This window comes from Ornithodoros turicata, chromosome 7 (assembly GCF_037126465.1).
Source record: "Ornithodoros turicata isolate Travis chromosome 7, ASM3712646v1, whole genome shotgun sequence".
Classification (NCBI taxonomy): Eukaryota; Metazoa; Arthropoda; class Arachnida; order Ixodida; family Argasidae; genus Ornithodoros; species Ornithodoros turicata.
The window spans coordinates 22,648,542-22,893,044 of NC_088207.1; the positions used below are offsets into that span (position 1 = coordinate 22,648,542).

Below are 244,503 nucleotides of genomic sequence, written 5' to 3' on the forward strand. Positions count from 1 at the left end.
CACTGAACAAGCAAGATAATGGAAAGACGAGACACAGAAAGTTTGAGAGGGAGATCCAAGATATGTAATTAGAGTATTGAGTAGAAAATACCTTAAAATGTATTTTAAATAGAGTACAAATACACAAAACAAAAAGTATTGAGTAGAGTACCAAAATACCTCAAATTGTATTTAAAATACACTATTTTAAATACAATACTCCAAATACGTACAAGTCTGCCTACAATGCATGTCGGAAGGAGTGTGTCGAACAGAAGAGGCGTGTTCAAGTAAACGGACATTTAAGCAGCGTCCCTATACTGCCCAATGTAACACGCCCCGCAAAGGACCAGAATAAAGTTACATCCAAAACAAATTGTACAAAAGTTTTTTTTGTGCCGCAGCCTACAGCATCTAGCCGTGCGTCTATCTTTGTGCGTCACCGAGAATATCACCTTAGCTCCAAACCTAGCACCTAGTTTTTCTTTTTTTTTTTTTTTTGTGGGACACCCCATGGATATCCACCGGTCTACCATCATGAATATCATCCCGCCCTTTATTTATTATTTTTATTTCCAATGCTGTTAGTCCCAAGTGGGACCCATACAGGGGGTTCCACGCTACCATAATCGCAATAAAACAACATAATTAACAAAACAAGTCATCTCATCCTTGGGACCACAATGCGTGATAGTCTTAACATTATGTGAAGTCAGTAATGCTCAACGTTTCAATGAAGGCAGAGACATTCTGCACAGAGATTACATATTCAGGTAAAGCATTCTAAATTGTGATTGTGTGGGGGAAATATGAATATACTTGAAAAAATCTACCCTTGGTTCGTATGGTTTTGCAGCCTTACTATGTGATCCTTTGGGCTTGTCGATCTTGAGCTGTTTAAGCAGGCATTCTGCCACATCAACTAGTTAAGTTTTCGGAAACCCCGCACTCATTAACCTCAATACCTGGTTAATGAAGCTGTTGCACACCAGGTGGGGGCATGATTTTACCAGGGCCAGAGCCGTATATTAAAAGGGAGTCTGGCCATTGGGAGGAGTCACAAAAGGAGGCTCGACCTGTCGATCACAGTTTCGGTCCTCTGATTGGTTTGCTTTTTACGAAGGGGGCCGCCATGACACCTTACTGCCACCCAAAATGGCGACGAAAAGAAACGCAGTGAAGCGGGGATTTCGTGAAAAATTTTTTTCACAGACTACTCTGATTTTACGCTGCAAACGTACATCTTCATATACGTTTCTCGGAAATCAGTTTCAACTTATGCTCATCCATCGATATCTGTCTGAAAATAATACGTTTTGTCGCCGGTGTTAGGCCTAGTGAACCCGGTGATCACAACGAAATCAAAACAAAAACGGCACTGTGTTGTACAATCTTATATTTAATTGCATGATTTCATGGATATAAACATTCTTGCCTTTATATTTCAACTATTAATGTAGATTTGTTTAAAAATCACACCGACATAAGAATGTGTCCCTGCAGGTGGTTCTGCCGGCAGTATACGGCTCTGACCAGGGCAGAACGCAAGGCCGATTAGCCACCTTTTTTTCTTTCTTGTTTTTCACTAATTTGGAGTGAGCGGATGCGTACGGGAGGAGTGCTCTTTCTGTCTTGGCATTGTATGCATAACATACATGAGGAGATACAGATACAGTCAACCCTCGTTAATACGACCCCCGATAATCTGACATGCGTGCTTTACGACCATACTCCTGGGGAAAAATGCAGTGAAACCCCTGCAAAATCTCCCCGTCAATATGACAATTCTTTATTATGACCAAAATTTTCGGGAATGACCATGGTCATAATAACGAGGGTTCACTGTATTGTATAGCATCATTTTCAGGGTGCTCAATAATAAGCTCAAGGCCCCCCACGCATTTGTTAAAGGTATTCAAATCTCCTTCATATAACAACAGAAAGTCATCGACAAACCTGCAAACATTGTGTTTTTTACTTGACCTGCCGCAATTCCGTTGTCATTAGAGGAACCAGCGACATCTTAGCCCGAATGAAACGTCTGATCCGAGTGCCGCGGATGCGCATTAGTTGTAGGACGCGCGATTTCGCTCAAACGACCAGACCACGCCCTCAGTTGGTTCGACCGATTGACATCGCGAAGCAAGATGGCGGCTGTTTGCAGCAAGTGGAAAGTTGAGTTTTTAAGTTGCAGTGCATGTTACAGTGGAATTGCCACATATGTTGACTGTTTCGATGAATGTGTATCATCTGCGGGAAGTTGTTGGATGTAACGACGTATTGTTGGGCATTTCGCACGTTTGCCGTCCAATCTTATCGTGCTGCTTGGGCATTTGGTGCAAGTCTACCAACATGGGAACGTACCATTTTCAGTCAATATATGGGGTGTACACGGGCAATATGGGGCCCATATTGCCGACATTTCCCCCATATTGGTTCAAACGTTGCAATATGGGGGAATTCCTGGCAAAACGGGTCCCATATTGGACACGTATCGCCAATGCCTAGCCAATATGGGGCCAATATTTGTGTGCTACTTGGGTTGTCATCTCATACGCAGTCACGATGGCATAGACTACGCATAGGCCTCTGTTTATAATGCGGTATAACTATATGCTGTATATGCTAGGATAGTACACATGCTATAACGACATTTTTGAGAGTTGCATATATTCGGCTTATTTTGGAAGGTAGCAGTAACGTAACCGAGCTACTTTGTTGTGGTGACTGTAGCTGTAACTAGTTACATTTCCAAAAGAGTAACTAACTTAGTTACTTTTTCTAGTTACTTATTATCCAGGACTGGTTTCATATGGGAATTTGACATGGTGGACGAGGATTTCACCCTCTCTTTCCCTCTTCTGAATGCACTACCCAAGGCACGAATTTGGGGGATGGAACCTACTGGGTTGGCTAACAACCATTGCTTCCCGGTATTTGACAGAAGGAGTTTCGGATGAGGCGCGAACGCACCACCATATATCTACGTCCTATATATCTACCATATATCCGCCCATATACAATAGCGTGCGAGGCGAACGCGATGCATTCCGGACAGGTCCCGACAACACGTCATTACTAACTTCAACGTACACGTGCACACAAAAATTGGCTGTGCGCATGCTCAGTGGCCAACCAACCGTTTGTAAACAACGCTACCGCCTGCCGATTCCCTGCGTCGTTCCGCAACTTCTTTCGACCGAGACAACTCAAGAGCTGCATTCACAGAGGTATACCTCCGCCACCGGAGAATGTAGAGCGCACATTGAGAGTGGGACATAGAAGAAGGTGGCGGACGCCAGGGAAACGAGGAAACCGATTTTTGCGTGTTTTGCATTAAAAGCACGTAAATGTTCTCTAAGTACGTCGTTTCCGCGAGGTGTGTTTTCGCAACGTGATCACTGTAACACAAAGAGTTTAAAGCAGGCCGAGGCACTAACTTGCGACTCGGAGACGTCATGCGCACGCCTAAGCCAATCACAGATATCCTTAGATTTGTGAGCAGAGCTGCAGCCTGCAGGAGCGGGCCTGTTTAGATGTATACGAGGGTGGTTCCATAAGTTTCCGGCCCGACCAACTTTTAATAGTCATAGAGACGAAACAAGTGTACCACTTTTCGACATAGTCACCGTTAACTTCGATGCACTTTTGACACCTTTTAACCAGCATTCTTGTACCCTTGAAAAAGTAGTCCGAAGTTTTGTCCGCAAAATGCTGGAAAACTGCCTCTTGCACCTCACTATCGTTTTGAAATCTCCGTCCTCTGAGATCCCTCTTCAAGTTTGAGAACAGCAAGTAGTCACTCGGTGCCAAGTCTGGACTGTAAGGGTGGGTGGTGGATTTCTTCGAAGCAACAGAAGCTTGGCAACAGAAGCCGTGTGGACAGGGGCATTGTCCTGGAGCAACCGGACACCTAGACTCAACCTGCCGCGCCTCTTTTTCTTGATGGCGTCTCGCAGTCGGTGCAGGAGTGAAGCATAATAAGTCGCATTCACCGTGGTGTTCCTCTCTTTGAATTCGATGAGGAGGATCCCGTGACAATCCGAAAATATTGTTGCCATGATCTACTTTGTGGATTGTGTGACCTTGGCTTTTCTTGGGGTGCTTCTCCTGGTTTGCGCCATTTCATCGACTCCTTTTTCGAATGGGGATCATAGTAGAGTACCATAGTCTCATCCCCTGTGACAATTGAATTCAATACTTCTTCGTTCTCTTGACAGAGCTCCAAAAACTCTTTTGCACAGACGACGCGCTGTTGCTTTTGAACTGACGAGAGAAGTCGTGGCACCCATCTCGCACTGACCTTTTTCGTGTGAAGGCCCTCGCCAATGATGCGAAAAACGGTTGTTTTGGAAAGCCCCAGCCTTTCTGAGATTTCCTTCACCTTCAGACGCCTGCCGCTCATCACTTCATCCTCGACAAGAGACAAATTTTCTTGTGTCACCACTTCCACTGGACGACCATCGCGTGGATCATCTTCAATGGACTCTCCCCCCAGTCGTAACTGCTTATCCCAGTCTTTTACCGTTGTGTACGACGGAGAGGATTGCCTGTACACGTTGTCCAGTCGAGCTTTAATTTCTTTAGGCGAAAGTCCCTCTTTTGTCAAGAATTTTATCACAGCGCGGAACTCGATTTTTTTCCATTTTAACTGAAGAGTGCACCCTGGCTTTTTTAAATGCCGCTCTCCGACACAAGCACAAGCCGCACCGACAAAAGCATGGAGAGGGTTGAGGGTGGTGCTCTGGCCCTCCAACAGATCGCGCCACGTGCCCTTAATCGCATTTTCAAATTCGCGCGCATTTTCTACCTCTGGTCGGAAACTTATGGAGCAACCCTCGTAGTTTTGTCGTATACAGGGTGTCCCAGAAAACGTGTCATTGAATTTGAATAAAAAAACTACGCCACCTAGAATCATACGGTCAACGGCATTTTTTCTTATTAGGTTGTTGCCACCTCCTGATGTGAATGTCATGTATCATAAGTTTAATTATGTAAATATTTGCGAACTGAACTCGGAAATTTGCCAAGTAAATGTCACTTTTTTACCTCCGCAAAAGTTTACATAATTAAACTTACGTTACACGACATTCACATCAGGAAGTGACAAAAACCTAGTAAGAACAAATGCCGTTGACCGCATGACTCTAGGTGGTGCAGTTTTTTTTTAATTATTACTATTACAATTCAGTGACACGTTTTCTGGGACACCCTGTATTGTCTGATATACAGGGTTCCCCAAGATAAACTTCGGGCTTTGTAACGAAGATAAAACAAATAAGAACAGTGTCGGGAAGCTAAAGTAGATGTTAGAGGACGTAGTATGCCCTAAAATTTTATGTTGATACTGGCACTTGGCCGTTTCTCTGCGGATAAATTGTGAAAATTAAAAAACCGCCGCTGCCTAACATTTCCAATCGGCTATACCTGTGTTTCAGCTCCTTTCCGTCAGATAGCGACACAGTCGAACGCGGCGTTGCAGAGTACGACTCTGCATTTTAGTTCCACTGTTCACTTGGTTTCGATGTCGTCTGCAACGCCGCGTTCGACCGTTTCGCCATCTGAGGAAAGTACCTGAATCACAGCTATAGCTGATTGGAACAGTAAGGCAGCAGCGGGTTTTGAATTTTCACGATTTATCCGCAGAGAAACGGACCATGTGACAGTATCGATACAAAATTTTGGGGCGTAATACGTCTTCTAACATCTACTCTAGCTTCACGACGCTGTTTTTATTTGTTCTATCTTCGTTACAAATCCCGAAATTTATCTTGGCTAACCCTGTATCTGATATTGGGGTCTTTGTGCGTGCAGTATGAATGGATAATAAATAAGTAAGATACTCCGACCAGCAAGCAGATCGCCCGGAAGTGGTGCCGGTGGTGGAACTGCTTTTGAAGTAGTCGGCCACCCTCATGCGGGCAACGTCACGACTGTCGTAGGGGGATTGTGCGTCCTGGGCCGACTTCACAGGGAACTGTGCCGACATTTCCCTTGTGGCGGCCCGTAGATGACGACGACGACGCGCCTCTGCTGCCGCGCGCTACTGCGCCTGGCAGCCAGTTCTACCGGCACCGTCTTAGTGTGCGGCCACGTCCATCTGCCCGCTGGGATATTCCATCATCGCCGGTCAGGACTCGTGTAGAGGGACACCACCTCCTCTACATTTGGTGACCCGAACAACGAACACCATGTTCGGTGTAATTCGGCCATTCAACATCCTAAATTTTTCGGCGGCAAACCAGCAGCGAACCACCCTCTAGCAGGCAAGGCGCACCGGGACCGCTGTTCCACCGGGGATCCGCAGGGAGACCACAGTAAACTGACTTTCAGGGCTCCACCTGCTTCATGATGGTCCTCTCCGGCACTTTTCTGGCGGCAACCGGAATTCACGCTGTCGTACCGGTCACGGTACTGTCGCCCACTCAGCAACGCACTCACCCAGCAACAATCAGCACTCAGCAACTCACTCACTCACCAACAATCAACGCTCGGCAGCAAGCACTCAGCGCACTCAACAAGGGCTCAACGCACTCAGCAGACACTCAACACAATCAACAACCACTCAAGCACCCAACCACTCAACAAATCGGCATTCACATCACATCACCGGAACCCGCCCGGATCGCAGCGCTCTTGTTCCCGCCATCCCGCTGGTGCTACATCAACAGCCACAGTCAGTCACAGCCGTGTGTCGAGTCGTCCACCATGCACGAGTCGTCCTCATTCTCCTCTTCATGGTATCGACGCGTACCTCAACCGCATGCACCGCTCCGCGTTTGAGGGGGGAGCGATGTGGCGGCCCGTAGATAGCGACGACGACGCGCCTCTGCTGCCGCGCGCTACTGCGCCTGGCAGCCAGTTCTACCGGCACCGTCCTAGCGTGAGGCCACGTCCATCTGCCCGCTGGGACATTCCATCATCGCCGGTCAGGGCTCATGTGGAGGAAGACCACCTCCTCTACACCCTTAAAGAAATGGAAAGCGCGAGAAAAAAAAAACACAGACAGCACATCCGGCGCCCCGGTTCGAACCCGGGTCACCCCGCAGTCTCTGCGTGGTAATAAATGGTAACTGAAGTAGATTTACACGTCTGGTGTATCAGCCTAGTGTGGCGACGTGCTGCACGTGCAGCAGGGTAGGACTGCGGATAATTTCAACCACCTGGGGTTCTTAGGACGTGCGGCGGGGACCTCCGACACACGATGCTGGGAGCAATGGTTACCTGTCTCGGCGTGGCAGTAGCGCGCCACCAGCGAACCAACCAGCCGACATTTGCGCACTAAAACAAGTATAGGAAAAAGCAGAATATAGGGTACAACAGCCCAAGTCACGTTAAAAGAACAGGAGCGATATTTGACTAGAACGAGTAAACAGGCAATAGTGGTGTCGTTTGTTGCGATTCTCGTGCGAGTCAGCTCTCAAGGAGAAGGAGAAGGCAGGTCCCGGTCCAGTTGCAGAAGAACGTTTATTATACATAGCGTGGACGAACAAAAGGCGCGAGGTTCTACAGCATCTCGCTTGTATACAGACGAACAAGAAAATCACAAATATACAATTCATACTTTATGTCCTGCCGTTTGAGCACGTTCGAGCGATTCTCCCGTGAACTCCGGCCCCATCCTGTTCATCACTCCCGGGACACTCAAGTCGTACGATTCCACCACGAGCCGATCAGGTTACGCTGGCTGTGTCTGGGTGGCATTGCGAGTAAAACACTCCCAATCGTAACACGTTTCTGTATTATGTTTTGCCAGACTTTCCATTTTTTTTTTCAGATTTGAAATTATGAACAAATCTTCCGACGCCGAGGGGGGAAATACAAGAAGGAAGTGTTTTTTTTTTTTTTAAGAAAGTTTCGGCGGCCAAGCGAGCACCACTTGCGCTCGTGTCGAAGCGGAGATACAGACCAGCAGCCCCTGCTACCCCAAGGACAGAGATCCGCTGACTTACGTCATCAGACTAGCCAGTTCAGTAGGTACAAGTTAGAACAATGGCAGAGGCGCAAAATCATTGTTCTTTCAGTCGCTTTCTACTATATAACCTTGAGCTTTATGGCAGTGTCGGTTGAAATCTTGGCCGAGACGTTTCCTTATTTACATTTCTTATAGTATTATGAATGCGAACAGAGTATATTATTGGAAAATTAGTCTGGTGGGCCATCAGAAATCTTGATGGCCCATTAGAACATTCTGATGTATCCTGTTGGACAAGGCAGCAGACCTGAAGGACCAAGAGCTTGGGGGGAAGCGGCCTTCGTGGGAAATCGGTAATGGTAAAGTAGTTAGCGAAAAAAAAATGTAACCAGTGGTGAAGCCCTACATTATTCGCGGATATCAACATAGCGGTTCGGTAGTCGATCGGGTGCGGATGAAGCTTTCCACTTTGTGGATCAGATACCGATATGAAAGCGAGCTAGCACTGCGAATGCGCATTTTATCTGCGGATGGCCGAGAGTTCATCCGAGCAGGACTTTAAACTGAGGCACTCGACATGCTAGCCCGTATCAACAAGGTTTTTTTTTTTTTTTGGGGGGGGGGAGGGGACATCCCCTATATCTTTTATCGTCTTTCGAGCGAACGCTGCTAGCCATCCGCAATATACTGGGCTGCCAACCATCGAGCTTCATGTAACGCTACGTCTCATGGACCATCTTATCGAACCACCTCCATCCTCATCTGGATGATCAAGCTGGAGTTTATAATCCTATATCTAATGGCGACCAATATTCACTATCCGACTATACGTGTTAATGGATCTTTTTCACAACGCTTCTGCGCATGCTCTGCGACTCTGACGGCGCCGAAGAAAGTTCCCTACATATTCAACAGATGGCGCCAATATGGCGCCGGCTATAGGGCGCCGCGATACTTGTGCTACTTGCGCCCTCTTTGCAAAGAGGGCGCAAGTATCGAGGCACCCTATAGCCGGCTGTGCTTTGGCGCGCGCCGACCGTGTTTCGCTGGACAGCCGCCAGGACACGGCGCGAGTGTGAAAAACGTCCATTGAACAAGTACATGACTTTCCAGCGTCCTCTTGTGTAACCACACAAATTTGTCTGTCAGGTTCTAAACGAAGTAGTTTGCATGGCTGTTGCTAGCAACGGTAAAAGTGCTACGGTGCAGGCGAGCTGGTACATTGTAAAACGACGAAAAACCTGAGACGAACAGCAAACTGGAACACACTACACGTTCTCAAACGCAGCAACCCTTTTGAGCAACCCTTTTGCTAGCAACCCCCTTTTTTTCAAGGACAGAGAAAAACAGCAACTTTATTTTTAATGATGATGATTGGGAAAAGTACAGAAAGATATGGGTATTCCGGTACAAAACTTAGGGCAATAGATGTTATAGAAGTGTTTAATGCGTGCAACTATTATTTACCGCGCGGCCAATACATTTCAAAAATTTACGTGCCTACGAACATATCGGCCGATATGAGAAGTGCCACATGCGACGTTACATCCCAGAACGACAGCACAGTCTTCTTAGCGATACTATAAGGAGTAACCATAACAAGTGGGCCAAACAACTGAATTGATACAAAACAATTCGAAGCGCTGTAATGACTGTTACTGGGACGGGACAAAGTGGAGGCGACAAGACAAACGCACAGGATGAGCGCCCGTCCTGCATGTTTGCCTTGCGTCCCCACTTTGTCCCGTCCCAGTGACAGTCACTTTTGCGCTTCGAATTATTTTGATCTATGGGGGAGGATCTATTTATTTTGACAGGAAAAGTCAGCCAGAAAGGACGGCTTTCTTTCTTTTGATCTATGGGTTACCAACTAGCCCAAGGTAAAGCGCTGTTGAATGAATGCGCGCGGCGCAAAGCACGCATGGGAACTTTTAAGGGACACTGCTCTGTCGTCTGCTTCGGTTATGGTTGTTATGGTTTAGCACCAGCTGACGCTGCTGTTGCGCATACCGGGAATGTCGTTGTTCTTCTTCTTCCGCCTCTGGTCGTCTCGTAATGCTCTAAACGCTCTAAGCTCCCATAAGCCCTTGCATCCCACAGGTGGCGCTTGTTTTTCTAAAAAAAAAAGGCTTGTCCCATCCTGCAGTTGGCAATGCGAGGTCTATCGATACAACATTGATATATTCACAACTGAGAAACATTGCGAACATAGGCAGCATAATCAGTCTTCAGCGCATCATATCTTGTCTCACAACGCTTGCGTCATCTTGCCGAAATGAAACAAAAATATCAATAACGAGTACAAAAAAAGATGAAATGGAAAGAAAAAAAAAGAATTGACCCGGACGTGATTTGAACACGCAACCTTCTGATCTGGAGTCAGACGCGCTACCGTTGCGCCACCGAGTCAGATGAAATGGTGTTCTTATAACTGGTATACATAGCAATGCATGCTATTGATACCTATACTGATTTACTGACATACCGATACCAACATTCCTTCCAAGCATTCGCTATTGTGCACTTCCCAAGCAGCACACCCGAACGGCCGACACTTCCAGTACCGACGAGCGGGTGCTCCATATTGTTTTGTGCCTGTGATGCATGCATTTGGTACAAACGGCGTTTACTAACCAAGGGTGTGTCAAAGTTCGTTGGGTGGTTGTGATGACGGTGTCAAGCTCTGACGAATGCCATGTCACATCATCAGTCTGCATCACGTGCCTACACGGGCAAGACTAGAATGAACAAGAACTGCACAATTGAAATTTCCCACTACAATCCATAATCGAAATACGTTGCGCCACCTGCGCGAGTAAGGCAGAACTATTTTTATCGTTGCCGACGCACGACGCCGCCCAGAGGTAGTTTTGATAACTTTTAAAGTCGTTGAGTTCACCTACTTGAATACAGGCGGTGCATGGTAGGCGTTAGCTAGTCGTCCTTTCCCAGCGTTCCGCCCTGTGAATGAATAGTAATTCGCGACTTTACGTCGAATACAACGAACGTCGATACAACGAATTTCGCTCTGCAACTAACAGTACTTGCGTTACCATCGTACGTGTTCACTTCGCTGAAACACGTCAAACGCGATGCGCCTTGTACGTGAATTTAGGGACGTGCCAACCGAATCCACGAATCCTAGGCAGGGATTCGAGATTCGGAAATCCGAATCCCAGTGCCCAAAACGGCGAATCGAATCTTTCGAATCCACCGTCCACGTTTGTTCGTTTCTTTTTAAAATTGGCGCCTTCGGAGTCCGCCGAAAGCCTCATTGGCCGACAGGTGTTTTCTTGTCTCTTTGTTTACATTGCTCTGGAGGTTCAGGCAGGAACTGTTACATTACAGTTTAAAAGTAACATGGTTTTGCTTTTGATTCTTGCTTTAGCTTTATGGAAATAATTCAGACTCGTGAATTTATGTATTTCTTGTAGTTGATAAACAAGGGGGATGTTAAATAAATTACGTATATGTTAAATAAATTAAATAAATATGAGTATGCTTTCTCCCGAAACTGAACTATTGTGTGTGTTTTTTTCATCAAACAAATGTATCCCGTTCTACTTCAAAACACTTTTCAGTAGAAGTTTTTTTTTTCTTGGTTTTTCAAACTCTTTTTAAAGAAAGAATTCGGAAGATTCGATATTCGTAAGATTCGTGGCTTCACAGAACCTTCTTTGTATTCGGATTCGCAAAATTCTGGATTCTTCCCATCTCTAGAATTAACTATGGGTGCCACTTACAAATTGTATCGTACATGCGCTTCGCTAAATTTTGTTGCCCTGTTCTTTTGAATTTTACTGTTGTGTATCAACTGAAACACGTAAGCAAAGCTACCAACATGGAGTCTCACACTAGCTTGACATAGTCTTTGTCGTGGTAGTTAATTATTACGGAGTGATCTGCCCGCTGATGGTCGCATATGTCGCTCGGCCGCTATGTTGGCCTCGCCCTGGAGCGACTCATGGTATTTTTCTCTCACCCCTGGTGACGTGAAAAGAACCTCAACGTTAAAATACAAGAACAAGACAAGTGAGACCTACAATTATTCATGACACACATGTAATTATATGATCGAACGTAGTGCGCTAATCGAACGACGCAGACCTGCAGCTGTACGTTGTTCTGTTAAGGTTTTTCCAACTGAATTATATTCTGCGTTGAATTACTAGTATCTTCGAGCACAACCTTTACTCGTGTCAATTTCCGTGGCGGAGTAAAAAACAATGATGGCTCCTGCATCTTCTATATATAATTATCCCGCGGACTCTCTTCGAGACATGGGGCAAGATTACGCAGTTGTCGTTGACGATACGAGAATGATTCTGCTTCCATCAATTGATGGTGATCCGTTGTCCATCGCTCATCGAGAGTACATTGCGTAATTCACAGAAGTGTAGTATTCTATGTGAAATAATAGTTCATACCCCGAGTGTTACTTATTATGGCATTAATTATTATATGGCATAATTATACTACTGATTTTTGCAAGAATTCTGTTTGCGTATTTTGAAATTTCTTGTTACGAGCGTTAATGCTAGAAACTGACACATTATTCAGTATTTAGTACTGGAAGCCACGAAACTATATAAGTTACGGAAATAAAGTGTAACCTTGGTTCTAACCATACCGAACGCACTGCTTTATTCGCAATTGCAGAAAACGTGCCACCCTCAAGATCCACAACAATAAAAGGTCACTGGAGCTGCTTTCTCGAACTTCCCCAGACGTCATGAAACAGTTATTTTTCTTTTTTCATTTGAAGCAGACATGCAAGTGAGAGAGTTTGCTAGGTCCAGGTCCACAGCTGTCGTCAGCAAGATGTGTTGGAGCTACACAACATCATTTTTGCCTTTATGTTCTCCTGAAAGAGAGGAATGCCAAGACGTGCTTTGTGTCCACGAATGATGTGACAGACAGAAAATTACTGTGAAAATCCTCGCAACACCTGCTGCATCAGTTGCCCCAAGGGAAATAACGTACGGTTCTACTGTACCTAGCGCACTCTGTTGTTGATGCTGCGAAAGCCGTGCATGATCCGGCACCAATACTTGGGGGTGATGTCACTAGATGGCGGAGGAAGCGCAGTGCGAATGTGCGCTTCGTATGTAGCATTGCGCGTGTGTTTTGTAAGTGCTGACACGTGGAAAACTTTGTTTGAGAAATTGTGACGAAGACACTTGCGTCGGATTTGTTTGTCCTTTTTGGTCTGTGTCGATGAGTGTGAACGTTCATCAGGTTCATCACTACACCAACCTGCCGTGCGTCCCCACTGTTATGCCTCTGACGCTTGAACTCTGGAACACGGGCTCACAAAAGCTGTTGTATCTGCGGGGCAAGACATCAACATTTTGGGGGGCAATCGTTGAAGTTACAAAAAGAAATGTTGTGGTTACTTGTTTAACTCTGAAATCGAAAAAAAAAATGCAGCGCAAGGGGACAACAAAGAAAGGGCGAAAAAGAGACCACGTTTGCACTGACTTCAGTCCTTGCACTATTTTTTTCTTTTTTTCGATTTGAGAATGGCCCCCCCTACCCGCCCGAACTCTATAGCAGCACTTGTTATAAACCTTGTCTTTGGTTATCTCGAATATGTAACAGCCACTGAGCGTGTCCGTCGATAGCTCAGTTGGTAGAGCGGTGGACTGTAGTGGCTTCTCCTGTAGATATCCATAGGTCGCTGGTTCGAATCCGGCTCGACGGATGAAATTTTTCCTTTCTCATTTTTTTCATAACATGGGGGCGCCAGAAGTAAGCACCCTAAGCGCACATTGCAAAATCATCTGTTCGATTAGAACATGAGTGTACTATACATCGTGCTTGCAGAGTTTTGGAGCAAGTTAATCACGCTGGTCAGGTTATACTTACAGGTGGGAGAGATGCGTCTTTCTTTCCTTCTCGGAGTGCAACTACGTCACACGGCTCGCACATGTAGCAAAGCTGCATTTCAGTCACTGGAGATGGAGGAGATTTCGGACTCATAACCAATGACGGGCCTCGTTGATACAACCTGCGGTGCGGGGGGTTGCAGGGACATCGCTGTGACCTCGCGGAGCAATATAGCGCTGAAGATGTAATGCGCACATGAAATGGAACATTGCGGACTTCCGGTACGGTTTAAACTGGCTATCTTCTGCATTTCCAGTGCTGAGATTTTGAATTTACCTCACTTATCGATATTACAATAAATCTATGTATAAGGGCCTTGTATTTTGACTGGTTAACGGAGCGTGACGTCGAAATGACGCGTTGCTATTGTCGACAGGGAATCGAAGGACGGGCATGAGCTGGAAAGTGTGCAGTGATTGGTTGTGCCGGCGTATCACACCAGACTTTTTTACACATATGCTAGTGTAAGAGGGGTGTATTTTGCAATATACATCCAGATCACACTCATATTTCGTTCCTATATACCTCACATACCTCCTATTTTGTTCTCAGCTGGTGTTCCCTTCCCTTCTGTTTGTATATATTTCTTGTTTTGTCAAGTAAAATTTTCAGCTATGTTTGAGTCTTCGTGTTGTGTCTGTCCCTTCGTGTTCCCTAGTCTCGGGGTTTTTACATTATGCATCATCTTCACCAGCTCGCTTGCTTCCTAGGTATTTTTTCATTGACACTCATATTACACCCCTTCGAGGCTGATCCTAGATGGGTGTGAATTGGGTGTACATCTACATTGATGTGTTAAGGGTGTACTAAGGGTGTAATAATGGCGCAATGGTTCAAGGGTGCACAATGCATTACATGTTCATGTTATGCATTTACTTTGGCTGATATGCATGATACACTCACTACGGAACCAAAGCTGCACACGTTACGCCACGCCAAGAATTGAATCAGTTTGTTATAGGGTATCGTAGACCAACAAGCCGCACACCCGCTAAGAAGATGTTACACCCTTTCAGTGGTGTGTATGTGTGTGTGTTGTGAAATACACCCTAAGTGATAGGTGCATTTCATCACACTTACAAACTTTTACACTCAAAGGGGCGTAAAAAAGTTTAGTGTGTACAGCCATTATTTACTTTTTGGTGTCAATACTTTTTGGAAAACGTTCACCGTCGGGTACATAGGACAATGCATTAGCAAAAACATTGTATACCTGTTTAGCGCCCCTTTAAGAACTGGTGAAGAACTTTAGGAACAGCACTGGTGCAGCACAGCACTTTTCTTTTGAAAAGAATGGACCTATTATGAACGGGCCTACACAGCTGCTGACGTTAGTGGTCGCTTTGCTAATAGGTTAGTAAAGCAGAGCAGGTTAGTAGTAGTTAGTTAGTAATTCGTTCCATCGCCACCACCACCACCACCAGCTAGTATGTAAATTAAGATGTTGGTAATAGGTAGTACCCATTACTCTGCAGATTTTCGGACATGTTATGCTCCGTTACGCCAAAACGTTACACGAAGTTTAACATAACTTAACTGTCAGACACGCAAGATCGGAAAGGCGTAAATTAATTCAGCAAAAAAGACATGTGACGTTCCCTTTCGACGTGCCAAATCCAGGTTTTTGCGTGTCCAAAATCAAAATTACAGTTTTTCCGCGCAAAACGAGATGCTATAGGATCCCTGGCAATAACCGATGGTAACCACAGAATTTTTGTCTTTTCCCCATGCTGCTGTGTCCCTGCAGCGGACTGCTGTTCACTTTAAATGCTTGATTGAATCGTCAGCTCCAGTTTAAATGTCGTCTGCAAAAACGAGAGCTTTCTAAGGGAGGGAATTGGTGAAATATGCGGTGTGGTTAAAATGTGAAGCACAGCGGTGTTCGCACCTCCTCAGTGCACGATGGGATGCTGCACTCCGCAGTGTGCGAGAGCAAAGTGGCAAAGTTATAGAACTCGTATACGTCTCCGTGGTTGACTCGGCAATAGGGAAGACACGGTTAACGAGCGGGCTAAACGGTTAGGGAAAGTTTAGGAAGACGAGTACACAATCTTGTGTTGCGCATCTCCAGAGTCAACAATCCAAGAATTTACGCCTTGCGGATCGTCTATGTGTCTCGGGGTTACGGAGTGGTGTTGGGTGAAATTGATGTAATCAATTTACTTTTATGAATGAATAATTTCAGTTAATTAATTTATCTCGTTAATTATGAAAATCACATAAACTAACTAGCTAAACTGAAAGTCACAGTAAGTCAAGAACAAGCGCGAATTGGAAAGCGTTCAGAAAGGGCGTATACGCATCCCATTTTCAACAAATCAGGACAGACAACTATACATCATTCTGCATGGTAGTCGGCTACGACCGTGTTATGCGGAAAAGTTCTATTTTAAGAGTGCGCGTGCCTTTCCTCGACAGCATCAATTTCTTTGTTTGCCAATCCGAATCTTCGCAGGTATTCGGTGTTCCACTGATATAATTTGAGGTTTCCTTTCCCGTGGTTGCAGAGGAGCCGCATTTAGGTCGATTTAGATCGCGTTGCGTTGATTCCGTGAACAATACGCTATGCAACTAGGTAAGCTCGCGTGGCTCAGTGATTGGCGCGTTGGTCATGTCACGTCGGGACTGGGAGGTACCCGGGTTCGAATCCCGGTGGGGTTTTCCTGGGTTTTCCTGCGAAGCTTTCAGACATATGTCGGCACAGGTCCCTTAGAAGTCGGCCCAGGACGCACATTCCCCCAGGGCATCAGTCGTGACGTTGCCTCACGTCTGTGAGGCCGACAATGGCGAGCTCTTTCATTAGCACTTCCTCAACCGTAACACCCTGCTAACTGGGTTTTCCTCTTGGCGGTTTTCCTCCTCAGGCGGCTGTCAGACATATAATATTGCTGAATTTCTGCTTGCTGCAACAGTCACCTCCATGAAGAACTGTTGAGCGAAACTGGAGTGACAATTTCTGCGGCCACTAGAATCTTTGCTGCTTCTTAACTAGCTGCCCAATATGGATCCCCACAGCTTGCTCAAGATTTAGACTATTAAATCAAAATACTTTTTTAAACATAACCACAGATACGCAGGAACTTTACACTCAAAAATTGCATGCTTCACCGCGACAACAAAGTACACAGTCCCGTCTAATGGTCTTACCACATAAACAGAATCTGTCTCCACAGCAACGATTTCCGTGTGACTATCCAAACTGACACTACTCAGGTAATACTATTACCAACTGTAGGATGGGACAAGCGCAGCCTTGCCCACATCACGTTTCAAAAATAGTATAGCATATATGCATGACATAGAAAGTCATGTCATAGCCACTACTCAAAAGGTATTCCAAACGGTACTACGTCTCTTAACTCGGTACCGTTTACTGTACCTTTTAGCGACGTGTAACCTCTATATAGACGTAGCATTCAAAATATCGTAAAGGTTACACGTCTGATACATCTATTTAGAGGTTAAAAATTATGGCGGAGGATCCTTCGCGCTATTTCATCAACAGCGATAGCTGTCGGGCCCACCTCAGACATTACAGCCAGGGTGTCGAACAGATCCGGAACCCGAACCGAAAACCGTACCCGAACCGTTATTTTTGCCGGAACCGAACCCGAACCGAAAATTTCAAGACACTGTTGACCCGAACCGGAGCAGATAAGAGTTCAAGTGTCTCTCAACCCCCGAACGAGTACACACTGGTCTCCATATCATGGATTTTGTAAATTTTCATCTAGCAGTCAAACGAGGACGTATAGTAAATATGTTTTCAGCATCTTTTTTAACACGTTGAAGCGCAGTTGTCGTTGTGAGCGCCGCGGCTAGCGCCATGCCGACGAATGAAGCAGCAAGTAGGCCGGTTGTTTAGCTCTATGGGATGAATTTGTGATTAAGCAAGCGCACAACATTTCCCGGTACACGTGAGCAGTAAAAATTAAACACATCAGAAACACGAGAAGTGGAGAAGGAGAACGGTGCCTGTTTGATCGGTCGTGGTTTGAAAAGTAAATGTGGTTTTGCTTAATGGTAGTGCAACTGTGCCGTGACACATTGCCTTTGTGTTGTTGATTAACTGGTACACTGCAGTGAGCTCGGACAGAGCTAGGCTGGCAGACTTATTTTCGACATGCTTCAGTACGGTTTCAGATCGATTCACGCTGCGAATGCAGTGTGTGCTTGCAAGTACCGTCGTCTAAATGCTGTCCCTGTTATTAGGCTTCCTTTAAGTGTACATTGCCGGCACTGTGCGTGTGAAAAAAGAGATTTCGGGAACGGAAAGTAGCAGGACAACACCGCTTCATAAGCGTGTACGCTATTTGCAAGGGTTCATACATTTCTCCTTTCTCTCACTAAAGGAGTACCTTTATGCAGACAGCAGCAGTAAGCTATTAGCCACGCATTTTCTGATAAAAGCAGTTTTATGGGAGATATAAAAGGGAAGCGTTGAACCAGTTCGATTTTTGGCGTGGCCGAACCGGAACTGAACCGGAACGAAATCCAACCACAGAGAACCCGAACCCAAACCGAACCCGTATTTTTTGCGGTTCGACACCCTGATTACAACGTGAGACTATGGCGCCCTCTGTGAGGCGCGGGTAGAGGCGCTTTACTGAATGCTTCAGACCACCGTGCTTCAGACACCTCACAGACTCCAGAATCTGCCCCTCCCCCTTAAAACCTCCACTTTACAGCTACTGCAGTAAAACGACTTGTACTCTGACACTGTAGGTGCAAGAGAAGTTACTTCTGAGTATAACCCAAATCCAGCCGTCGTAACTTATAAATGTACAGCTCCGGTCAACCCTAATAATAACACTGGAAAAAAGTCGGTCTCATTTCCCAGCGCGATAACAGTCACCCTTAGGGTACTGGGGTAATGTTAAGTGAACAAAATCATTGCGTTAAACTAACAGAATAATTTTGTTCAGTTAAGATTTCCTCATGACCCCAAGGGTTGCTGTAATCGCGTTCGGGAACGAGACCACATTTTTTCCAGTGTTATTACTAAGGTTGACCGGAGCTGTACCTTTTATGGGGCGTTGAAAATTCCAAGCGAAATCCGCGTCTGCTTTTGTCTTCCTTCGTTTTTCATCTTTGTTTTCAAAGTAACTTTTATAAAAGGTACTGCTCAAAAGTTACTGTGTTCTCGTTCTAGTCGTGCATTAAACACGAAAAGGGAAAAAATCACTGTGAAGTTGCAACGACGTAACTGGGAAACCGACCACTTGGCGCCAGCGTCCTGTGCCAGCACCTGTACACTCTTAAAAATGAAGGTGGTGGTGGTGCTGGTGAGAGGGTTCGCCGTTGTCGGCCTCACATGTGTGGGCAACGTCACGACTGACGCCCTGGGGGAATGTGAGTCCTGGGCCGACTTCTAACTGTGCCGACATATGTCTGAAAGCGTCTGAGGAAAACCCAGGAAAAACACCAGACAGCACAGCCGGCACCTCTGAACTTCACCACACAGCACGCTCCTAGCGTCCTGGCCAATCATCATCCCGACTGACAACGTTCTCGCCCTAGATTTGTTGAAAACTAGAGGCGGAGCCTATTTTGTGTCTATTATGCACGGCACAGAATAGGCTCCGCCTCCCGTTTTCAACAAATCAGGGGCGAGAACGTTGTCATTCGGGATGATGGTTGGCTAGGAGCGTGCTATGTGGTGAAGTTCATTTCTAAGAGCCCTTTCACCATCACCACCACCACCATCATTTCTAAGAGTGTAGCAGACAAACGGCTCTGCCCCGAGGGAACAAAGTGGCACGATACGACTGAACTAGCAAATGTCGTGAAGAGGTTGAAAACTCAGAAGACATCAAATTCGCGAGAATGCGGAATTAATGCTAAAACAAGATGATGGTGTCTTTGCTCCGTTATTCTCGTGCGACTCTGCATGCACGCGTGCTCTCACCATTTGGACTATATGAACGGGGAGTATCAACATGCTGTGAACAAGTGGTGTTCCATTACAAATTGTAACCTTCAGGGTAATATTGCTGCTCTCTGTAGGTCTATACTATTTTCAATACCATTTTTATACCATTTCTGCGTTACATACCTGGAGGCGGCTTCATTGAAGTGCTGAATAAGCTGATACTGTGTCAGCGTCAGCTCTGGAGAAATTGAGCACACATTTGTGAAGACCAAAAGATTGATTGATTGATTGATTTTAAAAGAAAAAAAATTGAGATGGTAGTCTCGAGCCACTCGGGACTGGCTACTCCAGGACGCGTTATTAATAAAAGAAAGGGAAACTACACTAACCTCGACGCTTTGATGTAGTTGAAGACCAAAAGAATAATTGTGTGTATGCATTGATTTCTAACTTTTTCAGCCCGAAAAGACTTTTTCTTCGATCGTGTAGCGGCATCATCTTGCTGCGATGGTTGTTTTCGAAATTTCAACGTACATAAGAGTTTCCGTTCCAAGACCGTAGAATGCGTAGTATAATCGTTTACAATGAACCCAATATCGAGGAAAGTCAACAGGAAGCAGTAAAGGTTATTCTTAGTACTGCTCCCATACCAGATAACACAAAGTGCCAAGACAGCAGCATTTTGAAAGAACTACTGTTTTGATCATCTCCAATAATCCCAAGGAATCAGGGAACGCTCTTCATGTTGAACTGTCAAGCGTAGAATCGTTTATTGACCGCCGCCCGCGCCGAACAGCTTCGCACGCGGCAGCATAACCAGTGCGCTGTGCCCGCTACAGTACCGAAGAGCTGTTCTAGATGGCTCTCGAAATGGCTCTCTAAAAACGAGAGTTGAAGAAAATGTCTGAGGCAAGCTGAGTCGTTGTACCTTCAGTCCATTGTTGTTCCTGAATCAATATAACTTGGTTTGGTGAAACTTTAGTGCCGCGTGCGTCCTTGGCTTTGGTTCGCGTCTCTACTCATGTTCAGTCACCAGCCATGTTCGGTGATATTTTATTTTCGCTGGTAAGCAGGCGAAAAGCATCGAAATCTTCAGAAGTCAAAAGAGCTTGAACGCCAAAGACGTTTCGTGAAGTCCACTTAGATGTTATACAGGTTGTTTTTTATTTGTTGCAGATTTTTTAATAAAAAAATTATGCGACAGCAGCACGGATACCATTTTTTGGTATTGTTGGGTTATGCGGCTAGGTGGACATTCTGGCGAAGGGAGTATATGTAACCGGAACCAAGAGCATCCAAAGCGCAGGAAGGACACACTTATTCCACGTCGGAAGGTCACGTACTTTGAAGTGATGGAGCGCTGATTGAGCATAGGTGCTAAACCATTGGCCAGATAAGCCACTTTGCGGGTCAGATAAGACATCGACATCGAAGGCTAACGATTTCGGACACCGCAGGACGGCTAACCTCAATGTGAGGTGAGTCATTATCATATTTCACCACGACACCACCAGCAATGGAGTAGAGTGCCCTGCCGATGAAACTCCCCAATCATCATCATTAAAATAAAGTTGTTGCTGTTGACACCCAAGGTCACGTATCATCGAAGGTAGGGGAACGAGAAAACACCGATTCCAGAATTTTTTTTTGTGACTATTTTCGGATAATTCCTCAGCTAGTTGTCCTAGCCCTTGATGTTGATGTTGGCGAAAAAAATAATATGGAGATGTTGAATTCGTCACACGACAAATTCGGCTACTGCCATAAACAGAGCCCATTCTCACAAAAGAAAAAAAGAAAAACCCGACGCGTTGGCGATAAACACTGGTTAACGTAACACACAATGAATCGCACGGTCCTGATAGACCGACTCCGGACTCACAACTCTGAATAAATGTCATAAAAGCTGACAAGGCAGCATCCTTCTTGCCAGGTGGCCAAGGACGCGGCACTATTACGTTGTTTGTTATTAGTTGCGGCTGTCCAGTCGGCCGAGAGCAGATTTCATGGTAGCCCTTTGAGATGTGTATCTAGAACAGTGTTCGGTGTCCTCCACGGTTGCACAAAGTGTACAGTTCGCTGAATCAGCCTTTCCAATTTTATGGAGGAATCGGCGCCCGTATACGGGACGTTCAGTCGGAACCTGTGCAAGAGCGTCTGGGTAGACCGAGGTAACTTGGACGGAACTCAAAATTTCAGTTCCGGGTCTACTAGATGGAGCAACGAGGAGTCCCCGTCGCCTTGTAGCCATTGCTGTCTAGTCATAGTCCGTGTATAAGGCCTCACTATGTCTTGCACATCTACTTCGCGAAACGGCACTAGACGCTGTGATGAGGACAGATGTGCTAGGTCCGCTACTTCATCGGTCGCTCCATTCCCCAGTATGCCTGCGTGTCCAGGAATGCATTGAATATGATGTCATGCATGGTCAGCATCCCTGGATTGCATGTACACAGTCAGAATGTCGTGGACTGCGGGTACCATACACTCATTACGTAGAAATGATATTATGGCTTGTAGTCCAGCCTTTGAATCACTATACAGGGTGTCCCAGAAAACGTGTCATTGAATTATAATAAAAAAAAACTACACCACCTAGAGTCATGCGGTCAATGGCATTTGTTCTTCCTGGGTTTTTGCCACCTCCTCATGTGAATGTCGTGTAACGTAAGTTTAATTATGTAAATTTTTGCGAGCTGAAGTCGGAAATTTGCCTAGTAAAGGTCACTTTTTTACCCCACCAATGTGAAGAGCGTGTCTAATTTAGTCAAATTAATGATAATTGACACGGATATTCAGAAGCTATCCCATCGTAAAAAATAGCCGAACATCATGCTCTACGGAGGTCGCACAGAATAGCGCACGATGAATTTTTCAGCGCAATCTTTGCCAGTCCGACGAAAGGAGGTTGGAAACCCAGCCCTCCCCGACATCGCAGAAAGAGATAAAACAAGCACGGCTTATCACATCCGCCTTCCGCTGGGATAATTCTTTCCCTCTCCCAATTTTAGGAACTGTGACTTTTTCTACTATCACTCTGTGGGCTGGCTTTGGAACCTCCTTTCGTCGCACTGAGAGCGATTGCGCTCAAAAAGTCATCGCGCGCTATGGTCCGGTGCTCCGAAAAGCATGATATTCGGCTATTTTTTCCGATGGGATAGCTCGTGAGTATCACTGTGAATTATCATGAATTTGAGTGAATGCGGCACGCCCTTCATATTGGTGGAGTAAAAAAGTGACCTTTACTTGGCAAATTTGCGAGTTTAGTTCGCAAATATTTACATAATTAAACTTGGAGTACATGACATTCATATTAGGAGGTGGCAAAAACCTAATAAGAACAAGTGCTGTTGGCCGCATGATTCTAGCTGGCGTAGTTTTTTTATTATAATTCAATGACACGTTTTCTGGGACACCCTGTATATGACCTATTGCGCTGCAGACGGGTAGGAAGGGCATTGAAGAGCGAGTATAGTTATGGCGACTAGTTCTGCGGTTGTTGAGGATGCTCTGTGGGAAAGGTATGTCATTTCTTCCCTGTTCCGTTCAGGGACAACAAAGCCAGACGCAGACCCAACTGTTGTCGTCGATCCATCGGTGTCCTACCCGTATTTGCGTATACATGCATACATTCTGTACAAATTTGCTCATACGGGACAATACTGCTTGAAAAACCACCGGTTATAGCATCGTCCGGAAATTTTTCCACGCCAACTCTCGCTAGTAGTGCAGTCGGTTGCTCGCTATCTACAAACGAAATCATACATAATGGCAACAACAACAACAACTTTATTTTCGGCCTTGGAGAGTGGGGAGTTTCATCGCAACAGGCGATACTCTACCCCAGTGCTTGGTGGAATGGGGGGAATAAAATAACGAGCCCCTTTACAATAACGATCGAAGTCCGAAGGTGTCCAGAAATGTCAGAAGAGCTTTGAGCGCAGAGCGTTGCTGGGCTGGATTGGGCCAGGGACCAAGCAATTTCGGTAGGGAGAAAGGGCGAGAGTCCAGCTGACGAAGAGACTCGGAGAGTGTGGTTCGGGAAGGTTCGTAGTGAGGGCAATGAAGAAGAATGTGCTCCAGATCCTCAAGAGCACCACAGTGGCAACAGGTGGGAGAATCAATTTGTCTCAAGCGGTAACGCCACTGAGCTGTAAAGGCCACATCGAGGCGCATGCGGTGGATTAATGCAGCATCCTGACGAGATGTGTTTCGTGGCATGCGGAAAGCGAGCATGGGATCAACGCATAATGGCAATTTAGTTTACCCCTATCGGGACATCACAAAAACTCATTTTGCCGACGTTGTAGGTGGTAGTTTTCAAGAAGTATTGCCCGTAGAAACAGACTGAGCTCAGAAATTCGACCCACAAGTTGTTTTATCAGTCCCCTTTAACTTTAAAATGGAAGTTGAGTGATACAGCTCTGGATTGAGCGCGTGTTTTCTGATGGGGACTACCTCGATGGTGATTAACTTTCAAATTTGTAGGCATTGCACATTTTTTTAAGTATATAAATCCATTCTACATTACATTAGGACTAGTCTTCGTAGGTCTACGTAGGTCGTAAGGGTTTCTATAAGAGTCGACTTTTTGTGAAACGGTTCCTTGAACAGACGTGTAGGAATACATCCCCGATGGGGTTCCCTCAAGCATGATACTCTCTGTCGTAAAATCCCACAGCCAGAAGAAAGCAGACTTGTAAGTATATTGCGTACCATACTCAAAATACTGTATTTTACTTCTGTTAGTATTTTAGTACTCAAAATACTGTATGTTACTTTCGTTAGTATTTTCTTACCAAGTAGTTTTCCCGAAAGGTATTTGTTAAGCTATTTCAAATACTTTTTTAGTATTTACTGCTCTGTACTTGAATTACTTTTCCATTGCCTGGTTCTCTTTATACCAAGTTCAGTCTCACAAGGTGCGAGGTGCTATGGCTATGGTGAGCTAGAAGGGCCATGGCCCACGATGAAATTATCCTAGCTTCCGTGGTCTTTTTTATCTTCACCTCAATACATTGTGGAGAAGAACAATGCATTCACCAAGTAGATTATTTTTCAAAGAAAGAGGAGAAGGTTCGCTGCTGAACACTGGGGAATGCAGCTCCTATACAACGACTCAATAATGTCTACGCGTACATAACAAAAAATACAATTTCATGTATTTACTACACTACTCTACTTACTTTTTTTTCAAGTATTTGTGCGGTCTCTTAAGTACGTTCCCACTCAGTATATAGTGTGGCATTTTAAATACATTTCAGTATCTCGTATAATAATAACAACCATCTATCTATTGTATAATAATAATATTGTATCTTGTATTGTATTGTATGATAGATTATCTTATTGTACAATGAAAGATGAAAGTTACTGAGGCTTGTTTGTATCTGTCCCTTCTATGTTGTTCCAGCCTCAGAACTTCAGTTTCTATCTTATTGTATAGTATAGTGTATATATGCATGTATACTGTAGGTATGCATGCATAGTATATTGTTGTACATGTCCGAGAGAAAGCTAGGATGCACACATGATCAGGCACGGATTGACTCAGACGAACAAACTCAGCACTTGTCCACAAAGCGTCCTCCAACTCCAAAGCAACGTGGCAGCAAAGCAACTCCAAGAAGCTCTGGGCCGATTGCGGAGGAAGACAATGCCGAGAATGGCATTTTGCGTTTTATTTTTCTCCAAAAATCTTTACACCTGTTTTCGTCTGGAAGCATGTTCTATTTTACAATCACAGGTTGATCACAATACAAGGAAGGAGCACACGCCTACAACGTCTAATTCCACTTGACCCCATGTCACTTCATGCACCCGACGTCTCTCTCTCTCTCTGGGACACACATCATACTATGTTGTATCGCACTTCACCGTAGGAACACAACTCATATGGGCGCAGCGTGTTTTGTTAAGTGCTACCGAAAGCGATATATTTTTTTTTCTTCTCGCTTTTCAGGTCGTTTTTCACTCCAGTAGGACGCGCGTGCCTCGTCGAGTACGATTGCTTTGCAGGCAGGTGTGCAACCCCGGACTCTATTGCAAATAAATAGGGTGAGTATCAAGTAATTATCGTACCGAACTAAAAGCGTACAGCGTATATAAATAAATAATAATTAGGGTAATAAATAATCGGCGTTGCGCTAACCGTCAGCGTACTGGTAGATATACCCAAAAGTTTCAAGGATGAAAGTACGGAGGACGCGGCTGAGCGAACACAGCCAACGCCACCTAGAGTAAAGAAAGCGGGATCGCCACTCGTTGTGACGTAGTCGTTAGGAGTCCAGCCAATCACAGTCGTGTTTAGGCAGCTGTATCTATGGAAACGAGTCAACGACAGCCGTATGGACAGCCACTCGTATAGCCACACGGTTTTTGTTCTCGAAGCCGTCTGCGACGACTGGTTGAAGGGGCCGCCACCGCCACTTTAGATACGGGAAAAAAGAAAGGGATAGGAGGAATCGCGGGAAAAAAGAGGAAAGGGAGGAGGAGAAGAAACGAAAGAAAGGGAGAGGACGAATCGAGCAGGGCTTCGTTTGTCTAGAGGGTGTTGATATGGATCAGACTGTCATGTATAGATAATAACAGTTGTCCTTCATTTGGTAAAACGTGGATGGCTCAAACTCATGTCAGCTATATAACTAAGGTCTGATTTTTCGTCCAAAGGAACAATTCGTGCTAAACCCGATTTATCCCCGAATTGGCATTACGTATCAGGTTGGTACCAGTTGTCAGGTGCACCATTTAGTAGCAATTTGTACGCATGTCTGATATAACTAATATTTGAGCGCAACAATAAACTATGCGAAGCACATTTAAATGTTGTGCGATGCGGTGTTTGTCACAATAAATCGCGAGGTATGCATGTTTGACCAATATACGCACTTTAACTGTAGGCGGTTTGCTTCGCAGCAAGAAGAAAAAATAAATAAATAATAATAATAACCCGATGACACCCGAATGTACCGGTGGCGCCTGATTCTTTCCGTCCCGATTTCTCGATTTCCTGATTCCGTCCCGAATTCGCGAAAGGAATTTAACCGGAAAAAATTGAACCATAGGCCTATATTGTGTTCGTCCGTCAGATATATTTACCGTGTTTTGCAGTGTATAAAGCGCATCGATCTATAACGCGCGTACTTAAAAAATAATGAAGATTTTTCTTTTTAAATCGGCGGTTAACGTACACCGACAGTGACCACGCGAGGGGTCTTCGGCGGCGTGTTACGCATACACTGAAGAATGGACGGCTGCCGAGCACAACGGTGATTAGCGGACTTTAGCATATCGGAAGCACTTCAAAAAAATCTCCAGATCTTTGCAAAATTTAGCGGAAACGGAAACATACCCCGGCGCACAACGCGAACAACGCGCCTCATACACGGAAAAGCACGGTAATCGTTCTTTGAAGGTTTTAGTGCGCGCTGCTTTAGATGCATGTTGCAGAGGCTCCAGAGTGTTGCCGTCCATCTATACGCTCTTGTTTTGAAAGGCGACACAACCTACGTGAAGGTACCACAAAGCTGCAGACAGGCGCAGTTTATGTTGCCCGCGCATAGTTCGACATCTTGTTGCTTGTAAACCGAGAGCAACAACCAACACGTTATTCATGTAGCAGAGCCACGACCTACTCTATACTAGAGACCTGGACAGCTGGCGCTCCCCTATGGGAGAGACGGGTCATGGGTTAGTTACGTTAGTGACCGCTGCAGGCGCCACATAGCGTTATTGGGGAGAGGGAATCACCCTTGCCACCGTCTTTAGTCTGCTAGGGATACAAAGGCTGTTGCTAAGCCCGTTGCTAAGCACGCGCTATTCTCTCTCTTATGGTGCTTCATCGTTGTCAACACAGCCTACCATACATCGCCGCGGTTTCGACAAGTCACGTGGTGACAAATAGTGCGAGCTAGCGCCAAATCCCATAGCCAAGCGGCGATTGCCAGAACTACTACCCCGGTGCTGGGAGCATTGCGGACGTCCAGGTCTCTAGTATAGTAGTAGGTCGTGAGCAGAGCACACCCACGATGTTTAATAGAGAAGGGACGAATCCAGAATTTTCCGAATCCGAATCCGAATCCAAGGAAGGTTCTGCGAATCCACGAATCTTACGAATCTCGGATCTTTCGAATCTTTCGAATCCTTTCTTTAAAAATTGTTCAAAAAGCCAGGGGGAAAAAACGCTTCTACTGAAAAGTGTTTTGAAGCAGAATTTGATATCGTTGTTTAATGAAAACCAAGTACATAACAAAAAACGTACACATATACTTAGTAATGTAATTTATATATGTAATTCATTTAACATGTTGTTAATCGGCTACATGAATTACACTAACTCTCAAGTCTAAATTATTTCCATAAAAATAAGAAACAATCGAAAGCAAAACCATGTTACTTTTAAACCTGCAATGGCGGAGCTTTATGTCATGATTTTTGGGGGCGCCCCCGGCGCAGCCGGCCAATCAGGTTCTCGGCGGACTCCGCAGGCGCCAATTTTAAAAAGAAACAAACAAACGTGGTTGGTGGATTCGAAAGATTCGATTCGCCGTTTTGCGCACTGGGATTTGGATTCCCGAATCTCGAATCCCTGCCTAGGATTCGAGGATTCGCCAATTCGGTTGGATTCGGTTTTTAATTAGCTAACAAACTTGCGGTAAGACGGCTCGGGGCGACCTCTAGTGCGAAATAATCCGCAATTCGTCAAGCAACAGTGATTTCCTGCTCCAGGTGGCTACGTAGCCGACAAGTAGCCGACGTTTTCGTTTTAGACCCGGTGCTATGTGCATGCGATGTAGTTTTGCCGCCGTATTTGACGAGCAATGCGCAGTTGGTGGCGACTTTGGCACAGTGTTACCCGTAATTTTCAATTTTAACTTTAAAAATGTCGGTCTGATTGGGACGAAGTTTGTGACGCAAGAGTACTGAGGGCCCAAGCTATCGAATAGATAAATTTACTGAGATTGCGCATCTCCCGCTTTACGACACCATTCAGAACAAAGAAAAGAAGAAAACGTTTCCGATCACTGCGCCCTCATTCGGCAGCCGCATGCGCCACAGAAAGCTTGCTACTCGACGTTTCATTTCTTTTCGCGTTCCTCCTGTTGATGATATGTTATCGCGTTGTATTCGAGCACGGACATGCAACCGCAAGAACCATTATCCAGTAAATAAGGAGCAAAATGAACGGCACACCTTTGAAAATTAACGAGAAGAACAAGGAACCCAAGCAGTACAATGTATACTGAAGGTGCGAGTGCACAAGGGAGGACGGGCAGATCAAGGTTGTTTCTTCCGCGGGCATATCTGCGAAGTGAAGCGTCACACTGAAAAGACGTCTGCCCGCCACTCCCATGTGCGAGGTACGTGCACAAAAAACTAAGTGGCATTTTGCACACACCACTCGTTGCCTACTTCTGGTGTCGCACGACGACATATTTCTGTGAGCTAAAGCTACAGAAAAATTGTTCAAGTTAATAAACGGGGCGTAACTTATGGGCTTCCGTGGGTTAGAATGGGCTATACGAGATGAAGTCCCATATGGATGCTCAGTTCTGTTTTGCACCATTAGCGCCCCTGGCGGTACTTGCACACAACATTCGCTACATTCATTTCGTTACGCTGAGTTTAATGCCCACGATTTTCTCCTAGTCCTAGTTCGTATAAGTGCATCGTCGTGCGCCACCGGAAGTTCGTCCGGTAAGTATAGGCAACGAGCTGCTTCACACTCTGTACATTGCGCTGCAAGAGAAGGTTCTGAAGACCAAAAACAAACTTTACGACGGAGTAGACGTTTAGAAAACAAAAAAACTTTGCCTTGATAAACCCACCACGGCCCTGATTCTGCCGGTATCAGAATTAGTCGATTGCGAAGCCGCTAGTCGGAACGCACCCATCACGAGGACGCTTCCGCGGCGAATAGCACGCGAAGCATTCCGCAGGATTGGATTGCACGTGCGAATGTCCGGGACATTGATTTTCCCTGGTCACCCGGAAGGGTGCTTATTGTTCGCTTGCAGAGGACGGTAGAGTGTCGGGGTGATCACCGGGGGTTTCCCAGAGTAGCTTCTCATGGAGGGTGAGCAAGGTGGCTGTGGCGGCTAAGGGCCGTTCTGGGCGTTACTCAGCGTGTTGTTGTTGTCCGGGTCCTTGGGCGCGAGGTGATGGTCCCCATTGGAGGTGGGCTGCTCTTTCTTGTCCTGCCGCTGTGGACAGCCGGCGATGAGGTGCTCGGATGACTTGCACTGATGGCAACGCTTCGGCTGGGGACCTAAGGTGCACTTGGCAGCGATGTGGTTCGCAAACTCTCCGCAGTTGTAGCACCTGGAAAAGAAATAAGGGGGCAGGACTGAAAAATGTGCTCTCTCTTTTTTTTCTTCTAACGAGCGTTACGTGCAATAAGAGTGTGACATCTTAGCTTCAGCAAAGTCCTTCTCTGTGCACGGACGTTCCAATACCTTTATGGATGTCTTTTTTTTTCTTTTCCGATCCATTTAACTATAAATATACTCCCGCTCATATCACGTAAAACTTTTGCGATATTAACCGCCTATAAAAGAGCAATGAAACCCTATATTTCATATTTTTTAGGTTCTTGCTGAGGGGCTTGCACGAGAAACAGCGAGCCACACTGCATAAACGCAATGATCGTGGTCTTTGACCGGGACGCGTTTTAGAAAAGCCCTCAACCCCTCCGGAGAGCTCGAAAGAGAGTGAGGGATGTTTACGTCAGTCTGTGATGTGGCGGGAACCGAGGGGAGTGCCGATTGGGTGGTTCACTCACGAGTGATCGCCACGCCGCTCCTACGTCAGACCGCGGACGCGCGCGTTTCCCTCGCCTTATAATGTGACACAGGCAGGGGCATCCGGCAGGGGAACACGATCTACCAATGTTACATTTGAACCGAGCCTCTATCTCTAATAATTGAAAAGTTAATTAGCGCAAATTAATTAATACGACGACCAAGGAATTTTCTGACGCCCTCATAAGGTGGGCCCACCACCGTAGAACGTGTCACCATTCCTGGAAATGTGGAAATCTAATTTGAATTTTTAAAAAAATCAGTTCGCAGTTAGCTGCATTCTAAAAACAGAACTTTACCGCATAGCACGCTGTGCGCCAACCATTGCGAAGAATGATAGGGTTATCGCTTCTGATTCGAAGAGAGAGTGGGGCGTACGCCTTTTGCGGCAATTTTCATATATCCAAATTGCCACAAAAAGGCGTACGCCCCCTCTCTCTTCGAATCAGAAACGATAACCATATCATTCGAGGCAATGGTTCGTGTACAGCGTGCTATGCGGTGAAGTTCTGTTTTTATAGAGTGTGGGACACCCTACTAACGCTATTTTCCCTTTCTCTTCGCTCTCTTTTTTAATGGACTCTCGGGCAAGTGAAAAATCCCAAAAGCAGCAAGTGACGGCTTTCTGCTAATGAAACAGAAACATAAAAGGGGAGCCCTAAGACATTCCCGTGAAAGTAACTCCCGAAGGAGTAGTTTGCCACATAATATATCGTTCCCACTTTGAAAATGGCTGCAGCGCGAATATAAATCTGCTGCTCAACAGGGAGAGAGCTCCATGTGTCTGTTGTCGCCTCATTCTATAGCTTTGTTTTATGTCATCTTGTACTTCTCGACTCTCGCTAACGGCTGTTGTACGCCAATCCCTCAGGGTCCCGACATCGAGCTCTCCACGCAATCGATGCGAGCTCTCGCCACTGCGTGACGCAGGGGTGCAGTACAACTCTTGTTACAACGAGATAAAAACTTTTACTCTCGTAACTCCGCATCACGCATTGCTCGTGCAGATGTAGCGTAAGCTCGTGTTAATCCTCAACGGAGCGATGAGGTGCACGTTGAACATGCACTCTTAAAACAAAGCTTCACCATATAGCACGCGGAAGGCCACCCACAGTACACTCTAAAAACAGAACTTCACCGCATAGCACGCTGGGCGCCAACCATTGCCACGAATGATAGGGTTATCGCTTCTGATTCGAAGAGAGAGGGGGGGCGTACGCCATTTTGTGACAATTTTGATTTATCCAAATTGCCACAAAAAGGCATACTCACGACTATAGGAAAAAAAAAGAGAAAGAGAGAGAGAGAGAAAAAACAGGATGGTGGATGAAGGGAGGAGATGTGTAGAGGGCTCCTAAAAGAAAACTTCACCACATAACACGTTAATCCGTTAATTCGACGAGGTACACTCTAAAACCAGAACTTAGCCACATAGCACGGTGAAGGCCAACCACTGCGCAGAATGACACCGTTTTGATTCCTGATTTGTAGGAAGCGCGAGGCGTACGCCTTTTTGTGCCAATTATAATAACCGCATAAGTGTCACAAAAAGGCGTACTCCTCCAGTATTCAACAAATGAGGTGTGACCGATCGTGTTATGCGATGAAGTTGTTTCTACACTCTTAAAAATGAACATCACCACATAGCACGCTCCTAGCCAACCATCATCGGGAATGATATCTTTATCTGCCCCGATTTGTTCAAAATGGTAGGCGTACGCCTTTTTTGTGACACTTATGCTGTTCATAATTGTCACAGAAAAGGCGTACGCCTCCCGTTTTCAACAAATCAGAGCAGATAACGATGTCATTCGAGATGATGGTTGGCTAGGAGCGTGCTATGCGGTGAAGTTCCTTTTAAGAGTGTAGAGCACACAAGCAGCGGCAGTGCGGGCAAAAAGTGGCGTACCTTATTTTCCGGAATCGCTTCTTGGACATAGGTCTCCTGTGCGACCCCTTGCAGTCCGAGCCGTCGGGTCCGGAGACGGACGTCGCCTCCACTCCCTTGTCTGAGGCTTTGCACTCAAATTCCACCTCCTCTTCGTCGCCCAGGCTTCGGAAACCGGACATTTGGATCACCGACTGCACATGAGAAAATTCGTACACAGTTAGCACGCTCGACCACGTCCCGTCACGGACTTCGCTCTTGAAAACATAATGAGAGTCGAATCAACAATGAGAGTCGAATCAGACGTGTCTCTTTGCAGACATAAACTCCCCCAAATGTTCGTCAGAAATATCAATGGAAATATTCATTTAAGAAACAATTACAGCTTACAGTCTACTGCCTTATACCAAATCAATCGACACTCGACACACATTTAGGGTCTGACTTTTTCGGGGTTAGTAAACGTATTTGCTGGATACAGGAAAGGGGGGGGGGGGCTTGGGTTCCATTTTTAAATCTCTCATCCAGTGTGAAATCGGGTGGTATTCATGTAGTTTCGTTCTCTTTTCTTCTTTTTTTCCTGTCCAGCAACGACCCGCAGTAAACGGCGCATGAATTGGTCAAACATGCATTCTTCTCGTGAGTTGTATATAGTCACGAGCACCACACGTTGTCACATCAAACGTGCTTGTTGCGCTTAAATAATATATTTACATCAACCTGCGTACACACTGACACTCAATAGTGATATCGTATTATCGTGGTACAACGTGATACGTGATTGGAATACGGGAAGAAATCGGGGGGGGGGGGGGGACATATCTATGAGACCAAAGGAAAAAAGCGTTCAGGACGAGAGTGGGGCACTGAAAAATGAGATTGCACGACTAGAGTTCACAGGCTGTCCATAAGACTTGAACAGCTCAAGAAAGAAAGAAATCGCTTGAAGAAATCGGGTTTAAACCGGATTGGTCCCTGAACTAATTCGGTGGGGAAATGCAGAGAATAATAAAAAGAATAATAATTTATATAAATTATTATTATATAAATTAGTAATATTCTTGTTGTTATTGCAAACACCACAAAGCACTGTCGTGCATAGTGTAGGGTATGAGAGGATTGCCAAGCTTTGCACAGCTTCATCTCGGAGCTCTCCATCAAAAATATGCTTTAAAAAAGGACTGTGATTGATTGAATACTTGATGAAAAGGACAGGCTGATGGCATGACGACAGCATTAACAGGATGAAAAAGAAGGCACTCCTCAGGGTGTCGCCTTCACTTGTCCTAGCTCCGCCTTCCACGTGACGTCGTTGTGATTGAGAAAGCCCTGCTGATGGTAACAACTGGAAACCACGAATTTCCCGCTACTCCCGTCGCTACTCGTATTTGCTGTTGTAATTGTTGGCACCAGCAGAGGATATTTTCTCAACAATAATTTTTTCACACAATGTACTGACGGTCAATGCAATGTAACGTAAGTGTACAGTATCGTTGCGAAGTTATTAATCACAGGTAATCAATTTACTCTACCTAAATAACTTCACAAATAAGTAACTATACCTGTAGTTTCATTACAGTATATTTTATCCGTAACTTGTACTCGAGGTGCAGTCGCTCTATGGGGGGGGGGGGGGTATGTTTATTAAGAAAAAAAAAACGAAAGAAAGAAAAGGCAAAGTTTATGGGTTTAACGAGTATGTATGTGTAAATTTGTGTCTGTAATAAGGCCTCTTCGCAGACGTTGATGCACACTGCAATTAGGTTTTCTGCTTTCCTTATAGTGGCTGGTCGAGTTCTGCATCCTTTTAAAATATAGCGTACACAAACAAGGTTTCTTGTGTGAACAGTTCTCGCAAGATGTAGATTTTTAACATCTGTTTAAGACCACACAATGCATAATATATTGTGGCATGTACGCGCCACTTTAATAGTGAGTGCCATGTGTAGTGCAATAAAACGATTAACATCGATGTTAGATGTGGTTTCTTGCTTATGTTCAGGCATTTTATTTTCCGATTTTCTGTGTACCTGCGTTTTCCGAGAAGGGGGAACCATGTGACAGCCTCATCGGCGCCGCATCGGAACTCGGGCTCGCGCCCGTTCCACCGAGATTTCAGATAGCGTGGATAACGGCCATTTCCCCGAGGATGAAGAAGAAGAAGAAGATAGCGTTCTTGGTCACAACAGTAGAGAGTTTTTGTACACCGTTGATAAAGTTATCGTCTCTATCGGAACCAATCGCACTCGTGCGTGACTCAGAATCTTATCCACTGATTGGTTCCGGTTGATACGGTGAGACGCTAGCCACGTTATCAACGGTCTGCTAAAACCCTCTAGTAAAGCTGCTGCTGGTACCGATTTCCTGCCTGGTCTTTGCCTACACAATCAACCCCAGTTCATCCGGACTTGACCACTCCCAGCGAAAATGTACGGATAGCGGGGCATCCGGATAAGTGAAACACAATATTTTGAGCTGTCCACGAGGCCCGTATTTATTTCGCCATGCATATGAAACTGTTCAAACTATAAGCACCAATTCTTTTAAGCTCTTAGTGTGTGTTAGAGGAACTAGGGGAACATTATTCTTGTGCTAAAAAAAAAAAAAACAGCAAAGCGGTTCTGAGTGCATTTCGGGTCTCTTGGAGTGTCACCACACATGCTTCTTCAGCGTTGTCATCAGATTCGTGACTACTGCTCGTTGCAACCAACACTATCAACGACGTCTTCCTCACTAGTCATGGCACACATTTCATCATGTCCGTCTACATCGAGGTACTCGAGATCTGCTGGGGGACTTTCTGACTGACTTTCAGAGGGACGGTCACAACATAAGCCTTTGAGACTTTGTGCTGTAACCGGTCTTGTATATGTTAAAACTGCCTAATCTACAACTATACGTTACATGAGAAAGATGCCACCCGCCACGAGTGTGTTCGTGTGTGAATGTAAGAGTGGCTGGGGACAACGTAGGAGAGAAAGGAGAGGAAGTGTTGTGGGTGAGTACGTCTCCCCGTGGTTCCACTCTAAAAACTGAACTTCACCGCATAGTACGCTCTACGCCAACCATTGCCACAAATGATAGGGTTAGGAGAGGGGGCTTACGCCTTTTCGTATCAGTTTGGATACATGATAACTGACACAAAAAGGCGTACACCTCCCTCTCTCCTTCAATCAGAAGCCATAGCCCTTTCAATCGCGGCAATGGTTAGCGCACTGCGTGCTATGCGGTGCCATTTCTGTTTAAGAGGGTTGGCTACACTCTTAGAAATGAACTACACCACATAGCACGCTTCTAGCCAACCATCATCCCGAATGACAACGTTCCCGCCCCTGATTTGTTGAAAACGGGAGGCGGAGCCTATTCTGTGCCGTGCATAATGGCACAAAATAGGCTCTGCCTCCCGTTTTCAACAAATCTACACTCTTAGAAATGAACTTCACCACATAGCACGCTCCTAGCCAACCATCATCCCGTATGACAACGTTCTCGCCCCTGATTTGTGGAAAACGGGAGGAGGAGCCTATTTTGTGCCCATTATGCACGGCACAAAATAGGCTCCTCCTCTCGTTTTCAACAAATCAGGGGCGAGAACGTTGTCATTCAGGATGAGGGTGTGCTAGGAGCGTGCTATGTGGTGAAGTTCATTTTTAAGAGTGTAGGGCAAGAACGTTGTCATTCGGGATGATGGTTGGCTCGGAGCGTGCTATGTGGTGAGGTTCATTTTTAAGAGTGTATGTTTGGCTATTTGGCTTTGTTCTGCGTGGTACGTTGAAGAGACTGGGCAGCTATGGTGTAATTGCTAACACGTCTGAACGGCAATAAGAGGGTCTGGGTTCGAATGCCACTGCTGGGGCCTTCTTCAGCTGCCATATTCAATCTTTCTCTGCAGTCTTAAAAATGGACGGGAAGGCGTACGCCTCCCTTTTTCAACAAATCAGGGCAGATAACGATATCATTCGAGATCATAGTTGGCTAGGAGCGTGCTATGCGGTGAAGTTCATTTCTAAGAGTGCACTGGACCTCACCTCCACATAGGTACAATGGCAAATGGGGAAATCCTTGAAGCAGAGTACACACTGTTAAAACAGATCTTCACCACATAGGACGCTCATAGCCAACCGTCATTCCGAATGATTCGGAACCGTCTCCTTATTTGCTGAAAATGGGAGGAGGCGCCTATCTGGGACACATTATGCTTGTCCCAGATAGGCTCCTCCCTCTGATTTGAACGAACCATGACACAGAATGATAGGTATGGTGGTTGGCTAGGAGCGTGCTATGTGGTGAAATTCTGTTTTTACAATGTAGAGTAGTTCACTCTTCCCTCAAGGTTGTCGCCCCGCTGAAGAAAATGTACGTCGCACAATGACTCTGACCCAAGACCGCATAAGTGAAGCAGGTTTGTCGGGTACCTTCCCTGAGTGGTTCTTGGAAATGCCTGTCCGAATCCGAAAGCTAGAGCACGGATAAAAGAATCTAAAATGCAAGGACTGAAATCTGTGCCCACGAGTTCTGTCTGGATAGCACGGGATCCAGATAAGTGAAGCCCGGATAAACGACGGTCGACATATACAATAGTTTCATTTTTCGCATAAACGTTTATGTAATCTAGTTCATCGGATTAAGTTCTGATATTTTTGCACGAGCACCACTCTTTTTAATTAGTTTTGGAATTCATCGTAATACCTGTCCACATTGGACATACACAAGGCTAGAGTGACTCAATTACATCTGTTTTTAGAGTGCAAAATAGAGAAAGATCACGTGTCCGCTTCTTTGTACGTTAGATGTCATAATCTCTTCTGTATATCTTATAAGAGTATCGTCTGTGCCAAGGCTGCACAGGCACTGCGGGAAAGTCTGCCCGGCACAAGTCACCACCCAGTTATATATGGGATACGAAGGTTTAAGGCTGAGACACGAAAAGCTGTCCCACACACAAATCCCATCCCAAATCTGAGAGGCGCAGTTGCGAGATGAGGGAATTCATGGCTTCCGGTGCTCCGCGGATGGCCGGAAATTTTGAAACAAGGCAGCCGGAAGCTCTCCATTTCCGACACCCGTTCGCAAATCAAATCAATGGGCTTCCACAAACAGTAACCAACCACTGGACTGGGATGTGACGACGGATTTTGAACCGGCACTTTTATGCACTTCCATGCGGATGTGTTCCTTAGTGAGCTCCTTTATTACTGCGTATGCTACCGTGTTTTTTGTATGGGATTACTGGAATACGACATGCAGTAGGCATAGGATAGATTCGATATGTAACAGGTGGAATGCTGCGTTCATGGATTTAAACGCGGTTACCGAGTCAACAACGGCAAACGTCTCTAGCTATACAGACCATAGTGCATGGACGGATTTTGGCGGGAAGGACTTTAAACGTCGCCCGCGTGCATTCGTCGAGTTCCTTCAGTACGTTCTGTCCCGGTTTGTGAGGACGTGCAGGTCTTAATTCTTAGAGTCCTTCACTGTTAACAGATGACTTCGCCACATAAAACGCCGAATGCTAACCACACTCTAAGAAAAAAGGGTGTGAAAAGGTGGTAAACTTCTATAGTTACCACCTACACGCTTAGAAATGAACTTCACCACATAACACGCTCCTGGCCAACCATAACCCCGAATGACAACGTTCTCGCCCCTGATTTGCTGAAAACGGGAGGAGGAGCCTATTTTGTTACCATTATGCACGGCACAAAATAGGCTCCTCCTCCCGTTTTCAACAAATCTAGGGCGAGAACGTTGTCATTCGGGGTGATGGTTGGCTAGGAGCGTGTTATGTGGTGAAGTTCATTTTTAAGAGTGTAGGTCAACATAGCGTTTGATAAAGGGTGTAAAAGGGTGGTAAAAGCAATTATCATATATCCAACTTGCTATAAAAAGGCGTATGCCCCCCTGGCTCACCAAATCAGAAGCGCTAGCCCTATCTTTCCTAGGTAGCAGGTAGAACTTTGCAACCTTTTAGGCACAACATATGCAACAACTATTACCTCCTAAAAGGTGTAACTGCTCCACCCTTTGTTCTGAGAGTGCATTGTACATATACTGTTATCACACTTATTTTCTGGAAAGCGCGCTGCGTATACGCGCTTTTGTGACAGTTAACACTGACGCTATGTGAAGCATTGCAAAAATCAAACACAGGACATTGAAATATCAACCGGGCCAATTATTAAAGGGCAGTGGAGGGTGTTATTAAATTTAAATTGACATATTACATAAATGGATTTAGAATATGCTAAAGCCGCAACTCAGAGATGGGATCGATTGGAAGTTGGCACGTGTTAAATGTAAAGCACAGGGGTGTTGAGCTCTTCTGAAGCACATAATGCATGCAGCGTTACACTCAAATGCAAAAGCAATGGGGCAGAGTTTTAGAACCGGTCTCGGTTGTTGACTTTGTGGGAAAGAAAAGCGTATCGAAATAGTAGGCTAAAACGTTAAGAAAGATGAGCTCATTAAGTTTGTGACTGATCTAATGAGTCAACAATACAATACAAAAATACATTACTAAAATTCGTTCCGATATGGATCACTCCCTGATGGTATTAACAGATAGCGTGCCTAACTTACTCAGTCATTTGTGTTATGTACATACACGAAAGTTGCCAACCCTGATGCACTCGTGATTAGCCACCAACATGGTGCGCTAGAACGTGTCATTCTAGCTCACCGTACCAGGATGAAATGAAAGTTCGTTAGATTACGGAGTATGCACTCTTCCCAATGGCAAAACGGATTGCGAAGGCGTCTACACAAGCAGCACAATGTACTGAAAGTCGAGTGCAATAGGGGTGAACGGGTAGGTGGAAGGTCTTGAACAGGCTCGTGCAACCTGAGAACATTGATAAGACACATACCGCCCACCCCTCTTGCACTCGACTTTCAGTATACATTGTGCTGCTTGGGTAGCTATGTACAGATAACGCCCACACACTCGGCAGAACGGAGACATTTGCAGGTGGGATCATCCGTAAAAGTTCTACAGGGATTTTCGCTTATCGACATCGTGTGTCTGTGGGAAGTCAAATGAGCGCCGAGCATTCAATATTACTACGAGAGTTACTGGTGGCCAGATGAAGCTACTGTGGGAGTTAACGTCAGTAGCTTCGGATTACGAGCTACGTGGTGCTAATCCAATTTGGACGGGATGAACGGAAGCAGGGGATCGTAAAGTCTTCGTCGGTCGCCAGAGCAACAGTCATCAGCTGAAGTCGCTAAACGGACATCAGCTCTCCCAATAGTGGCAGACCTTCGTCTGCCATCGCAAGAAAACATCGTTAACGACGTTATAACGAAGCAACGTCGTATTTGTGGAATGTGTTCACGCGGTTGCGTGGACACTGCATTCTAAATAACAGAACTTCACCGCACGGCACGCTCGAGGCTAACCACCATTCACAATGATAATGCGCTGTCATTTTTGAAACGCTTTGTGTGAGTGCCAAGTGTACAAGTTCTGTGCAGTTCATAGCTCTAAAGGGTGTGCGCTCTTTAGGCAGAACTTCACCGCATAACACGATGAAGGCCCACCATTGCACAGAACGATACCATTATTACTATTGAGTGCGCGGGGTGCACGGCTTTTTGTGACAATTAACACGACTGCAGAAGTGTTGCACTCTAAAGACTGAACTGCACCGCATAGCACGCTCTGCGCCAGCCATTGCAGCGATGATAGGGTTGTCAATTCTGATTCCAGGACAGAGGTGAGCGTACGCTTTTTTGTGTCAATTTTGGTATATGCTAATTGACAAAAAAGGCGTACGCCCCCCCTCTCTTCGAATCAGAAGTGATAACATTATAATTCGTGGCAATGCACTCTAAAAACACAGTGTGCTATGCGGTGAAGATATGTTTTTAGAGTGTAGAAGGGGTGAAAGAATTCCCCGTTGTCTGGATCACAGAGGTGGGCAACGTCACGACTAACGCTCTGGGAGAATGTACGTCCTGGGCCGACTTCTACGGGGTCTGTGTGTGTGTGTGTGTGTGTGTGTAAGAGGTACACTCTTAAAAATGAACTTCACCGCATAGCACGCTCCGAGCCAACCATCATCTCGAATGATATCGTTTGTTGGAAACGGGAGGCGTACGCCTTTTTTGTGACACTTATGCTGTTCATAATTGTCACAAAAAAGGCGTACGCCTCCCGTTTTCAACAAATCAGGGCAGGTAACGGTATCATTCGAGATGATGGTTGGCTAGGAGCGTGCTATGCGGTGAAGTTCATTTTCAAGAGTGTATTATAAACGTGAGTACACCTCCCGCTTTCAACAAATCAGAGATGAGAAGGATGGCATTCGTAAATATTGTTGCCACAAAAAGTCGGACGTCCCCCCTACCTGACTCTTTTCGAATCAGAAGCGATAACCCCGTCATTCGTTGCAAATGGTTCGCGCACAGCGTGCTACGCGCCGAAGTTCTCTTTTTAGTGAGTAGGAGCATGTTATGCGGTGAAGTTCTGCTTCATGGATGTGTACACGAGCAGATATCTCACAAACTTTCCTCCCCATCCAACCCACGTGCCTGCTTTCTGCTTGGGTTACCCGCACGCGATTAGCACGCGCCTTTTAGCAGTTGTCGTCTGGCCACAGTGTTGCCGGCCCGCGTGCGATGACCGTATTTAACTTCCATTCATTTCATTCACAACATTCACCCACCGTCCCGCTCTCTCTTTTTATTTTTTTTACTCGCCTCCTTCACATGTGCTTTCGACACACTAACAAAAGAGGGAGAAAAAAAAAAAAAACTCCCCGTCTTTGAAGAATACGCGCATTTTTTGCACTTTGTGCGTCTCCCTAGCGTTTCCTCCACCGCATGAAAGAAAGGTGCTTCCCATTTCCCTCATACATCTTTCAACGTGTGAGCTAATGGAAAAGAATGTCGCCAATGGCCATATTTTGAGCGCGTGTACACGCTTGTGTGCGGAAGTGGCACCTGGACCAGGCCGTCGTGAAGGCAGCGGAGGACTTGCAATTCGAGATCACGTTTCAGACAATGGTGCTGTGCCCACATCTACTAAGAACAGTGCTTGGGTATTTGTACTAGTAGTATACCGCAAGGACATTGGCTCTTTGTTGGTGATGTACCTACACTCTTAAAAAAAGGGTGTACTTTAACTCCTTTTTTTTGCCACATATATAACACCGTTTTGGAGAGTACAAGTACGCTAAAAAGGGTGCCTCTTCACTCCCTCAAGGGAGTAACATAACGCCTTTCTCCCTACTGGAGAGTAATATTATTCCCCGCCAGGGAGAAGGTGTTATGCTACTCCCTTGAGGGAGTGAGTAGACACCCTTTTGAGCGTAATTGTACTCTCCAAAAGGGTGTTATATATGTGGCAAGGAAAGCAGTTAAAGTACACCCTTTTTTTAAACACCGTATAACTTTTCGCATTGTTTTCTGTACGACTCTTCCCTGCTCGTTGTTTATTTATTTATTTATTTTTTCCACAAAACTTTCTCGCTTATCCGACCACTACATAGATGAAAGTACTTTGTATTACACGAGGCTGTCATCTTCTGTTGTGCTACGTGCGTGTTCTAGTGCACAGTTTTTGCATTTTTATTTTAAAAATTTTTGTTACATAATCATGAACCGCAGTTATGAGGTAGTTAATTACAAGTAACCCTATTACTGTAAGTAACCGCAATGATAACCGCCGGTATTGTGTAATTGTAACTGCAGCTTAATTAACTTTGCAAGTAATTTGTAAAACGCATGGAGTTACTTTTCGAATTACTTTGCATGCCATTTGGTATTCAACTTTATTTTCAGTCTTTAATAATTTTCACGATGTCCGCAATTTTTACTCATTCGCCAGAGACAGCCTCAGTTCAAGCATAGACCTGCAGTCATTGTACTCTACTGGTCATTTCATTTGTCCTCTGAATCGACGTTTCCGTATTTGTTCCGCGTTCGTCAGGGAATTACTTTTCAGAGTATGTATACAACTGTAATTGAGTTACATTTGTGACTTCCTAATTCTAACTGTAAATTAATTACTTTAGTGAGCATGCAGTTGGAACTGTAGTCCAATCACTTCCGAAGAGGAACTTCTACAGGTCTTGCTCCTTGATATAAGAGCTACATAGCTCACTCATCAAAATACCCTAGGACACGGCACATGTTCGGGTTTGCCGAACATTGAAAAGAATGAGAAAGTACACGTATTTATAGATCCTCACACGAAGCATGCCCCTTAACACCGGGTTACCTAAGTACGGATAACCTCCATAATACTTGACAGCGCACGACCCTCCAGCAGCGCGTCGCCCACGTATGCAGCAAACGAACGACAAGGTATCAAACCGCCAGAGTAGCCACAAAGAAGGATAATCTTGTCATTCCAATCTCGCGCGAAAAAAAGAAATAAAAAATAATACTCGCCCTTCCCAATCCGCACTCAACAGGCAGCGGCACGCGCAGCTGGATTAGAGACGCCTTTAAAACCCACCACGTTGCCCGTCATTTCACTCAAGGACGAGAAGCAAAAGAAAAAGAAACTGCTTCCGTTATAAATAAAGAGGAAAACGAGCGCAGCAAAAAAGAGCGAAAGTGAAAGGTGGACCAATCTTTCAGAGAAAGAGGGCAAGAGCAAACAGGAGGTCCTGAAAACACGTCCTGTTGATGTCCGTTGACTGGCGCACGGGCGGGGGAGGACACGCTCAACGGTCACTACGTCGGTGGTGGACAGCTGCAGCCCCGCGAGGGGTCACAGCCCCCGTGTTCAGGGTCCGTCCAGAGTTGCGACCATGCTACGCGCTCTGGGAGGTCTGGTGCGGTGTCCGGTGTCATCGAAGGTCGCTTCAAGTGGGCATTTACGGTCAGCAGGATGGGAAAGACTGCTACAGAGAGCTTCCGGCTTAGAAGATCCCGATGGTTATGAATATAGTTTTGAAGGTAGCGAAGGAGTGGTTAGTGTTCCACGTCATCCTGCAAACAACTGCGCTTAGGAAAGCAGCATTGCTGTTGAACGTTGACAGATAGGACTCGTTATCGATTGCTGTGAAATTTTGTAATAGCAAACAAAAAAAATGCCATCTCGACAGATAAAAATCCATAACACTGTACTGTATTCTGAATTTATCGTGCTGAGCAGAGTGAGGGTGTGGCTCCTAACTTAGTTCACCTTTCTATTGAACTTTGCTTCAGTTCCACTGAACTGAAAGGAAAGACGAAGACGGAACAACAAAGAAAATGGCGACATGTGGTTGTACTATACTTCTATCGTTGAGGACGCGCAAGCATACATTTGTGCTTATGACATAACAACACACCACATAGCACGCTAGGAGCGTGCTATGTGGTGCAGTTCTATTTGAACAGACTCTTTAAGACATATGTCGGCACAGTTCCCTTAGAAGTCGACCCAGGATGCACATTCCCCCAGGGCGCCAGTCGTGACGTCACCCTCCTCTGTGAGGTCGACAACGGCGAACCATTCACCACCAGCACCACCACCATCTATTTTAACAGTGTGTGGTGAAGTTTTTCTCTTTTTTTTTTTTTTTAGTATAGAGTGCAAGGTACCGTCAACCAAAACCAAAGTCGACCTGTAGTCGTGTACCTGAAATTATCACACATCCATAAATCCCGACGCCCTGTACACTTGCTTTGCTGAAATTGTCCGATGCGACGATGGAAGATGCACGTGACCAGCGATCCTCGGGGGAAAGGTATCAAGATTTCAACCGTCTGCATCCATCATTTCCGAGAAGTGAAGAAAATGCGATTTCCTCGCACCTCGAGCGTTTCTCCATTATTTCTACGGAGCGTTTTAGGCCAAGCAGAAGAATGCTTTTAGGCCGGATGAAAAGAAGCTCCTCAGGGCTGACTCGCTATAGTCCTAAGCCTCACCGATACGGCTTGTTTTTCTTAACATCGCCGCGTGTATAGCATAGCCTGTATATGTGCCCTTCTGAAATTCTGCGATCGCGCGAAGAACGGCCGTGCTCGGCTTAGTCTATAAGCTTTGATTGTGTTTTCCTTCACGGTCAGCCTCGCCGACGTCTTTCTCGCTGCAGTGTCGGTGCATAAATATCCAAGATCGTATCGTTGATTACTTTGTCAAGATAAGCGGCTGCATATCATAACGTCAGGGTGAATTCCGTGTTTCGCTTTCCTGACGTAGAGAACCTTAGTACGGGCCGCAACGGGTGAAGCCGAAAATGACAATAATGGCTGAAACAAAAAACAAAACAAAAAAAGTATTGGAAAGGAAGAAAAATATGGATGGGTTTGCTCAAACTCTACGTCGAGCCAGTTACTCCAGCACACTTAGGGCATCAGGCTTCTCCTGGGAGGATGTGCGATCCGTGCACAAGAGTCCTGGGGCAGGAAATCGTAACGCGGAACACTACATCGGACGGCTTGCCAATCAGCGAGTGCTTTCTGGATGTCATGACGTCCGTTGATGAGTCTGTCCCAGTGGTGGGTTCATGGTTCTTCGGATCGAGCAGTCTGGTCTTGGACAGCGTACTCACAGCTAAGCAGTATGTGTTCGGTGCCCTCTGCCACTCCACATGGAGCAGTCTGGTGCGAAGCAGACGCCTTACTGGCAGAGATGCCTGCCAGGACGCCACGCACGGATGAGCTTCGGAATTCACGGTGCTGATTTTCGAACCGCCTATAGTTCGCGTCCAACTTAAGAAGGCAAAGAAACCTAGTCCGTCAACTACATACGCCGCTGGAGATAAGGAGACGCAGTAGCGCCCCAGGAGGAATACTTCAGCGCCACCATGCGTCATCAGTAGGGGAGCGCACTTTCTGCAGCAGCGTAGTGTCCTGCGGCCAGTCTTAAGGGGGAATCACTTCTGCGCAAGACATTATAGAACGTTTGTTCGCACAGCGCTCAGAAACTGCGTAAAATATCGTCAAAACAGAAGTACTGGCGTGTTCTCCTTGCTTTGCCATCGTCAATGACACATTTTGTAGAATTCCAAGACTATCAGTTGATTTGTATTGAGACCGAATTCGCAAATACTTTAGTGTGCGACACTCTATCGAGATGGCAGCACTTATTAGAGACGCACCAAACGTTACTTTATTAAAAATCAACGGCTCAAACTTGTCCTCTAAAAAATACGTCATTGACTAGAGAAAAGCTAAGAGAACACGCCAGTACCAATCTTATGATGATAGTTTGAGCGTTCATGTGTCTTGTGCGAACGAAAATCACCCATAGATTCCTGAAGAAGAAGTAATTCCCCAGTGATCACTACCCCAGTGATCACTGAAGAAGTGATTCCCCCTTAACAGCCAATACGGAAGTAGAGTGAGTATGGCGGATTACAATATCTGGCGGATTACATTATCTGGCGCATTATCTGGGTGGCCTCTCTGTGTCCAGCCATCTTATCCGCGGCGCAGTAATATTTTGAGAGCTGACGGACTACATTTCTTTTCCTTCTTACGTTGAACACGAGTGAAGACTGATCAAACGCCGGGAACACACATGTTTATAAAAGCGATAAGATACACACGGCGTACACAACGAACTAAAATTAACAACAGACATTGACGTTTCGGAGCCTATGCAGACTCCCTCATCGGAATGAAGCAGGAGGCGGTACACGAGTGAACACGAGTATAGTAAAACTTGGAATGCGGGTTCACATCGATCTAACTAGGCACCTTTTACATTTAACCATTAACTTGGGATTTTCAAGACGCACGTAAAGAAACCAAGGAGAACAGCCATCCTGCACAGCAGGTGCAGCGATTCGAACCCGGGTCACTTCCAGAAGTTCCAGTCGCGGTATGCGGGAGGCGGTTACCTCAACCAATCAGCAACGGGTGTACGGCTTCCCGTTCACAAAGCAACACAAGCGGAGCCCAACCTCGGCGATTCTTTCCAATATACTTCCCCTGATCTCTCTTCGTGTGTGCCTCGAACACACAAAGTGCATCTCTCTCAAAGTGCACCCAATCAGAAATGGCGAATGGCGGAGCAGTATTCATATATCTCTCTATAACGAGGCTTTCTAGTTCGACATAATGATGACAAAATACCTCGGGCGTCCACGAGAGGAAGGGAACAGGGTTCGTATTTCAATCGCCACTGTCATCAACTGCTATTGTCCTTCGCCAGAAGGTAGTCTTCCCAATTGCTGTACGTCTTCTCAGGATATCTTATGTGCAGGAGACGCTGCGTGCCGTCTCGGCTTTGTATCATATTTCGATAGAGTGCATCTGCCGATGGTTGCGATATTGTAGGCAAGATATTGAGCGCGTGATTTTTTTAAGACTCTACGAACGAGGTCGTCGGAGTCATAAATGCTGGAGTTCTTCTTGTGGCTTAGAAGCTTTTAGCTTATCCGAGAGATGATGAAAGTGCTTTTCTCCGTTTGTGGAATATCAGAAAGTACTGCTTCGTTTTCTGGTTCCGTTAGGATTCATTTCACTTTCGTATATAATGCCGCTGTCATTAATGGTCTCAATAGGCTAGCATTATTGCACCAAGCGTCGTCTGATTCTTGAATAAAGTTAAATGTTTGTTTTGAGTTTTTTTTTAATATCAAGCCGCACCACCCTGGGTGACATTTTCTCTTTTCTTTCCTTCCTATTAAACATAACGATGCATTTTCCTTAATCTTTGCGCGCGCGCAGATACATACATATGCGGACATAATAATAACAACTAACAACAACAATAATAATAATAATAATAATAATAATAATAATAATAATAATAATAATAATAATAATAATAATAATAATAATAATAATAATAATAATAATAATAATAATAATAACTATTATTATTTGATCACAGGAGTGACTGGAAGCAGATACAAAAAGTCACTTTGCGTTACTTGTAATACATACATAACATATCGTTCTTGTGTCCAGATTTGCTGAAAAAGGAAGGCGTCCGCCCACATTGCACTGTGTATTAACTGTCCAAAAAAGGTGCCCACCTCCCGTTTTCAGCGAGTCAGGAGACAGAACGATATCATTCGGAATGACGTAGGGCTGGCTCAGTGCGAAGTTCCGTTTCAACTGTGTAGGGTGAATCCACGACCTACTAGATTATAACGACCATGTCATAGGCACCCCTTCCCAGCGCCGCATTTGGAACTAGCAGTGGCGCTACTCATCGGCCCGGTTATTGCTTCCTCAATTTCTGCAATACTTTGTATTTCAGCTTAATATTTTTGTACAAGCGGTGGATGTCCCACGGGGGAGGCTTATTTCTACACTCTTAAAAATGAACTTCACCGCATAGCACGCTCCTAGCCAACCGTTATCTCGAATTATATCGTTGTCTGTCCTGATTTGTTGAAAACAGGAGGCGTACGCCTTTTTTGTGACAAATATGAACAGCATAAGTGTCACAAAAAAAGGCGTACGCCTCCCGTTTTCAACAAATCAGGGCAGATAACAATATCATTCGAGATTATGGTTGGCTAGGAGCGTGCTATGCGGTGAAACTCATTTCTGAGAGTGTAGAGTTGATTATCATCATTCTACGCGTTTCCATAAGAGCTGTTGCTGTCGTCTGCTATGGTAGTCGAACGTCCGCTTTTGCGCGTTCAAAATTCAAATTTCCATTGTACAATCATGATGTAGATCTCGCGGGCCGATGAGTAACGCCCCTAGCGGATCGTGCGAACGGGCTCCCCATAGGGGTTGCCGATTATGACGTGGTCGTTATGATCCAGTAGGTCGTGGGTGAGACGATGCCACAGGCTGGGTACGTGTACCTTCCCTTCTCCACTGCTTACGTCATGCGACCTGCGACCACTACGGATACGGTCTAAAGAAACACAACGTTCAGAACGTTACAATGATATCGTCTTCTTTCCTGATGTGCAAAACATGGAAGGCGTACGCCTTTTTGTGACAGTTTAGATATCCTTTAGTTCCACGAGGTATACACTCTAAAAACAGAACTTCGCCACATAACACGTTGGAGGCCAACCATTGCGCAGAATGATACCTTTATCACTCCCGATTTGTGGAAAGCGCCGGGCGCACACCTTTTTTTGGAACTGCAGAAGTGTTGCAGAAAGGCGTACGCGTCCCATTTTTAGCCAGAAGGAGACAGAACCATGTCATTCGGGATGGTGATTGGCTAAGCGCATGCTATGTGGTGAAGTTCTGGTTTTAGAGTGTACGCTCTCAAATCAAAACTCCACCGCATAGCACGATGTGCACCAACCATTGCCATGAATGATAGAGTTATCGCTTGTAACTGAAAGACAGAAGACAGGGGGCGTACGCCTTTTTGTGGCAATTTTCATATGTCCAAATTGCCACAAAAAGGCATACGCCCCTCCCCCCCCTCTCTCTCTCTCTCTCTCTCTTCGAATCACAAGCGATAACCCTATCATTCGTGGCAATGGTTGGCGCACAGCGTGCTATGCGGTGAAGTTCTGTTTTTAGAGTGTGGGTGGCGGTGGCGACGTTGAATGCAGTTTGCCGTACGTTGTTGACGTCATACCTGTGGGCATAGCCACGTCTCTAGCTACGCTATGCCATTTTTGGGACACTTTGTATTTACACGTTAATAGTTTCAAGGAGGAGTTCACCATGCTCTCTTTGACAAATGAGGAGTGATAACGCTGTCACTTCGTGCAGCGGGTGATAGTGTTACGTGTTCCGTATTTCGACTGCAAAAGGCGTCCGCAAAGCAAAATCCCTTTATAGGAACGGAATTTTCCCAATGCCTATTACGGCGGGGGACCGATATTCAATTCCTCAAACATCCATAAAAAACGACGTTTCTCTTCCCGTGCGCACCGAACCCTCGAGGTATTTTCTGTCGTTTACACGGAACGTGGCGCATTTGTGGCTTTCCCTATTGTTCACTCATCTGTGTCTCCGTGCATTGCTTCATTTCGTGTAGCAAATCTGTAATAATAAGAAGGGAGCGTACGGGAAACTAGTCTGGCGTAGATACCGAAAATTGCGCCACTTCGTCTCCCGATGCCAAAGTTGTCGGCGGACAAATGACCCGAGCAGTTCGGCGACGGGGGTTCCAGGATCACGGTCTAATGGACACCATCCATTTGCGTGCCGGCCCGCCAATGAACGACCGCTACGCCATTTTGTCCCCTTCAGGAACCAATGGAGGGGATCCGTTATGCTTTTCCTCGTTGACGGTAATGCGAGTGTTTTAACGTCGGGCCAATGAAGGTGTGAGTTTTGGAGCGCGACGAGATACCCGCGTTGCCTGGGACCCTTTGTGCTCTTGTATTCAACGCTTTAAGAGGGTGAAACCGCTACCTCCGGAATCATTTACGCAAAATTACGTGGAATAATATTGTGTGATATATTTTAAAAAGCAATATGTTTTGTGCCTCCCCCTGGCGCCACTGTGGACGACGCTGTCACCGCCGTTATGGCGGTTCGCCGCCTCGTCGCTTCTCTGGAAGTTTCAGTTTCAGTTTGTTTTATTTTGGAAGAAAGTACGGAAGGGCTGGGAGAGGAATGACCGTTAAAAAAAGTGCCCAGTAAGAGCTCGTCAATGTAGATCTCAGAACTTGTTGGTCTGCACTGTAATAGTGCTGGTGAAAGGGCTCGGCCTTATCGGCCTCGTCTAGGTGGGAAACGCCGCGACTGACGCCCTGGGGAATGTGCGTCCTGGGCCGACTTCTAAGGGAACTGCGCCGACATATTAAGTCTGAAAGTTGTATTTTTAGAATTTATGACAAAACAGTGTACGGTCCGCTCCTCCTCAAATCATAACAGAACCGTCCAGTGTTTGTGTGACTGGTCTTCAGTCACAGGCGTGTCATGTCGTGAGGCTTTGATGTGATAGCGGTTGATTTTAGAGATAAGGCGCAGAGATTGTGGACCATAGCGACACCTTAATGGTCCTTCGCACATTACGACACACAATTAGTCAATTTATTTTGGGCGCTTACATCGCAGTTAAGCACACACCCTTGAAACGTAACTTCACTGTATAACACGCTCCTACCCAACCATCATGCCGCATAACGTCGTTCTCTCCTGATTTGTTTAAAATGGGAGGCGTATGTTTCTTTGTGACACTTATAACCCCCCTCCCCCCCCCACACACACACATGATAACCGCTGTGAAGTGAGGTAGGGTCCCGTGGCTACCACGGGGAAACATCCCATGCAGACTTGTGCCCGTTACTCGAAAAAAGTAATTTATTACCGTTACCGTTACTTGTACGGAAAAATGAATTGATTACCGTTACCAATTACTCGACTCCTAATGTAATTGAGTAATGAGTAGAAAAGTAATGCGTTACTCCAGCCGTTACTCTGCATTCACGCAAATTGTACCCATCTTTGTGTGCCCCAGAAAAGAAAAGAAAGAAAAAAAGGTCCAACAGGAGTACAGCTGAAATAAAAAATAATAAAAAAAGAACGCCTAGGACAAGTAGATCTGTACGTCTACTGTATTCATCGCACGGGAAGACGAAGACGGGAATTACTGAGTAATCGATTACTCCGAAAAGTAATTGATTACTCGTAAAATTACTTTGACAGTAAAGTAACTGATTACTCCAAAAATTACTCAAAAATGTAATTGATTACAAATAACGCAATTATTAGTAACGCGTTACGCACAAGTCTGATCCCATGTCATCATCACATCTCCATTTATTGTTGTTGTTGTGGCACTTATGCTATGTTAGTTGTTACAAAAAGACGTGCCCCCTCTTTCCACAAATTAAGAGTGAGAGTGGTATCATTCTGCGCCAGCGTGTCATGTCGTGAGCTGAAGTTCAACCTTAAACGCGCCCGCTATTCAGATTTGTCAAACTGTCACAAAGTCTTCTCGCCGTTGTGTGAACCGCAGGCACACAAAGGAAACTGGAGTACTGTAGCGAGATACTAGGGAACAAAAAAACCTTCACGTGAAGGTGAAAGAGATAGGCCGGTGATGAATGGACGTGCGCGTCCAGCATGACGCATAGATCCCTGGAACGCCTAATGAGTCTTTCGGCTGTAGGACCCACTCGGCCGGGGCTCTGGCTCATAAATCCTGAAAACACACACGCAGCACGTCGCCTATTTTGAGGCGTTCCCTGTCCTCTGTATAGCAATTACGTCGTTGTTCGAAGACGATACAGTGTCATGATATAATCTACGGGGTGTTTCGTGCTCCGTATTATGTGAGTATTTACAAAAATAATTTATGAGTGTTGAATTATAGTTTTTCCGGTATACGTTACGTTGCAGAATTGAAGGCAGTAATTGTTTAAAGCAAGCCTACTTTTCAAAGAAAAATCGTAAAACGATCACGTGCTTTGGAAATGGAATCACGTACTTTGCATTCTTAAAACAGAATTACACCGCTCCTACACTGTTAAAAATGAACTTCACCGCATAGCACGTTCCTAGCAAACCATCGTCTCGAATGATATCGTTATCTGCCCTGATTTGTTGAAAACGGGACGCGTACGCCTTTTCTATGACAATTATGAACAGCATAAGTGTCACAAAAAAGGCGTACGCCTCTCGTTTTCAACAAATCAGGGCAGATAACGATATCATTCGAGATAATGGTTCGCTAAGAGCGTGCTATGCGGTTAAGTTCATTTTCAAGAGTGTACCTCTGAAAAAGAGAGAGAGAGAGGTGGTGGTGGTGGTGGTGTTGGGGGGGGGGGGGGGGTAATGGCAGGATCGGCTCGTCGTTGTTTGCCACAGAATGGCCACACAGAAGTGGGCGTCGTCACGACTATAGCAAAAAAAAAAGACGTAAGAAAGAAGGACGGGCGGGTGGGTGGAGGATAGAGGATGAAGGGTGGAGGTGTGAAAAATAGAGAAATTCACCGTATAGCACGCTGACGGCCAACCAATGCACAGAACGATAACTTTACCACTCTTGATTTGCGGAAAGCGTATACGGCTTTTTGCGGCAATTAACATAACCGTATAAGTGTCACAAAAAGGTGTGCGCTTGCCGTTTTGGACGGATCGGGGAAGAGAACTATGTCATCCGGAACGATGGTTAATTGGCTAGCTGCGTGCTACACTCTTAAAAATTATGGTGGTGGTGGTGATGATGATGGTGAAAGAGCTGGCCGTTGTCGGCCTCACAGAGGCGGGCAACGTCACGACTGACGCCCTGGGGAATGCGCGTCCCAGGCCGACTTCTAAGGGAACTGCGCCGACATATGTCGACAAGCGTCTCAAAAATGACGATGGTGGGTGTCATTCGGGATTACGGTTGGCGAGGTCCATGCTATGCGGCGAAACCTCTGTTTTTAGAATGTATGCGGTGCAGCGTGAAGGAGCTTCCTCCGCGGCCGCCTCAAGATGATCATATAGCGGAATGCAGTACTTACTGCCTGGGACCTCATCTAATACATCCTTCGTTAGCAGTGACGTTGCGCGCTACAAGCGTGGACGACCACGGCAACTATTTCGGACATTTCCCTATGTAGGCAAGGGTGATTACGTGGAACGCTAAAGTATAGTTATCCAACCGGGTTTACCGAAGTTTCGCAGGTCGAGTAGAAGAAAACTCGACGTTTTCGCGGGTTCATTCCGCATGCTCCAGAACCGTTCTTTTCACTGAGTTTCTTACAGACTCAAGTCTCAGCAAACCAATTCGTGGTGGTGGTGGTGGTGATGGTTTGCCGTTGTCGGCCTCACGTATGTGGGCAACGTCACGACTGACGCCCTGAGGAAATGTGCGTCCTGGGCCGACTTCTAGGGGAACTGTACCGACATATGTCTGAAAGCGTCTGAGGAAAACCCAGGAAAAACCTCAGACAACACAGCCGGCACCGTGATTCGAACCCGGGTACCTCCCAGTAACCAATTCGTCAATTATTAGTCCCCCTCCAGGAGTAGTACCGAATCACGTTTTTTCTACTAGGCGAACGCACTTCTTTGTCTTTTAATTTTGTTCTACTATGTAGATTGAGCATGTGCGTTGCCATTATATTGTAAGGTCACTAGTGTGCTTCTTCTCTTAACTACATGCAACAATGCTTATGGCGTGTCCATGCGAACTAGCTTTCTCATTCTGAGGACACTGAGCGTCGTCAAACTGTTTTTACCATCTTTCGGCTCCGTGGTTGTCCCATATTGTACCCAATGAATCAATAATTTATTTATACATTTATTTGGTATGGTTTTATTAATGATTAGGATTTATTTAATTATGCTGAAAAGTGAACGTTGGAAACAAGTGATGTCACGTGAGTAATTAATTTGTAATAAAATCCTTGGAAGAAGTTTGAATATAGCTTTCATGCCTGATTTCTATTGACTTTTTCAAGAAAGACAACTTTTGAGACAGTTCCATTATCACGCCGTAACTCCACAACTAATCAGTTACGTCTGACTCCTGCTTAATTTATAACATCCAGCGTGTGCGTGAGACACAACATGAGACTGTCTTGTTGCTGCGGACACGACTACAAATTGACCACTCTACCTTTTATTATTATCGTAATTAATGCGCTAGTTTCGACTTTAGCAAACAGCATTCGCGTGGTTCACCACAGACTCATTTCATGTGTAGTTTCTTCCTTCGGCTGTTAGCTATAATACAGTTTATTTGAACTGACCCCCCCACACACATACATTGGATGATGATGGGGTGGGTGAACTGACCCAACAGCAATAAATACATTCTAAAAACATAACTTACATAGAACAGAGCAGAACCAACATAACACGTTAAACCATTGCGCCGCAGGATTCGGATGTAGCTTCTGATTTGAGGAGGAGAGCAGGGCATGCGCGTCTTTGTAACAGTTAACGCACACCCGAATTGCCACGAACAGGCATATGCTTCCCATTTTCAACAAATTAAGAAAGACAACAATGTCATCCTGAATGGCGGTTGGTGTTTAGATCACACATGATATGACAATGAATGAAGAAATTAGCCACATAATTTGCGACTGTATAAGTGCCCCAAAAAGAGGGGTGCGCCTCCCGTTTTCAACAAATCAGGGGAGAGAACGATGTTATTCGGTATGATGAACTTATGTTCCAAGAGTGGATAGGACTCACCGGCCAATATGGGACATGGAATCTTCGAAGAAGGGATGGATGAATAATGATCCAAGACCTTTCACCCTCCCACCATTACGCTTCCTCCCCTCATTTTCGCATCATCAACGTGCCTTCCCGCTGCGCGCCTTCACGAACTCAAGCTTCTTACTTTTGCATTCAATCAACGTCAGCAAACTTTCGCCACCGAGACATCTTGCGGCGGTGTCATTATAAATTCGAGACACATCGTACTATTAGAGCCGCGAACTGGTGCATCGATGCTCGACGAAACCGACAAACAGCGGCGAATTGCGCGAAAGGCGACGGTATCGAATGAGACGTGCGAACGCGGCATCCGCTCCTGGCGGCTCCGCATCCCCGAGACGCATTCCGCTGACGCCCGCTAGAATTTGAGAGGCCCACGACGTCGGAGCCTTCCCGAGGAAAAAAAAAAAAAGAAGAAGAAGCGAATGATCGAGAGAAAAAAAAGAAAAAGAAGATGAACAAAAGCAGAGGAGGAAGAAGAAGGAGCATCTTTTCTGACGCTGTTGTGCCGTGAAACTGAAAACCGGCCAGTGTGAACAATTTATCTTAGTCATTCGCCAGATCGCTTTCTGAAATTGAACCCTGCTGCAAGCGACGGGGTTATGGTTTGCTCCTTCTCTCTTTTCTTCTTCTTCTTCTTCTTCTTTTTTTTTTCTCTCCCTCGATTGAGCGCCCTGCTTTGTGCGGCTGGTGTCTGTATGTATTTATTGAGTGCGAGCGGGCGCAGTGGCCAGGAAAATGCTGGCCTTGCAGCAACAACTTGTCGTTGTTTAGATTTTTCGTCTCGTCGAACGGTGAAAGAGGTTAAATGCGCGAGGAGCTGCGTACGTGATGTACGGGTGGTGAAGCACACGGTGAAACAGGAAGATGCCCTTCCGTTGCTCCCGTGCCGTTATTCGCTGACTATATACTGTCGTCTCGGTGGCTGTAGGTTATCATGTGGAAAGTGTTGTCGAGACAGGTCTGCTCTGTTTCGATGTTTTCTTCCGAGAGAAAATGTTGAATCGGTAAGAAAGTACGGAATCGAAGCGAGACGAATAAATGATGACGAGTGACTTAGAAGAGCGAGAGACATGCATACGTCAGCAGATTATGATTGTGAAATCGATTTGGGGTAGGGTGGTTCATGATGAAAGGTTTGAGTGGCAGAGGTAATTCATTAACTTCTTTTTTTTTTTAGACAACAACATTTAAGAAAGGAAATCTCTAGATGGTTTCTAATACTTTTCTGTGCAGCAGGTGCTTCCAGTTGCGTATTTCTCCTCCGATGCCGGCAACGTGAGCTCTTTCTTTTTCTTTTTTTCATTTTCATTTTCTTTTTTTTTTTTTCTTTTACTGCTCACAATAAGGAGGGAAAACAAGAAGAAAGAAACGTATAAATGTGAAATAGATTTCAAAATGTTTAATTCAAGTTTTCGACAGGAACTGCGTCCGTACAGAAGATAATGCCATTACGCGTGTGGAACAGAGCGCGTACCAAAAATGCAACAACGACAACTTTATTTTAAAATGATGAATGGGGAGTTTCATCGCCAGAGGCGATAATCTACCCCATTGCTGGGAATGAAATAATGAGCCCCTTCACAATAAGGGTAGAAGTCCCGATTGTGTCCAGAAAGGTCAAAAGAGCACGAAAATCAGAGCACGGCACGAGCAGAAAAGTTGTATTATCGTATGCATGAATTTTTGCAGTGTGACGTCGACTTAGCGACTTACAATCGTCAGCTAATGCGAAGCTTCTACGGTATACGTTTTTCATTGTCTTCCTTCCGTTCAAGCCCACACTCTTAGAAATGAACTTCAACGTATAGCACGCTCCTAGCCAACCCTAATATCGAATGATATCGTTATATGCCCTGGTTTCTTGAAAACGGGAGGCGTACGCCTTTTGTTTGTGACAATTATGAACAGCATAAGTGTCATAAAACAAGCAGATAACGATATCATTCGAGATGGTGGTTGGCTAGCAGCGTGCGATGCGGTGAAGTTCATTTTTAAGAGTGCACTTTCCTTGCAGAACCGTCAGCAGATACAATCTTTTCAAAAGATTCATCTCGATACCGGCGGCTTATCTCGAAACTAAAGCTGTATTCGACTACTAGTTACGTGAAAATGGCGTGAGCGAAATTTGCATTCAACACAGCGCCTCCCTTCTTGAGATACACAAGAAAGAAACGTGATGCATGTCCACATATGGGGACGCGAGTATGAGCATGCTCCACTTTAGCGAGCAAGCGTCATACGGGAATGAGACTGCGACATAAAGGCGATTCAGGACAGTCTCAGGATATGATAAAGCGCAAAGAGAAACTTTTCGTCTTGAATCAGTCGCTTCCGTGGTCGGCAGGAAGAAAAAAGAAAAGAAAAAGCGGAAGCGCGATTGACAGTGACGTCACAGCAGCAAGACCACCGGCTTTTAAGTTCAATACTAAGTAACTGACTTGAGCTTTAGTTGAAATATTTTGCACGGTGTCCCTGAGCATCGCAAGAAAGCACATGACAGCTTTTTTTCTTTTGATTAGTTTTGGTTTCGGACTGCCGCTTTAACGTGGTTGGTTGGTTTTAAGAAAAAATAAAATGGAGATTTTGGCTGGTGATGTTAACATGGTATTTTGTGGCACGCCGATTATTTGTATGGTAAGTCGAGCTTTCTGAAACGCAAAATACAAATGCCGAAAGTGTGAACATTATGCGCTTGCACGAAGTTTCGAAAAAAGTTGATAGTTTCGGATTCTCCCGGGATAAGTGACGTTGACGTCACCGTTGGGTGCACTCCAAAACAGAACTCCACCGCATAGCACGATGAAGGCCAACCATTGCACAGAATGATACCGCTATATCACTCCCGACTTGTGGAAAGTGCGGGGCGTACGACTTTTTGTGACAATTATCATAACCGTATAAGTGTCACAAAATGGCGTAAGCCTGCCGTCTTCAGCAAATCGCGGGAGAGAACGATGCCATTCGGGATGATTGTTGGCTGGCTGCGTGTTATGCGGTGAAGTTCTGTTTTTAGACTTTGCTTTGGCGTCCGTCTCCTAGCAACAACGCGCGTCTCCGCTCTGCGCACCACATTGGAATATTGCCAGCGGCTGTAGTGAGGAGACAGAAATCGACCTTCGCGGAGCAATATTGCTAGACGCGATGGTAGATTTTAACACCCCACACTCCAAAAAATGAACTTAGCCACATAGCACGCTCCTAGCTATGACATCGTTCTTTCCCCTGATTTGCTGAAAACGGGCGGGCGTACGCCATTTTTATGGCATTTTGCAGTTCATAATTGCCACAAAAATGACGTACGTCCCCGTTTTCATCGAATCAAGGGAGAGAACGTTGTCATTCGAGAAGAGGGATGGCTAGGAGCGTGCCATGGGGTGAAGAGTCTTTAGAAGTCTTCGAAGTATCTTTAGAGGTCTTTAGAGTGTGCCGAAGTGTGCCGACATTCGTCTGGGAAAGTCTGCTGGAAAACCCAGTGAAACCTCATACAGCACAGTCGGTGGTAGGAGTCAGGTCCCCCAAGGTCGCCATTTTCCCATGTATTTGTTCCTATCCCGATGCGTGCAATACCGGAGGCCGCCCTTAGATACCCCATTGTTACCAGACGTTGGCTTGCGGGGATTGTAGCGCGCTAAAGATCCAGTTGAAGCACAATCCAAGCCAGGTCAAGTCACCGAAGGAGAAATGGACGACTGCAGCGCCTGCGGCGCCTGGTACGACAGGTACGCTATGTGATGCACGCAGCCGTGCACTAGATCCTTCCGATCGCTCAACACGTTTAAAAACGGGACCAAAAAGTGAAACACGACACAGAAAGTTGTTATACGCGTTTTATTTGGACATATAAAGACTAGATTCATTCGCAGAAACAACAAAAACATTTTGCCGCTATTTTAGTTCGTAGTAGCACTTTACCGAAAGTTTTCTCCCCGGCATAACTCAATGGCATCACTCTTTTGACAAATCGTTGCAAACAAACGCGCAGTACAGAGCTTCCGTTGCCACCCCAAAGTAATACTGTAACAAAATAAAAGTACAAATAAAATAGAAGAGAAAAGTAAAGTAAAACTAATCGTAATAAATAACCCCCGTAGATGCTGAAGAGAAGCGTCGTTGTTGTCCCAGTGATAACGCGAGCACCTATTTTTCAGCTTTGCTCCTCGCTGAAACCCATTTGGAGGCCGCAGTGGACAAACAGGGAACCGAAACAAACGCCCGCAATATAACACGGAAAGATGCGACGCAATAACTCAAGTAATTAATAACAATAATGGTGGCCATGATAAATAAAAGTGAACTCCCTCTCGGCGGCGTAATTTGTTTCCACTTTGCCGTTCCGCCATTTGTTTGCCTCCTGCTTTTGTCTTGTTTGTCCAACAGAGCGGCGACACTTTCCAGCAGCGTCCTTCTCAACGACGCACTGATCTCCGAGCGGACGCTATTTTCTCTTTTTTTGGCGTCGCTAGTCGAGTGGGATGAGCAATACTTTGCGAGAGAGAACGTTTGTCCTCCGAAATCAGCCAGTTTTATCAGATAAAACTTTACGGGTAAGTTTTTGTATCATGTAAGCAAGAACAAAGCTCGTTAGAAAGTCGTTAGGTGTCGCGAGATCAATTTTTAACGTTGCTAGAAATGGCTCAATGTCTCTACAGGGTGTTACCCTATAAAAGTCGATAGTCACACATAGTCAACATTGGATACGCCCCCATACACTGTGAGAGGTAAAGCAAAGACAAAGCATTGGGTCATATACGTACATTAGGTTAGGATAGCTAACTTTAGTTAGGTGAGGTCGGGTTAGACCGATTGGGGGTTTGCTCCCCCCCCCCCTCCCACAGAACGCACTAGGTGGTGCCAGCCTCAGACTCTGCTGCCTTCCTCTTGAGCCAACATGGCGACTGCTAGTTTTGAGCGTGTCCAATGTTGAACATGTGCTTCTAGACTGGGCTTGTCTAGTCTACCCGCTTCGGCATGCTGTGCGCGCCAATTATTCAATGCAGGTCAAACTACAGGTTTTCCCGGCGATTTTAATCCAAGTGCCAGCTAAATTAATCCATGCCCCATAAAGTTTGCATGGCCCGTGGATTAATTTCGATGGCGCTTGGATTAAAATCGCCGGGAAAACCTGTAGTTCAATCCCGGTAAATTTCAAGGTGATTGAGCACCGCAGCGCAAAGTTATGAAGCGAGACATGCGATTCCCGTAGTGAAAACAGTCAAGATGGCGGGTGTTGCGAAGAGCAGTTGAGACGCTTATCACCAGACGGCGACGTGTCGCACATGCTGCCAGCCGGATGGAAATGCGGGTGCTTACAAGTTCGTTGTGGTATTCATTTCGCTTTCGTGTTTGTGTCGCATTTTGCCTGCTAAATTATCAACGTACGAAACGACATTGCAGACGTAATTAGCAGACGACAACTAAAACGGATATCATCCGCTTAGTGAAGACAGTGACACAGGGAGAAAGACACTCGTCCTCGCTCGTCTCCGCAGACAACTTGCCCGATAAAATTGCTAGCGCGCACACATGGTAACTGGATGCCTCTGAAAGACTATACAGGTCATCGCTGGGAAATACCCAGTGAGCTAGGTCTCAAGCGCTATGTGTACTCCTTAGACGAGGCAATTTCTTGTCATCCGGTTCATCCTAAAATGGTTGTCACGCTTCCCAGCAAAGCCGGTGGCATTCATGCTGGGTGTTCGCGAGGAAGGATTGGGTTACCTAATTGACAATGAAGCGCACATTGAATGTTCAACAGTGTAGTGTAACAGTGTAATCTGAGCAGTTACTTGTGTACTTCGATAATTATGTTAAAGGTACTGTAAAGCAGCACTGATCAAATGTCATTTAGTGTGGCTATTCGATAGTCCAAGCCACCAGGACAAAAACTGTGCAAGTTTCATTCCCATCGACGGTGCAGTTAATTAGAAAATTACAATTAAAGATTACGGGCAACACTGTACTAGGTATTCGAAATGAACCCTTACTTCTGATACATACGGTGGCAACCACATTGCATGCGTATAACACTGGGCCCGACATTACAATCCACCACAATCCACCATAAAATCCGCCCCTGCAATCCACACAACGATCCACATCTGAGGATAAATGGATAAGCGAACTGAAATGAAATGCTGAGCCGTTGAAAAAAATGTGTCAGACGTTCAAGAAGACAGACAGCGTCGGGACTAGTTTGTTCACAGAGGTTCACAGAGAGAGATTGTTCGTTCGAAAGAGGCCGCGAACAAAAGGAGCGCGCAGGCGCAGCAGAGAAGTAGGGAGAGCCCCCAACGAACAGCGGCCAGCACTGGGTTACTTCGCAAAAACAGGGGTTAACAGGTTAAACTGTTAACAGGGGTTTCAGAATGCATAGATAAACAGGAAAACTAATAACATGGTTACTAAAATAACGAAGTTCCGATGTCATGGTGTGTAATACCAATTTTCAGTGTTGCCCGCTGCACAGGGGGTTGTTTGACACCAGGCGTCGCACCGCTCCACTACGCCGCATCTTTCATGGCAAATTAAAAATATTTATAGCGCGTTGTAGGTCGTATGGTTCCGCATATGGTATTTAGAAGCAATAAAGTCTCTAGTCACATCACCGGCATATCATGCTTGTCTACTGCTTTACAGTACCTTTAATAAAATATTCTGAACAGCATATCGCATGGTAATTACAACGTGCTTCAGTGCGTTGTCTAATGCCGCCAGAAAGTAGGGATCATGCTCAGCATACACTTTGATGAGAGTCATACTTATTCAATTGACCTGTCTCTCCGACTGCAAAGCACGCGCGTGTGCGCATACCATTTGCCAAAATGTAGGAAACATGCAATAGCATTAAATTATACAGCTTGTGAAGGGAGTCAAGAGATTCTTGTCTTATCTTCAGATAGAGTCCTTGTCCCATACTGTAAAGTCCTTTAATTTCGCGGCCTCAAGTTTTCGCGAATCAGTCACAGGTTACATGTTCGCCGCCACCAGGTTTCGCGAATTCCTTTTTGCATTCAGTTGCGAATTATGTATTTATTTATTTGTTTATTTACAGATACTACTGGCCACCTCCTGGGGGCCTAAGTAGGAGCAGCAAAAATAACAACAGGAACAACGCACATCGTTCATAAGAACTGAGCCTCAAATCCCGCGAAGAATTGTCCAATGGTAGCTGCGGACACAGCATCGTCTGACAAGCTATTCCACTCCTCAATCGTTCTCGGGAAAAAAGAGAATTTAAGGGGAAATCACTTCTTCGCAAGACAATAGAGAAGGTTTGTTCGCACAGTGCTCAGAAACTGCGTAAAATATCGTCAAAACAGGAGTACTGGCGTGTTCTCCTTGTATTACCCTTGTCAATGACACATTTTGTAGAATTCCAGGACTATCCGTTGATTTGTATTGAGCCCGAATTCGCAAATATTTTAGTGTACGACACGAGATGGCAGCACATGTTCGAGACGCACCAAACATTAATTTATTAAAAATCAACGGCTCAATCTTGTCCTCCAAAAAATACGTCATTGACTGGAGAAAAGCTAAGAGAAAACACCGGTACCAATCTTATGACGATCGTTTAGAGCGTTCATGTGTCTTGTGCGAACGAAAATAGCCCATAGATTTCTGAAGAAGTGATTCCGCCTTAAAAGCGTCTAATGTGCAGTCATACGATTAAGAGGTGTATATCTATGATAATATTATTATTATTATTATTACACTGACTCGTCAAGGATAGTATCTGTCCAGAAAGAAATTTCTACACATTGTACATAGCGTATTTTTTAGAAAGAGCCCTGACTTTAGAATGTATGTCTATAGAGAGATAATGTTATTTCTTAACCTAGAACCACTCTCAACGCGACGCTGTTTTCATGATGCTCTGTTATAAGATCTTACATAGTTTTATAGATACAGCATCTTTATTACATCAGCTTCGCATCGTCGTACCTGTCCATGTAACCATACACACGAATATACTGTACCTGTACCACCATATGCCTGAAAATCCGATCGCACGTATTCAACAAGTGACAAACTCTCCTCTGGCGTTGACTCAGTAACATGTGAAGTTGTACAGTTTTTTTCCCCTTCTCTTTTAGTGCCATGTAGTGTATATCTGTACTGTATATATCAATGTGAATATCTTCCTGTTATGTTCATGTTCCTGAATATGTCCTGAACACGTTATGTTTTGCCTAATCTGTATATGTATATATATGTAAATAAGTACTGCATTGTCTAGGTGGGCCAATACCAAGGCTTTGGCTGTTCTTGGGCACGTTAGTAAAGATATTATTATTATTATTATTATTATTATTCGAGATGCACGTGCCTGTGCTGCAAAGTAGTTCAAATATTTGCGGTATAACCTGTGCATGCAACTATGAAACTAAAGTTTGGAAGCCTCAATACTTGTTGAAAATTTTTCAGCGACTATTAGATGTTTTGCAGTATTTGCAATGTCGTGGACTTCAGGAACGTGGACTATACCAACTAATAATATGTTGCACATGCAAGTTTTTATTGTTTTCTACCGTTTGTTGAGATTATTGCTTATTAACTTATTATGTATATGTTTATGGTGCTATTACTTGTGTTTAGGATTCCACACTTCCGGCATTTGCCGAAAAATGCCAAAATACACCCGCCGAATATTTTTGGAAATTCGGCATGTTCCGAAAAACTCCGAATTATATTCTTGGATACGGTGCTACGTGCCGAAAATGCTGGTACCCGATTACACTTTGCTTCCTACGGGGCATCACATATTCGTTCTTCCTTCACCTCGTTTCCAGGTGGAATGCGGGGAATACCACCCTGCGGAGCTGCTGCTAACCTTTAGTTCTGGAAAAAAAACTTTTCCCTATAATACCCTTATCAGTGGATCAAGAGAGTTCAAGTACATGTGGAATCATCCAACAAATGAAAGGAAATTCTTTGCTTTCTCAACGTCCTCCTACCAAGCTGCTCTCCCTCCATATATGGTACTTCTCCCCACTGATTATAGATGCCGATTTTTCGGCATCTATTTTGTGCGTAAACGTTTTACAATGCCAAAAATATCAGAATTTGGACAAAACATGTAGATGCAAAAAAAAGGAAAAAAAAAACGCCCGCAGAATCTACCCAGGCATACATTTTCTGTTTATTTATTTCTTATTTCTTAATTTTCTTTATTTATTTATTTATTTATTTCTGGAATAGCAAGACGACGTCCCGTTTGGCTGACCTTTCCCCCGTTTTTTTTTTCCTTTTCATCTAATAAATATATCCCTCCCCCCTACAGTGGGTAATAGTAATGATATTATTCCTTGTAACTATTGCTTATTAGCTTCTTTGGATTTTAGCGCAGCTTCTCCAAACATCCTAGTGTTATTTTAATGCGACACTAGAGGGAAAGTGTCGTCACTTTATTTTGTTGTCTTTATCCACCAAGACCTTTACGTGCTCCACATGAGAAACGAAACGCAATTCCTCTGACAGGTAAGCGGGGTAATGACAGAAGGATGGTATAAGGGGCCGCGTCACCGCACCGGTGATCAACACGTATAGCAACATACACTACCAACACATACCCGACATGGAATGAAAATTCTTTTTTTTTTTTCTATCTATCTCTCATCATCATCCCCGTCATGATGCGCATTTTTTCGAAAAATTGGAAAAGTCATCGTTTGCGAGCAACGCGCGGTTCTATCTTTTCCATCATTCCTTCTCCGCGCGTTTGTCAACCGGCGCCAAATTCTGCGCGTCCACTCCGACGACGTTTTACAAGAAAACGGGATGTTAGCCCCGATTCCTGTTGCCATGACAACATCGATTTCAGAAAAGAAATATGGTCATGTGTTAAAAGCGAGACACTGGAGCGAAAATACTGGCAAAGGGGAAAGAAGAACGAAAAAAAAGAAAAGACCTATAGCTCTGCAAACTCTCCGCGAAATAACACACAAGCGCTCGGTTATAAAGAAAAGGAGGAGAGACCGATCCCCTTCCCCTCTCCTTCCTTGGAGCACTGCTCTCTTCCCTTTATTTATCGCCATAAATTTTTACAGCGAGCGAGAAGTAGCGACATGTTGGAAATGGCCACCGGCGGCGCTGCGGCCGGTCAAACGGAAGCGCACTCCGATTCGTTATTTTGACGCCGGGCACGTCACGCAGCGCCACCTGCGCGGAATGTGCAGCCATTTGTAGGCGACGCCATTTTTATTCGTTTTACTTTTGCCTCGGTACTGTACGAGGAAATGAGCGTCCAGTTTTCCGGTTGTATGTTGATGCGGGTGTAAAGTGCCCGGTCATATTCCTCGCCCCCTTTACCTGCGAATGCGTTGAGATTGATGATGAGAAGCGAGAGTGACCGGGTGTCTGACACGGCCTCAGAGGTGTTATTGCGCGCAAGAGAGCCATACGAGGAAGGTATAAGACACGCGATTTTGTAACGCGGAGGCAGACGAGACTGTCGCATGCAGGGGATGAATGACACATACGAGAGAACTTAAATCGGTAGTCCGAACCCGAACTAAATCTAAGCAGACGTTATGACATGCTTTCTTATTACGCTCATAACCGACGTGCCAAATATTTCAATTAAATTCGAAGCCAGTTGCTAATACTTCATTGAATTCTATAGCCAGCGCTTTTTTTGCTGCCGTGACGTCACTGGCAATAACTTCCGGTTTCTTTGCTGCCAAGCAATCAAGCCGCCGATTCGGCACAAAACTGTCTATGACGTTCCTACCGTGTCTCAAAACATTCTTCAATCATGTTTATCTCGGATGCACTCCCACGTGACGTTCGCAAGATTCCGAGACTGATGACGACGTCACAGTGAAACCGAAACTAGATGTGAATATGCAGTTCACTTTACTTCTTTATCTGCACTCTTAAAAATGAACTTCACCGCATAGCATGCTCCTAGCCAACCATCATCTCAAATGATATCGTTATCTGCCCGATTTGTTGAAAACGCGGGGCGTACGCCTTTTCTGTGACACTTATGCTGTTCATAATTGTCACAAAAAAGGTGTACGCCCCCCGTTTTCAACAAATCAGGGCAGATAACGATATCATTTGAGATGATGGTTGGCTAGGAGCGTGCTATGCGGTGAAATTCATTTTTAAGAGTGTGCGAAACTATGACGCACGCCCGATGAAAGTTCACAGATGTTATCTACACGTACACTCTACCGAGAAAATTTACTCTAAACTCAAAATCAGACGGCGACTCCAGATTGCGACACGTTTTTGCTTGTGGTTCATTACATGATGAACACGTTTGCTGCACTCCAGACTATTGAAGAAAAAGGAAATATCACTGCGTGTTGTACGCTTCACTAGCACTAGGTAGCCCCGAGGGTCGGACTCGCTCAAAAAAGCGTGACCACACGGGAGCTGCCATCCGTTGGTCATGGAAGGCGTTGCCTTTCGTTGGCTGCTTCATTCCGCTAAACTTGACGTGCTCGTTTTCCTAAATTAATCACATGTTATCTAAATTCGGCGTACTATGCGCGTATCTCATACGTATTCGTTAAACAAATAAGCAGTGAATATTTTCCCACTACATCACTTGCTTGTGTGCTGTCGTTCGTTCGTCACTTTATTATCACGAAACTTGACAGACCAGAGCATGGAATGGCGGGCGGTTTCGTTCTTGCCATTTCCGGTTCCCATTGGTTCTCAGAGCAGCATGAAAATGGCGGTTTACTGTGTGTATTCATCTTTGTAATATTGTTGCCTTCGGAAATACATGGCTACATTCGTTACAATGGGTAACGATTTATTGATTTCGCTCGCAAAGCATACAAACGCCACTTCAACATGCCATAGGCGGTAAACATCATCTCTGTCGGTGGAAAGCAAAGGGTTGGCGGTGTCGCAGGTAATCACATAGATACGATTCACGTTTAATGTGACGTTTACCTTGTGATTCCGATAGCACTACACAATTCTGCACGTATCCCGAAGATCCGTACGTACTCCCCCCCCCCCGTTTGCCATCCCACGTGACTTCACAGGGTTGTTGGCAACAAACGGAGCAGCTCCGCAGTAGTTAGGGGGCTGAAATTCGTCCACTAACACTGTCCATGACCAACGGATGGCTGCGCCCCTGCGGTCACGCTCGGGGATAGGAGAATCCCATTGACGACGCGCCAAGTACGTTCTCTAGAGTCTTTCTATATTAACTCTATGCTTCGGAGAAGTGAGAACCTCGGTCATTCCCGTTGGTCACTCGGCAGCACGTGATCTCGCACGCGGTCGCCTCACTGGTGGAGACGCCTGCCCTGAATCACAAACTGGCGAGTTTCGGTATTCTTCGATAACCCTGTTTGCGGTAAATCTAGGAATGCGGAATACGCGACGATGCAAGTAGCGTCCTCTCACATTTGTCGCACGTAACATTGGGCAAAGGGTCAGGATCTTTTTGACGTCGCTGCATGAGGAGCACGGAGCCTGAACAGCAGAAGGTCACACACACAGCCCGCCGTAATCGGTGTGACCTGCTACTAGGGTTGCAACCTTTCGCCATGAAAAATGCCGGCTGAATGAGTGAGACCAAAAGAAAGAGGAGGATGTGCAGATAAATGGAGGAGGGAAAGAGAGAGAGAGAGAATAGGAGTAGGTGAAGAAAGGAACGCATCAGAAGAGAAAGCACTCATAAAACAGCGTTCACAGAAACGTACTGGAACTGCACGTTTAATCTGTGCTATTGATGTTATGATCTACCTATACTATAGAAAGAAGACTCGGAAACAAGGAAAGTACTATATTACTACCACAGCGGAGATGGATCCGTTCCAAATTCCTTGGAAAGGCTCATGGAATTTGCCGAAACTTCTCCATGGAATGCCTTCCAGGGTAAAATACCGGCAAAACAATGCTGCCGCTATTGCTCTTCAACCAGCATCCGATACATACGAGCAAAAAATAAATGGCCGAGCTGAGGTTAACCATCCTGGTGACAACCCTATATGGGCTGCCTGGACGTTGTTACTGCTAGACACTGCATAGGACTTCGGTCCTCACTGTTAGGCGACTCATTATTTCATTTCCTTATAGTACCGCCAGCAATGGGGTAGAGTATCACCCCTAGCGGTGAGACTCCACAATCATCGTCATTGAAATAAAGTCTTTGTTTGACTGCTAGACGCACAGTCTGGACGCTTACGGTTTAAATGGCAGCGCGGGTATATTTTGAAAGCGTCTTCAATAGGCGATTTCAGATATTGCCCTTGTGCTCCGCACGGGGGCCCTCCGTCGCCCAAGTCACGCGCATAGCGCAATGCGTCGTGGGAAATGGTTTGCATTCATGCTTGCCTGCCTGTTGCTCGAAGGAAGGAGGGAAAACCGAAACCGTTTGCGCTCTTCTGTCTGACTCATGAAAACTAAATCCCAAGGTCCAGTGGGGCATTCGCAACACGGCGCTCTCTGGCGGGCCATCCATGCAATTTCTGAAATCGTCTTTTAACTCATCGTCTGCTGCGCCCATCATCCGACACTTTAGCAGCAGGTGACCTGTTGCTTTTGGCGTCATCCGGTAACTCAAGAACGGCCACCTGTTCTTGCTCCTCTTGCTCGTGTAGTGGCACTTCTTGCCGGAAGCGATGGACTAGTACGAACGTGCGATCTACAGCTGTGGGACGGAATCGCTCTATACGAGGCCGATCAGACCAGCTCTATACCGACCTGAGCAGCACATTCATAAGCTGGAGCTCTGAAATTTGATCAACCTTGTCTAAAGGTTATTTGCGACCACCGTGCTTTGGGAGAACGTTGGAAAACGGGGTGGAAAGAGGGTAAGGAGAGCGCGAGGTTCGGACATCATATCTGTTATAGGCTTCGACGAGTGAGTGCCAGTCAGTGCATTTCTGTGCCAATTGAAGTTGCCAGAAAGAAGCATACGGTTCATCAGCAAACCAGGAAAGACAACGATATCAATCGCGCGGAAGTGCGCGGAAGTTCTGTATTTTGAGTGTAAATTCGGTTAATAAACTGAATGACCAGTTACTGTGGGTCGCTTAACGGAATCACTTATTTTATTGCGACTCACTTTTATATTGCTTACTTATCTTACATTATTTTAACCGACATTTAGTGAAACCGAGCCATAGAAACCCCCCTTTTTTTTTGTGCCATTCGAACAACAAATTATCTTCAATAACTTCCATCCCCACTCACATTGTGCGCTACAAGCATATTACACTGTTACACAGTTAAAACATGTGGTGACGGTGGTGGTGGTGGTTGTGGTGATGATAGAACTGATGATAGACAGGGGGTGGGGGGAATCGTGCGTCATGGGCCCACTTCACAGGGAACTGTGCCGTCATTTGTCTTAAAGCGTCTTAGGGAAACCCAGAGAAAACACCCAGACAGCACAGCCGGGACCCGGATTCGAACCCAGGTCACCTCCCAGTCTCGGCGCCTATCCAAGTGCCTATCCTTTGCTTTTCTGTCTATCCAACCATCATTCACGATGACATTGTTCTGTTCCATGATTGGTTGAAAATAGGATGCTTCTGCCTTTTTTTTTATCACTTTGCAATTTTGCATTCATTGTCCACAATTGATGTTATGTGGCGAAGTTCTGTTTTAACAGGGTGGAAACATATAATATTAATGGCACCTTATCTAAATGATTCTTGTTGCCAACAGCTCGCAACGAACAAAAGAAGAAAGAATCGGACGATATCAAGCCTCACTCAAACTATATATACGTGGACTGTCATGAGATGCGATTTCGCGTTCTTGATAAGCCGCACCATTTCGAGACTCTGCACTCTTAAAAATGAACTTCGCCGCATAGCACGCTCCTAGCCAATCATAATCTCGAATGATATCGTTATCTGCCCGGATTTCTTGAAAATGGGAGGCGTACGCCTTTTTTTTGTGTGTGTGTAAGTGTCACAAAAAAAGGCGTACGCCTCCCGTTTTCAACAAATCAGGGCATATAACGATATCATTCGAGCTTATGGTTGGCTAGGAGCGTGCTATGCGGTGAAGTTCATTTCTAAGAGCGTGGCTTTCTTCAGTCACACACCCTCGCCTTTCCTCCTTTCTTCTTTATTTGTTTTCTTAATAAATACATACCCTCCCCCTCACATACTTCTGTGCGCCAAAAAGACAGCGTCAAACATGACGAGCTCACGAAGCGTCCCTGGCGCGCGCGATTGGTGATGCAACCGCCGATGGAAGGTTTTTGAGAATCTGCGCTTGAGTAAAAATCGCCAATGAAATCCTCCCGAGATGTCGTCATGGCAACCGTTTCCCAGCATCGATTTTTTGAAGCGGATGAGTTTCCATTCGCCTATTTTCAGTATTTCCCCCCTCCCATCACGGGCACAGCCATCCGCTCCACCTGACGGTTGCAAAGCGCACTCTTATTGCCCCCCGTTTGACTCGTCACTCGATATTGTTCTCTATACGTCTCACGAAACGGCATCAGTGCGTGCATGTACGCGTCGGAAAGCAACATATTGCTTACGTATTCCTTATATACTGTCCTTCGCTGTCTCGTGGCTTCGGTATAATACGTGCGCTTTTATTAGTATCTTGTTCAGTAAGAAAAGTTTTCTTCAAAAAAGAAAAAAGAAAACAAGATCCGGGAACTCAGTGCATAGCGGGTCTCTGAACTGCGGGTTCCTAAGGCCAATACCCTCCGCGGTTACCTATGAAGTACTCTCGGGACGCACGAATAAATCATTGCGCTAAATCACAAGTCAACGATGTCGGATCACGTCGAAAGGATGACCAATGATTAACAACTATTAATTCATTAAAACAAATCAGGACATGTTTTCGGGGTCTTATATTTAATGCTCCCTCATGTTTCATATCATTATTTCCTATCCAATTAGTTAGTTTAGCATGAGTGCAATTTCGAAAGTAGGACTGAAGAAACTGACGGGCCGATGTAGAAAATTGAGATACTCACAGATAGATCATTGCCAGTCGCTTCTCAAGAAAGACAGACTCACGCACAAAACATGCGTGAGGCAGGACATCCCCTCAAGTAATGTTATGCCGATTACGTCGTGTGATCCGTTGTCCCCTTATGGCGAGTAGCCTTCCATTTCCTCTAGAATTCGGATTCAAGTTGCCCCATGTGTATATATTATTGTTCCGCACAAATGAAGATCGCCTTCAAGCACCACATAAGTGCTTCTTTTTTCTTTTTTACTTGACATGAAACACGCACACGTCCTGGACATCAAGTGCTTCTTCCAAACAACACAAAGGAGTCCTAGCGGATTTCTGTATAAGATGTGGGCATCTTGACAACATGAGGTATCACCTGAGCAAGCCCCTAATTATGTGATAAGGAGCTCACTGCAGCCTCAAAAATCTGCAAGCCAAGGTAACCAATACCATACCATCCCATGCGCTACCAGTATTGCTAGAAATATTTAGAGAAATAAATACTTAAAATCTACTGAAGTATAAATAAAATTTAAATAAAATGATGCCTAAATAAAGTGCCTAACACGTCGTATACATCAGTCTGCCATTAAAATGTTGCGAGCACAAGGAAACCAAGCATGTCGTGAGATCACCGGCTCTATCATATAATGTATCATACAGTCGGTAAGGCTTCGGTCCTACAGCGAGTTTCTGTCTCGGTCTCCAAGCGACCTATGATTCATAACTCACCATCGCAGCACCTAATGTGCGCGGGAATCCCCGGATATCGGAAGAATACCTGCGGATTCGAATAAAGTATGAGTAATCATTGCGGACGGCTCCCCAGCAGATGCACATTGGTTGCAGATATCAACGGAACGGATTTCGTATCGCGGGCAATTCGACGCGGTTAAACTAGCGCGAAAGCACGAATTTTATTCGTCCATGGCCCGGTTCGACCCTGCAACCTTATAATCCTCCTTATGCACAACAAATAAAGAGTGCTGAGAATCTATGAGTGTAGAATGTACTATATTTGTAATGTTTGTAATGTGTTCTTTTGTACGCGCAGTTAATAAACGAAGATTCTTGCAGTGTAAAAATGTTGATTGAAAATGATGTCGCGATGCTGTAATACGTACCTATATACAGTAGGATACTAATACCTCACCTGTGAATGCCTTGCGCTTTCTGGTTCGAATGCAGACAGGAGACTGAACTGCGAGAATGCTGATGCGAGTCTGATGTGGATTTCGTGTACGACGATGCAGATCGGATGCGGGCGGCAAAAAGCTCGTACGCGCAGGGCTTTACCTAAGACCCCACAAACCTAGAATCTCTTCTGCACCGACTAAATAAAAGTAAAGGAAGTCTGTCAGGCTTTCTTACCTTGGTATAATTCTAAACGCACACATCATGAACTTGCATGACCTCTAATCCACAGGAAGTGCACGCAAGTGTAGACAACAAGAGTTATCGTTGCGAGCCTTAGTTTAGTCTCTTCCCGAGACTTATGAACAAAAGTATTATCTGAATAGTGCTTAGCATTTTACGGAACGATCATACGAAGCTGAATAAATTAAGGTTAGTACTCAATCGGACTGCTCGGGGTCATCAGGAATAGACATCTCCGCAATGCTACATCAACGAAAACAGCACTACCACTAATTCAAGTCAGCGCCCTGTTGGCTCCACACTCTCAACGACAAGAAGAAATAAAAAGGAACGCCGCGTACCCCTCTTCTCAAAACATTTCAGGAACGGCGGCTGCACTAAAGTTGCTGTAACGCTTCCAAAGTTCCACAAGCTCGAAGAAATAGAGCCCGATCCTTTTGCTTAATTACTATTGTTATTTCTGAAGATCTGGAAAACGCGGGCAATCTATCCATCTCACCAGAGAGCTCCACAGAAAGAAAGAAAACGCGATCTCCTCCGCGACATGAAGTCCTCGAGTTCTTTGAGACCGCGCTCTTTTCTACAAAAAACAATCGCACCCTTTTGTGCACGCGGGGCACTCCCAAGTCTTTGTTGCGGCGTCATCTTTGTTTTCTCTAAACTTCATTTCAAATTGTATTCTCGTAAATCCTCCCTCGCCCTCCATCTCCGCGCTCTCTGACATGCGGGTTTGAGATGACGTGCCACGTGCAACAGACGCTGTCATCTGGCCGCCGTGAACGCTGCGGTGAAAAATATACTCCGGGGCTTTGTTTTATGACAGTCGCTGCTTCTATTATTTTGAAAAGACGACGTATATCTGGATGTGCGGCTGGGCTCGTGGCTCCGCTGTGGCGAGAGATCAGCGTGAATCACGGCGGCTGTGATGTGCATGACCACATGTGCCTTTCTTGAGATCGGCGGCATCATGTGATGGGGCCGCGTGTGGGTTTAAAATCTCAAGTAGCGCGCGTTTCGCGGATGATGGGATCTGGTGGAATGTTTGTGGTTTGTTGCCGCCGACGCATTGTCCCGCATGCGGTGATCTGTTGGGTGCAAAGGGAAGCAAAGGTACACCGAAAAGACGAAAGCGACAGTTAAATGGGTTGTGAAACAGAAAGCGAGTTTCCGCGTGCAAATAAAATGCCGTTGAAGCGTCTTTCTTCGCAAATGAAATGTTTATTACAGTATAGAGCGGCCCGCCGCCTCTCGTATTTGCTGTACTATCGAACGGGACAGTTCTCGGACAGTTTATTAGAACTGATCAGGGTCTTGAGGAGCATTTTCATGTCAGGAAGATATTGGAATTCTGTAGTGGAGAAGAGGAGGGAGGGAGAACTATCATTCCGAATGCAAGGTTGAACCATATCGTTTTCGCTTCGGCAAAAATTTATTTTTTGTCCGAAGGATCCTAGAATGGAACCGCCTTCCTCGGGGCCTTGTTCTGTCAACGACTAGTGACGTATTTATAGATAGGCTGTCTTCCCTTCTTTCTGAGTGATATTTGTATTTTCCTGGTAATTTATTGTATCCTTTTGTTAATTGATTTGTGACATTCGAGTGGTATCTTGTACTGTACATGTCTTTTTTTTCTCTCTCTCTCTCTCTCTCTTTGTAGCAGATTGTACAGTGTCCTCTCTCGCCTACGTAATACCACAATTGTGGAGCTGTATGGGTTCCTGCAATAAATACATAATAAATGAATTCTCTTAGGCCAGGGGTTCTCAACCGGTGGAGTATGCGCCCTGGTGGGGGGGGGGGGGGATTTGGGGTTTTCGTGGGGAGAACGACACCATGTAAACATTCGCCTCCAGTCTGCCCCTGGCGGCAAATCTGCGTAGTATATCATTCACAGGACGTCTCCCACCCCAGGAGCGTCTCGATGGCTTGACACGATGACTCCTGGTTGTAGACGGTACTGGAAGGGATATCTAGTGGGAAGGTCCCTCGCAAGAAACAATACTTTCAAGAAACTCTGAAGGAGCAATAAAATACCGACAATTTTTGTGCGTGCATTGCTTTGGAGTTAATATGAGGGGGAAGGGATAACGCTTTGGTGAACGGTAAAAATAGTGCATGAAACAAAAAAGGTTCAGAACCACTGTGTTATGCCCTATCCTGCTGTAGAGCTAAAAACATCGAGTACTCCACTGGTGTTTCGAAGACTAGATTCCGAATTAATATATTTGCCGTTCGTTCCTATAGACGCGATGGACGACTTGAGAAAATCCTGAGCACAGACAGAAGGTCTATGGCGCAGTAAACTACATTTGCGACGTGGCCACACTACGCACAAATGCTGTAGTCGCAGAACTAGATTATTGAAACTGTTGCTACACTAGACAAGGCTGGAGCCCACACCTTCAGATGGCGGCTCCTACAAAAAATGCACAGTCGGTATTATATACTTGATGACCGTTGGCTGTCCTTCGTGTGCGCTTCCATCGAAAATGATTTGAACGCGTGTTAAAACCGCCTACGTACATTTTTTCCAAAATTTCACGTATAGGTGACGCATTTTGAACAGGACACACTCACACATGATGAGGGTGCAGAGGACATCGTAGACGAGATCATTTATTGCAACAGTTCTTGATGAGTTACTTGACTCTGAAAATTGATATTACAAGAAGAGTGTTCTCTGTGAATCAGGTATTGCAGCTTCGATTAATTGCGTTTATCCAAAATGTGTGCCATGCGCAATGCAAGTATTTCATGACTACTACAACTGACTAACGGTTCATTTAGTCAATCGGCCTCAGCGGCGAAACATCCCGCTACGTCTTCATCACTTATTTGTTGTTGTTGTTAGTCAGTCGGTAGTTTACCGCGTGAAATGAAGCTTCAAGCATTATATTTTTCCTGAAGATTGATTACATTTTTGGCTCATTTACAGGAACTGGCACCTCCCAAGCTTCACGCTCAAGCAAGATGACGGATAGGCAGAGTGGGCTGCTTCGAGAGTGTTTGGATTATGACAGCTGCATAGAGGTCCTTTTTGAAATTAGGGTAGATACAGTTTGCCCCATATCAACTCACACAGGGGTAATTTCAACTAGACCAAAGAGTTCTTTCAGTTGATGATTTCGTTTTTATCATAACTTATTTAGGTCATGTAAGATACAGTGGCAGGCGCATCCCAAACAAAAATGGCTGAATAGCTTCTAATTACCAGAAATTTCACTCCATATATTTCTTCTCTAATACTATTGTATTCTATTCTACCACTGCTTTCTGGTTTTGTTTTACATCGAAATTGTACTTGGAATGTACCATAATTTCTCTTGCGAACCCCAGCTTCGCACTGCCTGTTTCTCATCGGTAAATCTAAGTATGTTGCTCTAAGATATACCAGGCAAAACACTTAACTTTACACCAACATGCGTCTGAGAGTCGGCAATAGACCTCTCCCTGTTTGCAAACAAATGACGTCATAGTGTTCGACAGCGCCACCAATTTGGTAGAGTTGAACTACGCTGGAAGCTAGGGGCGAACAAGATCGAGCCCAAGATCGAGCCGATCAACGGTCTTGAGGGGATTACGATGGCCCCTGAAAGGGACGCGACCTTCGGTCCTACTTTTCTTTCAATAGGACACAGCGAACAAGTGCCCATTTGTCGAACCCAGCCCTCCCCTTCCGATTTTTTTCCGGTTTTAGTCTGTTTACAAACGTCGTGAAGACGTTTCTCGGGTAGAGATCTATTCTGTCCAGATGAAGGCCGTTGCAACCCAGACTACAGGCAAGACAACGGTCTGGTCTCGCCTGTGAGATGGCATCTCTTTCTGACTTAGGTAGCGATGAGTCGCACCATTTTGCATAGCATCTATTGGCAGCGGGTGAAACATAGTATATTGGACACACAAACCTCCAGTACAGTGCACTCGTTGTCCATGACGTATGTGTGTTGTGTATAGCGCAAATGACATCCCACGCTGCCGCGAGTCAGCTACGGGACTGTGTCGCGTATAAGGCACGTTCCAAGCTTTCCCGCTTGTCTTTTGAGAACAGCAATGGAGACAAAGCCCGTACATTCGTCATGACACCCGGCAAAACGTTTTTAGCAATAGCGCGGCATTGAGTTCTGCCCTTTTGGGACGCAAAAAGACAATCTGGGGCAAAGCGAGGCCCCCGTCTGTCTGGCCCACTTCTTCAAGATCAAGGCTCTGTCCGCCTACATTTTTTGCGCTCCCCCGACGTGCGACGATTATTTTTAGGGGCACAAAACGGAAGGTGCTTTCCATGAAGCGAAGTTCTTTGTGCAGGCTGATTAGGAGTGTGCGGTCGTCCAGCGGGCCGCAAAGGGACCTCCGGCGCTCGCCGCCGCTCGACGAGGCACAAGCGGCCCAGTGTCGTTGCTCATAATTCGGTGCTCGCTCGCGTCCTCCCCGCGGTAAGATCGCGTGTTGCGGTCCCGTCCTTGAGCGCAGGTTCTTCGTGCCACATGTGCCTTGCAACACACTCGTGTCGGCAGAAGTAACTTAACGGAGGATTAAGTGGTTCGGCTTTTACATTTTCCGTGATCACGAATTTTGCACATGCTGTTATATAGAGACTACGACTCGTCATTTCTTGAGCCTTCTTTTCGTTAGGAAAGCGTAAAAGTATAGTTTTCTGAGCTTGAAAGCCATTTTCGAGTTATGTTTTTATTCAGCAATTTAATATTTTAAATTCCGTGTTAGCGCCGCGAAGCAACTGTGCCTATGGGTAGCCTACAGATGTGGACAGATGGAGAGAGGACAGCAGGAAGGAGTGGGGGACAGGGGGTTTAGTATGCGTCCTATAGGCCGACTTCAGAGGGAACTGTGCCGACATTCGTCTAGAAAGTGTTCGGAAAACCCAGGGAAAACCTCGGACAGCACAGCCGGTGCGGGGATTCGAACACGCGTCACCTCCCAGTCTCGGCGTGGAAAGCGATCATCCTATATAACCACTATGTCACGGGAGCTGGTTTTCTCGTTATCTGATTCTCGGCGCTGCTGCCGAGTGTTCAAATAACCCGCGATAACCTTCTGTACGCGATTTCTTGTCCAGGAGCTTTCCCGTCCAGGAGGTGGTCCATGGATGAAGTGAGGCTGTTGGCTGGTGCTTATTTCTTTCTTTTGATCGGAATTATACGCGCGTGCTTGCAGACGTTTAGACATTTTTGGTTCCTGAACATAAAATCACATCGCCCCCATTTACAACAAACTGGCACAGAAGGACGTCCTCTATATGCCACTTGGCTCCTGGCGCACTGTTCTGTTCTACGTGCGTGCTTTGGCAGCTGGGGAGCGCATAAAGACATAAAATGTCTCTCCATTTTCCTCCTTACGGTGCTTCGTTTGTTGCCCAGTTGTTCGCCCAGACTCAGGCTTTACACATCATGAAGTTTTCCCACCAGCTGGCCTGCATCTGTGCCATACTCTCAGTGCTTTGCAAAAACCTCTAATACCAGCTTTGACTTTCGTTTTTTTTTTGGCTTTCTTTGGCGTTTTCATGGCTCATGCTCCACTACCAAAAGCGCCACCAACATTACCAATCGTTGCGACAAGGTATATAGCGATTCCTGAATCACGTTATCACGAGGACGCGGTTTCCGAATACCCGGTTCCAACCCCACCGTGTCCCATACTTTGGAGCCGCCGTTGCGAATGCATTCTCACAGGAAGACAGTCGGAACAGAACATGGGGCGTACCCGGTACGTTCGCCGCAAGTATTACAACCCCTCCCCTATATACAGAACACAATAGATATATGCACCAAGCTCTGGTAGCAATGAGAGAAAGAAAAAAAAAGGTCGGCATTGAACAACCTCACCAGTACAACAGCGCAGTCAGATTGCGGAAATGACCAATAAAATGTAAGCGCTACAATCGTAAGAAGAAAAAAAAAAGAGAAAGAGAGAAAGGAAGAAACGAGGCCACGGACAGTGGTCAAGTATGCTGAAAAAAAAATAAAAATAAAAAAAACTGTGCGAGCCCCTGGAACTGTCCGAATGGGACTCATTGTCCACTTCGTCGCCCGCGCGCGCGTGTGCGTGCTTTTTGTGGATTTTCCGAACGAAATCGCGTGCGACCTCACTTTTCTGGATTTCAACGCATCTGCCCTCCCTGCCACTTGGCTTTGTGCTCCATCAAAGGAATATATTTGTGCGTAGTGTACGTATCGGGGTTCCCCCCTCCGACTGGCCGGTGGTCAGTTTTTTCCTCCCCTCTTCTCGTCGAGTTCGGAACTTTGATTGTGAGAGTTCATCTGGGTCCTATATCTCTCTCTGTGTGTTGCCGGTTCGAGGTGTTGACGCAATGTGTACAAAAGGCGACCTCGGATAAAAACGCACCCCACTGACCGGTGAAGACAAAATAAAGATGATAAAAAAAAAAGAAAGAAAGAAAGAGTGCATATGCCTTCCGCTCTTATAGGTGCTTATCATTGTATTTCCGTTCGGGTCTTCGTGCAGGCCTCTTGTACTAGCCTTTTTCCTTTCTTTCTTTTTCATCCCTGTTCTGGTTGCAGATTGCGGCCAGTTCTTCTTCCTCCGCGGTTATTTATAGCTTGGCGGTTACAAGCAAACAACAATAAACATCTTGTTGAACGCTGTTCGTTAGAAAGTCGAGGGGAGTCATCGCCGCCATGCTGGTCAGGGCAGCAACGAACACGTGGGCTTATTTGTTGCAGTTTGCTTTTTTTCATCTCGGGCTGCGGTCGTTCGGCGTGTGACGACCATGGGAGAGTGACCTGACCCTTTCTCTTCCCACCCAACCCCCTACCCCCGCAAAAAAAGAAAAAGACCAAGAGGAAGCGAAACACAGTCTGCTGGTTATCGCACGCTGAGGACGTGCGATGGAAAAACAAATAACCTTCCCATACACAATCCTGTAACCCCCATAACGTTCATCAAATGTGGATTTATCTTACTGTCCAGGGCTATGTATAAATGCATATGTACATCAGGTTTAGAAACACTGAAAAGAACACAGCTATACCTCTTTCGGTTACAAGGTATAAGCACTCCAAGCGCATTAAACGTTGCACGCAAGTTTGTTAGTGTTTTTTTTTCTTCTTGTTTGTTTGTTTTTGTATAGTGGTCCTGAAAGGTTACCCCGTGAAACGGAAAGTTTGGCGTAAGCAGCCGTGTCGATGCGGTCTACGCCACAAATTTCATGGGACGAAAGTTAGTGCATGCAACAAATTGTCCGATACCTGATGGACGAAGACGTCGGGCCCTCCATCGTAGGGCGTGATGAAGCCCCAGCCCTTGGCCACATTGAACCATTTGCACTTTCCTCTGCGCCGTAGCGATGGGTCCGGGGAAACTCCTGAGAATCACAAGAAAAAGTCAAGTAAAGACTTTGCCGAATACGGAATGAAGTAAAACAGAGGGAATCAGGAAAAGTTCACGCAGACATGGAATGCATGGATAAAGAAGCATATTGCATATGGTGGCTCCACAAATGTTCCGATACATGGCGCTTGGCACCTCCAAGTCAGGCATCGGGCGCTTTCTTTTTGTGTTTTGCTGGACAATATTTTTGGTTGGACAGGACTTGACGCATAGCGACATTACGATGAATATAAACAACAACAACTTTATTTAATGATGATGATTGGGGCGATGAAAATGGAACTGAACAGGCATGCATATATAGTGATCCCGTACACACATGTCTTTTTCCCACTCTTTTTCATTTTTCACCCAACTCTACCCTCTCACTTCATTGCTAAACCCACCGATCCCTAGTGCAGTCGTTGCGTAGTCAAGCGTAAGAGTCCTGGAATACAGGTTCTGCAGTTCTGCACAAGCTGCAGTAGCCTTCTGCAGTTCTGCAGTAGCCCACATTCATGGACCTACAAACTCCAGACTGTGAAGAAGAAAGGCACAACCGTGTAAGGCGGTAGCCAGGGAGTTTTAATGACGGAGGTGTATGAACGTTAAGTTTTTCCTATTCCTCTTCCTAACAATATTGTTGCCCTTTCAGGCCAATCCAATCCACAATCGAGCTTGACGGCTGCTGAGAAATCGAATGCGCATGCGTGTGTAAATGACCAAATGGAAGGAGAAAAATGGGAATGAAGAAATAAAAGTTACGGTAAGGGCCATCCACGGGAATTATGGACATGATATTGCATAGACTCGAGCTAAGGGTAGCTCCCAGCCAGAGCTTTAAGTAACGCGTTACAAGGAACGCGTTACTGTTTTTGTAACTAAGTAACGACTTAGTTATGTTCTAAAAAAATATAACTAGTAACGTACTAAGTTACCAAAATTGGTAACGCGTTACTGTAAGTTACTCGTTCCTTTTTTTCCTTTTTCTTTTTGCTCACTGTCACCAACCACGACCGCCAGTTGTGGTTTTTTCCCGCGCACATGGCGGTATTCCACGAGGCTCAAGCATGCGGAAAAATCCCCAGCGAAGAGAAAATGATACCAGAGAGCAACGCCTTTCTCATTGCTCTATAGTGTCCACAGTGTTTCAGCACACTCAATGTGTTCCTTCTTTCAAGTATTCACTGAGCTCAGGGCGTCTAGTGTTTTGTCTCTCTGTCCCCTACTCGGGAACTTATGTCAATGATCATGTGAAGGCCTCCTTGTGAATGAACTCCGTTTTTTTTCCTGAAAATCCCTCTTACGCATCACCGCCTTCAACTCCGTTCTTCGTATGGTGTACATTTAGCCTTGGGCTTATTTGATGCAAGCCCGAGTCGACAGTATACATGAGACAATACAACATACGAGACAACATATGCAGGCGATATAGATAGGCGATGCTTTCGTATTTCTGCTGTCTGGTATGCAAATGTAACGTATAGAAGTAACTCGTTACTTCCAAGTAACGAGGACGCGTTCCTTTTATTTGTGAGTAACGGGTAACGTATTTAGTTACTATTTTTTCGAAGGAACGAGTAACGTATTTAGTTCCTTTTTTTGGGTAACGTGTACAGCTCTGCTCCCACAGCAGGGTTTAGGGAAATAGTGCGGTTGTCCACTCCAGGACCTCGTTCGCTATAGACCGCGTGCAGGATGAAAACTTCACAAGTAACAACCATTTGCTCGCCATCAATTAACATTGTACCGCAGCAAAGGAGAAACTTGGGCGACGATGTCACGTCGAGACTGGGAGGTACCCGGGTTCGAATCCCGGTGCCGGCTGTGCTGTCTGGGGTTTTTCCTGGGTTTTCCTCAGACGCTTTCAGACATATGTCGGCACAGTTCCCCTAGAAGTCGGCCCAGGACGCACATTTCCCCAGGGCGTCAGTCGTGACGTTGCCCACATACGTGAGGACGACAACGGCAAGCCCTTTCACCACCACCACCACCACCACCACCACTTGGGCGACGCAGGCAAGAAATAGGTTGAAGTCGGGCTACTTGAAGAAGGGGGCAAGTTGAGGACAGTTTGGGTTTTTCGCGCGGCATTTGCTTCGCAATATTTTTTTCTCGTCTGTGACACCAGGGTGAGCACAGTCGTTGTCTGGGCTTTGAAGTAACATGTTGACGATCTGCACGTGACTTTTTACGAAGACGTGAGACGCTGTTTTGCAGATGTGGTCGAGGTAAGAGGGACCCTTATTTTGTCCCATCTGTAACTTTCGCGATCATTAACTTCCAATTTGCTCATTTCTGCTCCTCGACTAATGAAATATGACCTCACCGTTATGATGCTGTGTCATTGCCTTGTGTTTCCATGTGCACTACTCGTGGCTGACCGTTTCGGCTGCCCAAACAAGAGTCAAAATTTAAACCCGGCATTAATTTTTTTATGTCCTCAAGTTACCCATAGGGTGGGGTAAGTTGATGAAAATATGTAGCCTGTCATTTTTGGGTCGTACGAAATAAATATCTGGTTTAGCACCACAGTAATTTGTGGATCATTTCTCAAAGGTTTGGGGATTCAGTTAACGAATTATCGTACAATTTAGGCGATTATTCTGACTGCTATTAACAAAATAGTTCAACTGTCTTCAACATAGACCACCTTACCCTACATCGTCCTTTCGGGTGGTAGTGAAAAACACAATTACTACAAGGAATTAAGTACTCCGGGGAAGTTAACTTTAGTAAGAACGAGCTTGCGCTCGGACTCTGCACTTCACCCTATAGGTGAAATACTATTAGGCACATACTGTTATTTTAGGGTCAGAGATGGAGTTAGAAGAGAAAAATGTGGAGATGGTGACTCTGATGCAGTTTGAATATTGTAGATCCGTTACTGAAACGGCGGGAAGGTATAGTGCACAACGAATGCCGATCCCTCTCGGTCACTATATTGGTCAGATAAGAAAGCGGACGAAAGAACAGAACTGGACACTTTCGCCGGTCCCAGCTGATACCAGCTCCCGTGGCTCAGAGGTCAAGCCTGCTGGCCATGTCATGTCGAGACTGGGAGGTACCCGGGTTCGAATCCCGGTATCGGCTGTGTTGTCTGGTGTTTTTCCTGGGTTTTCCTCAGACGCTTTCAGACATATGTCGGCACAGTTCTCTTAGAAGCCGGCCCAGGACGCACATTCCTCCAGGGCGTCAGTCGTGACGTTGCCCACCTCTGTGAGGTCGACAACTGCGAGCCCTTTCACCAGCACCACCACCACCGATCCATCTGCGTTCTTTAAATACAGACCGCATGGGCGACTCCAACTGTTCAGCATGGAAACTCAGCCTATACGACGACATCTTAGCTACAAACGCAAAATGACATGAACTCTGAATATCTGGAAGATAATGCTTAACCAGAATAATACTTGGAGGAGTTATTAAATTACTAACGAGGAATTAATATGCGAAATAATGAAGACGAATTGTAACGGTGCACGAGAAGATTCACAAGATCACTAATGTTTCCGCACCCTTGCTTTGTTGCAGAGAAATGCCGAGGAAAATAATTAACTAATGTGGTTTCTTTAGTTTTTTATTTTTACTTTTTAATTAGAAAATGTGGCATGTGTCCGCCGTGTCTTTCACGTTTGTTGCAATGCGTGGCATGTGTCTTTCTATGCCACAACAAGCGTGCTTGTATTTGGTTTTATTTCGTGAAGTTTCTTATATAGGCTTACGCATAACACATTCTTAGCCAATCAGCAACCTGAAGGACAGCGTTCTCTCCTCTGATTTGTTGAAAAGGGGGAGGTGTACAACGTACCATTGACACTTACGAAGTTGCGTTATTGTCACAAACAGCCGTACGCCCAGCGATTTCCACAAATCAGGAGTGCTAACGCTATCATTCTGTGCAATGGTTGGACTTAGAGTGTAGAAAAGCGGGAAAATGAGAACGCAAACTTGTTTCTAAAACATAATGTAATTGAAGCCAATAAAGAGCTTAATAAAGTTTAATTGAAAATATGAGCATCTTACTTTCCCGCACCACTCAAGTGTTAGCGATACCCTGAAGAAGCGGAGTCTTAGTGGTGAATCCTTCCGAAACATATTAATAACCCTCCAGCGACAACTGATTGAAACCCTGTCCAGATTACTCATTTACAGCCTCGTTTCGCTCGATGGACACAACTCCATTTTCACTCCGCTGGGCACTACTCGATCTAAAAATACACGACGATCCACTTTTAAGACAAATGACACAACGGTATCCAGCACTTACGCCGAAGAGCTGGGATAGAAGCAGCAAAGCAATCCACCAAGACCGTCCATCTTTCCCAAGGCAGCTACGCGAAAGAGATGCATGGAGGTACCGGGGACAACAAATGAGCTATTGAAACGGGGCATCAAGTTGTGAGGCCAGTCGCGAGGGTGCAGGACCTGGACAAACAAGTATCCCTGGGAGTAACGAGCCGTTGAAGGAGGGAACCAGAGTTACTAAACGGGGTGAAGCCATTCATCATTCATCCGGCGTTGGGACGACCGACGGCGAGAGGTGCCGAATGACGTTCGAGTCAGGACATCGCGGAGCGTACAAACGAGAGATCTCCATTTGCCTAGTACGCTGTTCGTGCTCTCGAAACAGAACTTGAAGACATAACAGGGCGTAGGCGAACCATTGCACAGAATGATAACGGCATCACTCCTGATTTGTGGAAAGCGAGGGGCGAACGCCTTTTTGTGACACGTATGGAGCTACGTGAACTATATCCAGGGGGCGCTGAAGTGCAAAGATTTTCCCTCGCGAAACGAAAGATTCTGTTACCTTGACACCAACACAAAAGGAACGAGATTCACTCGGTGCGTCGTTCGTGATTTATGATCGAAAGAAATCGCAATGCTTTTCCTCTCCTTCTCGTCCTCTCCTTCTCAAGAAGTGCAACAATGCGGAGAGGCCTCGAATTGGTCTCCTCAAACGCTCTTCGGCCATGATCGGACAAATCCTTTGAGGAGAGGAGACCAATGAGAGTCCGCTCCGCATTGTCACGCTTCTTGAGAAGGAGAGAGAAAGCGTCAATTGCGTTTTTCTTTTTCTTTCTCTATCGATCATAAATCACGAATGACGCAACGGGACAATCCCGTTCCTTTTGTGCTGGCATCAAGGTAACGGCATCGTTCATTCCGCGAAAAGAATTTGTTTACATTTTAGTGCCCTCTGAAAGGTGATTGGTACATCCTCGACCCTAGCATCTCCTCCAAAATGTAGTGCAATACATTATACTCTAAAGATGGTGAAGTTGCTTAAGTTCATGGTTAAACACTACCAATCTGCCAAAGCGCATGCACCTTGACGGATCTTTGCACTAACTTTCTTTTTTTTTTTTTTTTTTTTGTATAGAGCGGAATGGATGCGGCGTTGCTTTCACGGTCTTTATCTCTCAGCTATCAGCGCAAAACATCGCAATAATGTATCGGCTTTGCGATGTTATCTGCACAGGCGATTATGCGTCCGTTGCAATTTTGAATATGAGACCAATGGGGCTATGAAGATGTGCTACGGCGATAAGCTAGAGATAAGCATTTGCAAAGCGAGAGAATGCGCGCCATCGTTTCGGCAGGCAGCAAACGGTAAGCAAGCTTTCTCATTTAGCCAAGCGGCGGGCGGTAGTGTTGGACCCCAGGAGCCGGACGACATCCGGGGATATCGCTATGTTGGAACTCCGCACATAGGGGTGGTTCCACGCATTACTGAGGTAGGATATCAAACAGGGGGGGGGGGGGGGGGGGCTGTAGTCGTGGTGGTGGTGGTGATGATGATGATGATGATGTGTTCACTTCCATCTTTCCGAATTACAGCATTTTACATCATTTTCCGGCTCTTCCGAATAGGTGAAAATGCGTGGCACGCAGTCTTCTGTGACACACTGCATTTATGTTAACGGTCACAGAGGCGTGGACGCCCAGCCCACTCTTTTCACAGAATAGCGTTCTCGGCTCTAGAATAGAAGCACACTTTTCGTACACTTTACGCACACATTGAGCGGGGCATATAGACTGTTAAAACAGAACTTCACCACATAGCACGCTCCTAGCCACCCATCATTCCGAATGATATCATTCTGTGCCTTGATTTGTTGAAAATTGGAGGAGGCGCCTATCTGGGACAAATTATGCGCGTCCCAGAGAGGCGCCTCCCGCTGATTTGAACAAATCGGGACACATAATGATGTCATTCGGAAATCTGGGGCATGCATAATTTGTCCCAGATTGGCGCCTCCTTTAAATTTCAACAAATCAAGACACAGAATGACATCATTCAGAATGACTGTTAGCCATGAGCGTGCTATGTGGTGAAGTTCTGTTTTAACAGTGTAGTGGCGCTATATCCCGAGCACCTGGAAATCGCATTGTTGTAGAATGTGTGCTTCATGATGTCGCATATGCGAAATGTATTCTATCACCTCATCCTATAAGAGGCAAATGCTACATAGCCTTCTTCAAATTTATTGCTGTAATTCACTCGAAGTTATTAGACGACATATAGGAGGAGAATGGCGTTGCCATGACGCGAAATGGATTTCGATGAGAAAGCATTCCGAAGGCTAGACGGCGCGTGGTCCCTTATGACGCACGGTATGCTATCCAATGTTGCCACGCGTCCTGCCCTGTTTAACGCACGCGATGGCACGCGTGCGATCTCTCGCACCGATAGCGGCCGACCTCAGTTTTCAAAAGCGTTCCCGTCTGAAGTTCTTGCAATGACACAGCTGCTTGATGACACGCGGCACTGGTGCTTTGATTCATAACCGCTTCAGGGAAGCCTCAAAATAACTGTACGGCGCGATGAAACGTGATGCGACAGCTCCGTACACTTCTCGGTCCCACCCACCACTTTTTATGTCATCTCTCGGCGCGCATCAGAGTGAGGCGAAGAAGGAGTGACGCTGAGGTCTCCGAGTGGAATCGCGAGGCCTTGAGAATGCTGCCATTAGTGATTGCGGAGGCTGCAAACGATTAAGCGGAGTACACCTTTTTTCAAAGCAATCGATACGCTTTTACGGTTTTGGGATGATTGCGTGGTGATTGCTGCTGGTGGCTATGATGTACCCGCTTGCCGAAGTTGGAGACGCGTTTATGGGTTCACGTCACAACTTGAGTGGAGATGAATATGACGATGGCAAATGATAATGAGCGAAATAGAAGGTAATGATAATATGTGGCTCTTGGTCACGAGGCATCTACGACCATAGGTGATACGACCACCACAGGGTTTCCATCTCGAAGGTAGGGATGGGTGAAATTCCGCTTCTGCAGGATCTTTTTCTTCTCCTTCTTCTTTCTGGCAATATTTTTTGGGTCTTAAGACCAGTGTGACTCCGGCCTTAGACCTTCAGATGGCGTGCTGGAGTGATCCGCCGACAATATGAAGGGCATTGGCTGATAGTCCGCAAGCATGACCACTCCGTTGATCTTTCTGTATACAGACCAATTGTGGCTTGCAGTACACAGCACAACTCAGCTGTTATTGACGACATCGTAAATCGTCCTCTTTCAGAAAAACTTTTTATGACCTCCATTGCGTTTCGATGAAATGGTTCCGTGGTGCGCAACGCAAGGTATGTTGACGAAACTTCCCCAACGCAAGATGTCACCCAGTCGAAGGCACCAGTCACCGGCTCACTGCAGTTCTTGCTGAGCGTATGGATTTCGAATGGTCGATGTGCCTTCTCAATTTGCACTGCACGGGCAATTCATGGGTTGAGCACTACATTCTAAACATAGATGGTGGCGGTGGTGTTGGTGGTGACGGAACTGCTTGCCGTTGTCGACATAGAGCTTCACACCATAATACGCTCCTAGTCAATCGTCATCAAGAATGACGACGATGATTTGTTGGAATGGAAATGTAATGGCCTGGCTGATGGCCAGAAAGGCTTACGTCCAGCTACCACTTCAAACCAGAAGTGATAACGCTATAATTTAGGGAAGTTGTTAGACTCGAACATGTTATGCGGTGAAATTCTGTTTCATATAGAGTGCCTGTTTGTTCGGTATAGCTTAAGAGCGGCCAGCCTCAAAAGCATAACTTGCTGCAACTCCACGCTCAGCGGCTTTACTCTCAGTTTTACACACACACACTTTCTCTCTCTCTCTCGACTACATTGGTCACTTTGCACGACAAGAACAACAACAACAACCTGATATAAATGATGATGGGTGAGGAGTGCCATCGCAAGGGGCGGTATCGTACCCCATTGGTGGCGGTAATGCTTTGGACGATACAATTCACCAACATTCACCAACGCTCTGCCCCAAAAAGCACTATGGACCTTGCTGGACAACGTAGTACCTCGGACTTCCCACCGTAAGGCCCATCCTTATATTTTCACCCAATTACCGCGAGCAATGGAGCAGAGTATATTTTCTTCGACTGTACAATAATCCTCTACGCTCCCATGCACTCACCAGCCCCTACACGATATATCCCCTTAACAACACAGGAACTCGCCTCTTATGCAACGGCATGTGTTACAGCATCGCAAAAGAACACGTATCCGAAAAGTGACAAACAGTCCGGCTGATACCTGTCTCCTTTACGGCACTCCGACTCTCTCTCTCTCTCTCTCTCTCAGGCTTTGCAGAGAGAGAGAGAGAGACCAATTGTGCATTCTCCTCACTCATCTCCCCTTCCACCCCCTTACTCTAGTACCATTCCTCCTGTCTCTTTTTTCCGCTTTTAGCCTAGAACGTGCATGACTTGGAAATACTGCAAGCTCGGCTTCTCTGGCTCCGCGACTGTCTATTTTGGGTGAAAACGGAGCGAATCCACAAAGCAGCGCACATAATTCATGTCCGGAACGCTCCTTGTGAATTTCCCCCAAGTAAGAAGACAAAAGGAAAAGTGTGCCACGCGTGCCACGGGAAGATGCATTCCACGCGGACCGTATACATGACCGCGCGAACCTTACGTCGACCCGCGCTCTATTTGTGGCCGGCCCATCGGAACACAAGGTGTTCCGATCCCGGGAGAACAATCCGCGAGACGAAGTGCTCCGAAGGAGATGGATGGCGTTCGGCCCCAGTTACGTCGCGGTTCGAGACTGCGTCGAATTGTCATTTCGAGGAAAAGCCCACGGGCCACGTGCTGGCCAGATGGCGTTGCGTCAGACTCTCCCGGAAGCGGAACTTGCACCGGGAGGTCTTCGCCGGCTTAACGCCTCTCTTAAGAGTTTCTTTGAATCGTCTGTTGCCAAGGTGGCTCGTTTGAGACGATTCCAACGCACAAGGGGAAGCTCCTGCTCTTCGGTTTTTATGCCACGTCAGATTTCAATATAAATTCGCATGACTCTACATACTCTGGCTATATACACTGGCTGTACGGTTATCACACCGCTTGTGGAAAGTGAGGGGCTCGAGCAGTTTTGTAACTGCATAAGTGTCACAAAAAGGCATCGGCATTCGGGAAGTTCTCTTTTGAGAATGCACACTTTTAAAACGGGACTTTACCACACTCTCCAGACCAAGCCATTGCCTTGGGCTGGCTGACATGATGATGGTGTGCTGCGTTTTGTGGTCGCAAGGGGATGAAGGGTATGATGACAAGAGCCATCCTTCAAATTATTTCAATTAGATTGGCATACAATTATTTACAATTTAATGTGATGGCCAATGCTTTCGTCGGCGTGACGTCACTACCGGTAGCTACCGGTTTTTCGTCCGTGAAGCAAGCACGCAGTCCATTCGAGACAATGCTTGCTTATTATAGTTTTCACGTATCGAGCACGTGATACGTGCATCTCACATGTCACAGTTACATATCACAGTTACTAAATACAGTCCTAAACCATCCTTATCCCAATAGCAAATCCTCGCGACGTCTTCCAAGGAGCAGTAGCTTGTGCTTACCTCACCGTAAAACTGAAAACGGATATGAATACGGAGTTCTTTTTTCTTATTTACCTGGAAAACTATGAACCTCTGGTGGATGAAATTTTGCGCGCGCTGTCTTAAAACAGATGGCAGTAGTGAAAGGGCTCGCCACTGGGCTCGTCACGACTGGGCCAAAGGGCTCGTCACGACTGACGCCCTGGGTGAATGTGCGTCCTGGGCCGACTTCTAAGGGAACCGTGCCGACATATGTCTGAAACCGTCTGAGGCAGCACGCTGAATGCCAACCACTGCAGAGAATGATACTATTTTCACTACCGATTCGTGGAGAGAACTGGGTGTACGCCTTTTTGTGACAATTAACGTGTCTGCATACGTGCCACAAAAAGTCGTTCATCTCCCGTTTTCAATTAATCAGGGCAAAGAACTACGTCGTTCGTGATTATGGGTGCCTAGGAGCGCGTTACGCGGTGAAGTTCTGTTTGAGAGTATGCAGGTAGGACCTCATAGTGAAACTATGTTGTCTTCAAGCCTCATCCCATCTCCATGCAGCGCTTGTGGTGAAAGAGAGCATCGGCCAGGGGCGCTTCAACCGTGCTGCGTACTTGTATAAATGTAAATGCATTTCATGTATATAGATGGCGGCACTCACTGACTTGTCAGACACAGCAAGTGGTTTGCGACAGGTACTGCTATGAAAAAATGAGTAAAACACGACGATGTACATAGACTTGATAAACTGGTCATTGCAAGAAGAACAGTGCATTTTTGTGACTTGATGACGTGCCAGCGGCGAAGAGCATCATCGAAAAGCGCAGAGCGTACGACTTTTTATGACAATTAACGAAACTGCATAAGTGTCACAAAAGGTTGTACGCCTCCCGTTTTCGACGAACCAGGGGAGAGAAAGGTCTCATTCGAGATGGTTGGGAGCGTATTAATCGGTGAGGTTCTGTTTTGCAGTGTTTACCACGTTACAATCTTTAACATAATCGTCATCAACATCACCTTGTTATTTATGCTATCATATCATAAAAAGAGTGCCTGAAATAAGATATATTTCCATTTCATGTCGTGACTTATTGTCATTATTGTGGAACAACACAGCCGGCCTCAGTGCCGTCAACTTTGTTTTCGGCAAAAAATGCAATCAACGGGTGATGTTCCGGGAAAATATGTGCCCGAGGCGATGTCGGCGTGCACCCATAAAAAGAGACTCGTCGACTGTTGAAAGGAAGTATCTTTCTATGGTGGCCTTAAATGTGGGATTTCTTTTCAGTGCTCGAAGAAACCTTTCCAGTGGAAGCCTTCATGGCTAACGGACGACTTTGAGAAGCACGACTGCTTTCCCGCTAGACCAGTATTTACCCAAGTTCCTCGCAGCATTATTCTTATAGTTCTTTTTGTCGCTGAAAGATTGTTTGTTTCGCCATTCGAGTCGTGTAGCCTTAGAGATTTCGAGAGCACATCATGTACGCTCGACGGGTATAGGAATTGTAAGAACAAGCTTTACCCGAAGCTTGGCTTCTTGGTTCGAAGAGACCAACACTTCGAACATTTCTGTCTTTCCTACTGAAGATTCTTGTGGAAGATACGGTTGCCGCATTTACAGTTAAACCAGGCCGTCACCACAGCAGATGGAGTGCAGTCTACTGTGTCACGCTATATCCTGTGAGCTGTTTTGTGCTGCATGTCAGCTGTGAAAGCGTAAATATAGGTCGTTGCATGATGTCGCTTGTGGTCGTAGTGAAATACTGCGTGTCGTCAACACCGACATCATTATACAAGCAAGCGAAGTACCTCTTCCATGTTGACAGTAACGAAAATCTCCAACCATGGTACAGAAAGGGATACCCGACGTTTCGGCTTCTTTCTCAGGGGCGGCTGTCGCCTCTGAGGAAGGAGACGAGCTGCCTCCTTCCGAGAGAGTCGTGTATCCCTTTCTGAACCTTGGTTAGAGATTGTCGTTACTATCACTGTTTTGACCCAAACAGACACAGCGTCGAAGATGTCCACGTTCAATTCTTCCATGTTGCGTCGTGCTGAACAGAATATGCAACATATAAGCGTTCAGCTACACCTCCTCTCCCCCATAGCCTACGGTAGCCTCCCGTACCCTCCTGGTGGTCCCCTCTAGGTACTACTCTAGTGGCACATACGGCTACGCAGTATGCAGGAGTGTGAAAAACACCATGTCACAGTCTACACGCGACTTGCCAAGAAGGAACCCCACTTTAGGAGGCAGCTACGCAACAGCATAATTTACTCGACCTTGACATAAATCCTACCTTCCTGTTACCATGCCTGTTCAGCCAGCTGGAAAAGACCTCCAAACCTAGCACTCTGCCGCATCACACGTCCAGCCTCTAAATATCTTGCAACGGATCCGATTACACTTTGAAGCGGGATCCGCATTAAGCACAATTGTTACAGCAAACAGCACCTGTTGCACTCCCGTGCAAGAAATGCGCACCGCTTGTTTCCATGGCGCACGAACCAGAAGCATCTCACCCTGTCCTCACGGACATGCATGGGCGGAGACGTTTTCGCGTTGTCGCGGTATCAAGAGGGCCGACAATGCGGTGCAGGCTCCCATTGGTATCCTCAAATGGTATGTCAATCATCGCGGGAGATGGTTTGAGAAGAAGAATCGGGGGCCCCTCCGCATTCCCACGCTTCTTGAGTAGGAGAGAGAGGTAGGGAGAGGGTGAAAGCTTAAATCACTCGTAAATCACGAACGGCACCACCGATGGATCACATTCCTTTTTGTGTTGGTGTCAAGGTATATGCGTCTTTCCTTCATTTGGCTTATATTCGTGCGCAGTTTGAAGACGTTTTGTGACGTAGCAAGTCCCCTCTTCTTGGCTTTTATCTTCGCTGTTCTCTGTGCCTAATTGTGCAACGACATTGCTAGATCTGCTTCGCTTTCTGCCATTTGTTTCTCTCGAATAGAATATTCTTAGCTTGCACAGTACTGTAGCTGCTGTGCGGTCTTCCAGTGGGGACCGCAACGGCGTCATGGCGCCACAGTGAACGTGCCAACTGTCCTGTTGCAGTTAAGTTGCCGAGGAGAAGGCAAACGATGCGAAGGTGCGGCAGCTCATCATCACGCAAGGCCACAGACCGCCGCCGCCGCCACCGTGAGATGCACGTTTGTGGAACGACGGGCGATGTTCCGATTGCGGGCCGTGATTCATCGCAGCTGTCAGAACGCGTGCCACGCGATAAGACTTGTTTCGTGGCCAACTTTTCGCAAGGGGTGGGCGGAGTGGTGCAGGGGGTGGTCTCGGGGAGGGGCGGTGGGACAGCCTGCCCCAGGCACGGAACGGTTCTGTTCTAAGCAAGTGTAAGGACTTTGTCATCCATTCAAAGCATACAGTCACCAAATAGGCGACTAGTCGGAATAGGTGTCAAGCTAATAATAATACGTGTCTTTACGTCGTGGGACAACTATATCATCATGAGCGACGCCACAGTGGATGGGAGGATGGCTCGTGGAATAGTTTTGCTCACCTGAGGTCTGAAATCCCAGCGCGCGGCACCCCTATTTAACGTTCCTAGCCAAGGGCAACGTGACCAAACAACTTGTACCATAAGACTTTGCTTTGGCCCATACACTGATTCAAGCACAGTAAGGAAGAGAAACGGTTACAAGAGAATCTTGGTTACAATAGCGAGTTTTAGAACATAGGACAGTGTGTTCACGATAACAGCCCCGAAAACATAAGCCAATCGCCCCGTGCTTCTTTCAAGTGGGTTACATCAGGGCCGTAGCCAGGGGCATATCGTACGTTTGGTAGTGCATTTGAGAGAAGGAAACATGAGAGAATCCTCGTCCCCCCCCCCCCCCATGTAAACTCCCCATAGAACCACCCCTACCCCCCCTAATTATTTTTCTGGCTATACCATCATGGGTGACATCAGACTGCTAAGCTCTAGATTTGATAGCTTCCTTTATCTTCCGTTATCGTATCGTTTTCGGAGAGTTCTTACGATGTACTAAAACTCACTATTAGCGAGTTTTAGTTACATCAGGAAGTGTTCACGATATAACGGTTAAGCCAATCGCCGTGTTCCTTTGAAGTGCGCGGCATCACATTGCTACACTTCAATTCGATAACATCACTTATCGTATAGTTTTCGTAGAGTTTCTCCTGATGTACTCTGTCGGTAACGTGTTGGCTTGTTGAGCTCAAGATCGTGGGTTCAAACCCATTCGAGGGCGGTAGAAATGTTGGGGAGGTAAACATTGCTTCCAGCACCGTGTGTTGGAGATTTTCGGCGCACGTCAGACGAACCCTGGGTGGTCCAAATTATCCGCAGTCCTACGCTGCGGCACGTGCAACATGTCGCCATACTATAGGCAGATAAACCTTACGTGTAACGTCAAGACACCATTATTTTCTGATGCACTTGACTGATACACTTGTCCCACATTCCCTTTAACTTTTTTTCTGCTACGCTTCACATTGTAGGTATTAAACGAAATCGTGCTAACGCAGCACGCATACCAGGACTGTGCTTTCCTCAGTGGCTCCCAGAGTATTCCCATGTACTCATAATAGGGAAAACGCTCAAGCTTCGCTCGGTTTATTGAGGTACAATATTTCGTGTTGCAAACTATTCCCACGCGCAAGAATTTATGGTTACTTGTTTCCTAAACTTTCCTGTATTAAGGCCCGGTTTCACCAACGCTGGTTAACTTTGAACCGAGATCAAGCGTTGCTAAAACTTGAAGTTAACATTCAGTTCTTTTCTGCAAACGTTAGTTGGTGACGTGATGAATGTTTCAGTAACAATAAATCCCTTTAGTGAAGCACAGTTAGGCGTTAAATCCAAGTTAAGGGGCCGTTGATCTCGGTTCAAATGTTAATCGGCGTTGATGAAACCGAGCCTATTTCGTCCCATATTACGCCTTAAAAGTGTGTGAGGAGGACGTCAGGAAGCCAGCATGGCAGAGGTGAATCCATTGTTCACAGTGAGATGTTTTCACCAGGAGAGACCTCATGCGATGGCCTAATGTCGCCACGATCTCAGCCTGATCACGATTGAGTGCGACGTGGATACTGGGCCAGTGTCTACAGGGTATCAGTGACGAAATAGCGTCAGAAAAAACGAAAAAGAAGAAGAAAAAGAAGAAGGAGAAGAAGGAAAAACTGAAGAGAGACGGCAAGTGTTCATTTTCTTGATTCTGTGTTGGCACTGCGAAGCAACTGTTACCATGAACGGTATACAGATGTGGCCAGATGGATAGAGCACATCGGGAAAGACTGGGGCTAGTTTGTGTCCTTGGGCTTCAGGGGAAATTGTGCCGACATCCACTTGGAATATCTGCCGCGAAACCTACCGAAACCTCAGACAGCACCGCCGGTGGTAGATTGAAATGTACCACGGATCCCTGCCATTCCATCTGCATATTAAGGCGGGGACCGCATGGAGCAACTTTTGCCGACCGAACTGCTCCAGCGGAGCGCCGACTGGCCTAAGCTGAGCGTGAACGGAACGGAACCGTGTTGCAACCACATAGAGCAGAATCTCCGCGTTGAGGTTGCCATGGTCAAGCGGTGGACAAGGGTTACTGCCGATTCTTGTCGTGGATCTTTGCAGTTGGTCGGCAGGCCCTGATTCGCATCGTATCTTCACTGCACGGGTGGAGAAAAGGACGAAGCGCGAAAACAAACGTGTTCACATCGGCGCGTGCTTGTGGCTGTGGCAGCAGTGGCATCGTTTTTCATTGTCGCATACTACGTCATCCTTTGTCAGCCGAAATATCTTACCGATGCCGGCTTTGTTGTCTGGGGTTTCTCCTGGATTTTCCTCAGACGCTTTCAGACATGTGTCGGCACAGTTCCCTTAGAAGTCGGTCCGGGACGCACATTCCCCCAGGGCGTCAGTCGTGACCTTGCCCACGTCTGTGAGGCCAACAACGGCGAGCCTTTTCACCATCACCACCAGCACCCCGCCGAAACATCTTAAATATCCATCTTTGGCAGAACTGGACGTATCGTTCGAGCACCCATTCTTGGCTCAGTCCGTCACCACAACGTCGACGTTCCGCTCACGCTCTACCGCCATCCAGTTGGTAAACGTGCTCCATGTGGTTTGCCCCTAAGGGGGTCGCCCTCAGAAGAGTGATGCCACCATCGGTTTCTTGGTGTTATCACGAACTTCACGCTGTCCTGTAGCACTGAAGTCCGGCTCTCAAAGATCGTGCAGATGCTAGGATGAACATCGACACCTTTGCGGTACTCGTTGAGACTCGACGTGCCGTGCTCAGCTTGGTCTTCACGCAGCCCTATACAGGTGCTCGCGCATCACTTTCCTATCAGGACTGACTTGTGCCCCTCTGTTGAAATTACTCTACAGCGGGTGCCCACATCCATACCCACACTTCGAGATGTTGAAGCCATGCGTCATCACACTCGTCATGTCATCGACGTCGCGCACCTGCCAGGACTATCCTTCGTCGCGCTAACTCTGGCTAACATATAGGTCCGTAATATCGGTGCTCCATTAAATTCCGCACCACAAAGCGTTGCGCATCCCAAGCTGCTCCCTCCCTCCTCCACATGGAAGCTTCGTCAGCCTGATGTTGCCGTGGACATACATGGTATAACGAACGCCACCGCCAACCCAACGCCTGTCCTTAACCGTTTAATGGGCTCACGCATGAACATAAAACAATACATGCAGAAAAGACGACGATTTTCACGGATGCATTCACTAATTCCACACGATATTGTCGTGCCTTCGTCATCCGGTGCTCCACTGTGCATCTAGGCTGAGCGCTTATCACCAGACGTCTTCTACTGCTGCAGAGCTGTACGCTGTTCTGAACGCTGTTCTGAACGCCTTATGGTACATTGTCAGTCAAGCAACACCTGATTACTGGTCAATCCTTCCCGATTCCAAGAGCGGCCACCAAACACTATACGCGCACCTGTGGTCTCCTGTGGCCTCCAGTGGTCTTGTGGTCACATTGTACGACATCACCTTATTGTAATGCCGCTGTCGCAAAAGTACACACCATCGACCTCCAGTGGATCTCGAATGCGCGCGGCTTCACACTGTCCGTTTGCAACGCCAGAGATCTTTTTATCATCTTCATAGCCGACCCTTTGATGTCGTGAAAGTGCTGAGCGAATGGCTTGTGACTCGTCGTCAGGGTGCACAGCGCTTTTTTTTAAATTCAGCTAGGTATTCCGCGGCTTCACATCTCCATACTTTTCTCCTAGCATCATCATCATCATCATTATCATCAAATCTACCACATCCGCGACTCATGATGAAGATATGCTGAAGACTCATGTCGAGCGGGCCCACAAACTCCCGTGTCTTAGTGGTTAAGATGATCGACTGTGCTGACTCGGTGTTTTCCCTGGGTTTTCCCCAGATGCTTTAAGGCAAATATAGGCACAGTTTCCTGTGAAGTAGGCCAAGAGTGTACGGAGTGTACGATCCCCCGAATTACACACCGCCACACCGGCTGCATATCTCTACCTATCTGACCGGACCGGCCGGTTGACTGGTACCGGACCGGTACCTACGGGACCGGTACCGGACCGGCTGGCAGGCCGCTTGCCAATAACACGCCACCAATCAAGGATAGGGAGCGACCATCGTCACGGGATGCTCACACGGTGCGGTGGCAGAACGTGTACGGTTAGTCAGGTGTCCCACTGCCTCGATTTGAGCAAAGGCAGCAAAGCTACGGCAGCGGAGCAGCGACAGGAGAGCACTGGACGAGAGCAGCAGATATTCCCTGCTGCTCCCGTATCCGAATTTTTGATTACTATGCTGCTACGTTGTTCTGCAGCCTCGGCAGCCGGTCTCGCGCCAATCAGGAGGTCGGTTGGTACCGTTTTCGTTCGACCGTGTTTAGGGTTAGCATGCAGGCGGTGAGTGACGGCTTGAATACGCTGTTCTGTGGTTGCTTTCTGAAGATCTGCACGCGCTCGGGATTGCCGGTGGGTCGGAGTGAGGGTCCGATCATCGGCACCGCATGAAGTGCGCTCCCGGGGCATAATTCAGTTCATTTCTGTTACTATCTGCAGCTAATAAAGTGCTTGACCAAACCGCGTGGTAAATATGTTGTCCGGGAGTTGTAGCTATAATACTTTCGCTCGTTTTCTGGTAAGCACTTAATAACCCGTCTTATGGTAATGTTCAAGCAAATCACTTCCAGGACCATACCCTTTCCTTTCTTTTTTCTTAATAAAAATACCCCCCCCCCTCCCCTACAACGTACCAACCATATTTGCTGTGCTTTCTCTTGTAGAGCTCGACGACTGCGGCGAAATAGATTAGTAAATGAAATTGACTTTGGAAAAGGTTCCATAGAGATAATCAAAAAATGAACTCGGTGCCTTGTGAAAACGAAGTTTTGGTGAAAAACAACTAGGCGATGACTAGCAGAAGAAGAAGATTTTTGGACAGCTTTATTTCACTAACATTAACGTATAACCATTGGACGGTCGCAGTAAATCAAAATATCGAATGCGCGTAACGAGGCGACATTTGTACGACAAAATCAGAAGGATCTCCACGCAACCACAATAAAGGCGATTAGGCACAGCCATGCTACTAGCCCACGTTGAGCGTCACAAAACTGACTGTACATCAACGAAGAGTCAATCAGGTAATATGAGGCTCATGTCATCACCATAATCGTTTCAGAGTGCACTTATAAGCTACATATGCACAATACATCTCAGACACAAACGCGTTACACCAAGGTCTGGGACTGCATTCCGATACACTCTTTAAAATGAACTTCACCGCATAGCACGCTCTGCACCAACCATTGCCACGAATGATGTCGTTATCTGCCCTGATATGCTGAAAGCGGGAGGCGTACGACTTTTTGTGACAATTATGAACAGCATAAGTGTCACAAAATGTCATACGCCACTACACTGTTAAAACAGAACTTCACCACATAGCACGCTCCTAACCAACCATCATACCAAATGATATCATTCTGTGTCATTATTGTTCAAAACAGGGGGGAGGCGCCTATCTGGGACAAGATACTCTGTCCCAGATAGGCGCCTCCTCTCATTTTCAACAAATCAATGCACAGAATGATATCATTTGGAATGATGGTTGGCTAGGAGCGTGCTATGTGGTAAAGTTCTGTTTTAACAGTGTAGTTTTCAACAAATCGATCAGGGCAGATAACGATATCATTCGAGATGACGGTTGGTTAGGAGGGTGTTTTAAGAGTGATGCTGCTGTGTTGCTGCTGCGCGCATAAAGCTACACTCTAAAGACAGAACTTCACCGCATAGCACGCTGTGCGCCAACCATTGCCACGAATGATAGGGTTATCGCTTCCGATTCGAGGAGCGTACGCCTTTTTGTGACAATTTGGGTATATGGTAATTGCCGCAAAAAGGCGTACGCCTCCCTGTCTCCTCAAATGAAAAGCGATAACCCTATCGTTCGCGCAAATGATTGGCTTACTACGTGCTATGCGATGAAGTTCTGTTTTTAGAGTGTATGGGAGCTCGGCCTTAGACTTCTTATCCCAACTTGCCTGCGAAACGGATGTTTGCGGATTTTTGTGCGACTGAACATTTACAAAGCACTTCACTCCAATTGCACATTTAGCAGTAGTGGTTATTCTTTTGCGGCATTTTTGAACCACTGGTATACATTCCGAGTACAGATCCTAGAGGCCCGACCCTATCTAGGCTACGTCTTCCCTCGTGGTGAGATGAAAACGTTACATTTACATGTAACAGCATAATGCGGCACAACTGTTCTCAACTGCTGACTTTGGTGTTTAAAACGTAGATGGTGTAGACATAAGAAAATCCTGAATCGGTCTGTGAGCAGGATAATTGTTAAGGTGAGCTTACACGTTCATGACTCATACCATAAGTCATAAATACAAAAAAAAGAAAGGGTGTTTTGTCACATGGTTGTGGTGGTGGTGAAGCTGTAGGCAGCATAATTCATCGTAAAAAAATCATGGCGATTGCAAAGTACGTGCCGAAAAGGCCTGTTACGTATCATTCTAGCGTCGGAAAGATATACCTGTCATCCCTCTTTACGTATCTGTTGATCCTAAAGAGGACTAGAAGCAGTAAACGCAGTGCTGCTTTGTTCCAAGCAATTTGACAGTATATTTCGCCAATTTTAATTCTTATGCGAATATAGACGGTGTTTACTCCCAGTAGTGCTTTCAGTGGTCAGTGATCATGTGTTTGTTTGTAAGAACAAACTCTTTAAACAAACGGTAAGAAGGGCTATGACACCGCACAGGCGAGAGAGAGATACATGATGACGATGATATGGGGACACAGGCGTGTTGTTACATACGGTAGCGAAAGGTAGAACTCGAGACAAGGAAACAGGAAGAACAAGACGGCAAGTTCTCAAACGCAGCAGAACATTTAACGACGACAACTTGCACTCCCAAAAGTCTCCGGACAGGTGACAAGGGAGACACCGAGGGAACACTGAGTTAAAGTATTCCAGTGAGCCGTGCTTCCTCGGTGTCTCCCTTGCCACCTATCCGCAGGCTTTTGGGAGCGTAAGCTTTTGTCATCAAATGTTTTGCTGCGCTTGAGAACTTGCCGTCTTGTCCTTCCTGTTTCCTTGTCTCCAGTTCTACATTAAGTTACTAAGTTCGGTCATTCTCGTCGAAAACTTCACCGAATCAGACGGTGTGTTGACACCAGGCCTTACACTCTGGATAGTGACTACCACACTCTTAGAAATGAGGGGGGGGGGGGGGGGGTGTCGAGGTAGAAATGAACTTCACCGCATAGCACACTACTAGCCAACCATAATCTCGAATGATATCGTTATCTGCCGTGATTTGTTGAAAACTGGAGGCGTACGCCTTTTTTGCGACAATTATGAACAGCATAAGTGTCACAAAAAAACCGTACGCCTCCCGTTTTCAACAAATCAGGGCATATAACGATATCATTCGAGATTATGGTTGGCTAGTAGTGTGCTATGAGGTGAAGTTCACGTTTAAGAGTGTAGGGTTGCGGAATGGGGTCAACCATTCCATTCCAGTTCCATTCTGAGGTGCAGATTTGTGATAATGCCATTCCTTTCAATTCCTCGGAACAAGTCTTACTCCTCGAATGACATGGAAACACAATTCCATCCCCTTAATTCCTTTATAAAAGACAAGGGACCGGTAACCCTACTGGGGCTAGCCTAGCAGTACCATAGTACTGCTGGGCACCCTTAGAAATGATCTTCGCCGCATCGCATTTGTTGGAAACGGGAGGCGTACGCCTCTCGTTTTCAACAAATCAGGGCAGATAACGATATCATTCGAGATGACGGTTGGTTAGGAGCGTGCTATGCAGAGAAGTTCACTTTTAATAGTGTAGAGGAGACTGACATCACCCAGCACGGAAACAGCACAAAGACAAGGTTATTCCGTCGGCTGTCGGTGTCGGTTGAATGTGCCTTATGGCTGTCATTTTCTCCATAAAGTTGGAAGAGCCGACCCATACAATTACTCGGTTTGTGCAACGGTGCAACGGATAGTGAGCATATTATAGTGCACTGCATTAGGTATGCATCGCAGAGCGCTACACTAAACGCTACACTTGATCGACTGGACAGCAAGGACTTCGATGTAGTGAAGGTGTTGGGACCTTGGGCACCGAACACGAGGGGTGCTGCCTTGGTAGCACTTGTGAAACTTGTTTAGAGCTGTGGGACGTATACGTCCTTCTAAGGCTTCTTTGTGTAGCACCTTGGGATAATTGTGAATAGTGGACTTCTAGTGAAGATGCGAATAGTGGATTTCTGAACCGTGAACATGTGAATACTGAATAGCGAACTTGCGAGCAGAGCACCTGAGAAGTAGTTTTTTTTGGGGGGGGGGGATTTAAGTTAGCAGTAGCAGCACACGTCGGAGACGAGCTCAGTTTCTCCTGTTTTTTGTTACAAACAGACAAGGTTATTTCGCTCTAGATCGCGTGCAGGTGCAGCGCGTGTGTGTGCAAAAGGCGCGAGGACAGAATCCATGCGGGTTGAAATTAATACTACCACCGGGGCACCCCGACCATTCCATTCCAATTCCATTCCTGCGACAAAATGTCTAATTCCATTCCTATAGGACAGTTTCCGCCATACCATTCCAATTAATAATAATAATTGGGTGTTTACGTCGCGAGACAACTTAGATCATGAGCGACGCCACAGCGGTCGGTCTGTGGATTGCTTTTGCCCACCTGAGGGTTCTTTAACGTGCGATGAAAGCTCATCACACGGCACACCGTATTTAACGTCCCTCGCGGAAGACGTCGTGTCTAAGCAACTTGTACCCTGCCACCAAGTTGCTGGCGTCCTCGGCCGGGTTCGAACCCGCGATCTCGGGATCAGAAGGTTCTTCGGTGCTTCGGTTCTTTCTCGTATTTTCACCCTTCCTTTATCATCTTCACATAATGTTCCACGTGCAATGCGGTACACTCTAAAAGTAGAACTTCACCGCATAGCACGCAGTGTGCCAATCATTGCCGCGAACGATACGGTTATCTGTTTTGATTCGAGGAGAGAGAGAGGCGTACGCCTTTTTGTGTCCATTACCATATATCCAAATTGCCACAAAAAGGCGTACGCCCCCTTCTCTCCTCGAATCAGAAGCGATAACCCTATCATACCTGGCAATGGTTGGCGCACAGCATGTTATGCGGTGAAGGTCTGTTTTTAGAGTGTAGGGTACCGCACCAGCGCAGTGAAACACCCCATCTAATCGTCATCATTTATTGTTGTTCTTGTTGTTGTATAGTCGGGAACGCTTAGACGGCAGCGCTTTTTGAAACGCGTGCGTGAACCTTACATGTGAGACATCGCACTGTAAGCAATTCGGAGCGCAGTTTTTCACAACTACTGTGTCCATCACCTTCTTGATCGAGTAGGTTTCATCTTGTAACGCCCAAAACTTTTACGAGGAAACGACGAGTCAATTGTGAACCCTTTCTTGGGCATAGCTTGATCTTTTTTCCCCGACCGCGAAGGGCCCTTCTGTTGTGTGTCAAGGCGGGTCTTCAATTCCTCGCTCAATACCTCTGGTGGTGCGGACTTCCAGTCACAACTTGAACGAGTAATGCGGATAACGGCCTCTAATGTCACCTGGCGCGCTTCAGTATGAGGGCTCATGGTCATGGGGAGTTCGAATTTCCAGGAGGTCCCAGGAGGCCCAATAGTTGCTTCTTCTAATCCTTATTTTTACTAGCCACATTTCCATAGTCTTCTAACGGCAACATCATCCGTGTCTTAGTACCAGTAGCCTTAGTTCTTAATGATCACCAAGAAGAATTTTATTTTCACTTGGTCTCAACTAATGCTGTTCTCTAATGCTTCGAGTGGCCACTGCCTTTCCATTATCCTTGCCAGAGTCCTTTTCCTCTCGCTGTCACTGTCGTTGAAGAATGCCCTCCCCGTATTCCCAGACATTTCTGAGATATAGTTGTACGCACACACTGTAAAAAAATCCGTAATTGTACACAAAAGTGACTGGTAACTGTGTTGTGTATACAGGACGTTTCACCTAAAGTGATAAAAAAAACTCTAACTGCGGACGTACTCGCAGGAGGATTGTGGCACTTTCGGCAATTACTTTCTGGAAACTTTTGCCACCATTGAGGAAGGCTTTGGACAATTTTTCATTGCGGGAAACTTATTTTTGTCAATTCAACTTTGAAAATTGCCAAGCGAAACTGATTTTTTTACAGGAATATGAAGACCTCCACGGATAATCGCTGACCCAACAAAAACTATGCACGGTATTGCAACAGAAATAGTGGGAAAAGCGCACAAAGAAGCGCACGCGGAATGTGCGTCTAGAGGATGACGTGTCCCCACCTTCATTTGTTTTGCTTTCTTTGTGATAAGACGGTTATTTTGTTTTCTTTGTGATAATCCGGTTGTCACCAGCATCGAGGTCAAAGGAGGGGAAAGCAAGGTAAAACAAGAGGCGGGAACACTTCCTCCTCTCCCCGCATCTTCCGTGCGCACTTCTTTGCGACAATCGAGCAGGCGAGGCTAAAGCGGAAATGTCACTTTTTTTTTTTTCTACTATTTCTATTGCGATACTGTGCATAGTTAGTGTGCATAGTGCACAGTATAGGAGTCCTATTGCCTGAAGAGACCAATGAGAGGTATTTGAACAAACCGCTTTCCGACCAACGTTAACACGTCTGCAAGTATAGATGGCTTGGGTGACGCGACATCATGCCTCTAGAGGACATTATCTTCAGCTTCCAAAACGCGACACCGCCGACAAGAAGTAAAGCCCTCAAACTTTGGTTTCGTTTTTTTTTCTTCGCCATATGTTGCTTGCTTTTTAAGGAAATTTATAAAACGTAATGGTATTTTGGCACTAAATACAACTTGGTCACATGAGGGCGAAATGATCCTAAGCACTATTTACACGCAATATACGGCACATATATATATATATATATATATATATATACATATATATGTATGTGTATATATGTATATATGTGTATATAAATATGTGTATACACATATATACACAAAATATGTGGCTATGTAGATGATGATGAAATACGCTATGCATACATTGACTGAGGGATGACGCAGTCACGGGGGACGCCAGCAATGGTCACTGTTGCACTGTTGCTGGCGTAACGAAGGAGAATCTGGCCATCTTTCCCCGCTTGTTACTGAAGTACAGAGTTACGCCACTACAAAAGGTCCCATGCCGTCACTGTAGCAACAATTACCATTCCTCTAACTATATAGCAACTCTACGTTGTCGGCATCTCAGACAGTTCTGGCCTTCTTTTGCGAACAGCAGGCCCTTTGCTGAGCATTTTCACTGCCACTAGGCGACGATTGGCGGCAATGCTTTCTGGCAGCTGTGCGGTCACCCACCTCGGCGTCATTCACCGCCACCTTTCCATCCTTGGAGCCCTCGAAGGAATACAACGATGTATGAGAACCACCCGGTGAAGAAGTCATGTCTTGATATCTGTCACCCGGAGATTTCTGTCACCCCGTAATTTCTCTGACCGCCGGCCCTGGCCAGCAAGTATCCTCAGAAAGGACTAAGGGAAGCTCATCAGCGTCCTGCTATCCAACAGCCAGCGCCAAACTGGTAGGCTCGCTGTGCTGTGTTTGTTCGCTGTTCAGAACACGCCGATGAGCTGCATCTAGTTCCTGCTGTACTGCCACGCCGGTTTCAGAAGATGACATTGTGTCGACAAGAGCAGGCACCTGTACTGCCGTACTTTCTTCCTGCGGAGCTGTTCCGCACAGTGCGGGGAAATTTGCAATTGCTCCAACAGGGCTGGCGAGGGCGGTATCGATACAGTTGTTGGAGGTATGGGCATGTTTCTCGTAGTGGGACGCTCACCCTCAGCGGCAGAGGAATATGACCTCCGCATGATGTAGTCAACAGTGGCATGACCATTACCACACCGAAGGGTCGGATACAGACCCTGGGTTTGGACGGGGGGGGGGCGATTTCTTTGTTGAAGCGCGTAGTGGGGGAGGGGAAAATGGGACATCCCATGTATAAACTGACGTTTCTTGGGGCGATCCCCCCCGTGGATCCGGCACTGAGACATGGTGCACGGCAGCCAAGTGTATGGTGTCCGAAGGCTGCTACTTTGAAGTCTATTGACTTCGAAAATATAAAAATTACAGGCACAGTGAACCCTCGCTTTATGAACCCTCGATTTACGAACAGGAAAGTCCATAAAAGCCAACAAAGCAAAACCGTAGAGCATCCTGTGCCCTACCGTCAAAGGGCAGAGCAGAACATGGTGGTTCACCTATTTAATGCACACCACTTTGTATTGAGGATAAGAGGACCTACTATTGTACGTGACGTAGATGGCGAAACGCTGCCCTCTGAACAAACATCGGCATCGAGCTTTGATTTCAGAGGAGCGGGACCCTTGGCTATTACTTGGTCCTCGTAAGAACGTTCCCCATCCCGCTGCCGCCTCACCGAACCTATATTAACGTGCTGCGTCCTATTAACCGCATTACTGCGAAACTGGGAATGCAGTTTCACATTTATGCAGATAACCATCTTTTACTGCTATACGGGGTAAGAGGGCACAGCGCACCACAGCCGCTTTAGGGATGTCACTTTGGAATGAATGCAGCAACGGTGGAGGAACCAGGAGAAACGCGTAGCTCATAATGCACGAAGGTATGTATTTAAATGCGATAAAATAATCAGTTCAAACATGTTCGTCTTCCCACCAATTCATCGTGCCGGTCGCTTATCTCATTTTGCCCTATACACTCTAAAAACAGAGCTTCACCGCAGAGCACGCTGTGCGCTAACCATTGCCACGAATGATAGGGTTATCGCTTCTGATTCGAGGAGAGAGGGGGATGTACGCCTTTTTGTGGTAATTTGGATATATGGCAATTGCCACAAAAAGGCGTACGCCTCCGTCTCTCCTCGAATCAAAAGCGATAACCCTATCATTCGCTGGAATGATTGGCGCACTACGTGCTATGCGGTGAAGTTCTACGCCTTCCTCTGGCAATTATCATGACTGCATATCACAAAACGGCGCACACCTCCCGTTTTTCCCAAGAGGTCTTGGAGTATAGTTGACTGCACCGGTACGGACGCCTGTTTATTTTTTTTTTCTTTATCGTCCCGCAGTAGTATTACGCTTCCGCGAAACCCAATCACTCTATAAAGAAAAAGCGAGTAAAAATGGGGGTAATTGCAGCTTCGAGTCCCCTAGATTGCCCATTTCACTCTAAAAACAGTTTTAGCGCATATAGCACGCTGTGCGCCACCCATTGGAACAAGGGCCGTACGCCTTTTTGTGGCAATTTTGGTATACGATAATTGCCTTAAAAAGGCGTACACCCCCTCTCTCTCTCTCTCTTCGAATCAGAAGTGTGCTATGCGGTGAAGTTCATTTTTTAGAGTGTTTAGTCCCCTATAGCCGCGAAATGTATTCCTCAGGTCTGCAAGTAGTCATTGAATGCTAGCCAATAGTACCCTGAATGCAACAGTCTAATATGATCTGAACAACAAAAATATGAAACACTGAAGCTTTCCTTTAATGGTTACAAGCCTTCATGCAGTGGACTGCATTTCGGACTGGCACCTGACGAAATGCAGTCCACTGCATGAAAGCTTGTAACCATTAAAGGAAAGCTTCAGTGTTTTATATTTTTGCTGTTACTTCTTCCAAGTGGACCTTGACCCAACCCTCTACATTCTTCAACTGATATGAACAACCTGAATTTGATGGCATAGGACCATACAACTGACAAAATGGGGTAGATGCAGGCTATAGCTCGTGGATGAACTCTATATGATGCAAAGGCTTCAGTCTGTGCACACAAAGCGACGACACAAAACACACGACTCAAGTCGACTTTTTGAGTCGTGTGTTGTGTGTGCCTCTGCGTGCCCAGACTCAGGCTTTTACATTATGAAAGACTATACACTCTAAAAACAGAACTTCACCGCATAGCACGCTCTGCGCCAACCATTGCCACGAATGGTTATCGCTTCTGATTCGAAGAGAGAGGACTACGCCTCTCTCTCTCTCTCTCTCTCGAATAAGAAGCGATAACCCTATCTTTCGTGGCAATGGTTGGGGCAGAGTGTGCTATGCGGTGAAGTTCAGTTTTTAGAGTGTACAAGTTAGCGAATGAAACAAGGGAAAGGGTGCAGGCTAACTGGTGTAGATCCATGAAGAATACCGAGAGACACGGACACAGAAGACGACACACGAAAGTTCTCAGACACAGCAATGCGTGTGTCGTCTTCTGTGTCCGTGTCCATCGGTATTCTTCATGCAAGTTCGCAATTTTCCACCCACGCAGAGCAAGATATAGGTCGCACTCCTTTCTTGCGAAATTGTGCCCTATGCATGTCGCGAGTATTAATATCACTCGACATGTCACGGTTGATGGTTTAATTCGAAGTACCTTCAGTCATGCTCAAGAATCGTGCGCGTAGGACTGTTACACTCAATCACCAAGCAGCTGCCATTGAAAGCGCTCCTATACGTTTCCTCGAAGAAACTCATCTGATTGACATTTTGTGAGACTTTCTGGTCCCTCGTTCGTGACACGTGTTCCCACTAGTTCGGGATGTTTGTCTCCCGGCCCCCAACTACTGGATTTTCTCCTTCTTCCTATTTATTTTTTTATTCATTTTTATTTATGTCGACTAACTGCGCGGCCAAGTGGTCTGGGGTAGCCGGTCTGACTTTGTCGCGACTTAAATCCCCTTTTTTTTTCTTTTTCTATCACATCACATCACGCACTCTAAAAACCTGCACTGTGGGCCCTGGCGAATTACATCAGGAATTTTTTAAATATCACTCATTGCTTTCACACATCGAGCGTCATGGAACAGCTGGTCGCTCCAGTGCGACCTACGTTTTCATTTTGTTTTTTCTACTTCTAATCTAATCTAATTTCCCCTAATCTAAAAACAGAACTTCACCGCATAGCACGCTCTGCGCCAATCGTTGCTACAAATGATACACTCTTAAAAATGAACTTCACCGCGTAGCACGCTCTTAGCCAACCACCATCTCGAATGATATCGTTATCAGCCCTGATTTGTTGAAAACGGGAGGCGTACGCCCTTTTTGTGACACTTATGCTGTTCATAATTGTCACAAAAAAGGCGTACGCCTCCCGTTTTCAACAAATCAGGGCAGATAACGGTATCATTGGAGATGATGGTTGGCTAGGAGCGTGCTACACGGTGAAGTTCATTTTTAAGAGTGTAGGGTTATCGCTTCCAATTCGAAGAGACAGCAAGGCCTACGCCTTTTTGTGTCAACTATCATATCATGCCCCACGCTCTCTTTCGAATCACCCTGTCACTACTTACATTACGGTCATTACATTCGAACTACCCTGTCATTCGTGGCAGTGGTGGGTGCACAGCGTGCTATGCGGTGAAGTTCTGTACGGCGAGCCCTTTCACCGTCACCACCACCACCATCTGTACTTAGAGTGTAGAACAGAGCGCGAAACGCAGTACTCACTGTGTGACCTTCATTTGGGTCCCATATCATTTACTCCCTAGAGTGACCAATTTTTGAAGCAGTGCATTTAGTACCCAAAGGGACCAAGAGCACTCCTTTTTTGAGAGTGCTCACCGCGCTCATAAAACAGCATTTTAAAACTCAACATCCTCCTTACACTCGTAAAAATGAGCTTCACCACATAGCACGCTCCCAGCAAAGCATCCATCATCCTGAGTGACATCGTTATTTCCCCTGATTTACTGAAAAGGGGCGACGAATGCTATGTTTGTGGCATTATACGGCTCATAGTTGCCACAAAAATCGTGTACGCCCCCCCCCCCCCCCCGTTTTCATCAAATCAAGGAAAAGAACGGCGCCATACGGGATGGTATGGTTGTCTAGGAGAGTGCTATGCGGTGAAGCTCTGTTTTTAGAGTGCAACAACCGTCATTCCGAATGACATCGTTCGCTCCCATGAAAACCGAAGGCGCACGCCTTTTTGTGACACCTACGTAACGATATTTGTCACAAACGGCGTGTGATCCGCGCATCCCAGGAACCATGAGTGATAACGGTATCATTCTGGGTTGGTCTTCACACATATGGTGACACACACACATACACAGAGTGAGGGAGAGGATATGTTGCTTAAATATAATGTAATGTATTTTATAAAAAGAAAAAAGAAATAGAAATGAAGTGAAAAAGAAATACGATCTAATGTAAAGAAAGCAATCGTATTATCTTGTGCGGATCAAAGCATTATGTTGTACGACACCGATTATTTAGTATTACGCATCTTTGTTACATATCCGAGAGCACTTACAAGAACGCTACGCTACACCGTTTAGAACAGAACTTCGTCACACGATATCGCTCGGAGGAAGCCGTCACTCAAAATGATAACGTTGCCTCTTCTGCCTTGTTGAAAACAGGAAGTGTACACCATTTAGGGACAATCAATGCAGACCTCTCCCACTTTCAACAACTGGTGAGACAGAGTGGCATCATTGGGTATGGTGTTTCGCCGTGAGCTCTAATGTGATGAAGTTCCATTTTAACAGCGTCTTGCGTTTGACAGCTTGCTGGGAAGCACTATACACGCTTAAAAATGAACTTCACCGCATAGCACGCTCCTAGCCGACCATCATATCACGAATGATATCGTTATCTGCCCTGATTTGTAGAGAACGGGAGGCGTACGCCTTTTTATGACACTTATGCTGCTCATAATTGTCACAAAAAAGGCGTACGCCTCCCGTTTCCAGCAAATCAGAGCAGATAACGACATCGTTCGAGATGATGGTTGGCTAGGAGAGTGCTATGCGGTGAATTCATTTTTAAGGCTGTACCTACAAAATCAATCGCGCCCAAAGCTGACCCATTTATTTATTATTATTTCTTATTTCTGGAATAGCAAGCCGACGTCCCGTTTGGCTGACCTTTCCCCGTTTTTTTTTTTTCCTTTTCGTCTAATAAATATACCCGCCCCCCCCCCCCCCCCCCAACAAAACGCGGACGGGAGCCATGGTACTAAGGTATGACATTCTCGAAATTGATGTTATACAACTTATGTATTAGATGATGTGGGCACAATGAAAACAGGACGGATACACCGTTCTTTTCCTTTCCTTTCTCTCTTTTCCTTTAAAGTAAATACAAAGTTTTCACACACACGCACGAAAAAAAAAAAAAAAAGAAGAGGCGAATGTTTAGCATTTCAATTTTCCTATTTAAAATTATAGCAGTTCGGAGCCTGTTCCGTATTGAAGTTCTCTTCTCTTCGCATCACTACCACCATTTTTTTAACAGTGTAGGCCGAGTTGACAACGGCCGACAAATCATACGGGACAACACTGGAAGCTACGAGGGTATATCGCCTTACACGCGGTCACGGTGCATGCGGTGCAACTTTCGTCAATATTACTTTCAGACGAAAAGAAGATTGAAAGCAAGGTTTTCGCGAAACTTTACCTAATGCAGCGTGAATTTCTATCTGCGTTTATGCGCAACCTTCGACGTGATTGTGTCAATTTCAACGGCCGCTGTTGAGCGCCCCGCGCCGGTACGATGTCATCGATCACGTAGCGAGCTATTACAAAGAACATGAACGTGATTTACCGTCTGCTCCCGACATGTTGATCCAGCGTAGAACAACACGTGCCACACAGCAGTCCGGTAAAGAAGTTCACCGGATTCGTTCATTGCAACGCGACAGCGGCAACCGGAACTTGAATTCCATGAAACACTGACGCCTCAACTTCGGCAGCGATGTGCCTCTCTTTCTTTTCAAAACCGGGGTGGCACGATATTTCACACTCAGGTGCAGAACTTCTGCCGTTGCACGTATGACGCGCAAGTCAAAGAACTCCAAGCCCTAACCCTAAGTGCACACGCCGGCTGGCAACCAAAACACAAGGTAGACAATCCCAGAACACATGGGAGGACCAAAGCGGTAGAGGGTCGTGGAGAGGAGACGGTTCGTTTCCGGTTCCGTCGTCTGCTCGCTGAGAATCTGACGTCACTTTGTCGCGCACCCTTCACGGACCGCGAGGAGTATTAAGCCCGTCGCTAATGATTCATTTCTTTCTCTCTCTCTTTTTTTTTAAGTTTGCGAAATACAAAGAAAGTGCATGAGTTAACAAAAATAATAATTGAGCTAAATTTGGTGCGGCGCCATTGTGGAGAAAAAGCAAAAAACACGAAGCAGACGACATCTTACGAAAAAGGGGTCTCCGGCCTTTTTGCGCCGTTGCTTTTGGCTTAATTATGTTCTGACCTTGCAGATCTCGAAATAGATGGCAAGGGCTGATTTTTAGCCGGTTACGAAGTGCATAAGTGTGCGGAGTGGGACGTTGGGGGGGGGGAGGAGCTTGGAGGGGGTGGGGGGTGCAGCCGAGCGCACAGCCGCGCCTTTCATTCATGGATTCCGAAAAATGTCTGAAACATTTCCTGCGACGTCGCCGTTTCGGCGAGCTGGTCACCGCTGATGACCATTCGCAGGACTGGACGTTTCTAACTGGGTTTTCCCCTTCACGTTATCCACAGATCTGAAGGTAAAGCGTTAACTTGCCTCTGCGTGAACCGCGAGAGAAAAAGCAAAAGAGCATATAGATGGAAACGTTTGTCGAACTCTCTAATGTATGGAGCACGCTGTTGAGCACCATCTGAACCGTCCTCAAGGGCATGTCCAAGTGGATAGAGCAATAGAGCATCCCTCATGAGTTACAGCACAAGTGCCACAAAGAGGATATTGAGGTCGTTGGTTCGAATCTCACTGCAATCACCGCTGCCTGCCGTTTTTATTGGGTTCCCCGCCTAGCTTTCCAGACGGAACTACGCTTAACCCAAGTCGACCCAAGACGCAAACTAACGCCCATGTCCTCCCATTCGTTCCTCTCCTTTATCTGTTCATGTGTGCACGCTGTTAATAGCCACAGTTGCTCCGGGATGACGTCTTTCTGTTCCGTTTTTTTTTTTTATGTGGAGGCGTACACCTTTTTGTGACACTTCTGCATTTATGATGATTGTCGCAAAAATGTGTATGACGCCTGACGCTTCTCACGAATCAGGAGCTGCAAAGGTGTTATTGCGTGCTATGGCTAGCCTTCATCACGTGACAGGCTGAAGCCCTCCGCCTCAGACGCTTTCAGACATGTGTCGGCTCAGTTCCCTCGAAGTCGGCCCAGGACGCACATTTCCCGAGGGCGTCAGTCGTGACGTTGCCCACCTCTGTGAGGCCGACAACGGCGAGGCCCCTTCACCATCACCACCATAACGAACTGTCCCAAAGAAAGATACCGTTATCATTCCTGATTTGTGGTGACCGTGGGGCGTACGCCTTTTTGTGACAATTACACCCCCACTATGCCCACTTCTACGCGGTCAACAACGGCGAGCTGATTAAGACATTGCCCCCCTTTCGTGACAATTAACGTAACAAAAAGGCGTAATAGGCAACGAATCAGGGAAGAGAACGATGAATAATGGTTGCCTAGGAGCGTGTTGTGCAGTGAAGCTCTTGACTTAAGAGTGTACCACAACCTATACGAAGGTCCCGAGGTACGGCTCAGCCGATATAAATAGCTATTTCCAAATGAGATACAAACACATACGAAATAAGAAAAGAGAACAGCGGCTCCTCCCTCCAAACATTCGCTGTTGCTCCCTTCTCGAGTTTCTCTCAGTCTTTTTTGTTTGTTTGTTTTGGTTGGTATTTGAATCCCGTTTTTTCTTTTTTTTTCTTTTTTTTTTTTGAGCCCCGATCCGCGCAATGCTGTTGACACACATAGTGACAACGGAATATGCGGTCCCATGTGCAGGCGGCGCGACGGCGCGACTCTAGACCGAGCGTGGTATGAAATTGCTTTGTCGTACATGCTAAAAACAGAACTTCACCGCATAGCACGCTGTGCGCCAACCATGGCCACGAACGATAGGGTTATCGCGTGTGATTAGAAGAGCGAGGGGCGAGTACGCCTTTTTGCGTTAATTATCTTATATCCAAATTGACACAAAAAGGCGTAGCGTCAAACGATACGAGGCCTAAAAGAAAACAACTAACGAGCGGATCAAGATCAGGGAAGAAAGTGGAAAGCAGGAGCCGCACTCCTTTTTGTGATACCATAAGAGTGTATCAAACGAAAGATCCAGTAAAAGTACCAAAAGTTCAGTAAAAAGAACCATCAAATCTGAATGACGTTGCGATATACGTGCCACATTTGGTACAAGAGATGCGTTCACTGTTACAGTTCATCAGTTTAAAGGGACTGTCCTGGAGCAGTCGACTGGTTATGGGAACAAGAGTTCTATAACACTGTAAAATGCCATTAAGGCAAATGCCATTAAAACTGTCCGTCTAGCACCGCACGAATGACATCACAACTTATAACTCACTAAGCACTTAATGTCATTCGTGCGGTGCCACACGGACAGTTTTACTGGCATTTGCCTTAATGGCATTTTCTGCTTACTGAGTTTGCCACAACTCATTCGCAGATGAAATGCCTATATACTCTCCCTCTCACTGTTAGCGCAGAGTAACAATTTTAGTTTGCATAAAACCACTTTCTACTGCACAACACAACGCGATTTGACAACTTTGAGCTTTCTTAAGGTGAGACTCCGCAACAAAATCACCAGAAAGATTGTGACATAGCAGTAACCCTTGGGGTGTCAGGAACACACATACGAAATATCGCCTTCCCAAAGTGTGCAGATTTTATTCGAACGAATTATTACGAAGTGAGCGCTCTGCCTCTGTGAAGCAAGAGGGCGCTGAAAGCTACACTGCTGACGTCATCCGGCATGGAAGAATCCGAGCTTCGTAGCAGACGACAATGACTGGGTGACGTCACAGTATCTTCCTCCGGGCGAACCGTTGTGCGCTTTGCATTTTCGTTTCAGTTTGGTATTGCACTTATCACAATTACTTCAAGATGTGGTTTGCAGCGTGCAATAAATTTTCGTATTTACACAAAAATGCTTTTTCGCTAATGATCCACGACTCAGTATACCTCCAATGCTTGCCCTTTCCTTATGACGAAATTGTTTATTCCATGGTGAAATCCAGTTCACCAGCGCCATGCATTAGAAAAGCACTGCTCATCTCTCTGGACGTTGTATAGGGCTTCGGTATACTCAGCGCTATAGTTTCACCAAATCACCGCGAGCAATGATATATAGACTGTCGCGGTGGAACGGTCCACTCATCATTATACAGATAAAGTGTCGTTGCTTTTTTTCCTTTACAAACAAACAAACAAGACCCGTGGCGGAGCGCGTTCGCCAGCAACGCAGAAATGAGACGGCGGCAGCAACTTCCACTATACGTGACATCCACGAGACGTTTCGTATAACAAGGCCAGAAAAATCGGAATGTGTCCATGTACTCATACAGAACGCACTCTTCATACGTGAGGTTTGGTCAGTAGTACACATACCTCGGCAAACCTAATTCCTTAGCATGCTCAGTCGTACTCACTCATGTTCAATGTGTGAGCATGACTGAGAAAACGGAGAACTGAGCAGGACGCGAGTGAACAAACAAGGAGCTGAGCAGGAGTGAGCAGGGGTGCCGAACTCTGGTAGTATAAAATGCTCCTTCTTATTCTCTTTTTTTTTTTTTCAATGTTTCAATGTTTCTAATAAAAAGTGTAATAAAAACGGTCTCTCATGAAGGAGTATCCATCCTCAAACAGAACTTCACCACATTACAGTGCAAACTATCCTTCCGAATAAGATCGTTCCTTTTCCTGATTTGCTCAAAATGAGTGACACCTGCGTTTTTCGACACTTCTGCATTTTGCATTGATTGCCGAGAAAATCTGTATATCTCCTGTCTTAACTAAGTCAGGAGACAGACCAAGGCCATTGTGAACGAGGAATTGGCTCCTGGCGATGTTCTGTGGTGAAGTTCTGTTTCAACAGACCTGTCTGAACCGATGAAAGAAGCAAACAAGTTAAGAAACAGCACAGAATATGGCCTTACCTCTGACGCATGTTTCAGCGCATCCGTTTGTGTGTACAATCACCTCTGAACCTGCAAAAGACAAGATAGGATTGCTTCAACGTTCCATAAGCCATGACGAGAATGTCTGAAACAAATTCAGGCTTCTCTGAGGACGTAGAATATTATTAATGCTTCGCCCGAAAAGCTATTACACCTTTTAAGAGGTAATAGTTGTCGTATATGTTGTGCCTATAAAAGGTTGCAAAGTTCTATACCTGCTACCTCACTCTCAAAACACCACTTCACCGCATAGCACGCTGTCCACCAACCACTGCCACGAATGATTGGGTTACCGCTTCTGATTCTGTGAGCGATGGAGGCCTACGCGTTTTGTAGCGATTTGGATATATGATAATTGCTTTTACCACCCTTTTACACCCTTTATCGGACGCTATATGTTGACCTAGGTGGTAACTATAGAAGTTACCATCTTTTCACACCCTTTTTTCTTAGAGTGTACAGCGACCCTCGCGTATGATGTCCGAAATGTTGCCGATGACCCGGTACGCTGTTCTACCGCAATGATTTCGTTGCAATAGACACCACTTAGCCCGAATTTTAGTGAAGAAAGAGATACTCTTTTTCGTCAGCGTAATAGAACTTCTGTGGGCCAACGTGTGTATCAGTACAGCTTCCTGCAGCCATTCTTATGTGCACGCCTCCAAACATAACTCACATAATCATTCCCTTCGATGCTCTTAGAAGATGAAGAACAATCTGCGTAACACTCATCAATGGAATCCGCACTTTATCCGAAAGGGTTCAGAAGGAATAACTCTGTTTTCGACGTCATGGGGTCTCATAAAAAAGAACGTGCATTCGTATGTACCCCAAAATATCACGCTGCAACAGCGCAATGCACAATAACGGGAGTCCTGTGACTACACATCATCATCAGCATCATCGCCCCGTCCTTTCACGGTGAGCTATGACGTCCATCAAATTTCCACCACATTTCAGCGCACAGCGGCTGTGTATATTGCCAACCCGCGCGCGACAAAGAATTTTGCGCGCAACAAATCCGCTCCCGCCAGCTAGAATTAAGGCGCGATTTTTCGTAATAGAAGCAATTAAGCAAATGCACACCATCCACAGACGACGTTTCCTTACGCCAAGAAGACTTCCCACGCAGACGACGGACGGCACATTCACCTAGTCGCAGAAGCGTCGCCTGGTCAGCACCGGTGTTCATTCATGGCATAGCGTCACGCTGTTTTCCCTGGCACAAAGAGCGCGTCCAGCGCGGCCACAACAAACTATGGCGACTCGTGACGTCATATTGGTCACGTGCCTGCGATTCCCAGCGTCCTTCCTTTCCATATCCCGTGGGCCAGACAGGAGTGTCCGACGGACTCCCTCCCCCGACAGAGCGAAATACAAAGAAAAGGGCAACCACCCCCGCATCTATGCCACAGCTGCCCAGACAGTGCGAACTGTATTCGGGAACAACCGTTGCATCTTTTCGTTCGCGTCGGTGTCACTTTCGGTGCAGGTTTTCCTCTGCTTCGAGGAATTCGCGTAGTGGGATATATAGCGTAGCAAAATAAGGCATTTGTATTTCCCTGTACTCACACGCGAACTGACCCTATATACCAATAGGCATTGGTATGGGGTTACTGTGAAATCGTCAACCCTCTTCTCCCCCCCCCCCCTTTTTTTTTTGCTTTGGCTATAGTCGTGACGATGCCCACTTGAGTGCGGCAAGCTACTCCCCCCCCCCCTTTCCCCGTTTCTAAGAGTGTACGGAAGTGAAGGCCGTGCTGTGGGAAGAGGTAACGGTGGATTGTTATGGTAAACCACTGTGGAACCTGCACTCTTAAAACAAAGCTTCACCACATAGCACGCTGAAGGCCAACCATTGTACAGGGCGATACCTCTGTCACTCTTGATTTGTGAAAAGCGCGGGGCATACGCCTTTTTGTGACAATTAACATTTCTGTATAGGTGTCACGAAAAGACGTACATCTCCCGTTTTCAACAAATCAAGGGAGAGTCATGCCATTCGGGATGATGGTTGGCTAGGAACGTGCTATGTGGTGAAGTTCATTTTTAAGGGACCCCCCCCCCCCCCGATTAAAAAATAATAATAAAACCAGAAAACGCAAGACCCTAGACTATATGTGCGCCAGTGCCAGTAATACGAGGGTTGCCTCTCACCAGGGGTCGCCACGACCGATTTCATCCAAGCTTTGATTACGAATGAAAATAAAATTTAGTGTGACATATGACGTGTATATACGGTGTTGCGAGGTATTTATAGGGAATTAGCTCTTAAATGACACCAAACGCGTAAGCTGCTTACTTGTTGCTCTGTACGGTACATTTAAATATATCACTTTCGATTAACGTGTTTAATCCTTGCTCTTGATTTGTTTGGGTGTACGTCTTCACTAGGCTATGGTTTTTACGGTTCATACCTGTGTTTATCTGCTGACTACGAGAATTGAGGTACCACGTCCTGACATCATTGTGACTAACCTCTCCGTTCTATTTATATATGTATATGTATTTCAAATCTAAAAGCTGGCGGCGTTAGCCCATTTATCATTTATCGTTCGCCGTCAATTTTGAATCTCAACACAAAATGCCCTGCAGCCCCTTCGCGAATTTCTTTCATCGGCTCATCCTCATCCGCGGCCACCCAGAAGGCCATACCCCGGATCATAAAAAAAAAAGAAAAAAAAAAGAAAGAAATAGAATCGCCGTCAAAGTACATTGAAAGTAACGGCTCCCAAACGTCCGCCGCTGCCCTTGTGTGTCCCATTGTGCCACCCGGCCACCCCCGCAACGGTCAGTCGGCGTACGAACACCGGCGGGTGTCTCGTCCAGATCGAGATGCTATGACTCCCGACGGACGAGGCTAACTTCATTGCTGCTCCCCGGTTGCTCCCAGACAAGAGCCATCAGCGGCCACAAATTAAGAACGTGTCGGAGCGGTTCTTCGCGAGGACAACGACAGCTTGCCATGAAAACGAAAATAATGGGGGGAAAAGTGCAAAGGGAAAAGCGCAACGGGCGCCAAAAATTATAGTGGGAAAGCGATAGGTCGTGTTTTATAGCGAGTGTCACGTAAGATACGCGCGGGAGAGTGCGTACGACTGTTAATGCAATTATAGACAATGTCACATAGATTGAGCGCGCGTCGCAGTTAAAAAGAGAGAGAGCAATCGGAAAGCAGCTAGGGCTGTCGAAAGATAGTACCTTTTAGAAGCTACACTCTTAAAAACGAACTTCACCGCATAGCACGCTCCTAGCCAGACATGATCTCGAATGAAATGTTATATTGATATATAATTGTTGTAATATAATATATAATTGTTATGTTAATGAAATGTTATATTTGTTGAAAACGGGAGGCGTACGATATTTTTGTGACACTTTTGCTGTTCATAGTTGTCACAAAAAAGGCCTACACTCTTAAAAATGAACTTCACCGCATAGCAAGCTCCTAGCCAACAATCAACTCGAATGATATCGCTATGTGCCCTGATTTGTTCAAAACGGTAGGCGTACGCCTTTTTTGTGACACTTATGCGGTTCATAATTGTCACAAAAATGGCGTACGCCTCCCGTTTTCAGCAAATCAGGACAGATAACGATATCATTCGAGATGATGGTTGGCTAGGAGCGTGCTATGCGGTGAAGTTCATTTCTAAGAGTGTACGCCTCCCGTTTTCAACAAATCAGGTCAGATAGCGCTACCATTCGAGATTATGGTTGGCTAGGTGCGTGCCATGAAGAGAAGTTCATTTTTAAGAGTATAGAATCATACAGAACATGTTCCACGGTTCTCTCTAATTCAATGACGAGGCTGCTCTACACTGTTATAAAAAGTAGTTTCAGTGTTTTATCTTTTTATTACTTGTATTGACCGCACTTGACAAAGTTTCCACGTTCCTCGATTGCGACACCACACTCCTAAAACGGAACTTCACCACATAACACCAACCATTGCACAGAGTGATACCTTCATCACTCCTCACTTGTGCAAGGCGTGGGGCGCACGTCTGTTATCATCATCGTCGCTACCACCTTGTGACAATTAACGTACTTGAATGCAACAAGTACACAGAACGATACCGGTATCGTTCCTAATTTCGCGAGAGCCGGGCGTAACCGGGTAACTCTGTGTGGTTATATTATTATTCGTGCAAAGTGTCAGGAGGGAGGGAATACGGAATTATGGTTGCCCAGAACTGTGTTATGCGGTAAAGTTCCCTTTCGAGAGTACACTCTTAAAAATGAACTTCACCTCATAACACCCTCCTAGCCAACCACTATCTCGAATGATATCGTTATCTGTCCTGATTTGTTAAAAACGGGAGGCGTACGCCTTTTTGTGACACTTATGCAGTTTATAATTGTCACAAAAAAGGCGTACGCCTCCCGTTTTCAACGAACCAGGGCAGATAACGATATCATTTGAGATTATGGTTGGCTAGGAGCGTGCTATGTGGTGAAGTTCATTTTTAAGAGTGTATAGTCGGCCTTGAGCATGTTATGCGGCGTACACTCTTAAAAATGAGCTTCACCGCATAGCACGCACCTAGCCAACCTTCATCACGAATGGTCGCGTTATCTGCCCTGATTTGTTGAAAACGGGAGGCGTACACCTTTTTGTCACAGTTATGCTGTTTATAATTGTCACAAAAAGGTGTACGTCTCCCGTTTTCAACAAATCAGAGCTGATAACGACATTATTCGGGATGATGGTGTGCTAGGAGCGTGCTATGCAGTGAAGTTCATTTCTATGGGTGTAGTGTTACGTGTTTATATTGAGTGTAACTGACTTTAAAATCGGGCGCAGGGGGGTACAAGGCTCATGCAGTCCTAAAAATAACACTGGTGGTGATGGTGGTGGTGAAAGGGCTCGCCTAAACACACTTTAACATAAAACAAGCAGAAGGCCAACCATTGCGCAGAATGATAGCGTTATCGCTTCTGGGGCAAGCATGTACCCCTTTTGGAGACAACGTAATGGCGTAAATGTCACACGAAGGCTTACGGCTTCCGTTTTCAACAAATCGAGGGAGAGAACGATACCATTCGTGATGACGGTTTGGTTGGGAACGTGTTATGGGGTGAAGTTCTGCTTTAAGAATGCGGAGCCGAGCACCCATCTCCTCTGTGAATATTTTCCGCCTAATATTACGTCAGCGATAGCGACTGTATCCCTTGACTCTCTATAAGGCGTGTTTCCCTCTCAATGAAACAATATCACTATAGTGGACCAATCAGCCAGCAGTACTTCACTCTCTGAGAGAGACAGAACTTATAAATAGTGTCTGCATGAGTTATAATAATAATAATAACGCTTTTTATTACGTGCCCAACGAGTATGTACTGAAGAGCGTAGGGCTGCAGAGACCGCGAAGTTGTCAGACATCGTTGTAATCACGAATTCAGGAGGCACAATCTCACGCATCGACCGCCACTCGGAGACGTGCTATTTCGCAGGAGAGGCCCGGCCCCAGCTGACAAGACTTAAAAATCCCGCGGTACCGCGGTATCGCTGCAGTGGATGCCTTCTCATAAGGGAAGTTCCGGGAATGACCGAGCTGACGAGCTGCCCAAAGCAGCTACAAAAATCGAACCGAAAGTCCAGGCGCATTCAAGTAGTTTCGCCTGCTCCAGAAGCTACATCCTGATACGCGAACAGGAGACGGAACTGCACCTCCACCCTGTGCATCGAGTGGCCTCTCCAAGGCCGAAGTTTCCATCCTGCTTCTCATCCGATCCCGTATAGTGCCTATACACGTGCGCCCACACTTTCAAACTCGGCTACACTTATTCTAGTCCAAACTGTCTCAAATGCGGTGAACAAGAAACGGAGGAACACATTATCACGCTCTGTTCGGCTACATCCGACGCCAGAAGTGAACTCCAGAAAGCAGTGCAGCACCCTGGAACATCGGAGCTCCAGATTGAGGAGATGGTCCATCCGCGAGGTAACATCCGGCGCCACAAATCCGTGCTGAAAGCCCTGCTGAACTTTCTGAAGGCAGTCCACTTTCGCCCCCTTTCCCCTTTTATCCCTTCCCCGACCAACGTGCCGCCAATCTAGGCAGGCAGACCGCTCCAACCCCAAGAACAAGCCTCGAGGGCCTTGGTGTTGGCGCACGGTACGCTCACGAAGTTTCACATAGCCCCCACGTAGGCCACAGAACATATATACATTAATGTTAGGGGATAGATTGCTTACATCTAAAATTACAGGCACGTCTTGAATAACATATTGCACGTTACTGATGTGTGAGACTATATAGGACTAAATGTATGAGTACAAGATCGTAGAAATTAGAAAAGAACTGCAGAATGTCAGGAAAAGAAAAATTGGCGCAAGCAAAATGGGTGAATTTCACAGAGGGAAAAACTTTAGATACAACCTCTTTGCGTAGAACGGGAAGGGATACAGAAAAAAATATCGCGTGACAACGAGTTTATGAGGGTCTTGCCACGTTGAGTATGCATACGAATGAGCTTGAATCAGAGACGAACCACAACTGAGCCGTTTTATTCTTCTCTCTCGATCTTTTTCTTTCTCCCTTTCCCTTTCTTCTCTTCTCAATGGATTAGCAAGTCGACCATGCGTTTGACTGGCCTCTCCTCTTTTTCTTCATATAAACATATTACTCCACAACTACCAGCTTGAAGTTGTTGTGTCGCGTGGACATATGCAGGGTGTTTTTTTTTTTCTTATGATTTACAGATTTTTTTACAAGATACCTATAAGAATAGCGTACATGTCGTTTTTGCAGTTGAGTTATGCGGCCATGCAGCCATATACTCTCGGAGAAAGTATGTACCTGCACGATGATTAATCACCTAAAATTTATTACTTAACGCTTTAAGAGATTTCCAGAAAAAGCGAGATAGCAGAATGGGAGACAACCCTCGCCCTTCCCAGCGCCGCATTTTTTCGGAAGGTAGCGGTGGCGCTAGTCATCGTCCCAGTTATTGCTTCCTCAACTTCTACAATAACAATTCCTCAATAACAACAATTCCTCAACTTTGTACTTCAGCTTACCTTAGTATTTCTGTACAAGCGGTGGATATTTCACAGATGTTTCATTCTGAGGTTGATTATCATCATCATTCTACGCGTTTTCACAGGAGCTATTGCTGTCGTCTGCTACGGTAGTCGCACATACGCTTCTGCGCGTTCAGAATTCAAATGTCCATCGTCCAATCGTGGTGCAGATCTCGCGTGCCGATGAGTAGCGCCCCTAGCGGATCGTGCGGACGGGCTCCTCATAAGGGTTGCTGATTATGACATGGTCGTTATAGTCTAGTAGGTCGTGGTTGAAATATCCATCGCCGACTTCGGATATGCAAATAGACCGCAACCGCAACCGCGGCGACCGGGAGCGCAGGCAGCACAGCACTCATTCCACGTCAGAGGGCCACGTAGTGCTTTGGAGTGATGGAGGTGATTGGAGTAAGTGCTCATCTCCTGGCCAGATAAACCGATTTCCGGCCCAGATAAGCCCCAGTCGTTGAAGGTGATGCGCTCCAAAGGCGCGCTGTTTTGGTTTCGGCTCATTTGCATAGCGAAAGTCAACTATGGATATTTCACGGGCTCCTGTCAGGATTTCTTAAAAAATAGAATGGCTTTCAATGAGGGTCATCCCCATTCTGCTAGCTCGTTTTTGACCAAAATTCCTTAACTAAAGAGATAACTAATGAATTTTAGGTAATTTGTCACCTAGTCGTTACATACTTTATTCGAGAGGATGTCCGCCTGACCCTATATAGCTCAACTGCAAAAACGACATCTATACTGCTCTCGTAGCTTTTTTTATAGAAATTCTGTAAACGATAAAAAAAAACGCCCAAGACGGCAAGGGGCAAGACGCGACAACTTAATGTAACTATAAATCTAATACAATTTAGAAACTGATAAGTCAACTATCAGGCGGCTTTATGCTTGTCCCTCAGAGATTCCTTTTTCGCATATTGCCTAGGATTTTCCAGCAAATTTTCTTGTTTTCTAGGATATTTCCAGCAAAGCAGAAGCTCAGAAAGCGAGCGACCAGCGAAACGTCAGAGTGGCGGTGCCTTGTTTGCAAAGGACGGTGGAGCAAAATAGCACCGGGTTTTGTGTGGTTTCATTGGACACCATGTGGGTGGTGGACTCAAGGGGGTTGTGCGGCGGCCCACGGGCTTTACTTTGTCCGCTTGGATTGCAAAAACTAATTTATATGTTCATTAGCACTGTGTGTCTCATCTTGCCCCGAGGGTTGGGGCAAAATGAGACAATTTGCATTTTTTTATTTCTTGTTCTGTGTTTTTTTTAGACCGGCTACGTCCGTTCTGCATTTACAGGTCAGAAGCTTAGACCCCTGAGAATGTGCCTATGGCTAGCTTTCTTCTTCTTCTCTTTTTTTTTTTTTTTTTCACCACGAAAAATAAAAGTTTCATATTCAATTGCAAATTTCTGTCTCATTTTGCCACACGTTCCCTTACGTACTTACACGACATCGGATGCTTCCTGAGTGAATTGATGTTTCGAAAAGGGGAACAAAACAAAAAAGGAACACCGCCAAGGAGCCCGCGAAGAGGGAATCACACGCGTAACATGAAAAACGGTTAGGAGCAACTAAGATTTATTTGAACAAGAACTTTCGTGCAAGAGACTGCACCTCTTCAGGTTACTTCTTCACTTACTACTTACTACTGCACTACTACTTACTACTGCACTTCTTCACTTCAGGCACTTAGTTTTGTAACCTGGAGAAGTGCAGTCTCTTGCACGAAAGTTCTTGTTCAAATAAATCTTAGTTGCTCCTAACCGTTTTTCATGTTACGTGTGTGAATTGATGTTGAAAACGCGAATTTTCCTTAGCTAGTTGGAAGAAACTCTTTACCCAGAGTTTTTTGGCAAGAAGGGGAATCAGCTTTTTTTTTTCAAAAGTTATTTTGGTTTACACTATACAATATAAATACAAATTAAAATCAGGAAAGAGGATGATATCACTCGAAACGATGGTTGTTCAGGAGCGTTTTATGTGGGTAGTACATTTCAACAGTTTGCATTGCTGAACAAGTTCGCATCTCTCACTAGTCCTCTGGATGCTAATGGGACATCCCATCCTTCATAGCGGACAACAGTCCTCCTGTTTGCTCAAGAACGATTATTGATTGATTATACGAATGATTACACTGCAACTTATTGATGACGGCATTACAACTTGGGAAATTAGCGATACCTCTGTATTCAGGGTTTGGGAAACACAAACTTGAAAGATGTTCTGTTCCCTTTTTTTCTCTCTCTCTCTCTCTTTATAGCGTGAGATTGATCTACAGAGCAACATAGAAGAAAAAAAGATGGTGAAACAAAAAGATAAATAGAGGGGGGGAAAGCCTGCAAGAGCACGTTCCCGCAATGAGCATAATTGTGCTGGTGGAGCAACCTTTACAAAACTTATCATTCAGTAATATACTCGTAGGGCTGTGCGAATAGTCTTTTTAAGACGAAGAAGATAGATATACGCACGAAGCAAGTACGAAGTGGAAGGTTATATCACCGAGTCACGCTTATACGCACACACATCGTATGCATCGCATGTATACGTGATGCATGCATGCATGCCGATTTTCGCATGAAGCAGCTCACACATTGTTATAGTGCTTTCGGGCTCATGCGTAGATAGATATTTTCATTCAGATATTTTCAGCTAAAAATTTGGTTTTGAAATTGAAAAAAAAAAAAATAATAATACTCTGTTCGACTCGAAATTCGAATATACGATATTCTATTGGAATATTTCATATCGATTGGGAATTATAACCGAATACGCAAGTATTCGCTTCGGCATTCGCAAACGATAAATTAACGACAATATAAACACGCGAATTTGCGCACATGTTACAGAGTTCATCATGGAAAGCGCGAAGGAAAATCGGGACGTGGCGCAACTCTCAACTGAACTTTATTGCCGACGCATAAGAGTTTGTAAGCATTGCAGGTGATTTAGTAGCCTGTTGACAATCTAGCAAGGCCACTTCGCCGCGAGATAATAAGACTGTGACGGTGAGCTAAATACAGTTATCTCTTGCTTTTAAAATGTGGGCGGCTTCTACGACTTCCCGTGTAGTTTTTTCTTTGTGCCAAAACAGGATTGTGGCTTCTTCGAAGAATGGTTTGTAAACGCAGTTTTTGCAGTGCGAGGGTAGGTGAGATAGGTTGTCCTTGCCCAGTGACCTCTCCTGTTCCCACAGTCGTACGTTACCGAGTTCACCCTCGGGCATTCGGACGAGATAAGAATAATTATATTTAAAAAAAGTGGTTCTACCTTATCCCAAAGGCGCACATAGTGTTTGCAGGTATGGGAAGAGCTGGAATGTATTCAACGAAATGTGTGCAGGGAGGGAAAGGAGCTTTCGTGTCGCAGCATCATTTTTGAAAAAATACTACCGCGCATCTCCCTATTGTTCACATGTGGTACTGGAGAACGCTAAACACTCTGCAATCAGCACAGCCGCTCGGCATCTAATCTTCATCTGAAAAGCGAGAAGCGCTTGCTTCTGTTTATTTTATTACTAGTACACTCCTAAAAATGAACTTCACCGCATAGCACGCTCCTAACCAATCGTCATCTCAAATGATATCGTTGTCTGCCCTGATTTGTTGAAAACGGGAGGCGTACGCATTTTCTGTGACAATTATGAACAGCATAAGTGTCACAAAAAAAGGCGTACGCCTCCGGTTTTCAACAAATCAGGGCAGATAACGATATCATTCGAGATTATGGTTGGCTAGGAGCGTGCTATGCGGTGAAGTTCATTTTTAAGAGTGTATTTCTTCTTTTTTGTTTTTTCATTTCCACGCGGAAATCTTTTATTCTACCCAATATTGCCCGACTTTACCCTATTCTAAAAACAGATGGTGGTGGTGGTCGCCATGAAATTGCTCGCCGTATAGTCGTCCACGCTCAGGCGGGCAACGTCACGACTGTCACAGGGGGGATCGTCCGTCCTGGGCCGACTTCACAGGGAACTGTGCCGTAATAAAACGTCTAAGAAAAACGCAGAGAATGCACCCAGGCAGCACACCCGGGTCACCTCCTATGTTCGGCGTGGAAAACAGCACCCATTGCAGAGAATGATACCCTTAACAATCTCGATTCGTGGAAAGCCCGGAGCGTACGCCTTTTTGTGACAATATAGCATAAGTGTACAAGTGTCACAAAAAGGCGTTCGCCTCCCGTATTAAACTAGTCAGGGGGAAGAACGATGTCATTCGGGATACGGAGGTTGTCTGGGAGCGTGCTATGCGGTGAAGTTTCATTTTAAGGGTGTATTTTAAAGTTCCCGAAATAAAACCCAAATTTCAAAAACATAAAACCTGCAGTTACAAGGGTCAATCTACAATACACAGTATCCTCTACTACGACGTGGCACCTGACTAACTGTCCGAAACCGGAAGAACCGACTTACTCAACACATTACAAAATATGAACTGCAGAAGCACAATTTCACGAATGCGAGGATTCTCAGTGAGCGATGCGACGCAAATAAAACGCAACAATAAAATAATAGCACGCGAGAAATAGGTACTGTACGACACTGCCGTGCTTCACTAAACTGTCACCGCTCAACATTGTTTGCTCCAACCAACGCTATTCGAAGTTCTCGTCGAAGCGAACGGTCCCACGTGTCATTTTAAAGAACGAATCACATTCTGAATTCAACTCGCTCAACCACTCTCGAAGAATTTCATTGGATGTAAAACTTTAATGCGTCCCCCCCCCCTCCTTTTATAAAAGCGAGTGACACTCCCTGGTCTGACTATACGGCGGCACACTATCGATTTCCAACAACAGTCCTTCTTCGTTTACAGCGTCAGGGAAAAAAAAAAATACATACAATAAATAAATGAAAAAAAAAGGGGGGAAGAGGTACCGTTTCACGCGTGTAACGGAAGATAAAAAGAAACTGGGCGAAGCGAATAACGCAGGGGGGGAGGGGGGCGGTTTTTAAGAGATTCCCCCAGGGGGCGCGCCAGTCGCGAGGAGGGTGGAGAGAAGGTTTCCAAAGCTTCCCCGATAACGAAAAATATAGGAGCGAGAGAGAGAAGAGGGGGGGGGGAGAAAAAAAGCAATACATTTCACAACGGCGTCGCTGCAACGGAGCGGCAAAAGAAGCGAACATCTAAAGCCGTCTGCAATTTTTTAGAGAGGCAGCGATTGGCTCCATCCACGTCCACGTGATTCAGGATGACGTCGTTGCCACGGCAACCGCTTCGTTTTGCTCCTTTACAACTCCCTTCCTCTTTAAAGTTCCATCTCTCCCTGCGAGCGCCGTTCTCAGGTGAAAAAAGCAAAACAAGCGACGAGCGAGACGAGAAGAAAAAAAGAAAAAGCCTTCGACGAGGAAGAAGAGTGGCTCCGCGAAGCATCACGGGATGGATGCTAGAAGCTGATTGGTTTGTAAGGGGAAACAATAAGAAAGGGGTGATGTCTTTTTCTTTTTCACTTTTTTTGTGCGATAGGTTTTCTTCCCCTAAAAGGGAAGAATGTTGTGAAAGGATGTCATCTGTCGCCGGTTAGAGCACGAGGAATGTATAGAGAGAAAAATATGGAATGTACGCACGTCAGAAATGTGAAGTGGCTCGGCGACGTTCAACGAAATGATGATGCTTATTTGTTTCATCTATTAAATCTATAGATTAAACTATTAAAATCTATTTGTACTTTGAAATGCTCCCCGGATTCTTGCTTTTATGCGCTGGTAAAACAGGACTTCGCATCATAACGTCGCCCAGGGGGTCAAATGTCACTCAAAAATGATGTCATTTCGTCTCCTGATTTATGGAAAAAGAGAGGCGTACGCCTTTTGTGAGGCTCATGCGCTTATGTTATTTGTCACAAAAAGGCGCATAGGCGCTCTGTGCAACGGGTGGCTTTCAGCGTGCGCTATGTGGTGTAGTTCTGTTTCAACAGGTTCTTGTTAAAATAATGGCTTTTCTAAATAATGCTTCCAAGCACCACAGGCGACGGTGATGGTGATGATGATTGACGTATTGCTTGATGGGAAGAAGAAAAAATGGTGTACCACAGGCGAGAATTTCCTTATAAAGTGTGTTTTCCTTAAAGTGTGTGACGGGGACGTTCGGGTTCTCCTAGGGATTTGTTCTTTTTTTTTTTTTACACACACCTTAATCATCATCAGGGACGCATATGATGTGCATGCACACGACAAATAGTATTATCAGGAGCAGCTTCTATAAAATGAAATGCTCAGTATGCAAACATGGAGAGCATGAGAGAACTGATGTTCTGAGGCTGGAACAACATAGAAGGGTCAAATACATACAAAGCCTCAATCCAGAAGATGTGGGTTCGACTCCTACAGCTGGCTAACCTTTTCAGTGACTTTCATGGAGAGCATAAGACGGACTATGCAGAAATGCTTGCCGTGTTCTATACATGCAAGGTCCAAAGCCGCGATTACGAAAACGAGAATGGGCCCACTTTCGGCTGCAAGTTATCAAAGAAAGCTTATACTGCCGAGCCAACTCAAACAGATCAAACAGCTAAAAAAAGAAAAAAAGGCGATTGAGATTACAAGATACGCGCGCTGTAAAGTTATCACTTTTTCTAATCCGCATGTTCGCTTAACTGCATGTCGAAGCTTATGGTTTCATTTGGTCACTCATTGCTCCGATCTTACTGATATAACGTGGAGCAGCGCCATCTGGTCCGAAAACTTGGCTCTATCAGCTATTACGGTATCGCCCTCTTCGGTATCTCAGTCGGCAACATCATAACATATGGTGGCTTGCTGAGCTCATGACCGCGGGTTCGAACCCGACTGAGGACGATATAGCAACGTGGGGAAGGTAAACATTACTCCCAGCACCGTGTGTCGGAGATTTCCGGCGCACGTCAAGGGAGCCCCCGGTGAATTATCCGCTCTCCTACACTCTTAGAAATGAACTTCACCGCATAGCACGCTCCTAGCCAACCATCATCTCGAATGATATCGTTATCTGCTCTGATTTGTTGAAAACGGTAGGCGTACGCCTTTTTTGTGACAATTATGAACCGCATAAGTGTCACAAAAAAGGCGTACGCCTCCCGTTTTCAAGAAATCAGGGCAGATAACGATATCATTCGAGATTATGGTTGGCTAGGAGCGTGCTATGCGGTGAAGTTCATTTTTAAGAGTGTACCCAGCGGCACGCGCAACATGTCGCCACACATATAGGCAGACAAACCTTACGTGTAAGATCAAGGTATCTCCGCCAGGGGAACACTCTCCATCCTTTTTAAGCTCTCCTTATTCATGCAGTAACTCTACTCAACCGATACAAAACATACCGCAACTGCTTCTCGTATATCTCGTGTAGCAGATTGTGATAACTGTCTCGCTTATATGCTAGAGAGAAATGAGGGAGGTAAAACAAAAAGAAAAAAAAATTGCGATATTTGCGAGTATGCCGTAGACACTTGTTGATGCAATGCTAGTACACTCTTAAAAATGAACTTCACCGCATAGCACGCTCCTAGCCAACCACCATCTCGAATGATATCGTTATCTGCCCTGATTTCTTGAAAACGGGAGGCGTACGCCTTTTTTGTGACACTTAGGCTGTTCATAATTGTCACAGAAAAGGCGTACGCCTCCCGTTTTCAACAAATCAGGGCAGGTAACGATATCATTCGAGATGGTGGTAGGCTAAGAGCGTGCATTGCGGTGATGTTCATTTTTAAGAGTGTAGACGAGGAAGTACAGAAAGAAGCCAATCCAATCCAGGACTGTCAGAACGGTGTGCCCTTCTTGTGAGACATTTTTTGCGTCCGTTTCACTCTAAAAACAGAACTTCACCGCATAGCACGTTGTGCGCCTTGCCACGAATGATAGGGTTATCGCTTCCGATTCGAAGAGAGAGAGGGGGCGTACGCCTTTTTGTGACAATTTTCATATATCCAAATTGCCACAAAAAGGCGTATGCCCCCTCTCTCTTCCAATCACAATCGATAACCGTATCATTCGTGGCAATGGTTGGCGCACAGCGTGCCATGCGGTGAAGTTCTGTTTTTAGAGCGTAGATTTCCCAACGTTTTCAATCCGACATAAGAGCCCCTAACTTCTACGTTGCGCTCGCCAGCGTCTTTGTCGTCACGCATATCTGTCGGTGCTCTGCTTGAGTAATATTGTATGGCGCTGTACCGTATTACGAATCCCATATTCTCTCGGACGCAACAACTCGCGGAGACTCGTATTTCTGCCAGCTATTTCTCCACAGAAGCGATATGTTGTTCCGCACGAAATCCACGTCACCCGAAAGCATTACTTTCCCTCGTGCACTATTCCCATGTACACAAGGCCGCTTCGTCTACATAACAGCGGCATTATGCTCGGCCGTGTCGCAGCGGGACTGACCGGCAGCATACGTCCTGACTGACCGCCGACAGAGAAAATGTATCCGGACGCAGTGAGAAACGTCAATAACGCACAGTAAAAAAAATGAAGAAGAAGAAAAAGAATAGGGTAAAAAAAAAAAGCCCCACACAAGCAAGGCATCAGCGACAGCAGAAACAGCGACAGAATGAAATGGAGCAAACGGCGAAATTCATTTATTGGCAGACGTTGCCCCTTAAGGAGAAGAGGAGGAAGAGGAGAAGGACGAAAGGAAGACAAACAGAAGACTATAAAACGACGAAACAACAGAGGAAAAGAGGAAGAAGAAAAAGAGAAAAAAAAAACAGTCGAGGAGAGAGACGGGGAAGGAGGAGGGCTCGAATCTCTAAAATTACATCGAAATGCCATCTCCTAGCTCCTCTTCCTCCCCTTTCCTTTCGTCTCCTTTTTCTCTTATTGGAAGGAGCAGCTTATTTTCCGGGCTTTTCGAACGGAACGGTGGAAAAAAAAAAGAAAAAGGGAAGGAGATCCGGGGTTTACGTAAAGTGCGAGAACGATGTTGGGTGCGTGGGGGGAGGAGGGGGGATTATCGATTTTTTTCCCCTCTAAAAACTCGCGAAGGAAAGGAAGAAAAGGCCGTTTTTCACTGCAGATGAAGGCGGACCGTTGGTACAAAAACGGGAGGCGGCTCAGAGAGCTCGGGGCAACAAAGTGAGAGAGGCTCTGGGGGTGCCTTGAGAACGAGACGCGTTACGTAAATACGCGTTCGAGTTATAAGGGTGGGCGGACAGTTTTCAATCCGATGACGGCGCCGGGTGAATACGTGGAAGAGACGCTTGATAACTGCATGATGTTTCAGATGGGTTTGTATCTCATGAGCTACACTCTTAAAAATGAACTTCACCGCATAGCACGCTCCTAGCCAACCATAATCTCACATGATATCGTTATCTGCCCTGGTTCGTTGAAAACGGGAGGCGTACGCCTTTTTTGTGACAATTATGAACTGCATAAGTGTCACAAAAAGGCGTACGCCTCCCGTTTTCAACAAATCAGGGCAGATAACGATATCATTCGAGATGGTGATTGGCTACGAGCGTGCTATGAGGTGAAGTTCATTTTTAAGAGTGTAGGACAGATGCGTATACGAAGAGGGGAGTCAAGTCCTGTAGATCACATAAACAAAATACAGAAGCCGACACTGAAGATTTTTGTTTAAGTTTAATTTGTACAAGCTTTCGCGTGGAGGTCCACGCTTCCTCAGGTACAAAGTGAAGTGGTGACAAACATAAGTATATATAGTATACACGACTAAACACACTGCTGTACAAAGAAAGGGAAGAGGAGAGGAGATATGGTGCCACATGTCTGTGTACAATGAATAGCTGGGCAGACGGATAGGTGACCTCTAACCGGTTAAGGACAGGTGAAAAAAGAAAAATCTTTTTTTTTTTTCTCAATATTCATGCGCGCACTCTTAAAACATATGGTAGTGGTGGTGGTGACGTGGTCGACTTACCGTTGTTGTCCTGAAAACAGAACCTCACCGCATAGCAACCGTCTACCCGAATGGCATCGTTCGCTCCCAAGAGTTGTTGAAAGCGTGAGACGTACGCCTTTTTGTGACACTGATGCAGTAATGATAATTGTCGCAGAAATTAATTTTAGTCCCCTCAGTTCGAACCAACGCACGAGGGCTGTAGCGGGTGGTAGGTTGAATTTACCTGTGGTGAAAACGAACTATGGGAGGCTGTCATTCTTGTTTCGAGGAGTCTCTGTCAATTCAATCAACGAGACTCAATCAACGCATAGCACGATCTGCGCCAACCATTGCCACGAACGAAGAGAGAGGGGGGCGTACGCCTTTTTGCGTCAATTAGGATAGATGATAATTGACACAAAAAGCGCACGCCTTCCTCTCTCCTCGAAGCGATCAGGAGAGATAACCCTATCATTCGTGGCAATGGTTGGCGCAGAGCGTTCTGTGCGGTGAAGTTCAGTTCTTAGAGTGTGGTTCCTTCAGTTGTATATTATTTGTATGAACGTATTATGTGAATGAATGAAGACAAGATGATTGATTGAATGAATGAATGAAAAGATGTATGCCCCACAAGTCAGGAGTGATATTCGGTATCATCTTGCGCTGCGCAATGATGGGCCTCCACCACATAGCACGCTGAAGGCGAACCATCGTACGGATGTTACCATTATCAGTCCTAATTTGTGGAAACCGCCGGGCATACGCCTTTTTATGACAATTAACATAATTGCATTTGTGTCACAAAAAACGTACGCCTCCCTGTTTATAACCCGACAGGGGGCAGAACGATGTCATCCGGGACGGCGGTCGGCTAGGAGCGTGCTATGCGGTGAAGTTCCGTTTTACAACGTCGAGTCGATTAAGACATTACCTTCCGCCCCCCTTCGTTTTTGAGAGTTCACTCTAACCACAGAGCTTCACCGCATACCACGCTCTTAGCCAACCATCATCCCGAATGATAACGTTCTTTCCCCTGATTTGATGAAAACGAAAGGCGTACGCCATTTTTATGGCAATTCCAGAAAAATGGCATACGCTCCCCGTTTCCAACAAATCAGGGGAAGAACGCTGTCACGTGAGATGATGGTTGGCTACACTCTTTGAACTTCACCGCATAGCACGCTCCTAGCCAATCATCATCTCGAATGATATCGTTATCTGCCCTGATTTGTTGAAACCGGGAGGCGTACGCCTTTCTTGTGACACGTATGCTGTTCATAATTGTGACAAAAAAAAAAAAAAGGTATACGCCTCCCGTTTACAACAAATCAGGACAGATGACGATATCATTCGAGATGTTGGTTGGCTAGGAGCCTGCTATGCGGTGAAGCTCATTTCTGTGAGTGTAGGAGCTACGTGCTATGTGGTGAAGTTCATTTTTAAGAGCGTACGCTTGCGTGACCTGGGGACCACATTTATTAAAGCGTCACAACCCGTTTTAGAAATATTGCCCCAGACACAGATAGCGCTCAAATGTTTCAAAGAAGTATTTGTTACACTCTAAAAATAGAACTTCACCGAACAGCACGCTCTCCGCCAACCATTGCCCCGAATGATAGGGTTATCGATTTTGATGCGAAGGGAGAGGGAGGCGTACGCCTTTTGGTGTCAATATGGATACATAATAATTGACACAAAAAGGTCTACGCCTCCCTCTCTCCTCGAATCACAAGCGATAACCCTGTCATTCGCGGCAATGGTTGGCGCACACACTCTTAAAAATGAACTTCACCGCATAGCACGCTCCTAGCCAACCATCATCTCAAATGATATCGTTATCTGCCCTGATTTGTTGAAAACGGGGGGCGTACGCCTTTTTTGTGACAATTATGAACAGCATAAGTGTCACAAAAAAGGCGTACGCCACCCGTTTTCAACAAATCAGAGCATGCAGACAACGATATCATTTGAGATGATGGTTGGCTAAGAGCGTGCTATGTGGTGAAGTTCATTTTTAAGAGTGCAGCGTGCTATGCGGTGAGGTTCTGTTTTTAGTGTGTGCACTGCTTTCAGCTCGCAAGCCCGCAAAGATAAAGAAAATTCAAAACACCAAAGTATAGCAGCTGGCGTGTCTCACGCGTGCACGAGCATGGTCCACGATCATTCATTGCCAATGCATGGTGAACTGCGATATCTCCGACAGCTTGCAGGATAGCTGGACGACTCAAGGTCGGAGAACCCGCTGTTTCCCGTTTTGGGTATCGCAACCCCGAACCGGCGTTTTGTTCTTGCCGGCGCGCGCCTCTCACTTGGGTGTTCCGGAAAATGGTTGTGATTGTTCTGCAAGTCTATGAGGAGCGTGGCTCTCCCGTACACTCTAAATCGTTTCACACCTTTAAAGGTGTAAAATAGGTGTATTGACAAAGATCACACCCCTTTCACACCCTACAACTTTGTTTTGGAAGTTCCTGAGGGTGTAACAATGGTGTACTACACCCTCAGGTGAACTATGGTGATAGGTGTGTCGCCTGGGTGCATAAAGGGAGTATGTTTATTTTCGCTCACATGAACAAAAATAAATATATACAACAACAGGGAACGGGAAGTTACATTACGAAAGTGCATGGCGTGGATTTACAACACGTCTACCATCTGATAATGTATGCAGATTTAGAAGATCTGTTGAGATAGTGCTTAAATTTCTTAAAACACGTTGCTCCTCATTGCAAGACAGAACAAGTACATGACAGTGCTCATCATACTCAACTGCAGTTAATGTTTGTATGAGAAAAATGGTATCAGAGTTAATAACATATATGCCTACAATCTCAACGAACACGGGTAAGTCCTCCTAGGAAGATTCTTTGGCAACAACACAGCCAACAGCAAATGTGTGATCATTATCAACTGCACTTTTCACATAGACTATAGATTCTGCGTGAATGTCACGGTTATGAATGTAACTCTGAATTGCTTCTGGGGCATGTTGAAGTAGTATCTCCCCGGAACCATCAGTAGATGTGGCATTTCTGATGAAGGGCTGCGACCACACATACATTTGATAAAATTCATGTCTTCTTGCTAATGAAAGGGTTATGTTCTTAAAATTTCGAGTTTTTCTAGTAACATCTTTAAAATGCTAGTGTTTCCCTTCGAAACGCATACACCATACAGCTAGGAGAGGACCAAACACCCTGATGAGTCGCGGATAATGAACAATGTAATGCATTTTACAGGGGTTAGATATTTGTGGGTACAACACTGCAAAGCCTTGAAGAACCGAATGAATGCAACGTTCTAAGTAATGAACATGCATATAGGGGAGGTACCTTCTCATGAGGAGGTCTACAATTTCACGAAAAGCTATATACAGCTGCCATGCTTCATTGCTATGCACAGCTGCCATGCCATACATGGTTGTCTGTTTGTCGGCTGTGCATGTTTACACATATATTTAATCACCTTGATGTGCATACATATATGGACCTCAATATGCAATATGCTGGTAATTTTGAATACACAGTTACCAGCATATTGCCACGAACCCAGCAGTTTTATTCAGCGTTACACCCTTTACACCCCAATTGCCATGAGGGTGTTAAAATACACCTTAAAAGGTGTGCGCCATGAACATTTTGATTTACACCCTTTAAGGTGTAAAATGATTTAGAGTGTAGCATTTATCATCGGCAGAAGCGCTGGTTTTTCCCCCAACCATCGTCTTTTACTTAACGCCCCAAAGGTTTGACAACCTCTCTCCAAAAGGAAATTTTCTGATAAGAAAGAATTTTATATCAATGCACACGTCACTCAAACGGGTGAGATGTGAGTGTCACACATCTCTGAGGGTCTGCAGCAGCTTACTTGGAAAGAAACTCATGCTTAGATCCCAGAAAGAGAAACAGTGAAGGTGACTGCATTGCAGCCCTCGATCAGGCTATGTTAATGATGATAGCTTATTCCCTACATAAGGCGCGATCTTCAAAACGCATTGAAAAGTGGCATATTTTGCAGTATATACTCAATTGCTGGTTATAGACCCACTTAGCAGATTTGAAAGGTAGAAAATATGGAAAGTAGAATATTGGCGGCTCTGTAGTACTGAGGCTCTCCCAATCTTGGACCTTTAGCTTTGAACGAGAAGCTGATTTTAATGCACGGGAGTTGGAGGGAAGAGTGGTCCAAGAGTACCGAATGACATCCCTAACGCCTTAAAGGTTCAAGTTAGGGTCGTTCGCCGTAAACATCCTAGCCAGCTACGGGCCTATGTTAATCCAGGAAGGCTCGTTGTACCTGTAAGGCTGTAATTCACGACGTGACCGCAAGGGTCGTAGAAGTGCGGGTAAACGACAGTGAAGCGGTAACTGTTTTGTTGGATGTCAAAAGGATTCACGACGAGGCAACTTAGGCTCATGTACTGCATGGCTTGCACAAGCAGGATCAGGCTGTTAGCCCTCTTTGGTGGATTACTATCGTGGGGGGAGAAAAGACTTCAAGCAGAGGAGCAGCGGTAACGGTCAGAGCCGCAGAAGCCGTATGCATTCCAGAGTATAGTATCAGTGGCCAACAGCTGTGCCCAGTTGTCAAGGGGGCTCGAGCGCGGAGCTTTCGGTCCCCTTCGTTACATACCGAGGGTCTTAGACACTCTATTAGAGGGTTTTATTGGACGTACGCTACATCGCTTTGCATATGCTACGATAAGACGCTACGTTTTCATTTTCTTTCAACCGACGGAACTCTTCTTCTTACCGCCATACCCCTTTGCCTTTTTTTCTCTTCTTTTTCTTCTACGTAGGTGTACTGGGGTAGCCAGTCCGATGTAGCTGTGACCCACCTTCCGATTTTTTTCTTTCTTATGTCCATCACCATCGTCATCGCCACTATCGTGTTCCACGTGCGAGGAGTCGTCTGCAACTGAGTCTCGCGACAGAGAACAATAACAGCTGCAATAGAATGTAATAACAAGTGACAAGACGCTATTAAATTATATGCATGGATTTGCTTTTGAACTATTCCATGTTATTTTGTATGTTGTTGTTTTGTATTTTGTATGTTATCATTAACTTATTTGTTGTTGTTGTATGATCGCCTCCGTTCTAACCGCTCTCGCGCCTGCTACTGCGTCGCCGCCCTGTTAATTTCGAACAAGTCGAAATCCTGCGACATGTGCCCGTAAACGCTTACACCGCACGTTATTCGCGAAAAACAGCGTACGCAAGGAAGCCGTCCTTGGGCATGATACCGCCGTCTAAGCGCAATGGTGCCAACACTAACCTCATCATAACGTGCGCAAAACGATAGCGTATATACAATCCATCAAAACTCAACTACTTATGCTGATGACATTTGGCTTTAGTCCTCATGAAAGCACCGTCCAGAATTCTAATGCCTGCTGCAGAGATTCCTCGACTTGGTCACTATGTTTCTTACTAGCAATGGAATTGATGTTTCTTCCGGGAAGTCTGGTTTTCTTCCGTTCCTGTCAGCAATGGACGACCGGTCGTTCGGTATATCGTCAAAGCGCTCGGGGCGTCGCTCCCCCTGACGCCGGCAACGCGCAACTTCTGATGTGTATGGGTTGAGGGGTAGTATACTCTAAAAACAGAGCTTCACCGCATAATACGCTGCGCGCCAACCATTGCCACGAATGATAGTGTTATCGCTGGTGATTGTAAGACAGAGGGGGCGTACGCCTTTTTGTGACAATTTTCATATATCCAAATTGCCACAAAAAGGCGTACCCCCCCCCCTCTGTTTTCGAATCGGAAGCGATAACCCTATCATTCGTGGCAATGGTTGGCGCACAGCATGCTATGTGGTGAAGTTCTGTTTTTAGAGTATTGCGTGTCTATATATAGACATTGGAAACTACACTCTTATCGCATAAGGTCCAACCATCGACCAGGATGATACCGTAATTACTGTTTACACTCGATTTCTGGAAAACGCGAAGCGTACGCCTTTGCGTGACACTTAACATAACCGTATAAGAGTCACAAAAAGGCGTACGCCTCGGTTTTTTACAAATCAGGGAAGAGAACGACGTCATTCGGGATTATGGTTAGTTCGCAGCGGTGAAGTTACGTTTTTTGAGTGCAACGGGACATAGGACTGTTTACAGGTTCGATCATGTATCTACCACGGTGTCTTTGTTTGACGTCTTCGTCTATTCAATGCCTTTTTCTTGTCTCTTCAGGTTCCAGCGGTGGCAGACAGCATCCTGCGAGAACCGCCACTTGTTTTTTCGTTAGTCCCCTTCTAACAAGCACGGTATTTTGAAGCACGGCCGTTGTTTCTGCTGTGGCACCGGAGTGGTATTCTGTCGTGTATGCAGTCAGGGATCCTAGCAATCTTAGGTGAGTGGTTCATCTTGATCATCGTGTCTCGTTTTCGAATCGTCGCGCTCCGATTCTCACTATGCACTATGGAAAGGAACTGAGTTTCGTTAGCGGTCGTGCGTCGTAGTCGCCAGTATTTTTTTCACTATGCCTTATTAGTTAGTTATTAGGATATCTGATTAGCTAATTTTTTAACCGATTTTTTAAAGTACCCAATTTTAACCAATTTTTTAAAGTACCGATTTAAGAGCCGAGGTGTGAACTGGAAAGCTGTAAAGTGCCTTCGGCGACACCGGACCAAGGTGTTTCTCACAAGGTACACTTTGTGTAGCGATCTTTTTTCTTTTGGCCTAAAATGTTCGCAAAATTAGTACTAAGTGATAACGCGCCTGCGCCTCTGTTTCACCTGCGGTGTCGTGGCGAACACCCAGCACATTCTTATGTAATGTGCACTCTGTGTGATGAACTTGCCCGTATCAGCAAAAGACCGTTCAATTTAGCTGCACTCATTGGCCCCTATGAAGATCCTGTGCTCAGTCGGCGGGTTCTTCACCTGTTCATGGACTTCCTGTCGTCCACTGGATTGCTCCAGACTCCTTAATTCTTTCTCGTATTTTCATCCTTCCTTCATCATCTTCATATAATGTTCCACGTGCAATAAGGTAGGGTACCGCGCCACCGAGGTGAAACACCCCATCTCATCGTCATCATCAATTGTTGTTGTTGTTGCCTGCGCCACAGTTGCGCGATATATTTGGGAAAATACACAATGTAAAAAAAATGCGCACGGTCTTGTGGTGGTGGTGGTGACGCTCTTAAAACTACACCACACAGCGCGCTGAAGGCCAGTCGATAACGTATAGAATGATATCGTTATGGATCCCGACTTGTGGAAAGCGCGGAGCGTACTCCTCTCTGTGACAATTAACGTTATCTTATACGTGTCACAAAAACGTGTGCGCCTCCCATTTTCAACAAATCTCGGGACAGAACGATGTCATTCGGGATTATGAACTGCACCACGTAACACGCTCCTAACCAACGACCAATCAGAATGTGTCGTTCTCGCTCCTGTTTTTGTTGGCAATGGGAGACGTACCCCTTTTTGTGACACTCATTGTCACAAAGGTCGCAAACCCTGCTCTTTACCTCAAATAGCGGAAACGGTATCATTATGTACAGTGCACTCTAAGAACAGATGGTGGTGGTGGTGGTGCACACTTAAAAATGAACTTCACCGCATAGCACGCTCCTAGCCAACCATAATCGCAAATGATATCGTTATCTGCCCTGGTTCGTTAAAAACGGGAGGCGTACGCCTTTTTTGTGACAATTATGAACCGCACAAGTGTCACAAAAAAAGGCGTACGCCTCCCGTTTTCAACAAATCAGGGCAGATAACGATATCATTCGAGATAGTGGTTGGCTAGGAGCGTGCTATGCGGTGAAGTTCATTTTTAAGCGTGTGGAAACTAAAACCGGCTTGCCGTTGTTCACCTCCCCTAAGAACTTCACTACATAGCACGCTCTTTGCTAATCGCCGTGCCGAATGACATCGTTCTGCCTTCTGATTGGATAAAAACGGGAGGCGTCCGCCTTTTTCGAACACTTATGCAGTTCCAAAAAAGGCGTACGCCCTACGCTTTCCACAAATCGAGAGGTATCATTGTGTGCAATGGTTGGTCTTCGCCGTGCTATGTGGTGAAGTTCTGTTTTTAGAGTGTGGTTGTGCGTGAGCGTGTTATGCGGCGAAGGCCAACTGTGCGTAAAATTGTAAGGTTATCATACTCGCGATTTGTGCAAAGTGCAGAGGGTATTCCTCTTTGTGACAGTTCACATGACTCTATAAGGCTCACAAAACGGCGTACGCCTCCCATCTTTAACAGATCAGGGGACACAATGATGTAATTCGGGACAACGGTCGGCCACGAGCGTGTCATACAGTTAAATTCTGTCTTGAGAGTCAACTTTAAAAAGAGCACGCATACGACTGTATCCGCGCTAAGGAATACACTATAAAATACAATGCCAGTCCGTCCTTCGAATTTGATATGTCAGACAGTCTTTCTTCTCGCGCCGGCGCAAAAACTCCATTTCTCTTTCCCCCCTTTTTTTTTCCTTTCCCCACGTATGCTGCAAGAGTAAGAAAAGTGCGCAGGCAACAACCCTCGAAAACTACAACAACATCCCTGGCAAGGAGAGCGCAACACAAAACCTGCAAACCGTGCTGTCCAATAACGTCGCGTTTTTCCTCTCTCGACGCTTTTCAGCCAATGAAATCTCGCGCTTTTTACGTATTTATAGTTCCCTATATTGAGCTGGATAACGTTCATCCCTTTTATATAAAGCCTCTTCCCTGTTTTCTTCCCTCCGCACAAAATGCCGAAGAAAAATTGATTTTTTTTCTCTCCCCTATACTGGTCGTCTTTCTGTCGGGTTACGCTTTTATATTTTACTGCCACGGATACATAGAAGGATACATTCCGCGCGCCCTCTAGCCTTAACAACGAGCGTCCACAGCGCAGGCGCGCGCCTCTCGAGAACCTTCCAACACACGATACATATAAAACTCAGCCTTATTGCTTCCAAGCGAGAGAAGGAAAAGTAAACTATAAAATAGCTCGCGAGGAAATTGGGAAAAGAGCGCGAGCCAAAAAAAAAAAAGAAAAGAAAAAGAAGAAGTAAAAACGAGGCGCAATTTGAGTTGGGAGCCTTTCTTGCTCTCCATCACGACGCTTCAAAAACATCTTTCCCCTCCCCCCCCCCTCCCCCAAGGTGGTGGAAAAAGGGGGAGGGAGGGACAGATGATCGGCCGGTCGGCGATTTGTGTTTGGCGAAGCGATGCCTCCGGCGCTTATTTTAGCGGGACTCATCCGGTTCACTTCAATTTCACAGATGTGGATGCATGTTGGGCGAAGAGATGGATTTTGGGGAAATGAGGAAGGAAGGGGTCTGACGTCCCTCCGGGAGTTGTTCTCCCGTGCGTCGAGATGAGAAGAGGCGGCGTCGGGAATGGAGGTCGAGACGGCAGCCGCATTCGCGCGCGCGTGCGTGCGTGCGTGCGTGCGTGCGCCGCAGTTTTAAAGTTTGGAAAGCGCCGCCCTTGCGTGGTATCGATTGTTTAGAATTGGACCGAGACCACGCCCCTTTTAAAGGAATTAAAATTATGGGATAGTTGGTTATATCGTTTCGTTTTGGAAAGTGAATTTGAAATTCGATTAGGGGAGAGTATAGGTGGTTAAGAAATTTTCTAATTGACAGTGATAAACTGGCTCAATATTTCTCGGTGCGAGTTTGTATACGTACTGATGTGCTCTAAAGACAGAGCGAGGGGTGGTGGAATGTTGAAACAGAACTGCACGCTTGTACGCTCCTGGCCATCCATTATCCCGAATGACATCGCCATCTCCCATGATTTGTTCAAACGCCTTTTTGTGGCACTACGCGTTATGACAAATGTCACAAAAAGGCGTGCACCCCGCGCTTTCCACAAAGCTTGCGTGGTAACGGTATCATTCAGTGCAGTGGTTGGCCCGCAACGTGTTATGGACCTGTATCGGACCAATATTGGGGTGCTTCCTGGGCTATGACCTTAGTTGTCTGTGCACCATAAAAACTGAAATCAAATTTGAATGTGTGTGTGCTTTTTTTTTCTTGTCCGCTGCTACTGTGGCCCCAACTGGGGGCTGGCAGTATGTCGACATAAATAAAAAATACAATGTATAAACAAGGCGATTTCATTAGTAACATGCTAAATGGCGCCTGTTACACAGCAAGGTTTGGCAATGTTACCAGAATTTTAATTTTTCTCCTACAACCAGAGTGATACACCACGCTTTACGCATGAATGCCAATTGATAAATGAAACGATGGTTCTTCGTCCGCAACGTGCCGCTCCTTGTGCGTATACTGAAAATGTCACTCTTGGAAATGAATTTCACCGCATAGCACGCTCCTAACCAACCATCATCTCAAATGATATCGTTATCGTTGAAAACGGGAGGTGTACGCCTTTTTAGCGCGACAATTATGAACAGCATAAGTGTCACAAAAAGGCGTACGCCTCCCGTTCTCAACACATCGAGGATGATAACGGTATCATTCGATATGATGGTTGGCTACACTCTTAGAAATGAACTTCACCGCAGAGCATGCCTCTAGCCAACCATCATCTCGAACGATATTGTTACCTGCGTTGATTTGTCGAAAACGGGAGGCGTATGCCTTTGTTGTGACAATTATGAACAGTATAAGTGTCACAAAAAAGGCGTACGCCTCCCGTTTCCAACAAATCAGGACAGAGAACGATATCAAATTGAGATGATAGTGGGCTAGGAGCGTGCATTCAGCAGAAGAGCAGCATGCAGTTCATTTTTTAAAGTGTGTAGGAGCGTGCTATGCGATGAAATTCATTTTTAAGAGTGAGCGCTGTTCTTCAGAATTGCAATGGCTAGAATTCTGTACAATGCGAGCAACGGTTGAATTTGCAGCGGAGTGCAGTAACAAATGCTGCAACAAAGGAATCGAATTCATAACACGTAGATAGAGCCTTTTTTTATTTCTACCTATGATCGTCGGCGCTGCGCACTGTGCGGAATTCATTCAAAACGACACTATATAAGTTTGTCCGCATGTTTTGCTGTTTCGTTTTTCTCTTTTGAGTTCTGTTTTTCCATCCACTTGAAACTAATATCTTATATGATTCCCGTTACGGCTGAAAATGAATCCAAATTTATTCCGCGTTCAGTTGAAAACGCGACTATATTACGCATTCCGTATCAAGTGAGTTCGATAAGGAATATGTTGTTGCCTTCTAATTTTGCGGGCCAGGCGTGTCGAATTTGTTCAGGGAGAGTGGACGGTACCCCACATTGAGGCGATCAATGTGTAGTTGCCTGCGTGGTACTACGCGTGGCCAGCACAATACACGGACTCATTCTGGAATTCGACTCTGTTACGTACCCTCACCTTCCCAAGCACACGTTTCGACAACTACCCCTATACTTGACGTATACTCTGCACCTCTACCTCTACAACTACCTCATTTATGCAGCAATGTTACTTGTCACATAGAAAACACACTTCACACACTGTCACACTTTCCACGTATCAGGGGGGGATGACCGTTCCGTTCGGTGCAATGGTTGAACTTCATCGTGTTATGTGGAGAAGTTATCGCAGTGATATATGTACGCCGAGAAAAGTGATTTGCTTTCATTCCATACCCGCGTCGTCTGTGACTTTCCAACGGAGTCTTTAAAGTGTACTCATAAAACAGAACCTTAAAACCTTAAAACAGAACACGTAGGCTGCGCAAGGCACGTCGGGAACTGTCGTCTGCTTCCGTCGTTGTACCGCTGCCGGCAGAACCACCTACTGGCACACATCCTGTAGTCGGTATGATTTTTTACCTTGTCTTCATGAATTGTTGTAATAGAAAAAGGTGATAATGTTTATATTCATCAGATTCAGTAAGTAAATTAAAAATTATATAGCACAGTGCAGTTTGTGTTATTATTTCGTTGTGGTCACCGTGTTTACTTGGCCTCACACCGACTGGCAGTTGAAACTGATTTTCGAGAAACTTACATGAGAATGTACATCTGCAGCGTAAAATCAACGTAGTCTGTGGATTTTTTTTTTTTTTTTTTTTTTTGTCACGAAATTCCCGCTTCACCGTGTCTGTTTTCGTCGCCATTTTGGGCTGGCAGTAAGGTGTCATGGCGACCTCCGTGGTAAAAAGCAAACCAATCAGAGGCGCGGAACTGTGATTGACAGGTCGAGCCTCTTTTTGGGACTCTTCCCAATGGCCGGACTCGATTCTAATATACGGCTCTGTGCACAGGGTGACTCAACAAGGTGACGAGCGACAAGTGGTACATGAATGATAACAGTAGCGAAGCAACGTCTTCACCTGCTCACTGTTCCATCACGTACTCGCAGTCAGCTCGTCCGTGACGCTCAGGCGTTCGGTCACGGTGTCTTAACTTCTATTCTTAAACGTCCGTGGACAACCGTCTCGCTATCGCAACAGGTGTCGGCGTGTTCTTGCAAAAGGCAAACAGAAAGCTAGGACATTCTATCTTTCAAATTTTCCGTTTCGTCAGCGGTCTAATTTATGTTTCTGTCTACGTGTCCAGCGATCCTTAAGAGCCGATGGAAGACCGCAGCGCAATCGACAACGCTCTTTCCAAGGGGTCATATGCTGATATAGAGAACGGTCGGTCTCCAAGCCATAGCATGATTCTTAGGAAGTGGCTCCATAATAGTAGGACAAGTCCTCATAAAATAAAATAAACCTGCAGATGTGCGTCATTGCTTATTAATTCAGTGGTCTCCGGGCATGTACGTACTTACACACGGGAACGAAGGCGGATGAGATGGATAATGCAAATTGCATGCCTATACAGCAAAGTCGACCCTCGTCTATCCGGTACTTGCCGCTTCCAGCCAAAATGGGGAGTTTTAGGGGATCGCAAACGCACTTCGAGTCCAACTTCGTATCGCCGTCAGTGAATCTGGTATCAGCGACGTGACGTCAGCCACTCCGAAGGAATCCTGCGATACGCTTTTCATATTATCGGAAACGTTATCGTGAAACTTCTATGCTCTCCTAAAACTCGCTAATGTCCAGGTAGCCGCGGATCGCGATAAATTCTTTTCGAGAGCAGACCAGTCACTAGTCGGTAGAGAATGACCCCCAATCGAGAATCGAGTCGGAAGAATGACCCCCAATTTCTTCCACCCCTCCGTGCTAAGGATTCTGGGTAAACCACTGCTCCAGCCTCTTCTTCAACGCCCTCACCCTTCACCCTTCGACCACCCTTGTCAACGCCTTGTGATTTTGTGACCGTGTGTGTGATTTTTCAGTTCTTCTTCTTTTTCTTTTCCTTTTCTTCTTCTCTTGAATAGCAAGCCGACCTCCGTCCAGCTGACCTTTCCTTTCTTTTTTTTTTTCTTAATAAATCCCCCCTCTTCTTCCTCTCAGGAAGAGCGACAACGCGGAGCGGCGTCCTATTCGTCTCTTTAAACGATGCGTCCAATCAGCACGGAAGACCGTTTGAGGAAACCAATGAGACGCCGTTCTGAGTTGTCAATCTTTTTTGCAGTCTAATGCCCCTTTATTGTCGTTTTAAAGTCGTTTGCAGAAGACACAAGTAGAACCCGACAGTCGCTCATCCCTTCTTCACGAGATTGATCAACAACAACAACAACAACAACAACAACAACAACATAGATGAATGGATGATGATGATGTGGGATGTTTCCCTGCGTTGAGTGCAGGACCCTACCCCATTCCAAAAAGGTTCACATGAAAGGATGACGAGGGAAGGAAATCCCTAGAGTTCGTGAAGGAGGCCGGTGGCCCTCAGAAAGGAAAGAAGAGCGCCAAGTGCACGGCACTGGTGTCCAGGGTTACTCCATGGGCCGAGAACTTTGCAGATGTTGAATGGCCTCTGATCCAGCATTTCAAGTTGAGATTTAAAGGCCCGTCGCTCGCGTACGTACTGGCTGCAGTCGAGATTGATCAAGAAGAGGATAGACAGATTCACACTTGTGGAACTGCCATCCCCATATTTTTCTTCATCTGCCCAATCAAACCCAATCCAAGAAGAGGAACGCGGCGTCGTGGGCACTCGTAGACTTTACAGGAAGATGTGCTGTGGGCACAGCGAATTGAATTTCTCCCACTTTTTTGTTAAGAGTCCGTGACTTCATCCGGTCAACCACCACGTGACGCCGTGATATGATCGCGTGACGACCCGATAAAGGCACTGCATTTAAACACGTTTGACACAATGACCAAAAGTGCAGATCAGTTTTTCTTGCAGTCAAAACAAATTAAGTCGATTACGCTCATAGATTGAGAAGTTACCTGTCAAAAAGAACTCGTTACAAGTTAAGTTACCGTGTGCAAAATGTAACTAAGTTAATAACGAAGTTCTTCAGCCTGAAATGTAACTCGCAGTTACTGAGTTGCTTAAAAACAAGAACGAGTTACTTCCAAGTTACTTCAGACACAAAATAGTATTACGCAGGTGCAGCGCGCGTGAGCAGTTGAGTTAGATCTTGAGTTGCCTGCGGAGGAGTGCAACACGCTTAGATCGTTTTCGTTTGTGTTCAACGATAGACCTCTCCCTGTTTGTAAACAAATGGCGTCATAGTGTTCGACAGCGCCAAAATTTGGTAGAGTTGAACTACGCTCGAAGCTAGAGGTGAACAAGGTCGCACCCGAATGCCACGGTCTTGAGGGGATTACGATATGGTCCCTTAAAGGGACGCGACCCTCCGTCCTACTTTTCTTTCAATCGGAGGCAGCGAACAAGTGCTCGTTCGTGGAACCCAGCCCTCTCGTTCCGATTTGTTTCCGTTTCAGTCTGTCTACCAATGTCATGATGACGTTTCTCTGGTAGAGGTCTACTGGAACGCTTTGCATCTTACTTCCTGTGGGCGCACAATGGTTCAGATTCATTTCAATGGCAGCAGTTCTTACTTCCTGAATAAAATACTGTCATTGATTGATTATCACGTTTTATGGCAAAAAAATGCCATGAAGAAACCGGAGAGAAAGCAAGAAAATACGTGGCCGTGAGTGAAAAGCGAGTTAAAAGTAACTTGGAACTCAACTTAAGTTACTTTGGCAAAGTTACCTGAAAAAGGAACGAGTTCCTCTGAAAGTTACAACGGCGCAAAAGTACCGAGTTAAGTTACAAGTTACAAAAAAAAAGGAACTTACTTACAGTAACGAGTTACCTCGAACTCTGATTAGCTGCGTGCTGCCCTGAACGTGGACATCTTATCGCACATGTTAAACCGCAAAAGATCTTTAATTTATGATCCGGCAGGGAAGCATCTCATTTAAACTTCGACTTAAAATGTGATGCGCAAAGGCGCCGAAGTGGACACCGTAAAGCTGTCTTTCCCGCCTCAAACGTGCGCGAGAGGCAAAGTGAACTTTACAGGGAGATTCCGTCATTCGGTTGCTCGCTTACTCGAATTCGAATAAAACGGAAGAGCAGTGGCCGAGCCTTTATCTACGCACAGTCAATTCCTAAAAACCTGTACGACATATAGGTTGCTCTCAATCTGAGGCTTGTCCTTCTGTACTTGATGTTAACGTATAAGTCGATTTTTCTTTCTTTCGAGTGTTTTTTTTTTTGTGTGTGTGTGTGTGCGTGGGCGTACTTTAGAGAATTGCCTTAGGAACGTTCCTAGAAGAAGGGTTTGACTTTTAAAATCGTACTCAGCCCACAACGTAACGAAAAACGGTATAGTGACAATACGACAAACAAAACCACCATCAGCTCTCAAAACCTGACTGGTGTGATCGAGCTTCTTAGAGCTACTGAGTTCGTCATTTTTACGGTTCCATATGTGTGTATGCAGTGTTATGATGCAAGTAATACGTGGAAGTATAACCCAGAAAACGCGGTAGTTGAGTTTCGGTTGTGCCGCTTAGAGCACAGTAAAGAACTTTACAGAACAGTTTATAGAAGCCTTTTGGGCAGTTCCGCAACTAAGCATAGGCCGAATATACGAAGGCAGAAAAATAGGCGATGTCAAGTTGCCGGTGGTGAGTAAATCAAAGAGTGATATTAAACGGTAGGAGCGACTTATTTATTTACACATGGTGAAGAAGACCTTCGTGCACTGCACTTCTTCTGGTGAAATATAGGTAGGGGGTGACTTTCTCGGGTTAAATGCCTTTCTCAGATTCGGGGGGTAAAAATCGGGCGCTATTTTTAAATCTGTAATTCGGGGAGAAATCGGGCGATAATTGTGCCTTCGTGTGTTATCGGGTGTTTTCCTTTCTCTTCTTGTCTATTAAGTCCTTTCCTAATCTCTCTTTTTTGTTTTTGTTGTTGTTTTTTGCGGGATCGTGACCTTTCAGCGGTAATCCCGGAAGGCATAGACCGTGTTGACACACATGGGTGTATTTCTGCGAACCTAAGTGACCCATTCTTACATGTGTTACACGTAGCGACCTTATTCGTCTTCAGTGGAAACGTCACTTGAGGATTTCATAGTGACTGGAATTCGGGGAGAAATCGGGTTCAACCCGAATTGGTCGGAGGTCAGTTCGGGAGGGAATAATCGGGCGGAATCGGGTTTAATCCGAAAAAGTCACTCCCTAAATATAGGTCGAATTCAGGCCGAATATACAGAGTTACATTAGAGTTTCGAAGAATCACTTAATCAAAACGCCAATCCAGAAATTTGGTTCTCGAAGTCATCGTCGCAACCCTCTAAGAACCAATACACAAAAGGTGCTTTCTTTTTGAAAGAAAAGCGCTGCACTCGTGCTTAATACACGCGAGGTGCACGACCGAAAGAACGCGAGAGGGTTCCACGCCTTGAACTAGTTGAGGAGGTGCAGGTGAAAAGAATGAACCTAAAGAGCTGGCCCATCTCATGACCCCGCGCTGAACTGCGAAGGCGCTCCGATAGTGAAAGCAGCTGGCAACAATGATACTGTGCGCGTAGCCAGCTTTCGCACGTGTCCTCGGCGGCTCATACAAGTGCCGCACTTAATGTACCGACGTGTCGCAAAAAAAAAAAAAAAAAAATGCTAGTAGTGACTATGGCGAACAACGGCTATGGTCCCCCACACATCATTCCTTGTAGCATCTAGCACACGCATCTTGCAACGTCACCACCTGGAATATGCAGCTTATGGTGATCTAACTTTTTTTGAGGACTAAAAAAAGTTGTTTCAGAAGTTTTCTTGCTTTTTTCGTTCGATTTAGTATCATTCAGGAAAACATGCGCGTTAATGACGACAGACTTGAACATAAGCGCACATTTTGAGGCGCCAAATACGGACAAAAACGAAACCGTCAAAATAAAACGCACACACGTACGAATACCAAACACCTCCAACTAATGAGAAAAAGGCATTCAGGTATACACCCAATATCTACTGTCCCGTGCAAATAACATAACAGTATCAAAATGTACAGCGACGATTACAAACACTACTAATTGCGTTCTCTAGCAATAATATCAAACTTTCTTCGGACGATGCAAATGGGGTACCTACTTATGATAGCCAGTGGACGGCGTCTCGTCGCAATGACTTCCCAGGGTGTCGTCGCCGGGGGAGACAAACACAGCGCGCGAGGCATCGCTAGCGGAGCACGGCACGACGCCAGGGTGGCCATAGTGCCGACTGACCGCCACTCGCACCGCGTTCCAGCTGCACGCTCGGCGGAGCGCCATCTTGGACCGGAAACGCGCTGACCGGATGTGACGTTGCTGCCGTGGGCGGACAAGAGGAGCGTGCGGTTCGCGACCCTGGCGACTTCTACCGGTGCGCTTTTGAAGTGCGTCGGACTGACCATGCCCTGTTGCTCACGTGGACTGGTCATATGTCCAGTAGGTGGAAGCAGCGGTGCTTAAGAGCTAGGTGAGTTTCGCATGTGTAGGATTAATTCCTCTGACTGGTGATACTATCAAGGTTTCCAATGTCAATTAATTTCGATAGATCAATAAGGTCAGCATTACCGCATTATCGATACCGCCGTCGGTTGGCGACTTTCTTATATGACCGGAAGCGAAAACTCGATACGATTTAAAAAACACTTCTGTTTTAGCTCTCTCTTTCTCTCTCTCCCTCTCTCTCTCTCTCTATATATATATATAGATATAGATATATATCATTATATATATATATATATATATATATATATATATATATATATATATATATATATATATATATATATATATATATATATATATATAACGGCAGATATATAACCAGGCAGAACGGTCACTCTATATCAGGGGCCTCAAACACATGTCAAGTTTCTTTCCGCACTGGCCTTAGGCTACATCATGCAGGGCTGCACAGGGACCGACCATTTTTGCCATGTATAAAATACCATTCAAGTACCATGTATACTATGCTCTGAATTCATAGACGTGGCTTGACTTGAAGCCGCATTTGACTTCAGGGCATAGTATACATGGTATTTAATACATGGTTCTGCCTGGTTACAGCTAGTCCTGTCTTAAAGAAAAGGTTGAAAACGCCAAGCCGCAGTGAGACAGACACTTCTGGATTCACAACAACAATTGGGGGCCCTAAATCTAGGAATGAATGTGAATTTGGGTGTGCGAATATTCTGATTTTTCGAATACCAAGTATGTACAAGACGTGACTTGACTTGAGGCCGCATCTTGACTTGTGCAAGTCTGCGCCAAGACCTGTCGTCGTCGCCAAGACGGTTTGCGTCTTTCATGAACCCTCCCGCTGGCTTTATAACTGCGTCTGGTGCGTAAAAGTTTGCACGAAAAATTTGCTTTGCAGTATCAAAATGTGACATTTCTTAGTGTCAGGACTTATAATATGTGCACAGCTGTCATCTGGCAGCAACGCTTGCGCAAAGTCCCTGTAAAACAAATTGATGACGCATCAGATCATGTAAAGCCAAGCCAAGGCAAGATTCTGAGTGTCATGTGGCTTCTCGAAGCTGCCGGCCGTACTGATGCGTTATCCAAGGCGGGGTAGCCCGAGCGCTGACTGGGCATTTTGACTCGCTACGTAAGAATGCCTCAAGCAGAGCAGGGTTTCTGAAGTGCATTAGCGCTCTTCTAATCCGTCTGCAAGTCAAGTCGAGATCAAGTCACATCTACGAATTCAGGAGTTCGGCAGGAGCGGCGTCTTTCTTGTGTATACAGACGGTGTTGTACACAGCTCATAATGGAAGCCCCACTTGACACACCAAGGGACATACTATACTCTGACAACTTCTGTAACACTGTGTTCGCGCCGTCTCTGGACATTATGAACCAGTGAGTGTTTCTCGCTGCGTAACGTCTCCCCGTTTCCTTCCCCATTTTCCCTTTATGCTTTATTACCTGCTCTTCGTCTTTCCTGTTTGTTTGTTTTTCTCTTTTTTCTGGCTCTATTGCTCCACCCACAAACGCATTTTGGAGTAGCCAGTCCTGACTGGGTCGGGACCAGGGGCGGATTTAAGGGTCTGTCATGGGGGGGGGGCGGTCTTAAGGAAATTTCGTGCTTTGCGGCGCAGCATCATCCAGGAGATAGGGTTTTTACATAGGGAACACAGACGTATGGGGGGGGCGGTTGCCCCCCCCCCGCCCCCCCCCCATTAATTCCGCCCCTGGTCGGGACTAACATCTCCCTGTTTGTCTTTCATTTCGAATTCAAGACATACTATAGTGTCACATGTCTTACTCCAAGTTGTGTCAGACGGATAATATTACAAAGGAGAGAGTATAATGATAATATTACATTATAATTTAAAAGTATAATAATGCCTAGCCATGACAGTTTGTAGTTCATGGGCAACAGAAAAATACTTGATGAGAAAAAAATAAAAATTGATTTTAGGGAAAATCTTTCAGGGAACAGCCTCGCAAAGGATGCTGCCCCGACGACAACATATATGGATCGTATTGTTGACTCTATGAGATGAGCCTCAGAAGATAGTGTACTCATCATCCTACACTTTCCCTAACCGTTTATCCTGCTTGTTAACCGTATCCTGCCTATTGCTATTTCTGAGTCAACCACTGAGACAAGTTCTAGAACATTGCCACATTGCTATCGCACCAAAACTCCAGAAAAATAATATACCGCAAATACTCGTATACTCCTCGCAAAATGCCCGAGCCTCTTTCTCCCGGCAGTCAAGTATAGAAGTGTGCACGCGCAAATTTCGTTATTTAAAGAAACAAAAACACGCTGCCGTAAACCACTCCTTCTATACCCCAAGGTACATACGTGCTGAAATAATCTTTTAAAAAATCTTTAGTGCTTTCAGTCAAGCGTCCTGGAACAGCTGGTCGCACCGGTGCGATCTACGTTTCCATTTTTTTTCTTTCTATTTCTATTCTATTCTAGTGTACATCTCGAGTAGAGTGGCATACAAAGCCTACGGTATCATTCTGTGCAGCGGTTGGTTGGAGTTGGAGTTGGAATTAAAAAGAAAAATATGGAGATGGTGGCTCCTACAAAACACAGGAGCCGGCTACTCCAAAACACTTGAAGACAAAGAAAACCAGTAAGTCTAAAAAGTTAGAGGCGCTGCAATGTCCCCAAGAAATGCCATTAAAGCAGCTGTCACACGCTGTCTAAGATCCCTCGGCCATTCTCCTTCGCTAAGCTTCCCTAAGTCTAGAGGACGGTGGTCCTAGAGCGGTTGGTCTTGGGCATGCTATCAGTTGAAACTCTGCTTCTCACAACAACACCAGCACCACCACAACCACCTGTTTTTAGAGTGTACGGAGAAAAGACTACAGAACTCAATTTGATACCAGGCCCATCTGTATGTCTCTCCATTGTGAACGGAACTGAACTAGGCAGGAAAAAAAAAAAGAAGGAAACTTCTCCTCAATAACCTACCGAAACCCTACGTTGCACACAACGCAAACTCGCGGTGTCCCTCGTCCAATTGCCATCCAACTGGCATCCTTCGTGATCTTTTGGATTGGATTTGAAGAAATAATATGGAGATCGCTATCTTTTGTAATCGATACGTGGCCATGACTTTCTTGACGGGAACACTGTTCAACAGCAACTGCTCAACCGGTAATCGAGAGATGCGTGGTTCAAATCCCACCGCTGTCTGGCTTTGTCGACGACTGCCATATTTCAGCACTGTTCACGACACAGCGTCTTGGCAATCGATCGTACCTCAGCGTCCGACAGAAACACACATGCGCTGCCGGGAAGATCTCGGCTATCGATTGTCTCATACTAGCTTTCTTACTCTTCATATCCTTTTTCGGCAAGCAGTGAGCAAATATGCAGCGCAGCAGTTCTCTCGGGTGACATGTAATACGTGAGTCTGATCCTCTTTTCTTGCCGTTCCAGAGAGTGCTCTGATTGGACGCTGGCACGGTTGGGGGATTTTAGTTGGGGGATCCGAATCTCGGTGTGTGCTGTGCTGTCTGGGGTTCTTCCTGGGTTTTCCTCAGACGCTTTCAGACATACGTCGGCACAGTTCCCTTAAAAGTCGGCCCAGGACGCACATTCCCCCAGGGCGTCAGTCGTGACGTTGCCCACCTCTGTGAGGCCGACAACGGCGAGCCCTTTCACCAGCACCACCACCACCACCAGCTGGGCTGTAGGGTCGACAAGGGCGAGCTGTTTCAGAGGCACCACCACCACCGCCACCACCAGCTGGTCACAGCGAGATGACCAGGGTTTGAATCCGGGTACCGGCCGTGTTGTCTAAGTGTTGTTTCTCCTGGCATTTTCTCAGACACTGACAGACAAATGTCAGCACAATTCTAGACGAAGTCGGCTCAGGAGTCGTCAGGCATCCTGCAGCTGGAACCAAGCAACTAACCAAACCGACCGACGAACAAAAAGTCGTACCCTAAAAGGAGATTTCGTTCCTGCTCCTCTACACTCTTGAAACAGAACTTCGCCACATAGCACGGAGAAGGCTAACTGTTGTGTCGACGCAAGGACGAGAAGGAGGATGGACAGGTACGGAAAGAAGTTGCTCGCGCAGAGCAGACCGGAACATTCGTGGAATCCCGTTTCGGGCATTAGTCCAGGACAGTTGCTTCTCATGTCAATAAAGACGTAACACTTTGGTGCAGTCTACTACGATGAACACATATCCCCCATCAATACTTCTACCACACCTTGGCGAACCGGCCACTCGCTGGGAGGAGTGGATACAGCTCTTCGCCACCTACATGGAAGCATGCGGTGGAACGGGATATGCGTCTACGCGTAAGAAGTCTATTCTACTAAACTGTCTTGCAGTGGAGAGACAACGGGTATTCCGAACTTTATCTGTTACGACAGTCTCCTCGGCCGTCGATGAGTGTGAAGAAGTGTATGCTGTCGCGGTGCAGAGCTTACAGCGCTTCTGCTTGCCAGCCCTAAATAGAACGGTCGAACGATACCGGTTCCGTGCAAGAGCGCAATATCCAGGTGAGTCGATTGATGAATTTGTTACGACGCTGCGAACCCTTAGCACAAACTGCGAGTTTGGGGCCATGGCTGAAGACGTGATTTGTGACCAGTTGGTGGAGAACACAGTCAGGCTGTCAGGGATCGCCCTCTACTAGAGCCCGACCTGACCCTGGACACTGCTCTGACAATTGCAAAGCAAGTGAAGCAAGAACAAAAACAATCGGCTCCCCTAGCTGGTCAGCGACACCACGCTACCGTTTCAGCTGTAGCTCGCCATGAGAAGAAAACGTCGAATGCATGCTATAGATGTGGGTCGACGAAGCACTTTGCGAACAGTCCCAGTCCTGCTAGGAACAAAACTTGCCGGTCAAGTAAGAGGAAAGGACACTTCGAGTCAGTGTGCCGACAGAAGTCCTCAATACAAGCAAGCTCTACTGTCAAAGAGGTGGACGTAGATGTCTATGCAACATCGACGTCCAACACAAAGTCAATTTTCTGCCAAAACAGACTGCGGGCGTTCCTTTACGTCTTCTGGTACACAGGCTCAGCTGTTTCGGCGACAGGACTGCCACTTGTACGTTTTATTTGGTGAGAAAAGGTGCTGCCGTTGCTGGGCATGGATATGTTGCGCACCTTGGACATCGCCATTGTACCTGTTCCGCAGCCTTGTCGGAAAGTGTTGGCGACACCTGCAGCACATGTGCCTCCGTGCCTGACGAAGTACCCTACTCTCTTCCTCGAGGAATTGGAAGCGTTACAAGGTAACGATGAGGACATCGGTGGCACCAGTAGCAAAAACTTCGCCGCCTTCCCTTGGAAGTTCGTGAAAAAGTCTCTGAGGAGCCTCAGAAGCTGGAGCGGTTGGACATTATAGAGCGCATCGATGCCCCTGAATGGGTGTCCCCAATTGTAGCTGTCTGGAAGAAGACTGGAGAGCTTAGACTATGCGTGGACCTTACAAAGCCCAATACAGCCATCGTCATTTATAGCCACCCTTTGCCTGACATGAAGGACATCTTTCATCACCTTGCTGGCGCTTCGTACTATTCAAAAATTGACCTGTCTTCCTCTTATCATCATATGAAGCTTGCCAAAGTCAAGTCGTAATTTAACGGTATTCATTACACACGAGGACCTCTTTCGCTACTAGCGGTCTATGCTTTGGGTCGGCATCAGCGGCTGCTGCATTTCAGAAAATGTTGGCGATGGTCCTAAAGGGTCTAAAATGTGTTCTTTACTACCTCGATGATATCTCGGTATACGGTGCTACTAAGGAGGAGAACAACCTCAGATTGGATCGCGTACTCTTCGCACTGGATGCCGCTGGACTGAGGTTGAACAAGAAGTGTGTCTTTGCCACCCGCGAGTTACAATTTCTTGGATATTCTTTATCGCCGGACGGGTTGAGTCCCCTTCAGTATACATTGGAAGCCATTCGTGATGCGCCATTTCCGCATGACGTTGCATCCTTGCGATCATTTCTTGGCCTTGCTTCGTACAACCTCAAGTTCGTACCGCACTTCGCCAGAGTGGTGGAGCCGCTTAGGCGACTCCTTCGCAAAGAGACACGATTTCTAGGGGCGGAAGAGCAAGAAACTGCATTCAGCAGAGTCAAATCACTCATCCAAGAGTGCGTACCTCTGGCTCTCTTTGATGCTTGGTTTCCTACAATTGGCACAGCGGACGCATCAAGCTTCGGCCTTAGAGCAGTACTGCTGCAGGAGCATCTTGACGGTTAACGTACTCTCTGGTTCGTCTCAAGGGCTATGACAGCGACGGGATACCGATACTCAACTGGGAGAAGGAAGCTTTGGCGTGCTTGTGGGCGTGCGAGAAATGGCACGTATTACTTTTTGGGCGCAAATTCACACTTTGCACGGACCACCAAGCCTTGGTCACGCTTTTGTAAACCCAAGGTACTCGACATCAACCAACGCGCATTGCAAGATCGGTTGCACGTCTCCTTCAGTACAAATACACCATCGAATACAGGAAAGGACAACATAACTTCGTCGCTAACGCCCTGTCACGACTTCCCCTACTTTACAAAGCGGCTACAACCGTGGATGCAGATGAGGATGAGTTAGTGTGGTATGTTCACCAGACACTATCCTGCATCACTATATGCAAGAGCTGCTGCAGGCCATGGACGATGATGTCGTACTTTGTCAAGTTTTAAGTTGCCTGGAGACTGACACTCAACTTGACAAGAAGCAGCAGGAACAACTTTCTCCATATCTCAAACTTCGCGACGAGATCACTTCGGTAGGAGGTATCCGACTCAGGATAATCCCTCCTCCTTCGCTTTGACATCGCTCATCAGTCACATTCGGGGACCGTCCGGACGAAGCAACGTATACGCGAGCGTTATTGGTGGCCTCGTATGGACGTTGAAATTGAGATGTATGTATACGAGACTGTGATATATGTCGTGAAGTGGACAAGACTGCGGCGACACACAAGGGCCCTCTACAACCAATACATTTCCCTTGCGGTCCGTGGTAGCAGTTGGGCATATACGAGGGGTGTTCAAGTCAAACCGGGACTTTTCATTTTTCGCAAAACTAAAATGAACTTACAGGCGAGAAATTAGTTTTATTTTTCAACGTAATCTCCAGCTGCACTAATGCACTTGTCCCACCATTTCACGAGGGCGTGGATGCCATCAGCGTAGAAATCCTTACCGGCGCGTAGCAGCCATGATTGGACCGCATTCTTGACCTCGTCGTCGCAGCTGAAGTGGCGGCCCCCAAGGAACGCCTTGAATGGCCCGAAGAGATGGAAATCGCTGGGGGCGAGGTCTGGACTGTAAGGGGGATGTGGCATCAACTCCCAACCAAGTTCCTGTAAGGTGCGTGTCGTGAGATGCGCGGTATGCGAGCGTGCATTGTCCTGTAGGAGGAGGACTCCTTTGGTGATGAGGCCCGGCCGCTTTTGCTTCAGCGCCTTATGCACATCCCTGAGAACCTGGCGGTAATATGCACTATTGATGGTGGTACCACTGGGCAGAAAATCAACATGAACAACGCCAGCCTTGTCCCAGAAAACCGAGGGTGTTCTCAGGAACTCTGACATTGGGCTCTGAGCCGCCCCGGCCGGGATCGTCCTGCACTGATGTACGGCCGTCTCGGAACCGTTTGCACCACTCGAACGCTTTGCTGCGGCTAAGTGTATCGTGGCCATACTGAGCCTGAAGTCTTCTGTGAATTTCAGATGACTTTACGCCTTCATTCACGAGAAACGTCATGACAATTCGCTGTTCGATATGCGCGCTCACTTCGTTGTCGGCCATCTTGTCCAGCACGTGTCTTCTGGTTTGGACCACCACGTGGTGAACGCGGAGGCCTGTCGCGTGTGAAAGTCACAAAAACGAAGTAGCGCGAGCCATTTGTACACTCAGGAGACAGAAAGTCCCGGTTTGACTTGAACACTCCTCGTATATAGTAGGTCCATTCGACAACCTTCCTGCACGCTGCCGGTTTGCTATCACAGATGTGGACAATTTTAGCAAATGGCCGGAGATGGGATGGCGTTTGTTTCGCTTGTCACCACAGACGTTATTCTTGAGTTTTTAGTGGATATTTTCGTTCGCGAGGGATACCCTGATATTTTGGTTTCGGACCACACGGGCCTCAGTTCGAAGCTTTTCACTTCAAGAATTTTCTTGGCGAGAGGGGTAAACTGCACCGGCAGTCGGCAAAGTAAATTAAGCCAAGTTCCAAGTTACTTTTAATTCGCTTTTCACTCACGTCCACTTATTTTCTTACTTTCTCTTCGGTTCTTTCATGGCATTTTTGCCACAGAACGTGATATTCAATCAATGACAGTGTTCTATTCAGGAAGTAAGAACCGCTGCCATTGAAATGAAGCTGAACCATTGTGCGCCCACATCGAGTAAGATGCAAAGCGTTCGAATTGTTGGACATAAACGAAAACGATCTAAACGTGTTGCACTGCTCCGCAGGTAACTCAAGGTCTAACTCAACTGCTCACGCGCGCTGCACCTGTGTAGTGCTATTTTGTGTCCGAAGTAACTTGGAAGTAACTCGTTCTTTTTTTAAGTAACTCCGTTACTGCGAGTTATATTTCAGGCTGAATAACTTCGCTATTAACTTAGTTACATTTTTCACACGGTAACTTAACTCGTAACGAGTTTTTTCTGACGGGTAACTTCTCAATCTATGAATATACCACCCTGAAGCAAATGGACAGTTGGAACGCTTCAATAGAGTTCTGAAGGCCTTCCTCCAAACGATTTCGCTCACTGGGAGGAATGTTTCTCAAGATGTGAAGGCGTTCCTGAGGATCTACAGGGCTACGCCTCACGCAGCGACGGGGTTATCGCCTTCAGAACTGCTACATCAGAGGAGCATTAAATCGACGTAGACGAGTTCCCGAACCTGGACAAAGATATTCAGATGGAAATGGCTTCACTACGTGAGCGTATCAAGAAGAACCAGGAACAGCCAAAAGCTTATTTCGGCGAACCCATCGGGTGAGGACTCCCGTGTTTCAGACGGGAGACTATGTACACGTCCGTTTACCAGGTCACCGTCTGAAAGGATCCCAGGCGTGTGGTCCGCCCATCGCCATTCAAGAGAAAGTGAGACCCAGCACGTTTGTCTTGGCGGATGGGACGGTGCGGAACGCGTCCAGACTAACCACCTCCGCGGTTGGACAACAGCCTGCCATCTCAGGGGTACCTACTCAAACAAACGTCACCCTTAGGCGTCCGGAAAGGACACGGATGCCACCGGATCGCTTCCAATCATAATGCCACTTTTCAGAGGGAGTGTTGTTTCGATGCATGGACGAGAAGGAAGATGGACAGGTACGGAAAGAAGTTGCTCGCGCAGAGCGGACCGGAACATTCTTTGCATTCCGTTTCGGGCATTAGTCCAGGGCAGTTGTTTCTGATGTCAATAAAGACATGACACTAACCATTGCACAGGATGATACTGATGCACAGGGTGCTCACACACACTGCACAGGATGATCACTACTGATTAGTGAAAAAGCGCTGGGTATAGCCTACGCCGTTTTAACCAATCCGGGAGCAGAACTGTGCCATTCGGGATGGTTCTTTAAGAGCGTGTTATGCGGTAAAGTTCTGTATTAAGAGCGTATCAGTGTTGAGCGGTCTGCCTACCGGTGTCGCGGCATGTTAGTCGCGGGGGAATAGCGCGTCCTGGGCCAACTTCACAGGACACTGGGAAGTCTGCCTAGGAGGGATGGTGGTGGTGAGGGCGGTGAAAGGGCTCGCCCAGAAGAGACCTTCAATAGCAACCAGGAGTATCTCTTATCGCACTCGGGATAAAGCTTTCCACAGGAGTCATAGAAGTATCATTCTGTGTAATGGTTTCCCTTCACCGTGCTATGTGGAGAAGTTCTGTTCAAAAAGTGGCGATATAACATTCATCCGGTGTGGCTAAGCTATTCTGTGGAACCAATTCTACAATGCTTTTAGGGTCCTGGCAGCAAGAAATACTGACCTGTGCGGCACACACGCATGCCATGATGTAATGTGTATAGTGTACGAATGATCACGTGCACTACGTGGCGCCGACCCACGTAAATTAGGAATAAAGCGCTGTACATGCGCGCGTTTAATGTGTACACTTGAGCACAGGACGAAGTCGAAGGTCTTGGACTATAAAAGGAAGGAAGTTGCCTCAGGACAGAAGCCGCCGATATTTCGAACAGAGACTGTTCTTCTTCTGGACTATAAAAGATATGGGTGAAATTGAAAGCGTCACCGATGATCTCCGCTATACTCCCAGGCTTAACCCTATCAGATACACGGTTACACTTAACACTGCCTTTACTGCCCTTCGCACGTGCGGCTCTCCGAATTGTTGGAAGTATAAACGGGCAGTGCCTTCCCAATGTCAGAATTTCGATTGTTCAAAGGTCAAGGGCAGATTCCAATTTAGCCCTTAGGGTTACGTATCTTATATAGTGCATGAGGATGTGCTACAAGTTCTCTGCCGATGCACAGACCGAACGATTTGCAGATTCGTTTACAAGCCATACGGGATGTTTAGCCGAGACCGGTGCAAGGCTATTTGAATAGGTTGCGGTATGCCGGAAGGAACACTGAATCTCAGTCCTAGAACAATCTTGTGTAGAAGGGATGGGCGATTATCAGCTTGCAGGCCCGGACGTCTTGATGTGTCCTCTGTCGCCGTCCTCACCAGAGATCTGGTTGACGACAGGTGCTTTCAATTCGCATACGTCATGACCCACATCGGCAGAGTTATTGTATTCTATGAGGATTTCCCGTACTATTGGTGGCATACATCCACCTCCCCTCAAAAACATTATATACATTGAAGACTTGCCTTCGAATCGCAGTACATGAGTCATTGTTTATGTGCATGACTTGTGGCCATACACTTCATTGTGATCGCTATGGTCACAAATTCCGCTGTGATGATGTTCTGTGGGGCAAGCGTATTATTCCTTCTCTGCTGTGTGTTATATATATATATATATCTGCTGTTTTATATCATAAATTGAGGCGAAGACCTGGAAGCTGTCGTCGATCCATCGGTAAAAATTGCCGTCGTACATGCACTCGTGACTCTCTGATCATATAGATAGGGAGTATTGCTTCAACACTGAAGCTGGTGGAAATGCCTTTTGGTGGTACACACCGGACACCGACATGCACACACGAGGAAGATGAAGTACTCCTGAAGGACACAACTCACGGGAAAGTTGGAGGTCTTCTGGTTGGCAATATAAGTGCTTGCCTAAGGTATTAGCGTATAATAAGGTACGTAGAGTAGGTGCGTCTAAAACAGTTAGGAACACACTGTAGAAACACCCTGACTAGAACAAATGGGATAGGATTAGGAATGTTTGAGACATCGAGTTTTCCCCGTCTAGACGATAAGAAAATATGTAGTATATCCAACTCTTTTCCCAGCTCGCTATTATACGTACATGCTTGAGCGGTCACGACTCAGAATACGTTCGTGACTACCCCTCGTATAACGTCGTACGTTACTATTTCAGAGGAATGCAAGTGACAAGAACCTCCGTACTCAGCATGGTATGGCAACATAATAATGCTGCCACCAACGTGGCCAGTGCTCCACATTCATGTCAACCAACCCGCCCACCTAGACAGCGCCAGCGAAAGTCTTGTGCCAAGCATTATAGCAACTAACAAACTTACATTTGTAGCAGCCCGACGAGAATTATTCGGCGCAACATCCGTTTTCAGTTTGCAGACGACATGTTGGAGACAGTGTCGTCTGCTTTGAAATTATCACTTGACGGGCGCAACACCGAAGCAACTCGTAGTTAGAAAGCGCATATGATGGTTTGTTAATTGTGTCTAGGTTCAGGTATAAGCGATTAATCTATAGCCTAACATTTTGCCTTTGCTGTTTTTCTCGCACTATCTGACGTAACCTTCTGATGTCAATGTATCAATTATATCACGGTTCATCCACGGGAAAAATGAGAGGGTACAAGAGCATAAAATGACGTAATTGAAAATGCCCATGTGGAATGACGTCACCCAATGATTTCCAGGAAGTTCGGAACCCTGTTCTAACGGATCGTTTCCATTTTCGCACCAGTACAACTGTGTACGCTTCATTTCGCTGGGTGAACAGCACGTATGCTGCTGTAAGAACTTGGATGTTATAAATGTACAATGCTATGCTTGTGTTGGCTAAACTTGTGCCAGCATTTTCTCAGTACGCCGCGTTTGCGGACCCATATAATGTGCGAATTCAGTAAAACGTAGACTATACAGGGCAAGAATATATCGAAATACTAGATGACTAAGGAATTTTCAAGATGTCCTCACTGTGTTCGCGGAAATTGTAAATGTCGTGGACTGTTTTATGAGGTCTACCCCGAGTCCTGCTTGCCGCTGTACTTTTTATTGCATTGTTAATTGACGGATCTTGTACCATCGGAAAGCAGGTCAGACCAAAAAATACAGGTAACGGTAAAACGGTAACGGTAAAACAAAGCAAAGGAAAGCTACAAAAAAGTAAAATCTGATATTTCAGGCCTTCAGAACTTTTGCAAAGAACGTTTAAACTCATAGGCAAGCAACGAGGATAGCAAGTGGACTTCTGAATAGCGAACATGTAAATAGTGGATAGCGAACTGGCGAGTAGAGCACCTCAGAAGTTTTTTTTTTTTTTGGGGGGGGGGAGGGGGGAGAGGAACGGGGGGAGAATTTATGTTAGGAGTAGCAGAACAAGTCGGAAGACGTACGGGTTCATTCTCCCCTGTTTGGTTTTTCTTTTGTTTTTCTTTTTTTGTTTTTTGTCCTTGCAAACAAGCAAACAAGGACTTCACTGGCGTGCACTCCGAAAGTCACAAGTCACTTGGAAGTGAGTGTGAGAAAGTGAAGTAGTGTGGAAGTTGGTGTGTTTGCTCTCTTGCGTTACTTATACATGGTCAAGAAACGCGTCTAACCAACACGCTCTTTTTGTGCTCCCATTACTCCTGCTTTACTCTGCTTCAGTACTTCTGTCTGTACACTGAAACTGTCTACTTCTGTGCTGTGTACTTCTGTCTGCTTCAGTATACTGTACTGTTTCTGTACTTCCATGTCAGATATAAATAAGCATAAAAATACAGCAAAGAAAAATCGAGTTTGTATGCAGTTCAGGTCTCACAAACACATTCATTCATATTCACGTTCTACCCACACTAAAACCTGAAGATTATCTAGAAAGAAATGAAAAGCATCGCACACAGCACTTTTTTTTTAACACTTTTCACCGTCTAGAAAAGGCGCTTTTGCTAATAAACTATTCCTGCTACTCCGTAACTGAAAGGTGTTAGGAAAAAACCCCTTCTGAATCCTCTTTTAAACAGAAAACACCCCCACCTCGCTAAAAAAATGGTGTTTTGTACAGAGTGTGCCATTTGAAATGGTTATTTATGCAGAGTATGCCATTTCGACGAGCATTTCAGAAAATATGTCCGGTTACACACTTGTTGAGCCACAATTTCCACATTATTTTTTAAAATCCAATCCATCCTGCAATGTGCGATACCTATGCCAAAAAGGTGTGTACCATATACATTTACACCCGAAAGGTTTAACAGAATTTGCTGTGAAATTTACTGCGATCGCTTGCAGCAAAGGGTACCTGTGGAAGATGTACTTTCTCCCTATACAAAAAGAAAAGAGAGAGAGAGAGAGAAAACCTAAAGCACCGCCTTTGCAAACAACTAGAACCTACAAAGCGTCCACACTTCAGGCGACGAGGTTGCTGAAAAGACTCCACGATAATCTCAATCTCGGGCTTTTAAGCATTAAGTATTTCAGGCTTCTATGTCACCATAAACCAGCCTGCTTTCTCCCTGTATTTACATATTTTATTAGTCCGAGAAAGGAGCTATATATTATGTTGATCATTTGGAATATTATTAAATATCCTGCTTAAGGCACGCAGGATACATTAACGTGCTTTATCGTGGTTCAGAAGACGCAGCCAGAAAATCTGCGAAGTACACACCTAAAGATGACGTTCCCACCACCCGTCATGGCCAACCGTCTTGCTCTTTGCTTCGTGCAGGCAACACTAAAGCGCTATCCTGTGGAGTCCACTTCTCCGCTCGAACACTCTATAAGCGGCGAAGACAGCTCTACAGGCACACGCACTCTCCTAACCGTTCTCTCTCAGTTTTCGTTTTCTCGTCGTTGTTTTGAAATAAACTCTCCAAATCTCGTGTATTTATAGTTCATACGAGAATGGTTATTTTGTATCTTGAAAATAGATGTTCACAAAGCTATGGAATTAATTCGCTTAATATTTGGTTGTTTGCATGATTGCATAGGATCGCTTCGATTCACTGCGAATCAGCTTTGAAGGGGTGAGGGGTGTGAGGGGAGTATTTGTTGATGAATACATGACTATACGTGCATTGACAGCATTGAATGCATTCATAGCCGAACTGAATTGGGTAATCTCGGATATTTCACGGGGGAGGCAAAAAAACCTACCGCAAATGCCCCATGCTCGTCTCGCGAAAAATTGCTACCAGGCTTCAAATGTACACCTAACCTATACAACAACTATTTCTGCATTATGAAGTTAGTTTACGGGCTTGTCAATAAAGTACACAGAGAATGCTTCACACTAATTATGAAGTTGTTTTTCGTTGTTCGTTGTCCACGTTGCGCTCTCAGCTCTGTCGTCTATACCACGTTATCCGTCGTTGTATTTGCCTCTAGCATTCAGAATATGTCGCAACGATGGAAAGAAAAGCGTGTCCAACCTGACTGTCGTCGGGATAACACGTTACAAGTTGGTAATTGGTTATGTTTACTATGCATTCTAAGAATTACGGTATCGCCATGTAGTCTACAAGTATAGTCATCTGAAGACCAGACTGCAGAGTATGCACACGACAACCTAGCAGGCTGATTGTCAAAACACCATTCTGACAAGTATGCTTGCGGATGATGTCTTCTTGAAAATGCATTGCAGATAACGAAAGTGCCAATCATCTTTGGGAAAATACTGACATTTCAGACATACGCGAATACATTATACAACACCGAGGAGCTACATACTAGAGTTATTCGTGATAAATTAGATGCGTTCTAATTCAAAGCTTATATATTATTCCAGCGAGCGAACATTCAAAGCGGTTCTTCTCATGCTTCTTTACTACAACCGTCATAATCATTGTCAACGAGGTGACGATGCCCCTCCAAAAATCTGAGGCGAGGCATAGCCATGTGCAACGCAAGATGGCGCGACACATATTATAGTGTATGCAACTAAAGAAAAGCCAGACATATGCCACAGTCGTGCAAAAACATATAATCCACGTATCGAGCACACCGTATAGGTTTTACAGCCAATACGGTCCTCGCTGTCCACCGTCTGAATTGCCGTATTCCAAGGATTACTATATTCCTCATGTCACTGGCACTGTCAGTTTTTCTTTGGTTGCACACGAACCGTAGAGTCCAGCCCCGTAACCACAGCGTGCACTGATAAGGAACGGATTGCTTTCCTCTCCGGATCCGAGAAGTTAGCATAAGAGATGCGGGAACTGTGTTTTCCCTTACCGTTATTCCCGCTCATCTCGTGGCGGAGGGTCGGTCGGCAGGGCCGAAGCCGCAAGCGCCGGTGATATTCCGCGGTTCGGCCGACGCCCAAGACTGCAGCCCGTTTCCGAGCTCGAGCTCGGCACTTCCCTTCCCCATTGGATTCCATCGACCGATAGCCGTCCCCCATTGGTCGTTACGTACAGGCCCCTCCCTCGATGCGAGCGGCACGCGACGCCTGCCACGTGCGTCTCGGCGTTGGCGCGTGCGGCGCAGCGAGGGTGGGCGCACATACCGTGGGAGTGGAGAAATGAAACCGTGTGGAACGGACAAAAAAGAGAAGAGACGCCACAAACGACGCCATTTTTGAAGCCCAACGACGTCGTCATCGGCGCGCAACGTGACGGAAGGCAAGGTGATAATACGTGGTCGGAACGCAGCTGAGCCCAGCGCTCTCCTTTGCACTGAATGCTTGTGTGTGGATAAAGACTGGCTTTCCGACGTTTTTACCCTTTGCATGCATACAGGAGACGCAATATGTCAGGGCAGAAAATGGTTGTTCAAGCGTATGAAGCTGTAAACCTTATATTAGTATCTCATTATTGTTCAATTTGTCTTCCCAGTACGTGTCCCACACACTTCTCCAGGCAACCACTACGTAGTATCCATTTTAAGTCTTAATTTTCGTTAAATCTAACTCATAATAAAGACATTCCTTCTTCTCTCGCAACCCTGCACGAACGGAGCAGCCTATATATAGCTCACGAAATCTTAAATGCGCCGACTATTGATGGTCTAACTATATACTGCTGTGAAACAATCGTTTCTCGATGCACTGCATGTAACCGTTATTTAATGGGGTGGGTGCTCTGAAAGGGCAGTCACATTTTTCGTGCAATATGTGATACCTCCATCACGCACACGCTTCCTCTGCCCCCAGAGTAAAGAATTTATGCTAGAGGAACCTGCGAAAAAAATTGTGGTTACCTAGCACTGTGTACCAAAATAAATACGACCACGTAAACTTTCGCCTCCATTCATCGGTATTGCGCATAGGAAATACATGAAGACGAAAGTTTGCGTGGCCGTACTTATTTTGTTACGCAGTGGCTGGTAACCATGATTTTTTTCGTAGGTTTCTCTAGCATAAATTATTCAAAAAGGGGAAAAAAATAAAACACTGTCAAGGAGCCCGCGAAGAGGGAATCACACACGTAACATGAAAAACGGTTAGGAGCAACTAATATTTATTCGAACAAGAACTTTCGTGCAAGAGACTGCACTTCTTCAGGTGCCACCTGAAGAAGTGCAGTCTCTTGCACGAAAGTTCTTGTTCGAATAAATATTAGTTGCTCCTAACCGTTTTTCATGTTACGTGTATAAATTATTCACTGTGTGGCAGCAGAAATCTGTCTGTCAAGTAGGTATAGCGTCAAGCGCGAATATTGTGACTGACCTTTAATAGCACCCACCCTGTATATTTGCACAATATGTGTTAATATTTTGTATTGCAGTCTACAGTTGCAGTGTAAAGTGTTGCTGTCTCACGTTTATTTATTGCGCATTTTACTACAGTTCAGCAGCTGTGTTTATCTAATTCTTTATAATTTTGCTGCGTTCCTGTAACTAGTCATATACAAGGGGCTGACAGTATGACTAAATAAATCAAGAAATAAGGTTGACTGCATCTTTGGCCATTATCCCAAACGCGTTGAAATGTTATAACTAGATTGCGAAACCTCGTTTTTGACATGCTATTAAAATCTCATTCAAAGCCTTTAAATGTTTTGAGAAACTTTTTTTCTCATGTTGTGCTTACACAATTTCAGCTCACTACAAACAACAGTGCCACGATCACAGTGTGGCGAAAGGTATCACTGTGAGGTGACTGGTCATGTGACCCTATAAATACCTGGGCGGAACTACACGACAAGTGGTCCGACAAAACGATCGCTTTAAAACAAATATAGTGGTGTATGCGTGCTGAATCATCGTCGGCTGGTTTTCATCTAGATTTGGACACTATTTCACTGTGTAAATTTTCATCGCGTTGAGATCGAACAAGGAGATAGTTACCTTATTCAGTTCTACTAACTGTGTGTGTGTGTGTGGGGGGGGGGGGGGTCAGGAAAAATTAATTCATTCTACAGTTCCGGTGCATTTCTTTACATTTCCTGTTCAGAAGGTGGACTTCACTACATAACACGCTCAGCGTCAACCACTACTTTCAGAGCGTTGCCATTATCACTACCAGACTTGTGCGTAACGCGTTACTAGTAATTGCGTTACTTGTAATCAATTACCTTTTTGAGTAATTTTCCGAGTAATCAATTACTTTACTGTCAAAGTAATTTTTCGAGTAATCAATTACTTTTCTGAGTAATCGATTACTCAGTAATTGATTACTTTTCCGGCAGAGATTAGCCTATCTTTCAGATGTTCTGCCCCAAGTCAAGCCCCTGGTGCCATCAGCCTTTGTTGGGCTGTTCTACTATTGCAAGCGGAGGTCATTCTAATAACGCTCTGGAATTTCAGAGTCTCTCTCCCTAATCTCTCCCTACACCAGTGTGATGGTACCTGAAGCTTTGGCGGTTTAGTGAGTCATGGAGAAGTTCCATGCAATGCTCTTCCACAATCGGGTCAACGTCTTCCCGGGCGTACAGATTTCCTTGTCTACGTGTTTTTGTTTGTCTTGTTATTTCAGCTGTTCCGCTGTTGAACCTTTTTTTTTTTTTTTTCTGAGGCACAGAAAGACGGTTATAATTTGCGTGAATGCAGAGTAACGACCGAAGTAACGCGTTACTTTTCTACTCGTTACTCAATTACATTTGAAGTCGAGTAATTGGTAATGGTAATCAATTACTTTTTCCACAGAAGTAACGGTAACGGTAATCAATTACTTTTTTCGAGTAACGGGCACAAGTCTGATCACTACCGATTTGAAGCGAGTGCCGGAAGCACGACTTATGTGACAATTAACGTCCACGTAAAGCGCCACAACAAGGCGTACGAATTCATTTTCGACAACTCAAGAGATTGAACGATATGCTCCTGAATGGTGGTTGAGTAGCTGCTCATACCGGCTAACATGCACCAGTATGAATAGCAGACGGAGAGCTACGAGCTGAGTGGTTAGCGTGATGACCATGTCATGTCGAGACTGAGAGGTATCCAGGTTCGAATACCGGTGCCGATTTTGTGTATGTGTGTGTGTGTGCTTATGTGTTGAAAATTGTTACACGTGGAATGTGTTCTGAAAGTCGGAGCGAAGCAGTGTGTAAGTCTTACTAAACGAATTTGAGCTACATCCGGTATACGCACAAAGGATGACGAGTGTGCAGTACAGAAATACAGATACAGAACCTGTATAACTCCCTTTCACTGCCCGCGCTACATAGACCTGACTGGCCGCTAAAGCTTCGAGGATTAAAGTCTCGTTCACAGTAAAAACATACGTCAAAAGGTTATTAGCCACGTTGCCAAATCCTCTGGACGTATATAAAGTCCAAAAGTATTCCTTTTGGGCTTTGTCCAACAAGGACAGGCTTACAAAAACGAGGAGAACTACAACAACAGAGTTTCATTTCAGTTTAGCTTTGTTTCAATACCCTTTGGCCCAGTACTTTTTCTTGTAATACTCTCATTACTACGTTTAGATTTGCCCAATGGTTGTCACATTCGACGAATATTGGCAAGTTGATCTGGGATGCATGCAAAAGACTTCTCGCATGTAAATGGCTTCACGAATTACAAGTATATAATAAAGTTTGATTGAGTTGTGTGCTCTCTTTGTAGATTTTTGTGCTGACGAAATACTCCGTTCATATACTGACCGAAGTACAATTTTGTCATTGTTGTTACGACGACGAACACGGAAGAGTCGCGTCATATAGTTCATTGCGGTGTGACGGAAGCCCTTCTGGAGATATTTGCCACCAGCAAGGCAGATCGCAGTGCAACTATACACAAGGCGGCACTGCTGGATAATACATCGGAAAGTGCACAGTGGCAGAGCAGACTCTATGTAGTTCAAAACGTACGCCCGTGTTTATTACAGCAGCGATGCCCCTTTCACATATTGATAGCTACACTCTCAGAAAAAAGGGTGGAGCAGTTATACCTTTCAGGAGGTAATATTTGTCGCATATGTTGTGCCTAAAAGGGTGCAAAGTTCTACCTGCTACCTCACTCTCTGCCACGAATGATAGGGTAACCACCTTCTGATTCGGTAAACGAGGGGGGCGTACGCCTTTTTGTAGCAATTTGGATATATGATAATTGCTTTTACCACCCTTTTACACCCTTTATCAGACGCTATGTTGACCTAGGTGGTAACTATAGAAGTTACCACCTTTTTACATCCTTTATTCTGAGAGTGATACATCTCCATCTCTCTCACGCACTGATATACAAGTACATATAATAACCTTCGTGCAAATCCTGCAATAAACAAAGTACATATGGTATACACGATGTACGTAGCGTGAGCTCCACCATTTCGGTTTGAGGAGAAAGCTGTTAATCTTGTTTTCTGCAGAGGATACCTTTCATTTATACACAATTAAAATCAGTTGGTGTGCCGTCCATTTAACTTTGCGTATGTACGAGTTAGCGCGCGGTCAGAAATATATGGAGTAATGAATTACCATTTCACCAGCAATGCTGAACATTGTTCATTCATTGAGTTGAAAATTTATGCAAAAATTAGGCAGCAACCGCGAATTGTACCTGGTATACATGCAAGAAAGTTTCCCAATCTGGCTTTTCCAGTCATTTTTGTCGGTAACCAGAATACCAAGAAGGAGTCCAAGTATAGTTATGAATTAACACCAACGCATTTTACGCTGCTGTTTATCTGATGTGTGTTTGCTCATTTACGAGTATAGATTATGCATACTATACTATGATTTGTCCGCGAAGTCATTCATACGCTAAAATTTCGCAGGAGCATTAATCACTATCATCAGTGACATACAACAAAGTAAAAGCTGAATCCCGTCCCTCTATAGTACGTACACTCTTGAAACACCATACGTGTCTCTGCTAGAAACCTCTGGGAAAGCGTAATTGCCAAAGTAGTCTCGTTACTTGACGAAAGTAGTTGCATTAGTAATGAGTAATATTTATTGAATTAATTTACGAGACTGTAATAAGAGGTGGTAATGCATTACAAAATAGAAGTAACTTCCGCTGGTGCATGACTGCATGTACACGACGGTCTTCAAGTACTACACGTTTCTAACAGAAAACATGTCGTGAGCGCCCAAATGCGAGTCCACAAAAAAAAAATAAAAAATAAGGTGCTGAAAATATCTGTTTTTTAGAGACTACTCATTAATTCCGAAAGACACGTATGCATTAAAATTTTTAAAGACAACTTATCCACAGGCAACCAAGGCACATATGTACCTCTGCGGGTTGCAGGAATAGTCCCAGAGAATAAGAGACAAATAAATAAGAGATATAAGAGAAAATAAGAGAAATGTGTACTGTATCAATGGATGCAACCTATTCCTATGTGTGATTTTGTGGCGTAGCTCTGCTATCATCTCTTACAAATATCGGGGCGGGCAGCATATTTCGACCACTTTTTCTTATTTGAGTTTGGTATACTTGCAAGTGGTCACAGTTTGTTTTTCTGTTGTTCGCGTGTGTGTTTTAGCTATTATGCGAGGTTCACTTTCTGGATGGTGTTCCGGAATTTCTATCATGCACTTTCAATTTCTTTACAACTGTTCATCTAATGTCCTTATTTCTTTTCCCTTAGCATACTGATTCAAGCACAATCGTGTAGCTAGCATCCATGTTGATGAAGCCTCCACTCCATTTTTTGTTTTTCTTTTCTATTTCTATCAAATCTCTTTACGTGTTATTGCCATCCAGGAAAATTCAGCAGAATGCGTTTGGGGGAGACTAGCAGTTCTTTTAATACATATCTCTCCACTGTAAAAGGAGGAGTGGTGATGCGCTCGCTTGGGCCTTCTGTAAAGTCGGCCCACCACAGTGCTCTTAAAACGCAGCTTCATCACAGTCAAGGTGGTGATGAACTCTGATTTGAGAAGGACCAGCGTCTTTCTGAGGCCTGTGTATCAGCGTATCGGCCAGAAATGGGACGTACAAACATTTCAGACGTAGCCCAAGAAACAGCAAAACGTGTAAGTACATCATAACATAACGTCAACCATCGGAAACTGAAATGTCTGGAATCCACATTGTTGGAACCTTACTATTCTGCTCGAAGCACTAGAAAATCGAGCCATTCGTTTCATCGCTATAGCGCTTACACATCCCCGTCTGGAACATCATGACGTCTCTAGATCGATATTTATTGGCCCTGTTCAACGCAGTGAAACGACGGCTATACGGAGGTTCCTTAGAAAGACAGAACTCATTGACAAGCTATGATGACTCCACCAACAGTGGAAAAATTTATGATTGCGCATCAGGCTGTTTCTTTCTTTATTTATTTATTTTTTTTTCAAAAGGACTACCGAGCCGCCTCATGTATATAGCAAACTTTTCTCTCGTTCCTCTGCATTTTACATATCCCCTCCCCTTCAAGGATTTTATCTCTTAAGCTTACTGTCGCCTACGCTTCCTGTCGCTGACGTAATACATCTACATTGGGCTTTGGTTATCTTTTCAATTTATATTATTATCTCCGCATTCTTCCTAAGTGCTCGTGGTCTGCCTAATATGTTTCCCCCAGAGCGCACCACTTTTTGAAAATCCACCGCCTTCCTTGCAGGCTCCAGCAATAATTTTATTTATTATTTTATTGTTATTTTTTATTGTATTATTATATATAGTTTTATTATTTTTATTTGATTTATTTATTTATTTATTGCAGCACTTGGTCACCACACTGCTGTCTACCGAGTATGGAACAACGCTCTCGCAAATTACACTTGTCTGTAAAGTGAACTACCATCTGTTTTGACACGTATTCGAAATAAATAAATAATGCGTTATAGGTCCCAAAAGTTTGCGGAGTATAATGACTGTGCTGCGTGCGGTTGGCATTCCCTATAGAACGAGTCTCCGCTAACACGAGGGCCTATACCGTCTATGCAACTGACCATTAAATGAGACGTCATGCGTGACAGTAGTGCATCGGTCATCTTCAAAAGAAGTCACCGTTGCTTTTTTTTTTTTTTCGAGAATGCCTCCTCTGTTCATCCCGTGGTCTTCAGAGACGTTCTTCCTTCACATGTCTCTCGTGCATGCATTGTACGCATAGGAGGGGGATCGACTTGGTCATCCCCTGTCAACGGTGGCTATTGTATGGGCCTTCTCGATGGCTTTTTGAACACTCCACAACTGATCGAGCCTGACGGAGCGAATGCGCGGAGCCCAGAAAAAGAAAGAAAGAAAGAAAGAAATATAGGTCTGTGGAGGACTCGGAGCTCCGCATTCTTGGAAACAGAACCTCACCGCTGAGTAAGTTCTGTGCCAACTATCATCCCGAGTGACATCGTTCTTTCTCTCCTCCGATTTGATGAACGACGGAAAGCGTACGGCTGTTTGTGACACGTACTCGTACCACTACTAGATTACTACTACTAGATTATAGCGACCATGTCATAATCGGCAACCCCTTTATGAGGAGCCCATCCGCATGATCCTCCTTGATCTAGGGGCGCTATACTGAACGGCCCGCGAGACCTGCATAATGATTGGACAATGGAAATTTGAATTTTGAAAACGCAGAAGCGTTCGTACGACTACCGTAGCAGACAGCACATCCGGCACCGGGATTCGAACCCGGGTACCTCCCAGTCTGGGGTTTTTCCTGGGTTTTCCTCAGACGCACTCAGACATATGTCGGCACAGTTCCCTTAGAAGTCGGCCCAGGACGCACATTCCCCCAGGGCGTCAGTCGTGACGTTGCCCACATACGTGAGGCCGGCAACGGCAAGCCCCTTCACCACCACCACCACCACCACCGTAGCAGACGACAGCAACAGCTCATTTGAAAACGCGTAGACTGACGATGATAATCAACTTCAGACAGAAGCATCTCCCGTGGGACATTCACCGCTTCTACGAAAATACTAAGGTAATCTGAAATACAAATTGTGCAGAAATTGAGGAAGCAGTAACCGGGCCGATGAGTAGCGCCACCGCTATCGCTTCCAAATGCGGCGCTGGGAAGGGGTGCTTATGACATGGTCGTTATAATCAAATAGATCGTGAACGTCACTGAACGGTCAGCGTGCTGACCATGTCACGTCGAGACTGGGTGATAACCAGGTTCGAATCCTGGTGTCGTCTGTGCTGTCTGGGGTTTCTCTTAGCTTTTTTTTCTCAGAACCCGGCGCGCGCTTTTTTGTGACACTTACGCAGTTATGATAATTGTCACAAAAAGGCGTACGCTACCCGTTTTCAACAAATCGGCGGAGACAACGATGTCCTTAGGGATTATGGTTGGCTAGCAACGTGCTACGCGTTGAAGTTCTGTTTTAAGAATGTGCGGGGACGCAATCTTCCTTTCTATCACACTCTAAAAAACAGAATTCACCACATAGTACGCTCTTAGCCAGTCACCATCCCGAATGAGATCGTTCTGCCCCCTGGTTCGTTAACAACGGGAGCCGTACGCCTTTTTGGAACACTTACGCAGTTCCGAAAAAGGCGTACACCCGGTATTTTCCACAAATCAGGAGTGATAAAGGTACCATGGTAATGGTTGGCTTCACCGTGTTATGCGGAGAAGTTCTGTTTTTAGACAGCAGGTGAGAAATCGAAAATGATCGATCACGAAATACGTCAGCACACACTGCACCCTTAAAAATGAACTTCACCACATAGCACTCTCCTAGCCAACCATCAGCGCGAGTGACATCATTCTTTCCCCTGATTTGATGAAAACCGGGGGCGTACGTCATTTTTGTGGCATTATGCTGTTCATAATTGCCACAAAAATCGAGTACTCCCCACGTTTTCACCAAATCAAGGGAGAGAACGTTGTCATACGGGATGATGGTTGGCTAGGAGAGTGCTATGCGTTGAAGCCCTGTTTTTAGAGTGAACCATCATCCCGAATGACATCGTTCTCGCCCCTGGTTTGTTCAAAATGGGTAGGCGTACACCTTTTTTGTTCCGATTATGTACTGCATAAGCGGTACAAAAAAGGCGTACGCCCGCTGTTTTTAACTAATCATGGGCGAGAACGATGTCATTCGGGGTGATGGCTGGCTACACTCTTAAAAATGAGTTTCACCGCATAGCACGCTCCTAGCCAACCATCATCTCGAATGATATTATTATCTGCCCCGATTTGTTGAAAACGGGAGGCGTACGCCTTTTTTGTGACACTTATGCTGTTCATAATTGTCACAAAAAAGGCGTACGCCTCCCGTTTTCAACAAATCAGGGCAGATAACGATATCATTCGAGATAATGGTTGGCTAGGAGCGTGCCATGCGGTGAAACTCATTTTTAAGAGTGTAGCCAGCCATCACCCCGAATGACATCGTTCTCGCCCATGATTAGTTAAAAACAGCGGGCGTACGCCTTTTTTGTACCGCTTATGCAGTACATAATCGGAACAAAAAAGGTGTACGCCTACCCATTGTGGCCACTGTCAACAACCCGAAACAATCGAACATATCCTGCGAGACTGCCAAGCATACCATTCTGCGCGCGAAACACATCTCCCTCGCTCCACCTCGGGCTCGCTAGCAGACATCCTCTACCCCGCTGGTTCTTCTGCCGAACGTTCCGCCAAAGCAAGAAACCTCATTCTCTTCCTGCTGAAGACAGGCCTTGCTGATCGACCCATCTAATACTGTACTCTCCCCGATGAACTCGTGCACCTCACCGCATCCCCATCCTTCAACCTCCTCTATCCTCCATCCGTCCGTCCTTCCTTTGTATTTTGTTTTGCTATGCGTTTTCCTTTTCTTTTTTTGGCTATAGTCGTGACGACGCCCACTTCTGTGTGGCCAACAACGGCGAGCCTATCCTGCCATCACCCCCCCCCCCCCTCATTTTTAAGAGTGTAGGAGCGCGCTATAAGGTGCAGGTCGTTTTTTAAAAATGTGTGTCTAATGATATCTGAAGACCATAGTTCCTGCGGTATCGCGGTACGGTTGTTGAGGCACTACATAGAATATAGAACGTACATATAGAGCGTATTGAAGTATCGGTTACCGCAACAAAGAATACAGTGGCGACGGTATACGAACACATTCGAACGCGCCTTGTGGGCCCTATTCGCTTCTAGCATTCATGTTGGTTATTTATGGCGAGGGGTGTGTTCGTGCGATGCTCGTGCGCGCAACACAATGCAGCACTTCCAGCCAACCGGCACCCCTTCGCCATAAATATTCTGCTGTTCATTCAAGATGTCGTCGAGCCTGATTTCCATTCTCCGCTGAAAAGGCGCAGGAATATGCATTTTGTGGCGAGTTATCGTGCGTGGCTAATGAGCTGCTTCTTTGCCATACTCTTAATTCGTAGAGTCAAGTTGTGTTGGAATGTTGGCACGGATTAGTGTTTCGGAGGAATTGTGACGCGTGTTTCTAATCTTTCTGTGTTTCTAATTTCCAAAGTTTGTGCAAAACAGAAGACACGTGCTAGACAAGATGGCCGAAAACGACGGGAGCGCGCACATTGAACAGCGAATTGTCATGAGGTTTCTTGTGAATGAAGGCGTAAAGTCATCGGAAATTCACAGAAGACTTCAGGCTCAGTATGGCCACGATACACTTAGCCGCAGCAAAGCGTTTGAGTGGTGCAAACGGTTCCGAGACGGCCGTACATCAGTGCAGGACGATCCCGGCCGGGGCGGCTCAGAGCCCAGTGTCAGAGTTCCTGAGAACGTCCAACTTGTGGATCTTTTGGAACTTGTGGATCGTCAATGACCGACGGATAACATATCTCGAACTGGCTCGATAGACGGACCTTTCTGTGGGAACGTTGAACACTATCGTTCATGAACACATCCAGTTTCGGAAAGCCGGGCCTCCTCACCAAAGGAGTCCTCCTCCTACAGGACAATGCACGCCCGCATACCGCGCATCTCACGACACGCACCTTACAGGAACTTGGCTGGGAGTTGCTGCCACATCCCCCTTACAGTCCAGACCTCGCCCCCAGCGATTTCCGTCTCTTCGGGCCACTGAAGGCGTTCCTTGGGGGCCGCCACTTCAGCTACGACTACGACGTCAAGAATGCGGTCCGATCATGCCTGTTACGCGTCGGTAAGGATTTCTACGCTGCTCGCATCCAAGCCCTCGTGAAACGCTGGGACAAGTGCATTAGAGCAGCTGGAGATTACGTTGAAAAATAAAACTAATTTCTCGCCTGTAAATTCATTTTACTTTTGCGAAAAATGAAAAGTCCCGGTTTGACTTGAACGCCCCTCGTATTATAGGCTAGATAACGAACAGGCTTTTTCGATAATGAATGTCTAACGACGTCCTGGAATGTACACTCTTAAAAATGAACTTCACCACATAGCATGCTCCTAGCCAAACATCATTTCGAGTGATATCGTTATCTGCCCTGATTTGTCGAAAACGGGAGGCGTACACCTTTCTTGTGACACTTATGCTGTTCATAATTGTCACAAAAAGGCGTACGGCTCCATCCGAGATGATGGTTAGCTAGGAGCGTGCTATGCGGTGAAGTTCATCTTTGAGAGTGTAGATGCTGGCAGGTATTTCAGGAAGTGGGTCTTGCTCAACGACCTCTACACTCTAAAAACAGAACTTCACCGCACAGCACGCTGCGCGCCAACCATTGTCACGAATGATAGTGTTATCGCTGGTGACTGGAAGACAGAGGGGGGCGTACGCCTTTTTGTGGCAATTTCCATATATCCAAATTGCCACAAAAAGGCGTACGGCCCCCTCTATCTCCGAATCAGAAGCGATAACCCTATCATTCGTGGCAATGGTTGGCGCAAAGCGCGGTATGCGGTGAAGTTCCGTTTTTGGAGTGTAGTCCTTTGCACTCGCCGACGGACTCACTTTTTTCTATCGTCACGATGTCCACTTATGTGTGGCCCACAACGGCGAGCCGATTAAGAACGTTACCCCTCGCCCCCCTGTGGATGGTGGTGGTGTTGCCACTCTCGTCACCACCACCACCACCTCCACCCACCATCTGTTTAAAGAGCGCGTGGGAGACAGGACACGAGACTTGCGTCTCCAGCTGAAGACCTCGGCCTGCTTCTTCGCACTCGTTCACCAATCGAGTTACTTGCGTTCGCACGACTCTTCGCCGCTTTTTGATTTTGATCCCGAAGATTTTGGCGCCGAAACCCAGGACAGGCATGTTCCGAATGATAAATAAATTCTGCATGTTCCCAAAAACTTTGAATTATACTCTTGCATATGCTGCTACATGCCGAAAATGCCGGTACCTGATTGCGAGAACCATCATCATCATTATCATTCATTCATCATCATGTAGTTATGGCTGGACATGCATTTTTTTCTTTTCTTTTTTCGCTTGTCTTTTTTATCGCAATTATTGCTGTTATAATTATATGATAATTATATTTTTTACTGTATACATTTCCAGCTTTGTAACTTCACAGAGTAAAACAAAATAAATAAATAAAATGCATACCAGCAAACCACACGAGCTTACCGCGAGCGGTAGTGGAGATGATATATGGTCGATTTCGTGGAAAGCGCCCAGAGAGAGAGAGAGAGAGAGAAAAAAAAATGTTTCGTCAAAGGGGCTATTTGGGATGAATAGGTAAGGCGTGCACTTCCGGCATTTTACCCGGTCCCGAAAAATGAAAAGAACTGAACGCAGTTCTTGTGAACACTCCCATTAGCAGCCGTGTAGACGTGGCGGAAGGGCACGGAAGAATTTCCGGTCCAGCTCTTTCAACTCGGACACTCACTCCTTTTCCGTTTTACTTTGCAGCAAAGAGGGCCTCAACAGAGGAAGAGGACCAAAAGAAAAAAACACTTTGACGGCCGTTCATATGATTGAGACTTCTATCGTGGGCGAGAGGGCATGCTGTTGAATCCCGAACTTGGCCAGTAGAAGTTGGATAAAGCAAAAAACTTTGCTTCCGCCTTGATATTTTCTCGTTAGCGCCTCCTAACATAACGACTTTCTGAAACGTTAAGGTTATGCACTCTAAGGAGGAAAAACAAATGACTAAATCGGGGTGTAATGTCACCTTCTATAATCCCCCAGATTTGAATTGGTCCCTAATTTGGTCGCCTGACTTCGATAATTACCGTTCTGCACTACAGATAAACCCCGAACACCGCATAAACTTCCGTGCACTTAGTGCTGAGAGGAACTAACTCATGTGGCAATACATCAAAATGACTAAAATAACTCCTTTTTCCCCTTAAAAAAAGTGCGTCTGGTTTCGGTGTATTAACTTGAAGATATCGTGTTAGCGCTTCCTTATCGCCTCGTGTCCAGCTAAACTACAGCTAGTAGTTATTGAAGTAGTCGCAATAAAGTACGCGAAAGTATCAGTTCAAAGTTAAATGCATAATAACACATGGGTACATGTTAGGCATCTAGCCGAGCAAACACATAATTTTGCTGTTAATTAACTTTCAATGTGCATCTGTTGGCTGCCTACGTGAAGGACACGTTAGAAGAACGACATACGCTTTTGGATCCCTCAATGGGGATTACGGTATATACTTTCTAGGTCGTCCGGAGCCAGCGTCCCTTTCAAACCATCGGAACGTCCGGAGTCGTGGAAAGCGGGTCAGCCGGACCAGTATGCCTTTGTTACCCACTTCGGAGAAAGCTATGTTTGAAAGTGAAAGTTTTCCATATCAGCTCATGTTCACGTGTAAACCTTGACGTCAGTTTGTCATTATCTGATTGGTGAAGGAGGTGTGGCCTTTCCGTTAAAAGGCGACGCTTCTTGATCATTGGGGTTGATTGTCGGTTGAAGACGTGCCATCATATGTTGTAAATAAATGTAAATAGTTGTTTGTCTGTTGACTTCGCCTGTGAGTCTGTTCTTCAAGCAAGGTGTCGGTACAATCCGGGATTTGGGCCGCCGAATGTCTCATCATTGCTAGGCCCACCCCGAGGAGGAACATAACTGTACAGTAGAACTCTTCAGCAAATTTCATATTTACTTATCAACCTATCTTCATCAAGATGTCTGACTACGTGTAAATGTACTCCAATTACTATGGTTGGAGCCATATAGCCATGGAAGTTCTTCACTATAGTTAATTATAAGGTGTCCGATTGAGAACTGTCATCTGGTCGGGTTCTGCACCGTTCCATATATTTTTGTCCTGCACCAGAATTCGTCAAAATTACGAATAACAAGTGTCCAGAGCAACGCAATAGTAATTGGAAAAATCCCTTATCACGGTGAATAATGTTTAGGCGTCCTATTCCTTGTCAGTTAGACGAGCGTGTTATTAATTAATAAGCACCGTTTTTTTAGTTTTTGTAAGTAAGTTTCTGATTCCTTGTTCCTACTTTTCTCAGGAAAGCCTCTCCTCAAATCCGCTTCCTCTCTTTCTTCTCTTTCATCGAACAAGAAGCGCACCCTTACCGATCTGGTTGCCATGGAGATTTGCGCAAAAGGCATCAAGTAGAATAGTGGTGGGTCGAACACCATACCCGACCCTTTCCCTCTTAGGGGCTGCAGTTCCTTCTTTCCCTTCAAGCCGCAAGAAGTGAACAGGTTTTCCACCACCACTACTCACTGCTTGCATCTAGACAGGAAGTGCGTCTTCCACCACGAGCTTATACCTTGCTCCAGAATGCCGCACGCCATGCCCGGATGTACGATGTGTCTTCAAATCGCCATCGGTAGATATGTATCGCTGGATATGTGTCGGCTACGCGGTGTGCAACTGTGCATCTACTGAAGTTCTCCGTGGTGTGATTTTTTTTTTTCTTTTTACAAGTAGCCTGTGGTGGTTTCACTTATTATCGCCTATGTAGTGTTATGTCCGGATATGAACTTTAAAGATATCTGTACACTTCGACGTCTCGCGGTATGCAGTAGACGATAGCCATAAAGCAGACGACACTTCTGCATTCTTCGCGCATAGCAGAAGCAGCGCGTGGCATAGCGCGCATAGCAGAACGTGTCGTCTGCTTCGGAAACAGTTGAGAAATAGCTCTCGAGTGCGAGAAATAAAACGCAGCGTCTAACAGTTGCCAAGTGACATTGACCGCGCAGAATTGATGCGTCTCGGAATTTCATCCTTGTCACTGATAAGAATGGGATAAGTTGTTGCACCATAACTAAAGCGAAAAACAGCCCCCGGTCTACCATGCATGACCATCCAAAGGTAGGTGAAAGTCACTAGAAGAGCGAAAAGTCGTGTAAGTGCTAGGCGAATAATGAAATGGTGTCCTCGAAAACTGAGGATACAAAATGGGAAAACTTGAGGATAAGCTGGTTTCGAGACTGATTGGAGGCGACGATACAACGCGGAGGCATTTTGCTGAGGTAACATTCCATTGGTTGTCAGGACACCCAAACGCTCAACATAAGAAAATCCTCCCGGAGTTGGCCCGTGCATTCCAAATTACCTGCAATGCACGTCCTTCGTGTGATTTTTGTAAGTCAAACAATGCCATTCTGCGCCTGCGAGAAACAGGCCATATATGCTTTATTGATCGACAGAGTTGCTGTGGGGCATGCGTGTTAATGACCCCCTATTTACACCATCTAATCGGTCCCACTGCTGAGTTTACGTCGTCTCATTTGAACTAACTTCACCCCATAACTCGGTCTCCCAAACATTGCCAAGCATTGCGCCGAATAACACGGCTATCGCTTTTAATTTAACTGCCACAACAAGGCGTACGCTTCCGACTTGTTCTGTTGCTTCGTGTTCGTCCGTTGTCGCCCGTCCCTCTCAATGTATGTCACCGTGTCCGATTTCTCCTTTTAGGCATACGCCTTTAAACCATAAATTTACCGCACTGTCCTGTATAGTCAACAGTTCATCCGGGTGACGTCGTTCTCAACCCTGATTTGTCGAAAACTGACGGTGTACCCCTATTTATGACACTTACGCAATCATTTTGTTCAAAAAAAAAAAGACGTACGCTTTCCACAAATCAGGAGATTGGTAACGGTGCCGTTCTTTGCAATGATTGGCCTTCAACGTGTTACGTGGTTTAGTTTTCTTTTAGAAGCGTACACTCATAAAAACGACCTTCACCACATGGCACGCTTCTAGCCAACCATCATCCCGAAGACATCGTTCTCGCCTCTCATTTGGTGAAAACGGGAGGCGTACGCCTTTTTTGTATCAATTATGTACTTCATGTGGAAATTAACACAACAACGAGTGTCACAAAGAGACGTACGCCTCCAGTTTTTAACCAACCAGGAAGCAGAACGATGTCATTCGGGATTGTGGTTGGCTAAGAGGGTGCTATGTAGTGAAGTTCTGTTCTGTCTTATGCGGAACGACTTTCAAAAACTCGCGGCCTCGTGCGCTCTCTTCAAGAAACGGGCCTCGCGGAGAGACAACTCTACACTTTTAAAAATGAACTTCACCTCATAGCACGCTCCTAGCCAACCGTTATCTTGAATGATATCGTTATCTGCTCTGATTTGTTGAAAACGGGGGGCGTACGCCATTTCTGTGACACTTATGCTGTTCATAATTGTCACAGAGAAGGCGTACCCCCCGTGTTTTCAACAAATCAGGGCAGATAACGATATCATTCGAGATAATGGTTGGCTAGGAGCGTGCTATGCGGCGAAGTTCATTTGTAAGAGTGTAGTGCACCTCTCATCTACAGTGTGCCTCCGTCCCATTAGTATCTGTCATCCTGCCTATGCATCACTTTGAAATCCTCAACTCCCCTCTCCCCCTCTTCTTTTCTTTTTTTTTTTTTTTGCTACAGTCGTGACGATGCCCACACTTGAGTGCGGCCAACAACGGCAAGCTACCTCGACCCCCCCCCCCCCCTCTGTTTTAAGCGTGCTGGCTATGTCACGTCGAGACTGGTAGGTACCCGGGTTCGAATCCCAGTGCCGGCTGAGCTGTCTGCGGTTTTTTCCCTGGGTTTTCCTCAGACGCTGTCAGACATATTCCGGCACAGTTCCCTTAGAAATCGGCCCAGGACGCTCATTCCTCAGCGGGTTAGTCGTGACGTTGCCCACATCCGTGAGGCCGACAACGGCGAGCTCTTTCAAAAGCACCACCGCCTCCACAATCTCAAGAGTGCAGGAGACACAACTACTCCAAGTCGCAGTTTTTGCACATAAATCTTAGACGAAACTTGCATAGAGGTCTCCGTTATTTAGTGAATCATTCTCGCTGAGTCCCTTTCGTCGAGTTGGACGTTTTCAAACGTTAGGCACTCGTAGTCCTCGTTGCTTTCGGTGAACATGAAAGAAACGCGGCTGGCGGAAGCGAAGGACAAATTTAGCCCAGCCGCGGATGTCGTTTTCTGAATTTCTAAGAAATTCGTCTTTCCTTTCAACGGGTCATTACTTGGACAATGCGTTGTTCTGTGCCGACTGCGAGCGCTTTCTTTCTGTGACGTTGTTAGTAGACGCTCACGTTGACGCTGGCTTGACGATGAATCCAAGGAGGGACTCAAGTCAGTTGTGTTATACTGTACCCCAATTTCACAACTATGGGTACTACCCGCAATAGCATATTATCATAAGTTCGCTTCTTGAAAGGCACGCGGGTGTTCCGACCTTCCTTTAGAACATCATCATCATCCAAGGCTCACAAAATCGTCAGAAAGGGATTCATAGAACATGTGTTCTGGAGCAGCAATAGCCGCATCGTGCTTACTTACGGTTCTTGCCGTTTTTATAATTATTATTATTTATTTTTTCTGTCACTCTCTCCCTCCCTCTCGGAGTATATCGCCCTGACGAAAATAAGACAACACCTGTCGCTTTTGCATAAGGTGTATGCTTGGATTAGGCCATGTCAACAATGTGTCATTCATTGTGTATAGTACTGTTTTTCACTGTCCCACCACCATTCACTGTTCTGCATTGTATACACCATCAGATCAATGTAATAAATGTTCTTAATGTAACAATCAGCCAACATGTCACGTGTATACTCAAATGTTGTATCGGTGTCCGACTCCGATGAGATTATTAAGGTAAGATTTAAGAGAAATGTGACGTCACGGTACATGCAGAATTCATCCTGTAACAACACTACCTTTATGTGTGCAGTCATCTGTACATTTGCTTGAGCGGTAATGTGCCTTGCAAATCAACATGAGCCACCTTTGACTAAGCTGGGAAACACCCCATCACATCATCATGCCATAATTCATCAGTCCACCGTGTGCTCGTCATTTCCTTGAATGTGCGAGCAATTCATCTTGCGAAACAAGCCATCTAGGTCGTAACGAATGATGTCTCATTACGGCGTTTGGCAGGTTACGTGCACTCTTCAGCGCACGACCTGCAGCTACGTACAGAAGAGACGTGGGTTCGTTTATCTAAGTACGTATATGAGTCTCAGAATCGCATTCAATATCCTTGGAATACCAAAGTTGCGCTGCAGTGCATTGAGCACGTGCTCGGTGCTCGTGTGGGAAACGCTGCAAAAGGATATTGCGAACGAGTCCCAGACTCGACCTTACTCAACTTTTATGCAAGCAAGCCCCAGCAGTACACTGTAAACTGAAAAACACCCTTAAGGGTGTAAATGGCTCGTCCTATAACTAACACCTCTTTTTACACGATCTCTGTTGTCTCGCGACGTAAACACCCAATTATAGATTATATCTTTTTACACCGTATGGTCTGGAGCACCCTTTCTAGAGGGTGTATTCCGTGTAAAACACCCTTTGAAAGGGTGCTTTTCCTTGAAAATGGGGTTTCTGCACCCTTTATACACCCTTTTAGGAGGGCGTTTAATAGTTTTACACACTCCTAAAAGGGTGTTTAAAGGGTGCAAAAGAAGGCATTTTCAAGGAAAAGCACCCTTTCAAAGGGTGTTGTTACACAGAATACACCCTCTAAAAAATGGTATTCGAGACCATAAGGTGTAAAAAGAGGTGTCAGTTATAGGACGAGCCATTTACACCCATAAGGGTGTTTTCCAGTTTTCAGTGTAGTCTATGCGGTGAGACGGGTTAATGGTTTGCTATGAGAGTGGCCGTTTTAACTGCTACTTCGCATTGCGAAAAGTAAATGACATGTACAATGCCTTCGTCGTGGTGACACCGTCCCTTGTCTGCTGGGTCTGCTGCTTGTTATGCACGCGCAGCCCTCTTCTCCGTTGCAAACATTGCTCATGATCTACAGCACATTCTCGTTGTTTCAGCAAGTCACGTGATGACGAATTGTGCCATCTACCACGAAATTCCATAGTGAAGTGGCGACTGCCTGCACTATTATACACCGGTGCTGGGAGCTTTGCGCACATCCAGGTCTCTCTGATAGCAAGGACCAGTAGGACCTGTAGTAGCAAGTCGTGGTCGTGGGCACCAAAATGTACTAAGTGTGCCATTCAGCTATGACGTCATATTGCTCCGTACACAGCTTTCACGTGGTCGGGAACCACACGTGGCCTTCCACTCGTTGAAGCTGAAGATGCTGTGAGTTTCCAGGTGATGTCACTGTGGTATCGTTTACCTGGATGTGTCTTCCTTCTTGGGTTACCCTTTCGCTGCAATAAAGCTGCTGCCGCAGGTTTCCAGCGAAGCAAAAATACTGTCCCGCACTTGAGTTCAACAGGACTGGAGACGAACTGTCATGAGTCGCTTAAAGCAGCAGTCTAGGCAACCCATAAATAAGACTGGAACGTCCTAAGTATTTCGTGACCGAGACGTAATCATTTTTACACATCCCCCCTAACCAGTGCAGGCGTCAAGAAAAAAAGAGAAAGATAGAGAAAAAAATATTGATTTGCCGTGAAGCTCAGAGCCGCCGTGCCAAATACGTTAAATGAGTACAGAGGGCAGTAAAAAAAAAATTCAGATTAAAAGGTCTGATGAAAGGGTGTGTGGCATTTTACTGAATAGCGCGAAAGGTTTTGATGTGAGCAATTTGTTTCCCACAAAAAAAAAAAAAAACTCGCATAAATGTAGTGCCGTGGCTGTGACCAAAATTCTGTCACACGCGTGCCTACTAATTTCAAGCAGCTCATTTTGCATGAATTTTTGAAGTAACGATCTTTTCCTTGTTGCCTTTCCATATCAAAAGACCCAAATCCCCCCCTCCCCTCGGAGGAATTTTCCCTCTTGACCTGAACTTTCTCTCTGACCTGGAGTTTCTCGTGCTGCTCAAACCAACTGCAACGGCACGTCATACTCTCTGCACTGGACTGAATGGCATTGGAGTCTCATCAGTATACGTACGATTTTTTATGATGAGCATCTTCTTTCGCTACTTACAGTTCATCCATTACAGCGAAAGAGAAAGCACTTGTGTCGCACGTGACTCTGTTTTCGTTGTCGCCGTTCTAGTGCGAAAACGAAGACGGAAATGGAGGACGTCGATAGTGAGAACCAAATCTAGTTATTGATAGTAAATAAAATGAAAAAAAAAAGGAACAGTGATGTCGATAGTGATTGTCGTAAAACTATCGATAGTTGATACACTACCGGTAGTATACTATCGACAGTAGACTATGTGGATAATATCGACAGTCAGTTTATCGATAGTTTTGCAACACTAACTTGAACCCCCGTACGCAGCAGGTAAAGTAATGGCAAAAGGGCAAGGGTGCATTCAGGGAAAGTAAGTTGGCTTTTCAATTTTTTTCAGTACTATTGCTGGTGGTTCTGGTGGTACTGGTTAGTGGTGCACGGTACGCAATGGTACACATGTGACGATTTGTACACATGTTTGGTAGTAAAATACCCTAGAGTACACTAAGCAAGCAAGCGACGTCACCTCGTCCTCGAGCAATGACGTGTCGTAATTTCGACTGTCGTCTATCTCCATAAAGCATAACGGACATGTCGTGTCCAACGCTTCCAGTCGCAGACGCACTCTCGCGCAGCTGCGGTAACCACCCCACGCAACACGAAAATCCATCAGCCCCTAACGCAACCTGCATTCTTGTTTACTAAAGAACAGCATCCAGACTGCCAACCCGCCCTGGCATCAACAACATCAATGGAGGTACCGTAAGCGAAAAGAGAGAGAGAGAAAGAGATGCCCACGCGACGCATGACGAAGTGGGCCAGAAAAAGAGGGAAGAAAAAATGCCACGTACATCACATACAAAGGTACGGCTCACGCCTGCTAGGCCCAGAAAACAGGGTGTCCGTCTCTTTCCTTTGCCTTCATTGTGGTGCAACTTTTTGTACTGCAAAAAAGTGCGGGGGCGGACGTCGGACTGGGCTTGTTGTGCCACCGATAGCATTTCATAAACCAGACTTATGACGGATTGGGTGGAAAGGGACTGGCAGGCACAAAAGCCGCCCTCCGAACTATGACTTCCTGTCGTTTTTTTGTGACGTCATGAATGGGATTTGAACAAAAGGGAACCTCGTGGAAGCTCTACGATTGACGGCTGCGAATGTTTCAATATTGCCCGGTTGTCATATTTGTCAGAATCACAGATCCTGGGAAGGGGCAACACGGCAGTAAGATTGGAAATGGAATGGAGTCTGGTGGTTGTATATAACGGTAAAAGGTCCAGGACAATCTTCGTCTTCAGGAGGTTAGGGAGAATTTATTGGAAATGGGGGGGGGGGAGGGGCTGGAGTATGGAAAAAGACAATCAATGAGAAGATCAAAAGCAGCTACCTTGTTCTGTTCACTGATTATTTACTGCAATACTGGCATTAGTCAGATGTTCCATACATTCCTGAAAGACGAAGCCCGTCTTGGGGCTTTGTGGCAGCACGTTTATGGGCAGCAGCGCAAACAAGTTGACAACCTCATTTTCTCAATGTGTGCGATGGGATACTATAGCTCTGCGGCTGTGCGTTCTAACGAAGACGTGGTGGTGGCAGCAGTGGTGGTGGTGGTGTAAGCAGCTTGCCGTTGTTGGCGTCGCAGGTGCGAGCATCGTCACGACGACGACTGAAGATGAGGTTATGACGAAACAAGAAGAGTGAAGGTGTGACGTAAGTAGGATCGGTCGTTATTCCGCACTCGGAGAAGAGGACCAAGTTGGACCTAAGACGTCTCCATATTTTTCTTTTTGAATTGGTCAATCTACATTATACACTCTTAAAAATGAACTTCATCGCATAGTACGGTCCTAGCCAACCAACATCTCGAATGATATCGTCGTCTGCCCTAATTTGTTGAAAACTGGAGGCGTACGCATTTTTTGTGACAATTATGAACAGCATAAGTGTCACAAAAAAGGCGTGCGCCTCCCGTTTTCAACAAATCAGGGCTGATAACGATATCATTCCAGATTATGGTTGGCTAGGAGCGTGCTATGCGGTGAAGTTCATTTCTAAGAGTGTAGAGGCCTCCAGGGCAAGCGCTCTATCACCCTTAAAAATGAACTTCACCGCATAGCACGCTCCTAGCCAACCAACATCTCGAATGATATCGTTATCTGCCCTGATTTGTTGGAAACGGGAGGCGTACGCCTTTTTTGTGACGCTTATGCTGTTCATAATTGTCACAAAAAAGGCGTACGCCTCCCGTTTTCAGCAAATCAGGTCAGATAACGATATCATTCGACATGATGGTTGGCCAAGAGCGTCCTATGCGGTGAAGTTCATTTCTAAGAGTGATAGGACATGATGGGTCCGTTCCGCTGAGACCGAGCCGCTGGGGCTCACATAGGCATTCATGATTTTCTGGTTTTATGTCCTTTTATAAATTCAGGGGCAAAAATCGGGTTTTATTTCTGGATGCGTAAAACAAGGTGAAATAGGGCAATGTCGTGCAGGAAAGCAGAAGTTTCGGGTAGAAAATAAATAAGGAGAAAATAAGGAAGAGAGTGTGTTTCTTGCACTTTAGATAGGGTGCCTCGATGACCGCAAGCGGCGCAGGTCACCCTAACTTCAGATGAATACGACATCCCGAGCGGTTCTGTTGATTGTGCAGCGCTTAGAGATCTGCAGTACCCGTATTGGGTGGCTGAATTTAAACCAGCTTGCTTTTCGGAGGTTTTCGTGCTTTACCGGCCCGAAGTGATGATGATGCAGATCGGGAAGGGGGATGGGTTTAAAATTAGTTTTACCGGATTTGACCCTAAAACACAAGGCCCTTTAGGTGTACAATGGCCTGCATAGGGTACGTATCACACTCTTCGAAATGAAGTTCACCGCATAGCATGCTCCTAGCCAACCATCATCTCAAACGATATCGTTATCGGCTCTGATTTGTTGAAAACGGCAGGCGTACGCCTTTTTTGTGACACTTATGCTGTTCACAAAAGAAGCGTACACCTCCCGTTTTTTGTTTTTTTTAAGAACATTTTTAAGAGTGCACTTTTGCAGTCTGCAAGACATTTCTGACGCGACCCTTCGCACGCACTGCACACTCTTAAAAATGAACTTCACCGCATAGCACGCTCCTAACCAATCATCATCTCAAATGATATCGTTGTCTGCCCTGATTTGTTGAAAACGGGAGGCGTACGCCATTTCTGTGACAATTATGAACAGCATAAGTGTCACGAAAAAGGCGTACGCCTCTGGTTTTCAACAAAACAGGGCAGATAACGATATCATTCGAGATTATGGTTGGCTAGGAGCGTGCTATGCGGTGAAGTTCATTTTTAAGAGTGCAGTCCTCTGGGATGTGCAGAAAAACAGGGTGGTGGTGATACTATGTTACAAAAAAGGCGTACGCCTCCCGTTATATGCGGTATCACCGTGAGCACTGTTTGGCAACGAGCGTGTTATGTGGCGAAGCCCTGTTTTGAGAGTGTGGTACGTGACAAGATGATGTGCTAAATGGTGAAAATATGTCCACTAGAGATTGGCTGAACAGCAGTCAGAGTGTGGGAGGCATTGATGTGGGTAGGCAGCTAGGATAGAGAAATAGAGAACGAAAAAAAAAAAAAAAACTCATATTGTGGGGGAAAGTGAAGCATATTCGGTTACCCTGATAATGATCATTGCGGGGGAGGCGCAGACATCGTGGAAGCCTTATCATATCTGACAGCTCGAGCTCCTGCTTACTACTCGCCAGGTGTTGGGTACGACTTGGGGGAACTCGCATCCGTGCACTACGAGGATGGTAGACCAGTCACGACTTATGGACAGACACAAAACGTTTTTTTTATCGTTTCCGGTTTCTGGCGTTCGATGCCAAGTGGAACTCTACTTATAGGAAGAGTCGTCTCCAAAAATGTGAATATGAATCAATTGCCACAGTGTTTGACATCATTCGACAGTATGTTTGGTCAATTTTTCTTCCTCGAAAAGTGCTTACGTACGAAATAAACGAGCCTTATAAACTGGCATTGCCTCTGCAGCTGAGGAAGCTCCAGCGGCAAAAACATCATAGTGACGTACGTTTGAAGGGCGAATCAGAGAACCGAAGGTTGGCATTGTTTCCAAATTCGTCTACTCCGCTTGCTAGGCACCTCGCAGACATTTGAGATTATCACCTGGTTCAGGGTCGTCAAGGACGTTCCTTCATTGGGTGGTTTCATTCTGACGTTTTCTCATATTTTCACTGAGGGACTTCCACCATACACTCAACATTAGTAGTCCGCTTTCGTGGTGTATTTAATGAAATATGCACAAAAACTGGCGTCTGTAGTTCGCGTGGGATTTTCGGTGTCGTCGTCCGTGATCCGCGAGGAAAAGCTGCCACCACAGTTTCGGATTCGATGGATATGAAGGCGACAGCCCTTTTATGGGGTCCTGACATTTTTCCCCAAGTCGTGCCTGATAAACGTAAAGGACTCTTATGTGCGTCGATATGAACCTCCATTCCAAGTTTTACAGCAAATGGGGTAACAAACGATAAGAAAATCGGCACCACGAATATCGAGAACTCATCCTGCTTCGACATCATGGCACGCATCCGCGTTAGTGAAGGAGCCGCGGGACAGGTCACCTGCTTTCGGGTAGCACTGGGAATGACCGTATAGCTGAAACTCTTCTTACCGTGTATTCATCCCTACGGAACATTCCAGTGGAATAAAAAGGCTAAAAACTGCTCACGGGGTAGAAGTTCCGCCGCGTGTTACGTTCAGCATTCGCACGGTGTCGAGATATTACGACTGGCGTTCTGCAAAACTTTGCAGACGACACCGTCTTTTCCTGTCGTCTGCTACAGAATATCTATGGCTGCGCCGCGCGATGTGTCCCGCAGTTAACGGTGCACGAAAAGATGTTGAGCGCCGTGCTTACGTGTCAGCAGAAAGCTATGCCGTTTTGTGTATCTTCCACTCGAATATTCTGGGGAATATCGCTCGTGTAAATATACGAATACTGCACGCGGTGACGTGCAATTCTGCTCAATCTCGTCAAGTACGACACTTAGAAAGATTATTCGTTTTTTCCTCAATATTCCGGTCTGTGCTAAACGCGTGCGTGATTCAATGAACCGCGTCTATCCAAGTGTCCTAGCCGTTTAATGTAAAACGCCAGCTGAGTTACAAACAGAGTTCCTCCATTTCAGTTGATTCATCCACAGGCGTTCAACAGGATGTACATCGTCATCGTTTCTGTATATGTGTGTTACATTGTGAGTTTACGAATGTACTGTATCTGAAATTGCGGCAGCGGGGGCTCTGAGATTTGGTCCAGCGATACTCGTCTCTGATTGGCAGTAACTGTAATGTAGAAAGAGAGAGAGAGAGAGAAGGGGGGAGGAAACATATACAAGAAAAAAGCTCGCTTCAAACGCACGCTGCCCATAATAACCGGCACCGATCCACTCATCCAGGGCCCTTCGAAGGATTCTGACAGCCCAAACGCTCCTCTTCCCCCATTAGACAAAAGGGATTTTCTTACTCCCGATAGCCAGCGATCAATAATCAATACAAAAAAAAAAGAACAACTTGCAAGCGGAAGCTCTAAGCTACGCGCATGCGCGGTCAATGAAAATTATGTTTTTATTTTTCCTCTCTTCCCCTTAAGATGAGGCGACAGCGAGCAGGGTTGCCATGACAACGGAAACCCGTTTCCCTCTCGTAATAAGATCTCATTCTTTTTGGTGGCGACGCAGTGCAGAAGGGTGCGTTTTTCATTGACATGATCCCTCAAAGAAGGCTCATAAATATGGATAGCTACTTAACTGATATAGAAGTACGTAGCTCTTCTTAAATGCTACTGTTGGTGGCAGACTCCGCAGTAAGACGAATATATCTCCAGAAACCTATTAAAAGTGTTCAGGGTGTTTCAGTTAAATCCCCGGGCTAAATAACACCCTAACCGCACGGCAAACTTAATGCATTAAACGGAATGACATTTACTTCAACTCGTAACCAACCACCATCTCGAATAACATCGTTCTCTCCCCTGATTTGTTGAAAACAGGAGGCGTATATACGCATTTTTTGTGACAATTATGCTCAAATAATTGCGCCAGGAAAGGCGTGCGCCACCTGTTTTCAACAAATCGGGAGAGAGAATGGTTGTCGTTCGAGATGATGGTTGGTTACGCGTTGAAGTAAATGTCATTCCGTTAAATGCATTAAGTTTGCCGTGTGGCTGGGGTACACTCTGAAAACAGAACTTCACTGCATAGCACGCTGTGCGCCAACCATTGCCAAGAATGATAGGGTTATCGCTTCTGATTCGAAGAGAGATGGGGAAATACGCCTTTTTGTGGCAATTTTCATATATCCAAATTGCCACAAAAAGGTGTCGCCAACCTCTCTCTTCGAATCAGAAGCGATAGCCCTATCATTCGTGGCAATGGTTGGCGCACAGCGTGCTATGCGGTGAAGTTCTGTTTTCAGAATGTAGTATTCGCGAGCGGGTGCACAATCGAATAACTCTTTTTTACAAGTACACTCTTAAAAATGAACTTCACCTCATAGCACGCTCCTAGCGAACCATTATCTCGAATGATATCGTTATCTGCCCTGATCTGTTGAAAATGGGGAGCGTACGCCATTTCTGTGACACTTATGCTGTTCATAATTGTCACAGAAAAGGCGTACGCCCCGTGTTTTCAACAAATCAGGGCAGATAACGGTATCATTCGAGGTAATAGTTGGCTAGGAGCGTGCTATGCGGTGAAGTTCTTTTTTAAGAGTGTACCTGTGTGCACAAGCTGCGGGCCTCTGAATGAGTGGGAATCGCTCATTATTTAGCTGAAACACCCTGTATACATGCTTGCATGTCACCCCGTGTGTTGAGTTGCGGTGCATGTCCGCCCGCCGGAGTCATTTAACCTGCGAATCCATATCCTGAGCTCGCGCTGTTTCCCTTTCATGCATGCAAGAGTTGGTTCGACACCCGATGTCGCTTATGCTGCTCAGTGGCGTCACCGCTTGCGACAAGTGGTCTCCCTATATAAGCTGCTGTCATTGTGGTGACTTGGAAAATCTGGAACACAATATTCGCCGTTGTCCGCACTGCCAACCTTTCCGTACTGCACTTATAGTTTCTTTAGATAAGTGGACTCTCGAGCTTGAGATTGCGAGCCCTTGAAACAAAACAAAAAAGAAAAAAAGGAATAAACGGGATAATGCGAGGGAGGTGGTTTCTTTCCGCTTTTACCCCAACTCGAAAAGTGTAATGTGCAGGCAGTGCATAAACAATGCCAAAATATCCACGAAACTTGTGCCCTTTTGAGTTAAACCACGTAAAAAGTATCTCATTTTTTAGTTATATGGTGATGTCTTGTGGTCTTGAATGCCTTTGTCGCTGGATAATAAAGTTCTTTACCCTCCAATTTATTATTATTATTATTATTATTATTATTATTATTATTATTATTATTATTATTATTATTCGTGACAAGAAAATCTAGAAAGCCATCAGTGAATTTCAGCCAGTCAAGGCTACTGGGAATCTTACATCTCTATACATAACAACTTTATGCGTTGACTTGTTCTGGGGGGGACATGTTTATTGAAAAAGAAACGAGGAAAGGTTAGTCAGGCATAGGCCGACTTGCTATTCCGTCCATAAAAAGAAAATGAAAAAAAAGAAAACACACACACAAAGGGGATTTAGAGGCTGGTAGAGAGGCCGATGGCACGGAGAAAGCTCAAGAGGGTAGTCGTAACTGCTACCTGGTTGTGCAGGACCGGGCCGAGCAGGGTGGTCAAAGCGACGTTAGGGTAGCCAAGTTGTCGCAAGTGGCGTTGGAGGATGCGCCTTTCTAGCCATTGCATTGCGCTGATGCACCTCAGCTTCTTATATCTATATTATATCTGCCAAAGAAATAAAATGTATATGTATATTTTACATTGCGTCAGGGTTTGGTATATAGTGGTCGCTCGCTAAGCGCTCTAAATACATAATTGATCGCGTCGATTGGTTAACAGCGCATAGTGACATAAAATCTTGAAATGTATACGCTTATTTCGCTTATGCGGCTTAACTTGCCGTGATCAAGGCACCCAGCCAATACAGAGAGAATAAGAAAATGGACTAAGTAAGGTGGAATCGTAAGCATTGAAACGGAATAAAGATTATGCAAATAAACAACGGGCTCCTTTCAGCTAAATTTATAGTTTAATTCACAAACGGCATCTTTCCCGGCACCTGTATGCTCGTTTCCGTGTATTTTAATGTCGCTGTACATGCGAGAGAGAGAGAGAGAATACCTAGTGACGGCCATCAGGGGTATGTTTCTCCATTTCTTGAAGGCGTTTCAATAACGCATGAATAAAATAATACATGCGAAGTCTTAGTTATCGCAAATGTAAAGATGGTCAAAGAGACGTCTTTACCTATACACCACAGGATCGCCTTAGCGAACCGAACCGAAATTCGACAGAAGACCAACATTAACGTCGCCGGAGTTCCTTACACCGTCCGGCGATACAATCTCCCAAATGAGTAACCCGTGTATTTTGAGCCCCAGTCCACCGACACACGAGACGGGAACCCTCTTTCACCAGCTGCCTCACACCGAAGAGTCCACTATACTGGCAGAGACAAACGCTGGCATTTGCGCAGGAGCTAATCAGCGTTAGAATGTTCCGCCAACGTTAGTTTGACCCCTTGACCTTCTGCACGTCACAGGCCTCAACGGGTGCGAGCTATAGGAGAAGGATGCGGCTCTCATGCAGTGACGACAGCTGCGTACGTAAAGGCTACGGAACCTGGCATGCGCTGAATAACTCTCCTGACGTGACAGCAGTCGGAATGACTGAAGACACGGTCACCCCCGGCGCGCTACATAGACTATGCTGGATGCCGCGGTTCGGCGTCCCTGAACATACAAGGGGAAGAGGACGCCATTTACAGAATGCACGTACATGGGAAGTGGTGGTGCGATGACGTATTTTTGGTGAGAAACACTGATGGATGGCTTGATTTGTGCACGTTCCTTCCAACGAATAGAGCGGGTTTAGAATTTTTACCTCCACCGTGCTGGACGGTCTTTGTCCCCTGCTTGTTCCCACTGTGGCAAGGATGAAACAACTGAACACTTTTTGCTAACCCGCTCTCAGTTCGGCCAATTACGCCGCAGGTATATCTGGACACCCTTACGCTTGTTAGGAGCCCCACTCTCATTGGCGTCAGTGTTGTCTCTCGGAGCATCACACACTGCGCTCTGTCATAGGGCTGTGGTAGCGGGCCTTGTATCCTACATCGTGCTCTCCAACCGCTTCTAGGCACTTCCTTCCTACTCTCATACACTTTCACGTACACACACATTCATACAGTCATCCTTTTGGCCGTGTATAGTCGCCATACGCATATTCCTACATACGTGCATATCCAGTTCCTGTATTAGTCATCACACGTCATATATGTCATAAGTTACTTGGATCTGACCTGGCCTTAGTCCCTATCATTACTGCACAGACATAGACAAACATATCTCGCCCCTTTTGTCCTGGCCAATCTCCCTTAGTGGCTCACGCACGGCCATTATCTCATTGGTAGAAGAAGAAGAAGAAGAAGATGTTAAGTGGTGCTGCACGCGAAATGTCACCCGGAATGTCAAGGGGAAACAAGTCCACTCTCTATAGGTGTTCTTGCTATGAGAAGATTTATTAAACTATAAGAACACACTCCACAGCAACGTTTAAAGAAGACTTACAGTCATGACCACATAAACAATACGTGCTTTCCTTGCATGTTTACGTGCACTCCTAAAAGCGAACTTCACCGCATAGCACGCTCCTAGCCAACCATCATCACGATTGATAGCGTTATCTATACTGATTTGTTGAAAACGGGAGGCATACACGTTTTCTTTGACAGTTATGCTGTTCATAACTGTCACAAAAATGTGTACGCCTGCCGTTTTCAACATATCAGAGCTAACAACGATATCGTTCGAGATGATGGTTGGCTTGGAGCGTGCTATGCGGTGAAGTTCATTTCCAAGAGTGATGTAAAATTTGCGCAATCGGATGGATAATAATTGATTTAACTGGATCACTGACCTTGCACAGCGCGGGATGGGCTGGCCGCAAGCCTCAAGGGAAAGAAAAGGAACACGGCTACGGTTGTCTTGGAACATAATTATTATTCTAAAACACTCCATAATGGTAGTGCAGCTCATGTACAGGAACCCCTTTGTGTTTCATGTACACTCTAAAAACACACCTTCACCGCACAACACGCTCCTAGCCAACCATCGTCCTGAATGACAAAGTTCTTTCCCTTGACTTAATGGGACCGGGGGCGTACGCCATTTTTGTGGCAATTATGAACTGCATAATGTCACAAAAATGGCGTTCGCCCCCTTTTTTTAGCAAATGAGGGGAAACAACGATGTCACTCGGGATGACGATTGGCTAGGAGCGTGCCATGCGGTGAAGTTCATATTTAAGAGTGTACAACCTTAAAAATGAACTTCATCGCGTAGTACGCTCCTAACCAACCATCATCTCGAACGACATCGTTATCTGCCCTGATTTGTTGAAAACGGGAGGCGTACGCCTTTTCTGTAACACTTATGCTGTTCATAATTGTCACAAAAAAGGGCAGACAATGATATCATTCGCGATGATGGTATTGGCAAGGAGCGTGCTATGCACCACCACACTCTAAAAACAGAACTTCACCGCATAGCACGCTGTGCGCCAACCATTGCCAAGAATGATAGGGTTATCGCTTCTGATTCGAAGAGAGACGGGGGCGTACGCCTTTTTGTGGCAATTTTCATATATCCAAATTGCCACAAAAAGGCGTACGCCCCCGGGCGCCCAGGGGCGTGGTGGGGGCCCCAGGGCACACGCCCCGTTTGCCCCTCCCTAAATCCAGCACTGGTTGCCAGCTTGACGTACACTCTTAGAAATGAACTTCACCGCATAGCACGCTCCTAACCAACCATCATCTGGAATGATATCGTTGTCTGCCATGATTTGTTGAAAACGGGAGGCGTACGCCTTTTTTGTGACAACTATGAACAGCATAAGTGTCACAAAAAAGGCGTACGCCTCCCGTTTTCAACAAATCAGGGCAGATAACGATATGATTCGAGATGATGGTTGGCTAGGAGCGTGCTATGCGGTGAAGTTCGTTTTTAAGAGTGTAAAAGACACATTGGACGTATGCTGTAATTTCCTTATCATGCAGCTCAGTTATACTTGCGCCCCATCAGGCGCTTGTAGTATATCCCGATAAATAATAAATAATGTAATATACTAGAACAGAATAGAATTTCGCCGCATAGCATACACTAAGGGCCAAGCATTTGACACCGTTATCACTACTAGCTCTCCGGCTCAAAGCGCCGGGCGTACTCCTTTTTGTGACTGTACGTTACCGTAACCGCATAAGTGTCACAAAAAGGCGTACATTGGGGATGATGGTTGGCTAGGGTGTGTGTCATGTGGCGAAACGCTGTTATAAGATTGCGGTGACTTCGGTGCTTAGCAGCAGCACAAGAACTGGATGCAGTTGATAGGACGCCACGGAGGCGGAATTGGTGGCTAGAAAATACGGTTCTAAATACGTAATTGACTGAGAGGTTGTTTGCAATATTTTGCGCAATGACTATGAGTGTCATATAGGAAAGCATCCTCTTCTCCGCTTCGGTATGGGTCGCTCGCTTTCATTTCGTCATCATGAAAAGTATGCTAATGCAGCGTCCCTATACTCTAATAAACGATCTTTCTCTTCTCTGCGACGATCTGTTCTTCTCTAATAAACGATCATAGAAAATAAAGCACGGCTGAGGAGGAGGAGCCAAAATTGAACTATAGGTGGAGTTTACGACGCGTTTCTTCATGAAAATACATATCCGGGTGCGTCACACAGGGCCCGTTGCTCCTCTCCCCTATCGATCGGATCCGGCAGGTCCTCGATTCGTATAATAAAAGGAAAAAGAAAAGCGAAATCTCTATGGAGAGGGGGGAGAAAAAGGAGGTCGTACTGCGGGGCTGCTCTCGCGATTATAGATATAGAGAGGGGAGCGCTTTTCGTAGTGCGAACGCGAGCGACGGTCGAATCGCAGGCTTCGTCTCCACAAGGGGCGCCGCTATATTTAGTTAGGTTCTCGTTGGAGCGTTTCGTGTTTGATGAAAAAAGAGGCCGCTATTAAAAAGATTATAAAAGAAAGGGGGAGGTTGCCGACCGAGGGAACGAAAAATGGTGGTTGCGTAACGGCTCCGATTGGTGGGTATTTTAAAAAAGGCAGGAGGGCGGAACAGGTTGTTCAAAAATGCGTGCTCGTCGATGGGCAGGGCGGGTCCTGCGGGAAGGTGGTGATTTAAAGTTTCTTTTTTTTTTCCTCACACACTGGCGGAGAAAGGGGGGAGTACTTTTGACGGCCGTTTTGAAGAAGATGCTGGTTCTCCGTCTGGGAGTGCGTGCACTATATAAAGAGAGCTTCACCGCATAGCCCGCTGTGTGCCAACCATTGCCACGAATGATAGGGTTATTGCTTCTGGTTCGAAGAGGGGGGGGGGGCTCGGAGGGGTGCACGCCATTTTGTACCAATTATCATACATCCAAATCGACATAAAAAAGCGTACGCCCCTCCTCTCACTTCGAATCAGAAGAGATAACCCTGTCATTCTTGGCAGTGTGGTTGACTAACAGCGTGTTATGCGCTATCTTTTTGCTCCCGTGAAGCTCTATTTGTAGAGTGTGGAATGTTGGTTGGTTGGTTGGTATAAAAAAGAAAAATATGGAGATGTTGGTGTATTATAGTGTCCCACAATAGGTATCGGCTTGTGTTGTGATAATAGCCTACACTTTTAAAAATTGGTGGTGGTGGTGATGGTGAAAGGGCTTGCCTTGTCGGCCTCACGTATGTGGGCAACGTCACGACTGACGCCCTGGGGAAATGTGCGCCCTGGGCCGACTGCCCAGGACGCACTTCACCGCATAGCACGCTCCCAGCCAACCATAATCTCGAATGATAACGTTACCCGCCAGATTTGTTGACAACAAGAGGCGTGCGCCTTTTCTGTATGTGACAATTATGCCGCGTAAAAGTATCACAAAAAGGGGTACACCTCCCTTTTTCAGCAAATCACGGAAGAGAACGATGTCATTCAGGATGATAGTTGGCTAGGAGCGTGCTATGCGGTGAAGTTCATTTTGAAGAGTGTAGTGCATGAATGGAATGGCATATAGTTCACACACACACACACACACACACACACACACACACACACAAGAAGAAGAGGCTTTTCTTTTATGTGAATATATGTTACATGAACATACGTGTACTCGTTTTACCGGTTGTATCAAATAGTACCGTAGCATGTAACATGTATCCAAATCGCAACAAAAAGGCGTGCGCTCAAAAAATACTCAGTTTTTAGAGCGTGAGTGACTAGCGAAAAACGCCGTTAAGTCATATACTATACGTAGAATTATATCCGGACCTATGCGGCAGTTCGTGAGACGCGCGTTCTCACCATTCATGTTTTCCGCATCCCCGCTGTTCAGTCGAACACTCGCAGAAACGCTCTGGAAAACGTAGTCCCGCACGAAAGCGAAACATCCGACACAAAAGCAGTCGGTTCTGTATAAAAGTTGTGGTTCAGCACTGGGCCTATTGAGTCCAGGAAGGGTCCTAGAATCGGGGGAACGGGTGGTGGAAACCAGCTGGGGTGACAACCCTTCTTTTGCTTCTTCCCTCGTACTGACTATTAGGTGCGAGCCTCTGTCATCGCCACATCTGTCTGGGGAGAAGCATTGTTGTGTGGGTCGCCCACACGCGTACTGTCCAAACTTCTGAGTGAGTGAACGTTTTTGTTTGTGAAGACGCGCTAAAGTCCGGCACACGGATGGTGGTGACGACCGCGAGCGGGTTTACGGCGACGCAGAATGTTGACTGGAAGTGCTGGGTTCCAAATATCATACCATAGAGGTCTTTAAAGGGAGACTCCGCACCAAAAACGTGTTGAGCTAATAGTCCGACATCAATCCGTACCGTATGATATTTCAGTGCATGAATACAATTTCTCATCCCCAAGTGGCGCAGATAATTAGAAGAGGAATATTTCCTTCGAATGATTAGGCGCTCCTCCACGGAAAAGCAGTCCAGCAACACTGTGCTTCACCTCACCGGTATTCCTGGTGTGCGGCTTTCTGTATGCTTCGCTTTTACGCTGGCGAATATTTTAGAACGAAATCGAGCAAGCAGAGATGACTTGTCATCCATGTGGCACGAAGAAGTTACAAAGCGCGTGCCCCAAAAACAGCCGGTGACCCGCACGAGACTACCGGTGACGTCACGCAGGGTACAGGAGGTAGGAGAGGAAACCTTCAGAAGTTTCGGTTTCGTTTTGAGCTTCGCAGCTCTTTTGGCAACTACCGAGTCACCGACTGCCAAACGAACTTTATTTACCACTCCAGAAGAATGTATCGAACTTATTTACGCAGTCATTATAGTAGTTTCGGATTGCCCCGGAGTCTCCCTTTAAAGGTGCGAGTCGACGGCCGGCGAAGTATTTCGTCAACTTTTTCGTTTTCTTTGAAGCCTTGAGATCTCTGCATGGGCCTTGGTGCTGCGTCGACGCTGTGCTCGTCTCATTTCCTGTTGATTAAGCGTCTGAAATTTATGCCACTCTACGTGAAGGTGTCCATCGAGAGTACCAGGTATACACTCTTAAAAATGAACTTCACCACACCCCCACGCCCCTATCGAGCAGGCTGCCCCGGGCCCCACCACTGAAAATCCGGCACTGTTGGCAACTGTTAATGCATCGCGACGAGGAAATCTCAGCATTTGTTCCACGTGATATATATTGATGAAGTAAGAGCTTAGTAAGAAGTAAGTAATTTAGTCTAATTCATCCTTTACTTAGTTAACCTCCCCCTCCCCCCCTCATTCACCCCCTTCATCTCATTCCGGCTATTGTCGTCACGATGTGCACACTCTCATGTGGTCAATAACGACGAGTCAAGAGTGAGTTTTAGTATGTCGTATACAGGGTGTCTCAGTTAAATCCCCGGGCTAAATAATCCGCGAACGGTTGCATGATCGAAGAACTTTCTTTTTTCCAAGTATCTGTCCGATACCACCTACAAGCTGCGCACCGTGTGAATGAGTGGGAGACGCTCATTGTTTAAATAAAAATTCAAATGAGTTTCGTGAAAAACAACTTCTAAATCAGGGCGCCATCGGCATTAAAATGGGTACTACCCCCTTTGGAACCTTCAGTGGACCCCTTTTCGATAAAAATCTGCCACCGAAGCGGGTCATTTGGTTAAGTAATTAATTGGTTTCGGTTTACATATTTTGTCGCGGCTGGTCGCGGTGAAGCGCAAAAGGACGCTCTTCCACACCCTTATCCACCAATGAATTACGTGTACTTGAGCTTACTTCGCAATAGAGAATGCTGAAGAAGAAGTTTGGGCCAGTGCTGTGCTAGTGGAAAGCATATGATATCAAGGTTATGGTGAGCTAGAAGGACTGGTGTGCTTACCGGCCTATCCAATGCATGGGAGCGCTTGGTCACGGATGACAGATGATACAAGATGATACACGGATACAAGATGAAGGACCAAGGTACCATGTGATAAACTGTGTTTCGTTCGTGCGGTCATAACAGAGAAAGGGCTAATATCAGTGAGATAAGCGGGGTGGGGGACTGGCGAAGTCTGTCTGACGCTGTTATTTTTTCTTCAGCACTCCAGTGCCCGCTGTCCAATAGGCGCGTTTCGATTATTTTTCTCGACGCATCAAGTTATCTCGACACTGACCGAAACTTAGCCTCCCTGGATCACGTTTATCCCAGTATCTTCACTTGTGACATCAGCAAAGATGTAGCAGCCCATGCTTACTGGGAACTGGTTGTGATCATGTAGATCGTTCTTTCTATTTTTCTTTCTTTTTTTTTCTGCAAAACTACACGCTTTCTTTTGAACGCAATTTTGTGTACATGACGCCTACAAGTGACATGCAGACTAAAACTCCTTTACAACTCCTTTATTGACTGGGAGGCGATGGGTGCGAAAACTACCACCTGCCCTGCTGTCTGAGGTCTTCCCTGGGTTTTCCGAAGCCTTTTCCCCCGAATGTCGACGCAGTTCCCCCTGAAGTCGTCCCAGGAGGCGTACTAACACCCCTGTCCCCCACCCCTTCATGCTGTCCTCCCTCCATCTGTACATATCTGTGCGCCATTCACAGCCACAGTAGCTGCGCGGCGCGAACACGGGTCATTTGTTCTGAGAACATGTGGAGAGCTTCAGCTGTCCTTGCTGGCGGTATTTCGTTAACAACAAACATGTCCGCACGACGCCTTTAAACAGTTGAGGTAGCGTCAGATAAGTTCCGTACACCTTGCAATATTATCAGAGAACGTTCTATTCGTACTTCCGTGTCGTGGCTCTTGCAGAGGACACTGAAACATTAGCAATAACGACACTGAAATGTCACAGGGAGAGATTCTTCTCACGATGCAAGATGCACGATGGTCAAGGTTCACGATGCAAATAGACAATGTAGAAATGAAAAAAAAAAAAACATCTGGGGGTTTCTTAAACAGGATGGGATCCTGTTTAACAAATCGATTCTGATGACGCACAGAAAATTGACACTCCCAGATATTTTATTTTTTTTTTTGCATTTTTACATTCTCTATTTGCATATTCGCACATGGTGCCTTACGACAAACCGCACAGACGCCACAAAATTGCTCACTGAGAGCCAAACGTGCAAACGATAAAATTTACTGGTAATCCTTTGTCCAAGGCAGATCTCTGCAAGCTTGGCATATCCACATGGTTGCGTCGTCGTTATCGACCTCTGAGTGCGTTTGTTATGTACTTTTATTCGCATCATGTTTCGGGCATTCCGTATTTGAGCATTCGGGCTGTTATACCATATTGTTCTCACTACAAGGGCGCATCGGGGATTCTTGTTGCAGTTTCCGTGCACACTTCAGTGACGATACAAAGTGTACCAGGAGGTCACATAAGGTTTTTAAACGTAAGAACGCGAGCTGCCCAAAGGAATGGTTACTTGTTCACTGTATGTAAACTTCTGATTCATCCATGGGTATGCTACACGTTCGCCGCCACCATTTCAGATTGCAGTGTCAGTGGCCAGCCTCGTACGAGTTGGTACATTTACACTTCAAAATTTGAGTTGTTGTTTACTCGAACAACATTTACTCCGTCACTTGAAGTTTTCATATGGACTTCTTGTTCCATGCCTGATATACATGCCTTTCTGCACCGCTTCCGGTTTGTTGCCAAAACGACATCCGGTTTCGCAGCAAACACGCTCTGCGCCAACCACTATGCCGGTTGATACAGTTATCGCTTCTGATTTGAGGAGAGAGAGGGCAGTACACGCCTTTTTATGGCAATTCAAATTGCCACAAAGAGGCGTACCCTCCCATTTTTAACAAATAGGGAAAGTGAAAGATATCATTCTGCATGGTGTTACTTTTGGGGTTCCGAGCGTCTTTAGTCGCGGAAGAACCGGAAGTCTTCGTGGCACCGGAAGTCGTGACGGGGGCTTGTTTATGTTTACACGAGAATGTCATGTATACATCCACTCACCTGTCGACCACTCAGTTCAACATATACGCTCTTAAAAATGAACTTCACCACATAGCACGCTCCTAGCCAACCATAATCTCGAATGATATCGTTATCTGCCCTGATTTGTTGAAAACGGGAGGCGTACGCCTTTTTTGTGACACTTATGCTGTTCATAATTGTCACAAAAAAGGCGTACGCCTACCGTTTTCAACAAATCAGGGCAGATAACGATATCATTCGAGATTATGGTTGGCTAGGAGCGTGCTATGCGGTGTAGTTCATTTTTAAGAGTGTAGTTCGTTATCATGTCACGTCTCATTCCGTTCATTGTGCCTTGGCGTAGTGGGCCGCAGCTCATGTGGAGAATATCCCCAGCCATCACCATCACTTTATCTGTTGTCGTTGTTCACTCTAAGAAAAAAGGATGTGAAGAGCTGGTAACTTCTATAGTTACCACAGGTCAACATAGCGTCTGATAAAGGGTGTAAAAGGGTGGTAAAAGCAATTATCATATATGCAAAATGCTACAAAAAGGCGTACGCCCCCCTTGCTAACCGAATCAGAAGCGGTAACGCTATCATTCGTAGGTAACAGGTAGAACTTTGCAACCTTTTAGACACAACATATGCGACAACTATTACCACCTGAAAGGTGTAACTGCTCCCCCCCTTTTTCCTAAGAGTGTTGTTGTTGTTGATTGGACAGCCGAACTACCCGTCCCTGTGTTTCATCACGCACTGTATAGGTTTGGCTGGCCGTTGATAGTGTCGTCGGGAAGTTATCGTACATACCGTCGTTATCAACTATCTACTAGCGCCCTCTGTTACCTACACTCTTAAAAATGAACTTCACCGCATAGCACGCTCCTAGCCAACCATAATCTCGAATGATATCGTTATCTGCCCTGATTTGTTAAAAACGGTAGGCGTACGCCTTTTTTGTGACACTTATGCTGTTCATAATTGTCACAGAAAGGCGTACGCCTCCCGTTTTCAACAAATCAGGGCAGATAACGATATCATTTGAGATGATGGTTGGTTAGGAGCGTGCTATGCGGTGAAGTTCATTTTTAAGAGTGTACTGTGCGGCACGACTATCACGACGATTCCACTCCTCTAATTCGGTAACTGCCGTGAGCCGATGTAATCCATGTGTGCCTTCCCACGACAAAACGAAGCCGTAGCTGTACCCGTAGTCACGCACGGTCAAACCCGGTCATTGTCCAGCAGCTCCCTCCGACCAGGGTCCCCCCCCTCCCTTCAGTCCGTCTAAACCTCGTTCGTACAAACCCTTTGTTTGTTTGCCGGGCGTACATCATTTTCGACTGCGAGTCCGCTACATGAGGGAGCTGCCCTTATTTAGTGCGGCTTATTTTGTTGTTGTCTGGCCAAAGGGTAGGCTTTGTTGTGCGGGCCGTTACTCAGACGCTGATTCATCGTCGTCTGGACCGATGGGACACAACGATTGGCGGAGAGGACTCAGTCGTCAACGGATTCGGACCATCTGCTGCTAACACTGGATAACTGTTTCCTGGACGGTTCCTGCTCGGGCTTCTGTGTTCCGAAAGGGTGCGTCATGTTCCTCTGCTTCCGGCGGTTTAAATAACCTGGATGAAGAGATAAGGGTCGTCTGTTTCTCTCCCGAGAGAGGTCTACAGGTCTGCAACTAGGGTTGCCACCAGGCCGGTATTATACCGGCACGGCCGGTTATTTGCGCGGTCTGCCGGTTGCCGGTTGGAAGGTAATACCGGCAGCCTTTTGCCGGTATTTGTGGCTCAAGACCTTTCATAGGGGCTTTTACGGGGTTTTCCCTTCAACATTCCACTACAGCTTGAATAAATCTGGAGCACAGACCCAACTCCACAGTCACCAGTCGTTTTCTTAGTTATTCATTATTATGATTATTCATTGTTATTATTATTTTCATTGTTATTCATTACATCTTGTGTTCGGAGGGGACAAGAGCAGTGGTTGTGCAAAGCTGTTATTGGTTGTGTCGAGCCAGCTAGAACGTCCCTCACCCACTTTCCCTTTCCCATGAGCCTTTCCTCTTTCCATCTATTCCACCTCCTCTCCCCCAGCCGGTATTTTTCACTCCGAAAGGTGGCAACCCTATCTGCAACATAGCGAAAAGGTGCAGGCAACCCAGCCGTGTTAACTTTGTGCATCCCATGTGTTGGTCCGGGCACCTCTTTTATGGAAACATATATGAGGGGAAATTTTCCTACAACTATGGATATCTGTTGCCACCAGCAAATTTTTGGCTACACTAATAGCAAAAATAGTTTAAAATCATCACGTTTCCGCGTACTGAATCGAATGACAAAAATCTCCATCAATTTCGATCTTTCTTACTCTTACGATTTTTTTAATGTTCAATTTAGATACGTCCAATAAGCGTACACGAATATGCATCTGACCTTGCCGGTATACAGGGTGTTTCACGAAAATCCCCCGGCTGAATAATTCGTGAACAGGTGGCGCTATCGAAGAAATTTCTTTTCGGTACAGATCCTTGTGACATCGACCATGAATTGAGTAGTGAACTGCTCATTTGCATACGCTCACTAATTAAATAAACATCTTAACTTTTAACTTTTACTTCGGACGCTTGCGGAAGCTCTGTTTTGCGCATCGGGACCTTCAGCGAAAAATATTGCAAGAAAAAAAACGCATCGACACATAGTGATTTTTTTCGAGTAATTAATCGGTTTCGGGTTACATATTTACTGCGCGGAGCAGTGCACCAATGCGCTCTTTGGATCAGCTATCCGGCTGTCAATTTCGTGTTCATCCACCTGGTTGACACACAGGGGTGACGGAAGATTAGGAACAGCCGCCAGAGATGCTTTGATATTCCTTCTCAAAGCGACTGGGACACAGCACAGCCGGTTCTGTCGTTCCGTAGGTGAGATAGCGTGCTGTTATCATGGATGATGACGAATGCGCCGCGAGCGCTGTTAACTAGTCCGTACACTCTTAAAAATTAACTACACCACATAGCACGCTCCCAGTCAACCATCATCCCGAATGATAACGTTCTCGCCCGATTGGTTGAACAGGGGAGGCGGAGCCTTCCTTTTTGTCCTTATGTACGGCATCATTGGTAAAAAAGAAAAAAAGAAAGGCGTATACGCCTCTCATACTTATCAAGTCCAAGGAGAGTACGTTGTCATCCGGGATGATGGTTGGCCAGGATCGTGCTATGTGGTCAAGTTCATTTTAAGAATGTAGAGAAGGAGAGGGAACACCAAAAGCGTCTCCTGCGGTTTTGCGGCTGTTCCTTATCTTCCGTCAACCCCGTGTGTCAACCAGGCGGATGAACACGAAATTGACATCCGGATAGCTGATCCAAAGAGCGCATTGGTGCACTGCTCCGCGCAAGAAATATGTAAACCGAAACCAATTAATTACTCGAAAAAATCACTAAGTGTCGATGCGTTTTTGTTTTTTTTCTTGCAGTATCTTTCGCTGAAGGTCCCGACGCGTAAAACAGAGGTTCCGTAAGCGTGCGAAGTAAAAGTTAAAAGTTGAGATGTTTTTCTAATTAGTGAGGGTATGCAAATGAGCCCTTCACTACTCAGTTTATGGCCGATGTCCCAAGGATCTCTACCAAAAAGAAATTTCTTCGATAGCACCACCTGTTCAGGAATTATTCAGCTGGGGGATTTTCGTGAAACACCCTGTACACTATATATGTATTGGCATTGAAGCGGAAGTCCTTGCCGTTATTCGAAATCTTACTATATCGTACACTCTTAGAAATGCGTTTCACCACATAGCACGCTCTTAGCCAACCACCCTCCCCTATGACATCGTTCTGTACCCCTGATTGGTTAAAAATGGGAGACGTGCGTCTTTGTGGAAAACTTAAGCATTTATATTAATTGTCACAAAAAGGCGTACGCCCCGCATTTTCCACAAATCGGGAGTGACAACGGCATCGTACTATGCAATGGTTGGCATTCGCCGTGCTATGTGGTAAAGCTCTCTTTTTACAGTGTTGATATGTGTGCCTGCTCATTTTCACCACCGCGGTGAAACACCCAATCTCATCGTCATAATCTATTGTTGTTGTTGATGCTCATTTTCATCATCTTCATATAATGTTCCGCGTGCAATTGAGTAGGGTACCGCACCGCCTCGGTGAAAAGCCCCATCTCATCGTCACCATCTATTGTTGTTGTTATTGTTACTCATTTTCAGTTTTGCCATCAATAATTACTATGTGATGCAAACGCAATACAGTCTTAAAAATGAACTTCACCGCATAGCACGCTCCTAGCCAGCCATCATCCCAAATGATATCGTTATCTTCCCCGATTTGTTGAGAACGGGAGGCGTACGCCGTTTTTGTGACAATTATGAACGGCATAAGTGTCACAAAAAGGCGTACGCCTCCCGTTTTCAACAAATAAGGAAAGATAACGATATCATTTGAGATGATGGCTGGCTAAGAGTGTGCTATGGGGTGAAGTTCATTTTTAAGAGTGCAGTACATCGCCAACAACGGCAAGCTACTTCGACCCCCCCCCCCTCATTTCTAAGAGTCTTTTTCAGCATTGTATAATAAGATGGGTCAAAGGTTAAGCAAAGTTAAAGGTGCAAAGTGCAAACGTTACTCATCGCAGTATGAAAGAAACAATCAGTTTGACAACGACACTGAAGGAACGGGATCATCCGTTGCCTCGTTTGTGATTTACACGTAAAGTAAACCGCAATTTGCCCTTTCCCTCTTCTTTCCTTCGCAAAGAGGGACACGATGCGTAGAGGCATGTCATTGGTTTCCTCAAGCGGTTTGCCCAATCATCGCGGAAGTTCGTTGGGGGAAGCCAATCACAGGGCTTTCCTCGTTGCCGCGCACTGAACTAATTGGCTGCACTGGCGACATCCGGTGCACGTGTCTCAGACTTCTTAGACAGACACTGACACAGTTCCTCCTTTCTCTTAAAACAGGTGGTGGTGGTGGTGGCGTTGAAAGGGCTCTGGTGGTGGAAAGGGTGGTGGTGCTCTTAAAACAGAACTTCACCGCATAGCACGCCCTCATCCAACCACCATCCCATAATGACATCGTTCTGCTCCCTGATTTGTTCGAAACGGGAGGCACTTTTTGTGACACCTGTGGAGTTACGTTAATTCTTACAAACAGGCGTATACGCCCCACACCACCCACAGACATGGTTGCATGCGGAATCCATGCGGTGCTAATGTGTAATTCCAAACGAAATATTGTCGGTGGTATTGTCGGAAACAAGAGCACCGCTAATACAGTGTATTACATAGCGGCATCACAAAAGCACCACTTTAAGCTTCTGTCCGCGTAATATTTCGCGTTTTTTTCTCTCTCACGCACTGCAAAAGTGCGGAGGGGGGTTCGCACGGAACGATTTTTCGCGCTTTTCGCGAGCGCCAAAAATTCGCGAATACCGAGAAACATGGGCCCGCGTTTTCCGCGAATTTAAGTTCCCGCGTCAACTATGGTTTCCACAAAAACGCGAAAATATGTTCCACACAAAATCGACGACTCTTACAATATTTCAGCGTGTAAAGGAGGTGATTTTGTAGGTAAACACCTGTTTGTTTTGTTTGTTTTTTCATTCGGCAGCTTGTACTGGAAGGAGTAACAGCATTGAAACACGTTAATTCGTTTGTTTGTTTGTAAAAAACACGTGTTTGTTTGAAACACGTGTTTTCAAAACAACCATCTAAAACGTTGTTTCAAGTATAGAACGCAGCTCCCCTTCCACCACCACCATTCTGAAATGGTGCTTTTTATAGAATACACGCTTCTGTACGGCGTGAAACCTACACCAAAAAAAGTGTGTGCCGTACAACGAGACATTTACACCCAAAAGGTGTAAACAAAATCCTACACCGCGCGTCCTTATTGCCCCCGTAGGACACTGTGTGACGCAGTCATCGTTCTCTTGCAGACTATTCAAACAACAACAACCGACGGTTTGCAGCGGGCTGCTCTGAATAGCCCGTTATAAAGGTTTACAAAGCGTGCCGTTAGACGAAGCTACCGAGAAAAATAACGCAACATGCTACGAGGACTGCGCGCGTTGAAAAGCAGAGTTACTAATCCCGGACAACAACAACAGTGATTTACGAGTGCGTCGCCAGCCACCGTGTCCGGTCCCTGCGGGGGGAGAGAGAGTGAGAGACCCAGCCAACCGAATGCTGTTCGTCGTAATCTTTACGGAGCTACTGACGTAGAAGCACGTGTTGTATGCCTGCTTTCAAAAGGAACACGTTCATGTTGTGCAATCCGTTAGATATAGCTGCCTCGTTGCTTGTTCCTCGTTGCGAAAAACATGCCTTGCAGTTTTGTCGCTTGATGTTTCTAATTTTGGCAGGTACGTTCACATAGGGTCACAGGCACAGACGAGATTCATACATAAATGGGATGATGATGATGTGGTGTGTAATGCACCGTCGTTATGGCGAAAGCGAAAGCTGGGCCAAGGTGTCTTTGAAATGTGTCGTTCGCTTTAAAAACGGAACTTCATCGCATAGCACGCTCTGCACTAAACATATGTAGCCACACTGTTAAAACAGAACTTCACCACATAGCACGCTCCTAGCCAACCATCATTCCGAATGATATCATTCTGTGCATTGATTTGATGAAAATGGGATGAGGCGCCTATCTGGGACAGATTATCTTGTCCATTCGGCATGATGGTTGGCTAGAAGCGTGCTATATGGTGAAGTTCTGTTTTAACAGTGCACGAATGATCGGGTTATCGCTTCTCATTGGAACAGAGAGGGGGGGGCGTACGCCTTTTTGTGTCAATTTCGCAACGTGATTATTGACACAAAAAGGCGTACACCGCCCCCTCTCCTCGAATCAGAAGCGATAACCGTATCATTTGTGGCAGTGGTTGGCGCAGAGCGTGCTATGCGGTGAAGTTCTGTTTTAAGAGTGTTCCTGTCTGACAACCTCGCATCCCATTTATGTGTGTGTGTTTGTGTGACAACTTCGCGTATGGTTTCGAAAATTTCGAAAAAAATTGTAATAAATAAGCATTATCCTATCAAGCAATTGTGCATACACTCTAAAAAACGATGGAGGAGGGGGTAATGACGGAATCGGCTCACCGTTGTTGGCCACCGTTGTTGGCCACCGTTGTTGTATACGGTGTAAATATAGCTGTAAATTTGTTGGTGAGCTAGAGATCGAATTTTTAGGCGCTATAACAGGTAGCGCTCTTCGTCGTATAAATCGTTCTATAGGCCAACCAACCTTCAGAATCGTATCGTTTGATAACGATTTCTTTCTCAGCTTATCGGGAGACAGAGCGATATCATCCGCGATGATGATCGGCATACTATGTGCTATGCGGTCAAGAGCGTTAGTGCCTAAATATGTACACTGATGACAACACGCTTTCCACCGAATCCATCAGCTCGTCATGCGGTATATCTTTGAACGACATACGTACACTCTAAAAACAGAGCTTCACCGCATAGCACGCTGTGCGCCAACCACTGCCACGAATGATAGAGTTATCGCTTCTGATTGGAGGAGAGAGGGGGGGGGGCGTACGCCTTTTTGTGTCAATTTGGATATATGGTAATTGCCACAAAAAGGCGTACGCCTCCCTCTCTCCGCGAATCAAAAGCGATAACCCTATCGTTCGCGGCAATGATTGGCGCACTACGTGCACATGCGGTGAAGTTCTGTTTTTAGAGTGTACACACTCTAAAAACAAAACATCACCGCATGAATCGCAATTCACTGAATATTTCGTTGTTGTCGGCTGCTTAAATGAGTCAAACAAATGAGTGCATCTTCTTTGAAGTTCTAGGCCACAATTCCCTCTACACTTAACTTATCGGATCCTCTTAATGTCCCCGTCACAGTGTCAACAACTGCGGCGAATTCTAAAACTCTGCCTCGTTGCTTTTTTCACTCAAGTGCAACGCTGCACTCTAAAAACGGAGGAGGGCGTGGGGTCTTACTCTGCCTGGCGTTGTTGGCGACACAGGAGCATCGCCACGATCATAGCAAAAAAAAAAAAAAAAGAAGAAGTAAACTGATGAAGGATGAAGGGTGGAGGTGCGCAAGGGGTCTCTAAAAACAGAGGTGGTGCAGAGCCGTATATTAAAAGGGAGTCTGGCCATTGGGAGGAGTCACAAAAAGAGGCTCGACCTGTCAATCACGGTTTCGCTCCTCTGATTGGGTTGCTTTTTACCAAGGAGCTCACCATGACACCTTACACTCTTAAAAATGAACTTCACCGCATAGCACGCTCCTAGCCAACCATAATCTCGAATGATATCGTTATCCGCCCTGATTTGTTGAAAACCGGAGGCGTACGCCTTTTTTGTGACACTTATGCTGTTCATAATTGTCACAGAAAAGGCGTACGCCTCCCGTTTTCAACAAATCAGGGCAGACAACGATATCATTTGAGATGATGATTAGTTAGGAGCGTGCTATGCGGTGAAGTTCATTTTTAAGAGTGTACTGCCACCCAAAATGGCGACGAAAACAAACCGTGGTGAAGCGGAGATTTCGCGACAAAAAATTTTCACGGACTACTCTGATTTTACGCTGCAAATGTACATTTTCATATACGTTTCTTGGAAATCCGTTTCAACGTACGCTCATCCATCGATATCTAACCGAAAATAATACGTTCTGTCGCCGATGTTAGGCCTAGTGAACACGGCGATCACAGCGAAATCGTAACCAAAACGGCACTGTGCTGTACAATCTTATATTTAATTGATGGATTTCATGGATATAAACATTCCTGCCTCTTATATTCCAACTATTCATGTAGATTTGTTTGAAAATCATACCGACAACAGAATGTGTCCCAGCAGGTGGTTCTGCCGGCAACGGTACAACGACGGAAGCAGACGACAATTCCCGACGTGCCTTACGCTCCCTAGGTGGCGTTCATCAAATTTGCGCTAACAATCCACTACTCTTGCAGATTGCGAGAGGTATTTCATTTCAATCCCATCCAATCCACTTGCCACCCAAAATGCCGCTGCCCGTGTTGAATAAGGGGCCAAATAGTGAGGATAGGCTGATTGATAGCGCCCCATATTCCAAGACTTCATTGGTCGGAAAGCTGAAAAAGTGGGTGGAGCTTCAAGTATAGGCATGACCCATTAGTGGCCAGATTCATTTTTAATATACGGCTCTGAGGTGGTGGTGGTGGGGATGAAAGGGCTCGCCGTTGTCGGCCTCCAGAGGCGGGCAACGTCACGTATCTGACGCCCCGGGGGAATGTGAGTCCTGGGCCGCCTTCTAAGGGAACTGTGCCGACATATGTCAGAACATTCTGCTAAATCAAACATCTCAGGAAAAAGGAGCTGACGCCAGGATTCGAACCTGGGCCTTATTCTGCCCCTTGATCGGTTGAAATTCGGAGGCGTGCACCCTTTTGGGACACTTACGCTGTTATGTTAATTGTCAAAAGGAGGGCGTACGCCCTGCGCTTTCGACAAATCGGGCGTGATACATATCATCCTATATTGTAATCGCCCACGTCATCATCATCGAATGTGAGTGTTCTGTTTGGATATATGGTTTACTTTCGCACAAACAAAAAATGTTCATCGATAGCAGTATTGCTGATGAGGTATGTTGTCCCTCGGGTGCTGGAGGGCGCTGTTGGTCCTGTTTTTTATTTTTTTATTTTTTCTTTGTTTCTTAGGTTGAAATAAATGTTGCAAGTTCGACGTTCACCGTGCTTTGTGTCTCTGTTGTTTCCTCCGTCGTCGCTATACGTTTCGTAGTGGATATATGGTAACTGTCGCAAAAAGGCGTATGCCTCCCTCTCTGCTCGAATCAGATGCGATAACCCCGTATCATTTGCGGCAATGGTTGGCGCACACCTTGCTTTGCGGTAAAGTTCTGTTTTTCGAGTGTGTTTTATATCATCTGCTTCAAAAGAGCGCCGACACTCTTGTGATTTGCATTTAACTCACCCCAAATTTCCAGTAGCGCCCCCTCGGTTGAATTTTTGAACATATTCTAATTCCGTGCGACTAATCTGCCAATCTATATTTAATGATGCCCTGACATACCTCAAAACCTTTACATTTCCTTTCTTTAATGCGATGTAACTCACTCATGATTAGTAGTTTTCGTGTGTATGTATTGTCATCAAGTAGGACAGTGCGTCTGTTCAATGGTGGCTATACCTCCATAGGTATTTGCCTATGGAGGTATATAGCCCCCCTTTGAACAGACACACTCTCCCTTTTCATTCTGTCAGATTCGATAATAGCTAGGAGAGCAGAAGACGATTTACGACCCCTAATTCATGTTATTAATTACAGGATGTTTAGCTGCAAGCACTTACAGGTTTACGAAGAGGAAGGAAACTTGACCGCGCTCGTGTCTGAAAAAGTAAAGACAAAGATGTGATCACATAACCGCGGACAAAAATTGCACCGTCTGACCCCAGCTGCTCTTAGCTATCTCAAAAATTCCCCTCTCGGCTTATCAAATTCTGCAGGTAATTCTCTTAAAACGTGAGTACCCGAGAGATGCCGAAGCCGCGCTATGAACCAACGTCTTACAACGTCGACCACCATCCGGTACTCGACGCTGTGCCTTATGTACCCAGAGTACCGCCGAAGCCATTCTGCATCAAGCAATCTGTACAAGAGTACCGAGACAAGGTTAAACCCGACTGGTGGGAAAAAGTGAGTTTTTGTTTTTCGTTGCTTTTCTTTCTCTTTTTTTCACGAGTGGAAGTTTGATACAATAAATAGGGGGAGGAGATCTAACTAACGACACGGGACTCAAGACCGTGTGAATCCTTTCAGTTAGAGCACCAGGACGCGAAGGCCCAGAAGGCGCAGCATGGCAGAGATGTGAATGCTGACAAGAGTACTTCAGGTGGTCTGGCAGGCCCTTCACAAAGCAAGTCAGCAAGAGCTCCTGTAAGTACCGCCCTGGTAACTAAGTTTAGCTGATGCATGACGGAAATGTTCAAAATACATGGGGACACGCACAACACGCATAAATCATCAGCCACTGTCGTATAGATTATTTCGTTGTTTACTTGTCAAAGGGCGTAGGCAGCCAACCTGGTAGATAGGCAGAAATGGTCCAAGATAATTAACGTACTTTACTTTATCATCTTCGTTTCGCGCGTCAGAGTCGAACTAGCCCACGAATCACACGACTGACGTCGATTGATTTTCTGAAGCGGTCGGTGATATGCATAGATAAATCATTTATTTCTTTGAGTAGACATATAATGCACGTTTGAACCGAAAGCTCGTCATGAATACAACGTAAACATAGATCGCTAAATGTGCAAAAAGCAACAAAAATTCAGTAAGCATATAAAAATACCTTCTCAAGCAGTACGCTCACTTCCAAATGATAGGTATCAAAATAAGCAGTGTCCAAAAATTAAGAGACAGACTGTGGGCAACAGAATGACGCTCTGACCACCGTCTGGCTAAAATACACCGAGGATACGTGTATAGTTGAGTGGATACATAGAGCTCTGTGCAGAAACTCCTGACTATTGCGTTTCTCTGTGCAATAAAATGTAGGCTATCCACCTGCAGCCTCGTGCAAAACAAAACACAAAAAGCCGGTGCATGCACATGGGGTTGCACAAATATTTCCTATGCGGATATTCCCCATTTCCTATACAAAATCATGCAGATCACAAGCAGCGCGCTATATACTGTAAAACGTTCTAGCAGGAATGTGACAACGTCTTAAGTTACAATGTGGCGCGTTGCTTGAGTTAAACCAATTTTTTTTTAACTGAGTAAGCATTTGCATAGAACCTATAGTCAGTGACAACTTGGTTTACAATAGGGGACCGCCCACTCATCCGTGGACGGCTCCTGCGATTGGCTACCAGCCTTTGCACTACGCCTCCGCTTCGCGATGTAGTTCTTGCTCTCCCTTTCTCTCTCCCAGTCCCCACTTGGCCGCGCCGCACTACATTCGCACGCGCGGAACGATTCTTGTGTGGGGGCGGGGTCAATTCTATAACTTATGTGCACTGACTTAGTGCGTCAATACTGACTTGCAGCCACACAGTCGACAATTCCACACGCTTAAAAATGAACTTCACCGCATAACACGCTTTTAGCCAACGATCATCAAGAATGATATCGTTATCTGCCCGATTTGTTAAAAACGGGAAGTGTAGGCCTTTTTTGTGACAATTATGAAAGGCATAAGTGTCACAAAAAAGGCGTATGCTTCCCGTTTTCAACAAATGAGGGCAGACAACGATATCATTCGAGATGATGGTTGGCTAGGAGCGTGCTATGCGGAGAAGTTCATTTCTAAGAGTGCAGGACGGAAGCTAAACCACCGTCGCTCACAGTTAAAACGAAACTTCACCACATAGCATGCTCCTAGCCAACTATCATTCCTATTGATATCATTCTGTGTCCCGATTTGTTCAAATCAGGGGGAGGTACCCATCTGAGTCACATATAAATACCGGTTTACGCTACACTCTCAGAACAGAACGTCACCGGATAGCACGTTGTGCACCAATCACTCCCACGAATGATAGGATTGTCGCTTCTGATTTGAAGAGAGACAGGGGTGTACGCCTTGTTGTAGCAATTATCATATATCCAAATTTTTACAAAAAGGCGCACGCACGCCTCGCTCTTCGAATCAGAAGCGGAATTCCATTTCATTCTTGGAAATGTTTGGCGAACAACGTGCTACGTACGCGGTGAGGTTCTGTCCTGAGAGTGTACACTCTTAAAATGAACTTCACCGCATAGCACGCTCCTAGCAAACCATCATCTCGAATGATATCCTTGCCTGTCCTGATTTGTTGAAAACGGGAGGCGTACGCCTTTTTTACGACAATTATGAACAGCATAAGTGTCACAAAAAAGCCTTCGCCTCCCGTTTTCAACAAATCAGGGCAGGTAACGATATCATTCGGGATTATGCTAGGAGCGTGCTATGCAGTGAAGTTCATTTTTAAGATCTTAGGATCTTTGGATCTATGCAACGCTCAATTCGTTACGTGAGTACGACCCGTCCTGTCTTGATCCTTGTTCCTTGTCGCTACATGCCAGCCAGTTACATGATTTGTTCCTAAAGGAACGATGCTGTGCAAGTTTTCGAACAGATTGCTCTGCTCTTCCTATAGCTTTTCGTCTTTGAGCAGCTTAGCTATTCTACGATGTTCCTTGCGCCCTGTATTGTTGGTCTGTGATGTGATGTTCTGCCGTGTGGTCTTGCCAGTGCTGTCCGGGAGCCCGCAGTGAACGGAGCGTACGCTGTCGTCCCTGTGTCCACCGACGTCCTGCTGTCTACTTTTGCCCGGATGTCTCGTTGCACTCGATAGTTCCCCGAAGTGTCCGGATTGAGCCGGCTTTCAAGTATCGAGACCGTGAATGCTATTATCAGCGCTACGCACGGGATAAAGGAATTTGCCAGTCATTTGTGCCTCTGCTGCACACGATGCGGAACTGCGAATCCCTCAAGCGCCCTCGAGTTCTGCAACGTGGGCGGCTTCGCTGATGTTTGAAGACGTTTATTGTGTCTTCTGCCGAAGTTCGTTTTTGCTGTAGTGGTTGGAAAATGAGAAACGTATGTGTTGAATGCAGCTGTGTTGTACTTCCATCGAATTATTGCTGATCATTAAATTATAGTGATCGTCCAGGGCTTTTAGGCTTTTCCTGTTTGGTACCTACACTCTTAAAAATGAACTTCGCCACATAGCACGCTCCTCGCCAACCATCATCCCGAATGACAACATTCTCGCCCCTGATTTGTTGAAAACGGGAGGCGGAGCCTATTCTGTGCCGTGCATAATTGCCACAAAATAGGCTCCGCCTCCCGTTTTCAACAAATCAGGGGCGAGAACGTTGTCGTTCGGGATAATGGTTGGCTAATAGCGTGCTATGTGGTGAAGTTCATTTTTAAGCGTGTACACACTCTTAAAAATGAACTTCACCGCATAGCACGCTCCTAGCCAACCATCACCTCGAATGATATGGTTATCTGCCCTGATTTGTTGAAAACGGAAGGCGTACGCCTCCCGTTTCCAACAAATCAGGGCAGATAACGGTATCACTCGAGGTGATGGTTGGCTAGTTGCGTGCTATGCGGTGAAGTTCATTTTTAAGAGTGCAGACCCAGTACATTGGAAAAGAATCCATGGCCAATACGGTAGGGTGAAAAATTATGCACATCGATGGACTATCGATTCCGAAATATTTCATTCTGAAGACTTAGGGCAGCACAGGTAACACACCTAGCACGAACAGAATAATAAAAACAAACGTCAATATTACTAAGTGATAACACTTTAAAAGAAAACAGCCTCAATACAGGTTGACAACAGGTTCACAAAGAAATTGGCTAGGTAAAGCGCCAAGAGACACCGTTTCACTTGGAAACTTCACTGGAAATCAAATAATCTACGGCCATTGAGACAGCAACTAGATCTATCTGCATGCTGATATAAATATCACAATACATAAACAAATACAACAAAAGCAATAGATGATGAGGAACCAGTGAGAGTGAACATTTTTGTGAATCTGTCGTGCTAAATCACCCATATGGTAATCAATTTTCGGCTTTATTGCTTAATATCTTAATATTAAGAGGACAGAAACGTAAGAACTTATAAAGTCATCACCACAAGGTGAGCTCACTTCATCGGTACGTATACGTGCTTGTTTGTAGGAGAAAGCTAATGAAAGCGTCGACGACACAGAAAGCCAGGATAAATCGGCGAAACGTCAAGACAAGAAAGCACCGAAGAAGACTAAAGATGAGAAAAAGAAAGATAAGAAGAAGAAAGATACGAAGAAGGAAGCGAAGAAAAAAGAGAAGTGATTGACTCTTTAAGAGCAGCTGTTGAGGGCAGTAATTATGTGGTGCACAATCGGGACAAAAGATATATATTTATATCAAGAAGCGCAAAGATGATGTAGTGTAAAATTGTGAGACACACTTTAAATGGTTTCCAATCAAGCTCTGTGCCTCTGTGGAATTCTAATGAATGTAGAATATTGAAGAAGTAGCAAATAAACAATGCAGTTCCTTCCAAACCGTTTGCTTGATTTCCTCGAGGAACTGTAATGACTCGCTTTCTTGTACTTTGGGTGTCAATTTCATGCTTTATGAATGACGAACGCTACGTCGGTTTCGGCTTAATTGATATCGAATGAAGCAAAATCGACAGTGCACTGTTGCTTACAGAGGTGCATTCACATATTTGTCGGCATGAAAAGTTGAACGCTTTATTCATTTTGGCTTCAAGATGTCAGCATTACAGCTTGTAATATTGCCTAACGTTCCCGGAACCGTTATCCCGGAACTCCCCCCCCCCACCCCCACCCCCATATACGACAACTTGTTCGCATGTCAATCGAAAGTAGTTCTTATCCTTTCCGACTGTAGATGAAAGTACATATCTGGGATGATAAGGAAGGAGGGGTTTCTGCGCATAGCATTCTTAGAGTGATCTAACACATGATTACTCCTGATTTGAGAAGAGAGAGGAGCACACGTTTTTCTCGTTTTTTGATATAACTTAAATCCCCAACAACGCAGGATATCCGCTGGATGTACGAATCATGTCCTAACGGATTCGTACGTACGATGGATATCTGAGGGATATCCATAGGACGTACGAATTCGTTAGGACATTACTCGTACATCCAGAGGATATTCGGTGTTGTTTGGGATGTGTGCGTCTGCCATTTTCAACAAATCGAGGAAAGAACGAGATCATTTGGAATGGTTCTCATGTGGCGTTCTCACGTGGTGAAGAGATAAGAGATTGCATTAAGCGAAAACGATGTGCTCGCGATGAATGCCACAAAATAAGACGATCACTCGTCCACGACACAAGAAGCAATGAAAAGGTGAATGTTTCTTTTTGCCTGATTGGCATCTCGAGAAAGCGCTATATTTATGTGACAGAAAAGCAGCTCATCCGAAAAACGCCCAGAAAACTTCTAATCGTCTCAACGTGTGCGGAGACGAAACAATCCGTCAATCAGCGTTGCAGCAGACGGCGCCATGCGGCGTATAACTGTCGCAACAAGAAGTTTCAAGGCGAAATATTGTTACTTTTAAGACACACCCGCATAAAATGCTCAGAACGGAAGTTTTTACAGCAAGAGGGTGCGTCAAGTTTGACTGAGACGTCTCTTATAGATGCCCCCCCGCGCTTAATTGTGCTTCCCTAGGTCACGTGTTATTTTTTTAACTATATTTTTTAGAGGAGCTGATAAGATGCTTAATCTTCGTGAACTGACTGCGAAAAGAGAACTGCCCGTTCGTTATTATGGTGAGGAGTGTCTTTCATTATTTTAGACAGTATTTTAACAGCCGTGTACATTGTTCAGGGCGGAGCATCCTTGAGCTTGCATATTTCGCATTCAACAGCAGATCGCTCCCGTTGCCATTTTATGTAGCCCATAATTTTTCCTAACCTGCTCACGTCCAACTCGTGTTCTCTAATCCTAACGCAACACCTCCTTATTCTATTTGCACATCACGGGTTTCCTATCGAATAATAGCCTGAATATAGTTCGAACTTTCAGGAGCGCGCCTATAGTTTTACGTGGACGAGATTTCATGCAGAGACAGCGCTTCACCAAGCAGCACAAAATCTTGGCCCAATATTGGTCCAAGGTTGGACCAATATTGACCAATATTGGGCCAAGGTGTTTACTTTTAAATTTTTTAAATATATTTATAGATGTACTTTTAAAGTATTTTATCACCTGATGGCCCAAGCAGCACAACATCTTGACCCAATATTGGTCCAATATTGGACCAATATCGCGACGTCGATGGTTCGGACAGCACGCCAATCGCGAGACATTTATTTATTTCAAGATAATGCAGGTTTCCCTATGGAAGCCAAAGTAGGAGTCTATAATTACGAGTGCCACACAAGTGTGTTTGTGTGTGTTGTTACAAAAAAAAAGCATAACCTTCGCATCAACAGAAGAACACAGATTCAGAATAAGTTCATCAAACTGTTCATAAACTTGTCGCAGGCCTGAATCCCGCGAGTTAGCAATTTACCCTGTTCACTCTTTTTTTCTCGAATTTCCTACTTTTCCTCTGAAAATCTGAGTTGCAACTATAACGCTGGATAAAGAGCAGCAAAAGAGTGCCCTCTTCTCTGTTTTTGCGTGGAAAACTTGTGTTGAAATGGTGTCACGGGAATTTAAATTCGGGATGAGGTGCTTAACACCGTTCTTTACCACTAAGACTGTTTGATAAAATATTTTTCAACAGCGTTTTGCTACATTAAGCTATTTATTTTTATGCTACCACATTAACATACAAACATTTGGCAAAAGACCGACATTGATAATGCGCCGCAGGTAAGCGATTTTTTTGTAGTACACCAGGTAGTAGGCAAAATGTCATCGGAAGAGTTCCATTTCCTCGGCAAGGTCCCATTGTCACCCATGTAGTTGTTGTTGTTGTCCTCGGCAAGGTTCGGGTTCCTCTGGCGGATCCGGATCCAGAACAATTGCTCACCGGACAATAGGCCATTTACAAAAGTTCCAGGGAGCAACGCGCGCCCTGGGAGGGTGTGTTATTTTATTTCGCGTTTTTATGTTATGTGATTTTATTTTTCGTTTATGGCGCTCATATACTCGACTTTTTTTATGTTAGCTGAACTTGGGTGTACCTCGAAATAAAGGGGTGGAAATCTCCGTTGCAAAATAAACTTGTGTAAGTAAATGTTATCTGACTATAAAATGCACTGTCGCGCGCGGAAAATACTACTTCCTGGACATAGCAATGGAAGCACTGAACTTGGTCTGACCTAATAATAAACTAACCAACAAGCGGTTCGTGTTCGCCTTGCTAAGCCTAACGGACGCTAAAATGTTGTTTTCGTCAGAGTTCGACGTAACTCGTTACTGTAACTAAGTTCCTTTTTTGATAGCTTGTAACTTAACTCGGTACTTTTGCGCCGTGGTAGCTTTCAGAGGAACTCGTTTCTTTTTCAGGTAACTTTGCCCAAGTAACTCAGGCTAAGTTCCAAGTTACTTTTAATTCGCTTTTTACTCACGTCCACTTATTCTCTTGCTCTCTCTTCGGTTCTTTCGTAGCATTTTATGTCATAAAGCGTGATATTCAATCAATGACAGTATGCGACCATTGAGCGACCACAGGGAGTAAGATGCAAAGCGTTCGAATTGTTGGATATAAACGAAAACGGTCTAGGCGCGTTGCACTCCTCCGCAGGCAATACAAGGTCTAACTCAACTGCTCACTCGCGCTGCACCTGTGTAGTGCTATTTTGTGTCCAAAGTAACTTGGAAGTAACTCGTTCTTTTTTTTTTTTTTCAAGTGACTCCGTTACTGTGAGTTACATTTCAGGCCGAAGAACTTCGTTATTAAAGGGAGACTTCGCAAGGATTCGAAAAAAGTTAGGTGAGCATCACACCAAACACGAACCACCCCCTCGAGACCGAATACAACATTCGCATTCATTTTGCGCGATAATTAATTCGTAAATGATGACAATAGCAAACCGAAACTGAAATGCGAAGAGCGGAAAACTGAGCTCCATACTACGGAGGTTCGGCCGGAGGAGGATTCCGTGACGTCACCCAGCATTCTCGTCTGCTTCCAAGCCTGCATTCTTTCTCTCTTGCGGGATGCGAGATAATGTCAGCAGTGTGTTGCTTTCAGCGCCCTCTCGCTTCACAGAGGCGAAGCGCTCGCTTCGTAATAATTCGTTGGAGCAAAATCTGCGTAATTTTGGACCGAGATATTTCGTACACGTGTTCTTGACATCCCAAAGATTACGGATACACACAGCCTTTGTGGTGATTTTGTTGCAGAGTCCTACTTTAACTTAGTTACATTTTTCACACGGTAACTTAACTCGTAGCGAGTTCTTTTTGACGGGTAACTTCTCGATCTCTGGTTTTCTTTCGCTAAACCGACTTGGACTGACATAGAAAAATCATGAATTTTAGTGGTTAAATGGTGATGTGTTTTTAAACCTCCCTCGGCTTATGTCTTGGAATATCCTCGTGACGTGATCCCGTGGGCCGGGCCGGGCCGGGCCGGATAAAGCTTTCGTTTTGCTGGCCTGTGCTGGGCTTGGGTTTGACCGCTATGGGCTCCTGCGGGGCCCGGGTCCGTATATTGCCGAGTCTAGGTCGAACACGCGCTACCCCTCTCGTAGTTAGCCACGCTCAAGTTTTACAACCTCTTACAGTGGGCCGGGCTGGGCCAGGCCGGGTAGCCTATAAATTTCATCGGGCTCGGGCCAAGAAACTTTGAATCCTTCGGGCTTGGGACGGGCCCGTGCGGGTAAATCAAAGGAAGGCCGGGCCGGGCCTGGGCCTAAAATGCGGTCCGTGCAGTGCTCTAGTCCACAGGCTTCCTGCCGAGCGGCTCTTTCTCCATTTTACTTCTCAACTCAACACCTGTCGAACGCTAGGCCGACCGGTCACAATGAATAAGAGTAAGAAAAGTGGTCGGTGAAGAAAGGGTGGGGCACTAAAAATGTATCGGTATCGCTAACGATACGGAGATCACGTTACCATAAATTTGTAACGAAAATACTTTTCCGGTGGTACCAATTTAAAAAAGTATCGCGATCCTCAGTCCAATGCCGAAAAAATGTACCGGTTACTGTAACGCGGTTACTTGTAACGGCGTTACGTACAACACCTACAAGACATTTCGACCATAACCAAGTCGTTATACCTGTGCTGGTTAGTGAAATTTTGCAAAAAGTGCGCCGTCTATACTGTGAGCATAATGGTACGAAACGTGCCGGACGTGCGCACTCTAAGGAAAAGGGGGTGAGAAAAGGTACTAACTTCTATATTTACCACCTAGGTCAACATAGCGCCTTATAAAGGCTATTAAACGCAATTATCATATATCCAAATTGCTACAAAAAGGCGTACCCCCCCCCCCTCGCTCACCGAATCGGTAACCCTATCATTCGTATGTAGCAGATAGAACTTTGCAACCTTTTAGGCGCAACATATGCGACAACTATTATATCCTAAAAGGTGTAACTGCCCCACCCTTTTTTCTAAGCGTACAGGCTGCCCAATTCTGATGCTGTCATTTAAGAGGACGCATATCGTAATTCATGACAGGGTCAAATAAAGCTGCTCCTTGTAGTACTTCAGTACTGCGACTGACGCACGTTATCTACACTCTTAAAAATGAACTTCACCGCATAGCACGCTCCTAGCCAATCATAATCTCGAATGATATCGTTATCTGCCCTGATTTGTTGAAAACGGGAGGCGTACGCCTTTTTTGTGACACTTATGCTGTTCATAATTGTCACAAAAAAGGCGTACGCCTACCGTTTTCAACAAATTAGGGCAGATAACGATATCATTCGAGATTATGGTTGGCTAGGAGCGTGCTATGCGGTGAAGTTCATTTTTAAGAGTGTAGAAAAAGTTACATGTACGCACCGTCGACAGTTCATTTGCTTTGCCTTTTGCCACCCCTTGTTATATGAGCTGTTAGACACAACCGTGATCTCATTTAGGAAAATCATTTTCGTTTCGTTTCGTTGTTGTTCTAGTATACGTTTCGTTCCACTAGACTTCCAAGTCGCTGTCGTTACCAGGCCTGGGGCCCGCACTGCTATAACACCTACAGCGCAAAAGGGGTTGACCTGTGAAATACAGCCACCGCGGGTGGTCCCGGTCCTGACAAGACGGAAGATGTTTCGTTATCACTAAGTCGACGGAGCGCGAAGTACCAAGCCTAGCTCCGCAAGAAGAATGCCTTCAATGCGCTAGACAAAGATCAGCCCGACCCCGAGACCTACCGCAGGCCGCGTAGGGGAGACATACCAATGAATGGCTCTCGTCCTATGGACGACCAGCATTGCATAATATGAAATGGTTCAGAGCAGACTTGTACGTATTTGGAGTATTGTATTTAAAATACTGTATTTTAAATACAATTTGCGGTATTTTGGTACTCTACTCAATACTTTTTGTTTTGTGTATTTGTACTCTATTTAAAATACATTTTATGGTATTTTCTACTCAATACTCTAATTACATATTTTGGATCTCCCTCTCAGACTTTCTGTGTCTCGTCTTTTCATTATCTTGCTTGTTCAGTGGAAATTTCCCGAGTCCCTTGAACTTGACCCGGACATTGGCCCTTCTTGGAAGTCCCCATTTAGAGATCTTGCCCCGTGTGTACTAATCCTTGGCCAGTCAGGGTTCTATTATGTGTGCCATGGTGATGCCGAATTCTGACCTCGCCGAGCAGGGACATGCTAGAAGTTTGCTTTGTTCTGGGTCACATATACTTAGTGGAGTAATGTGGTATCTCTTTGCCATCTTTTTGGGACTTGTGTTTAGATGACTCCTATCACACAGCGGCGGTCAGCGTAGTGCGCGGGGTTTAGGTGATTCATGTCACGTAGCGGCGACGTGCCGCATTGACCACTGACTGGTAACTTTTTGCGTTCAAGGATAAATAGTATCTTAATTGTATTTCAAATACTTTATGAAGTATTTTATACTCTATCTTAATTACATTAATTTTCATGTATTTATACTCTATCTTAATTACATTCTAACGTTAGTATTTATTATCTTATCTTAAATACATTTTTGAGTATCTTGTACATGTCTGGTTCAGAGGAATTATTTGAAGACATATCTAGCAACCAGCACTGACGGCATGGACGTTGGTAGTGCAGGTGATAAACTCAGTCTAGCCCGCATGAGAAGTGACAAACCTGATAGAGCGATCACTCTGTGTTCAGCATAGTTATGGACACAGCCATAAGTACCGCTGTGTCCTGGGAAACATCTCACGAGTCCTGGAGAAATTACATAAGACAGTATAAGATGTTACATATGTCATATACAGCAGCTGTCAAAGTATAAACATAATGCCTATGGCAAGTCTCAACTCGCTTGCATGCTCACGATAACAACTTAAAGTAATCTTGCTGGATTGTTAAGTACATGATGAATTTCTGCAATCGCCCAGTCATTTCGATTGCGTCATAAAACTACAAAATACGGCCTATCCTGCCTCAAAATTTCCAGACTGATACCTATTTAGCCATGAGTAAACTTCTACCTTGGTGATACCTATTTGGTTGAAGTATTACAGTATTTTAAAATGATATCGTCTCGTACAGTGCTGGACAAAAGTTTACGGAACGCACTCCGGCGCATTCCTTCCACAGGATGACACGCTAGCAGCGAATGGGACCGTACGGACTTGCAAACAGGTGACTGGGTTACAGTGATGGGCAGTACTTGAAGTACCAAGTACTCAAGTAGTACTTTATGTACATCTCTGTGTACTTGTACTTTACTTTAAATGCATTTTAAATCGTTGTACTTTGTACCGTGCTTAAAGTACTCTTTTCCGAGTACTTTCCCATCAAGTTCTCAAGTGCCCAAACTTGGACTGCAGACAAAAAGTCACAAAAGATTGTAAAAAAAGCAAATGACACCAAGAAAACGAAAACACACAGATAGCGCTATCTGTGTGTTTTCAGCTTCGTGCCATCACTTTAGCACTTTTAGTAGGATGTGGTACCAACAGTCCCAGTCTGACATTTTACCAAAAATGATTTTTGTGCTTTTAAAGAGCATATTTGTTGGAGCAAGTCTATTGTTGAGAGGCTTGAAATGTTGAAAAAGTATCATCGCTTCTATAACCATGTAAAACGAATGTAATGCAAAGACACGCACACATTATGACACTGCAACCGGCAGCACAATGGCTTGGTCAGTTGTTATTTCAGTTCTCCCAATGGAGGGTTCTATGCTTTTTTTATATATTGTTTCCTTCATTGACAATTAATAATCATTTTATATCACAATGTGTGATTGCATTACATTATTCACATTCGACAGTCGTATAAAAATGAAGGCTTAGATTGTGCTTCACCCTTTTCTACTTTCTTCATATTCTTTTTTTAAACATATTTTATTTCAAAAGCATCTAAGAATGCCCAGAAATATAAAATCTCTGTTGGCTTATACTTTTTTTTCCTTGAAATTTCCTAGCCTGTTATAGCAGAAGATTAGTACCGGAACATCGCACTAGGCGGGTGATCTTGGATCAGTCAGGGTATAATACTATTTTGCATAATCACGGTACAGGTGACTGATTACCTCTCTACATGTAACTGCAAATTATGCCATCTGATTAAGTTCATATTCGCGGGTTAGCACTTAACCTAGGACTTTATGGCTTCAGAGCATTTGTCAAGAATGCTCCCTAAAGTTTTGCCAGAAACGCAAGACACAGATAAACAGTGAAATGCAAAGTTATACAAATTAAATTGGCAATGTACTTGACGAGTACTTTGTACTTTACTTGAAGTACTAATGACGCCAGGTACTTGGTACTTTACTTTAGGCATAATTTTGGGGTATACTTTGCCCATTGCTGCTGGGTTACATAGGTACATGCCTGTAAGTCCATACGGTCCCATTCGCTGCTATGGTGTGTCACTCTGAGGGAGGAATGTGACGGAGCGTGTTCCGTAAACTTTTGTCCTGCACTCTACAAACAATACTAAAAGTCAAGCAAAATTCCAACCCCGTGCCTTATAAATGACATATCTTAGTTAAAAACCTACTTTTTTTTTTTCTGTGTCCGCTTCGCTCGGCACACGCAGAATAAAGAAGGTTACTGTATGACGAGATCGTGTTACATAGTTGTAGGCAGCGCCACCTGTGTGCGTGGTGATGAGAACGTGAAGCAGACACGAGAAAACAGAATACGGTTTTTGTTGTGTGGCCCGCTTGCACGAACGTTGGTGCTTCGAGCGGTCTGCCTGCCTAGATTGGCGGAAAATTGCTCAGGTTTGGGCCAGTGCAGACCGCAACGACGAGCCTTTATATACGAACGCTCGCATTCTTTTGTCGCGATATTAAACATTTTTGGGGGGATTCACGCTCTCCTTAGCCTCTTGGTGACTGGAATTCCACCTTATGACAGGTTTGCGAAAGATCGCTATTGTGTCGAATGATTGGCTTCCATGGTCGCCAGAACAAATAGGTCGCAACTGCTGACATTGACGTCACTACTGGCTATACAAAATGCAGTTACTGTGTCACTAAATGGCTGTGAATGTATAGCTGCGATATATTGCACCGTGGATCTACACTCTTTAAAAAAAATAGGGTGTACTTTAACACCTTTTTCTTGCCACACATATCATTCCTTTTTGGAGAGTACAATTACTCTTTTTACCCTCCCTTTAGGGAGTGGGGCCACGCCTTAACTCCCTACCGGAGAGTAATATTACTCTCCGGTATGCAGTGAGGGAGTAAATGTTACTCCCTTGTGGGAGCGAGGAGACTTCTTTTGAGAGTAATTGTACTCTCCAAAAGGGAGTGATGTATGTGGCAAGAAAAAAGAGTTAAAGTACACCGTTCTTTTTTTTTTTTTTTTAGAGTGTACGAATCATAAGAAAGAGTGACAGTTGGTGTGATTTTTCGCTCACCAGATACTCCCGCCTGTGTCTCACACCTGGGTGGCTAGACATCACTTCAACCTAGCACGTTCGATGCTGTATACGATCCTCGAGACAGTAAACTATGTCAATCTCGGGCATCGTAAATCTTGTCGCGCCCCTCCACGGCGATCAGTTCCAAGACTGTAAACTGTAGACAAACACTCCTCGCCCAGCACTCAAAACGTTTCTCCCACAGTGGGGCGTTAGGAGACAAAACAAAATGTAAGCGTCACAGAAAGCCGCGCGTGCCACAAAAAATAAATAAAATAAAAAATGAAATGAAGACGGCAATTTTTCCGTACCTTCCCAATAAAAGAGGCTCCGCTAAGACGGCGAAGAAACAGCGAGCCCAGAAAGGTCGCACAAAAAGAAAAAAAAAAAAAAGAAGAAAAAAAACTCGGAGCATCAGACCGTCGCAGAATATACGGAATTCCACAATAAACCAAAATAGGTCCCACAATCGGAGGAGGTGCTCAACATGTCTTCGCTCAAAAACAGAATTGTATCCCCCCTGATGGGAGGAAAGAACGAGCCTTCTTGGATGGGAAAAAAATGCGTCCCTGGCTCCAGAATAAGACCCTAGCAGAAGGACTGGTGACCAACAATGTGACGCGTGGCCCTCTTGTTATGTGGGCCATCTTTCAAAGCAGACGACGGCAGTGTCTTTCGACTCCATTGTTTTCCTCTGGTCTTATGGAACGGCCGCCAAACGAAGCGTGCGAAGGAATAGTGCTATACGGTGCGCGCGTCTAATGTGTACGCTATACGTTTTCTCGTTTTGTGCCATTGTTTTTGTTGTTGGCGGGGCATACCTTCATCGCAGTCGTTCGTAATAAATAAAGTCGACGGAAAGTGGGAAAAGAGGCGAGAAGTCGTTTGCGATGGATATGCGATGCGGGAGCTGAATTCCGGAAGGGACTATTTATATGAAGCAGGGGAGAATGCGTATGGCTGTGGATTGCGGGACGGGGCATGCCCTTCGGGTATGCAGTAACGAAATATACGCTGCGGCGTGATGGCGTGCCGGGGGTTTGGCGTTTTCAAGACCTCGGACCTGGGTCGAAATAATGTGGCACAGCGAGCATCGCGTCAAGTTCTGCTTTGTACTTCACCACATATCGTGTTGAAGGCGGATAATTGCGCAAGGTGGTACAGTTACGACACGTTCTCGATAAAATCTGCAGGGCGCACGCCTTTTTGTGACCACTAACGTATGTGCGAAGGCTCTGGAAAGGTGTGCGCCTCTTACTTGTTGTGAAACTTTATAACGCTCATTTGCGTATTTCGGTTAAAGGATAGGAGTGGGATAAGAATAGACCAGCGCGGTTGATGAGAGGGTATTTTTTTTTTTTCTGATTCCTTGTTAGCGCAGCGAAGCAACTGTGGCTATGAGCGACGTACAGATGTGGACAGATGGAGAGAGGACAGCAGGAAGGAGTGGGGGACAGGGGAGGACGTGAGGGTGTAACTGGTAGCCCCTCTGAGCGGAAATCGCAGGGTGGGGACTAGAATCCCACTGCTCGTTCTGTTTCATCAACTGACATTATTTAATCGACGTATGAAGTTATGCCAGTTACGCTTCTGAAGAGTGTCGTTGTTGTTTGAATGGACGTCATTGTCCACGAAGGAACATGTTTCATTAACTGTCCTCTTTGAAATGCTAGGCGTGTGATACCGTTGCCGCGTCTAACTTTCGCATACAGAAAAGACGCAGCTTGCTGCTATTGGCAAATCCTGAGGGACGCGCTTTTCATGTGGATTCGTGCGTGTCAACTGGAGGAAACCGTAGTTGGATCAATCACTTCTCTACCAAAAGTGTGAAAAGTGTGTCTTCGTGTCTTTGTCGTCTTCGAACAATCATTTGAGACCAGTGCCGAGGGGAGAGGGGATATGAAGATTTATTAAACACACACAAACAAAGCAAAACAAACAAGGAAAGGTCAGGTCCGAATTGGCCACATAGCTGGCGACATAGGAAAGTTAACGAAGGGCTGCCAGGCTCGGTATACCCCATGGAAGGAGTCTTGTGGTCAGATGTTTCCTTCCCTGTGAGATTTTCCCTCCCATTACGCTCTTGTTTGGGATTATTCCCGTGGAATTTGGGACCCGCGGGACGTCCAACGCATTCTCTAAAAGTGTTTTTTGATACTGTATATATTACTGAGGACGACGTGGCATTTGCAATATCTGGAGCAGGCTAATGTTGACCGAATACGTAAAGGGCGACCTCGTCATGAATCGATGCATAAAATATTTGTCACGTAATGAGTTTCAACAAACTAAGAAAGCTTTCTCGTAAGCAGCGACGTCGCACACTAACGACGCGTACAACGTTGCTTTCAGGGGCGGATCGATTTTTCTGACCAGAGGGGTGAGGACATACGAACTCCCTAGACCCGCGCCTGGTATCGCCATGCCTGGAAAACACTTGTCACCTACCTTGACTTTTTTTTTTTTTTCATTATTGTAACTGTCGCACAGCGCCGGCAAGGTGTATGAAGCTTCAATAGGTAAAAGGAGGTAGACATTAGCAACCTGTCGAGTCATGATTTATTTGTTGTTGTTGTTGTTGTTGTCGAGACAAGCCCAAGAACGTATGGTGCCTTTTTGTCCGGGGCTACCGCCATCTTATTTTTCTACCATCATCATCATCATCATCATCACATATTCTACGCACAAAAATGAAGAACAAAAGAAAGGACACTGACAATGCCCTCAGTGGTTGAGTGCACTCTATATGACTGTGGGCATCTGCTGTCATCATCGCCATCTACAAGACCAGTCGGAAGAAGTTCGCAAGCAAGAAGTTGTCGTTGGCAATGACTTGACGGCTTGTCACACGTAATGACTTCTCGTGGAGGGCGACGGAACGGTGACAGAGAATGCAGCCCTTTCGCAGCTGAGGCGCGCCACTCGTCACGCTTCTTGCGGCAAGGATAAACGGTCTCCCGGTTGACGCTTCCAGCCTGCGCTACGACGTCCCCTTTACTAAGGGGGGATCCACGTAGGTGGAACGCAATCTTCCCCTATGTCGGTCGTCGTATGCGAAAGTTGGCTGGTATTGCACTGCCTATATAGTTTGCGTTTGGCTGGGCTATGTAGACAGACAAGAAACCTTGCCCGTCGCTACTGTTGCAGAATTGGAGTCTAGACAGACAGTGTGCCAGAAGAGCATACTTTTTCACCTAATCACCAATTATTTGTCTGCGGCACAGCCCAGTTGCAAATTTCCGAAATAGCGTCGACTGCAGCAATGTTCCTCGTTGAGAGCTCATTGGTATGTCTAATAAGTAATAATACATCGTAAACAACGAGACTTAGCCGAGGCGGGTTGCAAACATGGACGACACACACACGTAAGCCTCCTGACACCTTTTTTCCCGGGCTGTTTCGTGTCTAATAATAATTAGCAATTGTATATTTATACGCAAGGTGGGTCCACTCACACTTCTTGTGTGGCTACATGTTGCACGTGCTGGAGGTATAGGCTGCGGATAATTTCGACCTCCTGGGTTTGTTTAACGTGCGCCGAAAATTTCCCACACACGGGTGCTGGAAGCAACGTTTTTCTCCCTCACATTGCTACCTTATTGCTGCCTAACAGGAACCGCTACTTTATTTTATGATTATGATTGGGATGCTTCGTCGACAGGGGCGAACACTCTACCCCATTTGCTAGTGCTAATGTGCGGTGGAATGGAATAATGAATGGCCTCACAGTGGAGACCGACGTCCTATATAGGGTATCCATAAAGGTCAGAAGTGCTTTGAGGGTATAGCGTTGGTGGGCTGGATTCTGACAAACATTCTGCAAACATTCTGACAAAGTGAGAGGGGCGAGAATACAGCTGATTAAGAGACCCTGATAGTGTGGTTCGGGAAGGTTGGTAGTGCAGTGGTAGGACAGTGAAGAAGGATGTGTTCTATAGATTTTCCAGATCTACTGCAGTGACGGCGTCTTGGAGAGCCAACTTGTCGCAAGCTGTTAAGCCACTGAACTGTAGAAGCCACATTGAGTCGCATCCGATGATTGCCTACAAAGCCATTGTGTCATTTTAGAATGAATAATGTAGTATCACAACCAACCATATTGCGCAAATATCTTGCATAGGTGGTAGTAGTGGTGGTATAGTGGTGGCGATGAGACTGCCACGCTCAGGCAGGCAGCGTATCTGTGATGTCATTGTATTGGGTGGTCGCTCAGAGTGACCATCACTGAAGGTTTGGACGAGGTACTAGCGTGACACGACCAGGAATATCGACACAGAAATAATAAGTGGATTTAATACCAGTGATGTGGTGAGAGACGTTAACTTAGAAGAGTGCGGGCCCATTGTAATCCGGGCACTGCGGAGATGAATATGAAAAACCAAGATAGACCCAAGTCCTCGGACAGCGGGGGCTCAGACGTAGAGACGGTGCCCGAAAATATATATTGAAGCGGACAGGAAAAGGCCTGCAGCGCGGGTGACGTTAATGATGTCCTGTGGTAGCAGCCTGTCCCGGTCAAAGATTGCTCTCGTCTGACCCAGAATGTCATCAGGGGGATATGTCTCGTTTACTGTCGCTTTCAAACTCCCCAGTCATCATCCAGAAGCTGTTGTTGTTGTTGTCATTCTGTCGCCTTGATGCACGTATCCATGCCGCTGACCCACACACCAGCACAACTCATGACAAGTGGTGGTGGCGAAGATGAAAACTGCTCGCCGTGGTTAACTCATGGCAGTATTTTGCATCTACTATACTATTGAAGGCCTCTTCCGATCTCGTGTGGCCACTGCCCGTGTATTCACACGAACGCTATCCCCATGGAATATTCGAGTGGAAGAAAAAGAAGAAGAGAAAAAAAACTGCTCACGGGGAAGCAGTTCCGCCGCTTCCACGTATTCTCACTCTCGCCCGCCATACTCACACGCTTAAAAATGATGGTGGTGGTGATGGCGAGAGGGCTTGCCGTTGTCGGCCTCACAGAGGTGGGCAACGTCACGACTGACGCCCTGGGTAATGTGTGTCCTGGGCCGACTTCTAAGGGAACTGCGCTTAAAAATGAACTGCACCGCATAGCGCACTCCTAGCCAACCATCATCGTTGGTATCGTTATCTGCCCTGATTTGTTGAAAACGTCAGGCTTACGCCTTTTTTGTGACAATTATGAACAGCATAAGTGCCACAAAAAAGGCGTCCGCCTCCCGTTTTTTTTTTTAGCTATAGTTGTGTCGACACCCACTTCTGTGTGGCCAACAACTGCGAGCCTATCCTGCCATTACCCCCCCCCCCCCCCCCTGTTTTTAGAGTGTAGTAGAAGAAAAAGCGAAAAACCGCTCATGAGGCGGAAACTCCGCTGCGTCTTATGTTGAGAATTCGCACGACGCCGTAAAGTCGGGCATGACGAGCTGCCCACATCAGACGACACCACTGACCATGTCGCCTGCTGCGGTATGTCTTGTGGCTGAGCCGTACCGTGTTCCTCGTGGTCAAAAGAGCATGAGGAACAACCCCTCGTAGCAACTCTTCCGGAGCTTCAGGATTGTTCGCATTGTATATGGCACGTACAAAAAGTAATTCCCCCTTGGGAGCCTTGTTTTCCGGTATGTAAGATAGAGTCGGTGTAAAGGGGACTACCTTCGTAGGTAATTCTCCTACATGATGGCAATACACACTTTTGTAATAATCATGCAATCACACTGCCACAAGGAGCAGTACGCCCCGCGCTTTCTACTCATCGGGAGCGATAACGATATCGTTCTGTGGAATGGTTGGTAAGTTGATAAAATATGGAGAAATTCGGCACCCGACGAATTCCGCAACTCAAAATAAAAAATAAAATTAACATAAAAAGAAATAGAAAGAACAAAAACGTGTCCTAACACACGCACCCACCAAAACGTAGTCGCGGAGCCACAATTGAACATCTGTATGCAATAAAGGTATAAGTCGAAAAATCCCAAACCGAGAAAACGGGCCAGATCTGATTGTCCGTCCCATTGACACACATGCATTTCCCGTTTTTCACCATGCTGTAGCGGGCAAACAAATCACGATAAGGTCCTAAATTTTCATTGTCAGGTGCATACTGGTATGTAGATGTCATTGCAGCAAAAATAGTAAAAAAAGGGGATAAGTCAACTTATCCCCTTATTGCATACAGAGGTTCAATTATATACAGGAATGGTTGGCTTCAGCGTGTTGTGTGGAGAAGTTCAATTTTAGGAGTGCAGTGTCTGAAGTACAGTATTCCTCACCCAGGTGCTTCCCGCATTTAAGCTTGTTCAACGTGGATGGCGACGTGGATGCAGTCTGCGCTACACACGGAAGTCGATCCTGTGATTAACATCACGCATCGCAAACGTACAGCCATATAGGAGATATTGTGATCGCTTTCGCGCGATTCACTCGAGCTACCCCCTGAGGGTTTTTCTTGGAACGGGGTCCGGGAACGCTGACCACCCGGCCTGTTTCATTATCGCGATTCCCCAATGTCGAAAATCCCGCGTACTTTGCAAACGCCTCCTCTATAGATTGAAGCGTCCGCATCCTCCTCAGTGTGCTTACATACTCGTATATGTGTTACGCGAAAGTATGCATGCACAAATGTGGACCTCATGCTGGATGACTAGTGTATGGCAACTCGCGTATGAGAGCGATTAAGCTGCAATGTAGTGGAGCTGTCTATCTGTCTGTCTGTCTGGAGCCGCCTGTATGACCGCGTGATCAAAACAAGCTTTTAAAGCGGGTGTTCGAGGAGGAAGCTAAACTAGAAGAACTGAAAGGCATTTGCTGAAAGGTGATTTGCAGATTCAAATTCAGCATTCAAATTCAAAATATTTTATTCACACAACGCGTTCACACATTGTCTCATGACTCATGAGGGACGGCTATTGGTCTAGCCTGTTCTTAAGCAGCCCCGATTACACGCAGTTACAACAACACACATAAAACAGTTCTTTTGCACAAATGAAATAGCTAGTGCCTACCAGCATGGCATGTTGTTGTGGCAGCAGAAGCTACTCTCTTAGAAATGAACTTCACCGCATAGCACGCTCCTAGCCGACCATCATCTCGAATGATATTGTTATCTGCCCTGATTTGTTGAAAACGGGAAGCGCACACTTTTTGTGACACTTATGCTGTTCATAATTATCACAAAAATGCGAACGTCCATGCACATAGCTTTTATGAGTAGTAATCACGATGTGCATATATATGTCATAAGAATAACAACTGCTTACATATCGCAAAAGAACGCCATAGACGACCCTCTATTTACAAACATGTGACGTCACGAGAAGACCGGTTCAAGGTTATATTTTGCTGTGGTGGGCAAGAAGCGGGAAAAATGCGTCGGCTGATAGGCTGATAAAGCTGATAATGCCCACCAGCATGCCTTGCGCGGCGGCGAAACGTAATCGATTATGTGTCGCACCGAGATCGAACGGTGCTGGCGCGCTGCGGAGGAACGATGAACTACCGTAGTGTGGGTAGCTTCCTCGCGTCGTCTGCTTTTACACGCTTATTTTCCACGTTCAGTGCACTAGGTGGAGCATTGGGGAACCAAACAGTATAGTACCATCGCGACACAAGTTATTTTCCGGTGAATGTACACAAGAATTACGGAAAATAACCATCAACTCCGAACATCGGCTGGCGTGTTGTCCACACTAGAAAGGTGACGGTGTCGCCCCCTATAGGTCGATCTCGCAGCGAATAGCTCCGACCGAAGCATTATCGTTAGGTGCTGAGATCACATACAAGTGCATGCGATTGGAATGGTGCAAAGCAGACTTGTGCGTAACGCGTTATTAGTAATTGCGTTACTTGTAATCAATTACTTTTTTGAGTAATTTTTCGAGTAATCAGTTACTTTAAAGTCAAAGTAATTTTTCGAGTAATCAGTTACTTTTCTGAGTAATCGATTACTCAGTAATTGATTACTTTCCCGGCAGAGACTAACTCATCTTTTAGATGTTCTGCCCCAAGTCAAGATCTTCGTGCCGTCAGCCTTTGTTCTGGAATTTCAGGGTCTCTCCCCCTAATCTGTTCCTACACCAGTGTGGTGGTACCTTTGTGGTAGCTTTTGAGGTTTAGTGAGTCACGGGGAAGTTGCACGCATGATCTTCCACAATCGGGTCAACGTCTTCCCGGGCGATAACTACAGTAGACGTACATATTTTTGGGTTATTTCAGCTGTTCCACTGTTGAACTTTCCTTTTTTCTTCTTTATTTCTTCTTTTTGCTGAGGCACACAAAGACGGGTATAATTTGCGTGAATGCAGAGTAACGACCGGAGTAACGCGTTACTTTTCTACTCGTTACTCAATTACATTTGAAGTCCTGTAATTGGTAACGGTAATCAATTACTTTTTCCGTACAAGTAACGGTAACGGTAATCAATTACTTTTTTCGAGTAACGGGCACAAGTCTGGTGCAAAGTCGCATCAGCTTCGTGGTGTGAACAATCCTGGTAGCCCCCCGGCGTAATGCCGCAGCAGTATATCCCCAACCTTAACTAAACGAAATAAATAAGGACGGTACGGGACACCCGTTCGGTTTATCCCCTTTTCCACGAGAAAGGGATTGCTGTCACGGGCTTCCTTCCTTCCTTCCTGTTGGACACCGTTTCGCCCGCTGCGTTTTATAAATGACACCGGGTCCGGTTGTGTCTGTGGATTAGCATACCAGTGTTGCCACATACTCATCAAAGAAGAATGTGAGACTTCCGAAGGACTGGGAATTCCTAGTGAAGAAGAATTCGCGTGGTAGCATATAACACTCCCAGGCGGGATGATTATTCTTGTAGTGCGCAGTTTTGGCCGCCATGTCAGATTATATTCTCTTCGCGCTAACTGAGTAGAAGAACATTTCATTATAATGGAATACGTTTGATATATCGGCGTAGTTCACTTTGAACTGGGCAGTTCGACGAAGAATATAGTCGATTACAATCCTTGTCAACAATACAGTAAATCTTGGTTATAACAGCCCCACTTGTAACGAGTTTCCTGTTATAACGAACCCATCGCAAGCGACCGTCAATATTTAACTCAATGTAAGGAGACTTTATTTATAATGAACTATCGGATATAATGAACAGCTGTAGCCTGACCGTCGAGTTCGTTGTAAACGAGGTTCACTGTATTCAGCTTGGTTGTTTGTATATATTTGTACATTACACTTTCACCAGCTCCCGTGGCATACTGGTTTAAGATGATCGCTTTCCACGCCGAGACTGGGAGGTGACACGGGTTCGAATCCTGTTACCAGCTGTGCTGTCTGAGGTTTTCCCTGGGTTTTCCGAAGACTTTCCAGACGAATGTACGCTCAGTTCCCTTTGAAGTCGGCCCAGGACGCAAACTAACCTCCCTGTCTACCACTCCTCCATCTGTCCACGTCTGTACGCCGCTCATAGCCATAGTTGCTTCGTAACGCGAGCACGGAATTTGAAGGAAAAAAAAACATTATACTTTCAGCACAAAAAATAATTAACCTATCGCAGTATTGCAATTTTAAGCTAATACTTTTCGCTTAGCAATCTACATACGTAAAATGCACAATATACCCTGTTGTGCGTGAACCGTTTTCCGACTTGCTGTCTAACACCGGCGACCACTAAATCTTATAGAATCGTAAATTGGTAATAAAATGCTGTATTAAAGCTCACATATGACGCTACGAAACACTATACGAAGCGTAACAGAAGCTCAAAAGAATGGCACCCCATTTCCAGTCCCTTCTCACAAAAGTGGAATATGTGGCACGTATAGTCAAAGAAAAGAGGCGGGTACGGATGGGCGTTCCACACACCTTTTTTTTTTTTTTAAGTGTTAAATGTTTAGTGTTCAGTGTTTAGTGTCAGTTAAATGTTTCCGCTTTGGGAATGCCATCAATACATGGCAATGATTTTCTCCTATACAGTTTCGGGTGCCAGTGTATCGTCATTACGGTGCTTTGTCAGCCTAGCACATTTTTACTGTCATATACCGACTTGCCACACATCCCTCACGCTGATCGAGGTGGACAATCGATTTCGTTTCCGAAAAAGCGCGATAGTAATCAAAGAGGAGCACTTGTGGGGCTAGAATGTACGTCGGGATGGTAAGTGGTTTTGACCAGCTGGCTTCAGGAGTGACCACTATCCCCCGCTCTCCTCCGCGAACCAGATGCTCTTTAAACGCAAGAAATAACAAAAAGAAGCACAAAAAAAAAAAACGACCCAATGGTCAGCAACACGTCGTTCACGAATCAGCTGCCGTTCGTCGTAAACGAATTTCTGGTTATTGACTGGGACAGACCAAACGTTTCGATTAACGGAAGAAGCCCCGTGCAGAACACAGTCTCTCACAACGTGACGCATTTTGCTCCTTCAACTAGTAACACGTACAAACACACACGCTCTCTCTTTTTTAAATTATTGTTGTACCGTATATCCAATCCCACGTTTCCTGGTTGCATCTGGGATGCTGCAACGCAAAAAGGAACGTTTCTCTTCTAGTCTATTAGTTATTTAATTTTCGAAGTTCGATTCAAGAAATTAAATTTTCATCAATTGAAATGAAATAAAAGTAGTACAAATATGTGGCAAATGTTCCTGGCAGAAAAAAAGATCCCTTGACCGCATGTCTCTCCGTTGCCTAAGCGTTATTTAGGGTGAATTTCTACGATGGTTGGTGGACCACCTGCATATCTCCCCCAATTGACGGTGGGTGATGGTGACGACTCCAGTTTGCCGTTGTTGGCCTCACCCAATGTGGGCAGCTTCATAACTCCAGCTAGGTTGAAATGATACGACATGAGATGAGATGTTGAAGAGCTGACGGTCGAAAGTCACCTCCCACGTAAGACAAACACGCTATGACCTTTCACCTATTTTTCTTTTCGTCAAAGGTCAGTCACTGGAGACTGGCACACTGTTAAAAAACAGAACTTCACCACATAGCACGCTTCTAGCTAACCATCATTCCGAATGATATCATTCTGTGTCCTGATTTGTTCAAAACAGAGGGGAGGCGCCTATCTGGGACATGCATAACGTGTCAAAGATAGGCGCCTCCTCCCACTTTCAACAACTTTTGTACCCAGTGGGTACAAACGGTCGATATGCGAGTGTCACCTTATCCAAACCGTGCGAAAGTATTTCTATAGCCTTCAAGCCCGGGGCTAAAGAAGCGCTAGCCCCTGAAGTCAGAAAATCTACGATACGACGTTTTGTAGGAACAAGAGAGGCGCTCGAACGAAAAACCTTTTTCGCAAAAACGCATTTCCTTCCTCGATTCGCTTATCAGGTAAATCGTTATCCAGACAATGCACCGTTAAAACAGCACTTCACCATCACTCTTAAAAATGAACTTCACCACATAGCACGCTCCTAGCCAACTATCATCTCGAATGATATCGTTATCAGCCCTGATTTGTTGAAAACGGGAGGCGTATGCCTTTTTTGTGACACTTATGCTGTTCATAATTGTCACAAAAAAGGCGTACGCTTCCCGTTTTCAACAAATTCGGGCAGATAACGATATCATTCGAGATTATGGTTGGCCAGGAGCGTGCTATGCGGTGAAGTTCACTTCTAAGAGTGCACATAACACGCTAACCACAATTCCGAATGGTATCGTTTGGCCACCCGATTTTTTGAACACTGGAGAAAGCGCTTATCTTGCACTCTTAAAAATGAACTTCACCACATAGCACGCTCCTAGCGAACCATCACCCCGAATGACAACGTTCTCGTTCTAGATTTGTTGAAAACGGGAGGAGGAGCCTATTTTGTGCCGTGCATAATGGCACAAAATAGGCTCCTCCTCCCGTTTTCAACAAATCAGGGGCGAAAACGTTGTCATTCGGGATAATGGTTGGCTAGGAGCGTGCTATGTGGTGAAGTTCATTTCTAAGAGTGTAGCAATGCACAATGTGTATCATTGCTGGTTCTTTTGATTTTCACGAAATCAAAACGACCAGCGGCATGGCCAAGTGGTTTAAGGCGTCCCGCTCGTTGGTGGAAGCCAAGGTCGTGCTAAACACTGGGAGGTGGTGGGTTCGAATCCTACCTGAGGTTTTCCCTGGGTTTTCCGAATACTTTCCAGACTAATGTCGGCACGGTTCCCCCTGAAGTCGGCCCAGGACGCATACTAACCCCCCTGTCCCCCACTCCTTCCTGTTGTCCTCTCTCCATCTGTCCACATGTGTACGCCGCTCATAGCTACAGCTGCTTCGCGGCGCTAACACTGAATTTAAAAGAAAGTACTAAATACTCTAAGAAGTATCTAAGATACCTTTTAAAGTACTTTAGTATTAGCAGTATTAGAAACGCACACTCTGAACGTGGCCGTATATAACAATGGAAGGAATAAACTTCGTCTGCCACACTTAAGCGTATCTTTTATTCGCAAGGTCTCGGTGTCAAGTAATGTTTGGTGAAGTTGGTGAACTCGAGTAAACTTTGGTGATATGTTCTGACCCAAAACTTTGTATTTTCTCCTGTATGTCAGCTCGGGCCTTTGAACATCTGGAGCGTGTTTATCGCTTTGGTGGAGCTGAAAACACGGCGGGGAAGTGTGCCGGACACGGCTTGACGCACTTAAAAACGCTTAAAAACACTTAACACTTTTTTAAAAAATCGGCTTGACGCACTCTAAGAAATAGGGTGTGAAAAGGTGGTAACTTCTATAGTTACCACCTAAGTCAACACAGCGTCTGATAAAGAGTGTGAAAGAGTGGTAAAAGAAATTATCCTATATCAGAATTGCTACAAAAAGGCGTACGGCCCCCTCGCTCACCGATTCAGAAGCGATAACCCTACCATTCGTGGCAATGGTTGGCGGACAACGTGCTATGCGGTGAAGTTCTGTTTTGAAAGTGAGCAGGTAGAACCTTGTAACCTTTTAGGCACAACATATGCGACAACTATTACCTCCTAAAAGGTGTAACTGCTACACTCTTTCTTAAGAGTGCGAGGAAGGATAGTATTTTGAGCACTGCGTGGCCAACACTGAAAAAAAAGTATTTTACATACTTTAAAAATACTTGTCGCAAAAAGTATTGCGTAGAGTACCAGAATACCGGAAAAGGTATTTAAAATACTGTATTTTGAGTGCGTACTCAATATACGTACAGGTCTGCCTTGGAGCGTACGATCGAATAATTTTTTTAAATATCAAACGAGTTTCCTATAACTCATAATTGATTCAGTGTGTAAGAACTTAAGATGGGCTTTGATACGCGAACTCCATGGATCACCGGCGCAGCCGAACCAAATTCGTTCCTCTGCCGCTGTGGTACGTCGAGCGATGCTGCGAGAACCACGCGCCGCCCTGTCGAGGTGTCTAGCACAGGGAACGCTGATGTCAGAGTGCGATTACACGGAAACGAAGCGCCGTCGATTCACCACAGTCTCCGCACGCGACCCACCGCATTGGCGCCCAGTCGGATGCTATCTTCCTAATAGAAAACGGCTGTCAGGGCCCAGAAGGGCATAGAAGGGCCTCGCGGAGCATGTCTTGCGGAATGTTACGTCATTCTTGTCACCAGCCGACAATATAGAACCCAGCAGCACACAGACTGAAGTGCGTCACCATGCAGTCACCATTATACTTTAAATATACATGAGGTAAAATCGTCATCATCATCATCAATGCCATCATCACCTCCATCTTCTTGATAAGATAACTGGGAGTAGATTCCTTTCTTCTTGGTGAGCTTGAAGTTCTTCTCAGTTTTAACAATGTGGTATGTTAGGGAAAAACTATAAGCTCTGTGATTTTCATTGCCTGTACCAGACATAATTTGTTAATGAAAAGATGGCTAAGAAGCAGCGAGCTGATGAAGTTGATGCATAGTCTCGTGTTTTACATTATGCAACAATTTGTTTCTCTTGGATGTAGACAATGCTTGGATTTTGAATTAAAGTAGTTAGTGATGTCTTTTTGCGTTATCTGGTCAAAACGTAATCTCAATATATACAACAAAACAACAACATATACATTGTTTCTATGACATGGGATGATTCACCGCTGCAGAGCAGTACACTACCCCATTACACGCGAAACATTAGATGTAAGATATGGGAATGAAGTTAAAGTTATGTGCAAGAACAACAATTGAACTCTCCTCCACTGGCTGGGCTGCGCTACGCCACAAAAAAGAAAGGTGAAGAAGGAAACAAAAACACATGAAAGAAACACCAACGGTCATTCAGGTACAGAGTAGGACTCTACAGCGTCTGGAGCAATCCGGTAGACAAGGGGAACTCCATGAACATCAGAAGACATCGACGGTGTTGCACGTGCGGCTCTGACATGGGCCAATTGCAGCCAGGGTGAATGTCTGTCTGCTAGCAGTACTCAGCTGAGCACAGAGTTGCCACCTCTCCGTTTCGAAGAGCGCACATTCTGTTAGGACGTGTTCAATGTTCACCACGACGCCACATTTGGAGCATAGGCTGCTGCATTATATACATCACTCAACGTGTCCACGAAATGTAACGCATTCAGCCTTACTCATCCTAAATACGTATAATGCATTACCCTCCACCTCTGGTTTTAGGCCGCGTAACATTTACAGGTTTACTCACTCACTCACTCGTGAGGTTCGTTAAACCTATCCCTACGGTTATCTCACTCACTAAGTATGCTGATTTGTTGAAACTTGAAAAACATTTTCAGGAAACGTCAACCGAAGGCAACGGGTATCCTTCTTCTTTGCATTTCGGTTGCTTTCGGTAGCTTTCAGTTAAGTGACTACGTTCTTTATCACGTAGTCTTGTATGCCTTGTACATATCACCGTACGGGTGCGAGGAGAAATGGACTAAGAACTTTAAAAAAAGGGGGGGGAAGTTTCGCAAATATCTCTTGACCGCTTTCTTGTTCGGAATACCTTTCGCGCTTATCGGCGAGGGGGTCATTACCAATACGTTGCCAACCTTGGGTCCGTGGAGCAGAAAATAGTTGGTGGCGCCAAAGAAGTTGGTATAGGCGGGGTTGACATTTGGCAGGAGAACATGCGGCAAGAAAAGCACACGCCGGCACTCGGGAGGCAAACTTACACGGTCACTGCAAGTGACTACTTAACTACTTCATAATGTGTACTTTACTGCACGTGAAGCACACAGCTACAGTGACGATGTGCTCTTGCCTCTCCGTGCCTCTGTCTCTTTTACTTGCTGCATATTCTCCGGCTCAATGGCTTCACGGCGCTCGGGTTGTCGGAAATAACGCCATTCTATTTACTAGAGTGTAGTGAATATACGGGGAAAAGAATTCATCTCCGCCATTGCAGCACATTCGTGCATGGCCAAACGCCGCACCAACATCAATAGGACGCACCAGGACGCACATTCCCCCAGGGCGTCAGTCGTGACGTTGCCCACATACGTGAGGCCGACAACGGCAAGCCCTATCGCCATCACCACCACCACCACCACCACCAACATCAATAACGACATTGGTGGTTGTGGTGATGATGGCGATGGTGGAACGGCTTGCCGTAGTCGGTTTCGCTCGGGAGGTCAACGTCACCTTCGTTGGTAATTAGAGCAGATTTGTAAGTAACGCAAGGTGTGTAAGCCTAGTGGCGACATGCTACACGGGGACAATGAAGGTGGCGGTGGTGGTGGAGGATGGTGAAAGGGCTCGCCGTTGTCAGCCTCACAGAGGTGAGCAACGTCACGACTGACGCCCAGAGGAATGTGCGTCCTGGGCCGACTTCTAAGGGAACCGTGCCGACATATATCTGAAAGTGTCTGAGGAAAACCCAGGAATAAGCCCAGACAGCACGGCCGGCACCGGGATGACAATGAAGGGTGGTGGTGGTGGTGCTGATGAAAGGGCACGCCGTTGTCGGCCTCACAGAGGTGAGCAACGTCACGACTGACGCCCTGGGGATCACAATGGGGAATGGAGGATGACAATGAAAGCAGCACGTGAACCAGTTCGGCTCGAGAGCCAAATACGCCGCGCACAGGAGGATGGGGACTTCTCAGCTGTGGTGACGTTAGACATTGCACAGGCATATGACAGCATTGAGCACCGCGTTCTGCTGCACGGGCTGACTGCTGTTCGTATCCCTCCCTGTATTCCCTCCTGGGTCAGGAATTTTCTCTCTGAAAGATCTTTCCAATGCTCGGACCGCCACCTCGTCTCTTCCCCTCACCAGTTGTTTAGAGGGGTACCTCAAGGTTCTGTCCTTTCCCCTCTGCTCTTTAACATACTCATGAGCTTCCTTCCCTTGGACGCGAATATTCTGACCATCACTTACGCAGATGACATCGCCTTTTTCGCTTCGGCCCCATCGCTGCACTTGTTGTACACGCTGACCCAGCAGTACATCGACACTATTGTGGCTTGGACCACATCCGCTCCTCTGAATATAAAGGTCCAGAAATGTGCGGTGCTCCTATTTCCGCCTGCTTGCTTCCATAGTGTGGTGCCCAGTTTCAATCTTTTGATAGGCAACGATCGCATCAACCAAGCTGAGTCTCTCAAGTATCTGGGTGTGTGGTATGATCAGAGGATGGACTGGGGCCGCCACATTGACCACATCAGCAGAAGAGCCTCCGCGGCACTGGGTTGCATCCAGCGTTGCTCCAGCGTTCGTGTTGGTATGCGCAGGAATGCCCTCCTTTATGCCTATCGTTGCTATGTCCGTCCCATCCTCGAATACGCTGTGTCCTTTTCTCTCATCTCCCTGACTACCGGATTAGCAAGATGCTCGTCTTAGAGAGGAAAGCGCTCCGCATGTATCTCGGCCTCCCCAAGTATACTGCAAACGACGCCCTGTATCTTGAGGGGGTGTGCTCCCATTGAAAGCCCGCTTTCATCTTTTAACAGTAGGCACTTTCGTCTCTCTGGCGCAGAGCCCTCTTGCTTCTCACCACATTGAATCGCTCAGAGATTTGGGTTCCTGGACTAGCAGGCGGTGGCGCAGATCCAATATTCCCCAGTTGCTATTTGCCCAATCTCTCCTGTCCTCCCTGAACGTTTCATGTCCCCAGCCGGTTGTGCCTCCCGCGCCAGCCTCTGTCCAGGTTCTCAGCATCTTTCATTCGGATGCCAAACATGCCCCTCTCAATTATTTGAAAGCAGAGCTTGACCACTCACATGTCTCAGTTTCTCAATCACCTGGTCATCGCCACGGACGCATCTGTATCTCAGGAACGGGCGGGAGTTGGCATTGTCATTCCGCAGCTCGACTTGCACTGTCCCGTCCGCTTCCCTGACTACACACCGGTCTTTCACAGTGAGTTTCTGGCCATGCTCCTAGCGCTGGTGAGGGTTCCCATCGCTTTTAATATGGTGCTCCTTCTCTCTGACTCTCTTTCCGTGATTTCGTCCCTTGAGAGCCCTACAAGCCCCTTGCTCGCCACCTTAGTTGCTTTTGCACCTAGCCACATCTCCTATCTCCTTGTCAACTGGATTCCTGGTCACCGCGGTCTCCCGCTCAACGAAGCCACTGACACCCTGGCTAATATGGCACTCTCTGGGCCAATCCTGGATGTACTTCCTCCAATTGATGACATCGTCTGGGCGCGCTACAGGCGTTTCCTTTCTCTCGCGCGGCGTCGCCCTCCACGTCCTGGCTATGAACACCTCTTACTCCGTTGGAATCCTGAGCACTGTGGCTGCGGTCAAGACGAGACTGTCCATCACTTCTGTCTTGATTGCCCCT

The 244,503-nt window shown here is 45.7% G+C and overlaps 2 protein-coding genes and 2 non-coding genes across 7 annotated transcripts; 2 read left to right on the forward strand and 2 right to left on the reverse strand.

Annotated features, from left to right (window-relative positions):
- Positions 1-10,231: 10,231 nt before the first annotated feature.
- On the reverse strand, positions 10,232-10,303 carry Trnaw-cca (transfer RNA tryptophan (anticodon CCA)). The gene has a single exon. It is a non-coding gene; the product is annotated as a tRNA-Trp (tRNA).
- A 3,205-nt stretch (positions 10,304-13,508) lies between these two features.
- On the forward strand, positions 13,509-13,598 carry Trnay-gua (transfer RNA tyrosine (anticodon GUA)). Its single transcript is given in 2 exon segments — positions 13,509-13,545; positions 13,563-13,598. It is a non-coding gene; the product is annotated as a tRNA-Tyr (tRNA).
- An 11,624-nt stretch (positions 13,599-25,222) lies between these two features.
- Positions 25,223-164,583, reverse strand: LOC135400341 (protein lin-28 homolog). 3 transcript variants are annotated; one of them, XM_064632175.1, is made up of 5 exons: positions 164,498-164,583; positions 114,321-114,371; positions 78,848-78,963; positions 32,364-32,536; positions 25,223-29,975 (listed from the first exon to the last, which is right to left on the reverse strand). In XM_064632175.1, exons 1-5 carry the CDS (start codon positions 164,511-164,513, stop codon positions 29,753-29,755), a joined length of 579 nt encoding a protein of 192 aa, XP_064488245.1. In that variant the 5' UTR covers positions 164,514-164,583; the 3' UTR covers positions 25,223-29,752. The 3 variants fall into 3 exon arrangements, with proteins under 3 accessions (XP_064488245.1, XP_064488244.1, XP_064488246.1); XM_064632174.1 differs by lacking the exon at positions 164,498-164,583 and adding an exon at positions 148,570-148,813; XM_064632176.1 differs by lacking the exons at positions 114,321-114,371; positions 164,498-164,583 and adding an exon at positions 109,952-110,189.
- Positions 164,584-212,726: 48,143 nt separating this feature from the next.
- Positions 212,727-217,336, forward strand: LOC135399690 (uncharacterized). 2 transcript variants are annotated; one of them, XM_064631423.1, is made up of 3 exons: positions 212,727-213,048; positions 213,172-213,288; positions 215,594-216,016. In XM_064631423.1, the coding sequence occupies exons 1-3, from the start codon at positions 212,890-212,892 to the stop codon at positions 215,870-215,872; spliced, it is 555 nt and encodes a 184-aa protein (XP_064487493.1). In that variant the 5' UTR covers positions 212,727-212,889; the 3' UTR covers positions 215,873-216,016. The 2 variants fall into 2 exon arrangements, with proteins under 2 accessions (XP_064487493.1, XP_064487494.1); XM_064631424.1 differs by lacking the exon at positions 215,594-216,016 and adding an exon at positions 217,046-217,336 and having other exon boundaries at positions 212,729-213,048.
- The last annotated feature ends 27,167 nt before the right edge of the window (positions 217,337-244,503 follow it).

Coding starts and splice junctions, on each gene's coding strand:
- LOC135399690 (XM_064631423.1), top strand. CDS start 212,890: ATGCCGAAGCCGCGCTATGAACCAACGTCTTACAACGTCGACCACCAT. Junction 213,049..213,171: donor AACCCGACTGGTGGGAAAAA/GTGAGTTTTTGT, acceptor GAATCCTTTCAG/TTAGAGCACCAGGACGCGAA. Junction 213,289..215,593: donor GCAAGTCAGCAAGAGCTCCT/GTAAGTACCGCC, acceptor TGGTCTTGCCAG/TGCTGTCCGGGAGCCCGCAG.
- LOC135400341 (XM_064632174.1), bottom strand. CDS start 148,690: ATGGCCACCCTGGCGTCGTGCCGTGCTCCGCTAGCGATGCCTCGCGCG. Junction 32,537..78,847: donor CCGACGTCTTCGTCCATCAG/GTATCGGACAAT, acceptor TCTCATGTGCAG/TCGGTGATCCAAATGTCCGG. Junction 29,976..32,363: donor AAGCGATTCCGGAAAATAAG/GTACGCCACTTT, acceptor TTTCTTTTCCAG/GTGCTACAACTGCGGAGAGT.